A 259,503-nucleotide genomic window follows, 5' to 3' on the forward strand; every position below is an offset into this window, starting at 1 on the left:
TAGTTAGCTGCCTAACAAAAATCCAGATGCTCCCTTTCGTAGTGTAGAGTCGGTGCTAGAAAGTGGATGCCCAGACAGGGATTATATTTCCCAAGCTCTCTTGCAATTGGGTGGTCATGTGACTGAGATCTGGCCAATAGAATGTGAGCAGAATTGATTTGTACCACTCTCAGGTCTGGCCCATAAAAGTCTGCCATGCAGCAATCCTTTATGATTGTTTTCTTCTTTCAGCTCGTGGAGTGTCAGTGTTGGAGGTCACCTATTGGAGATATCAGAGCCAGTGAAGCTTGGGTCACAGAAATATAAGGTGGAGAAAGGTCACCCTGCTGAGCTGCTCAACCACCCACTTGTGACGTGAGCAAGAAGTAAATTTTGATTGTGTTAGAGCCATTACACACTTGGAGGTCTATTTGTTAGAGCAGGTACAATTAGCAAATAACAAATAAGGTAGCAGTTAGTTTACTCTAATGGGTTTTATTTTTCAGTGATATGGCTCTTGAGAGTTGAGCATCTATCTAAGAGGCACTTATAGATAATAATATTGTTCTAGTGTCTTCATTCTAGTCTCTTTCTTCTGTACGCTGCAGGACATTAAATACTCAGAGATGGGTACTCTAACCTTTTTGGAGGGGCATAGGAACTTGATAGTGTTAGGATTAGATAGCACAGCCTTTTGATAACACACCATATGAAAACAAAGTAGGTCCTGAAAGAGGGTGCTGGAGGTTAGAGTCTGCAGAAATGTAACCAATAAGGAACTTCTGGTGGCATCATGCCAGTGGGACTTTTAAAATCACAGGCATTGAATATTCATTTTTAAGTTATTTGCATTGCTGCAATGCAAACTTCCTTTCCCCCAAAACGTAAATAAGTTTGATATGTGTGTGCACACATGGGCGCCCATGGGCACACACACACACACACACAGCACATTTCTATACTATATATCCCTGAAAGTAACACAATTTTCTGTAAAGATATGGCTGAGAAGTTTTAAGAAAGCTAAAATGTAACCTTGATCATTTGGATACAGTCTCAAAGAGGCACTTACTGAAATATCAGTCTAACTAAAAAGACAAAAATAGTTAGTTAACTACATTATGCTCAGAAGGCAAGGTAATGGTAAGCATGAAACCTGACCAAAGCAGGGGCTAGGACTGGGAAGAGAAAGAAGAGAAGAGAAGAAGAGAGGAGAGGAGAGGAGAGGAGAGGAGAGAAAAGCCTCAGAATTTGTGAGCGTGTATCAGTGTTCAAGAAGAAAGCCACTAGGCCTGGTAGACAAGACCACTCCATGCACATGAGCGTCCTCCACTGGAGGCATTGGATATTTCATTAGAGTGCTCCATAGTAAAAAATATCCCTTAAATCATTTATTTTAACAGATTTTGTAATAGCAAAAGATTGTGAGCAGCAGATATGCCCATCAATCATAGTATGCCCATAGAATGAAAAAATCAGACATCTTCGAAGATGTCCAGGATACAGCATTAAGTGAAAAGCAAGACATATAACATTGTGCCTAGAGTACTACCAGATGTGAGTGGAAGAAATGTACATATATTTGTTTCTGCACACATATTATATCTCTAAGAAGGAGTGGATAGGTATTGAAGAACTGGGGCTGTAGGTGGGAGAATGATTCTGCTTTCACTGTCTCTTTTGTTAATTTGAATTTTTTAGCATATGCATGTTTATTAGTATTATCCAAAAATAATAGTAAGTAAAAAGAAGAACAGATAATCTGTAAAGCTTTTTTTTTTAAGCAAGTCGGGTTACACACACACACACACACACACACACACACACACACACACGCTCACATGAGAACAATGAAGGGGTAAATTAAATTGGATGTACATTTTTAAATTTATTCCTTTCCCTCTGTACCAGGGACTTCCTAAAATTATAATGGCCTCCTCATGTACATAAGTCTACGGGGAGAAATGAGCTGCTCAATAAATTGCCTTCTGGTTCACTGTGATTATATTCTTATTCTAATCGATCATCTCTTCTTGGGAGTTTGATTATAATAATTGTACTCCTCTGCTTAAGCAGAATATCTAGATCTGAAATCCCAACCAGAAAAACAGATTCCAGGAGGGAAATTTGCCCTGGAAATTGCCAGGTGGTCGATCCGGAGCCCTCCTTTGTCTTCTGCAGGTAAGGCCCAGAGCAGAGGAAGAGCAGGTTGCCCAAGAGGCCACCTGTGGACCCGTGCTGGCCATCGCCTCTCCACCCGTTCTTCCACTCGCCATTCATCTCACCCTTCATCTCACGGAACCCAGATCTTTTCTGGGAGGAAAGGGAAGAATACAAAATTTTCTTATTAGTCAATGGTTCTGTACCTCAGAGCTGAAATATTAGCAAAGGACCTGCTGTGAACCCAGACAAACAAAACAACCCCAACGAAAGCAAGCCTGGACTATTTAGAGACTGTCATTAAAAATGATTTCATCAGCGCCAGCTCTAGGGACGTGATTTACTAGAAGCAGTCAGCCTACCCAGGAGGTGGAAACTCGTTTTTCATAAATGATAATGAGTAGATTTATTCCGACCTGTGACAATGAGTCACCATATGTGAAGCTGTCTGACAAACAGCGTCAGCAACAGACAGATGACCTTGTCCATGGGACTTTTTCTTTCAGAGAAAATCAAGTGCATTTCCTTAGTGGTACTGAGGCTGGAAAATCTCAAATCAGATCAGTGAGCGAGGCGTAGGCCTGTCAGCTGAGAGGACCAGACCATATCGTCACCCAAATCTCTTTCTCCACAAAAGGCCTGTGCTTCCGTGTGCTTGGAAACCTGGTAGGAGGAAGGGCATTTATTCTGACTAAAATGGAGCTGTGGTGAAAGAGAAGGTGTAAATTACTTTTGGGAAAAAAAAAAAAAGTTAAATCTTGTGATTCCTGCTGTCACTAATAATACTGCAAATTAAGAATAGTCTGGAAGCTCAGCAACTGCTTCTTCCTCCCCTTCACCGTGACCAGTGCCCTCCCGAGAGTGAAATGAGAATTCTGTTCAAAGGGGCACATGTGTCTGTGATGCGTTGGGCTACGGGCCAGGAAAGTGAAGGAGGAAGTCTTTGTGAACACCAATGGCAGGAGGAGCGACAGGGACATTGCACTCCAGAGACTACAAGGTCACCCCCCGATCCTGGACTGCACGGAACAGAGCTTGGGCGTCGCATGGGGACAGCTTCCCAGAGGCAGAAGCTCTTCTCTCTGCTTCTTCTGCATTTCTGCTTCTTGCGTGAAAGTACTATTTTATCATCTAATGCTAAATTTTTTAAAAAGGAAAGAAGAAATGAGTATTTTGGTATCAGAAATAAATAGGAGTGACTCTTTCTCTCTGCGCTAGAAGGAGAAATAAGAAAATGGCAGAGATGAGAATCTGAATCAGAAGCCAGATGGCTCAGTCCCAAAGGAAAAGGTAAAGGATAGGTTAGACAGGTCAGCCCCAAGCAGAACAGCCCCAAACTCACTTTATTTCCAGTCTTTGTTTTTGTTTTTGTTTTGTCCAAAAATTGCTACTTGCTGCAATAACCGTGTGTGTGTGTGTGTGTGTGTGTGTGTGTGTGTGTGTGTGTGTGTGTGTGTGTGTGTGTTTGCTTATATAAACAAGAAAAATCTCTGGAAAAATACACGAGAAACTTAACTTTGTCTGCTTCCAGAAGGGAACTACTAATACCTTCTGAATGTTGAATGAGGTGGATATACCATAATTCAAGCTATACTTCAATAAACAGAATGCTTCTCGAGTGGGAATGGGGGAACTGTGGTCCCTGTCTGAGAAGTAATGAGTATAATGTTACAGGTAACTTAACCTATCAGCAAATGAAACACTTATAGATGAGAGTCACACATGCAACACTCTCTCTCTCTCTCTTTCTCAATACATGGCAAGGTAAAGTGGTTTTAGCTTTGAGACTCAAGGACACATAAATCTTTAATAATATTTCTATTTTAATAATCATAAAAGTAACACATACCAAATGTAGAAAATATTGAAAAGTATTACAAAAAATAAAATTATGTTTCCTCCTCTACAATTGTAATTAACCATTTTCAGTACTTATCCTACCTAGAGGAAGAAGAGTTGAGATCACAAGACCAGTTTTTGGTCATATGTGACTAAACCTCAAAATAGAATTGGCCCAGAAAAAGATGATCCCTTAAAAAATCCACTAATCCAAATCCATGGGTTGATGTTCTGAATATTTTCTGTGTAAAGTGTTTCAACAAATAAAGAAACATTTAATAAATTTAATTTTACCTTTTTTCTCTCTTGAGGTAGTCAAACACCTGATTCTGGAAGTACAGAAGATTCTTTAGGGTCCCTTCATAAAATATACCAGTTTTTCCTAATTTGGATAGACTAAGGTTTAGCTTTTACAGAAAAAAGAAAGTGGGCCACCATCAACCATAGGCTTCTCCGTGGCCCACTGATGATGGAGAATTTTCAACCTTGAATGAGGGCATCTACACTCCCTTTGCTGCCTCTTAAATCTTCACCCAACACTCCCTCCAAAGAAATAAAGATTTGGTTTGTTTCCTGCATTATATTCTCTAAGTTATACTCCCTTTGGAGGGCTAAAGTCAAGTGAAGTGAAATAAATCCAAAGATGTCACAAATAGAAACATGAGAAGGTGTATTATTTAGCACGGTTTAGAGGTACGGTCCCCCAATATGTCACACAAAGTATTTACATTATGTGCACATTAGACTCACTTTCCTTTTTGTCATGATGCAGTAGAGTACACCAATTAAAATCAGAGCTTTGGAGTCAACCAAAGTGGGATCTAATTCCTGATGCTGCCAATTATTTAATTGAGACTTTGATTTAAAATTTTAATCTCTTAAGTCTCTATTCCCTCATCCATGAAATCAGGATAATACCTTCCTTACCGAATTTTTGTGAGGCTCGAGTAAAAAGATATTAAAAAATTAACCCGATGCATGCTGCATGGTACCCACTGAGTCAACTTTAACTGTTATCATTGTCCACATATCATGGCGACAAGAATGCCAGTCTTGGATGAGTAAACCTTGCTCATAGTTTCTGGGTCCAAACTCTTAGAAGATTCTTTCTTTGGACTCTAGAGCCTTTGACTTTTTAGGAGTCTGACAAGGAACAGCTTATTTGTTGGGGTTCATCCAATTTCATTGCTCCACCTCCTAGGAGTGAGCAAACAATTCAAGGACTGGATCTTATTATTTAGGATTTGACCTAGCTCACAGGTGAGTTGTCCCTAAGAGAACTCTGAACAGTAAAAAGTTGGTTTAATTTTTTTTTCTAAAACCCTAGATGATCTGGGAAGTTTGACAAGGAGAAGGCAAGAATTTTTCAAAATCTCATTGATCCTATGCAAAACACTTGCGAGTCCACTAATATCAACGGCCAGCTTCCCCGGACAAGAAGAGAGCATCCCAGTTGCCAAAGGAGCGAGCAAATGAGTTCAGAGGACTGGAGAGTTCCCAACCGCTCTCTTCCAAATCACTGTGCTGAGGTCTCAAGGTCACAGAATTTGGAATTTTTTTACATGAAAAACAAAGCACATTTCCTACATCCCACAGCACTAAGAAATTCAGCATATAAGGCATTTGTATTCAAAATGAACACTTTCCCACCGATGTAAGGATCAAGCCATGCAGATTGGCTTAATTCCAACTTGCTTGATATGTTCCCTAAATTCTTCCACTGTGTTCCTAAAAGGAGTCTATGAGAATACATACTATACTCCCACGACATTTTCCCTTTCCCCACTCTGCCCCTACCATTCCCACCCCACCCCTACAAAATGATAATAACTTAAAAAATAATAATAAATAAGATGCCTTGTGTTTGTGTGAGGTCTTCCCCAAAGCAGGCTGTGTCCTGTTTATTTTATGAGTAGAGAAATTAGAATGAAGTAACTTAGGCCATGAATACAAGGCATTATTGTATTGAATAAAACAAGGACTATAGAACCAAAAGTAAGTTCTACCTTCAACATCTCAACATTCAAGAAAAGAAAGATTTGAGGAAATAATAATAATAATTTAAAAAAATGAACACAAAATCCCAAAACCAGGATATCTAAGCCTAGCAAAGAAAATGTCTTTTTAATCAAAATTCATATGAATCTATAAGTTAAGAATCAGCCACCTGTAGGAAACCTGTTGCGAAGACAAAGCAGTTTGATAAAGAAAGGAGGACTCCTGGGTGACTGAGGCAGTGACTATCAAGAGAGGTTCATGCCCCACTGTAATATCCATTGGTAGGGCGACCATACATCCCAGTTTGCCTGACATGATCATGGATTTTGCCTGCAGCTCCAGTTTAAGGAGTGATCGCACCTCTGTTCACTTTCAAAGCTTGTTTGGATAAGTTATATATTCACTCTACCAATGGGAGACATTATAAAGGTGTTAAATGTTTCATGAGAGATGATTTATTTTTTTAGAAGAGAAAAGCATAGATGAGTAGATATCCACAAAGGATGTTGTAGCGTTGGCATTGCACAGTAGAGACCTGATGAGCATTACTACCCCACAGGGACGTCACAGCATGTTACAACCCTTTGTCCTTGAACTCCTTGTATATGTTGTACTTGTACCATTTTCACTGTTTGTAACATTGTCTTATACTATAGCAATGTGTCTGCAATGCATATAGAATATTTATTCTACTAAGATGTAAATTCTTTAGGGCAAAGACCATGCCTTATTCTTCTCTTTGTATCCTCCACGGTGAAAAGAAGACACAGTGACAAGAAGTGGTTTGTATACAGAAAAGTATGTAATAAATTCTTTTCTCTCCAATTAGAATGTTGTAATTGAGGTTGCTAGTTGCCCACCAAAATCCATTTCGTCCTTATTTCTGGGCACATAAGCTCACCACACTTCCCAGACTCCTTTGCAGTTATGAGTGCCCTGTGACTAAGTTCTCCCCCAACAGAATGTGAATGGAAATAATGCCTGTCACTTCTAGGCTTGAGCCTCTTTATAAGAGTGGTTGTGCCTCCTCTGTATTCTTTTATCTCTTACTACCAGCGAACCTACCCACCACCCAAGCTTCAACCATGTACTTATGTTACGACTTAGTTGACGGTAAAGAAAACCAGTGGGAGGAAACCGGGTCCTTGATAGCTTATGTAGGCAGAGTTGTCTGCCAAATTGGAATGTTCCTTTGGACTATTGTGTGAGAGAGAAATAAACTTATATCCTCTTTAGCCACTAAACTGTAACTAAATATTATTATAGTTAGCCCTACATTTAAGAAAAAATATAAATTCTATTAGGTCAGGGATCTTGTTTGACTTGTTTGAGCCTAGCAGGAAATAAGCATTAACAACTGTTTGTAAATAAAACCACCCCTCAGTGAATGAAATTGCCCCCTTGAAAGGTGCATGGGATACAATTTACTGATAAGCCTGAGGTCCTTCCTGGATATCACTAGAAAACTGCTGTTCTAACACAGAAACTTTTCTATTTATATTATGAACTTAAAATTGTAATATATTGTGAGATTAAAGTAATATTATAATGTTGAATCTTGAAAGGGAACATTGCAATGTTTTAATTAGGCATTTCTTCTCCAACACTATTAATGAAAGGCAGTCCCTGACCAAGTTGGCTTGGTATATCTATATCTTTAGAGAAGAGAATGATGAATAAACCTGGCATGGATTAATGAAAATATTATATGATTATTCAATTCTTTTTGCTCTGCTTTTGATTTCACCAAGAGATCTTGTAATAGTGATAGATCTTGTGATTTTCTTAGCAAATTTCCCTATGAGATAGAAGAAAAAAGAAGAAGCAATTATTCACTAATGCTTATAAACCCAATTGTTATTTACATCTATGTATCAGTCAGGATAAGCTAGGTTATGCTGCAATAACAAAAACTCCTCAGTCTATGTGCTATATAAAAATAAAATTTCATTTCTTGCTATTGCTTACATGCCCATCATGGGTTCATAGGTAGATTCCGCTCATGTGTGAATCAAGGATCTAGAAAGATGGAGGACCTCCTACCTGAATGTAGCTAGTTTCTGTCAGAGGAAAAGGAGAGAACTATGGAGAATCTTGAACCAACAATTAAATGTTCCAGCTAAAGTGACAAGTGTCCTGGTTTGCCAAAAATTGTCCTGGTTTAACACTGTAAGTTCCATGTCCTAGGAAACCCATTAATCTCAGACAAACTGGAATAGCTGGTCAAAGCTCTAGCCCAGAAGTGACACGTATCGTTTCCACTCACAAATCAATGTCTAGAACCAGCCACATGGCTTCACCCAACCACAAATCAGGGCAGGGAAGTATAATCTGTAAATATGACCAGAAATATTCGCCAAGCAACATTAGCATAAGCCTTTATCATAAATTAGTATTCTGATTTATAAATCACTCTCCCATGAGTTTTTTCTCCTCGTTTTTGATTGTAGGTGAACATGGCTTTGTAAGTTAATTCTAAATTTGACTCGATGTATTGGATTCCTATTTCTATGCTGAGTTATGAAAGAGCTACAGAGATGAGTAAGCTAATAAGCCCTGCCCTCAAAAAATTTAAAATTAATTAATTAGGGAAATAAAGGCAAAGAGAAATCACACCCAATTGAGAAGACATCCAAAAAAATAATCCAAGAGAAAGAGTATTACCCCATGACAATATTCATCACAGGCAAAAGCATCTAAAAATAATCAAAATCATAACATCAAGCCCTCCAGGAAATCTAGCTTCATTAATCAAACCTTCCATTAAATCCTTCCACATTTAAGACTTTTAAGGCTGATTCTAAACACTGGGCTAGTTACTTAAATGTTATTTTTTTAGCCTTCATATTTTCCACACACTTGACAAACCAGAAAAAAAATTCATTATTTAATCAGTAAATATTTATAGAATGCTGTGTTGTTCTACTAGTGTTGTTTTCCCTATCACTTTTAGAAAATCTTTTCTGCCTTATAAAAATCTTCAATAACATCCCCTATAAGTGAAAGTTAGCATTGATGTGCAGAGATGTTTTGCATTGTAATAACTATTTTTAATAAAGATGACTAACCTTTACACAGCCCACCTTCAGTTAATAAGAGAGATATCATTCATTTATCATGGTTAATTAACTAGAGAGTCAGAAATAGATTCAAGAGAGATGTTTTAATGTTTCTCTCTGTAGGACCAAAAGTGAGATTGCAGTAATTCGGCAAGATATTTTTGCATTTCTACCAACCGATCATTTGCAGACCCTTTTCCCAGCCAGATTTTGGTAAAGCAATCCTGGAAAAAGATATCAGAAATGGATGAGGCTGACATTCCTTTCCATGGTTTACTCCAGGATCCCAGGAGAATTTGTCACCCAGACAACTAGTACTTGAAGATGTTACCAGTTCTTCTGCAGCTTTCAGGCTGCACGTGCCTGTGGAATGGACATCTGTTTCACAAACTGGTGTGAAAAGGCCACATGCACCGTGGTGAAGGGATGTGCCTGGTGTCCCTCAGTACCAGGGAGCACACTTGCTTGTGTCTAGTTGTCTGGGTGACAAATTCTCCTGGGATCCTGGAGTAAACCATGGAAAGGAATGTCAGCCTCATCCATTTCTGATATCTTTTTCCAGGATTGCTTTACCAAAATCTGGCTGGGAAAAGGGTCTGCAAATGATCGGTTGGTAGAAATGCAAAAATATCTTGCCGAATTACTGCAATCTCACTTTTGGTCCTACAGGGAGCACTTCTCATCTCGTGTCTTGCAGTATCTCTCTACTCCCTGATGGTCATTACATGAGTCTCCCCTCCAGAAACATGACAATGAAAATAAATAGGGGCTTCCAAAGGTCAAGGGCCTGCAAGAGAGTGTCTGCGTATGCAAGTCTGATTGTCCAAAAGTTTTGGAGGAAATCATTCATTCATAAATGCTTATCGGCCTCTACTAGGGCAGACACCACACTAAGCCTGAGGTGCCAAGGTAAGTCAGGCTTGGTGTCTGATGTCAAAGATCCTTCAGACTTACAGGATAGACAGACAAACAAAGTCAGCACAACACTACAACACAGTAGGAGTTACAGTGGCCGCTAGTGCTCTGTTCCAGAGAAAGAACAGCACTTGAGTTTTGAGGGTGGGTAGAATTATAACAGAGAAAGAGGGCCTTCCTGGCAGAGCAAACTGCATGGATAGAACTGCACGGCGTGTTTGAAAAACTGCAAGAAGTTTAGAATGGTAGTAACATGAGGGAGGAAGAAACACCAAAATTTGAATAAGGACCTTTTCAGAATTTTATACCTGGCCTTGAAGATCCAACAGAAAACAAGACAAAGTTCAGGCTGTCATGATTTTACCTTCCAATGGAGGGAGACAGGCAAGAAACAAGCAAATGAATGAAAAGTGTAAAACAATTTCAGATAGAGATAAAGGCTAGAGAGAACAAAACAGAATAATGTGATGGGGAGGGAGAGGAAATTTCTTTAGATAGGTGGTCAGAGCCAGCCTTAAAGTGGGGAGCAGACATTTTGGCTGGGAACCAAATGCCAAGGGGCCAGCCACGTCCAGTTCCAAGGAGAGAGATTCCAAGCAGAGTGTAAAGCAAATGCAAAGATGGTGAGGGGGATGCACTTAGCCGTACCCACTAAGACAAGTGCTTAGAAATCCAAGTGTCTATTCGTAATCTTATTCATAATTGACTTTGAAATTCTATTCAGTTGGTGACCTTTCAGCATACCTAAAACATATATCGATAATCCCTGATAGAGATAAACATCATCCCTTTACACCCATGTGGTTGTAAAATGTTTAAAAATTTTCTAAAGAAAGATGATTTACTCCACTGCCTATTCAACCACCTAAGAAAGGAGGTGAGGGTTAATAATATATAATGCAAAGAGGACAAAAAAGGAAAATAATAGTTTCATATCCAGAGTAGAAAGAATCCTAAAAGTGGTCTGGCCCAACCCTTCCCCTTTACCCCCATATCACAGATGGAAAAAACAAGGATCATAGTGTTTAAGTCACAAACTAGATAGTGACAGAGCCTGAATGGGAGTGGCCAGATCTCATAAATTCCAGTTTAATGTTCTTGTTAGGGTTTTTCATTTTGTTTTAAGAAAAACTCAAGAGTTTAACCAATATTTTAAGAAAAATTGAAGGGCTTACTCAGCTGAACTGAGAAATGACATTTACTGTCTCTATCCTTTTCAATTCAAACAGAATTACAAACAAACAATAGCAGGACAATTGCATAAGAGTCCATCCAGGAACAATCTCAGAGTCTATCGGATACACTTGGACTTGTCTTTCCCTTGCCCGACTCTACCTGCAGGCACAGAAACAGTACCTTCTCTCCAGGGCCCTGAAGAGTGAAGTTTTACTGTATACTCTATTTCAGACTTGGAAAAATCAAACTTAAAATAATTACTCTGCAATTGAACAGGGGATCTTAAAGTGGAAGTGTTTCTTACTCTTGGGGGAGGATTCTCTCTATTTCTCTTCATCAGAGGATAGGAGCTGTTAAAACCTATCTGCCTCAAAGGAGTTGAAAAGCCATTCCCAGCTTCTCTGTAAGGAAAATGAAGAAAATGTTTTGCCTTGAGAAACTTCTGGCATTTTCCTAATCCTTTTGGTTGTGATCCATGCAGCCTGAGAAAAGCCGGTGTCATACATACTATTTTGGTACATCTAATTCCCGAGCTGAAGAAAGTACAGTTTCACCAAGTCGAAGAGAGAGATTTAACTTCAAATTGTGTTCAAATTGAGTTCCATTTAGTTTTGTCGTGGAAAGACAGTCCTGCCTCTTACACAGGCTTTGTGGGTGACTTCATAAATGCCCTGTAAGTTTCCTCCACAAGATTAAAGTCATCGAAAAGTTTTATGATTGAAAACACCCCTCTGCCTAAGATTTATTTAGATAGTTCAATGACAAACTCTCACTAACTCCGATGGGAATTGAACAAGGACATTTACTCATAAGTCACAAAACCAAGCTAATATGACAAGCAGAGAAGAGCCATCTGGCAAATTGTAAAACACTTTACTTGTGTTCGTTAAATCCTGTTTCCTTGTAAGTCACTTACCAGAAGACCTAGAATACACAGTTTAACCAATTCTAAAAGTCTCCCGAAGCTTTCTCATTGGGTATCAAGGGCAGGGAAATAGCTAAAGCCTTTTAGGTATAAAATCCGGACTTAAGAAGGAAGATTTAGATCTTTCAGTGTTAATATATTTAATTATGGCATTATGAAAGAGCTCCAGGCACTATCAGACTCAAAAGCTTCTAGAACTTCCAATAACTGGTATAACATACCAGCTTTTGGTAGGCCGTTTCCCTTGAAGTTCACAAGAGGTTGAGAAGAAAAGGAAAGAGAATCTCTCTTTCTCTCAAACACACACACACACACACACACACACACACACATTTCCTCCAGACTTAAAGGTCAGAATCAGGCTCTAAGATGATCATAGGTCAGCATGTCCTCCCACAAGGGGAAGAGGTGTAAAAATTTTTTAAAGGTATGAAAATAAAAAGGCCTCAGGCTCTCCTTCCAGCTGATAGTGAGTAGGGAGGAGAAACCATTAGACAAAATCCAATCAAACCCAAAAGAGTCTTTGACTAATAAAGTACCAAACGTACTCCACTTCAAAGCACAGTTTACATCTCTCTAATTATTCTCTTTGGGCCCTGGGCCTATGAAATGCTAAAACACTTTAAGTGAGTCTTGGGTGAACATCTAAATGTTAGCAATCCCTATTTCTGATTTTGGTCTTTAATTCACGGCTTAATCGGTGAAAGCCACATTGACTCTTTGGGTTTGGAACAGCAAAGTTGAGCTTCACCCACATACCACACTCCAGCCGGCCATCCTTACGTCCCCACCCCCTTCCTCTCCTCTGCCTCATTCCATCCTGACACCAGAAACACAGGTGTGGCCCCTCCCCAGCCTCAGCTGCTCCAACTGCTCAGCAGCTGACAGTGTGAGCTGGGGTGTTAACATCTGTTGTTACCCTGAGTTCCTACAGAGAGATAGATGCCAGAGGTAGGGACCTGCAAAGCAGATAAAAGTTGTTTTAGAAAACTGAGGTGATGTCAGATGAAGAATTTACAGAACAGGAGTCTCCAGCCCGAGGCGAATGAAGGGTTTTAGCAGAGTCTCCAGCTTCCATGTGTCTCCCACATGCACCTCACTGCTTGCACGGCCTTTCGTGAATTCTCCTCACTTCAGGGTGAGCGGTGATCCTATGAATCCTTTCATTCTGGGAAAATGATAGGAAAAGGTTCTGGTTATACCCCAAGTATCTATTGTCCCAGGATCTCAAGGAGGAAAAGTCTGGCTTAACATCCTGTATCAGGGATTACAAATATTTTTACTTCACTTTCTCCATCTTTTAAGTAAGGACAATCAGAGCCAACTCGACATCTCCTGCCAATACTGTTTCCACAACCTTAGCTTTACCATACTTTGGAGAAGAATTTATTTTTAAAGAAAGATCTTTATTAATATGATAAATTACAAGAATCAGAAAGTTTAAAAATTGAACAGTATTGTTTCAGTAAAGTAACCAAGACCTGACATTTTTCGCTGGTCTCTCAAGACAGGTTGGTACCAACTGTGCATCTTGAGAAGTTAATTTTCCAGAAACTATTCACATTTGTATAGTCAGTTTTCTACCAATGTGAATAAGGGCTAGATATAGTCTGATGATCTTACCTTATTTTGAGGTTGAGTAATATATATATTTTCCAGTTATTTCTTCCAGTTATATGCTCTAACTTATTTTCAAAGCAAATAGATGTCACCCCATTTGATCTTCTCATCAATAATCTGAGGCGATAGAGACTAAACTGAAACTCAGGTGTCCTGTCTTACAGGAGTACTGAGGACTAAAGTTTTCTGTTTATTCAATGTTTATAGTTTCACTAGCCTCCCACGGAGAGTCTCAAGGCCACTTTCCCTCCAAGAAGGTCAAATTCCATCTCCATTCATTCACTGGAGCTGATGAGTGACTTGAAGGTCAAAAGCTTTTTCCTCCTGTGCTCTCTCTCTTGACCCCCTGATCAGGAGGAAAGAGTAAATAGATAAGAGAAAGAAAACAGGATCTCTCTAGTGGGTCTTCTGGTCCCAAATATACCTATCCATTCCTGCCCTTTCTTCATCTACCACATCCAGCCCTAAATTATTAGTTGTCCGGGAACAGGTTTTAAGAGGTAGGACAGAACAACGATGCCGGAATTGTGGGGAGCACGAGACCAGATAGTTCACCTCAGTGTTAGTCACAGTTCGAAATCAGAATAGTCGATCAACACATGGTGCTTCTTTCCTGGAATCTGAGGAAGAAAATTCAGATCACGAAGTGTTCCACATGCAAAGCACGTTACAGGTTCTGGAAAGCAATGCGTGTGTTGAGAGAAAAGGCGTAACACAAGAAGAGGAAGCACAAAGTCCTAGGGTCTGTTTGCTCAGTCTGCGGTCTACTTCCCACCTCTCCCACCTCACCTTCCTCTCCTGCCAGATACCTGGAACCTGGAGCCCTGGCTTAAAAAGGGGGCAAGTCAGGCAGTTTAATGCCAAAGGGCGCTCCTGGTCCTATGTCCCTCCCGTTTCCTGCAGGTCTAGCAGAAGATATATCCTGCACCGTCCAGCAAATCTTCCATGCAAGGTCCTTGGAAGAGCAGCTACAAAGCAGTTGAGGTGAATAGGTTGCTTGACTGTTTTGTACTTGCATGCTAATAAACGTTTGTATGCTTGGCAGAATGTAGTTGACAACTGGCTTTCGTTGTCTCTGGGAACACCATTGTTGTCCCTTTTGAAAGAAAAGATGAAGGTCGAAGTGAACAAACAGAACCATTTGAGACCAATGGTTCTGTCATTCAACAAGTAGGAAAAAAATCCTTTTTATTGACTGAACTATCTTTAATCTTCAGGATCTTCTATAAAGTGAATCCTTAGAAATCTTATTATGTCATAGTTTTTTTAAAGGTCAGGCTGAAGATATAATCCACTTTAAGTCCTTACAGGAAATAAATGAGGTTCAGTTCGAAGTATGTACTGAGGATATCTTATGTAAAATTCAGTACCTGGCTCATAAAATGAGGAGGAAGCAGGGAGATTGAAACCACCATGGACATAAGTATCCCAGTGTTCCTTTTCAAAAGGTCAGCTTTATTTTACCCCAGGGAGCCAGGGAGATGCACCCCTCTCTTCCATGTGTTAAGACTCCAGGCTGCTGCTGTTTTAAGCAAGCAGATTGTCCAGATCATCAACAAACACTTATTTTTAGACTTGAAAGGATGAGAATTTCCTATCCTTCCACCATCCTTTGAAGGCATGGGCCTTGTTTGTATTATCAACAAGGACATAAAGCAGAAAATCTTCCTTTTTTTTTTCCCATCCACATTGACAGTTGACTGAAAGCATTTCCGAATTGGACCCCGAAAAAGAAAACATCGTGAGCAGGAAAATCACCTTAATGGAAAAGAACAGTGAGTTGTAGCCTTTAAAATATTCATCTTAAAACACATGAACTCGCTGCAAGAGACTGCTATGAACATTTCCCCTGAACGCGTTTGTAGTGGTGAGGCCAACGAGATCATGGCTTAGAGGCATAGGTTTCAAAGCTGGAAGGGAGTTTTAGAGACTGTCTAACCCAGCATTCTCACTGTACAGGTGGGTAAACAGCCTTACCTGAGGTCCCATTAATTGCTAGATGAGAACCAGAAGAATGCAGGAGTTTGGAATTCTAAGTGTCCTTTTCCCCAAAACCTCTTACTAGAAAATAAAGTACCTGTGGTTTCCAGGCCAGTTGATGGATTCGGGGCATCAGCAGATAAAAATCTCTAGATCCTAATATAATAATTCTTTTAGAAGAGTCACACTAGGGTCAGAGTGCCCAGGAAACCTCCTTTTCTCCATCTCCGTATTTCTCTTGAATTGTTTTAGTTCTTGCCTAGAAAGACTTGAAGGATTTAAGACTTGTTGTTTAAGGAAATATATTTATCCTTGCGTTGTAACAAATACACTGAAATGAGGCCACATTTGTCATCCCTTGCAAAATCAACTTCTCATCCACAGACAAGTGTCTGGTTTCTTGAAGAGGTGAACAGTCAGAGCTCCTGACTGGGGTGAATGAAAAGCTATCCATCATCTGGCTTTGTTTGATGCTTTTATGAAGATCTGAAAACATCAGCCTGAAGCAGCAATGGAAAGAGAGAGATGCAATGTATTCTGGACTTGATGAGGTTCCCAGGGCTCTCCAGGTGAATTTTCTGATCCTAAATAGGAGGAATCCTGTGCTTGGGTCTGCTGTGTGTAAGAATTAAAGAGAGAAGGTATGGGGCTCGGAGACTAGAGAGAGAGAACCCAGTTTATTCTAAGTTTTTCCTGGAAACTATAATCTCCGTATTTCCAGAGCACTCCCCTAGATCTTTCCTCCTGTTTGACACTGTCCCTTTGTCCCTGTACACTGGAAGGTGTGTCTTTTCAGGAAGCGAGGATGATCTGGAAGCTAGGATGGTCCAAAAGCAAGAGGATCTAGTGATTTCAACACTTGACAGCCCGTTTACTCCTTTGTATTAATTCAAAATGTATATTCTGAACACCTCTTCTGTGCTAGGCTCTGTGCTTAGCACTGAGGCTCTGGTATGACGTAACACTGACATTATACCTAACATTCTGTCTTCCCCCAGGGTTGCTGAGCAGGCCCGGTACTTACCTCTCAGCTCTTGAACTAGGTAGGTTTGGAGAACTCTGCATCTTCCTCTACCTTTCATTCATTCAGCAAAGACTTACTGATTCATCTCCTATGTTCAAAACACCATGAGGGGATGTAGATGAATCAGATAAGCATCCTGTCCTCATTGTCGGGGAGGGAAGATGCTCACATAAAAATAGAATGCCCATTTGGGTTGTTTCCAGTTTGGGGCTATTATGAGAAAAGCTGCTATGGATATACTTTTACAGTTCTTTTTGTGGACATATGTTTTCATTAATTTTGGATAAATGTGTTATCCAAAGATCCAGTATTGGGTGAATAAATGTGGTCTATTCACCTAATAGAGTATTACTCAGAAATAAAAAGGAACGAACTACTGATACTTGTAGCATCATGGAAGAATCTCCAAAATATTATGATGAGTAAAAAAAGCCAGGCACCAAAAAGTTCATTCTGTATGATTCTATTTATACAAAGTTCTAGAACAGGCAAAACTAATCTATGGTGAGAGAAATCGAGACAGTGATTGCCCCTGGCAGGGAGGATAGACTAGAAAAAATACATGAGAGAAAATTCTATATCTTGTCTGGGGAGATGGTTAAAGATGTAGACAGTTGTCAAAACTTAACCACACCGTACATTCAAAATCTGTGCACTTTATTATATGTAAATTATACCTCAATAAATATTGAATTGAAACAAGTCTGCACAGGGTTCATTTGCATCCAGAACAAACATGGCATAAAGTTAAAATTTAACAGTTAAGTAATAGTTATATCTGTTTGTTATTTATAGTATTATTTGTCTATATTTCTGCACGCTTAAAAACTTGGCAATAAAAATATTTCAAAAGTTAAAAAGCGAGACATAGATATAGAATAATAAAACCACAGGTTAGAAGGGATCTGAGATTTCATTTAATCTAACTTCCCATCTTGAATTTGGATCCCCTTAAAGCATTCCTGTTGGATGGTCTTCCAAATGCGATTTGAACACATTGAAGGAGAGTGCTTACTACATCCTGGGGCAGCATATTCCAAAACTAAAATAATGAGAGATGAGGGCAGTAGCCAGGCAGGTACCATGGAAGTTTGGAGGGAAAAAGAGGACCCCTAGATAGCCCCCCGCTCCTTAGAGCAGGCTCATTTGAGAATGACCATTCATGGAACATGGACTAGGAGGCACCACAGGAGATGCAACAGTGAGCAAAGGCTAACCATGGCTCTGCCAGGGGCAGAGCTGCAGCCAACAGATGTGTCAGACCACAAGCTCTGGTTCTTTCCTCTCTGCTTTACACTCTCCTTGTCTCTGAGCACTGACCCGGCTAGCTCCAGGGCTCTTGAATGAGCTCCTCTGGGAGAGCAAGGAGGGAGACAGCCAACCTGCAGCCTGGCTTAGTAAGGAGTCAGAGCTGGGGGCCAGGCTGGATGTTGGGCAAATGCTGGGCGGACATTTATCCTCTCCATGCAGGACTCAAGCAAGGTAAAGAGAATGTTCTGGAAACTGTGGTTCAAAATATGAAGGAATTTTTTTCATGACAATATTGACCAGCCAGCAGAGGGGTAGGGGCAGGGGTAAGGGCCCCTTTTCTGAGACTTTACAGTGAGGCCGAGCGGGTCTGCCAACAGAACTCTCCTCTCTCTGGGGCTTCACCATCGCCAGGAAAAGCAGGGTTCTGACGACCCTGTGAGCCTGACTGGTTCTATGCAACCTGTCCCTGTGCAGGATCAGGTCTAGGGACTAGCCATAGATTAGCTTTTCTATCACTAGGGGTCTGAGGTTAACAGCAACAGAAAAGAACTCTGGATAATATAGGCAAGAAAATGAACATATTAGATAGATATGGGTAGTTCCCAGAATGAGAGAGAATTGAATAATCAAACTTGAAAAGTCTAAGAACCAGGGCTATCTGGGACCTGAGTGGCAGAATCACATTGACAGGCACATTGGGACAAATCCGTGCCAGCCAGCCTCATGTCTGCTCAAGAGGGTCTGACAGGCCAGCCTGGTGGTTGTGTCCATCGCAGGCAAGCAGCTTGATTGACAATCCCACCAAGACTGAGGGAAAGTGTATTTTCCCGAAGGAAAATCATGGTGCTGTGGCCAAAAGAAGGAACACTGGGCAAATGAAAGGCCTGGCATAGTCCCACTGCCCTCAGTGCTTGGTTTGGGTCCTCGTCTGCCATCAGGCATTTTCCAGGTAACGTGACATCACGGAGCAATAGGGCATGCTGTGCCTGAATGCACCAACTATCCCGCAGCTACCTTCAAGTCCTTCCCCCTGCAGTCTGCCAGCTTGGACCTCAAACAGTAAGCAGAGGAAGTAGATAATGTAGATTCCAGAATGTACTTTTCTCCAAATCTACCAGCCAAATTATGCTCACAGATGTGAGTTTCCCGGGACCCGCAGTCTGAACTAACCTAAACTCAAATCGAGTAGGAGTTTTCCCTGAGCAATCACTAACTGATCTTTCTGAGTCACCTCTGTCTTCGTCTGGCCAAGTAGGTCTCAAGTCTTCCCTTGCAAGCCCTGCTCCAAACTGGGCTCTAGTAACGTCTTCTGTGCCTGCTGGAGGCCGCGAAGGGAGCTTAGGCAGTAAAAGAGGCCCACAGACCTGAATCTAATCTTAGCCTTGTCCTGTAATCTGTGCTGACTCCCAAGGTGACCAGGACCAGGAGGCAGGACAAGTTGGGGGAGGAGGAAGGGGTGGGGACCACAAGACACAGGATGATGGAATGCCCAGTGGGGCAGCACCAGCGTAAGGCTGGAATTCTTAAGAATCTGATTAACTTCACTCATTCCTCCGGTAGAGTGTGACCTCCTGGGGAGCAGGGGTGCTGGTTAGCTTTTGTTTACGGTTATGCCTCCACCACCTAGAGCAGCACCTAACCCATTTATGAGTCTCAAAGTATTTGTAACAAGAATGGGTAACATTGCTTTGCCTTTTTTTCAAAACTAGGTTGGGATCATCTTTCCCAGCAGCTGGGCCTGCCTGTGGAGAGGGGCTAGATAGGTACTCCTGCCATTCAGTCCTGGCTGTTGGAGGCAGCCGAGTGGCCGGGTCAGGCAGCCAGCCAGCTGCTCCGCAGAGCTCAGGGCTGGGGTGAGCCAGGAGCTCCGCCTTCAGTGATGAGCTGAAGAGGCCATGACGCAGGCCTGGTGGCCCCTCTGGGCAGTTGCTTGCAGCAGAAACACAGACACACAGAGCCCTGAGCTACAGAGGGCCAGAAGACGAGCGGGCTGGTTATGTAAGAGACAGAAGAAGGGGAATCAAAGGCCTGTGCACAGTGTGCTCCCCCACACTGCACTATTCTTGGGCTTCTTTTCTTCCTTCAACTCTGGAGGATGTGATGAAAAGGAGAGAAATAAGCCTGCCACTGAAAGAAGCATCCTTCACTGAGCTTGGGAGGCAAACTCTCATCTTGGCTTAAGCTCCTTAGGAGCTGAGAGGAAGCCCCACTCCTCACTGCCGGGCTGATGGCCCCTGAGCAGCTCGTTCTCCTCTGCAGGAGTGGCTTTCATCCCAGCCTCCAGAAGCTGCCCTGTTTGCTGAGCGCATGGTTGGTTATCACTTCTTTTCTCACTCCCCACCTGGTGTTTGGGTCTGGTGATTGTGGTCCCAAGCTGAAGCCCCTCTGGGTTCTGCTTCTGCTTCTCCCCATGGTTTTCGTGGTCAAGAAGGACCTCGCCTTGACAATCAACAGTCCAGGGCTGCTGAGAGCTGCCTGTCAGAGCTGTTCCCCAATAACCTATCAAAGCTCACTTCCTGCTTTGCCCAGCATAGCTCCTTAAGGCCAGTTGAGGAGGCTCGCTGCACCCAAAATTGTGTCTGAGCCCCCTTATGTGCTATCTCCATCTCCCTCCACCTGTACATACCAGAAGCAGTAACGAGGAGGGTCAGGATTAGGACTCTGGAGTCAGATGCCTGAGTCACAGTCCTGGCTCTGCCTCTTGCAAGTTCCTGCCAGGGAGCCTTGAGAAGTTCCCTTAGCTCTGCATCCCTCACTGTCCTTCTCTGTAAATTGGGTATAATAGCAGGACCCACCTCATAGGCCTGTTGTGAGTATTAATTGGTTAACGTAGCACCTAAAACAGCTCCTGGCACGTAGCAAATGCTCAATAAATATTTTTAACTATTACCACACCTGTCTTAATCATGCCTACTCTTCGGGTCTCACTGGAAGTCTCATCAGGATCTTTCTCTTCTCCAAACTCCCGAAGTGCGTCTCATCTGAAGCACACATGATAATACTTTATATCACACATTTTCGATAGCTTTTATGACTCAGTATTGCTCTGGTTACTCCGCTTGGTCATCTTTGCCTCTCAGGGAGACCGTGAGTGCCCAGCTCAGTGTATGGCCTCTCTCGTGGTCTCCAGCTTCACTGAACATCAGCCAACTGTCTACAAGAACCAGGACATTGTGTGTGGGGTCACTGATTTCTTACAAACTGATTACAAAACTCTTAGGTTTTTCATATTTAAGTTCAAACAAACAAGGAATATTTTCATGAGTCTATTATGTATTAAATACCATGGAGACAAAAAGATTAATCAACCCATCTGCTCAGTCTGAGGCAGAAACCTTTGAGTCATTCATTCCTGCCTCTCCCCAGAGTCCCCACCTCAAGTCTCACTCAGTCCTGTGGCTTTTACCGCATCCTTCCTCTCCTGACTTCCTCACGGCATTGCCCTAACCTGGGCCCCTCGGTTTCTTGCTGAGGTGCTGCAGGAACTGCTGGCAGGTCTCGCTGTTCCAGTCTTACTCCTATAAGCCCCAGAAATCGGCTACACAAATACGAACCAGATCCTGTCACTCCAAGAGTTAAAAAACTGTCAGTGTTTCCTATTGTCTATGGAATTAAAGTTCAAATTCCACATAAGGCCATGATCTGTGTGGTCTACAACCTTAAGGAACTCCGCTTCCACCGTCCTCGCTGCACGCATTCCAGGCATCTCATGCTCGAACTCTGACGACACTCTTCCTTCTGCCGAGAACCACCTTCTTCCCCGCTCTGCTTGACGACCACCACCCCTCCTTCAAGACCAGATCAGATGCCACTGCTCTGAACGTCCCTAAAGTTTGTCTCTGCCTCTTTCTGCTCCCATAGGACTTTTTGCAATCCGTTATTTGAATACCTGTCACTGTTTGTAGGCGAATTGCTTCTGCTGGATGGCTCCTCCCAAGGGGAGGCGTGGCTCCAGGATTGGTCATTTGGCTTCCATCCCTAGCATGTATTAAATGATGAAGAAATATAGGGCTGACCTAATGCAAATAGCACTCCAAAGAGACTTGCCTCCTATTTTTCTCTTGTCCTTTTCACCATTGCTGATTGGAAGAGTGGTTTATACTCACTGCCTCCGATTCTGCTCACCTCATTCTCTCTTGAATCCACCCCAACCAACCTCTTGCCTGCACTGCTTCTCATCACAGGCACCAATGATCTCCATGTTGTTAAACCCAGTGGTCAGATCTCTGTTGTCCTCTTCATAGCTGACTGCTCGTCTTCTTGGATCGTTTCTTCTCCTGGTTTCCAGGACACACAGTCTCCTGGTGTTCCTCCCTTCTCATTGGTGGCTTCTTCTCAGACTTCTTTGCTAGTTCTTCCTCGTCTCCCTGGTCTCTTAATGCTGAAATTCTTATAGCTTGATCCTAGGACCTCTTCTCTTTTCTGTCTACTTTCTATCTCACTTTCTGGGTTACCTCATCCAGAGTCATGGCTTGAAATACCATCTCTATGTTGATTTCTCCCCAATGTAATACTCCTGCCTATCCTTCTCTCTTGAATGTAAGGCCGTATATCTGATTGTATATTCTATCTGTCAAACAGAAAGTTGTTAAACTGAAATCCCAACATACCCCCTGCCCAACACTGTCTTCTCCTGTGGTCTTCCCCATCTTGGTGAATTGCAACTCCAGCCTCCTGACAGCTCAGCCTAAACATCTTGAGTCAACTTTGAGCTCTTTCTTTCTTGCATATCCCACCTCCAGCCCATCACTAAATTCTGCTGCTCTACTTTCGATGTATATGCAGAATCCAACCACTTCTCACCACCCTGGCCTGTCTCACCTGGACTATTTCAATGGGTTCTTAACCGGTCTCCTCACTTCGGCCTCTGTCCCTGTCAGTCTATTCTCAACACGGTAACTTGATTGATCCCATGAAAACCTAAGACAGATTCCGTCGCTCCTCTGTACAAAACTCTCCAATGGCTCCGATCTTGTTTCCAATGACCTGCACGCTCCATGTGTTCTTGCCCGATTACCTTCCTGGCACCATCTTCTACTGCTCTCTTCCTCCCTCCTTGACTCGGCTGCAGCCACACTGGCATCCTTGCTGTTCCTCAAATAGGCCAGACACGCTCCTGCCTCAGAGTTACTACATTTACTATTCCTTCAGCCTAGAATGCTTCCCGTTGGATGCATGGCTCACTCCTCCACTACCTTCAAGTCTTTTGATGGGTCACTTTCCCAATGAGGTCTTTCCTCAACATCTGCTATAATATTTGTAATTTATTTTAAAATACTTCAATATAGTCAGTACGTGGCAACTCATTTAAGTTTTAATCCCAGAAATAGTCAGTTGGCATGCAATCAAGAATGCACAGTTCAAGCCTGCTTTGCTGGCATTCTACCAGGAAAGGCCACACTCTGAGACTGCTGCTCCAAGAGTCTCTGTTATCCACATGGTAAGCAACAAGCAGCACTTTGCACAATACATTTAAAAATAGATCTTTATTGATGAAACCAGAAACATGTTAAGTAGCACAATGGCTTTCTTAGGTAAAATTAAAATGAGTTTTGTGGATTGGCTCCAATAGTTGGCTGCAATAATTTAGGGACTTAAGGACAGTCCCTACTCTTATGTAAACAGGGTGTAAGAATCACCGAAAGTGAAAGGGACAGATAGAATGTGGAAAAGAAGTTTTGTACGGAAGGCTTGTAACCTGTGCTCATGAGGAGGGACTTGTTACCGACTCTTTTCCATATCCAGATGTCGATTTGAAGAATTTGTGGTGCATGATCCTAACTAGGAGGTGCAGGTCCTTAGAAATGTGGACAGGCCCATGGGAATTCAGAACAGGTTGAACAATGTGGGACCTACTTTGCTAACAATTGTTAGGTTGATAAACATCATAAGCAGAGTTTGGATTGAGATGTGATTATTCCCTGATAGTGACATTAGGAGGGAGTGGCTAACCCTCATCTACCTCAAACTTAGTGGCTTCCGTTATTTAACCAAAAGAACCTAAAAATCAAGTATATCCAACCAGACATAGGTCAAGTTTTCAAGACTTTCTTACTTGAAATTTTTACCACCCTCCCACACTCCATATCTTGTTCCGTGTGTTATTTTTCTCCATGATCTACCGACATCTAACATACTACATATGTTACTCTTTTGTGTTTATTGTTTGACTCTACCCGGAGAGGATATAAGCTCCATGAGATCAGGGATTTTTATCTTTACTTGCCTTTTTTGTTCATGACCATAACCCAGTGTAAATAACAGTGTCTGGTATAATAACAATACCTGAATATTTGTGAAATGAATGAATATAAGAAGATAAAGGAGTGCTTTAAGAGAACGGGCAAAATGCTAAAGGAGTTCAGGAAAAAAAAAGGATTACTTTTGGATGGAAAATCAAGAAAACATAGAATTTGGTCATGCCATGGAACAAAGACAACCAGTATAGTCTAAATGCATAGATGTGAATTTACTGCTTGCCATGCAAGGAGAGTCATGTCCTTTAAGAAAGGTCAGTGAGTCTCCGTGAACCGAAAGTGAAAGGGACAGAGAGATAATGTGGAAAAGAAATTTCGTCTAAATTTCCAGCTGATTCAAAAGTGAAGTTTGAAGTCTCCCTTGAGATGGGTTATTGTTCTGGTTTTGCATCACTTGGGCGTGGGGCAAGTCTCAAGCAGATCCAGGATGGGTTGCATAAGGCCCTGGTGGGGGTGGACTGGGGATCACACAGAGGACACGTTCGCATGTGCATGCTCGATGCTTGGCAAGATCTTTCTTAGACTGTCTCAAGAGATCCAGGAAAAAGGCATTTGGGGCAGAGAGAACAGTGTGAGCCAAAACACTCAGGAAAGAAAACACAGAGCACGTCCAGCAAAGACACAGGACAAAGGGTGATTGCAGATGAAGGGCTGGAGATGTCGGGAGAAGAAGTAAAGGTTCCACTGTAGACTCCTTGAACATGGCCGGCGATAGACCATCAGAAAACATTTGTCATCAAGAAATAGGCTCAGAGATGTGTTGCAGAAGGTCGGTCCAGCAGCAGTGTGTAGGATTCACTGCAGCAGGAAGAAGACTGGTGCATTAGCCCAGGTGAGAGGGAGTAAAAGCCGGAAGACTGAGACAGTGAAACAGGCGAGCAGGCTGCCGGGGGGTGGTCAAAGGAATGGATGGGAGAAGTCACGGACGACTCTGAGAGAGAGCACAGTTGGTCTAAAGCCCACTCCTATGTACGCCTTCCATGTTGACACTCTCCCAGATCCTAAGGTTTGGGGACTCGGCCAGGAGGGATGCTTGACTTCACAGTGGTAAGCTGGCAGCCTAGAGGGATTAACCCGGGTGGTTTAGCTGGCCACTGAGTGGTGGTGGAAGGAAGGGCAAGAAGTACAAATTTCAGGGGTCAGTGGACAGTGTGACTGTTCCAACATACCCCCAACTGGCACTGACATGCACAGGGGGTCACTCTGGGAGTGCAGGGCCTTTTGGTCCAACCTAGTGGAGCAGCCCACCTAGGAGTTGGGGTTCAATGAACAGCATCTAGCCCTACCTCCACCAGACGTAGCCAAGGGAAATAAGACTCAGACAGCAAGAGCCCAGGCCCAGGAGAGATTCAGAGCAGAAATCAGGAAATCATGGTGAAAGGCCAGGCCTGGGCCCTGGGCAGAACCGGGTGAGGCTGTCAAACGAACCACAGTAACTGTCAGCTGGTGGGAAAAGGGCTTTGAACACACAGGCAGTCTTGGCTGAGACATGGTGGGCTGAGAGACATCAGTGTCTTAACAGATACACTGGAGGAGGCTGGGAAGCCCCCTTCCTTCTCTACCTTTCCTTCCTCACTCCTCAGCAAAGCTTCAGGAAGAAGACACTCTGCTGTGGAATGGCCAGTGCTTATTTAACCTTTGTCGTTTTCTGTTGCATTGGAAAGAAAGGAGTGCTTTGAGGACACAATACGCAGATAACTAACACAGCTGCCCCTGCCAAGCACAACAGACTTGTTCTCGGTCACCTCTTGCCCTTTTTTCACCTTCTGGAGAAGAGGGGAACTAGCAATAAAAGGGCAGGAGAAGGCAACGGGGAGATAGAAGAGAACACGGCCATCAGAAGACAAATTTGCCCCCATGCAAAGCCCTTCACATGGCTGACCTCGTCTCTGTTCATTCCTTTTCCAGAGGGTACTGCCCACCAGAGCCCCAACGTCAGTGGATGGCGGGCGTGGGAGAGATGTGAGGGTGGCCCTTGGAAGGCGCTGATTCCTGCAACACCCCTCTGATTGGGAAACTCCTTCCCTGTCTTCAGGGACGTCCTCCGCACACTGCCATCTAGAGCAAGGAGAGCCAAGCTCTCCCAACGAATCAGACACCCTCCCCGTTCCTTTTGCCTCCTTTGCTTTCTGCAACTGCTCTTAGCAATTGCTCCTGACTCTACTGAGAAGGTATAGGTCACCTTCCCCAGTCTGGGAAACTGCTAATCACTGGAAGGTGACAACTAGTGCAAGTGGCTTTTGTCTTGGCTCCAACCCAAGACCTGAGCATTCAGATTTCAGTTTGAGGCCACTTGGCATCTCTACCAGGGACCTCTGCCCCTCCTCCTGCTCGTCTTGGGGCAAATGCTCTTGGAGTGAGGCTCCCTAGCCCTTCCCTACCCACAGCCCAGCAGGGGAAAAAGCTGCTGTAGGGAGGGTCCAGGACCACAAAGTAGGTTCAGCTGTGCGTGTGGGAACCAGGAAGCATCAAGGATCCCAGGAGACTGAGACCCTTCCCTAGAGATTCTGAGATGCCATGAGGTGGGCATAAACGATTGACCCAGCAAGCAATTGCTCATCTGATTAGAAAAAAAGGCATCTGTCTGATCTCTGGATAGACATATGCCTGGGGACCTCGGAGAATCAAATGAGTCAAGAGGCAAGATAGGGGAACTGGGTATTGAGCCAGGTACCATGCCAGGCTCATCACACTGAGTCCTCAGACTTACCTTGAGGTGTGTGTATTTTGTCCCTGTTTCACAACAGAAGAAATTGGAGCTCAGAGATATTAAGTGACTCACCTAAGGTCACATGGTGGAAAAAGGTAAGCTGGGGTCTAAATCTAGCTTTGGTTGATTCCACAATTTAAACTATCTCCACTACACAGAACGATCTCCTGGGGGAAAGGCTGTCAGAAAGAACAACGTTGAGGGATTCAGATCTCTTTCCAGGAAAATTAACAACAGTTCTGCCATGCCACCCAAATCTGTATGTTAAAGTCCTAACTTCCAGTACCTCGGAATGTAATGTCTTAGGAGAGAGGGTCTTTAAAGAGGTCATTAAGTTAAAATAAGGTCCTTGGGGAGGGGAGCTCTAATCTGATATAACTAGTGCCCTTATAAGAGAAGAAAATTAGGACACAGACACACTGAGGAAAAGCCACATGAAAACAAAGAGAAAAAGCAACCATCTATGAACCAAGCAGAGAGGCCTCAGAAGGAACCACCTCCTGCCAGCACCTTGGTCTCAGACTCCTGGCCTCTAGAACTGTGAGAAAATAAATTTCTGTTGTTTAAGCCACCCAGTCTGTGGTCCTTCACTGCAGCAGATCGAGCAGACTAGGCCCCATTCGTTGAGTGTTCATTGTTTTGTACAGGGTGTTTCATATTGAGTTACCTTCAGAATGAAGTCCTATCCAGGGGGATGGCAGGGAGACTGAAGGGTGCAGGAGGGAGTCAGATGGACAGACATCAACTCTCCCTGACCATAGGCACAGCTGACTTTCAGGCACTGATTGAGTGGGATGCCAGGCACTTCTTCCCATGGCCTAATCTGAGCAACTGCTTTTCTCCTCTGTAATAATCTCAGAGAAATGTAAGATGCTTCATTCCTGGTCGCTCTCTGGTCCTTCCTGTTCCTACCTGTCAATCATCATGCAGTGACTGCTGCAGACCTTTCAAAGTGAAGATGCATCGACAGGTGAGAAAACTCAGACTGGAGGTGGAAGAAAATCAGTCTCTCAATTTGTCGAGCATTTCACTGGAATATATCCTGTCATGAGTGAACATGAACTCATTCACACCAAGAGGTCAGAGAAGAAAAGCCCCTTTGAATTACAAGGGGTGGGGGAAGAACAAAGGGAGTTTACAAAAATGACCCCAGGTATAGAGGGGGACGTTGGAAATGGGTGCTTTAAGAAGAAAAAATAAATTTTATACACACATGTACGTGTGTATGTATGCATGCATGTATATGTGTACATGCACATATGTATGTGTGTATATGTATACGTGTGCATATGTACACACAGAGACACACACACACTTCACCTCTGCAGTGCAAGGCCTTGGGGAATTTCCTACGGGGAAAGGGCCTTTGCCAGAGCTGCAAACCTACAGGGAAGGTTTAAGCCCATCACCAATATTTTTCTTGATTCTTCAGTCATTTGGAGATAGAGCATAAAATAGAGCCTTCATAAGTAAGATCCCCCCAAAATCTATATTTTTAGCATTTTGCAGTTTGGTATTCTTTAAACTTGATAACTTCCAAGTGGAAATCCTGATAATTTTTAGAAACTAATTCTGTATTTTTCCCAACCTGAAGACTGTGAAGAAGATATGGCTAAAGGCACACAATCTAATCTGCCTTTCTCCTTAAACCAACAACAAATACCCTAGATGAAAGTCTGCTCTAAAATTGCATCTACTGACATATGTGTAAAATATTTAACAGCATGCTTTGTTTACTCTATTTTTATTCACATGTATAAAAGAGAAGGAAAAACCTCTGCGTGACCTAATATTGTAGAAGAGAATACGTTCTGACCACACTTCACTACAAGCATGAAAAATATCCCTTCTGAAAGGAAAAAAATATATATGTGGTGTTTATGCCTCAGGCCAGGAAGTATACCCTTTAGCTCGGGTTCTGCTCTAAGCAGCCATCTACACACATCAGCACATTTCAGTGTGACTGCCTTTGTGCACCTCAGTTGAGCGGAAGCAGTTAGTTTGTTCATAAGTTCCTGCAAAGAACAGGAGAGGATTAAACTTGCCTGTTCTGGGCAGGGTTGGAAAGTACCTGGATCTCCTGGACAGTGTTGGGGCTGAGGGAGCCTAAGGGCAGCTGGTGGACTAGGCAGAGGATGAGGGCCTGGGTGGATGTCTCCAGAGGACTGAGCTGCAAACATCAAAACCACATAAAAGGAGCAGGAAATGATGGCCAGAGAAGCCAGCAACAGTGATGGTATGGCGGAGCAGGTAAACTCTACAGAGCTTTTGTCAGAATGCGAGGAGTACGAATAAATCAGAGAGGCCGTTGGGGGTGTGGGGCCGGGAGGTGGAAGAGCTCATGGCATTTTTTTCTGAGCACAGTCATAATAATTGATAAGTTAACAGATCTCTGTTCCAAGTGTTCTATGCATGGCTCTGGCCTGAGGATTGTAGTTTTGTCAAAATCCTAGAACAGATCTTACAGGCTGCTAGGCAGATAATACAGACAAGAGTTACAATGCAAATTTGTTGCAGTCTCTAAGATTACTTAATATAGAAAATGAGGGAAACTAAGTACAGAAGCAAGAAGCTTGCTATAGACTGAATGTTTGTGTCCCCTCGAAATATGTATGTTGGAACTCTAACCCTCAGTGTGATGGTATTAGGAGGTGGGGCCTTTCCATGAGGGTGGAGCCCTTATGAATGGGATTAGTGCTCCTATAAAAAAAACACAGGAGAAGACTTGCTTTCTCTGTCTCTTCTCTGTACCATGTGATGACGTAATGAAAGACAGCCATCTGCAAACCAGGAAGCCAGCCTTCGCTAGATGCCAGACCTGCCAGCACCTTGATCTTACAAAGAATTTCCAGCCTCCAGAACTATAAGAAATAAATGTCTGTTGCTTAAGCCTTATAACCTATGGTATTTTTATTATAACAGCCTGAACGGACTAAGACAACATAGTTTGCCCAGTAGTAGAGTTTGAGGTTACCATTGCATCAAGAAAAATTTTCACATAATGCTGGTAAAAAGACAGGTACTGTATAGAAAACAGTAAGAAATAAATGAGTAAAAGGCAGTAAGGGTTGGAGAAAACTAGAAAAGAGAAAGACTGCCTTTCCTGTTGAAGGGGTCACAGAAGGTGTTACTGATACAGTGAGATTTATGCTTGGATAAGTGGAGGGTTGTGTGGAGATATATCAAGGGATTGGGAGGAGGGGGCAGGGAGCAGTCCAGGAGAGTGGGAAGCTGAGAGAGAATCCAGGCACGGTTCAGGTCATGTTGGCTGAGGCAAACAACTGGGCAGACTTCTGGGCTGACAGCTGCGCCAGCTGAGCAGCCAGATGATGATGACACCAGAGCCTACCTGTGCTTTCCAATGTGCCTGGAGTTTTGCCAATTGCTCCTCCATGGAGAGAATAATGTATAAATCAGAAATGCTGCCTTATAGACCTCTCTTGGCTTCTTCAAAAATTCTCTAAGAGAAAGGGAATAAGATTTGTTAAATATCATTTCTAATAATTAGTCTAGGTGTTAGTAACATTCCCATTGAGAAGACGTGGAGGGTGGTCAGAACATACCAAAAAGTCCCCAGCTGCTAAATGTCCGAGCTAGCACTGACAACCACATTTGTCTGGGTCCAAAGCCTGTGTCCTTCTTCTTTGCACCAAACAAAATCCAGGTCTGGAGAGGATGCGGCTCAGACTCAGGGCACTATCTGGAGGGGCCCTGAAAAGGGGGCCTTGGTCACCCAGGAGAGAAGACAGACCTTGTTCCTTTCTTGCTTAGTGGGGAGGTTCAAGATTGTGACATAAAGGATGCAGAAAGCTGGAGGTCTGGGGAAAAGAGAAATATATTAGATTAAAAATGGAGTTGGCTGGGTGCTAATTAGTTAACCCTTAATAAATGGGCTAAATAGCAGGATGTAATTAAACACTACTTAAAGAGGACCCTAAGTATTTCCCTCAGTGAGTGAACCCCTGTGGATTGTTATGTTAATTCCAATGGAAAAGGTAGGAAGAGACTACAATTCTTATCTGGAAAAAAATAGAACAAATTTAGCTGGATCCTTTTTGTATGTTCTTTCAGATAATGTTTTTAAAAGACAAAAACCGAAAGAAAAAAACTGAATCACATGGATTAGATTATATGAAGGACAATTTACACCATCAGAGGAGCAGCTTCATGGTGCAGGATGATGGAGGAGGCTGATGTCTGACTGGACGAGCCTGAGCAGGTGGACTGACTGTCATTCTGCAGAAATCATCTCAAAGTGGCGGCCCACGGAATAGCTTGAGGTGGAAGGTGGAGTCCTCTTGCTCTTTCTTGCCTCTGTTTCTCCTTTTGTTCTTTCCAGGGCTGGGAATCTGAGTATTCCATCTAGTTGGGAGAGGCTGTTCGTACCCTGACTTCAGAAAAACATTATTTTAACTGAAGTGAATTGATCAATTTCATGCGGTGTCAAAGGCCTTTTGCTTTTTGCTAAAATAGTTCAAGATGAGCATTTTTCATTTAGGAACTGTTGGTTCTTGGTCCCTTCCTTCCATCCACCTGAAAACTCAGAAGTAAGGACTTTAGGGTTTCTAAGGGATTGCAGGGTTTGTTTGGCTGAATGAGACCTGCTCCTCATTCAAGCAAAGCTCAAGCCGAAACTGACACCTCTTTTTGCACTGCGTATCATCTGGTCAAGCTGTCATATGGTTATGAAGGAGACAGGATATGCAACTCTAAAATATGCCACTTTGGCATAAGGATTATTTTGCACTAAAGGCAATTGAGGGAAATAAGAACAGCTCTCTGCCACCCTTCCCATCTACCTAAAAGCAGGGCATAAATTTCCCTAGTGCAGGTGTCTCCTTCTCTCATACCAGAAGAGAACAACCCTTATTACCAGAGACAGAGATGGCACCAAGAAGAGTCTGCACAAATAAACCCTCCTAAATAACCCTTATCTACCATTAGTTTCCCTCATTTGTATCCTAGCTGCCTTCCCCTGATATATCAGCTCTAGAACCCCAAAGCTCCTTTCCTTTGTCTAGTCATTTCTCAACAATTTATTGCCTTTTGTAAAAATGGCGGATAAGCTACCAAGTCTTACTACTTCTTTGGGTTTTTGTTTCTTTTCTGTGAAGTCCATGTATATAACGTGAGAAATACACACAACAGACACACACATATTAATATCAATTAAAATTGTTGCTTTTTCTCCTGTTAACCTGACTCTGTCAGTTTAATTTGCAGGCCCCAGATACAAACTTAAAAGGGTAGGACAGATTTTTTTCCTCCCTGTCTGTTATAAAGAATTAACCAACCATTACACAAAAAGACCTCAATGAGGCCAAGATGTGAAGGCAAAGAATAGCTAAAACATCTGAAAGGCAGGACACGCTCTCCATACACACATTGGGCAGGAGGAACAGTTTGCAGGACCCACTGTTCAATTCGCGTGGAAACATCAGTGGATAATGATGACGTGGGGCTGCAGTAGCAAACAAGCAGCACCACAGGGGTCTTCTATAATTTTCTTTTTTACTGTTTCACTAATGAAGAAATAATGCCCCAACGTCACAGATTTTCTCTGATAGTCTAAATATGGGGTTGCTGTCAATAAAAAATTTAGAATATACATAAATAAATGTAATTTAATGTTTGCTTCTTGGTGAGAATTTTTACCTAAATAATTTTACAAGTTCAAAACTCTTTTCTGACCTCGCACTCTGACATTCGATTTGGAAAATATGTTCACTGCTGGATCCTTGAAAAAGTGATTTAGACATTTTGTTGTCCTGAAAGAAAGTAAATAATAATTACATTATTTTTTCCTAGCTTTACGGATGGTAAAATTAAGGTCTAGAACAACTGACTTGCTTAAGACAATAACGAAAGCAACAGAGTCAGGCCCACACCCAGGGCATCCTGCATCTCAGTCAGCTCACTGTCCATGCACAGGTTTTCCACGGAGCCTTTGCATCATCTTGATTATCTTGTAGCTTCAGACCAATTGCTGATTTATTTTTAGCAGGCAAACCTACTGGGGAAGAGAGAAATTAACAAACAAAAGAAAAAGATACAAAGCAATAGGACAGAATGAATGTCAGAGGGAGGATAAAAGTTAAACAAGAATAAGAACTATAGGAAGTCAAGAATAACATGCAAGCAGATGACATGCATTTTATTCATGACATTTTATTTCCCTAATCCCACGACACTGTTCAATCCCTTTCTTGTCTGAATTTCCCTAGCATTTTGTTTGTTCTTCCCTAATGACATTTATCAGATCTTGCCCTGCTGTACTATACAGTGACAATCACACCCTGACCAGATCTTCTGACTAGATTATAAACTCTTTGATGGTAGTCAATGTTTCAAACAAATTTCTTTCTCCCACCAACTTTAACAAGTTTTTTGAATTAATAAGAAAATGTTCATAGTTAGAGTGGAAAAAAAAAAAAAAGGCTGAGCCCATTTTTATCTCCTATTTAGAGAAGTATTTGTCTCCAAAATTTGATTTTGAAAAGCTGAAAAAGTTGTTTGGGACATTAGCACTCAACTAAACACATGAATAAAAACTACCAACTTAGCTCTCCATAAGTAAAAGAGGGACAGAAAGAAGGAGCTTGAGATTCTTCTTTCTGCTGTGGCATTTTAGTGTGCCCAGCTTTGTGGAGGGAGGGAGATGGCTGCTGAAGCTTTGACTTGGGGTTCAAAGAGAGCTCTCCAGCTCAGAATCACACAGAGTTGGAAATGGACCAGCCCTGCCTAAACTCTTCATTTGCAGATAAAGAAACTGAGACCCAGGGAGACTGTCTTGTTCAAGATCACTAAGCTAGGTGGTGGCATAGCCTTAATTGAATAATTTTCAAATAAAGTAGTAAACCAAGCATGTATTAAAACCTTTCTGTAGAGACCCTAGATAAGAAACCTAACATTTTAAATTAACAAGTGCTATAGTAACATGCATAGAAAATAAATGGAGGCTACTGACAGATCTGTGACAAAGGCAGGACTAAAAAAATTTTCAGGCTACATGTTTGAGGTTGTTTGCTGATGTTCAGTCTAAGCGTTGAAAACTCCATTGCTTTGAGTCCTGACTTGATGGCCAAATGGGCAAGGAAGGACACACAGTCCTCAATTCTATTTACACATTTTGCCTAAGAACACAAAGTAGACACAGACTTCTCTGCCTTGAGGAGCAGGAGAAAACCTCCCGGTTGGTTCTTTGGAGCATTCCCACTACCAGAGGGGAAATTCCCCATCAGCTGATGGAAGAAGTCTAGCAAACAAGGCCACACAAAATGGACCATTCCTGCTCCAGTCAAGAGTGGAGCAAAGCACAGGAAAGAAGAATCTGCGAGATCTTCCTTTCTGTTGCCACCTTGATGAATTCATTAATGATTTTTTTTCAGGCAAGTTTTATTCAGGCACTTTGAGACAGGGCAGTGAGTCAGAGGTTGGCATCAAAACCAGAATAGAAGCCATAGCCCTCTCTAGGGATCCTACTCTGGGCTTTAAATTCCCAGATCACACAACTTCCTAATTGGAAAAAAATGTTCTTAAACAAGAACATAGGTTTTGTCAGGCATGACAGTGACTAATAAGGTCGGTCTAAGGACTGCTTGATGAAAGAGAAGTTGGATTTTACATGTCACAGTGAATTTTTAAAGTATTTTCACCCTGAGGTTTACTGCTGAATATAAATAAAATATCTCTCCTTGGGCAATTCCATTCCAACTCCTGCAGATCTGCCTTCGTTAATTAAATTAACTTTGAAATGACATTCAAACAAAGTCTTCCTTCCAAATGCCTTTGTTTTCTCCAAGATCTGCTTATTGACAAGCTGTTTCACAAGTTCCTGTGTAAAGTGATTAAGCGTCCCAACCCGACCCTGCATACTAATTGGAGACAAATTTTATCTTCTCTATAGTCGGTAGCCCGCACATTGTATTCATTTAACTGTGTACCAAAAGGCTCACAGACTTACAATGCCAAAAATTAAACATTTAAAAAACTATACAGGGTGCTTACATAGGATCCTGACAAAGACAAAATTTAAATCTCATTTGCTGAAATGCCCACGACTGAAAGCAAATTCCTGAATTGAGGAGAGGATTTTTTTTTAATTAGTCTCTTTCAAAAAATCAGGCATTCGCGATCGTAATTAAAGCGGCTCTTGGCTTAAATCCATTCAGTCCGAAGCTGCGGCTCCCCCCAGGATGCGACGCGCAGGCGCAGGCACGCACACGTGGACACACAATCACTCACACGCGTCCGCCCACATCCCCTTGCGTGTGCATTGCCTGTGGGATTTACAGGCTTCGCCACTACGGATTACTGTCAGGTGCAGAAAGCAAGTCTTTCTTCCGTGGGCATTTTCCTCCCTGCGGATGTGATTTATTTATGGGCTACGTCAGTGCTGGGTGTGGGGTCCGCTTGCGGAAAGACGACCCCAGCGTAGGGGAGACAAAATCTGCCAGAGCGGCCCAAGAACGTCTCTTCAGCTCCTGCGACATACGCGAGATTGGCCAGGACCTACTTCCGACTGAGAGACTCTTCCAAGAGATGTCCCGTCCATGCCCTTGTGAAGGCGTCGGCGTTTACGTGGGCTGGGAGAGGCCCGGGCCCAAGGGCCTGGCAGGGGCCAGATTCCCGGGCTGCCCGGGAAAGCGGATGAACCCGCGAAGGTCGGCGCATGGGGGACTCGTTGGAAAGGGCGTGCTCCGGGTGTGCCAGGGAGAGCGAGCGAGGATTTAGACAGAGCCTCACTGCCACCTCAGCCTGTGAGAAACCGGATAGAGAGGTCCCTTTTGTCCTTGAGAGGAAGTACAAAACCCCTCCTCACCGGAAAGGCCAAGCAATGAACTTTTGACTGCTGGCTTCCACCCAGAGTGCCCGGCGCCTGAGGTCCCGCTACCCAGAGGCCTCCGTGGATACACAGTTGTGGCCCCTTACAGGGCTGGAACTGGAGTGAGCAATGCGCCTCGGGCGCAAAATTTAAGGGGCACCAAAGAGTCAGTGGTCAAAATAATATCTTAATGCCATGCTTTTTAAAGCAAATAAAATTAATGCAAAAAGAATTAGGACGAACAAAATATTAAATTCCAAATAGAGACAGGATCAGTGCAGTGCCATACTGAGCCAATTTGTAGCCCAAGGTAAAAGCAAGATCCCCTGCGCCGGGGTGTCGGGGTGTCCCAGGCCTCGGAAGTGGAGGCCCCCTGCGGGCCCGGTAGGGTAGAGAAATGGTGACCCTGGGGGCGGGAGGTGAGAGCTCAGGAGAACAAAGGCGGAGCGGAAGGCAGAGCTGGGGGCGGGAGAGACCCCGCGGATTCTGGGTCCAGGTTTCCATGCGGATCTGGAGTGGGAGACTCGACCCCGCTGCCACCGAGGCCGCGAGCGAGTCCTGCAATACCCACGTGCGGTGGGTAATTCTAACAAGACTTGGCGAGATGTCGGGCGAATAATTTGTGGCTTCTGTCATGTCCCCACTGCAGCGCTCACAAACCCCTTGCCAAAAGCGGCCTCCGGGAAAGTAAATGCATAAGTAAAACTGGGGCGGGGAAAAGTGCTATACGGGACCTGAAAAGAGGGATGCAGAGAACGTGAGTCGGCCCCGGAGTTTATTAAATCATTTACACGTAAATTTCTTAGGGTTTAGCTTCACACCAAATGTGGACCCTCACTATCCTTTCCCGAGAAGACAATTCACACGTACGCGAGACGGGGCGGGGACTTTACAAAAAGCCGAAAACTTCGGGGTTTTGTTTTGCCCCCCCGCCCCCCGAGTTAAACAAACATCTTTAGGAAGCGTGGACGGGAGTGGCACCCCTGCCTCTCGCCAGAGGAAAAACGTTCCGGCAAAGAATGCCTCCCTCTGGGTCGTAAAGCAACAGAACCAACACCTCGCTTCGGGGCGGGAGGGCTTTCTCTTTCATTTTATCAATTGGGGCTTGCCCACGTCCTCGGGAAGCTATAAAGCTGATTTAATAGCTTACGATGAAAACTGATCACGCTAATATATAAGCGAATGTCAGAGGAATCGCATTTGAGAAAACGACTGGCCAGGATCTGCGGTCCCGGCAGCGGGCCAAGGTCCCCTTTCCGCTTCGGTGCCGGGGAGAGGCCTGCGAGGCTGTTCAGGGTGCAGCACGGAGGCAAAAAAGGATGAAACCTCAAAACCGAGCCTCGGCCTCCGTCAGGCCGGTTTATCGGTCGGCTAATTTCTTTCCGCCGAACGCCGCAGCGGGCTCGAGGGGCCGCACAGCGACTCAGGCCGGGTCGTAACTGCGCGGCGGAGGCCGGGGCCGGCAGGCTGACGGCGAGACGCGCCGCCGCGCTCCATTCACAAAGTCCGGACGCGCAGCTCGCCTGCGGGTCGGAGGCCGCCTCCCTCTTCCTCTAGGCACCGGTTTTATGAATGGGCCTGGCGGCGAGCGCCCTGCTCCCTTTTTACTCCGCTCTTTGTGACGTCCTGTCCCCGTGACCCGGCGCGAGCTGCCGGCACTCCATTCACGCGCCGGGAAGGGGGCGGGAGGAGGGGCCCGAGGGGCGGAGGGAGAGGGGATGGGGCGGGGAGCAGGCGCTGGGGGAGGGAGGCGCGAGGCCCCGAATGGAAAGAGGCGGGGCCTCACGAGGTAGTACTGAATCTGCCCCCTCCCGGGGGAGCGCAGAGGAGCATTAATAAATCTCTAAGCCGAGGAGGAAACTCCGGCTGGGGCATTGCGCCGAGCTCCGGCTGCTCGTGGGGAAACGGATGTCGAGTGGCAGCGCCGGCGCCGGCAGGAGCAGCACTACGGGCCAAATACCGAGAGGCCACAACAGAAGGGAGTCCTTGGCCCTCTCCCGTAAACACAGTCCCCTCCACCTCCGTCTCCCCCTCGCATCGCGCGCAATACTGCCTGGCGCCGGAGGCCACTCGGACTGCTATGTGACCGTGAGACTGCGGGAGGAAGGGAACTGGGTAGAAGAGGGTCTCCGGTGAGAGCCCCTGGGGGCCAAGTTTGCGGTCACTTCTGCACGTGCCCTTTCCTTAGCCCTCGCCCGCCCCTTGCTGCAGCCCAGCTGGCCCGGCTTTCCTTCTCCTCCTCTCGCGCGCAGCAGCCGCGGTTCCCGGCGACCATGGTGACAGTGGAGGAGCTGCGGGAGATGGACTGCAGCGTGCTCAAAAGACTGATGAATCGGGACGAGAACACCGGCGGCACGGGCAGCAGCGGCAGCCACGGCGCCTTGGGGCTGCTGAGCGGCGGCAAGTGTCTGCTGCTGGACTGCAGACCGTTCCTGGCGCACAGCGCGGGCTACATCCGAGGCTCCGTCAACGTGCGCTGCAACACAATCGTGCGGCGGCGGGCCAAGGGCTCCGTGAGCCTGGAGCAGATCCTGCCCGCCGAGGAGGAGGTGCGCACCCGCCTGCGCTCCGGCCTCTACTCGGCCGTCATCGTTTACGACGAGCGCAGCCCGCGCGCCGAGAGCCTCCGCGAGGACAGCACCGTGTCGCTGGTAGTGCAGGCGCTGCGCCGCAACGCGGAGCGCACGGATATTTGCTTGCTGAAAGGTAACTGCGGACTCCCGGGCGCGACCTGGAGGGGGAGGTGTAGCGAGGCTTGGCGGCCTTCTCCTTAGTGGGCCGGGGAAGAAGTGCCCGGAGGGACTGGACTCGTGGCGACGGGGATCCCCGCGCATTCCTTTGCGTGTTGTTGTGCACAGGTTTGCAAGGATTTGTGCGTTTGTATGCAAGTGCGAGCTCCTGAAGTCTTCAGGGCAGCGAGGGCGCGCGTTTCCTCCGTCATCTGCAATTACCCTCCTGGCTCTTTTGCATTTGTTTACACTCACTAACCGTCCGGCCTTGCGGGCTAAGCGCCCTTTTGGCGTTAACCACTTTCCATTCGAGGAAAGTGCTCCCAAGTGCGGGTGGGGACAGGTCAGGCTTGTTGGGTTGGCCCGCTGGGGCCCTGCGTTGAGTCCAACCCCGAGAACCCGAGAGGTGGGGAAACGGGTGAAGGGGCGAGTGAGCGCCGATTCGATTAGAAACCAGCCCCTCGGAAATGCACAAGGAAGATAGGGGTGCGGACTTTGTGTGGAGCGATCTGTATCTTGTCTTTTGCTGCCCAACTCCAAGCTCCGCCCGGAAGGTGGCCAGCTCCTCCTGCCCCGGGCTAGACTCAGGCTTAATTTGCCGGAGGCAGTAGGTGTATTTGGGGAACGCAGGGCAGGATGGTGTCTCCTAAAATCGGGCGCCAGAGAAGTACGACCTTTGTTCAGATACGATTCTCGACGAACAGAGGGCTGCGCGTGCTTGATTTAAGAGAACCCTGGCGAAACTCTTCGGGGAGGTGAGGTCTTGTCAAACCTATAAGTCAGAAACCGAGAAAGGACCGAGCGCTGTCGCAGTATCCGGAAGGACGGTGCTACAGCCGCACCTGCGGGCCGGGCCGCGCCGCGGTCCTCGGCAACCGGTGAGCTGGGGAAGCCGCAGGCGTGTGGGGTCCCGGCGCCCTTGGCCGCGCTGCGCCCCTGCCGCCCGCCACTGCATTCCGCGCATTCTTTCTTCCTGGTCCGGTCCTGGCCTCGGAAGCCGAGAGGCGTTTCAGACTCCGGCCTTCAAAGAGCAGCTGGGTTCCCTGCCGGCAACCCTCGCCCCCTCCCTCCTTTCTTTTCCTCTCCGGACCTGCTCACCCCGGAGGAAGGGTGGTGGTGAGGAGAGGAGGGGCGGAAACCTCTCCCCACCGCCTCTTCCCAAAAAGCTCGACAGAACGGCTAGTCTGAGCCGGCCTTGCCCTGCTGAATAGCGGACGGCTTTGTTCTCGGCAGTTGTTTCCTGGCCATTTGACCTGTCAGCTGCTGGGGAAATGCTGCTGTTGACCTATGGTTGAACTACTAAATCAATTTTGCTGAATTTTCTTTCTCCGTGAGACTGCTTTTTGCACCTCCGATGGAACTCAGTGCTCTTCCCTTCTCCTAAAAACGCATTAAGAGCAAGTGCCGAGGGGCTTGCACGGGAAGGACCGGCCTAGCCTTCCCGGGCGCGGAGCTGTGCTCGGGATCCCTGCGATCCCCGCGGCAGGCGCACGTCCCGCGTGCTCCCGCGTCCAGGTCTGGGTTAGACCGCCACCGCGGGGTCTAGGCCGTTGAGCACGCCTGCCCTCCCTTGCCTGGAGCTGGTGGGAACGGTCGGAGAAATTGCTTGAGGACGAAAGCCCTTTTCAGGGGCACGTTCTCCCTGCCGCGCTGCCCTGGGGTCCATCCTGATTTTAAAGCCTCAGCGCGCGACTTTCTCCGCGGGTCTCTGAACCCAGGACCCTTCTCGAGGGAGGGCAAATCCACATGGAGTCTGGGTTCGTTTTGTTTTTTCTTCCCGGAAGAAATCTTGAGGGGACCGCCCTAGAGCGGCAGCTCGGGGACTTTGGCCCTTGGGCTTCCAGGCGCGCACTTAGGCCCTGCTCCCGGGGAGGAACGGCTTGCGGCACCTCCCTGGTGCCCCAGAATCCCATCCGAAGAGGCTGGAGCCAGAGCATCCCAGCGGGCCAGCCGCTCAGCACGAGGCAAATGCTAATGTAGAGACTGGGTAGGACTGGAGCCTCTGGGTAAAATGTCAGTATCCTTACGGTTGGCGAGGTGCCTGGCCAACGGAAAAGCAGTGTTCCAAGGGCTTGTTGCCACCTGAGGCCTGCGCTGCCTCCTGTTGTCAGACCTGGTCTGGGTAGGAAGGATGGCTCTATATGCATCTCAAAATCAACGTCCTCTGAGATGGAGAGTGTCTGGGCTTGGGCCTCAGGTTGAATTTGTCATTTCAAGATCAGGCTCTGGAGTAGCCAGGAGAGGGTCAGCTGGGTCTTCATAAGGGAAGGGAGCCGGTCCTTGGAAGCAGCCGCCAGAAATTCACAGAGGTGATGGGGGCCTTCCAGCTTGTTCTGTAGTGCTGGTAGAGCATCTTTGAGGTTAACTGGGTCATAGTCTGTTTAACTAAGCTTATTTTCATATATGTGCTAAGCAGAAGTAGTCTTAACACAGTTCCTCTCTCTTCTCTTTGCCTTCTAATCGAAAAGGCGTCCCTTGTGAGGACAGAAAGAAATTGGGCAGTGTCCGCTCCCACACTGATGCGGGAAGGTGCAGGTGGCTGGAGGAAACCAATGCCTCCTACATCCTGGAGAAGCCAGTGGAATGGAGGCACTGGAAGGGGACAGGGAACTAACGGGAAGCACTGGAAAACACCGAAAGACAAGACCCTTACATTATCTTTAGTAAGGGCCTGAACTGATTAGGAGTTGGGTAATTTGTTTCTCACAGTAGCTGTTCGTTTTATTTTACAGCTAATGGGACTTACTGTGTGTCTTATTTCTTGTGGGGTGGTGGGCGTGGAGTACAAGTGGTCAGACATTAAGCCAGTGACCAAGTTGTGCTGGGGGCACAATAAAAATAGCAGGATATTTTCGGAAGTTACATTATCCTTACTGGCCAAAGGCTAATTCTACCAATTAATTGCATTAAAAAATTTGATTTTTCTATTTCTGTCATTTTGAAAGGCAGTTGGTTACTTACTGTAAGTAATTAATAACTAATACCACAGGCAAGAATTCATAGTTAAGAGTAAACTTAATATCAACAAAATGCTGCTTAGCTTTTACATTTCCTAATATTAGCCAAGTTTTGCTAAAAGAAATAACCCATATTAATACATTTTCTAGTCTTTTTACTAGTGAGAGTCCCATTGGGGTAAACTTTTTTTTTTAAGCTCATTTTATTTAAAATCCTGTAAGGCGATTTTGGAGGAAAGTTTACATTTTTTTCAGATTTTATTAAAGTACATATCTCCTTTGCTTGCAGTCCCTTTCTCCTTCATATCCCCGGATTAGGGTTTGAGAGAAAGACAAAAAGGACATTTTCTTACCATAATAGAAATCATTCTTTACCTCCCATGTACCCGGAATGACAAATCAGTCTGTTATGTAGAAAATTTCAGTTATAAAAACATTATCTTGCTTTCCTCCTATCTAAAATTCATCTCAGCACATGACCACTGCCCGTTGTTATTCAAGTTCTGATCGAAAAGTTGTCCTGAAAACCATTTCGAGAAGTTGAGAGGGCTGTCGTCCTCACACAGACCGACATCACACTTTCTGTAGAAAACAGCCTCTAAGACCCATAATGAACGGTATGGGTGGGGGTGATGGGGCTCAACTAGCAGCCCTGGCAACTCTGGTAACTGTCTTCTGTCTAGTCTCTCTCTACCCACATTTGTCCAGCCCATCCTAGTTCTCCAGGAGATGAGTGGCATCAAACGGCATAGCCCTGGAGGGATGCTGAGGTCTCACACCTCTTTGGGACTGGCTTTTCTCTTTTCAGATATGACACAATGCCCATGACAGCCAAGGATTGTTAGAATCACAAAAAAATGGTATGCCTTAAAGATGATTTCTAACCCCTATTGTAAGTTCTTACAGAGTTATAAGGAATGAGGCCAACTCACTCCTTTTTGCATCATTTTAATTGGATGCTTCCAACTCACGAAAGTCAGTGAAGACAGGGTGTCAGTGTAAATCAAGAGTGAAAACCTGATCCTTGATCAGCCCACAGCTCCCTTGGGCTTGTCCTCAGTGCTTATAGGAGAGGTGACTTGCACCCACCAAGATAAGCTACAAAGAGACCCAGGGAGGGAGAAAGGGTGGCGTTTTTAAGGAGCCAAGAAATTTCTCTTAGAAAATCAGAACATCTGAAACCAGATAGCCTATTTCCTTAATGGGAGGCAGTACCCGCCTAACAAAGAGGAAGTTTCACAGGAAGAAAAGTTCACTTTGGAACGGAAGCCAGCTTGCTGAACGTAGCAGATAGCACCAAAGGACTGGGAGGGGCTGCAAACAAGATCCAGCCTGAGCTGTGGCATTAGGTGTCAGCCAGTTGGCCCAGGATGGATAGGTTTGTGCTTGGAGTCTCAAGGTGAGAAGCCCACTTAAGTAAATTTTAAATAACTGCTCAGCATTTACATGAGTGCTCATCAGCTCTCAAAGCCAAATGACCTTCAAATGACCCCAGACTTTCTTGCCAGGCAACATTTGCCTTACATTGAGAAGATGTCCTGGGAGAGCAAGGCCATGAGCCCTTGGTGAATGGGTGATATTCTGAGTGTTATGGGAAAAAAGCAGTAGCCACATTAAGATTGATGACTCTATCACCACCAAAGGACAAGTTTCCCCATCACAGACCCCACTACTGGTCCTATTATGTTGATAGGCCCAGCACTGCGTCAGTCTGCCCTTTGCAAAACACTTCCATACACACGCTCTCCTAGGCCTGTGTGGGCGGGAGGCCAGCAGCAGGATGTATGGCCAGTGGGTCATCATTTTCAGTAAATTCTGAAAAGCACCTTGCTGTGTACATGTGTGTAAAAAACAGAAAAAAGCATGGAGTTGAACTGGAGATGTAGTTATTCCTCAAGAAAGTCAGGTGAAAAATTATATTCCTTTCCCACCCCCTAAGCTCTAAAGTTTTAAAATTAAGATGAGAAAGTGAGAGCTTTAAGACCCGAAAGCATGTTATTAAACAGGAACATGGGATAAACAGGTCAAAATTAGAATATCTGTTACTGGATGACTTTTAATAAGCTGTAGACAAAACAGGTGGAATTAATTGGCATCTGTCATGAAATTGTATTCAGGAGATAGATCTTGGGCACCTGCTCTGTTTGTAGTTTGCAAATAGATTGTAGACATTTAGGGTCATGGAATGTTGGAATTTAGAGATATATAATATGAAATTCTTCCATTTTGAGTGTGGGAAAACAGGTTAGGGACAATGTGCTTGCTCAAGCTCCCATTGGCACCCACGACCTGTGCTCTTGTTCTCCTTGCCTACCTACGGGAGGCACAAGATCGAGGCCAGCCTGCTGTTATCCCGTTGGAATAAGCTTTCCCTCTCCTGAGGTTTGACTAAAACTGGGTGAACTAAATCTAGCTCTTACTAGAAGGGCCGTGGCTCTGGTGTTTGCACAGATTCGACCCCCACCTACAGTAAGCATTCACTTTAATTTCCATCATGATCCAGACAGGGATACAGACACACCTGAAATCAGAGTTCCATGAAACGATACCCTCTTTAAACACAATGCATTCTAGTAGTTATTTTAGTTCATTAAATAAAAATGCTGGTCATAGCCCCTTAGTGACGACCTGTAGTTAGAAAAGCACTGGCAAGAGACAGAGTTTGGTGAAATGTTAGCAGCGCCCCTGTTCAGAGGATTTTGCATGAAAATTCTGTGCTGAAACCAGCAGGCCATGCCCTCTTAGAGAAGGACCACCAGGAAGGCAGATATGGGCAAGTGACAGCGCAGGTTCCTGACAGACGGTTAGAAGTCACCTTCGAGGCCAGTGTGCTGAATGCTTGTCGTGCCCTCACCTGGGGGGCTGCCCTGCATCTGTTTGCTCTCCTGTGACATTGTGGCTGTTCATGCCTTCCTCAAGGGCTGCTGTTTGGACACATATATGGAGAGAGCCTGGCATATAGTGAACATTTCCTCTTATGGGTATCTACCACTTTTATTAACATAGATCTGATACCCACAGCCAACCTCCTGTGGTGTGCCTCGTGGGGTGTGACTCGGGTGGTTCCTAACTTGCACCTTTCCATGTGTACCACCCACCTGCATCTCTGGGCCGCTCAGGTGTGTTCTGCTCCTTGGGGATCCGGGTCTCGGTGCAACCATTGGCCCCCCAGAAGGCACTTATTTTGTGATGTTCCTTGTAACAATCAGCCACAGTCCCCCAAGAGTGACAGCTCAGGAGGAAAAGCCCCTTTCACTGCTGCTACCATCACGGATACACCCCTTCCAGTGCTCCTGTCCCTAGGGCTGATCTGCTTTTTTGCTTAGTTCCTTTCTGATTATTCTTTAAAGATCCACCAGAGGGAACTGACTTTTCAGTAGTCATTTCTCTGTTCCGTTCTAATGGTGTCTTCCCAGCCACTACTGTCTCTGCTCTGTGATGAGCAGCCTGTGGGGAGCCACCGAATGGCCCCGCCTTGGGCTTGGTCTGGCCTCTGGGTCACCTCCGTCCTGCACACTAGGCCACCTGTCCCCGCCCCCCCAACCCCTGGGGTCTGCCGCTGGCGCGGTTCTGCTGGGTTCTGCTGTTGTTTCCTGGTTGACCGATGATGGAACCCGGGAGGTGGCGGATGTCCCTGACTAGGAAGCCTTCGCGTAGCTCAGGAAATATGGTACCTGCTCCTTCGCTGCCTTAACTATCAGGTCTCAAGACTCCAACTGGAATAAATCAGTGAAGCCCAGGAAGAGAAGGCAGTCTGGAAAGTTGCCAGTAATGCTGGAGTCCCCTTGTTAGGTGCCCAAAAGGAAACCTTCATTATATGTGTCTCCCGAGGCCAGGTGCCAAGCACTGGCTGTTCCAATCAGCCCTCAAAGGACTCCAGGAGTGGATGTTTCAGACATTTTATGGTTAAAGAAGAGGCTGGGAGAGGTTTAGTGACGGCCCCAGGTGCCACAGCCAGTGACTCAACCCAGACCTGTGAGTCTGACTGCAAAGGCTGTGTGTGTGTGTGCCCTTTACAGGACTTCAGTCCGGTTTGTACATTCTATACAGCTGTTTTGTATATTCTCAGCAATGGGAAAAACATTCCCACCACCATGCTGAGGCTCCTCCCCCTTCTGTTGCCCTCATGGATGCTCCTCCTCTGTGACCTTGGAGCCTGGCCTTGGCACTCCTGTGACTCCACCATTCACTTTCGGGTGGGTACTTGTCTAGGTGATGAGCTTTTGGAGGGCATCACCCATGCCTTACATTTCTTTGGGGAAAAAAAAAGAAATGTTTTAATAGGTCGAGTTATGTAATAAACACAAGGATCATTTATTTTGAAAATTTCAAATCCTATAGAAGTATACAGAGTAACATAATGGCTTTTCATATAGGTGTTCAACAGCGGTTTGTTGATTGATCCATTACCTCTTCTACCTGCTCCAAAGGGGGACCATTGACAAAGCTTCTCATCCCAGAGGACTTCAGCTAAAGATATTTGCTGGCTCTTCTTCCCTCCACTCTGTTTCCTGAATTTGGGGCAGCAAAGTCTGCAGCTTTAAAAGGAAAGGGGACAGATGGGGTTGATCATGGGAGAGAGGGAGGTGTGCTCCTGTGATGAGATGACACCAGCACGTCTGGAATAGGCAAGATGGGGACCTCAGCAGGTTTTCCAACCAGGGAGGCTGGTCATTATGACTCAGCAGGAGTGAGGGCCTGTGACCAGAGACATCCATTTATATCCTGATGGGGGCGGGCGGTGTGGAGAGGAACTGAGAAGCCTCCAGTCAGAGAGGAAGAAATGTATGTATGCCCTGTTTCTGTAAGCCTTATGATGTAGTAAAGAATCATTTCTCTTCCTCCAAAGCAATCTCTGGAGTTAGGATTCTGGCAAGAAAGTGACTGACCACCGTGCGTCTGCATGTTGGAAGATCCTTCTGACAGGGAAGCGACACCATATTGCTTACTCATAAAAATTTTGGTGTGGCTGTCGTGACCGTCTTGAACGGGTCCGTTAGAATGATTGTTCAGCAACACACAGGCCCCACTGAATGCATGAATGAATTAATAATTTTAAGTAAATTTCTGGTTTTTTTAAAAAAGGTATAATTGACATATAACATTATGTTAGTTTCAAGTATACAACATAATGATTTAATACTTGTATGTGTTGCATAATGATCACATACAATAAGTCTAGTCTAGTTAACATCTATCACTGTACATGGTAAAAAAAATTTTTCCTTGTGATGAGAACTTTTAAGATCTACTCTTTTAAGGAACTTTCAAATATGCAATACAGTATTATTAACTACAGTCACCATGCTGTGCATCATGTCCCCAGGACTTCTTTAGCTTTTAACTAGAAATTTTGACCCCTTTCACCTACCAAATTAATTTATAATCGATCGTTGTTCCTATAGAAACTCAAAGTAAAAGTACAGCAGGGCCAAACATTGTCAGTAGATGCTAAGTTACCCACAGAGCAAAGTCCCAGAGATCACAAGAAAATCAGAGATACAGGCTGAGCATTTCTCTTCCTGGTTCCCCTGCCCGCCTCTGCTCAGCCAGAGCCTTTCTGCTTGGCACTAACACTTTTCCAGAAAACTTGATCTCTTTTTTACTTAAAAGACCTCCCTTCCCCGGAAGACGATTCCACAAATAACCACTCCAAGGCTTAGCAACTCTCAGGTCAGGAAATCCTCCCTTGCCCCAAACCTGTGTGTGTAGCAAGAGGGATTTATTTAGATTTAAGCCCGTTTACTTTCGTTTTGGCCCCTTGTTGACGGAACAGCTGTTCACGAGGCTGTGCCATCAGCATCTGTTCTGTTGCTGAGGTCCAGAAGGGCTAGTGCCAGGGTAATTTTTCTTTCCTCCTACACTGGAGAACCTCTCCAAAGGAAGGTTTGAAGTGGGATGACGGACATCTTTGCAAGTCACACAGCCCAGCTGCAGGCTGCCTTAGTACTCATGGAGACCTACAGTGTCTATTACCTCTTACATGTTTTATGATCGCCTTAAGGTACTCCTCTGGAAATAGCCTCTTCTTCATAGCCCCCGTACATCTTCCTCTGTGTATCTGCGTCCGAAACCAAACGCTTGTCTACAATGCTTTCCTTCCAGGCTTAGGATGCAGTCTTGGCTCAATGTGGACCCTGCGTCGCTGGAAAAGGCTCCATAGTCATTATCTCTGGGCCCACAGCGCCACCCGGTGGCAAGTGTAGATTCAACTAGCCTCAGCTTCCTAACAGTTTCCTTCGTCCGGGGTAGGATTTGAGTTCTTTTTGGGGTTTCAGCTGGCTCAGTGAACCCATTAACCGGAACTTCTCTCCACTTTACAGGTGGCTATGAGAGGTTTTCCTCCGAGTACCCAGAATTCTGTTCCAAAACCAAGGCCCTGGCTGCTATCTCGCCCGCTGTGCCCCCGAGCACGGTGGAGTCCTTGGACCTGGGCTGCAGTTCCTGTGGAACCCCACTACACGACCAGGTGTGTGCGGAGGGTTTTTTTCAGAGTCTGCTTTTCAGAGGCTGTAGTTGCAGTGCTTCAATTTAAGGACAATGTAGTGAACCCTGACTGGCATGGGATATAAGGAAGGTTAGGAGTAAATTCTTTTTATTCCTTGGGACCCTTCCCTTTCCCTCTCTTCTTACCCCATTTAGGAAAAAAAATATATAAAAGCAAAACTCCCTGCTTAGCCTCTAGAGTTATGTGCAGACGAACGAGGCCTGCTGAGGCCGGAAGTGTGTGGCCTGCCCTTTAGGAAACTGAGAGAACACCCTTTGAAAGAGTGGCCTGTGGACCCCAGCCCCAGCCGAACAGCCAGGTTGTCCTCATTTAGAGCCAGTTATAAATGCCAAATAGACATAAATGATCAGCCAACGCTCCCCCAAGAAAACCAGCTTAAGCTGCTACATTTCTTACAAGCCCACCCCTTCCAGCCCTTTTGTTTAGACGAAGGGGGTGCATTTATGGGCTCCAGCCACTCTGCTTCCTAAATCCCAGATCATTCTAGTTGACTCAGAAAATCATCATTACTTTAAGCCAAGGTTACTTAATTTTGCCAAAATCCCTCCTCTTTGTGAGGCTGCCGTGGCATCTGTTTTTGATGTACCAAGTAAAGACATAATCCGACCAAGTAAGCCCCTAAACCACACAACAGGTAGCTTGGTGATTAGCAGGTGTAAATTTTTAATGTTACCAACGGGTGCCGCAAATCAGCATTGTGTCTGCCACTCCATTTATCACGGGACGTGGGCTGCTTGAACAAGACTTCACCTGTCCTGGCTTCTCTGTCCACAGCAGAGTGGGGGATAAAGGCTAGAGAACGCCCATCGAAGACACTGCTCCCTCCAGGAGCCCCAGCGGGATAAGGGGAAACCTGGAAGGGCTGTGTCCACAGGCATTCCCCCCAGGGCCTGTGAAAACCACCTCTCTGGGTCCTAAGCACCCCGGCTCTTTTGCTGGCTTCCTTACACTCATGACGTTGGGGGCCTTTGTTTTCCCTCGCTTGTGCAGGGCGGTCCTGTGGAGATCCTCCCTTTTCTCTACCTCGGCAGTGCCTATCATGCTGCCCGGAGAGACATGCTGGATGCCCTGGGGATCACAGCCCTGTTGAATGTCTCCTCTGACTGCCCAAACCACTTTGAAGGACACTATCAGTACAAGTGCATCCCGGTGGAAGACAACCACAAGGCCGACATCAGCTCCTGGTTCATGGAAGCCATTGAGTACATCGGTAGGTGGACCCTGGCTGGGGACTGGGTCTCAGGCCGAATGGGGAGGATGAGAGGGACCACTTGGAACTTGTGTGCTGAAGGAGCAAAGGATTTAGGAGGCCCGTACCCAGGCGTACTCTTTCCCTCTTCCTCGGTAGGAAGTCTTACGGGTTAGATGGTTTGTTGGGCAGGGATAAGAAGACTCCCTCCTACCCCAGGGCTGTTGGCTTATAGAGCCAATAACCTTTTCCTTGCACGTCTCGGATGTCCAGATAAGGCTTGGGGGATGGGGAGAAAGACAAAGAAAGGAACAATTGAGTCATTGTTTCTATTTCTGCAAATGGAAATTCTTAAATGTACGTTGGGATTTAACTGGCTTTAGCGCGTTTTTTCCCAAGTGCAGTGCGTGGGGTTTCGTTAAGTCTCAAAACACCCATTCTACGGTGGAATCCTACAGGCCCTCCTACGTGGGTTTCTTCCCACCCCTCCTCAGCGGGGTTATTCTTTCAGTGGGAATGACCCATCCTCCAACACCTCTCCAATTCTCCCTCCCTCCCCCACTCCTGCCCCGGCCAGCTCTGGCTTAGACCGCCTGCCCTGGTGTTTGGGGCAGGATTGGAGCTGCTGACGGAGGGGGCCACTGATGGTGTCGCGTTCTCTGCCCCAGATGCGGTGAAGGAGTGCCGCGGGCGCGTGCTGGTGCACTGCCAGGCCGGCATCTCGCGCTCCGCCACCATCTGCCTGGCCTACCTGATGATGAAGAAGCGGGTGAGGCTGGAGGAGGCCTTCGAGTTCGTCAAGCAGCGGCGGAGCATCATCTCGCCCAACTTCAGCTTCATGGGGCAGCTGCTGCAGTTCGAGTCGCAGGTGCTGGCCACGTCCTGCGCGGTGGAGGCCGCCAGCCCGTCCGGGCCCCTGCGGGAGCGGGGCAAGGCCACCCCGACGCCCACCTCGCAGTTCGTCTTCAGCTTCCCGGTCTCGGTGGGTGTGCACGCGGCGCCCAGCAGCCTGCCCTACCTGCACAGCCCCATCACCACCTCCCCCAGCTGCTAGGGCCGCTCCGGGAACCCCCCAAACCAGGGGCCTTCAGCAAAGGGTGTGGGGCCGCGGTGGGCAGCGAGGCGGGACTGACCAGCGAGGGGCAGGCGACCAAGCCCCTTCCCATCCATTTCTCTTCGGCCTACGACCGGGCTGCCAGAATGGCAATAAGGACTTTGAATACATATTAAAGCAAACAAACAAACCCCTCCAACTTAGAGCAATAATGGCTGCCTCCGCGGGCAGGGAAGACCTTGGTTTGATTTGTGTGTCGGTTTTACTTTTCAGATAGGAATTTCTTACCTCATTTTTTTTAAGAAGTAAGGCTTGAAGTTACGAAACCCACAGGTCCTGGCAAATGTGCCCACCCTGTTTTATTAAGTGGGGGGCGGGAGGGAGGGAGGGAGGGAAAGGGGCAAGAAGAAAACAAGTTTGCCAGAAGTGCCTGGTTCCCTGTGCTTGGCCCTTTTTATTGTAGTTACAAGAATTAAAAAGAAAAAAAAGTCTCTTAGGACATGGTTTTCCTTACTAAGTCACCAACGAGTGAATAATTATGCGTAATAATAGATAAACGTATTTATTAAGAATTTCCTCGGAGTTCGTAAATACAAGGAGTCTAGTGACTGACTTTAGAATATATGTTGATGTGGACTGGAGCACAGTAGCATGCTAATGTCAAAGCGGTCAGGGAATAAGTGGTACCTGGTAGGGCTGGAGGAGTTAGCGTGATGGTCACTTGTACTTGCCACCGAGAAGTAGGCAGAGTGGGGTGGGAGGAGGAAGAAAGAAAGGGGACTGCTTTTTAATTACTTTCCAAGCTGGTTCCTGGGCACATGGACCACTGAAGTGATTTTAAACCACAATACAGCCTTTTCTCTCTGATTCTCAATAATTCAGTTTGGCAGTGAGAGCATTTTTCTCATAGACTTGCCTGAGGACTTGTATATCAGCTGTGACAAATGCCATATCATATTAGGTGCTCCTGAAAAATTGGGTGCAATTCAGATTTTCCTACAGTGAATCATCTGGCAAGGTCATTAGGGAAACCAGCTAACTAGAGGACAGACCTGAAATTAATCCTTTTGTAAGTGGAAGCACCATCTTTTCTCTTTTGCATAAATTGGAGTTTTTAATTTCAGGGGATTACTTGGAATGAAGTATGCCAACGAATTCTTTGTGTTCTTAAAATTCCTGGTTCAGGCGAATAATTTTAAAGGCCTTCTTTTGAATAGAAAGAGAGAAGTGAACACATTTCGGGTCTCACTGAAGTCTGGAATGGCAAGAGACCGTGAGTGGGGAGTCAGGGAAGACTCTTTGCTTGGGAGCTGGCCTCTGGGCTTCTGTGACAGGCATCATGGGCACTTGGGTGCCATTTTAGAATCCTTTCTTGGGCTAATGCCATTTTAAGGGGCCTTTCCAAATGAAGGAATGGCTTCGGGAGAAAGAAGGATGTTTCTGTGGGTTGGGCTTGGGAGGGAGGGTGAAGGGAACAGCTACGTGTTATTTTGTTTGTAATATTGTGGAACAGTGTTGTTATGGAGTGCCCGATTAGAGGTAATTGCAAATTTATCTAGAAATGAGAGCATGTTTTCTTTGTGTGTGTTTTTTTCCTTTGTGTTTTTTAGGCCCTTTGAGAGTCTAGATCTAAATGAACATTCTCGCTCACCCATAAACAACTTTTCAGCCTCAGTGTCAGAATAGTGTTGATATGCTCTTTCTCATCCGGGCAATCCAGACGGGACCTGGTTCGTTACATTTCCTTCCATAAACATGAACCTGTGTTGTCATCGTTCATCCTGTCTTTGTCAAGTCCTGTTTTTAGGTGATGCCAGAGTTCTTGCTTCTCATTTTTAGGAAAGCCTGAGGCTCCCTCCTTCCCCAGAAGTTGCTTGGCTGAATAGTTAGGGGTGAGGCATGGAGGGTTTGGGGTTCCTGGACATTGGAACTATATACAGTACATTTGGACGTTCCTAACTTTTCCTTGATTCCTGGAAGTCGCTTCATGTTTTGTGATAAACGAGGTCAACCGGGTTCTACAGCTGAAAAAGCTTTAGGTGTTAACAGCAAGTAGGCCTGGGAGGAGGGGCTGCTTGAGGGGGTAGGGAAAGTAGCTTGGAACAGATTCACTTTTTCTTGAGTGTACATTTGCCGATACCTATGTATCCTGCTTTCCCAGACTGGATTCCAACCACACGGACAGTCAGAGCTCAGGACCGACCCCAGGCATGTCTTCCCCTGCTTTCTGGTTCAAGTCTCCTGGCACAGTGTCGGACTGCTATTTATAAAGCCATTTTCTTTGTACTTGATAACAACATGAATCCCAAAACTTTTGGAAATATAATAGGAAATTGGCTTGATTGGAAAAGGGGGGTTTTGTTTGTTATTCTCCCATCAGAAGGCATTTTGATGACTTGGAATAGCTCTAATGAAGGCACCACCATGGGGTCGGTCCAAATGGCCAATGGGTTTCAATAGAAATCCTTCCCCTAACATGTTTTTGGTGATGCGAAATTTCTGTACTGGCCAGAAATCGTTGCCACTTTCACTGATTGTCAGCTGAGCTGTTGGCACAAAAGACAGTAGACTCTGTATCTTCTATGGAGACTAAGGAGTGCTTTCAGTTCCCTTCGGGAGTCTTGTGTGAACCAAGGGTGTTCGTGTGGCATTAAGGGCAATGAACTTGACTTTCCCGCAGAGCAGTAGTAGGCTAAAGTCATCGTGAGCAGGTGGCCAGGAGCTCCCACTTCAGTCATTTCCTCCTGAGGCCATTGTCCTCAGGTGCTTATTCCAAGTGGATTCTAGGCAGTTTTTAACAAAATTGGAAGACAGGAGAAAAAAATTTAAATCCTTGGGAAGGTGGACAGAGGGAGGTAGGATGGTTGATGCAAAGAGAAGAGGAGGGGCTGTTAAAGTGGGAGTTGGCCACCAAGCCCATAGTGTTAAAGCACTGGTCACCTAGGCTGCTCATAACACCGATTGGAGAGCTTTGAAAATCCTGCCACCAGGGTGTCCCAGACCAACAAAACCAGGATTCTGGAGGAGGGACCCAGGCATCAACATGTTCCAAACTCCCCAAGTGTTTTCCATATATCACCAAGTTGGGAAGCTGCTTTCTGGATGGCAAGGTGCTGTTGGAAGCTGGGTCTCGATACTAGAGCTAGCTCGTCTCACAGAGACCGCAGCTGGTGGGCTTGTCACTGACCCAGCATGTCTCGCTGCCAATTCCAGCCGGCTGAGGGACAAGATGCTTTCTCTCAGGAGCTCAAGGAGCACATGACCTGAACCGGGCAAGCTTTATGCTCCTTGAAGGTCAGCAGATCTGTGGAGCACTGTTAAAGAACTGAATACAGTGTCTCCATGTCGATGTTTTTCCTTGAAAGTCTCCTTGTCTGTCAAGAAGGATGGAGAGTTTCACCTCTTTGAAGACACTTCTCCCCCAGGAGCACAGGAGCAACCTGTCCTTCCTTAGAGTTTATGAGTCACACCAGGAAGAGTCTTCGTCAAGACAGCAATGCAATACATGTAACTTCTGTAAATAGCCCCATCTTTCAGAGTGATGTCATTTCTACATTTGATATGCTTGTATTTCTGTAGGATGTATATAGTTAAAGGGATTTTTTTGTTTCTTTTTTTTTGGAAAGTCAACATGTCTGTTTTTATTTATTGCTTGAAAAAGATCATTTGACGAAAAATAAATACATTTTCAACCATCTCTGGCTTGGTTTATTCTTTCCATGAAAACTGTGCTGCTACGGTGACTTGGAAGGGGAGGAAAGACTATGGGTCATTAAATATAATCTTGTGCACTTATTAACATCTACAGCGGAGACCGGCTCCCTTAACACCACTCTAGGATGGTGACAGGAGAAGGCTGATAGGAATCTCTAAAAACCTGATTTCCCTAGGCAGAGAGAGACCAACAAAAAAAATTGAATGATAAACAGGGAGTGTTCTTCATCTGAGAATCTACTTTGTGCCCCCACACGGGGTGGAGCAATGAGGATGGCCCCTCAGTGGGGAGGTCAGCCTTAGACAGCCTGAGCGCCAGTGATGAGGGCTGTAACAGGCATGTGTAGGAATGCTGGACTCCTGTCCGGTTGATAATGTTGTTCCCAAGCCAATTTGCATCACCACTTTGGTGGCGATTATACAACTCTTAAATTTAGTAAATTCACTAACAATCATTGAATGGTACACTTAAAATGGGAAAGTTTTGTGGTATGTAAATTATACTCCAGTAAAGCTGTTCAGTGATTAATAATGTGAAAACATGCTCACTGCCAACAAATTCAAATAACACAAATACATCAAATAAAAACTGTAAGTTCCTCACCATATCCCTGCCCTATATCCCATTTTACTTTAGTAACCCAAACGAGCAGTTTGGTGTAATTACTTTGAGACTTTTTTTTTTTTTGCATTTATAAATTTATGTGTTTGTCAGGATAATATTTTAGACATTCGCCAGGATCTTTTCCATGTGGAGTCCATGTTACTTCTGCCCTGCCCTCAATTTGATCAGTTTACCACCCCAAGTTAGGGATGGCACTGGAAAACGCAGAAACATAACACATTCTTGTCTCTCGAGCTGCAAAGGCACACAGCACAAAGCAGTGGAATTGGGGACAGGTGTGTGCGCTCAGTCAGCCCCTCCTGTGCTAGGCGATGGGGGTGCACACACGGGAACCTGTGGCCTGGCCTGCTTTTCATTTCACAGCACATGCTGGAGGTGCTCCTTATCCTGACGATTCTGCCTCACCCTTTTTAACGGCTACATAATATTTTATAATATGGACAAATTTCTTATTTGTGAATGGGTGTAATTTCACTATTTCTTCTTTAGAATGATATAGGAGAGTGTTTCTTACTGTCTAAGTAGCTAAGTTTTTTGTCGTTTGTTTTAATTATTCTATGATTGTTAATGGTTTCATTGCACTGTGGTCAAAGAGGGAAAGTTTTATGTATTTGTTAATATAAAGTTAGTTAAGTATGACATTCGATACTCTGGTATTTTTATTTATTATTCATCAGTTTCTTAGAGGAATATAGTAAAAATGTGAGGAGGATTTGACAAAGTAGTGAGAGGTTTTAAGTTTTCACTTTATATGTTTTGACGCTGCATTGTGTATGCAAGGAGTTAGGATCGTTATGGCTTCTTGTGGCTCCTAGGTGATGTTTCTCTTTGTTCCATTCTGCTTTGGAATCGTTAATACCATTTCTACATTCCTTTAGTTACTACTTGCCTGATGTGTCTCTATATGCCTCCTTTTCATTTTAAGTGGCAGTTGGGGATTTATCTTTCAATCATAGAGAACACTTGACCATTTAATAGAAATATGACTATAGAACAGGTTGAATTCTGTAATTAGGACAAAAGTTGACTTTGGATATTTGTTCATAACAATGTAACTGCATCTGATATATAACCTATTGTTTTGAGTAGACACAGCAAGAGGCAGCAAAGAGAAACATTTCCCTCAGTCTTCTTCATTTCTACCTTCCAGCTGATATGATTCTCTTCCAACAGTCTGAGCAAATGGGCAAAATCAGAGAGGCACTAGCAGGATCACATGCTTACAGTTTTGTCATTATCATCACAACTGCTTTTTTTCATTTCTAAGATGACTGCTCCTGCTTTAAGTTCTCAAACTGATGAAAGCATTCACCTGGAAATCAGACTCTAAATTTAGAGAAGAGGCCTCGAATTTCTGAGCCACATGATTAAAAAAAATTATTATTTTTTCAATTTTTTTCTTTCCCATAGTAAAATAGCTTTACTAAAAAATTCAAGTGCATCAGAGCACTGGAAACCAAAAAAATCTACCGAAATTCTATATCTCTGAAACAACCACCCTCAATATTCCATGACCATCTTTTTATATATGTATATATGTGTATGAGTGTATATATACACATAGACATCAACACATACAACACAGGCTTTGATGTTCTATTTCACAAAGAATCATGACAGTTATATATTCTTGTGGCTTATAGGTGATGTGATGTTTCTTTGTTCCATATTTTAGACAGGTATAAATGTAAATATGCATATACACACATATAAAACATACATACAGTATTTCTTTCAAAAATGTCAGATACACTGTTAAAAAATACTTTCTTTTGACTCACCTCCTTCCCTCCCTCCATGAGATCCTGCAAACAACCATCGTTAACAACAATGTGCCCTTCTATAGCTCTCCATGCTCAGTCATATACAATATAACACATTAGTACATATATATCTATACGTATAACTACATATAGGGATCTTACTTGGTATTGTTTGCTCTGTAAAAACAAGACCGTACAATATGCAATTTGCTATATGTGGCTTTCTTCCATATATTACGGAAATCCCTCCAAGTCAAATGATGGATGATCTAATTTACTCCTAATTTTTAGTCCTTTACATAGATAATTTATTCATAAAGATCAAATTTTTAAAAATACAAAAGTGTATATAATAAAATGTCCTCTTCTTAACTGTTTCACCTCGGCACCCAGTTTGCCCATGTTTACAAGTGTGCCAGATTTTTACGTATTCACCCAAAAGATATTCCATGCATTACAAGTACATGAAAGTGTATATATGTTTATATAATTTCTCCTTCTACCCACTGCTTTTTTACCCACTAACGCTTTGTTATAAAACTTCTAGAGTTTTGTCATTCTGATAAATAACTTGCATTAACTTCTTTTAACTTGCATTTCTCTTATGAGATTGAGTTTTATATATTGAAAAATCATTTGCATTTTTTCTATAAACTGTGTTCATAACTTCTGATTTTCTTTTTTTATCTTACAGATTTTCAGGAACTCTTCCTGTATGAAAGCGATTAGCTCCTGTTTATAGTAAGACTTGCAAATACTTCCCCCAGTTTGTCATTTGTTTTTTGACTTTGCTTATGTTTTTTAAACAAGGATTTGTTAGAGTCCCTGGCTTTCAGTTCTTTTGGATATATACTATCCTGTCTTATTTTAAAGAATATTTAGACAGAGGACAAAGCTGCTCACCTTGCTGCTCAGCCCCCACTGCTGTGCAAGAAAACATCAGTTCTTCTTCAGTGTAATACACTGAGTGAGTGCATGGGAGAAGGGCTCCCCCAGCTAACTGCTCCCTTCGTAATTCTGGGTGGCTCCAAGTGCAAAGGGGAGGTGACATAAAGAATATTTGCTCTCCCTCCCTGTTTTCCTCAGTTTCAAACGAATTAAAAAGACTAGGATACCTTAATACACATTTGCACTTTTCACCTCCTTGAAGTCATAGGAGTTAAGGTCAAACTATTTTTATTTATTTAATATTTATTTCTTTGCGTGTAGCTCTGTGTTTCCTCTCTCAACTAAAAGAGGAAATATCTATGTATATACTTTGCTTGTACCTTTCTACCTTTATCTTTCTTTTTTAAAAAAACAGACAATTTTTTAGAGCACTTTTAGTTTCACAGCAAAATCGAGCAGAAAGTATAGAGATTTCTCATATACTTCTTGTCCCCACACACGCATAGCCTCCCTGTTATCAACCCCGGCACCGGAGCGGTACATTTGTTACAGCTGATGGACCTACATTAACACATCATAATCACACGTCGTGCACAGTTTACATTAGGGTTCATTCTTGGTGTTGTACATTCTATGGGTTTTGATAAGTGTATAGTGACATGTATTCACCATCACCGTATCACAGAGTATTTTCACTGCTCTAAAAATCCTCTGTGCTTCCCCTCTTCATCCCTCTCTTCCCATCTAACCCCTGGCAACTACTGATCTTTTAACTGTCTCCATAGTTTTGCTTTTTCCAGGATGTCATATAGTTGGAATCGTACAGTATGAAGCCTTTTCAGATTGGCTTCTTTCACTTAGTAATATGCATTCACGTTTTCTCCATGTCGTTTCATGGCTTGATAGCTCATTTCTCTTTAGCACTGAACAATACTACATTGCCTGGATGTAGGACAGTTTATCCATTCACCTACTGAAGGGCATGTTGGTTGCTTCCAAGTTTTGGCAATTACAAATAAAGCTGCTATAAACCTCTGCGTGCAGGTTTTTGTGTGGACATAAGTTTTCAACTTCTTTAGGTAAATACCAAGCAGCGTGCTTGCTGGATAGTACGGTAAGAATATATTTAGTTTTGTAAGAAACTGCCAGGCTGTATTCCAAAGTGGCTGGACCATTTTGCACTTCTATCAGCCATTAGTGACAGTTTCTGTTGCTCCACATCCTTACCAGCATTTGGTGTTGTCAGTGTTCCAGATTTTGGCCATTCTTGTAGGTGTATATTGAATGGTATCATTTTTTAAAATATGGGAAGTGAATTTCCATTTAAAAAGAAAACAATTAGGGGGTTAGGAAGTTGTGCTTCTTGCCCAGAATTTTATAATTCGGGAGTGCTAAAGGCATAATTTGAATGAATTTTATTTAAACGGAAATCACCTGTTGCAACCGTAACATATCTGCTCCATATTTATTGAGAAAACATGTTTTTTTAAAAAATAAAATACTGGTTGTTAATAAGATCTCAACTCTTCAGTCTCATTCTACCCACAAGCTCATTGTTTTAATTTGCAATTACCTGATGACATATGATGTTGAGCATCTTTTCATATGCTTATTCGCTGTTTATCTTCTTTGGTGAAATGTCTGTTCAGGTTCAGCCTTAATTTTTACTTGGGTTGTTAATTTTTTTAATATTGAGTTTTAAAGAGTTTTTTGGTCTATTTTGGACAGCAGTTCTTCATCTAACATTTCTTTTGCAGTATTTTCTTCCCGTCTGTGTCTTGTCTTCTCATTTTCTCCAGTGTCTTTCAGAGAACAGAAGTTTTTAACTTTAAGGAAGTTTAAGCTTATCAGTTTCTGTCGTGGGCCATGCCTTTGGTGTTGTATTTTAAAAAGTCATTGTGGTATGGAGTCTCTAGTTCTGCAGGTAAGGAGCTCAAAAGTTGCCATTTTGTCCTAAGAACATGTAAAAGGCTGAACGGAGTGAAAAATCAACTTTCTAGGCTACAAAATAGAGGCGAGGTCACAGGGAAAACCGCTGTCCCTAAGATGGGAGAGACGGACTGACAGGTAAATACTGAGAATAACAATTTCTTAGAGTTGAGACTCACGAGCGGAAACTGCTGTGGGAACCAGAGCTGGGTAGGAAAACCAGAATTGTAATTGATGAATTGCAGGAGGCTCAGTATGGAGAACTCAGAGTTAAAAACTCCAGGGGACCCAGTTAAAGGGAGCCACTACAATTCTACTCAATTTATTTCCAGGATCTTAAAGAGGTTTCCACAGTAAATACTGGAGAAAAATCTGCTTGTGCTTCTGGCAGGGGGTGGAGAAAGGAACCATGTTGAAACCCTCCAGAGCACTCTGTTCTTACTAAGCCCTGCCCTTGGAGAACTAGTAAACTGGAGCGTAAACCGGCAGCTGCTCATTCTGTGTCTTGAAGGTCCAGGTCCACTGCAGCACCCTGGGTTCCTATCTAGCAGAAAGCTCTATTTAGTTATCATAGCAACTATGTAGTAGTAGGAGTATACCCATTTTTAAAGATGAGGTAACGAGCACAGGGAGGATAAGGAACTTCCCATGGTCACATAGCTAGTAAGTGACAGAGACAGGCTATCAATTTGGGCCAGCTGATGGCAGAGCTGGTGGTCTTAATCCTGTAGTCTTTTGGCAAGCTCATTGCACTAACAGACTATCTAGTCACCTAAACTTCTGTTATACTTCCATTTTTTTCCCCTAGGACCCCCCAAAACATCTGATTTATATCATCATAACCATTTTCCAAATATTCCTATTAAATAACTATTTAGCAGTTTTCCTACTTGGTAGATAGAAAAGTAGAGACATACGGCCCTCACAGAAATTCTGTGGAATTGTGAAACTATTTAGTGGTACATGGCAGTCAAGGTTTGACAGCCCTACAGACCTCCAGTGAATCACATCCATGGTTATCTTATACTTTTATTACTTTTCTTACATACGCCTGATTTGCAAGCAGAATTACAAAAGTAAAGATGAATAGATTTACTTTACAAATCATCCCTTGGCCCAGAAAAGTATGCCAAGAATCATGCAAAATGAGCATGTTACCTACATACTGTCTTACTTTTGCAAAGTTGTTTTATTAGCACTGAATGGGAACTGGTCAAATGAAGACACACACACACCAGCCGCCTCCATTTCTGCTGTTTCTAAGTACAAGTCTTCAGAGTACATGCCAACCAGAAAGCCTGGCAGCTAGGCCCCAACTTAATGGGAACAGAGAACCTTCCATTATTTTCAGTATAATGCCAGGTGCTCCAGCTTGGAGGCCCATTGTACTGTTTTATGACTATAAAATCATGAGGAAAAGTGAACCGTGCCAAATGATAAAGGTTTACAAGTGCCGAGACACTGGGTCACTGCAACCAAGGCACTTGATATAGCCGATGTCATTCAAAACCAGTTCTTTAAAATTTGCTCTCAGAAGCACCGCCCCTTCCTATTAAGAGGATTTAGTTTTCTAGCAAGTATTTTCTGCAGAAAATAAATCCAACCCCTTTTCTACACGTCCCCCAGCCCCTGATCCATGGTGGCTTCGAGCCATAAAAGCAGGCCCTGGGAATACTTCTGTATCAGGAACCAAACCAAGGTGCTAAAACTATAAGTTGTTTATTTTATATTCCACTTGCTTTTTGTGCACAGTTCAGATCATTTCTATTTTCTAAAACAGCAATAACCAAATGAGAGCATCCGAGTCCAGTGACATTTAGAATATGATCTTCTCATGAGTCACTGATGATGGAAAACCAAAGTCACTCATCTTGCTGTTTTCATTCCTGCTTAAACACTCACACACAATACATAGACACCGTGTGGTGCACATTGATTGGTACCCTGGTCTGTGATGGAAAGAATTCTGGAACATAAATTATTTCACCACTTTTGAGTCTGTTTCTTCATCTGTAAAATGGGGATTAAAATATCTATTTTGCAGGGTTGTTAGAAAATGTATACAAAGTACCTGGTTCATCACATGGACACAGTAATAGCTCTATTTGCAGGGTTGAGAGTTCATCCAAGTACTTAATTTACGTCTCCTTGAATGCAACTCTGACAATCCTTTTGACAAAAAAATTACTAAGTTCTAGCTGCTAATTTGTTATCTAATAAATCACTAGGCATGGAGAGAAGAAAAAAGAAACAATTTTCTTAGTCCTACGTGCCAGGACTGCGCTAGGCATTTAACGTTCACCGTCGCATGAGGCAGGTATCCCTGCCCTCCCGAGGTGGAAAGAGTGAGTCTCTGAGCCACAGAGGTTGGGCAGGGCCTCCGAGCTGCCCTGGGAACGTGTGAGATCTGCCTCCAAAGCACGTGCCCTTTCCAGAGACATTTCTAAAAGGAAAGTGTGCTTCTCCTGTTACTGCTGTACTTCAGTAACTCCCACGTGGGCTTAGAGGTGAGGATAAGGGCCGTCCAGCACAGATCACATGGGAGACGAGAGGGGCAGTTGTTATTTGTATCCTGACAGTCTTAGGTGAGTTGTATTAAGGTTGGTCAGGCTGCAATGAACAAACAGGAAAACGAAAACGCTTCGGAGCTAACTGCTATCCACATACAGTATACTTTAAAAATGTTTTTTTTTATTGAATATTAAACAATTACAAGTACTGTAAGTTAGACATTTAGCCAAAGCACAATTACAGGTTAAATATAATCATAAAGATGTCTTAAATAGAAACCCACCATGCAGGCAGGTTAATTTCCTTGATGCCCCCTTTTAGAAAGTAGAGGGTGACAGAGAAAAAGGTCTTTAATTCCACATGAAAGATAGTGAAGACTAGAAGAATTTACATGCTGTAAGCGATTTTCTATAACTAAACAGATAGGGTTGCCAGATTTAGTAAAATGAAACCAAGCAAAAAATTGGGATGCTCAGTTAAATTTGAATTTCAGATAATGAAGACTTCTTTTTTTTTTAATAGTAAATATGTGGCAAAAATGCATGAAACATACTTAAATGAAAAAAATTAATTACCTGAAATTAAAATTTAACTGGGTGTCTTGTATTTTATCTGGCAGTCCTACAAATAGACAAATGCAAAAAAGAAAGGAGAGGGGATTGGAACCCCCTGCAACTGGTGGGTCACACAGAGACTAAAAATAAAAACAATAACAATAATGAACCAAAGTCACTACACTGGTTACTTAACACAGACCAACATCACAATGAGAAAATACAAGTACTACAAATGCTGTTACCAGGAAACATTCTAGATTTCCTTCAAGCTGGTTTTATAAATGTTTTGGAGAAACCTTGTTGAAAAAAGTACCTTTTTAGTTTATAGGCATCAAAGACAAATATTACTACCACAAAGACAGGATGAGCTTGAAATAATGGAAGCAGAAGCAGGTATTATATGCACATGAAGAGTTTAAATATTTTGTGTAATGAATACGAGGGTTATAGAGTTAAGGTCATCTTCCAGGTCTAGGCTATTAGCCTCAAAGATTTTAGTTCTTTTGTGTTTTCTAGCTTTTCATCCTGAACCTTGGGAGGGGCACAGGAGTGTGTGAGAAACACCCCACTACCAGAGTTTAACTGCATTTCTCTGCAGACACTGCATCAACAAAGGGCTTTTGTGGCTACCTGCAGAAATAGGTAGACAAATAAAAAAATAACAAAACAATCTGAATTCTGGAGCATAAGTCTGTTTGAGACGATGGGTGGCAGGGTGGGTATGGAGATGAGAAAATGTAAAGCAGAAAAGAAAACGTGAAAGAATGAAGAGTCAAAATGCAATCATCTGAGAGTGTGAATATTATTTCAAAGGAGGTAGAACCCTCTGGCAGATGTATAAAATTGTCACACCATGAGCATATTTGGTCTTAAGAGTATATAAAATCTTTAGCTTCCTACTGCTTTTCACTTATCACCATGGTTTATATTTTACAATGATTAAAAAACGGCTGTGCGACACTCAAATTCTACACGGTATCACTTTTTGAGTTGTCGCAGCGTCCCCACATACACAAAACTTAATAGGTTTGAAATCTTTCTAGCATTTCTCCAAACCAGATGATCTGGTAGCTGGGGAATTTCAGATACAGAGAAATTCAAATGGGTTGATTATATAAGCTCCTTTGCATGTAAGGGAGCATGATCTAAGAAATATACCCTCATCAAATAAGCATAACATGTATGAAATACAGGGAGACATACCCGACTCACTGACACCTTTCAAACACTAAGAAATGGAATTACAACTTTTTGTTTGTTAGGATATAAAAGGTTAAAAAGGTTCTAATATAGTTAAGGCTTTCTTAAGAAATATTTAACTGTCTTTTAATTTCAGAATGCACAAAGTGTCTGAAGAAGCCTCACCTTTAAGGGTAGTTTTTTTGAAAAAATGCATTTCCTTTTTATACTCTAGGTATGTCCAAAGCTCAGATATCACCTTCACGATTACTTTCTTTTCCTTTCTCTGTCACTGATTTGATATCAAACAAGTTTAACTTTAGTCCACATATATATTTGACACATGAAACCTTATCTTAATGTCAGTTTTTAGTGTTCCCTGAATGACTAAAATCTTTAGCACTATGCAAGATAATTTCCCCAAAGAAAACTGTCATATCGTGAACATTTTTGGTAAGTAAGAAGGCTGTTTATCATAGATTATCATACAAATGGGATCTGGACATGCTAGAGGAAAGGTGCTTAAAACCACACACCATTCTTGTTTGAAGGACAGTTTACAGAAATGCAGAGAGTGCACATTTAAAAAGAGGGTGAGCAACGTCCAATAACCATTGTGCAATTGGGAGATGTACTGAAATAGAGAAAAACCCGGACAACTTCTTGTATTCTAATGCTGTTCTTCCAGCATACGCCAATTTTTTTTTTTTTTTGTATAAAGGCTATATTAGAATATTAATCTATATTAATCTTATTTGTCATATTTAGGCATTTCTCAGTATATACCAATGTACTTTGCTATTTTGAGAGCAAAGGGAAATTAGTCTAGCCACTAACAACCTCAAGCTCAAATGAGCACAAGGATGGTATTTCATGAAAAAATCCCAATATTGTATATTCTACTTATGTTACTGAAAAGCTAGAAATTGCAAATTCCGAGAAGGAAAAGGTAAATAAGAATCTTGGCTGTACTGGTAGTATTTTGCATAGAATTAAAACTCTGAGTTCCATGCTGTCATTTGTTAACAAAGTGGCAGAATCTTTTGAGCAGAGCACATGAGGACTAATACCTGGTTCTTGTGATATGGAAACAGAGAGGTACAGTCTCCTTTTGCAAGACTCAAAAGGAAGAAAGGAGGAAACTGAGTAGGGTCGAAGGTAATTATTGGTGTTAATTATAATTCCAGACCAGCAATCTGGGGAAAAGGGAAGGAAGCCAAGTATAAGGAGGAAGTGTCCAATCCAGAGCTCTTAGCTTATGCCTGACTCAAGTATCCAGGCTGGCCAATGCCTGGTGAACTGGAACCATCACATCCAGAAGCCCTTTGATTTTAGAACTGCATAAAGCCGGTAGAGGTGTCCAGATTCGATCTTCCATCCCAGAAGCGCCTGTTCAGAGGTCATATTGGAAGTCCTCAACTTGCTAGTGTTTCTATATAGCGCATGTACAAGAAATTAAATGGATTTTAGCCTAATTTAATGCCATGCTTTCATATTCCAAAGGGTTTTTCACACTGCTATAGATGGAAATTCCAAATGTAATCAACGTTTGCCAGCTTGAGTGAACTCCTGATGACCTTTGGTTTTCAAGTTTTCAAAAATGTATTTGGCTCCTGTGAGATATCAACGCATTCTCTTTAGCAGATGAATAATATGTACACATTCTTTCAAGAACTACTATATACTTGAATCATTACAAGACAAGAAGCACTGCAAAAGTCTTCCTTACATAGTACCTTTACTCGGCACACAGAACAACGATACATAACATTGGCAGTTTAAATATTGAACCACAGTTTAACTTCTCAAGTGTAAGGCTGAAGTTTAAAACTGGCACAACCATTAATCTAGTTAGTATGATGGAAATGACATATAACCACAGTTGGGTAGTGGCTTATCTTTTTCATGAAGCTATAAAACTTTTGGTATCTATACCATATTAACCCCTTTACTTAACGAAAAATCACAGCTGTGTTTATCATTGAAAACTATATCTAAGTGGGGAGGCAAGATATATACACTTTCACAGCTACTGATAACTACACAGATGTCAATTCTTTTAACCCATTGTTACACACAGCAAAAAAGAAGGGAAGGAGGAAAAAAACCCTCTGGATGAATATCAAACTTCGAAGCTTCATATGGAATTCTAGTGCTATTAAACAAGTAGCCAAGACACAAACACCCAGCTCGGGCCACTAAAACTTCAATAGAAGCAACAACTGAGGCTAATGTTTTATTAATTTTGAGGACCCATGCAAGATTCAGCTATAAAACTCAAACTAGTTCCTGATGCCTAGTTCTAGCATTGGATTCAAGCCAGAAAAAAAGCAAAATATAAATTTTAAGAGCCTATTCTAGAATTTTTGCATGTAACCATTTTATTTTTTAGGTGATTAAATGAGGTCACAGCTTTATCAGCCTGAATTAAATTAGTTTTCAGGACTTTAAGTTGAAATGGCAAGTTTGTGTCACACTGTTTTTCCTTATTTTTTAAACCGCATTTATTTTAGTTTTGCTTCTAAGCTGCGTAGATGCATAGCATGTCCAAGTAAATAAATTAATGCACTCAATTCAATATTCAGTTAAGGTAAAAAGGGCAGGCGTGAGAACTGTAATGGTTAATTTTTTACAAGTGTCAACGTGTACTTGGCGAACGTTGATTAAAATAAGCAGAACAAAGTAGTAATTTCATGAAGTAACAGTATGGTATTTCTCCAATTTCATTTTAGAAAAAGAGCTTTGGTTTCAAATTTTTGTTCTCCTTGTCTATGAAGCAGTTTGAAAAAAATGGTTCAAAAATTTAGTGCAGAGATCTACATAAACTATTTAAAGCACCTCACTCAAAATAAATCTCAAATCTGGAGTAAACAAAAAGTTCTTGCATTTGTGCATATCTATCTGCTAAACAATATATAAACCCTAGCTTTCTAACCCAGAGAAACAATCAAGTAATATTTTTGTAACTCCAATGAAGTTCGATCATTGACCAAATTTGGAAATAAGGCAGCTTATTTTGGAGGTGACAATTCCAGTGGTACAGATTGAGAAGTGTTTTTTCTTTGAGGAATCCCTGCAGTCCTTCTCTGCTGCAATAGTACAGAACCACAAGCTCCTCACCTGTCCTAATGCTGCTTCTCCTTTACAGCCCTCCCTAGTTGTCCCACCTCTGACTGCTATGATAGTGTCACTTAAATCTTCCCTGGCTGTGCTCCTCTTGGCTTTTCAGCACTGTTCTGAATGCCTCTGAAGCAGGCCTGTACCGGAGGGAGGAAATGGCCCTCACCGGCTTTGACTTCTCTGAACTTGGGAGCTCCTAAGTCAGGTTGATGTTTATGCCTTTCTCTTGTAAGACTGGCCAATTAATACAAGGAAACAAAAACTTGATATTTTCCCTTTCCATCTCAATTTGCGTTTATAAGTACAGATATAAAATAAATTAAAGTAAAAAAAAAAAAGTGGAAACTGAGTCTTTGCTCAGCCAGAAGCTTGGGTTGCATTGCTAATGATTTTAGTCAGTGTGACTGTGCAAAATATCCTCAAGAAGGCTCTGGCTCATTATCAAAGTAAGAAAAAAAAGAACCAAAGAAAACAAGTCAATGATGCGTGTTGAGAAAAAATTAAAAGTGAGCCCGTCATCTGTGTATTTGTTACATACACATGCCATATATAACAAAGCAAATGTAGTGTGTGAATTGTGAACATTTGGGAAAGTATTGGTTACATTTTCTTTTTTTCCCATTTCTAAGTCTAGATCAAAGTAATCTTATTTTAGAAATGGATAATTGCAATGAAAGTGAGCCTGAGATATATTAAAAGGCCGCCCCTGTAAACATTTCCTCAAAGGGAACAGTAGCAGTTGAGTATGTATCAGTTACTCATACTATATTCATCACTATAGCAATGCTTCATAAAAGAGACAAACAGCTTATTCTAGGCTGTCAGGGATTTATAGAATATTGATTTTGTTGGAAACAATCCATTGTAATCCAGTCCCAGATTTAAATTCGATCTGGCCGTTACTGGTAGGCATTCACTAGGTCTTCTGCTCTGCAGCTGTCGCAGTCTGTGAAGGAGCGTCAGGCTTCATGATCTGGTATGTGATGAGATACTCTGGGTATGCCTGGAAAGGACAGGAAGAACACAGGTCACCCTTTTGGCAGCTGCCATATTAAAGCCTTACTTAACGTGGAAGCCTCAGAGGCTGTTGATCCTAAGTAATATTCTACATACACTCAGGAGCCTATGGAGGCCAGCCAAGAGGTACCTGAACAATTAGAAGATCCACTTACATTGTATGTATATAAACATGTATAATCCAGTAAATTGTTAAACTGTTATTTCTATTTTCAATACTATAAATGAGTTATACTGCTGCATTCATCCCTCATTAGAGAGCCATAAACAAGAAAACTAAGTCAAGAGAAAAATAGTTTTTACCTTATCTATCATAGTGCTCAATATAGCATGTGCTCAATAAAAGTTTGTAAATAAAAGAATAATTCTGCTGAACCGATTTCAAATTAATCACAGATGATGATGTAACCCATTGTGCTGGAAGGAAGAAGGGTGGGTGTGTTGAGTCACCAATAACAGAGAGACAACGGTTTGGAGACAATTTTTAAGTCACCCAACTATGAAAGAAATTATATTTACCACAGATAAATTACAAAATACTGAAAAGTATATGGTAAAGAAAACTGAAATTACTTATAATCTCAATACCCAGATATAACTACTCATGTTTTGTTTGACTGTTTAATATTATGGAAATGCATTTTTAAAATCATAGGCATGTAAATATATTAACATTTATTAAATCATTTTTTTGGTTGAATATTAAATCATTTTTTAGGTAGTTTAAGTTTTTCATTATCACAATCAAGACAGTGATGAACATCCTTACAGGTTTGTTTTATGACTATCACTGATTATATTAATACAAATTTCTAAAAGTGGAATTACCCAAAGTGAAAGCATTTTCTCTAGAAGTCTGGAGTTTCTAATTTAAATATAAAAATTTGATAAATTTATTCTTTGGTAGTTTTAAAATTTATTTGGAAACAACTGCAAGTTTACACATTAAGTTGCAAAATTTAAAATGGTACCCCAAACACCTGTATACCCTATACTCATATCCACCTACCATCAAGGTTTTATCTCATTTGCTTTATCATGTGCATTTCCCCTTACCTCTGTATATACTAGGCAGACAGACAGAAAGACGGACAGATATTTTTTTCCTGAACCATCTGTAAGTTATATACATCATCATGGTTCCTCATCCCTAAATATGCCAGTACTTATTTCCTAAGAATAAGGATATTCTCTTACATAAGCACAGGATCAACCTTGTAATTTTGTATTGATAGAATACTTTTATCTGCCTACCATTTGCATTCCAATTTTGTCAGCTGAATAATGTCCTTTCTCTTCCACCATCAGATCTAATTTAGGAGCAGGACCTTAAGTTAGCTGTCTCATCTCTTGAATTTCAAAGCCCTTCTCTGTCTTTTATAACACTGACATTATTGAAGAATCCAATCTTCCCACATTTTTTATTAGTACAACATGCCTCATTTTGATTAGACTGAGGTTATGCATTCTTGGCTGGAATATTGCACGAATGATGATGTACCTGTCTCAGAACATCACACCTGAAGGCACATGCTATGTCTATCCTTCATTGGTGATGTTAATTTTGATCACCTAGTCAAGGTAGAGACCCCTTTCTCCAATGTATAATTAGTGTGATTTTTTTTCCCTCCAGTGTCACGAATAAAAAGACCATAAAAATATTTTTTTCCTTATCAAAATTGTCCTCTATATTTAACATCTATTGATGAATCTTGACTGATCTAATCTTTACCACAATGGCTACAAGACGATAATTTTCCAAATCCAGTGCTCCCTCCACATCTGCCATCTGCCCTTGGCTGTCTGCTATAAGCAAAGCCTACCTTTCCCCTTCACTTATCTATTTATCAGCATAGAATCATGAATTCCTATTTTTTCCAAGGGTGTAAAATTTATTACTGTACTTATTTGGTGTTCAAATTGTCCCAGATGTGGCCAGTGGGAACCTCTTCAAGCTCGCTCTGTGTCCTTGTGGCATGGCCCCAACCTTTATTTATTGATTTTTTTTTTTTTGGAGCATTTAATTAATTTGTGGCATACCTGCTGTTCCAAGCTCATCTTATTCTTATTCTGCTTCAGCCCTGGAATTAGCTGTTTTTCCAAAGCCTGGGATTCTTTTAGTGGGGAATGGTTTTAGAGACCAAGATCTGAGCTCTAGGTGTGCTCATTTGCTATTGGCGTTTCTTTGCTCTCAGCCGGCAGTGCTAAGAAATACATGCACATATATACTCATACACACACAAATGCCTAGAGTACTCTTACACACGAACCTAAACATGCATATACTTACATGTGTACACACATACATACATGTATTGGAAATGAGTTCATATCAATACCTCCAATTTCAGTCCATCCCTACAGAGTCATTCTTACCTTCCCCCATTCCATATCTGTGTGTCTCTTCTTCAACAATGAGAATGCTAGCTCTCAAAATCAACACATTTACTCATTTGCTCAGTCATATAATTTACCTAAAAGAGTTTCACCACTTTGCGCACACAACCACAATGAATAGATCTACTAAGTGGAGTTCAGGATTTGTTTGTAATCCTTCCCTCTACAATAAGATTAATGGCATATAATAAAATATTGTTTTCATAGGTTATTTGTATTTAATTTCTTCTTTCTCCTTTTTTCCCTCTTCTCGATCAGTGAAGTTAAGGTATCCATTTGAAATTCAATTAAGTTCAGACAAATTGATTTTTGTTTTTAGACAAATTGGTAGGCATTTAGCAGAACTGTGAAAGTTAAGGACTGAGTTGACAATGATAGAAAGTTTTCCTGCTTGTTCACAATTTTATTTTGGAATCACAAGCAGATGGTAGAATTTAATGTACTGTAACTTTAAGGCTTAGAAAGCTATGATTCTATGTAACTACCATGATCAAAAGTATAGATGGTTCCTGACTTATGATGGTTAGACTGACTTATGCTGGGCAGTGGCAGTAAGGCTCAGCTCCCAGTTACGGTCACGAGCGTAAACAACCGATACTCCACAGTGAACTGTGCACCAGGGTTTTTGGGATATTGCGTTTTTGCACCCCATCACATCCACAAAACACTCATCTGGGTGCCAGTGTAATTTCAGCTGTGTATGTTAATGGTAAGTACCTATGCAACCATTTGGTTTCTCACTTTCAGTACAGTGTTCAATAAGTTACATGACACATTCAATACTTTATTATAAACCAGGATTTATGCTAGATGATTTTGCTAATGTTAAGTGTTCTGAGCATGTTTAAGACAGGCTAGGCTAAGCTGTGATGTTCGGTAGGTTAGATGTATTAAATGTATTTTCAACTTATGAAATTTCCAATTTATGATGGGTTTAATGGGACGTTACCACCCTCTAAGTTGAGGAGCACCTGTAAGAGATTCAACTCATGTGACCAACCAGTGACAAGTACATCCATGAAGATCCATTCAATAGGAGCTGCTCTTAGCTCTCCACTGCCATGCTGGGCAGGAAGGATACAAAACATTAATTTAGAATAGCAGGCCTGAAGGACAGCATGAGACTCCACGCTTTTATTTCTCAGTCACCCTCATGTTCATACTGCGTTACTTGGCTGACAGAAAACTGATGGATTCTGTGTGTGAAGTGGATGTCAAATAATTCTGATATCTTCATTTTGAACTAAAGCAACCAATGGTTTCAGACCATGTGGTATAGATACTTTACTAAATAGTTTTCTTTAACTTTTATGTGGTCTCCATATTCTGTATTAACATGTTTAGTAACTTTGTTATGCTCATCTGATGAGGAAGTAACATACCTGTTCTCCTCTGTAGATGACATATTCAGCATATGCCAGCCCATTCACACTTGGTCTCCCAATAACTGAGTGATGTCCCGGAGGGGCATGAGCCATTTTCATGGTGCTGAATTGCAGAAAGGATTTTCCTAGGGTCACTCTACAGAAAAGCATTTGTCTAAAAAAAAGAGGAAAGCAATGCTGTGAGGGACACTTTAAATCTTGGACTGATATAACTGTTAGGTTCTTTGATTTTAAAAATATTTAATACAAGGTGAGCTCATTTAAATGTCATTTTCATATTTATGAATAGAAATGGGATGAGATTTGATATATTGCTTTACTATAAACAGCAGGCTCAACAGTTATACTTAAAGTTTCAAGTAGTTTTGGTGTGGTTTAGGAATCAATCACAATAGCTATCCGGGCAAGTTTTGACGGATGAAGAAAGAACACTAAAAACTGAGTTCTTGTACAGGACAGAAATGAAGTGAAGAAAATGAGCAAATGGCAGCAGCTCCTATGATATTATGATTCGGATTTATTCATTAAGAAGGAGTAAAAATTGGGATAAGATAAATAATAAGTAGATCATATACAGCAATACTTGCTTAAATTTATGAGTGGAAATTATACTACCTGGGTAAAATATGAATAGGGCAGATGTTAAATATTATAGAGAAGAAAGGTTGATAGGAAAGAAAGTATATTATAAAGAAAGTTTGCCAACCCTTAATATAAATAATAAACATTCTAACTAAACAGTAAGATTAGTCACACTGTTGAATGTAAACAGTTATTATTCACACAGTTTCAGTATGGAATTTGATCCTTGCATTGTGACTAGTCAGAGATATTATTTTGAACCAATTAAAAATTATGCCACACCCAGTGTAAATAGGTCCTGCCTGAGCTGGCTTTTTTAGTGTGATCTATCCTTTGAGATGCTGGCTCAACTGCATTCTTCTGTTGGTCCCCGAGGTAAGGGTTTTGATCTACATAAGAGGGAGCTTTTTGAGCTCCATCCCCTCATTGTGGCAGCACTATAGTATCAATGACCTCTGCCCATTCAGCTGACTGAGACCACTGTCATGGCCGGTTCAGGTCCATATGCCACAAAAAGACCGACAGTACAGGCCTCATCTCCTGCCTTCTGCTTCTTGCCCCAGGGCTTCTCTGTTGTTGCTGGAGGCAGGAGAAGCAGCAGGATCTGCCCAGCAGCCCCTGAGGCTGCAGGCTGCGATGGGCAGGTGGAAAGTACTGGCTCCTGCCTCCTCACCGGCTTGTACTGTGCACTGTGCTGCATTCTGCAGCCCAAAATAAATTGGGGTGAGGGGTGTGGGGGGTGGGGCACCAATGCCCTGTGGGGTAAATGCTAACAAGTGCAAGACAGGAGCCAGGTAGTAAATTCATCTCTCTTGAGAATGTAGTAATTCATATAGCTTCCCTAAAGATGTCCCATGACTGAGCAACCAACTGCACTTGTTCCGAAACTGTGGCCAGATGTTCGAGGCCCCTCAGTCTCTTTCTGTGCCCTTATTCTTGCTTCTCTGGGACTGCACTTGCCAAGAAACTTTTGTATGTTACATATGCTTGGGAATTTCTCTGTATTACTAATCATGGCAGCCTTAACGGAAAGAAATTTCCTTCTGGACATATGGCATCCATCTTAGAACTGCTGATGGTTACAATTTGCTCCACAATGTAACTGAGAGAGATAAGTTTTAAGGTCAACAACTATAATGAATTTCAAGGTTATATGGGTCTTTTTAAGGTTTTAACCGAATTACAAGATCTCTTATTAACCTGACTTTGCAAAAATAACACATCTAGTTACTTTAAAGAGAGATGTAATAAACTTCGATCTTTGTAAAGTAGAATTCTTTTGTATTTTTTTCTATTGGCAGGGAAGGGAATAGAGAAGAGAATATTTTTTTCACTGACTTCACAGAGAGACTATACTATTATTCTCTTCAACTTCTGAGATTTAAAATCTTATTTTAAAAGCTAATATTCATTTGTTTATTGACTCCAAAGTTATTATTCTGAAAGTTGGACTTTTGAAGGTCAATTATACATCTTGCCTTAAAACATCACTAGCAACATCAGTAGCACATTAAAGATTCTACTTGTTTATAGAAGTTGTGTCTTAGTTCCAAGTGACTGCACCTTGAAGTGCTTGTTCTGAAGAAATAATTCTTATCCTTTTCTTGTTCTGTTTCTGAAGCAAGAAAAGTAAAGCCCAGGGAAAAAAGCCAAGATGGAGGGAGTTTCAATGTCACCTATGACTGGTTGACATGTATCAGGTTTTTATTGCTACTAATATCAGCTCTGCTGTCATTGCTCTTATTAGAGCAGAGGCCGATCAGCTATTCCCACCCAATCCCCAACGTGTCTGACTTATTAGGATTAAGAATGAGGATAACCGGTGACTTCTGAACAGCCTGAAAAGCAAATGTGGTTCATGAACTTGGGACAGCAACTGTTACACGAAAGGTAAGATGCTCACCGGTGACATATATAACATGACCGGTCTTTGTGTGTGGGGCAGCCCGTTCCTCCGCCAATTCCATAAACATACTGGTTGCTTTTAGAGGAGTTTTCAGCAAAATAAATCCCAGCACCAAACATTCCTCCGATGTATGCATGTCTCTCATCAAATCCCTTATGAATAATGGCATTAATGAAAGGAGAACCTAAAAATATAAAGATAGATTAGTTTGTGAACATTTTTCCAGAATCTTGATGAGCTTTATATTATTTGCACTTGGCAGATTAATATCAAGTAATTAATACATAACTGAAGTTAATTTTATAAGATGTCTATTACAAAATTATTATCATGTACTAGAATCTTATCAAGGACCCACAGTACTCACCAAACAAAGATGTTACATGGATTTTGCAGATGGCATGAGATTTTAGAGAGCAAAGTACAATGTGGCTTTGAAAATACAGATTATTTTATACCCAATCTTTAAACAAGCAGAGATAATCTGATAAACTACAATAAACTATTTCATTCTTTAGATGGCTCAACTTGCAATTGAAGTTCTGAAACAATTTCTGATAAGTTGTTTTCATTGTACATGCCTTAGAAACCCTGTACTAGAATGTAATGCATTAAAAGCTGGTATTAACATGTAATTATTTGGAAAAATGAACCATTTTTAACACAACACTAATATAGTAAAAAATACAGGCTTTTAATTTTGTTGGACTTTGTGAAAGCCCTGAGGTGTCTATAATCACTGTCATGACACTCACCATGAAATAACATGCGCTCATTGTGATGGTTATGATTCTCCTCAGACACTTCCTTTTGTCTGTGACAGAATCGTTCCCTCAACTTTTTGTTGACAACTTTTTGAATCTTTAAGGATGAGGAAGAAAGAAGCAATTTAGTGAAATGTATGTTAATTTGCAGTTTATGATTTAAAATGAAAGGTATGCTTTCCTTTAGGAAGGTCCAATTTTTGTTCTGTTTGTTTAAGGCATTATTTAAAAATGATAAAGTTGCCAGGTCAGGATAATTCAGTTCATACACTGGCTTTCAGTGACATAATTTTTCAGTTACGGTTTCTGCTTGTTATTCTGCACCAGACCTGGCTCTTTCAGAGTCGCCCAAGGAGTTAAAAAAAATAGGTTATTCCTAGATTCCTCCCCAGAGTTGCTGAATTTTAGGATATAGGGGCCTGTAAATCTGTATTTTTCAAAAAGTTCCCTGTGTAATTCTGATGTGCACTGGTGTCATTTCCACAGGTCTCTTTACCCAAAGAGTTAAACTAGTTCTTAACAGATTTTATTCATCTTCGTGGTATCCTTTTGAAAAACGCATATAGCAGTCATCTATCCCATATTATAAATTAAGATACTGAGATTAGGAGATATATGCATTCTGATATAACCACTGACTCAATCAGATTGGAAAAATCCAGGCCTTTAATGTTACTTTGAAATGGTGATAACAAAAATTACTTTCAGCTATGGTCCGAATTTGTGGATGAGCTGGGAGTTTTATCACTGTATTTGCATCACCAATACGAGCTGAGCTAGTCTTCTGTTTGCAGCTTTGGTGTTACCTGGGTGTCTCTGTTTCGAGTGAAGTATGGTCTTGAGGGGTTAGAGATTAATTATAGTGATGAGGGTGACACCTGATTGCAGGGCAACAGGTAACTGACTATCCTTGAGTTTTTCATTGTCGATATTTGATTTGCAGGCAAAATTTTTTTCATTGTCGATATCTGATTTTCGGGCAAGCTTTGTAATCTAATTTTTACCTTGAAATTTTAAAAACTTACTCGAATGACGTTGTATCTGTTAAAGATGCCACCAGCATTACCACCATCTCTGTGCTCTCGAATTGTACTTTGCATCTGCAAGAAACAAAATAATAAACTTTCTGAAAACATGCTGGTGTATAAATTTAAAGACACTCCTTTATTTGTTTTCAACATTTCAAATCTATTACATCATTTCACTCATAAGTCTAAGATTTAGCACTTATAAATAAACAGGCGTTCACTATAAATTGATCAACAAGTTTAGTAGATAAGATTTTCTGGTGAGAATATAGTCATAAACATAAACATTTAAATTCTGCATTTTATTTTTATTTCTTAATAAAAGCTTTGGATGACTTTTTCTTTAAAAACAATGAGGAAACATAAAATATCACGTGAAGTCATCTACATTACTATTTTATGTTACTGAGAATGGAAGCAGCGTTGTGATTACATCAAACTAAAACTTCTCATATTCGATTAATACCCTACTGGACAAATGCTAAAAATAAATGCAAAGAATTTCTCATAATCAATAAACTTCTGCTCCTTAGATGAAATATTCCATATTATCTCTTCAATTTGGGATCTCAAAGTGTATCTACACAGATCAGGGGAAGTTGAATATAACATATTACTACATGGAATAACTTCCTTCTGAATACTGCTCATCCTTCTTCTACTTTCCAAATTAAAACAAATTATTATGAAAAAGTAAAATGTTTTAAAGATCTAAATTTCTCATAAAATTGACTCAGAGTTAATTCTCTAATTCACCATTCCATACGTGAAGTTATTCATCACATTTTGACATTATTATCAGAATCTGCTAACTACTAGGAGACGATTAGGCAATAACACACCAGAAGACATGATGGTTTCCTGAAAAACTGGCTATGAGCTAAGATACTACCTTAAGGTAATTGTCCTGAGTTCCCAGAATGACAATGATATGAGCATTAATTAAAAAGCAGAAATAAACAAAAAACGTAGGCATTCCTTGCTATGCAAAATAATACCAGTAGGCACTCTGTTTATTATGTTTCAGAAGTGAGGCAGAAGCCATCAGTAGAGAAGGAATCTGTATGGCTTCTGTCTACCAGGAGGTTCATACAAATTGCCTTCCTATGGTGCTTTAAAATCATCGTGACTAGAGAGATGAAAGGTGACTCAGAGAGGAAAGGGAAGAATGACTCAAATTTCCCAAACGTACATGAAAATTAGGCATGAAATTCTATAATCGTGAGGCAAGAGTCTCATTCCATATTATTCTTAGATAGCATTTTAACAATATAAAAAGAAATATTGTTCTAATAGGGTCCTTACTTAAATGAGTTTCAAGAAAGTCTCCAGAACAAAAAGAGATCTAAATCATCCATTGAAAACCTTAGGCTTATGATATGAAAACCATGTGGCACAGTTCTAATTCATAGTCCTACTTTAAATTTGGCAATATTCCTCCACAATGGTTATGCGATAGGATAATAGATAGGCAAGTGACCATAAGTAAAAGTAAGACAAGCTTACCTCTCTTGGAAAAACAGGTTTAACCATAGATTTCAGGAAATGATAACTAAAAAAAAAATTTTTTTTTGATAACTAAAAATTTTGATGTACATTACCTCCTCTTCTACTGACTGATATTCCTTGTCCTCTGGAGCAAGATCTAGCAAAATAGTTCCCTGATTAACACAGTGAAAAGTCAAATAAGGGTTGGTGCCTGCAGGAAAGAAAAATTAACATAGTTAACATAAGTCTTACCATTCAAGCTCTATCTTAGGAAAAACTTTGTCATAAAGAATTGATTTTTGGAACAAGTCTAAACTATTTGAAGTTGGAACTTAATGTATAAGGTTATATTAAACAAGTACATCCAAAGACATGGGAAGTAATGGAGATGTGCTTGGGGATCAATTAGAGTTCCTTATACATACAGCAGGGCTCAACAATTAATTGTTGAACTAAATTAAATCATGAACAGATATGAAGCTACAGTTGATACAAAAAAGAAGCACACTGTAATTATAATGTAGTTGGATCTAAAATATAAGAAGTATCCTTTTCTGAAAACTGTGAGATGGTTTCAAATGGTCCCTTACAATAAGTTTAAAATACATTATTCTTGTTAATTTCACTATCTTTGTTCATTTAATACAGATAAGTAAGCAAGACTCCAGCTCAGAACTTCCTAACCTTTAGTTTCATGTCACTCTTGTAATTTTATTAGCTTCGTTTGACTAATTCAAGATGTTTCTTTTCTCTCTTCTTGCTTTCCCATAGTGGATGCACTTCTAACAAAGAGAGAAATGATAAACATGGAGGCATACAAAGGAGAAAGATAGGAGGCTTGTAATAGCAAAGTATGATGGAAAAAGACTAAGCTGATAGTTCTAAGGGAGGGAAAAAGGTTCAAGATGAAGTAAGAGAGAAAGGTCAGATTATGAAAAGCCATGTTATGAATGTCTGATTTTATCCTAAAAGCAACAGGATTCTATCGAAGGGTTTTAAGCAATGAAATGATGTGATCATTTGGTCATACTGAAAGGAGTCTCTGGTTACAGTGGAGGGAAGGTACTGGACGGGAAGCAAAGGTGAAGTTCAGAGATAAGCTGGAAAGTGGTTGTGAGATTCCAGGAGAAAAATGATGGTGACTTGGATTAGGTGACAGCAGCAGAAAAGGGCAGAAGTGTAAATTCCAGAGATATTTAGGGCATAAACTGTCGGGAGAGAGGCAAGAATGACTCAAATTTCTAGCTGGAGCAATCAGAGGGAGAGTGATGCCAATAACTGAGATGGGGAAGGCAGGAGGTGCTACATCCAGTGAGTGCACAAGCTCTGGGGTCGGACCACCTGAGTTCAGATGCCAGCCCTGACACTTATCTTGTACCACTAATTTCTGAAACTTATTGTTTCTGAATAGCTTACCTTGTTGTCCACCTAGGAGTCTTTCTACTCCTTTGATTAGTTTATGGCGGTGTCCATATGCATTGATGCCTATTTCTTTCAACTCTTCATGACCCATATCAGCCAATACATCTAGCGTAATCTGAAAAGTGAAACAAAATTCATAGCTAAATCTTTAACAGTTCCTCAGATAATGAAAATGCTTCTATTTGTCTTCAATGCTATATATCCACTCAAATTAAAATCATTCTTTCATTTCCATGATAAGCAGAAACTTACCATCTTAAAGTTGTCTTGATAATTTTATTAGCTTTTTGCTCACTTTAAATACTCCTCAATTTGCTTTTAGTCAGTGGAGAATTAAAATGGGAGAAACAATGCTATAGAAATGTAAAATGATCATTGCTAAATTTCCTTTTGATTATTTAATTCTACCACCTTTTGCTTGCCTCAAGATATAAAAGGGAACAACCAGTAGTTTGCGAATGGGGAAATACCATATCCTAGTATTCAGCAGGTAGCAAAGTTGAATGGTAGGGGAAAGAGAGAGGTGTTTAACACAATGAAACAGAATGTAGCAAAAGGAGTAAGCAATTTTAGGTAAGGAGGATTTTTATAATAATAAGGAGGAACTTCCCAGAGCAAAGATATAGTCAAGCATGGAAAAACTGCCTTAGAAAGTAATGAGATTTCTATTATAAGTATTTAGTTAGATTACAGACCATTTTATATAGCAGCCATACAAAGAATTCCAATTTGGAGAAGAGAGTAGATGGATTTTAATTTCTCTTATAAATTCTCAGATTTAACAGTTCTTCAAGCCTATCATATATTCTATTTTTGTACAAAACAGTGGGTTTTAATTTTTGATTATTCATCCCCTGTAGACAGAGATGATTAGTTAGCTATCATCCTGACTCAAAATTACCTCTTTTGTTGACTAAAAGTAACTGTGACTCCACTGCCACCCAGTGGCAGTATTCTGAATGCATAGAATGAAATCGTGGGTGACCCACCACATTTCTTGAGGGCTGAACGTATAATTTTCTAGCTCAGAAGCTGACCCTGTGACAATCCAAATACTACTTCATAAGATTAGCCTTTGATTTTCTTTTTCCTTGGGAAACTGAGGAATCCTTTTACAGATACCTCTTTTCCAATTCAAATGAGATATTTTTATCTATCCATAGCTTCTCTACCTTTACACTTGCACATTTTTAAAAACTGACAAATTAGGCCTGGAGCGCTGCTGATTTTTATTGTCAGAATGAAATATTATATATTGAGTCTGATCATCTCAGCACATCCATCACTCAGTCTTTGGAAATAATTTACTATATTGCTCCTAAATGGCCATTTAAGAAATAATTGCTCCATTGCACAAAATGGGCAATTCATTTCCAATGACCCAAAGGAAGTTTTCAGCAGAGCTTTTAAAAAGCAACAGTTCTGAAATATATATCTTTGAGACAGAATAGTTCACAACATAATAGGAGCCTTTACATTTTTAGCTAGATGTGACTTTAATTTGGAAACCACGCACAGGGTTTACCACATTATCATCGCATTATTTTCCTTCTGTATATTCTAAACCTCAGTTCAAATAAGGGTTGACATAAAAATAGAATCTCTTATCTTGTAGTACCTTTAATTCAAAGAATCCTTAAGCTTTCCTGAACTGATACATACAGTGCATATCTGGAAGCAGCAGAAACCAGGCCAGCAAAGCATGGTATTCTCTACACGGTTCTAAAGAAGAAACGGTGAACGTAATATATTTGTTCATTATATAGCTCCAAGCATAAAATGAATACCTCATTTAATCCTCACTATAACCCATGAAGTACTATTAATGTCCCTTTGCGGAAACTTAGGCTCAGAGAAGTCATAAAAATCACACACAGATGACTGAAATGTATTGACGTTTCTATCTTTCCCTTGCTTGTATTTCTTAAAAGGGATGACTAGAAAGCTAACATAACTAAGCATTAAATTAGTTTCTTTGGCTTACATGGTACCCACCTAGTTCCGTATCTATCAGGCAGTGGCCACTGGAAAACCTTAAATGGTAAGCTAAGGATTTCAGATTTACAATTGTTCATTCATTCATACATGTTTAATGACTACTTTCTAAATGCTAGATAGTTCCAAAAAAATAACTAATTAAACATTTCATTTCATTCTAAAACAACCCAGTATAGCTCAGAAGGTTAAATAACTGGCACAAAATAACAGTAAGGGTGTGGGGCCAGGAAACGAACAGAGTACTACCACCAAAGTTCATGTATTTCCTATAGCAAGGAAATAAAAAGTAAACACAAAAACGTGGTAAAGGCTGGTAAATGTTTCGGAAGAATCCCTGTGGGAACTCTTGGGAAGGTTACATACTTGGTAGAGGCTATAAGTAGGGCTGGGAAGGAACAGGAAAGGGGTCAGGGAAGGTTCTTAGAAGAAGGTAACAATTTAGCTAAGAAGTAGGAGCTAATCAGGCAGAGGACGGAGGGAAGGGTGCTTAAGACAAAGGGAATAGCATATGCAAAAGAAAAATCAAGTAAGAGAATACAGAACATTTTAGAGACTGTAAGTATTGATGTTTAAAAAGGTTACAGGATGATGTTTATAAAGAAATAAATAAAGGAAGGGATAGACAGAGCAGTAGGCTAAGAGTAGATCGTAATGGGCTTTATGTATTAAGATACTATCTAAAAGGTCCGAGGAAGCCTTTTCAGTAGAGTAACACAATCGAAGTTGTATTTTAGGAGACACAACATAATGCCAACAGTGGCATTATAAAAGGCAGTTTTGGAAGGGAAAGCGACTGTGAACAAGATGAAGATGGAGTGGAGTGGAAGGAATGAATCAGAGAAAGCAACTCAAAGGGAGAGATGACAGGGCCTTGTAAACAGAAATGGTCAAGGGGGAATAAAGGAATGGGTGTAAAAATTATTCTAAAACTCTGAAGCTGGGTGATTATGAAATTATTGTATCAATAAAAGAAATGAAATACTGGAAGTGGAGCAGGTTAGTTATATTTTAGACATGTTGCTCCAAGATTCCCGGCTTTTATACTGTTAGAAATATTTTTCTAAAAAGTATCTGTAATTCATTAAAAAAAATCTTAACTTAGTTATATCCAGGAAATGACAAATTTGTTGGGCAAGTTATTTATACTCAGCACACATTAAAATCAAATTATAATCTTTTAAGTAAAAATTATTCATGTTATCAGCTAAATCTTGCACATAAAGCAAATGACATTTCAAGAATTTTAATTCAAGAAGGGCTAACTCTTGTTTCTCAGATTTGTTCATTTTACCTATGGGTGGAGAGAGAAAAATGAGTTTTAATGAAAAAGGCCTTTTATTTGGGCTTAAAAGGTTGATAGCCAGAGTAATAGTTATTAGAACTAACTTTATAGCTATGTTCACAATGAATTTACTTGAGTCCATGATTTTGTCTTTAAAAATCTGAAACAAAAATTTGTATGGTCACTTTTCATGAAAATATGTAGGTTTACCATAAATATGTCCACAAGGAGTCTTTCATGTCATAGTATTTATGTTCCAGGAATTGCAATGTAAATCAAATTGGTCTTTCCCACAGAAAGTGTTCTAGTTAGGAAGCTACATTAAAAATGAAGGGCCAAAGTGACACTAGTACTATATTCAATTAAGTGTAAAGGACACAGGTATTTATTATTTAATAAGGAACTTGGCAAAGTATATACGTCAAACAAGTCAAGTTAGTTAGAGACTTCTGAGAGAATAACTGAAGAGGTGAGGCTATGATACTCTGAAGAGTTTTCCTGGGACCAGAAATAAATAACTGCATTCCTCATTCCACTGAGAGAGAAGTACCCATGAGTAGGAACAGAAGCAATAAAATATTATGTGTCAAAGCATCTCAGGAAGCAGTATAACTTTCTGGCTTCAGCTAAACAGATATATATTAAATGAGTACAATGCACGCATCCTCACGCCTTCTCTCAGTACACAATATGTTGACCATCATCACATATTACTAGTCTGATACAGAATATTAACAGGATAAAATTCCATGGTAAGTTAGGAAATGGGTTACAAAATTTATTACTCTATAACTGAAGGCTAGTCAAGTAATACTTGCAGTCAAAATAAAAATTAATTTGATTGCTTGGCGATTGGGCCAGAAGACTGTTAAACACAGTTCAACAGAAAGAAAGATAATGTCACTTGTCTGGAGGCAAGGAACTGTACTAGGTAATATATATTAAGTGGAATAGTCAACATATTGATTTTAAAAAAAGAGACAGAAATTATTCTGGCAAAGAAAAAAGTGAATGGAACCATTTACTCAGAACAAAATTGCAATGACAAAGATAACAATGAAAGCAATGAAATCAGTATAAGCTGTCAAAAGAACCAACTGTTAAGACCAAACTATTAAAATCAATAAAATGAGATAACCATGCTACCAGAAATCCATTATTGAAATACTAAATATATAAGGTAAAAAGAAAAAAATAAAACAAAATTATGATGTAAACTGACTGAAAGAGTAGGAATTGAAGTCCTTTGAAAAACTTTCAGTAGTCAACTGGAATTGTTTATTTGAATTAGGGTCTTAGTTTTATCAAGAAAAGATGTGTGAAATTTCAGTTTGTAGACATGATTTGGGAAGAAAGGATAATGGCTGGAGTATGGCTACAGCAAAGGATAATGTTTTTAAAACAGCTGTAATACCGTCAGTGACAAAAAGGGAAAAAGATTCTTAGAATTTAGGGTATTCTCATAAATAATTTCCAAACCAGAGGGAAAAATCAATGGTAGGTGAAGCTTAAAAGAAAAAGAAATTATTACAACAGTCTATAAAATTCCTCACTTCCAGACGGAAGACCCATCTGATGCTTCATCAAAGCGTATTTTAAAAACTGGTACAGAAGTACAGTATTACTGAGAATTTTAACTATCTGGACATTTGAAGGTATTATTACATTATATAGGTAAGGGAGGTGACAGGTTTAATGCTTTATTCAATGTTACACAGCTCATAAAAGGGAGAAAATCATCAGAATTAAGGTCTTCTTAATTAAGGTTCACTGCTATTTCCACTTAACTGTTTTTTTTTCAGTATTTAACTGTTAATGATCTTTTTTTATTAAAATTTAATTTGATTATTAGTTTCAAGTATACAGTACATTGGTTAGACATTACTACAGTTTATAAATGATGCCCCTAATTGCTCTTTCCTCTGGCTCTCCACCTAGCCATTACATTCCTTATGCTGTGCTCTCCATCCCCGTGACCATTTACCAACTACTAATTTGTACTTCTTTAACCCTTCACCCCTTTCTCCCAAATCCACAACTCCCCTCCCCTCTGTCACCAGATTGTTCCCTATATTTGTGATCTACTTAACTCTTTTGATCACTAAGAGCATTAAAGACAAACTATAATAAACAACAAAGAAATTTAGCTAAAAAAACAACAGACACAATATTAGAAAATCTTCACAGTATATGAGAAAGATCTGAGGTTTGTAATGAACTTCTGACTTTAAGTCTACGAAAAAATCAGAGTAGGGCAAAGAGGCTAGGGAAGAATTTAGAAACTATGTCCATAAAAAGAATAATTGAAAAAGAAGATACATTTATCTTAAAATAGAGCAAACTTTGTAGGGGTGAGTGGTTGAAAGGGTAAGTCCATGACATATTGACTAGATCTTAAATATATGAAGAGCTACAGCATGTTGTAGTGAGCTGAATGGTGGCCCTCAAAAAGATATGTCTATGTTCTAATCCCCCAAACCTGTAAAGAATCTTATTTACAAAACTTTTTTATATCTTTGCAGATATAAATAAGGATCTTGAGATAAGGAGATCATTTAGGATTAGATGGGTAGGCATTACATTCAATACAAGTGTCCTCAATAAGAGACACACAAAAGAGAAGGCCGATGCAGAGAAGGCACTGTGAAGATGGAAGCAGAGACTGAAGTTATGTGGTCACAAGCCAAAGAGGCCCTCAACCACTAAAAACTAGAAGCAGCATGGAACAGATTCTTCTCTAGAACCTCTGTATGGAGTATAGCCCTGCTGACACCTTGATTTTGAACTTCAGGCCTCCAGTACTGTAAGGGAATAAATTTCTATTGTTTAAGCCGCCAAGTTTGTGGTAATTTGTTAGCCCCGTGACTAACACATATGTAGACCAGAGATTAGATTTCTGTGCAAAACAAGGTAAATGTAAACATAAGATCAATGGATTACACGTGGGGGGCAGATTATGGCACATTTTAAATTACATGCATTTTATTACACATGCCCAAATTTAACAAGTTATCTTCCTATATGGATGTTAAAAAGGTAATTCTTATATCTGGGAGAATGACTTAATAATCTCTAAAGATCTTTCCTATTCTAAGATTCTATGTATGTCAATAATAGTCAATTTAAACTCAGAAACCTACTCACTTTTTAATCTTTATTTTTTATTGAGACATAATTGACATATAACATTAGTTTCACATGGACAACACAGTGATTCAACATTTGTATACACTGCAAAATTATTATTCAATATTTAACACTGACCATGGTAATAAGATCATAGGATATTAAGTTAAAAACTTATTATTCCTGTTTAAGAACAGAATGACAAACAAGGATCTTAATTCATAAACACCCTAATGATGACTTCATATTAAGACCTTCACAGATACTTAAGATGTATTAAAAAACAGGATAGGTCTATTTGACTACATGGTTAAGTTTTGGTTCAACATTATTTTAGACTCTAACTGGACAACAGAAACTTCATTAAGGGATGATTTTGAAAAGGTACATTGTCCACATATTACTTTGCTTTCCAATTTAATGACAACTGCTTCATGAAAATTTTGCGAAATAGTTATTATAAAAATTCCTCATTGGTTTTAAGTGGAGTCTAGTCATATCAATCAATAATGCAATGAGATAAGTGCTAACACTTTTTGGAAACAAAATAATGATTTCAAAAACGTTCTTTTGAGGTGGTTTTGACATGTAATAAAACATAGAGCCAGACTGCTTATAAAAATATAACAATATAACAACTTAAAGACTCCCATCATCTGTTAGACAATTTTGGGGAAAGGTATAAAATACTGGATTCCCTTGTCTTCTTTAGAAATTTGTTGTGGGTTTTAAAACAGCAGTTAAGAAGCAAAAAAGAAATGAGTGAAAAATAACTCTTAATATTTAATTAAAAAGACTAAACTATATAAAAGAGAGCTTACCTGTTCTGTTTCAAAGATGTCCCGAAGGTGTTCAAGACCAAGGCTTTTTAGGAATTGGCTGATATTCATGTCAAGACCCCCAACTAAAACAGATAAATTAATTAAAGTTTCTTAGAAAAAAGTTTACCAATCTAAAGGAAGTTCCAGTATATTTTTTTAAGCCATGGCTCTCTGATACTCTTGGCTATGCACATAATATTAACAGTGTAAAATACTCCTAAATTTCATTCAAACACTTCAAGTTATCTCTGAATTTGGTTGAAAAGTAAAAGCAGAGTTTATTTTTATTAAATCAGTAGTATTTATATTAATTTTAATATTATAAAGCGCAATCTAATGCTTTTAATGAAATATTTAACAGTGGGTATAAAATTCCAAATTTATCAGCTATCATTTTAGTTTTCATTCTTTAAATAATATCTTAGTGTTTTCCTGATCAACTTCAGGAATAAGACTCACTCAGTAGTTCAATAAGATACTGCGGTAGGAAATGGATGTACTGGGATATACCTAAGAACAATGTAGGTACCAAGAAACTTTTTCTATGAAGACATATTTCTTATAAGGTATTGTGTATATGAAAACTTACAGATAAGATGTCTGTAAGAGAGGTGTTCAATAATTACCAGTAGAAAAAAAGTCAATCTGTTAATTATAAAAACAAAAGACTTAAGAACCAGGGTATACTCACCTTCTCCTTCCTTCCTCTCTGTGCCCGCTGCACCATCCCCCGTGTTGGACGCTCCTCCCACTGCCAATTCCGCTAAAGGGCCAGTAAGGTTATCTATGCTGCTGGCAGCGGACAGGCAGGAGGGGGTGGATGCTGGTGAGATCAGAGAGGCACTCACTACAGTAGCCTGAGGCTTAAAACAGGTCGGTAGGGCCTCTGGGGGCATGGCATCTATCAGCAAAGCTCTGATATCGTCAGCCTATAAACAATCATAATACAAAAAAACACAAAAAATACTGCATTTTAAAGTGGTAAGTTTTTTACTAAGGACCAAGTGCTTTGTGAATTTATTCTTTAATAAATGCCTCATATCCCCTATTTAAATCATTTCTTCCTCTTTCATCTTCTGACGCACAGCTCCAAAGAGTCTCAGTAGTTTCAGTAAGTAAAACTGGAGAAACTATATAATTTAAAAAAATTCATTTTTAAAATATCTGATGTACAGCCTGGTGACTATAGTTAAGAATACCGTATTACATACTTGAATTTGCTGAGATCATATTCTCGCCATACACACATAAAAAGAATTAACTATGAAAAAAAACTCTAAGAATGTGGACTATGTTGATTCTTGAAAACACTTTCTTAACACTAAGTGAAAAAGTATGCACACAATTGTTCATACTGATTACATGTGCATTTAAAAGATGTGTAAGTTAATAAAGATTTGAACGGAGTAAAAAAAAATATTTTGTCTTTCATTAAAAAAAGCACATTTGTTGATTTTCGACCTTTTCTTTAGAAGTTTCCATATTTGTTTACCATATTTTATTTATGCTTAAATGACTAAAATAATTTTTGTTCAGTTATTTAGTGTACATTTAATTTAATGCACAATTAAAATCTGGTGAAATTTTAAAGGGACAGCACTTTAATTTGGCTAGTTTATTCATGAACTTTTTAGTTCGTTAGGCATAACTGCTGTTAAAGGATGTGGGAGCGAGCCTCCAAAGGTAGCTAACCATTAATTCCTTCCTCTGTGTACGTGCATGCCACTCCTGCCATCAAGAGGTGGTGTCTATTTCCTTTCCTTGGAATCTGGGTTGCCCGTGAGTTGCTGTGATCAATAGAATGCAGAGGAAGTAATGTTCTGAGGCTTTTAAGCACGGCTTTAAAGGACTTGCAGTTTCTACTTTTTCCTTCTAAGATACCACCCTCCATGCTGTAAAGACATTTGGGCAATTGAGTGTCAACATACTATGTAGAGAGATCCTGTAGGAGAAAAGGCTGTCTTAGTGTGCAGCCTCAGCTGTGGTCTCAGCTAAAGTTAAGTGCACAAACAGCAGAACTACCTAGTTGAATCCAGTCAGCCCACAAAACTGTGAGAAATAAGAAATATTTAATAATGTTTAAATAGTAAATAAATAAACATTAAAAATAAATAAATCATTGTAGTAAGCCACTCGATTTTGCTTAAGCTATTAGTTGTTTTGATATCGTTTGTTACTTAGCGACAAATATATCAAACAGAATGTAGCTTGGAAATGTATTTCTGCCTCAAAAAATTATAAATTATTGTGACCATACAGTAATTCCCTGCTTTTCAGAAAGTTCTGGGTAGATGACGCTGTGTTTAATTTTGTAGTTAAATAATTTTTAACCACAAAAACTTAATTTTTGGTTTTGAAAGTATTTCTACAGTACATCAATTTTCTTTACCATCTTCAGAAGAGTAAAATACTGCCCAGAAGTTAATTTTTCTTTGACTACCTCAAAGCCTCAGGTAAATTATCATAAACGTCAGTTGCCAAATATAGAAGGTGTAAAATTAAATGTAATTCTTTGAGGATTAGATATGTGATTTTCCTAAGATTCATCTTCTCCCTCCAAGTATGGCAAAATGAATTAACTTACTACTCAGTTTGCATAACAGAGCTTTAAATTATATTAAAAAAGTGAATTTAAAAAATTACAGAAGGAAATCTGTTCTTATTCTAAGTAAAATATGCATATTAAAGCTAAATCTGCTAAGCCCTGGAATTGAATGACATCTCTGAAAGTATAATAAGCAATTCTGAATATTTTGAAATGAGGACTTACTGTTGCCAGATCTAAAGGTGTCTGGCCTTCTTGGTTCTTCATAGTTGGATCTGCACCATGTGCTAGGAGGAGGGCACATAACTGGGTCCTTCCTTTTTGGGCTGCTTCATGAAGAGGAGTAAATGCCCATTTATCTGTTGCATTTACACACGTGTTGTATTTTATTAATAATGCTGCTATGTCCACATGCTGAGGAAAAATAAAAGGAAGTGAAGAGTTAAGAATAGGATTATCTGGTAAAGCTCTACCACATATACTTGCTTTTACTTAATATCCCTGTATTTTGGACTCCATCTTGCCTTGCCTCCCCTAAAATATTAGTTCCACAATTATTCTTTAACCTTGTAGTCTATAATTCTTCATAGGAGCATTAAAAAAATTTTATTCAGTCTTCTAACATTCAGTCCTATTTTAAAAACAAACACATAAAATGTTAACTACTACCTGACTTCAAGTCTCCTGTTAATGGTCTGTCTGTCAAACATTTCAAACAAGCATTCTATACCCACTGCTTTTCTTATCTTTCCATTTCTCTTCTAAATCATTTCCATCTGATCTGTTTATTAAAACAGTCACCTCAAAACTTCTCAATATTCTTTCTTCAGCCTCTGGGAAAATAATGTAACACAACACAACATTTTACAAAAATTAGTCTGTCATGTCCCCAATGATTTAGGGGGTGAAGAAAATGTTAGCAGCAAATACATTAACTAATATCCTAGGCATGCAATGATGAGATCTTGAACTGTGATAATCAGAGAAGAACGAAAAAGAAAGCTAAATCTGAGAAATTTTAAAAGGGAAAAAACGGATTTTAGAAAGACAAATTAAATGACCCATAGACGAAGAAAGAGAAGAAAAGTCAGGATGACTACCTTTTCAAAGAAATTTGCTCCAAAAGATTAGGGAATGAAACTAATAAAGACAAGGTTCACTCGGGGTACATAGTTTTTGAGATAAAGGATCAAATGATGTAAATGGTTTGACATAAAAGGCTGGAGCACAGATAAGAGGGCATCATTTATTTATTCACTTACTCTCTCTTATCCACTCACCCACCAAACAAATATTTCCTGAATACCTACTAAGTGCTTGGCACTGGGTGTAGGGACTCAAGGGGGATGACAAAATGGAATATTGAGTTGACAGTTGTAGCTACTCGATAAATGAGCTCAACAAGAAAAGGAATACAGAAAGATGATCACAAGGGGGATAAAACCTTGAGAATGATATTTTGGGAAAGGAGAGTGGCAGACAAAAGGGGCAATAAGAACGTAGAAGAACTAAAAAGAGGCAGGGCCATGAAAAACAATGTAGGAGAAAGTTTCAAGGAGAGTAGGTTCTCTCAATAAGTTCTGTATAGCAAAAGCTTTTAGCTTCTTCCCAAAAGTCCTTATAAAATAAGCTTAAGATAATTGATTAAGCAAAAACAAGACTCACAAATATAGAGGACAATTTGGTGATGGCCAGAAAGGAGGGGAGTTGGGGGCTGGGAGAATGGGGTAAAGGGTTAAAGAAATACAAATTAGCAGTTGATAGATGGTCATGGGGATGGGGAGCATGGCATAGGGAATACAGTTAGCATTACCTAATGGCTAGGTGAAGAGCCAGAGGAGAGAAAGAGTAATTAGGAAGATCATTTTATAAACTGTAGTAATGTCTAACCAATGTACTGTATACTTGAAACTAATAATAAAATAAAATTTAAAAAAATGCATAAAGAAAAAAAGACAATTGATTATAGAAAGGTAATAATGATTCCATGATTAGGCTTTTGAAAAGAATAAAAATAACTTATTCTTATAAATACATTTAGGGATGCTAGTTTGGTTACCATTTAAAGTATTTCTGAAATCCATTTCAACTTCAATATTCTCTAATTTTGTGCAATTGGCACATTTGGGTTCTTCATGGATATTTCCTGGCATATTTGATTACTTTTAATAATTAACTAAAGAGCACATTATCTGTTGAGAATAAATTTCTAACTCATGATGTTGCTCAGCTGTGATATACTGAGTTATTTGAAGCTGACTTTCATGAGAATGGGACAAGAGATGGGGAAGAGAAAGACAGAAATATCCCAAGATGGGAATTAGGGCATGTTTCTTTATATTTTCCTTAAGACAGTCTTTGCTCTCTTGAAGACATTTCAAAAAATAAAAATAAAAAAGAAAGGCACTTTTTCTGAGTAGTATTAAAAATTTTTAAATATAATATACTATCAAAGTCACTTAAAACCCAGTAATTTATCTCCTTTATTCAAAGATATATGTTGAAAAGAATAGCTATTTTTGTTCGGTTAACCCAAAAGCATGGAATAATTTCAAGCTACTCTACAATAAGGTTATAGACTATTTAAATTGTGTTTCTGATGATTAATTTTATTCTACTCCCATGTATATCGGCAGAATAATATAATTTAGTAGACTAATTTCAATAGGTTTCCAAAATTAGATAGTCTAAGGAAAATTATGTGTGTGTGTAAAATGAATTCTATCTATGATATGTATCCTTAAACTTTCTTTATATTGAATTTATAATTTATGCTTAGAGAAACGAGTTACATGCTTTTTCAATTTGCTGACAAACATCTGAAAGAGCAATAAAGGAGTCTATTACTACCCAAGTATGCTAAAAACACAATTCGTAAGTCTTTTAAATAGCTACACCACTAGGGCAAAAATAGTAACTGAAATTTAAGGCTGACAAATGCAATAAATAAGCTACAGCTCAGTTCTATATAATATATGAACAAAGTATTGAACTAGAAGGTCTAGAAAAGGACTAAGCTCTTGGAATATTTCCAGGAGAAAGTCAATTTAATATGGTTTCAGAACCCAGCTTCAACACAAAATGCTTTAAATGATAAATATGATGTAAAAACATTGTGTGGGCCTGAATTTAAGAAAGGTAAGAAGGAAGTCGAAAAAAGAGAAACATTCTTGGTCTTTGTAAGGGGGCATGAGAAGATGAAGATATTCTCATTATAAAGGGCAAGGAAGAAGAGAGTTAAGAGAATATGGAAATTACAGTGACTAGTTTTTATAGTTTGTCAGACTTTGGCAAATCTAGAAACTGTCCTCTCCAACTGTGAGAACCCCTAGTATGTAAAATCTGGCATCTGTGGATTTTTATAGTCAAGCAGGTACTAAGTAGATGAACATGAGCATGCATCTTATTCCTGTGTGATTCATCAGGTGTGAAGTGGGCCTTGGTGACTTCCAGGCAGTCATTTTCAACAAATGGCATCGAGGCAGTGCAATACATTCCTCTTCCTCTTAGTCTACTTTCAGCTGATGATTACAGTTTAAGTGCTTTGAGAGAATGACTCTGGACTTTGTGGGGTTTTAGCTAGTCATTCAAACTCTATGAAACCACATCTACTAACAGTTCAACCATTTATTTGAATATTTTTTAAATGTTGGCGATAAATATAAGCAACCACAATTTCCATGCCTAAAAAAGAACCTCCTGGCTTTTACAGTTTCTAAAATCTACTCGATGCAAAGTTAAGGTTTATTATCTGCATCAATAAATATTAACTCAGCAGCCATTACGCACCTATTATTGTGCTAGATAATGTTGAAAAGACCAAAAAGTTACAAAAAGCATGGTCCCTGGCCAAAAGATAGTTCAGCTTAACTGGGAAGGCTAGAAACACTCTGAGGAGATTATAATTGTGCTAGATTATGCTATTGGTTAGATACTACTCACTTCATGTATAGTATACATTTAATAAAGCAGTAAATGGCAGCAAAGTTTCTAGACTTGAACTTTAGCATGCTTACCCCATAGGATGCTGCATTATGAAGAGGAATTAAACCACCTTTGTCTTGGGCATTAACATCTGCTCCATGCTCTAAAAGATATTCAGCTACTTCCAGGTTATTGTAGCCTGCTATTAAGAGAAAAAAAAGACAAACATGTCAGCTGTTAAAAAAAAAAAAGTATAAAAATAATAAGGATCAGAAAAATGTTAAAGTCTGAATACTTTTTGCTTTATAAGCTAATACTGTTATCACATAATTAAGAGTCTTTATAATAAAGACATTATATAAAATTATATTAACTGAAAGCATTTCACTAAATAGTACTCTTTATGCTCAGCATTTCTTTCATCTCCTGTTAATCTTATTAGGTATCAAAGAAAGGACAATGAGACTTGAAAGTGCTGGTGATGCTTACCTGCCAGGTGCAGAGGGGTTGAGTTTCTGCCCTGGGTGTCTCTGCAGTTGATATTCTCCGGGGTACAGAGTTTCTGCACCCTTGCCAGGCAACCCTTCTTGGCAGCATCCAACAAGGCAGCATCTCCTCTCAGTAAGTCCTGAATATCTGTGTCTCCTTCTTTTACCAAATCTAAAGGTGTATTTCCATCTCTGTTCTTTTTAGTTGGATCTGCTCCATGCTGCAAAGAAAAGGCAAATGGGGTTTGTATTTTCTGTAGGATCTTTCTTAAGGTTTGCTTGTTTCTGTTTACTTTTAACTTCACTTTCCCTTATCCAAGGAAAGATGTCTATTCTACATGTACTTTGAACAGAGGCAATATCCTGTTTTATTTTGCAAATTCCCTACATAGCAATATACTGGATCAGCTTTCTAACTACTTCTCAATCAAAGTCCCAAGCCTCAGGACCAATGGTGATGGTGAATTGGGTAAAGTACTGAGTACCTTTTAGTTCTCATCTGATAGACTTTCACAGGCTCCAAGATGTATTTGGAAATGTCTTTTCCTTTTAAGAATGACCTCTTCCATTAAGAATGTTAATTTTGACAAGATTTCAATTACATAAAAATATTCAGTAGATATCATGAAAAATAAGTGAGAAGAGGAAGACACACAGGTAGAAAAAAATACTGAATTTTAAATGCAATCAATACAAAGAAAGTTTGGTAATTTTAATATCTTTTTTCATTGTAAGTCTTAACACCTATCATGAACTTAGGTATAAATGTATTAATAACATTAGCCTACTGGAGAAATTTGGAAGAATCAAGTTAGACAATGAATTCACAGTAACCCGAAAGCTATTTCTTACTAATTAGTGATAATAAAATGAGTATCACATACAGTCTTATTCTCAAGACTCATAAGAACATATTTGATAATGGAAAAGTGGTGGCAGAAGAATTTGATTTATACTTAACCAGCATAAATTTTAATCTAGTTAAAAAAAGAGAGAGAGAAAATTACATATACTTTGGTCATTTTTCATATCCTTTAAAAAGAACACAAAATTATTGAGTTAGTTTCATATAATTACTAGCTTCTATTATTTCATGTATATTCCCAAAATTCATGAACAACTCTGTTTAGAGATTATCTTATATTTTAATAAAAATCTGATATTAAAATAATTTTTTTGATATGTTTAATTTAATGAGAAATGAGTTTGTTAACAATAAAAGAGCCAGTAAGAAAAAAAACAAATGATCAAAAAACTTGTTACTTCCTTGTACAAATGTTTTCTGATATTAATACCATTAGTATTAGATAAGTAATGCAAACTGATTCAACTCTTTCCTTGATAAATGGTGATGAACTGAACTTAATCAAATCAGTTCAGTAAGGCACTCCAGACACTACTCAATGCTATGTAAGTATCATGCTATCACACTTAAACATCCCCTTAAAATGGAAAATGGAAGCTGTCTCCATAGCACTTATGATACTTAACAGAATAATTTCCTTTGATGTAATTTTACATATACATACTAACCATAAATTACTTTATATTTCACAACTTTTAAAATTACATACTTTTAAAAGGAGCTTGCAGATTTCATATTTTCCTTTAGCTGCTGCTTCATGTAGAGGGGTAAATTTCCATAAGTCCGCCACATTGACAGAAGCTCCATGCCTCACTAAAAGCTCAGCTACCTCATAGTGTCCATATGAACAAGCATTATGAAGGGGTACCAAGCCACTAAACAAAAAAAATTATTTTAAAGACATATAACACATCTTTGAGTTAAAATGCTTACAGTAAAAATGATATAATTCTCCTATGACACTGACTATACTAAACACTCACTTAATAAAATTCTCTGGTTTTAAAGATATAGTCATCCATTTCCAAATAAGAATTAATAATTTCAAAAAATGTCTCTTTCAATATAAGGACTTCCCTAGTTTCTTGGTGATAGATATAAATTTCACAGCAATCCTTATTCTTAAAATACATATATATCTCCAAAGAAAAAGGTCTCATTACAATACTTTTAATTGAGGTTTCATTCAGGTAATTTAAAACAATAGTACAAAGTGGTTTCTGGTTTATCATCGCTCAGATTTTCTTCCATTTGGGTTTTCCTCATGAAAACGGTATGCTTATTTATAAAATATACAATGTAATTTAGCTTATTTATTTAGGCAAATTCTACCTTTTGTTTTTGGTTTTTATTACTTTTGGTTTCCGTACATAGGTTTAAATAGTTAGGTGCCAAGCAATGAAAACTCAAAATATAAGTGATACAGAACTTCAGTAAGGAAAATAATGGTGTCAAACCATAAACCCTGTAGCTGACAGATGAGAAAATCTGGCTGCCTCATTATGAACAAACTATTCTGAGATGACTCCGAGTTCTGATTAGAAGGAAGCTGACATTCTAAAAGGGCAAAAAATGTTCCCATAAAAAAGGGTCCATTAAAAGAGTAAGTTTAAGTTGCACTTAAGACATGGCAAAAACCAGGTGCCAAGTGCCCTTTTATTTAGAGAGATCAGTGCCTTTTAAATTTTTAAAAAATGTTTTGAGGTCAGAATACTATATGCTAAAATAGGCAATAGAAACAAATGTTGGTTGCTCTCAATGCACTAGAACAAACACTCTGAAAGAGCTAGTGATAATATTGAATACTCATGTCTGATGTGATAAAAGAGACATCTATAATGGTTAATTGAAATCTAAGTTGTGTGGTTTAATTCTACAGCACTCTGGTATGTTACTGTACAGAAAGGTACTTGCTTATTTGTATTTTGAGATGATATGAAATTAACTCAGAATACGGAGGCTCATTTCAGTTAAAGCTTCCTTCTTGCATTTCTAAATAGCTTCCATGGATGCTTTAAAAACTCTGTCTAGATAAACAGAAATAATTTAGTAAACTAATATAAGAATATAGAATATCTGAAATAGTAAAAAGTGAAATTATGTTTTTATTAATACTGATGACTTTGGGATGAATGGCTTCTTTTTGGAAGAGATTATATATTTTCAATAACAAAACAAGGAATAAACAAATTATAGGCTATAGAAACACATTCATACAATGCAATGAAATATTTTGTACAGGCATTAAAAGGATGAGACGAACTATTAAGTACTGATATGAAAAGATGTTCCAGATACACTACTGGGTGAAAAAAGAAAACTGCAAAGCAGACTAGAATGGCATCATCATTTACATTAGAACCACCGCCGCTGCCACCATAGCATGCACACCCGGATGTGCATATAAAATTTCGGGAGGATTAGAACGAAATTTTAATGTTGTAATCTCTAGGTGGTAAGGTGATAGGGAATTTTCACTTTGTATACTGTACATTTTCATAATGTTTAAATTTATGCTTTAAACTTTAAAAAAATGCATTATTTTTTAAAAGCAGAAAAAAAATCAAAGCCTTAAAAAATATTAAAATAATTCTTTTAAGTCTCAAGAGAATGAATCCTGAACAGCTAAATGCTAACACATACCCTTTGTCTTTGGCGTGGACATCGGCGCCGTGGTGCAGAAGGTACTCCACAACAGACACACGATTATAGCCTGCCGCGAAGTGTAGGGGTGTAGAATGCCGGCCCTCCAAATCTCTGCAATTCACATTTTGAGAGCTGCAAAGTTGCTTTTTATGGCACATACACACAGACGAATACAAAAAGAACAATAATATTTACTTATTAGATTTTGCTCCAAAATATTGTAGGTATCTTAAATTATTATTTTCTAATGAATATTATTTTCAAAAGATTAGATAATACAAGTGATGTTTAAAAATCAGCACTGTGCTTGTCTTTACAGTCTCTATTAATATTCTTACTGCTTAGAGAACAATCAAATCTTTTTTAACATTTCCTGGTCAAAATCTTAATCAAAAAGAAAAACCCATAATAAAGCAAGCATTTGCAAGGCAACTGATGCCTTCCTTTTTTTTTTTTTTAAATCTTCATAAGGCTTTCCTTCCTGAGACTGCTTGTCATAGCATGTCTGCTTGTACTTAGCCATCCTTTGCTCAAATAAGACAAATCCAGGTTGACTGCAGAACTACCCAGAGTTCTTGTCTTCTCTGACGTGGCAAGCAAAAAGGCTCTGGAAAAATTATATTAATTCTGCCTGGGCTACCCACTTGGCCCTTTGATCCACTACAACAAAACCATTCAGTCCACAGTGCTTTATTTGATTGTTAGGGGATGTTTGTCTAACTCTACAAGTCAAACTATTTCTAATCATATTCTAGTTTTTGGCCTTTACTTCCTTCTCCTTCCAAACCTCTCCTGTCTTCTTTTCTCCTTTTGACTCTCGGGCTGCATTGTAAGTGGTGATAGATGAATTATAATATTTGAACAGTAATTTACAATTTATAAAAAAACACTCGTTCTTTCAGTGAGAGAATTACTACCTATCTGTGATGCTGATCATTATCTCTATTTTACAGATAAATAAACCAAGACCCAGTGAGGTTAAGTGATATCCTTTTCTATAGAGTTGGTAAGGGGTAGGGTAAGGACCCAAACCCTGTTTTCTTGATTATTAATCTCTTGATCTCTTTGCTACGTAGTTGGTTACTTTCTTTACCGGAATTTAGGGAAGGGATAAGAAGAAAGGCAATGAAAAGACGACAAGTCAAAAAAGCAGAGAAAACAGTGGCATTTTCTAGGCTACAAGTTATGATGGCAAGGGCTTTCTAGGTATTGACAATATTGCTGCCGCTTCTGCCACTGTAATGAGCTACTGTTACATAAAAACTAAGAACCTGGAAGATAACTGATAGTCTAAGTAAGGGTTTTCACATTAGTGGGTAAAAACAGGACTTTTCAGGTGGTATAATTTTTCCATGACAGAAAGAAGTCTGGACAGTATAAGAGAGAGGCTATAATTTCATCAACTCTATGTGGAAAAACACCAGACTCTAAATTCTGAAGAGCCACTGTCATCTGGCCAGGTCAAATATCCTATCTTTTCATGACAAGTGAGTTTGTGGCTATATTAATACTTAAATTAGAGATCCAAAAAATAAAGTTAAATAGAAATGAAGAACTTACTACATAAACTAAAAAGGCTGCAAAAATTGGTAGTGAACACCAATGATGTTTGAAGCTGCTTCATACTGCTGCTACTTTTTTCTTATGGTTTTTATCTTCTGAATTTATTTATTTTTCCAGAGAATACTGGCCAAATAGGGATGAGGGAGGGAAAGAAGGACTGATTTTGCCAGGTTACAAAAATAAAAGCCCATTCTGCTTATTAAATATTTGCTTTTTAATATTTGGAAGTTCTTTATTCTCTGTTGTTTTACATTCTTTTTGAATGATAAAGCAATTTTATATACTTCCTACCTGCTTTTCATAATTGCAAACATATTACTCAGCAAACAGCCTTTTCTTCTAATACCTAATATCTAATACTTTCTAAAGCCTCTAGTAAAAGAAATCAATCACAATTAATTTTCACTTAATTTGTGCTTTGGTTTCTTCTGCCACTTCAATTCCATTCATAAAAATAAAATTGGCCTTTATTGTAAATAGACTGTTTAGGAAACCTGAAAGCTACAGTATATATGCCAATTATACATAACACAAATTGAATTATATTACTTTGTTACATTAAAAATAAACTATTAATATGATGGGCACATAGTAGCAATGCTAGTGCTGAGATTATCACGCTGCGATATAGAAAAGGAGTCTGGCCATTTTCATATTAAAGATGTTCTTTTATTAGGATACACTTCAAATGATAAAAATATCTTTAAGAACAAATACATAATTTTAAATCTAATAAAACTTTAAAATTTCTCCCCAGTGGTTACTCCAACTGATATTTACTATTTTTCTTTAAATAACTCAGATGTTATTATAAAATGAGCTGCATATTGAAACAAAAATAAAATTTCTAGACAACAGAGCTTAGAAAATACTGTCATTTTCAACCAATGTATGTCATCAAGAGTGCTAAAATTAGTTTACTAAAAAAATCACAAAAATAGAGCTTAATAAGAAGTGGCAACATTTAGTATGTAAAAGGTAACCTGGCATAACTGTCAATACAATATTGCAATTAGCCTTTCTTTAAAAAAATAAATAAAAAGAAATATAAACAAAACCACAAGACCAACACCCAAATAAAACCCAAAACCATACCCCTTTCTACTATCTTCATCCCTATATGAATGACTGTAGATAGGAAGTGAGTTTTTAAAAAGCATATTTGATATTAGAATAAATTTTTATCTGATAAACATTAAATCTATAACCATCATTTCCATACCAAACAAAACTGATAAAATTTTCTTGGCAAGCAGAGTTATAGAGAAAACAAAATCTATCTTCTGCATATAAATAATTCCAAATGGTTCCAGAATCATAAAGGTTTCTAGAGGAAATATGAGAATCTCTTGGAAAAGCTCAAGAAACATTTTTTGAAACATGACTGTAATATTATCTAGGCTTGAGCTAGCTTAGAAATTTATGAATGCAGCCAAAAATAACACTTTAATATAAATGAAAATAAAAGAGCTTTCACATAACCAGAACAGTGACTAAAACAGTGGCTTAATGGATATAATGCATATACTAGTAAATCTTTTGTGGTTAAAGATATCTCCTGTTTATGGATCTACTCTGTTCATTCCTTTCATTGTTTGGATTTGAGTAGTTTCACTTATCAAGCTTAAAATGAATTGCGTTAGAAAAGGTTCAACAATGCTACTCAAGATATTAAAAGCAATGACTTACCTTCACAGTTTCCAAGTCTCCAGCTTTAGATGCCTCTAGAAGTCGATAGTCAACATCTGAAGTACGTATTGGTGTACTTTCTACATAAAAGGAAGGATTACTGTTGGTTTTTAAGAAATCATAAAGTAGTTAACGAGGGAAAATTATTATGCAAAGAGAGAGATTAAGGGGTCAGATTCTAAGGTCTAACATAGGGTTTTTCCCCAGTCTTTTTCAGATAAGAAATAAGTGGTTTCTTACTTCAATATATATCTATCTCATCCAAAGCCAAATTTAAATAAATTGTAAGACACACTTATCTTTCTCCATCCCTACTACTCTGTCCTTCACATTTTCTGGACAGAACTTGGCAAAGAGGCATAAAGAAACAGGACCATGAGATCGAGAACATCTTCATGATACATTGATCTTACAAAGTATTATAGCAAAAAGCTTTGCCATGGATTTTGTTATGTAAACCGAGGGAAGCCACTCAACTTTCAGTACTTAATGTTTAGCTTTTTCTTTGGGCCTCAATTTCCTCGACTGAAACAATAAGTACTACCCCTAATATCAGTGATCTTAAAAGGCCTACTAATATAAAATTTTAATTCACATTTATTGAATGATTTCAGGGAAATGCAACTGAATAAAATGTCTAAAATTGGAAGGTATGATACAAATGCTAAGTAGAATATAATTACATCAGGTTGTTAAGTATGAGGCTACAAGTATGAGGCTAACAAATGAGGTGTTTTGATTAATCCAATAAAAAAAAACCCAAAATTTCATTACAAATTGGCCTGAAAAAAAAAGGTTTTTAAAGAAAACAATCTGTACTTGATCATTCGAAGTACATTCATGGACATTAAGTGTGGCTTTTATAGTGCACATGTGTACACATACTCAGATAACACAAAAAAGGACTAAAGTCCAGGAGACCTGTACTTAGACTAGGCTCTATTAACTGTGATGATGGACAAATCACTTAATAGCTTAGTTTTTACACCTATAAAGTGAGTGCTGGTTTCCCTTAAATTCTCTTTCAGATTTAAGATATTATCATATGATCTGACATATTTCCCGAGTCCATTGTCCAAATAGGAACATCTAATGATGCTAAAAAAAAAAGGTTTTGGATTTCAAAATACTTTGTCTCTTTATAGTTTATAGTGCTTAATTCAGGAGAGGCTTTTACAGAATAAGTTATAAGAACTCTTCAACATAAGAGAAACAGCATTTATTTAGTCATAATAATAATAGCAGATAAAATGTTAAAATTAAAGAGGAAAGATGAGAATATTTCATATACTGAAGTACATTTTTTGAAATATTAACAACTATTTTTCTTTAAAAGGGAGTATATTACATTTGTTAGTTTATGGAAGTGTTGAGGAAAGGAATCGGGTCTTGCTTATCTTTATATTCCTTTTAACATGGGGAGTATTCAGAAAGCATTTGCTGAAGTGAATTCCATGTTATTTCATATTGGGGTCAATGTGTATGACAAATTATAGCTCTTTCTTTGCCTGCCCTTATTCTGTTCTTTCATGTCTCATATGCCTCCATTCTAACTGTGCATGACATTGATGGCATTTGTAGGTGTGTATATTATGCCTCTATGACAGTGACTCTGGCAGTTGGTAAAACTCACTGAAATAGCCTTTGGATATTTATAGGTAATATTTTTAGTTTATCATTTCAACAGAATAAAACAACAATTATGTATACAGAAGTAGAACTTTGAATATTTTCAGCTCCTAGCATTTGAGGGATACAATTAATATAGCTGAATTTTTTTAACTCTAAGAACTATTTGAAATTGGCACACAGGTCTTGATGTAGACTGATTTGCAAAATGGTATAATCGTACAATCAAAAAATTTCATGCAAATATAAGAATGCTTCTGAGAACTATGAGAATTTCTTAGTCCTAGTCAAAAAGTAGAAAGTAAAAAAGTTACTTAAAGATACTGATTAGGTATTATCCAAGTTATAGAGTTTTGCATCCATTATAAATCCTGAATAGGCTCAGAACAGATTCATTTCTAGAAACAACGTGAACAAGGTATTAGCTGAAAGGACATACACCCAGTCCAGCAATTTTATACAAAGAGTGCACAATTAAAAGAATATAAAAAGGAAATTAAAAAGGAAACAGGCAAAAGACTAGTTGATATGCAAAATACTGTATTAGTCAAATCCTTTATATGCACACTGGCTTTTGCAGAGTATGAAATTAAATATTTCACCTAGGGTCAAATGTTAGAGATGGGCTTCTAATTTTTTCTCTGATTCTATTCTGGGTCACCAGAATTAAAAAAACAAACAAACAATCTAAAGTTTCAAATGCTGAAAGGTAGTTTGTGATTTTAAAAAAATCTCCTGTAGATTGCCTGTTTAGCTAGTACTAGACTATAGTACTGGCAATAGGTATCAGTGGCTTATTTCAAGGTACAAATGTAAATGGGGATTTTAATATTTAATTTAGCTTTCATAAATCCTCAAATCCTCACTTCTATAAAGGATTAGGTAAAAGCAATGTAATAACTTGAGATATAAATCAGAAGAATTCATGTCAAGATTTGTTCTAAAGAACTGTCTGCGATGCTAGAAATATTCTTCATCTGTGTTGTCTAATAAATCTGTTCGTCATTTGTACTAGCCATATTTCAGGTACTGAATAGCCACTAGCCATGTGTGGCTATTCAGTACCTGAAATATGGGTAGTACAAATGACGAACAGATTTAAAAATTTTAACTAATTTAAATTTAGCCACATGTAGCTAGTGGCTACCAATTGAACAAAGCAGGTCTAAAGAAAGCAGGTCTTCAGAAAAAGTCAAACTTCTAAAACAATGTTTTAAAATGATTGTTTATAAAGAACTGCTTATCCTATTTTCTTTACTCTGACATTAATTTTGACATAAATATTGCCAGTTTACAATTAAAACTTTATTACTGTTGGCAACTACAGATTTGGGAGCTGAAAGTGAAAATTTCTAAAAGTGGCTCTCAAACCTGATATTAACAGGTATATTCAAATGAATCTTTAAAATGTTACCCAGAACAGAATCCCAACAACTTACTATATATCATATATATGATATGTGCATATTTTAAGAAGTTGTTATTGAGATAACTGGAAATTGGATTATTTAATGTACATATAACTGGAAAGTTCAGCTAGTTCATTTTCCAAAGACTATAGACATACGAGTTTCTCGTAGAAATATTAGTTTAAAAAATTATATCCTCTTCCAAACAAGAAGAAGTTCCCCTTTTAAAAAATCTTTCTAAGGACAAGATGCTACCATATAATTATATTGTTTGTATTATCTTTCCAGGTCAATAACGAATATGAAGAATTAAACTAAAAAGTTCTGGCACATACTAAATTAAGCATTTAATTAACTTTATGATGTTTTACCTAACAAATCAATTTTTAAGAATGATCAAAAAATTTAACATGTGATTCCAAAACGAGGTAAAGACATTACAAAAAAAGAAAACTATAGGTCGATATCTCTTATGAACACTGAGGCAAAAATGTTCAACAAAATATTAGCACACCAGTTTCAGCAATACATTAAAAATATCATACACCATGATCAAGTTTGATTTATTCCTGGAATGCAAGGTTAGTACAATATCCACAAATCAATTAATGTGATACAACACATTAACAAATCGAAAGATAAATACCACATGATCATATCAATAGATGTAGAAAAAGGGTTTGACAATATCCAGCATCCATTTATGATAAAGACTGTCAGCGAAGTGGGAATAGAGGGAACATACCTCAACATAATAAAGGCCATATATGACAAACCTACAGCTAACAGCATATTGAATGGGGAAAGGCTAAAAGCATTTTCCTTAATATCAGGAATAAGACAAGGATGCCTACTTTCACCACTCCTCTTCAACATTGTATTGGAGGTCTTAGCCACAGCAATAAGACAAGAAAGAAAAATAAAAGGCAACCAAATTGGAAAGGAAGAAGTAAAACTCTTGTTATTTGCTGATGACATGATACCATATATAAAGAACACCAAAGATTCCACTAAAAAACTGTTAGAACTGATCAATGAATTCAGTAAAGTAGCAGGTTACAAAATAAATATTCAGAAGTCAGTGGCATTTTTATACACCAATGATGAACTTTCAGAAAGAGAAATTAAGAAAACAATCCCATTTCCAATTGTGTCAAAAACTATAAAATACCTGGGAATCGAATTAACCAAGAAGAGAGAAGATCTGTTTTCAGAAAATTATAAGTCATTGAAAAAAGAAATTGAAAAAGATACAAATAAATGGAAGCATACCGTGTTCATGAGTAGGAAGTTCATATACCATGTTCATGAGTAGGAAGACTCAACATTGTTAAAATGGCCATACTACCGAAAGCAATCTATAGATTCAATGCAATCTCTATCAAAATAACCAATGGCATTTTTCAGAGAGCTAGAACAAATTATCCTAAAATTTATATGGAGCCATAAAAAACCCCAAATAGCCACGGCAATCTTGAGAAAGAAGAACAAAGTTGGAGGTATCACACTACCTGATGTCAAACTATACTACAAGCCTACAGTAATCAAAACAGCATGGTACTGGCATAAAAACAGATACGTTGATCAATGGAACAGAATAGAGAGCCCAGAAATAAATCCATGCCCAGATGCTCACTTAATATATGACAAAAGAGGTAAGAATATACAATGGGGTAAAGATAGTCTCTTCAATAAATGATGCTGGGAAAACTGGACAGATACATGCAAAAAAAAGAAGCTGGACTATCCTTCTTACACCGTATCCAAGAATAGACTGAAAATGGATTAAAGACTTATATGTAACATCAGAAACCATAAAACTTCTAGAAGAAAACATAGGCAGTAAACTCTGTGATATTACTAACAGGAATTTCTTTTCGAGGAGATTCATCTCCTAGGGCAAGGGAAACAGAAGAAAAAATAAACAAATGGGACTACATCAAACTAAAAAGTTTTTGTACAGCAAAGGAAACCATCAACAAAACAAAAGGACAACTGACTGTTTGGGAGAAGATATTCGCTAATGATACATCTGATAAGGGTTTAATATCCAAAATATATAAAGAACTTATACAACCCAACAACAACATAAAACAAACAATCCAATTAAAGAATGGGCAGAAGACCTGAACAGATGCTTCTCCAAAGAGGAAATACAGGATGGAGGTTTCTCAAAAAATTAAAAATGGATGTATCTTTTGACCCAGCAACTGCTCTTCTGGTTATTTATCCAAAGAAAACCAAAACGATAATTTGTAAAGATCTATGCACTCCAATATTCATGGCAGCACAATTTACAATAGCCAAGATATGGAAGCAACCTAAGTGCCCATCAACAGACGACTAGATAAAGAAATTATGGTTCATATATACAATGGAATATTACTTAGCCATTAAAAAAAAAAACAAAAAAAAATGGAATCCTACCATTAACAACAACATGGATGGACCTAGAGGTTATTATGCTGAGTGAAATAAGTCAGACAGAGCAAAATAAATACCATATGATTTTGCTTATATATGGAATCTAAGCAACAAAAAGAAAAAAACTAATCAAAAACAGACTAACATATAGTGGACAATTTGGTGACAAACAGAGGGGAGAGAGGGTTGTGGGGCTGGGAGAATGGGGTGAAGGGTTAAAGAAGTACAAATTAGTAGTTGATAGCTGGTCACGGGGATGGGGAGCACAGCAGAGGGAATAGTGTCAGCATTAATATGAGGGGCTAGGTGGAGGGCAATGGGAGGGAGGAAGCAATTGGGGGGATCGTTTTATGAACTATATAGATGTCTAACCAATGCATTCTATACTTGAAACTAATTTAAATAAATAAATTTAAAAAATTATTTCACATGTGAGACAGTATTTATCTTTTACCAGGAGTCATATATTCTAACCGCATTCATTTAGAAGACACTATAAAAGCATTAATGAATCTAATCTGCTCAATTTATTCAATTCTTTCCTCTGCCCATTTCATAAATTATCTCTAATAATTATGTATAGTCTTGTTAAAAATTTTGATGTAACAGCTATATGTTTGCTTGATTTATGGTTACAACTTATAGAAACTAACTTAAAATTCAGTACTAAATCGTTCTTAGTAAAAAGTTTAAGAGAAAAATTTAGAATGTTTTAACAAAAAATCACACCTTTTAGAAATTATAAGAATATACTGAGAAGGCAGAAATATTTCTCAGTCAAAGAAAGCTTATCTTCTTTAAGCAAATGTACTATTGCTTTGTAGAAACAGAAAGTTAATTGAAGTCCTGTTTTTGATAGTTCAGGCTTGAAATTCAATAATAGGAAATTTCATTCCTTTAGCTAGATCTTATTTGTTTTGATAGTGAAGATGCCCTAGACAGGTCTTACTTCAACTGTCTAAAGACCACCATATAAGACTGAAGTAGAATGATCAGGATAAGAGGGAACTAGCATGAGGAAAATAAATCCTAATAATAGCTTTCACAATGTGGCACAGTGTTACTCTTATGAGGCTGGTTAACTCTGATTCAGCTCTAAAAACATAAATCCTGATCTCCGTAAGTCTGGAAAGGTCCTCTACTTCAGTGTCTAATAGTGATTCTCAATTGGGTTGTACTTTTCGGAGGCCATTCAGAAATTTATAGGGTCAATTTTTGTCTTTTAGTGTAGTCATGTCCAAGCGATTACTATTATAATAATTATAAATTATTTTATTGTAACTTACTGTCATTTTTCCCTTTATATTATAGTTAGGACATTTACTATATATATATTTGGAAGGTATATGTATAATTAGATCAAATCAGTTATTAATTCATTTCTAGATAGTAAAGGGGATGTTATAAAATATTCATTATCAAAAGGGGCTCTGTGACTGATGGAGTAAAGAACCACTGGATTATAGGTAAGAAAAAGAACTAGGACTTCTGATTCCTCATCTGTTGCCTTCTCCATTTTACTCTTCCAGTTTTTTATGTCATTCTGGAGCAGATATAATCCACAGGTAATATTAAAGAAATGAGAAAGAAGAGCCAATTAAATTAAAATTCTTTTGTATCAAGTTAATTATTTTTCAGCAAGTGAACTGTGTTATTTCATCTAATTTTGGGGCTTTAGAAACTAGTGTCTATTTTTGTATCAGTTTTATGTTTGATCTTCCTCAATAAACTAAGTAAAGTGGCTAACACTGTACCACTTAGCCAAATTTCATAATTATATTTAAACCAGGAAAAGACAAGATAATTTCAGAAAAGTGCAATGAAGTCACGAATTAAAAAACACAGGTCAGAATATAACACATGGAAGAACAATTAATTAAAGATCATTACCATATGAATGATTGGTAATTTTCTCTATTTGATAGATTTTAGAGCTACCATAATTTTACACTGTTTATATGAGTTTTAATTAACCTTTGATCATAACACATGAGTCAGGTTTTGAATTTAAAACTAAAAAAATTAAAGAGGATATTTGCTTCCTTCTCATGATATCTACGGATGGACAGGGCCGCAGGCTAAACTACAAGCAAGGAAAGGCAGGAAAAATAGTCAAACAACAACAAAAAAATTCCAAAGAGCTACTTAAAACAAGAAGTACAAAGTTCATCTGGGTTTATCAGGGACACAGAAGAGAAAGAATAGACTGCAATGGTTACGTATTTCGACTTACCACTCAGAATCTGCTGCACTGCTTCATTTCCCATCTGCGCCGCTGTAAAGCCTTGTAAGGAGATGATGGAGGGATCAGAGCCATAAGTTAGCAGGAGGCGGCAGGTCTGCAGGTGACCTGCTAGGGCAGCTCTATGCAAAGCAGTCTGACCAAGAGTGTCCAGTGCATTCATCTGAAAAATCATTGGGTAGGCACATAAAATTGAGCATCTATTTTATCTCCTTTTATTCTCAAGCAAATAAATTCTAATGAGAAAAACTGTCAAAACTTTTTGAAAAATGCCACAGATTATTCATTATTGTTTTGCTCACTGGTTCTGAAGAAATATTACCTTCTTAAGTTACCCTTCTCTGACCACCCTATTGAAAATTACAACACACCTATGCCTTCCCTGAATGACTGTCTTCCTGTCCATCCTCCACCCTCTGCCACTCTCCTCGAAAACTGGAATGTAAGGTTTCTGAGAGCCAGGACTTTGTCTGACATCCACTGACTATCACATCAAAGATGTACATTAAACACTTTTGAATTAATGGGTTTTACCGAATTTGTTCTCAAGATATAAAGACAACAGAATATGTAAGCAAAGACAAAGTAGTTCATTATATTTTTCTAATTTTTGTAAATAATTATAATAAAATGCCCTAATTACAAACATATTTAACCAAAAAAAAAAAAAGATTTGAATATTGAAATGTTCCATTTTTCAAACTCTGAATAATAATTGAGCTAGTTTTAAGACTCTTAAGACAATAATACACTTTGGTAACATTTTCATAATTTGATCAAACCTAACTGGTTCTAACTTGTTTTCCAGGATGCCCCAGCAAATACCTTCTACTCCAGTCAGACCGAAGTCCATGTTCACTGTACATACTGCTTCTTTCAGAGAAGCCTTTCTTTCTGCCTTTTCGGATTATGAGATCCAGTGCAAGTCCCCCCTCTTCTAAGAAGCTTTTCTTGATTACCTGAAGACTTGATAATTCCTTTTTGAACACCTATGTCAATTCAGCACTATCTTATAAATTATTAACACTGGGTTAGTTTTTGTTTACCAAGTAAAACTAAGGTTATGGAGAATATAGACTATTATATAGGTCTTCTAGGTCCTCTAGAAAATTCCTGTGAATGGTACATAATAAATTCTCAAATATGCTGGTCGGTTATTCAAAATATTTGTGCACACTCACCAAGTGCAAGATAAAAAAAAAAAAAGGATTTAAGACAATTGATCTCCCTTTCTCCAGTCTTTTATTGCTGCCAGCAAGGCTGTTACACTTCTTTAGGCAAGAGTTCATCTTAATTGTTAATGGTGTTTCACAAAATTCACCATGAAATACCAATGTATTTAATTATATCATCTTTGCCATCAGAAAAATGACTGTTTATACACAGAGAGCATAAAAGCAAAGCAATTAGCATGTACTGACAGAAAACACAAACTGCTAAGCTAAACTTGAATTTTTCTATGAATAGTTCTTTGTTATTTCTTCACCACAGGAGAAAAACGTAAAACTGAGAATATTCTAATCATTAACAATCTTCTGGAAATTAGATAAGTAACCCACTAAATGATTCCAGTCATAGGGATAGAAATCCTCAATGCAGCTTGTTAAATAGTGGGAACATGGTTTGAAAATTACTACTTTAAAATACAGCTCAGACCAAGTTATTCCTCAGCTCAAATTTAGTGACTCTTCAATGCCTTCAAATAAACCTGAATAAATCCCTTACCATATCATTTAAGATTACATAAAAATTACTTTTACAGCACCTTCCTATTATGTTTTTTCATCACAATCTGATAGGGCTGCTGTGCTCCAGCTTTATTAGATTACACAGAGCCCCACTTCATGAAGGTATGAAGGTGTGAGTTTCCAAAATCATTGCCTTTGGTCAAGATTATCCTTGTAAACACCTTAAAATGCAATGGTAGAGACAGCCGTAAAGTTTCTCAGTAAATCCAACACTAGCCAGTTTTACCTCAGGTGTCTTAGCAGATGGACTAACAGCTGATAAAGTGCACTATGTACCTTTAAACATTAAAAATACACATGTGTAAGAAGAGGTTCTCCCTACAAATATATATTGTGGAACTGAGTACAATATAGAAAACAGAAGATTCTCTTCTATCTTTCACTCACTTTGGCTCAAGCACTCGTGGAGTGAAATATTCGGCAAAAATCACCACTCACTAAAATTATTTAAATTATTATTTCTTGTTCTCTCTCTCTGTTTTGGAAGGAGTGGTCCTGAATGCAACTCCACTGTGTGCTCTGCATTCTCATTTGTCTACTGTGCTATTCTCTCTACTTTTCTTTCCCTTGTATTTACCTGTCAAAATTGGAACGAAGTTATCACCAAAGAAATCTCAAAAGAAAGGGATGTAACTAACATTTATTAAGCACTTACTAATATTAGGGTCTGTGTTAGATGCTATTTGTAAATTGGAAGCTATTTAGAAGCAATGACTATGACAATCTTAAATTTAGCTTTCTCTGTACCCTCCTCAAGAAATAAACAATGTCTAGGACATAGCTGGGGCTCAGAAACTGTTTCCTGAATTAAAAAAAAAAAAAAAAGAATCTATAAATGGTTACTGGAATTAATTTGTAAAAGGAACTTTTTGGCTAAAAAATAAAATTGCAATCATTTGAAGAGGACTGACTGAATTTCCTAGGAAACTAAATCTTGATCATATACTGAAGCTTTATGTCCCCATCCTTATATTTACATATATATTTATATGTATATTTATATATTATATATTTACATATAAATATATATGGTATTTTTCTCATTTCTATAGATAGTATTATATTCTAATATTTCAGAAAGCCAAAATCTTAAAGTATAAGACATTGGTATAACACAAAATTCTTAGTAAATGTATATAATTTTTATTATGAAAGAACGCTGTAGTTCTCTCAAACTCTAAATGGTATCATAGCAACGAAAGATTATAGAGCGCTTTATCAGATAACAAAGCTGAAGCACTACAAGAAGTCACTGAAAGGTATCAGCGAGTAATATAATAGAAGCACTCATTCTGTGGAAAGAAGTAGAATAACAAAACTAGAATAATTTGGTGATACTCTGTACAATCCACTGAGAAAGAACAACAAATGGATGACAGGGTAAATATTAGACATTCTATAAGGGTTTTTGTGAGGAAGAATTATCGCTCATTAGAAGTGAATGTCATATATTTCTCAGATTCCTTAGGACTCAAGGCTTGTCCCTCTTTGTGGTCAAAAGATGAGTGTGGCTTCTCCATGCATCAATTCCATGCAATCTCATCCAACACCAAAAAGGAAGTATTTTTATACATCTATTTTAAAAGAGAAGATACCTTTCCCAGCAGACTTCTCCTTATGGCTGGGATCGGAAATGTTTCCTGAACCCATCCATACCTGTACCAGTCACGAGTAAGGAGAATGAGATTACCAGAATTGCTTCAGACCCAGCCTTCCCTGAAGCTCACATACCTGTACAAAACAGAGTTCTATAGGAGTTGGCAAGCTATGATCCATAAGTCAGTTCCAACCAGCTGACTTTTGTACTACCTGAAAGCTAAGAATGGTGTTCACATTTTTTAATGATTACATTTTAAATAGTTATATAAGTACCTACAAAGAATCTTTGACTTTGTTTCTTGATCCATAAAACCTAAAATATTTGCTATCTGGATTTTTGAGATAAGCACTCCTTTTCTGAAGCATGGATGAAAGGGAAAAATGATTACTGGATAGAAAATCGACTGTTTGCTTGAGTCATTACAGATCTTCTAATTGGTTCAAAATTTTAAAAAAAATTTAAGGTTCCTAACTGCCTCTTATACTTAACTTTATCAATACCCTTAATGTTCTACCTTTGTTTATTCTTTTATCAATCGGTCAGGAGATATAATCAGCCATGGGCTATAACCAGAGCTCTCTAAGAAGGAGTCAACCTAATTTTTTCCTCCATATATTTTGAGGTGGTTCAAGAAGTGCAAAATGTGCATGCCTTCCAAAGTAAGTAATAAATTTGATTTGAGAGAGAGCAGTAACTATTTTACATGATTACAGATCAATTCCTACCTCCTGATTTTTTAAATGAGTAATCTGGAAGGATTTGCATTACTGTTCTAATTCAGTTTCATGTGAAGAAAGGTGATATTTTGGAGCTAGTGTAATTTCATTTCATTGTGATCACAGAGAATTACAAGGAACTCTAATGCTTAAAGGAGATTCTCATAAGTTTGGATTTACTACCTTAATTTCTACCATCCTATAAATTCGGTAAATAGCAAATGACAGTAATCCACTGAATTGGAGAAGCAGAAAAGGAGATTAAGTGACCTGCAGATGTCATCCACAATGTCATTACTGGAAGCACTGAAAAAAAGGGCCAACTAAAGTACAGAATAGAGCCCATGACCCAGAAGATCTCTGAGGCAACACTGTGTTTCTGTATTCTTGACTTTGACAAGTATGACTCACACATTGAGAATTCTTCACTCACACAAAAAATTTAGGCTTAATAACATTTAAAAGTTTCTTTACAGATAAGAACCAAATTCTTAAAAAAACAAAGAAACAAAAAAATACATTCTAGTATTATACATATAATTAAGTGCCTCAATGGTCATCGAGCTGAGCTAGCAAATAAATGAGACTGCTACTCACAAGGATTCTTCTAGAAACTTTCAAATTAAATACATATGTAATTGCTGTCCATAGTTTTGTGTTTTCAACCTAAAATATATATTTGACAGATTTATTTTACATATATCATCAATTATTCTTCATATTTAAAAGAGATACAACTTTAATTCTTAATATAAATTATTTGGAACTACCAACATACATACCTACTGAAGACATTTGGGAATGTTAAATCAACTGTTTCAGACCCAGTCCACCACAAGGATATGACAGAGGATGTCCATAAAGATGCTTACCATTCAGCACTAAGGAGGCTATTTTAACTAAAGTATAGAAACTGCCTCAAATAAGACAAATGCTACATTTAATGTGTTATGTCTCAACTGCGGTAATTAAATGGTTAGGAATGGCTTGAGATATATATTCAGAAGGTGTCAGAAGAGTAACATGTCTGGCATTTTTAAAGACAAAACATGCTCCCCTTTTTTCCCTTGATTCAAGAGATAGCAACATGAGGTATGTATCTTTATTTCTATTGAGCAGTAACAACGATTTCCCTAAAGATGATAATTGGATAAATGATAAAATTCACAATGGCATTTGGCTTAAAATATAGAGGACATAAAATTATGACTCAAACATGCCAAAACAGTTCTGGAAACCAGCAAAGAGCCTCTAAGGAAATGGCTTAGGGGAATCTTTCAATATTCTAATCTCAAAAAGCTAACCTTGAGGCTGAGTTCATTTGCCTCCTAAATTTAAAACTATTATTGTCTATCTCACTCATTTGGTAATTAATCATGGACTGTTCTGTGACATTTCTGTAATTAAGCATTTATTGTTAACTCACATTATAATTTTACTTAAACTGTGAACATATTATATGTATGTCTCAATCTCAAAACCTGATTTTAAGTAACCTGAGAGTTGATACTAGTCTCTGTATTCCTTTAGCTGGAGTGACAATGTGTTTTTCTTTCCCCAAATCAGAACACCTTAAAAGTGAAAGTGAACAATGAAAAAAAAATTAACAGGCATTAATAAATATACAATAGAGGAACAAAAGATAGCGACCTGAACCAGGTCTATGTTCTGGTGGACAGAAACTATACCCTAGGGAACAGGCAGCAGGCATATTACAGCCTTTTTAGCTGTAGGGAAAGAAACATTATCTCGGTATCATTCCCTCTTTACAAAAACCTTAAAAAGCTATTTTTTTGAATACTGCTAAATGATTACACCAGCTATTATACATAAACCTTGAGTCCACATTTCTGTAGTTGGTTTCTTGAAAGAAAGTAGTTTCTTAGGAAGTAGTTATCTTCCTGAAGCAGGATGCCACCTACCTATTCAAAAATTTCCAATGGCTCTTCAAGTATTATGAGAACAAAATCAAAACTCTCTAATTGAGACTACCAAGATCTTGCTCCAACATAACTTTTCAGATTTTCATTATTCCCCTTTTCTGTACCTACTAGACTAATCATAACTTTTGACTAACAAATAAATTCCTTTGCTTTCCTGATTGAGGCAATTGTTTAAAATATATTCTTTGGAGTTTGTCTATTTCTATATACCTAATTCCTGGACATTCATAGCTGAAATTTTACTTTCTCCACGAAATTTCTCCATTCTCTCCCCGAGCCTGCCAGTACCAATGAAAGTAATTATTCTCTCCTGTGAACAGCGGTCTATCTGTACTTCTTTTATGTTACCACTTTCTAATCTGTGTAACAGATATTCAAATAGACTGTGTTAGACAAGACTATTATTAGATTTTAAGTTCCTTTAAGAGAAGAATCTTGATCAAACTGAAACTTCATATATACTCCATAGAAATAAATATAATGCCTTGTACTTGAAACGTTTGGTAAATGAACAGCTTGCAAGAACAAATTAGTAAATCCTGGTGATAAAGAATATTGTTTTCAACATACTATTCTGTATACTAAACAAACATGAGAGACTATGACAGAGTAATTAGTATTTTATTTAATAGGTTTTCAATCTTTTAATGTAGAGTATAGAATTTGTCTAACGAGTTAAATATTAATATTGAAAGACATAAAACTTAAGTGTAGCAGAAAGCCCACTTAGTTTAGTATTTTATGCTTGAAAAGCAACAATATATTATTTATATAATAATGCAGTTTGGTACCCTCAAAATAGGTAATAAATCTATAAAACTCTGTTCTCTTTCATTCTAGCTCATACTAATCTTTTAATTAAAAACACCAATTGTCTTCTTAAAGTAAGGCTATCCAAATTTTTGGATCAAGCACCTCATGAATAAAAAATGTTTTAAAAATATTCTCAATATACATATGTGCTCATTTGTAAATTATAACCAAGTAATGCTACATTACTGTATTATATGGTATTATATAACTTGTACAAAAGGAGATATTATAAAGGATGGGAAAGAGATGAAACAATCAAAAATTTAAAAGTATTTTAATTACTAATGGTACAAAATATCTTTTGGCTCAATTTAAAAAAAATGAAAAATCTTATAAAGAATTGTAATGTAGAGCCACTGGAAAAGACGCATTGTTAGTAATGCTTATTAAATCACACTGCTTATTTTTAATGTAACTTACTAATTATGCTAAGGTTTTAACTGAAATTCTGCTGGTAAAATTGCATCTTTCTTGATGTTCTTACAAACTCATTAGGAGGTGCTGCATTAAAACATTTTTAATAAATTAAAAAACCACCTAAACACAAATTAAGACTTTTAAAATAGGTTGAAATTCTGTTTTCAAGTTTTTAAATTATGTAGATATATTTACTGAGTGATATATTTACATCATTTTCTTTTGGCAATAAAATACAAAAAAACTGGACATTTTCTAAAATCTATTTTTAAAATGTCCTCTTCATTTTTAAGTTTTTTTTTTAAAACTCACTTTCTCATTCACTCTAAAATATGTAACTTTTACCTTTAAGGATCTGATTAAGTTTCTTTTTAAAAAGAAGTTCCTACACACAAGTAATAGTCATTTGTTACCAAAGAACTATCAGCAAATTTTCAACTCTCTTATTTTCATTAAAAAAGACAAAAACAAAAACAAAAAAAGCACATGGACGCACACAACAGCTAAGTATGACAATTCTTGAAAATACTAATTCATGAAATAGCCAGACAACCTCTTTATGCTGTAAGACTGTCATGGTCATTCCTTCTGATTATCAACAGTGGTATTTACAAAGGTTCTACCATTTAGGATAATGTCCAGACATCTACTCATTTGGACATATGTAAAATGCAGTATGTTTCAATATGCTGAACGTGAACAGATGAGTGAGTTTGTCACTGTCAGTCCTTCCATACTCAAACTCTCATTCTTCCTTAGGAAATATCTTGGGCTCAGACGTGACTCAGACAGGCTGACACATGAATCTAATGAGGCTGCCAGCATCAATCTGTATATGAACTATTAACAGATATTAATTTCTTTATTCTTAAATAAAGATTACTATTTTCACAAATTAAATTCTTTAGTGTTGAAGATGAGAAAATTATTATCATTACGTTTGAAGGAATACAGATATTCTTGAAAATAAGTAGTGATATTTTGATTATCACTTATACAAACTATTTTCTGATAAAAATGACTATTGAAATACATGTGATGTTGACTGTCAAAATATATTAATTCCAGTATTAACATAAAACAATACAAAGTTAAAATGTACTTCCAGTGATAAGACTGTAGCGATATTTTATTGCTTTAAAGAAGAATGCCAGTAAAGTACAATAAAACACAGGTAATTATTTTAATTAGCAACAAGATTTAAATCAGCTTTAAAGGAGAACCGATGAATTCAAATACATGCTAACAGTCTTTTATAAAATTACTTTTCTCTCTAATTTTCCTGAAGAAATTAATAGTCTTAAGATCAGCCAGCTACTTGACACCAAGTCTGGCACTGTATTTCAGGTGTGTGCCTTACCTTTGCTCCATGCTTATGCAGAACTTCCATGACATCGTTGTGAGCTCTTTCTGCTGCAACATGCAGAGGAGTCATGAAACTGGAAAGGAGAAAAGGAAAAGGTAATTTCCTAACTTTTATGACATTCCTTTTTTAAGAATTAAACAACTCCTTCTGCAATTATACTTACTCTTTATTTTTTTCATTTACATTTGCTCCTTTTCTAAGTAACAATTCTGTCACTTGTTTTCGTTTGGGATGCAGAGAGGCCACAGCACAGTGCTATAAAGTAAATAAAAGTTAATAAAATAAACTTCTACTTAAAAGTAGATTTCTGAATTAAATAGCATATTTTAACTATTTAGAATATTGTAATCTCAAAATATGCTTATATATTTTACATTACGAAGATAATCAAAATTTCTCCTAAATATATTAGAAGTACAAAAACATAAGCCTTTAAAACAAGATGACATATGCTCTTAGTTAATAGACATCTACTATATATTTATTTTAAGGTATTAGAATATTGCCTCTCCAAAGCTACGAAAATCTATAACTAAATTACTTGACCCTTCATTAGGTTGTCAGCCACATAAATCAATATTTCTTAAACTCTTCCACGAGGTACTCCTAGCACTACAAAAGAATAAGCCTATAAGCCCAGGGACAGGCAAGAAGGTACTAGATCTCAAGGAGCTTAGAGGGAGAAGGATTCAGAAATTTTATGTCTTATCCTATATTTATACAATTTTTATATTGAATTTCATTTTATATTAATGTATTAAAATTTAAAAAGTAAAAAGCTATTTTCTAATGAATAAAATGAATGCTCCAAAAATGCAAGTCGGGTTTATTCTGTGGCTTTGAGTCTCTCCTGGCATAATGCTGTGTAGCTTGAATGTATCTGAACCCCAGTTTGAGAGCCATATATTCAAGTGTATATACAGTTGGCCCGTTTCAGTTTGGTAACTCTTTCAATGTTGTTTTCGGCACATACTGACTACAGTTTGACTTTTTTTGTGCCAGATGTATATGTGAGAATGTTAACTAAAGTACATGGAGAGGTTTGTGATAGAGGCATCACAAATGTTTAAATTCTGAATTCAGGAGTAATCTAACCAGACCTATACCTGAAAATGTGGTCAATGAGAGAAAATAAACTAATTTTTCTGAAAGTACATTAGAAAGAAAAACATGAATAGTTTTTAAAAGACAATTTGTACAGTCTGAAACAAAAGAATTCATAATCTTACCACTTTTTATATAATGAATTGTAATAATTCTGAATATATTTGCTCAAAAAGATAATGCAAGTATCTTTGACAATATTTTAATCTTCTATAGAAAAACAAATATGGTGTTTATCTAGCAACCACAAGAAAAAAAAGATTCTACAGATAAAATCATATTTTATACTTTATGAAAGCATTGGCCACAAAGGTACATCTGTTACAATATGGTTGGGTAAAAAATGTAAAAATAATTCCCAAATCGAGGTTAAGCATTAGAATTTTCTCACTCATTAAAAGCAATCACCTCCTGAACCAAATGCAGAAATCAATACAACCAACATTAAAATCCAAATTCCTGGCACTTCAGATACTAAAGTTACTTTAAGGTTTCTAAACTGAAAATCACATTTTGTGCTCACACTACTACTATGGACCCATGGGCTGGATTAACAAAATCTTACCAGTGCAGTTTCATGAGACTGTGGCTGTTTGAAATTAATGATTTCCAAGGCAAGTGTTTTTTTAACTTTGGCTAGGTCTGCTTCTCTGGCTGCTTGTAGTAAAGAATGACCTTTAAATTCATCTGTTAATGACATAATAGTTGACATAAAAAAGATTTAAAATCTTTAAAAATCATTAGCATAATTATAAAGTAGAAAAATTATTAACTTTACATCTTCCTCTTTTAGCAACAGCAAGAACACTGCGATATGATAAAGGTGCAGGAGTTGAAGGTGTAGATTAATGAAAAATTTTGAAATCTATATGCTCTGAAGTAAGACTGCTTTATACTCTTAAGAGTTCAAAAAGATACACACACACAGATACTCCAGAAAAGTTTTAAAACAAGCAATCTAATTGTCCACCAAATGGAAACCAGTTAAATAATTTGGATATACTTATACACTGGAATATTTTACAGCTTTTCAGGAAAAAAGACAGATCTATATATACTGATGTGATATACATATTATTAAATGAAAATTCAAGTAGCACAAGAGAAAGGATATGTTGATCCAATTACTACTACTATTGCTACCACAACTAAATGTAAGTAATGATATAAGAAAATATTTAGAGAAACATCCACTAAAATATTAATAGTGATTATGTCTTGGCACAGATGTGGAAAGAATTGCATTGTGGGGGAATTGCCAGAATTTAAAATTTTTTCAAAGGACGATATTTTATGTATTATTTATATAAGCAAGTAAGAGATTTTTAAAAAGGCATTTCTAAATTGACTGCATAAATAAGAATCCGATACTGTTATTTATTACAAAAATATAGTCTTATTTCCTATTTTATAAGTTTGGTTTGTATTTTGAAATGACAACATATTCATAAAAAGTTGAAAATTGTTCAAAACAGAAGCAAATGATGTATGACCTAATATATTACGTAACAATTCCAGACTCTCTCACATTCAAGCCTTTGCATCTGCCTGGTACTGAATTTTTTCTCTTTTCTTTTTTCTCTTCTCCTTTGAGGGCCCCATCTTACTTCCTTCTTTTCCCTCAAAAAAAAAAAAAAAAGAGAGAAAGAGACAACCTACTCAAAGGAAGAAGATATCTGCAAATGATATATTCAATGAGGCGTTAATACCCCCAAAATATAAAAAACTCATACAACTGAACATCCAAAAAACAAAGAATCCGCTTAAAAAATGGGTAGAGGGTCTGAACAGACATTTCTCCAAAGAAGACATACAGATGGCCAAAAGACATATAAAAAGATGTTCAACATCACTAATCATCAGGGAAATGCAAATCAAACCACAATGTGATATCATGTCACACCTGTTAGGATGACTATTATAAAAAAAATCAAGAAATAACAAGTGTTGACAAGGATGTGGAGAAAAGGGAACCCTTGTACACTGTTGGTGACTGGAAATTGGTGCAGCCACTATAGAAAATAGTACGGAAGTTCCTCAAAAAAATTCAAAATAGAACTACCACACAGCCTAGCAATCTCACTCCTGGGTATTTAACCAAAGAAAACGAAACACTAATTCAAAAAAATATATGCACTCCTATGTTCATTGCTGCATTATTTACAGTAGTAGCCAAGATATAGAAGCAACCTAGGTGTACAATGACAGATCAATGGACAAAGAAGATATTATATGTATGAGAGAGACAGACAGACAGACACACACTCCTTATTAACTACTTACTCATCATTTAAGGTCTCAGTTTAAACGCCCTGCATAAACCTTCCAGACATTACTCATTATTGGGTTAGGATTCCATCTTATAAAGTCCATTGCACTTGCACTTGGCCTTATATCACAGGACATATTACACTGTCTTATTTGCTACGGTAGTCCTATCACCTAGTACAGTGCTTGAAACGCTCAACAGGTATTTGTTGCACATATGCTGCATATTTATAAAATAAGTCATGGTGTTTAGTAATACATTACCACTGCTAAATTCTTCAAAGTATTAGGACTTTGAAACTTCAGAAACCCAAAAGTGACGTCAAATAAAATGAAAGTGAACCAGTATTTTCAAAATAACAAAATTACAGATTTTCATTTAATGACAAAATTAGAGAAAAATAAAGTGAGAGAATTATAAACTATCATATGAAAGGACCAGGATCCTAACAATGGCAAAGGACAGTGATGTATTGAGAACTGATGTCAAGCAGAAAGTATGGTTTTGCTGAGTTCATCCATCAATCTTTTGAATTCAGAAATTTAAACTGAACTCAAATTATACTGGCTTTTTTTCTAATGACAAATGTTCTATGAACATCAAAATGATAAAAGCAATTCTACATTTTCAGTTACTCCTTAAAGTTCAAGAAAAGTAGTTCAGAAAAAAACTAAAAAGGCAAATTTATGAAAAGCATAAACAGTAAGACTGCAGTAGAAAGGAATTATGATGCAATAATACAATTAAACAGTACAATATTTTCTCAAGTAACAAGAAGTAAAATATCCCTTATCTTTGCTCTTTAGAAAGCAGCAGATTTCTGCCCAAATTGACTTTGATATTTAAAACATTTTACTGACAAATAATCAAGAATAAAAAAATAACCCAGAGAATGAAAAATTTATCAACTACGTAATTGTCCTTCTCAATGTGAAGGTTATATAAAAGCCTGTTTGTAAAACTTTAAGAAAGCTAAATAGTTAAAGGGAGGGTGGTAAAACTGCAAATTACTTGAACTTACCCTGAAAACTTAGTATTTATAAAATGCCTTAAAAGTTTCTCTTTCTAAAAGAATTCTAAAACAAGAATGAAAGCTACTGTCAGTATTTTCCGTTTCCATATGTATAGAACCCCAACTACCTTGTTCATCTGGCTTCATGAAAACATCAAATAAAAAAAATATACAAGGAGGAGCAGGAAAAAATGCATGTGATGAAAATGCTGTAACCATGGGTTAGATTAAAATATTGTTTTTGTTTCCTATACAATGTTCTTAAAGAGAATTCTGTAATTGTGAATGCTTAGTATAAAACAGTGAACATGATGAAAACTGCAGTTAGAGAAGTTCCAACTTTGTTAAATCCTTTTCTTTAAATAATTTACTGGTAGAATCTTAATAAAGGAGACACTGAGACGTCTGTAAAGTACTCGAATCAGGGAATTTCTTCCTTTACAAACTACAAATTTAGGTTAAATCTTAACATTTATATTGGAATCAGACTAGTGAAATACAATGTAAAATCATAATACTCATAATTTACAAAATGAAGGAAAGGAGAAAAATGTTAAATGAAGACATGGGGATAAAGCTGAGCCTGGGGGTATAAACTAAAAGAAGGAAATGAGAAAAAGATAAAAAAATAAGTTTTGAGTTAAGTTAAATTTAATTCAATAAACTTGCTGAGCACAAGCACAATGCACTGTGCTAGGCTGGGGGTAGGACATAGACCCAAACACAAATACCATCCACACATTTTATAATAAAGCATTGCATAGGTGCTAAGAACACAGAATAACAAAATCAAAGGTCTTTCTAAGAATTTAAATTTCACTGGGAAGATAGAGCATACATGTAAAAAAATGAACTATATAATGCAAGAAAACATATGGCGAGAGTCATCTGAGTGGGAGAGAGAATAAATGCACTTCTATAAGGATTCATTGCTAAGAGACATCTGCCCAGTTATAATCTGGTTTATGCTGGCCTGTAATCTAGTGGAAGTCATCCGATCCAATACCAAAAAAAGTTTAAATCTCCACTTAAACAAGATCAAAACTGCAAGGAACTCTTCCTGTTTTAACATGAACTAATTTAAAATCTGTTTAAACTTAAAAGATGTTAGCATCATTTTGACTATGCCTTCTTTTTTTAAGTTTTCATTTAAAGATTTTCTCAGGTGCTTAAATCCAGTTACCTGATTCTTAGAATCCCAGATGTAAGAGAGAATAATAACCATAGGACCAGTTGAAAATAAGGTAAATACTACCTGGTTTAATTTAAACCTGAAATGCCCACATATACAGTTAAATATATCTCAATATTTGATATGACAAGTAAATGTAATTGTGGTATCCAGAATGAGATCCTGGAAAAGAAAAAGGACTTTAAGTAAAAATAAAGGAAATCTGAATAGAGTATGGCCTATAGTTAATAATGTGTCAATATCGGTTTACTGTGGCAAATGTACCATACTAATACAAGATGTTAATAATAGGGGAAATTGACAATGGGGTATATGAGAATTCCTTGTACTATTTTTATAACTTTTCTATAAATCTAAAACTATTCTAAAACAAAAAGTTTATTTAAAAATAGATGCATATACATATACAGATAATATGTATCAGTATCTGAGATTACTTCCACCCAATCACAAAAATTATATTGTGTAAATTTAGGCAAGTGATTTCACTTGGGCTATAACACACAAAAGAAAGAAAACATGATTGTGTAACCTTACAGGGCTTGGGAAATAATGAACGCTAAATAATGTTAGATATCTATTATAACCACTAACATAGAAATATAAGCTCTTTGAGCTCAGAGTTTTTTTTCTGGTTTGTACAATGCTTTATTTCTAGTACATGGCACATAGTAGGCAGTTAATAAATGGTTATTGATTGACTCATTCTCATTAGCCTTGAATAAAAGGGTGGGGCATCTTAACTCGTGAATGAGAATTAGGCTTGAATAAACACAAAACAGTATATAAGATTCTTGTGGAATCATTAAGAAAAGTATATGATCAAATATGAGGATTATAAACCAGTATATGTGTAATAATGGAAGGATATTATCCAAGTTAGACAAAACACCAGCCTTAATAACTAAACAAAAATGAGATATTCCATTTTGCAACAAACAATATTGATTTCAGGATAAAAATACATACAAGTCAATCTCTCCCGGAGCTCAGGAGTTGGAGCCATATCCACAGCACTTTTGCCATGGCAATTGACTAATGTAGGATCAGCACCATGGCTAAGCAACAAAGAGCAGACTTCTACACGATTCTTGGAAGCAGCCTCATGGAGTGGAGTGAACTGCCAGAGATCCATAGCATTAACACAGGCTCCATGCTGAAATGAAAAAGAAGTTTTAGGTCAGTAATCATTTCGCTGGATTAGATAAAACGCAGAAGACATTTATTTCACTGTAAATTTCAGTTATAACTTTTTGAAATGTTGATAGTATTTTAATTATATTAATTTCAGTTTTTAAAAAGTTTAAAATAAGTTGAATGTTTAAAAAATTTTAAGGCAGCGATAATACTTTTAAAAACTTTTATTCTTTTAAAAATCTTATTTGCCAAAAAACACATGAAAACTCATGACAAGTTAAAAAAAAAAAGCAAATGATATTTAATATTTTTAACTTCTCTTACCTTAAGTAGCAGTTCTGTGACTTCATAATGTCCATATGAACATGCATTATGAAGAGGTACAAGTCCACTAAATAAAAACAGGCAAATTAAAATACTGAAATTTCGAACAATTTATAGTCATTTATCCAAGAAGTGCTAAGAAACAAAAATATAATAAATCCCAATACAATTATATTAAAAATTTTAAATAATACTTATTAAGAGACTACATAGCATAGCTAATGTTTAATCTTTTGTATTTACCTTCTATTTTGTGTGTATTATCCTTAAATATAATGATAAAAACACCAATTAGAAAAGCATTTAGGCAAAAGGACATGTGCTAATTGACAACTGCATGCTTTCTATATCAAGTATTTACAGAAAAATGTTAATTGATAAGAGAACTGAAATATTCCTACCATTTTGTTTCACTTTCAAGGTAATTTCTAGCATAAGAATTAAATATTCAAACTATTATAACTTGTATTTCAAAGTATCACGTTACATGAGTCAAAGATCTCCTTTTATTGTAGTGTACTTCTCTTGATGACTCACCTATTGTACACCCATCTGCTTTCAGACATGCACAAGGAAACAGATATGTACAAGAGCATCAGGCATTTATTTGTACCCCTATACTATTGGGACACTGTTCACATATGGCATAAAACCTGGCAGAGGCGAGAGAGAAACAGAGCACGGAAAAGAGCAGATTTGAAATGGATGGATTCTCCTTCTGATAACTGTCTCAAGTACTGAGCTCATTTTTCATTTTTATGTTTCCTGACATGGAAAGGGGCAAAGTGAAAGAAACCCTCCTCCACGGCTTTTCTTATGCTTCCATCTAGAAGAGTGTAATATGAATCTCCTTTACCTGGGCAGTGAGGTCAATTATCTTTTAGATCTTAATGTGAGATAATGAGAAATGTTAGCCCATCACAATAGGACAGCAGACCTGATTCATATGTGCCTGGAGACTAGATAGGAAAATGGCACAAAGTTTTCTAAAATACACCTATTCATAAAATAAATGACATAACTACTTTCTTGGTTTCCACCACCCCACCCCCATATCAACCTTCATAAAGATCTTTTAAGTTTTCCCAGTTCATATATCCAAGATTTCATGAGGAAAGAAACCAAATTAGAATATTATATACTTAATGATTTTGGTTTATTAATAAAGATGACCCCTTCATACCAGATGAATATGATAACTCTATTACTGGATTATCAGAATTTTCAATTTGTTTTGTCTATCCTTCTGAAATGCAACTTGAGCTGAAAACTATAATTGCGAGTGAGAGAAACAAATTTTAACTTCAAATAATAGAACTATAATACAATTATTATGAGAAGCATCCTTAATACATAGGAATATGAAAATAAAGTCAAATCAAACTTACAAACATTCTGAAAATGCTACACAAGCTGTAAAGAAATGGGATATATGACTTTCTTTGTCTAGTGCTCAACAACTTTAGTTTGTCAGATGTTGAAAACGACGCATAATAATCCATGAGCAAAACCATTAGAAGAATTAAACTGATATACCTACCCTTTGTCTTTTGCATGAACATCAGCACCATGCTGAAGAAGCAACTGAACTATCCGAACTCTGTTGTAGCCTGCTGCTAGATGTAAAGGAGTGGACTAGAAAACAGAAAGAAAAACACATCCTCTCTTCAGGTAAATAATTCTTGCTTTGCGATTTAATCTGTATTTATTTAGATTTAAACACAGTGAATGTTAACATACACAAAAAATACCAGGTTGGAGTGCCAAAAATTCACATTTCCTACTTGGTTGAGAGACAATTCACTCATCTCATGACTAAATTCAAACTTCAGTGCCATCTACTTATGTCTCCTACTCATTTTTCAAGGCCTTCAGTAATCAAGCCCCAAACTAACATCTCTACATTTTTTCTTGCTTCTTTCCAACATGAACCACTCTTATTTTTCTGAGAAGACATGATGGGCTCATAACCCTCATAACTGAAAACATTCTTCCTTGTGCTATTTAAATCTTGTCCACCTTTCAAGTTCTAAGTTTTCAATCCCAATTCTATCATAAAGATTTACCTAAAGAGCTAGTTCTCAAAATTTCTCTTTAATAGGAAAGGTTGAAAAGCTTTCCTAAAGAACTACTTAAGAAATTTCAGTGGAAACAAAAAAGGACAATGGAACATATTCATTCATGTGGCTGCTAGCAATGGGTCAAAATTCATTTGCTACATTGCATGCAATGAAATATGCCAAGATAGTAATTAATTCTTCTATTTTATCTACTACACATGCAGTATAAATACAAGAGGAAAATATAGTTTCTTCCCAACTAATTTCTGCCACATGTTAATTTGAACCAATTAAAAGTTTCTCTGCTCAAATTTAATACAGAAATTAAAATAATCAAACTTCTCACCTTTTAAAAAAAGATAAGAAATAACATTATTTTAGTTAAAACTTTCTCTACAACCACAGCAAGTGTCCCACGTTAGCTCATTTATTTAAAGTTTAAATACTGTAACAGCTTCTCATACAGGGTCTAATATACTTTCATGTACTCTCATTTTTCCTGTCTTCTTTTTGGGCCTTGAGATTTAGTAAGATTTCAATTTATTTTCTTTATATACTACTCCAAATGTCCAGATACAAAAAAAATTAATGAATACTGTATTACCTATTACTGTTTCCAAGGCACTCCATACATTTATACATTGACAGTCTCTGTGAAATATTTTTGAGCAACACACAGCTAATAAGGAGGAGACCATGTACCTTACAAGAGAGTCCTGAATAGGAAGTCAGGAAACCTGACTACATTCTTGGAGCTTAAGAAGCTGTGAAAGTCATATGTTCATATATCTCAGGTTCTTCATGTATAAAAGAGATAAAATCACCCATCCTAGCTAACTGAAAATGTGTGAAAATAAAACTTTCTCCCATATAAAAGTACTTTTAAAATGTAAAATGTTATACAAAAATAGATGATTAAAATTTTTGTATCATCAAACAACATGCCCATCCACGTTTCTGCTTTCAGACACATGTCAAATGTTATTGCAAATAATACCTCCAGGGTGTATCAAATTATTTTCAGGACTGTTTATCACCTCCCTTCCTTGAATATTTCAAAGACGTCATTTCACTATCTTCTGGCTTGTATCATTTCAGACTAGTAATCTGCCAACAACATCCTATTTCTGTTCCTTTGTATATGTGGTTTTTTCCTTACATACTTTAATACTTTATCACTGTTTTTAAGCAATTTGATTTTGATGTATCTTGGTACAGTTTTCTTAATTTTCCCTCCCTCTCTCTCTTTCTGTCACCCTGCTTCATGCTTGCTAGGCAGTAAGCTTGAGCAATCACACAACTCAGCTTATTTAATTCCTGTCTCCTCTCAGGGATCACAGCCATATACTTCCTAATGTCCAATTTCTGAAAACTATTGTTTCATATATTTTGCCTAGTTTTTTTTTTTTTTTTTTTAGTTGTTTCAGGAAGGAAAGTAAAACTAGTTCCTGTTACTCCATCTTGGCTTTTCAGGACTGAATCTGACTTTACATTGCAGCTGGGAAGCTTCCTCTGGAGATAATGATGGCTTTGGATGACTGGTCAGTTAAGCCAGGAAGCTCTTTTAAAGGACACAGCTGACATTTAATACACATGGAAAAGTGACATTGTCATTGCTGATGCACAAAAAGATTTTGCTTTTTCATATAAGTATCTTTTAAAATTTTTATTTGTATATAGTTGATTCAATAAATTTTTATTTCTTTTTCTTGAAAATGAACCAAGTCCCTAAATGAATGAATACATATACACACACATTATTTATTCAGAAGGGCAAAACATAAAAAATATATACTTTCTGGATTTTTAAACAATCAGTTTGAGACTGAAAAGTATTTATAATACTTTGAAAATGGTAATATATTTAGTTTGTAAGCTGTTGAAATTTAATAACAAATAAATTAGAAGGCTCTGTAACTGGCAAAGTAGAAAGTGATAGGAGGCCTGAAATAAAGCAACTGTGGAAAAAAGGCATTAAGGAGTGAGTGTCAAAAACTATTAGGAAGCAGAATTGATAGAATCTGATAAATGACTGATAAAGGTAGTAAGGGATATAGCAGTTCCAGTATGGAAATGTCAGTGACAGGTGAAAGAAATGAAGGGAACAAGGGAGGGAGGAAGAGGAGGGAAGGGTGGGCAGGGTAGGGGAGGAGCCCAGAGGGAAAGAATTCGAGGTTTGGGTTTATTGAATTTGAAATGCCTATGTGAAAACCTAGTGGTGATGGGACTAGAATTCAGGAGAGGCGAAGGCTGAACACAAATTTGGTCGTCACTGGCATTCATTTAAAATATTTTAGCATCTGCCATGTATCTGGCACCATGTTAAGTACTAGGGATAGCATGGTAAACAAGAAAGGCTTCATATTTTGCTCTTTGTTCTTATTCCTTAAAAACAAAGTCCTTAACTGAAATACATATAGAAAATTTATTTAGAAGGACAAAAGATGAGGAAACAAGTGTAGTTTCTGAGGAGTTAACTAGACAAAGCAGACATATACAATTAAATGTGACAAATACAGTAGTAAAAGAAGTTCAGGATGCCAGGGGAGGCTAGAGGACACATACCTTAATCACTATGGAAGTTAGATGGGAATAGGGCCAGGGAAAATTCTCAGAACTACTACTTTCTGAGGGGAGACTTGAAGATAAACAGAAATCATTGAGGCAAAAGGATGGGAAACTATAATCCAGGTAGTGTAGAGAGCATACATTAATACCCAGTGGACATAGTATAATTGAGGAACTAAAAAAAAAAAATCAGTGGCTAAGTGTAGTATATGAGATTGGGGGAGATTCTAACAACAATAGGGAATCCCTAAAGGACTTTAAAAAATTACTTAAGATTGGAGTTTGGAAAGATCACTTTAGTTACTCTACAGATAAATTGGAGGGGGAGGGCAAAACCAATTACGGGAAGATATGAATAGAAAACTAGGACTAATCTAGGAGATAGTTTTGTCAGTTAGCAAAATTGGTAGTAGCATCTAAGGAGAGGTAGCTGAGCTATAGGAGTGGATGAATTCACAGGGAGAGTGAGTACAAAACAAGATAGATGAGATTTTTTAAGTAGTCATTCAAATGTAGATGTTAATTATGTAAACTAAACAGTATCAACGGAAGGCACATAAAACTGTAAAATGCATGCAGTAAATTTGAGGAAGTGGTAAAAAACAACAACAACAAAAATACAAATTGAGAACAAAGGCAGATTTAAACAAGCTTATGCTACTAAGAGCCCAGAAGTTTTTCCACTAGGAAAAAATTTACAACTAAATATTATATACCAAAAGATATCTTCTGATGCAAAACAATTAAAATTATGTGGCCAAGACTAAATTTAGTGAATGGTTACCACACAGTCCCAACTTTACACCCCAACTGCCAAATGGCAAAGTAATGATAAAAGGAATTTTCTGAATGCTGGGATAATTAACAGAGTGTAACTTTAGTTTAGAAAAAATAAAGCAGACCCATTTGTACAATACTCACACATGTTATTTGATAATTTGGTGATGGCTGTAAACTAGTAAACATAAGAATCGCAAGAATCAAACACTTAAGATATCATTATATTCAGGGCAGCAATCAGCCCAGTTTTTACATCTCAGATTTAAGAAACAGATTTTTTGTTGGGAATATGTTAAAAGTCAAACATGTAGAGTGATAAAGTATGGAACAACTGAAAATACAAAACTATCTAAAAATCTAAATATTATTCTGCTGTAAAAGAAATGTTATTATTGATATTTTCATATTGTAAAATATTTACAGAAAAAGAATCTTTACTTAAAAAAACATCATAATTTAAGGTTTTCTTCTTGGAACCTGGCCATAAAAAAACCCCAATCTCTCATCTTTGCCTTTTATAATATAGATTTGCAGCATAGTATAAACCATTTAAGGTAGCTTTAACTTATCTTACACATATATGCATAGCTCAAATAGTTGACAGGTCGTCAACCTTGTTATAAAATTGCAGATGTACCTTTAACATAAGTCTAGGCAGCAAGATATAAGAAAATGAATAAAGGCTTTTAACTCTCACGTTTGCATTCTTGCTTTGCAAAATTTATAAGGTATATGGTTTTGGACTAATTTCTTCATATCTCTGAGCCCTGGCTGCCAATATCTGTAAAATGAGAATTACAATTTCTACCATAAAGGCTAATTTATGGATTAAAGATAACTATATAAAGTACCTAAGAGAATAGCACATAGAAAAAGCTCAACAAATGGTAGTAACTACTTATTATCATCTTATTAAGCATTTTACACTCTTAGACGTTCTTAAAGATCATTTATCCATCCTCATCTTACATTACCCATCAGCATTATTTGACATAACTGATCACTTCTTCCTTCTTGAAATGTTTTTCCCCTTGGTATCTAGGTACCCTAGATACCTACCTCACTGGTCATTCCTTGGTCTTCTTTTCTGGTTATTCCTCATTTTCTTGATATTGGAATACTCCAAGACTGTGTCTTTAGACCTCTTTTCTTCATTATCTATACTCATTCCTTTGGTGATCTCATGCAGTCCTGTGGCTTTAAATAACATTCATATACTGACAACTTCTCAATTGTATCTCCAGCTTAATCTTCTTTGCTGAACTTCAGACTCTTATAATCTAACTTCCTACTTGACATCACCATATAGATATATAGAAGACATCTCATGGTTATCATGTCCAAAACAGAGCTCCTAGTATTCCCCACAAAACCTAGTCTGTAGAATTTCCCATTGCTATTAATGGCAACTCTATCCTTTTAGCTGTTCAGGTCAAAAACTTTGAGAGTCTTTCTTAATTCCCATATTTCTCTCACACCCTATGCTCACTACATCAGACTATTTCTGTTGGCCAAATATCTGAAATATTCCCAAAATCCAATCATTTCTCACCATACCTACTCCCACCAACCTGGTCTAAGCCACCATCTTCTCTCAGGTGGCTGGTTGAAATAGTCTTTAATGTGGCCTTCTAGCTTCCAGCACAATCCTCTTGGAGTCTACCCAACATAGCAGTAGAGTGATTCTGTTAAAAAGTACATTAGATACACAAATTCTTTGAGCAAACTCTTCTAATGGCTCTTCATTTCATTCTAAGTAAAAGCTAAAGTCTTTATAAGGGTCTAGACTGCCATAAACAATCTCTCCCATCACTACCCTCCAATTTTGACTCCATCTTTTAGTCTGCTTCCCTTGGTTCATTCCATATAGCTCAACTGCCATAATTATTAATTAGCTGAAAGCACTGGGAATTAGGTTGTGCTAATAAGTGAAATATTTTCTGAAAAAATTAAAAGCCTACCAGTAACAAAATATTTTTCCACTTAAATTTAATTCATATGACTTCTTAACAAATCCAAACAATGGAAGAGAAAATATTCCTGAGGATTAAATATATATATAAAATAAATTTTGTGAATACTCAATGCACCTATCAGATTTAGAAGACCTAGGTGTTATAATGTGCCTAGAAGAGCAAATTCAATTTCTAAGATCTTTTCTTCCCACTGAGCAAAGAAATCATGATAACTATTTCTCAAAATTTAAATGTATTATTACATATTCAATCCCAAGGTAATTTTAGCATTTAAATTTTAACACAAAGCACATATTGCTATTTCACAAATGACTGCTGGGTACAGGGGAAAGGATTCCTTGATCTGATAGTGCCGTGAAAACTTTTGAAGTTAACGATTACCATACAGACAGAACATCCCAACCTCTAAAACACTTTTCATCTAAAAAGCATATATTTTTAAAATTATATCTTAATTTCTTAAGACTATTACTATTTTTTATAAAGTACAAAGTTTGGGGGATTCCTTAAAGAAGACTTTAAATGAGATTCCAAAATAACCAATATTCCAAAGTGATGATCTCCTTTCCTCTAGTGCTGTCTCTGGACAATATTTTTGCAATAAAAATACAAAAAAAATTGCCAAGGACAGGTCCTAAAACTATACACCACAAAATAATGTATTTATTTATGTGTCCGTCTCTTCTAATCCACTGTGAGCTCAGTGAGAATGGAGAACATAACCTGAATTTTATGTTTCAAAGGCTTAAAATAGTACCTCATGTATAGTAGGGTATTAAAACAATGAAAGTTATTGTCGGCTTTTGATTTACATTAGCAAAAGGGACCAGAGGACATGAATAATCCAGCTTGGTGAATCTGACTTTAAATTTATGTGAAAGATTTACACCTATATTTCAACATAGGCCTATATGATGTTTGATGCGTTCCCTGGGAAAGAAAAAAAAACAATGTGAAGCCAAGGTATAAGTCATCAGAGAGCTATCTAACCTTATAACGTATCGTGTATTTTGGTTTTCTTTAACATGAAGTTTCAGTTTGACCTAGATGAAATCCTCTGGAATATTCCAGACTAGGGTGACTAACTCAAACTGGTTTGTCCAGGACTTTCCTGGAAACCCATGCAAACTGGGATGGTTGGTCACCCTACTCAAGCCAAACTTAATGCTGAATGAGTTTCTTGGTTTCTGGAGCAGTCTCAAGTCATAAAATTGTGTGTGTGTGTGTGTGTGTGTGTCTCTGTGTCTGCACACATGTGCAAGGGTACATACAAATGCTTTCAGAATAAGGCAAGACATTACGACTTAACCAAATTGGGAGAAGAATCCTATTACGAATTGGCTCAAGAGAACAAAAGGTACTACTCTTTCCATCTAACAATTCATTTCTTCAAAAGACTCAAGTGTAGTCTTTCTCAGTTCCATACAAATTCAACAATATAACATACCATTCAAATCTTTCTCCACTCTCTCCAGTTACAATTACAAAATAGTTTCATAAGATAAAACTTTATGATATTTTCCGAACTTGAACACTCATGTATCCATCACCCAGATTCGACAATTATTAATTAGTAAGATAAGTTTCTGCTATTCCTTTTATTTCTCACTAAAGTGTTCTAAAGCAAATTCAAGACACTGTAACATTTATCCCTACATACTTATGTAGATGCCATAAAAATTATAGGCATTCTCTTTCAAAACCCCAATCTTATTATTACATCTAACAAAATAGTGGTAAATCTGTAGTTATTATCTAATGTCCGTGTCAATATTCAAATTTCCTGATTGTCTCAAAAACTTGTTAAAGTTGGCTTGCTGGTCAAGATCAATACTCTTGGATACTGTGCCTTTAAGTCTCCCTACATCTACAACAGTCTTCATCCTCTTCTTTCTTTTTTCACAATATCAACTCGTTGAAGAAACTGTTAGTTGTTCCCTTCCTTGTTATTGTTTAACTTGTGCCTGTATCTTCTGTATTTCATGTAAAATGGAAGTTTTCCTCCTTCAAATGAAACTTTTTTGGCAAGAATATTTCATAGACAGCACTTCATGCAGGTGACACACTGTATTTGGATATTCTACTTTTTGTGATAAGACTGCTTAATGTACCACCAGTTTTGCAGGTACTACCTCTCTAAACTCGTGAATCCTAGATATCTTTGTAATTTTCTTAACTTCCTGCCATCTTTTTATAAAATATATATAAACAAACATAAAATCATTACACTGAAAAATTCCAATACTTATTTCCACTTTTTTCAGATCTGATTTAAAAAATGAGGTACTACATACGTATTCTCTCAGTTTTAACTGGTCTCAATATCACTTTACATTTACTCACCATTCCCTTTTAAATTATAAAAATAATATATTCCCTATAATATGAAATAAAACGTTCTATTTCTCCCTCTAGCCCAACAAATCCCTTTCCCAAAAGTAATCACTGTTTATAATTGCACACATATCATTTGAGATATTTTTCTGTCTATAAACATGTGTTTTTCTCAGTTCTTATTGCTGCTATTTTTGTCATAGAAATGGATATTATATTTTCATGCAATTTGCTTTTTTAGCTCTTAACATATTAATACGTACAGGTCTATCTTATTCTTTGTATAGTATTTCCACTGTATAAGTGTACTGTAATTACCTATTGCCTATATAAGGACATTTACGTTGTTCTGTGTTCTTGGTATCTTAACAAAACACATCTCTTTCAAACTTATTTGGTTAAGACAGATCAGTGTTCCCCCTCTCAACATAAAATACTTTATCGGCCATTAATACAAAATTCCCAGGAAAATATAATAACCACATAATTAGAGCTTATTAATTTTCTCTCAGGCACAGAGACATGATTAATCTGCTTGTCAGGCATAGCTAAGAAGTTCTTTGAGACAGTGATACTTAAATCGAAATGAAAACAAATTAAAAGCTAAAGAATCAATATGGGCATGAGTCCATGGAAATAAATATATCTCATCACTGCTGCTTGTCTTTTGAAGGGATATTTTAAGTAGTACCATAAGGACGAATAGACAGTCTCCTTGAAGTTTCTCAACTCTTGAGCTATTATAAAGAGAATCTAAAAGAAAAACTATCTGAAGAATGAAAACTGATGAACTAAAGTAGAAAATTTTTTTTAATTAAGTTTATTGGGGTAACATTGGTTAATACAATTATATAATTTTCAGTGTTCATTATAATTTGACATCTGTATATTCTATTGTGTGTTTACTATCCAAAGTACAGTGTCCTTCAGCTACCATATATCTGATCCCAAAATAAATTTTTAAAAGATATTTTAGTCACATCTTTCTTACAAACTATGTCTCCTTTAACTTGTTTCTTCTATAGATTACACATCATAGATCCTCTTATAATAATGTTTTCTTTCCTATTATGAGTCTTTTGCTTTGGTCTTGGGCCTCTTGGTCAACTACTCTCTAAAGCATAGTGCCTAGAGAAATCACACCTAACCACAGAAATGGTTTCATCTCAGTGGAACTATATCAGAACTATTCATTAATAGACATAATACCTCTTCTATAACCAGGAGTGTTTAATGAATTAATATTTTTAAGTCACAATCTCTGTAATGGAGGTAGTTGGGTGACAACAGTATTTGGCTTTGTCACATAGTTATTTTCAGTCTAAAAAGAAGATATAAAAACATTTTGAAAATCAAAGTATTTTATTAAAAATGATAGCAAAATTTACTAGGTACTTTCTATGTACCAAGTACTGTTCAAAGTGCATTGTATGTATTAACTTGTTTATACAACTACTACCAGAGCTAGAAACTATGAGTATTTTCACATAACAAATGAGAAAACTGAGGAACAGGGGGATTAATACAGTAAGTTAATAGCAGAGTCAGAGACAAATCCAGATAATCCGACTTCAGAGCTCTCACTCTGCCTTCCTTCTTTTCCTTTGGCTAGGCACTCGGGTCGTGGGTAGGATGTTCAGAAATGAGATAATTATGGCTAAGTAGCAGGAAGAGTTATTCTTGGTGGGCAGGGATGGCCGTGGTAGTTCTGACTACCTCAGCACTCTGATCCATAGGGCACCACATATCAAACTCTATCAATAATGAGAGTGTGACCATACCATTGGATGAACACTCTAGAAATGCAGAACTTCTTAACAATAGAAGTTGTCTAAAACATTAATTATTGGAGGACAAGGAGGAATAATAGAATAATAAAATTGGAAAATATAATTTATCTGCCTCTTTCCTAGTGTAGGATTTTTTCACGTATCTCTAACAGATAATCATTTGGTCAACCCCTCCAGTTGCCTCAACTGTTTCTTACAGAGAACTTCCTGACTGCCTTCCTGGGCACACTGACCGGTCAATGCCCTCCTTAAAGCATGAAACTCTAAATTCAGCATTAAATCCAGATGTGATTTGGTACAAACCAGTGAGCTCTCATTTTTAAAAAATGTATTCAAGCAGAGCCAGATGACAAAGTCACGTGGTTGTCAGAGTTATCACACTGAAAGTTCCAATATTGCATTGGATGTTAGACTAGCTGCCATTCAAGTTCTCTTCCAAATAAGATTCTATGGATACTAGACAGACTACATGAAGAGAAATAAAATAATGATTGATATTTTACAGACTCAGAGAGGATGTTCTTCCAAAGTAACATATGTAGTCATCTTTAGGAAGGGACCTAAGGCATTTGAAAATTTGCAGAATTTATGAAATATATTATAAAACGAAGTTTCTATACTTCAACTCTCTTAATTAGTAAAAATTTATTTTTAAATTGATAATATAAAAGACTGTCTTTAAATGTATGCCTTGGTAAGCGAAAGAGAGAAAGGAAATGAATAGATGAGAAAGTAAAGGAAATCCATAGGATAATCTTTGTGAGAATAAAGCTTTGAATGCCAGCTTAATTCAATTTTCACTTAATATTATCATTGTGGAAACTCCAAGGGGATTTTTCAACATCTAGAAATCTGTGTTTCTCTTTTCCAGCCTCAGAATCAGCAGAAAAATTGAAATGTATACATGAAAATGAGTTTCTAGCATTCTCTCATAAGGTTTGTATGGGGAAAAAAAATGCTTAGCACTCTCAGAAGATGCAACACAATTCCGCATTGTTTAATTAGGGAAACAGCTGACACGCTTTATGGAAACCAGGTTTCTTGGTCTGATAGTACCTGATGTTTTATATTTTTAAGAAGAAAAGTTGCCACACTACTCAAACCTCAGATGAATTCCTTTTTATAATTAATATTTACAATCTTAGGTTTTCAAATCTAAACATCTGAGATTCTAACTAACTTTCAACAGACGACTTGTTCTTGAAACAGGAAACAAATTACACTGGTAGGCATTTAAAGATTATTTATGATAATCACCATCCCACCTTCGATCACTAGATAGCCATCCTAACTGTGTAAACTGGGAGAATGAAAAATCTCTTTGGCTGACTTTAATGTGATTAAGAAAAGCTCTATGACTTTCGAGATATGCTGTCACCTCAACATTCCTTCAGTGATAAAGTCCTTGTTGTTTCTGAGTTTGCATATGTGAAGTCAACAGCCAAAGGTAGACAGGAACAGAGAACTCTAGCTCTGTTCCCTGTCCACAGGCCCCTTCCCCAATTCTAACAGATATTGAACCCTCTCTGAAATTAAGAGATTAGTTTAATGGATATTTTTATGGTATTCAGAGTAGGGTATTATCATGTTACTATTAAAAAAACTAAAGTATATTTATAAAAAGAAAAATCAATATATGAAACATCTTATATTTAATTTATTTCCAAATGTACTAATTTGGCTACCCAAATATGCATTTCAAAAAATTTTGCAAGGTATATATAGTATTTTTAAAGTTTTACTACTGATGTTATTCTTAGTAGAGAAAGACGTTTTCTCATTAGTCACTGAAAACAGTCTTCTTTTAAAAATATTATGAAGATTCTTGATGCTTTTAGAAATTTCCTTTTATAACTCTAATTTAACTTAACAAGTGAGTGAATACATGAACATGGATGTCGACGGGGGAGAAATAGGCTTCCTGAGTGATTATACTTAAAAAAAAAAAAAAAAGGAAAAAGGCAGCGATGTGAAGATAATCGGATATTACAGACAATGTTTGTGTCGCCCTCTCCCCATTCATATATTGAGGCCCTAACCCTCGGTAATGATATTTGGGGACAAGACTTTTAGGAAGTACTTAGTGTTAGATGAGATCATGAGGGTGGGGCCCTCATGATGGGATTAGTGTCCTTAAAAAGAAGAGACACCTAAGAGCTTGCTTTTCCTCTCATGAAGTAGGGGATCCTCCACAAGCCAGTAAGAGAGCCCCCATCAGAAACTGACTATGCTGGCACCTTAATCTTGGACTTTCCAGCCTCCAGAACTGTGAGAAATAAATTTTTTATTCTTAAGCCACCCAGTCTATTGTATGGCAGCCTGAGCTAAGACAACAGGTAACTGGTAACATGAATTAAGAAATCAATAGTTTGTTGGTTTTGCATTATGGCAAAACAACTGTTTCTAATAATGCTAATTCAAAGCTACAGATAGCTTCAAAGTTTAAATCCATAATTAACTCTTCACTTTCTGCTGCTTCTTATTAGACCAGAAGGTTTCTGAAATTAGACTTCTCTTTGTACCTAAACAAGCCTTTTAACACAGTAAGGTTCACCCTTTACAAAAAGGATTTAAGAAATTTTTGCAGAATACTCTACCGTCAACTGACATTAATTGAAGTTTAAGCCAAAGAGATTATAATCAAATCATAATTATTATAGGGGCATTTTTAAATCTGTTTATCCAGTAATAATTGATACATAAAAATGTGTAAATAGCTCCACCCACCATCCCACTCAACGGAAGAACTAGAACATCAGCAATACCACCGAGGCTACTTTACGTGTTTCTTTCTGATTCTATTCCCTGGCCACTCCGCAAGCTACTGCTGTAGTTGTAGTCTACCCTATAAAGTTTTCTTTGCTTGTAGAGGCAGAAAAAGCAATTTTAAATGTAAGTTCTTATCATTTTAAAAGGAGATACAGAAGTGTCATTTTTGTAATTTGGCTTCTAAATCAATTTTTAATAAGGAATCATATCCAGCAAAATGATTTAGTACTCACTTCTTTTCTGTCCCTCAACTACAAATATGAAACTGAAGAAAACTTGTGCTTTTTGGATAGGAGAAACCAGAGTTAGGAGAAGGGTGGCTAAGCAGAGCTAAAATGAACTCCTAAGTTTTACCTCCTACTTTTTAACACTGTGGTCTCTTTCTACTAAAAATTCTTTTTTCAAAGAGAGCACAGTTGGCACAGGTACTAATTACTTTCACCAGCAGAAATGTCATGCTTGACAAAACAGAGACTGTTTTACTAGAAGTGATTCCCTAATGAAAAATAAGACATTTTCAAGACCCTATTGTAACAAAATGAATATATGTAAGCATAAAGATTTTATACAATATATCTTAACATAAGTAGGCAAGAAAACTTGCTCTAAGGGATTTCTGCATTATAGTGATATACATGCATCGCTCAGCAAGATATGTTTTAAAGATGTGATCTGATTAGATACATAATTAAACCCAAAGTACTTGAAGAGTTCCCTAATGCAGACTTACTACATTTTGACCTTCTTGTAATCCCAAGTAACATCTGAACTATGATCCATAAAAGTTGGAAATTAAAAAATGGTATGACCTTTTATCTACCAAGATTTGGCAAGAACAGAGGACGATGATAAAGGCCACAGGGAGCCAGGCAAGTGCCCACAGATAATGCTAACACTTTCTTAAAAGGGAAAAAGGTTCTATATAAACTTTATTCCGGATACCAGGACTGTTTCATCTATGGTGACTCTACAGACTCTTACATAATTCAATTCCTACTAACTCTGATAAATTACAAAATACATTACAATCTTCTTAGAGCGCATGTGGTCCAAACTCTTCATTTTTTAGGGTAAAAAATTGAGAACATGGAGATATAATAAAACTTCTATGATCACAGTTAGTCTTATACCTTCAAGTGCCTGCCTTTTCCCATAAACCCTGATCTCAAAGATGCAGATGAAACTATTTTTTGCATTATGAGGGGAAAAAATCTTAAATTGTAAGATTTAAGTTCAGAATAATTAAATATATCTAAAAATATATATCTGGGGTTTTATTTTTAAATCTTTACTTATTCTTCCAAGTAGCTATGAAAGAACCATTTTCAGTAATCCGTCTGAGGAAAGATACAGTCTTTCGTGCTCAACAGGTGATAAGTAATGACTTCTATTTTCTTAATGCAGGAGTATTTCACTTATTTATTATTGGATAACAAACCACCCGCTAAATGGTGGGTAACCTGGGCATTTCTTCTCTATACATGAGGGTGCTAGGATGACTGATGTCACCTAGAGACTGGACCCTATAGGAGCTCAGCAGAAGCTAGAATGTCTGGGAAGCTTAGATGGTAAGAGTCATTTAGAGGCTTAACTGAGCTAAGGTGGGTCTCTGGCTCTATGTCTCAGTTCTCCACATGGATCTCTCCACATGGCTGCTGGGGCTGCATCATGGCATGGCAGCTGGATTCCAAGATGGAGTATTCCAAAAGCAAGAAACTGGCAGCTGCCAAGCCAATTCAGGGGCTAGTCCTGGAAATGGCATAACAGCAATTCCGCCTTATTTTATTCATCAAAGCAGTCCTGACCTTAGTTTAGAGTCTGTATGGGGAAGAACCAGATAATGGCATAAATAATGAGAGACAGTTCATTGAGGGGTCTTCAAAAACAATCTACCATAGAAGAAATGTTAAAATGCTGGTCAAACATGATATTCAGAGAAGATTTACACTGAAGGAGGGAGCTGTTAACCAAGAATACTATATTAGAATATGATAATGGATATAACCCTAAAAATTAAATATAAATACAAAAAAATTGCACTGATCCTACATATCCTTTGTGCTTCGTGGATGTGCTTTATAAAATTCAAATGAATACGGTGGCGTTATTTTCTACCAGATATTAATTTTAAATGAGTATGTTCTTAAAAATGGCTTTATATAGCCTGAAATACTTGCATATTACCAAGTCATTGTCAATTTGTGGAATTATGATTTTTTTTATTTAAAGCCTTTAATAAAAAAATAAAAATTGTTCTGTAAACACACACACATACACACACACACACACATACATACATATAGGCTCAAGAAGAGATTTCTGAATTTATAAACTGCTAATTTAAACAAATTTATTTATTAAATGTGTGTGTGGGGGGGAAGGCCAAGCTCCAAAAGAATTCAGTTATATACTCTGTAGATTACTTGGTAATCTACATTTATCCAAATGCCACCTGGGACTGAGCCTGGACAATAAAGAATTTAAGTGGGAAATGCTGGAGTAGTCAAAAGCACATATGTGCCCATTCTAAATATTTTCAAAAGTTTCAAAAAGGTATCAAAGGGGCAGAGATCTAACTTACTGAGGTTCTACTATGTGTCACAAACTGTTTACATTAATCACATTATTTCACTTGATCCTCTCAAATGCCTTATGTAATGGGATGACTATTCCCATATATGAATAAATACATTAAAAACTGTACAGCCCTAGTCACATACTTAGAAAATGAAAGTGCAGAGAAAAGAACCCAATCAGAGCCTATATGCTCTTTCAATTATATCACGGTTTTTTTATGGTATCTTTAAGGGATGGTACTAAATTCTACTTTATTTCTCTACTTAAAAATAGTTTTTAAACACCTTATTTTTCTGTTTCCAGTCTTATTCATTATTAACCATAATATGGAAGCAAACATTTACAGAGAAGAAATATGACATTTAAAGAACCTCTTTAGTTAATCTTCCTGCATTTAAATCATGCTCCTCCAATTGCCTGTTAATCTAAATTTGTCGTTTCCTACAGAAGAGCATACATGTCTAAATACTAATGCTTTGAAAATAAAAGGGCCAGAAAAACAAATCTCACTTCACATCTACACTTTATAACTATATGGCAGCAAAAGGAATCATACATTTTTTTAGTGCATTAGCTTCAGTGTACTGGATAATGTCTTAATCATTCCATCAATTTTTGAGCTCCCTGTAAACCAATACCCCTAAAAGCATATTTACCTCCCATGACACTTAACATAGTGACTTATACATGGTAAGTATTGAATGTTGGTTGAATGAATAAAAGGAAGAGAAATCTGAAATACCAGAAATTACACTGAATATTTCAAAAAGTACCAAAAAATATTAGTTACTTTCAATATTTGGTGACATACAATCATAGCAATAGTAGGCACTGCAGATACGTAGTATTCCTGTTTAGTAATATGTATAGTAATGCCCAACTCTAACCTATTCCTTAGTAAAAAGAGGTGATAAATTTAGGACGTTTATTTTGAAAGAAGATAAAGGCAGCCAGGAAAGGGAAATACACAAGAGAGACCAAAATGAACTCTGAAGAGTGTTGAATGTTGAAATAATTTGAGATGTTTTCTAATATTTTCATTCACTGTAAAAAGGTATCCTCATGAAAATTAATATTGAAAAACAAGAGACTACCACCACTTTAAGTTTACATATCAAACAAGGCCAGAATATTTGTATAATTGCTAATAAAACATCTGATCTTGATAGAAAATATTATAAAAGGGAGATTAAAAGACAACAAATCTAAGTTTGAAAATATAGGAATTATGAATTTTAGAAAGGTATCTGTTTTAAGAATCTGGTTATACTTCAATGCAATTCAAAACAATCGCAGCATGTCTGCCTAATCATAATGGGCAGGAGATACAAGAAAAATAAGTTATATCTATGCTCCTATGTTTCTAAAGTGGCCATCATCAGAACACGTATATGATTCTATGAAAGTAGCATTTAAGAATAAAACATTACAAAAAAATTTCCTCCTTTAGTTTTTTAGGGAAAAAACAACTAAAAATTCCAAACTCTATTTTGATTTACATGTAAAATCAAAGAATAATATATATATATAAATTACTTAAAATCTTATTGGTACTTCACTATTTTCAGAATTCTACAGGTCAGAAAAACAAATGTCTATGGGAGATAAAAATATTAACCACTCACATATTACCTAATTAGATAATCATCAAGTCACAGTATAGAATTAAGAGACTATTTAAAATTTACACTGTCATTGTATAATCCCACGCATTACATTAAAAAGGAATGCTGAAGTCTAAAACCCCACACATATTTAGGTAAATTCTCCACCTACTAGTTAATGTATAAGGAACATTTCTTTTCTAAAAACATTATAAAATTGACATTTCCATGGGCTTCTAAAATTTACAAACCAGGAATTGCAGTAAAAACAGAGACAGGCAAAGACTCAGTTAAGCATTAATATAGTCATTTAGAAACCCTCTAAAAATGAATTTGATTCTGTGCTGTGTTCTAAAATACAAAATCAAGAAATAAAACTTTATATATCCAACTAACTTTCTATATATGTAAAGTGCCTCTTGTTAATAGACAATCTGACTTCCTAATTCTAGATAAATACATGCAAATGGCTTTCAAAAATACTAAATATATAAGACAGGGCTGTAATTTAGCAGCTAGATTTGCTTACACATTTTCTTAACGTCAATAATAAGAAAACAAAAAATAATGTCATAACTAAGGAATCTCATCTCAATCTCCATTAGCTCCTAGAATAATTTACTGCTTTGTTGCTTTACTGCAACTGGTACATTTAATAAGCATTGCTCTGTGCCATCAACAAGGGTAACATTTCAATACAGATGTTATTCAATTTTAATTATGAAATTGGATTTGTATTTTGCATACCGATGGACCATTTTAAATTTTATGTTATATGCATAAATAGCACAAAAACTTAATAAATACTTAAGTCTAATTTTTCTATTTAATTTGAGAAAATTGATAATCTAAAAAATAAGAGTACATTTTGAAAAATTATTATATTATTCATATGTTATGAATCCTTCAGTATAATAATAATATTGAGATGTGTTTTTAAAAGTGTTCTACACATCAAAATATATACATCTCTTTCATGGTATAATTACTCAAAAGCAAATTAATAAAATACTACTAATAACATATAACAGACAATATAACAGCCCCCTCGTTCACATACTTCTGAGTTAATTATCTAAATGGCAAAAAATACAGATGATTTTTTTTCACTCAGAGGATAAAATTGTTTATCAGGGAGCAAAATCATATCCTAAGCTTCTGCTACATGTGAAGTGCCCAGCTTGGTCTGGTATAAAATACAAAAGAAAGCTAATAGGTTAGTAGAAGAAAAAGTCATGTATGAATAACTACAATTCAAGAACTCTGTGGTAAATGCTATAGAGTAATACAGAAAAGGAGCCAGAGGAATTTGGATGAGAAATACACTGGCTCCAGCTAAAGAAATGAGGGAAGTGTATCCTCCTTTGGGAGGAAGGAAAAATAAAGGAGTTCTATAAATTTGTGTAGGGGTGAGGCAGGGAGAAGAAGTAATCTGTTAATTATAGTGTTCATGCTCCTTAATTATTATGATTTACTGAGCTAGAAATGGGCTGTTAAGGTATAAGGGTAAGGATGGGAGAATGAAGCTGGGATGAAAATCAACTCATGCTAATCTCACGTAGATTATGCAAAATGGCTATGAAAAACTGAAGTATGCTGGATTCTAAAAAGAACTCTGTCTAAAGATATAGCTGCACTTACCACAGATAAGAAGGTATTTCTGCACAGTGATAAAAGTCACTTTATCTAGTAAGAGGATCCAAGAGGATCTGGAGCTTAAAGTAACTCAAGAATGTTAAAATCTTTAAAGCAACTTCAATACTGAAGGAAAAGGAGCAGTTATCATTTAAAAATATCTTCAAAAAGCCAAAATCTTTGCTAGATATGTACATAATTTAACCTGCCATGAAAGTAGAAGTCTCTCTTCAAATTATCCAGAAAAAGTGAACACTCATTAGGTCATGTGAAATAATATCCATGCCACCTACAATAACAAATAATATATATTGAGAGATTCAATTCCTTGCCACTATTATATGGGTTTCATTAGAATGGGAAAAAAGTGTGGAAGCAGTCAAGGAAAACTGAATCATTTTTATCTATAAGATTATCATTCAGAAAAATAATTTTTAAATGGCAAAATAGTTTATTATTTCTAAGGGGTACCATCTATCCTGATATTTTCATAGCATATATGCAGTATAAGTAAATTCAAAGAAATTAATGCTTTAAATATTAGGCACAAGATGATTTTCTTCAATATTTGTAGTGTAACTTAAAAAATATTTTACATTTTTAAAATATAAAAGCCATCTTTTAACATTAAAAAATTAAGTGTCATTTAAAAAAGACACAACAGTACAAAGTGCTTTGTTTTTCAATATCTATTAGGCAAATCACTCTTAAACTTTGCAGTCAATCACCAAAGGCTGTAGAGAATTATATTTCAGTCTCTATTCAGCAAAAACATAAAGCAGATAATGAGTTGCCAGCTGTACATTTTATATATTATCTTACACTATGACAATTGTATATTAATGAAGACTATTTCTCTCTGCTTTAATCTATTTTCTTTAAATATACTATTATAAAAACTTAGCCAATAAAAAAAAAATAAAAAAGGAGGGCTGTTACACAGATCTAAAAAAAATTATTAGCAATATTTTTTCAGCTTTAAATGTAAAAAGTGTTACCTAACATTTTCCTCTGCCAAATAAGTGTAAAATACATATATCCTAACAAAGATGGGTAAATCCGACATAAACAAATATTTCCAATTTCCATTATTATATTCAGAAAATAATATGTTGTTATAAGTTTAATTGTCAACAAAGCTGCAGTTCTACATAACAAACAACTTTCAGTGTCTGACATTTAAAGAGAAAAGGCTTAAGAGTCACGCTTCGCCAGCTCTATGAATATGTCACAATTGCCAATAACAGATATACAGCATTTCATTTTATAGTGAAAAGATGCCAGTAAAAATACAGCCCTGTGTGTGTGTGTGTGTGTGTGTACACACACACATACATATATATACCAACTCAAAATATTTTAAATGTAAAGCAAAAAGGAATTACTAAAGGGGACAATTATATTTTAAATGACTTACCTTTCGCCCATCACTTGCATGGCAATTCACATTTAGAGGAGTCAGTAAAGCCATTAGTTTTTCTTCATTACCACTCCTATAAAAAGGTAGTAAGTCAATTCTTATAAAAATATACAGCTTCTTATGAATATTTCTGGGTATTTTTCACAAGAGAGTGGAAAATAATATGTGTATACTTTGATTTATTTTATATGGTTCTGAATGAATCTCTTTTGCTATAGTCAATTTAATTAATATATTTCTAATTAACTCCTATTAATCATCATATAATGGTACAACTTGGAAAATGTAGCTTTCTACATTTTTATTTGTTTTATTTATCTGCATAAAGTCATCTTCCTAATACAAACAAACTTTATACTGATAAGTAATCTAAAACACTGGAGTTAAAAATATCCACAAAATGCTGTGAAAAGCTAATCAATTAAATTATAAATGACTAAGAACAAAAGAAAATGGATGAGAATTTTTAACATTTACTTTATGTCCTTCATTCAAGCTTTTGAAAATTAGAAAAATTTTCAAAGAAAAATGAAGATATAGGTATTTAAATACTTCAAGAATATCACTGGAAAAGCTGGGCAACTAAGGTTTGCAGGTACCTTAAGAAATGTTCCAAATAAAATTAACCTTATAATCATCACCATATCGAAAGACTGTCTCATTTAATACACTAATCATGTAAAATAAAGTACACAAAGATTTTGTATAAAGTCTTATCTGCATTATTGCATAAAATCCAAGCAAGACAATAACATGTTATAATTTTTATAGTCCTCCACCTGCCCTCCCCCTTTCTCCCTTAAATGCATTACACTCACTTAAAATGAATGGAATCACTTACCTAGCAGCTTCTAGGAGTTCGTCTTTCTTGTATTCACCTAGATGATTGCAAAATATCATGCTGTTAGCATTTGGCAGAAGACAGATTAAGGAATGCAGTAGGCAGCAAATAGAGAATTAAATAGAGAAGAACAGAAAAAGAGAGTCCACACCCCGCTGGGTGATGGAGCCGTGACGTTAGCCAGCTTGTGAAGGCAGCATCACCAGTGCCTTGGAGACGGGCAGCAAATTGACGCAGCTTCTTGTCCAATCCTCAGATGAAATAGCTTTCTTCAGACAACCAATGAATGCTAAATTTCGTGTCCAGAAACACATTCCCTCTGATAACAGCATGCCAGCTGAAGACAATGTCCCCTCCCCCTTTTTCTATTCACCCTGTCACAGTATACTTGTGAAGCATAATACATTCTGAGACAAAAGCAAAATAATGTGGCTTTTTAAAGGTACAAATTACTTGTCTTCATAAAAAACTCAGTTTTCTTTGTAATGACATGGAAAGTTAAAAAAATTAATTAACATTGCTGAGCTTTATAGCAGTAGGAAAAAAAAATCAGAATCATGAAGCCTTTGCCTCGATAGGGTAGGTCTGTAGACTAGAAATATGTGAAGTACGTACCAAATGCTATGAACCTCTTGGAGGCAGCGCTCCAAAAAACAAAACAATGAATATATTTTTAAATGACGATAATATTCTAATGTGCTATAACCTTTACGATTTATACAAATTCAATACCAAATTTAAACAAACAATAAATTTTGAAAGTATTTTTAAAAAGGAGGCTGGGGTCTCTGAGAATGAGCAGAGATATCCAACTACTGAAATGTAAATAAGTTTTTCTCCATTCTATTTTTTAATATATCACAGACTGAAACGAGGTATGTAATTTAAAATCTTCAATACTAATTTCTTAGGGTATTCAAGATCTAATAAACAAGTTTTTTTTGTAAGCTCAACTGAAGAATAAGGAATTTTAATAATAACAGCATTTGTACATGCAATAGATAAAAAGAATAGCCAGGACTGTGATTCAGCTATAATACACAGATTCAGTTGGCTATAATATCATTAAAGAAATAATTACACAAAATATCTAAGCAAATGATTATGTGAAAGTAAATATTAAGTACACTAAAAGACTAAATGAAAATGTTTTAATTCTACTAAAAAAGCTTATATTATTTTTTAAAATCTTATTTGTAAATATGGATTTCTTTGTATTTTTTTCTATTTTACTACAGAATGCAAAATATTGATGCAAATACTAAAGACACCTCAAGACCATCAGCATATGTTTAAGTTCTATAACCCATCATTAGCAAATATCCTTTTTAGTTTAAACTTTGTCTTGCTTCTCAGATTAAGATTACATTAAAATCTAAAAACTGTAAAGTTATTTTTAAATAAAAAAAGTTGTTAAATATCTACTCTCTCCTAAGGAAATTTTACATACTAATAAAGTCACAGGCTCAACAATATACATGGATAAGCTAGAATGTATGATTCATGGTATAAGAGTTGGTCTTTCCAATTTCCCACATATTGTATCCCAGAATCTTTAACTGTTAACAGTTTAAGATTTATATTATATCCCCTAGCCAATAAAGTCCTCTACTTCCCAAAGCCAAAGACCTATTTTTAGTAAACATTTTAGTTGGCAATATGAAAGTTAGTGAGTCAACATATAAAGCTTCTGTGACGAAAATGACAAAACCCACACCCTCAAATATCTTAAATATCAAGAGCAAAGTCAAATTATGGAATTGTTTATAAAAGTCATTCATTCGGTCAGGTAATGAACATTTATTTGAAAGATCTATCTTTCAGATTCAAAACCAAAAAGACACTATCATCTTTGAACTTAAGGAATATTAGTCTATTAAATGAGACAGACAAACAAATGATTACAGTAGAGGATGAAAAGAATCTTATGAAATGTTATCAAGAGCTTAAAAGCCAGTTTAAATGGGATTAATAAGAGGCAGGGTTTTATAGTTCAAGAAAGGCTTCCCGGAATAGGGGAAACCTGTACAGAGTTTTGAAGGAAGAAGAGGTGATCCTCAGGTGGAGAAGGGTCGGGGAGAAGGAAGAAACCAAAGTAAAAGAAATGAGAAGGGAAACAATTGCTCTGTAAACCTGAAGCAAAGGACTCATGCAGGGGAATGGGTAAGAATCAAGAAGAGAAGAATTAGAAAGATCATGAATAGCTCTCTAAGAAATTTGAACATTATTTTGAAAACAATGAGGAAATATTAAAAAATTTTTACAAAATATATTTAAAGATCTATTAATTTTTGTGATTATGTAAAATATTTCCATGCTCTACGCTAGTGAACTTTTGCTGGGAAGGAAAGCAGTGCAGGGCAAAGGGAGAGGATAGATGGGACAATGAACTGACATAGTTTATATTTTGGAGTAAGTATAAATTCCCTAATATATAGTAAAAACATTAAAATTGGGAACTGAAAGTAGCTACCATTGAAATCTAAGTCATAGTGAAACACGACTCCAATAAGCTAGGTAATAAAACTGCAAAGTATTTGGGATCTTCGAAGTTCGAATCAGTCTACCTACATAAACTTCTCATCAAGAACAGTATATTGATGTTTTTTCCAAAAGGCACTTTTTTGTTGTTGTTGTTGTTATTCTCTCATGGATACAATGATAATAAACCAAAGCTTTCAAAAGGAAACACTTAAGTGCATCCGAGTGTCAGACACAGGTATTACAAATGGCTTTCTCCTCATACCGTTAGAGACCCTAGTATTTTAATCAGCTTTTCTGCAATACATTCCAACATCCACTATCTGGTGCCCAAGGACCACAATCCATAAACAGCCAAAGCTATTTTTCAAATGCTACATCGCAGGAACTAACATAATGAATTCAGAGTTCCTTACACACTCTGACAACAAATTTGAGCTACTTACTTAACAGCTAAACCACCGGTTCTGTTTCATTTTAGTTGAGAATCTGAAAATATTTTGGCTGAGACTACAGTGCTCTATGGAGCATTTATATTCTTTAATAACATCCAGATAAAGTCTAGCAATAGATCAGCTAGAAAGGAAACTAGGCAATTATAGTCAAGAAAATAGCAGCCAGGACTGGAGAAAATGGATGTCTTAAAATATTTTTCTTTGATTAGAATAAGATAAGTGGCATAAAAAAATAAGCAAGCCTAAAGTTTACTTTCCAAAGCCTGAATTGTTTTTATTAGTGAACTAAATATAAAATACGTATAAAAATAAATACACAAAAACACACACATTGTGCACACACTTTGGTGGGGGTACGAGTCAATGTGTTAAAGAGGTATGTTATCAGAAAGGTTAAAGATAAAAGTTAAAAAGAAGCTCGCCTTTCTATTTCTCTGAGGCAGTTAGCAGACAAAATTACTTTTTGAATAAAAATGAAGAACACCTACATCAATAAACAAAAGTCATGATTATTAACTTAATCTCTACTTTAAGATTTTGAGGAACTTTGCCTCTTCAGCAACTGACAGGATGAAAGTAAAATCAATTTTGTAAAATTGGGTTCATTTGGTTTGTTAAGATGGAATAGCATAGGAAGATTATGAACACGGAATCACAAATTCTTAAAGCAATAAGGAGCTAAAAAAGAATTACAACTTTCTGTCCTCTACTTTGAATCCCTGCATAATAATGCCTATCGGTAACATCTCTTGTTATATGCCATGAGGAGGGATGTAATTTAAAAGTCACCTTTCTCCTGTCATCTCACCCACAATTTTAGAATTACTATCCTAAGAAACCATCCACAACATATTCATTTTCAGTTAGTGCAATTGATGCTAAGGCAGTTAAATGAATTGTCTAAGGTTTCATGAGTATTACTCACTATCTGTCAGGCCCTGCACAAGGCTAATATTTGAACACAAATCTGCACTCTTGAAGAAAAAATGTAAATGAAAGAAAAAAGTAACGAAACAATAGCAATAAAGTAATTTTAAAAACAATGACAATAACTAGCTTTAAATAGGTTAAACATATTTATATAATACAAGCCAAATATTTACATCAAAACCATTTTAAAGCACTGGAGCTTTCATATGAGCTTGTAAACACCGGGCAAAAAAAAAGTATGCAAGGTTTACCTTTAGTTTGTTTTAATATTTTGGACCAAGGGAATAGGAATGAAGAACATCCATCCCAGTCTATTTAAACGGTCAATGCATTTTGCATTTCCCATAGCATGCTTTAATTCCTCGTGCTTTAGGTATCTCAAGGGAAGAGCTATGTAGAGACTTCAACCAAGAATCTCAGTTACCAGGCTTAGAATCCTTATGTTGCCAAGTGCTAAGTCCTATCACGAGTTGATAATGTTCGTACAGCTATTTTTTCATCAAGGTGCCAGCAAATACAAGAGACGAACTGATCCTTGTAACTAAACTGACAACCTATATGTGGAATAAAATATTATTTGGGTGATATATTCCATGTGTTTTTACTAATAGATATGAACATTTTAAACCAGCTATGTAATTGTGGAAGGAATTTCACTAAAACACCAGAAAACATCTAATCTCAAGAAGTTAAAACTAGGTCTCTTCTACCAAAAACGATTTTCAGACTAACTGAAAATATATATTCTACTATAAACAATGAATCCCGGAATTCTTAAATTATTTTTTTTTCTCTGTGAAATCTTTCAAGAATAGTTCCAGGAAAATTAGGAGAAAATTACAGTTTTCAGAGTTCTCAATGCTTTTTTTCCAACTTCTGAATCCTATCACTCTTCCCAGTCATTTTGGTACTTGCTTCAAAGTACATAACATTTGTTAAGTCTAGAATTATGGTCAGACTAAACATTCCATATCCATTCTAAACATGGAATAATTTGGGGCTTTCAAATTCTAGGCATGAACAGAGTATTTTCCTGGTGGAGATCCTTTCCCTCTTCTGCCTCCTACAACTTTGACCTTTTTAATTAGCCAACATTAGCTAATATTAAACATCACCTGTGATACAATGCCATCATAACCTCTAAGGTGTGCTGTCCAATACAGTATCCACAACTCCTCACATTACTTACTTTTAAGTGAATTATAAAGAATGTTTAAAAAATAAAAATTCTGTTCTTCAGTTGCACCAGCCATATTTCAGGTTTTCAATAGGCACATGTGGCTAGCACCTACCACACTGGACAGGCAGAAAATGTGAGAACAGCTGAAACTTTTCTTGGACCATGCTAGAGTGTTTTTATTAATGATTTAAGAAGTCGTCTTTTACTCCAATAAACTACTTTCCATATTATTCTTACTACTAACATTGTTACTGCCAAACTTTTCCTCTACTAAATACCAAATAACTTCTTGATCAGCATGAAATATAAGGAAAAACACTAGATTTTATGACAAAAGAGCTGGAGTGAGTTCTAGTTCTGCCATCGATTCACTTGCGTGACCTCAAGAAAGTCATTTTATCCTCCAGGGAGCCTCCAATTTATTGTCATTTGGAAAATGATAGTGAAGGGTTAAATCATCTCTGAAGTTTCGGCTCTAAAATTCTGATCCTATATTTGATTCTCTATATTGCTCAGATCTTTTTGTAAGATAATTTTAATGTTGCTCTAAACAGATTTTAAGAAAAAAACATAAACTTTTCTAAGGAAAAAAAAAAGTCTCCACTGACCTATTATAAAAAGTAGTATGAGAATTATAGGGTAGGTAGTAAAGCAATTTTACCGAACCTGCACTATTTACTTAGTTAACGATGCTAAATTTTTGGTAACACTCTAACTAGAAGCTAAATTAGCACAGCTCTTTCAGAAGAAAGTGTTTTTTCTGTATAATTCTGATCTTTATTAAAGATATTTCTATTTTGTTCATAAGATTTTTTTCTAAAGCAAAAAAGTTCACCTAAGTATGAAACTAGACATAAACCAAGAAGATTATTATTTAAGAAGAATTTCCAATTCTTCAGGGAAATGAAGATGTCTCACTCCCTACAGGGCAACTTTTTTTGAAGAAAAAAACTCTCAAATATAAATATATTATCCAATATCAAATATTTAAATGATAAAAATGACATTACATGTCAATTCCAAAATGTAAACCAATGTCCTAAAACATTTCAAAAACACAATATAACAATGAAATATATCAAAGATTCTGCAAAAATATAATTCAATCAATAAATGACTGTTAACCAGTTTCCTGGCATGCAATAATAAGACTTCCTTTAGCCCAGCAACATCTAAGATACACATCCCATTTATGGACACTTAGCGAGCTTTAAATAATTTATACCTGTTTCTGACATTCTTTCAACTATATGTGAAATGTGACTCGAGACTTTTTTGCTGAAATTTGTTTTTTTGTGTGTTAAAATGTAAGTATTAAAAGTTGGGACATAAATATAAATACACACTGGCCAAAAAAAAAAAAAAGGTTGTATTACAAGATATATACATTCTCTAAAGTTGGATATTAAAAGCCAAGAGAGACTCCTATAAGACGTTGTTAACCAATGAGACATTCTACAATGTGTGCCTGTACTTTAAAAGAAAACGACCTTTTAGATTATGCTGTAGATGAAAAGACCTGGTATATCAAAAAGAAGACAAGTAAGGAAGTAAGAAAGGAAGGAAGGAGGAAGGGAGTTCTCATTCTAAGCATGGTAGATTGTGACACCATATATTGAGTCTGGGTGCTTGAAATGCCCATCATTACTTAAGCCATCAACCACCTGTGCTAATGGCTGGCCAGGGCTGGAATAAGTGGGACAATGATGTTTTTACTATCACAATGTTTGTTTCAAAAAAGTGGTTTGGAAAAGAAAACCCATATTAATCCAAAAACAGGCCAACAGTTTTATATTCTTCATTCTATTAAGTCACTGTTTTGCTATAGTCATCGATCCACAATTTCTTATTTGCAAATCTAAAACCCAAAAAGCTCTAAAAACTTATTTGGCAGCAAAACTCAACCCACTTATTTAGCATACTAGCTATCACATAATTCATTGCAAAAATATTAACCTTTGATTATAGGGTACAGCTCCAGACTCCACTGGCATGTTTTATAAGATATAGTAGGTGTACTATGCCTTATTTTATTTACTGATTGGAGTCTAATTTACATATAGTAAAATTCAACATTTTCAGATGTATGGTTCTATTAATTTTAACCAACTTCTACAGTTATGTGGCCACTACCTCAAGACAGAACATTTCCGTCACCCAAAAAGGTTCCTCAGGCTGGACTCCTCTATAATCCATCTCCTACCCTAACCCATTCCCAACCGTTGATTTTATGTCCCTACAGTTTTGCATTTTATAGAATGCCATATAAATAGAATCACAGAATATGTAAACTTTTGAGTATGGCTTCTTTACTTCATATAAACGCTTTTGAGACTTACTCATGTTTCTGGATATATCAGTATTTGTTCCTTTTGATTATTAGGTAGTAATCCATTACATGAGTGCACCTGATTGTGCTTATCCATTCACTAGTTGATAGACATGTGGGTCATTACCAGCTTTTGGTGATTATGAATAAAGCGACTATAAAAATGCAGGATTTTATATGGATATACGTCATTTCCCTTAGGCAAATATCTGGAAGTGGGAGTGCTGAGTTATATAGTATGTGTATGTTTTACTTTTAAAGAAACTGCCAAATCATGTCTTTTTAAATATGAAAAATTATTAATTCTGGAGTATGGACATGTCACCTACAGAAATGAATAAGAACAAAAAAGTTGACAATTGAGAAATATGACAGTACTGCCATAACCTCACAACTAAAAATCCCAACTTTGCCTCTTGTAGGGGCAATTCAACTAAACTAGTCCTATTTGCACATCTTTTAGTTCTTCATTTCTCACTTATTCTGTCCTTTGTATTTTTTTTTTTTAAACAGGGAGAATATACATATTTGATCTCTTCATTCAAGGAACCGTTTGGCATGCAGTATCTGCAATCTCAGAGCTATGAGAACATATGAACAAAGCATATTTTGATTTATAGGAACTACATTGTTATCTGTGAAAAGAAAATTACTTTCTTGCAGTCCTTGCTCTTATCAGTATGCTTGGCTCCTCAATGCATCAGCCTACTGAGGGGCCTAGAATTTTGTGAGACACCTATTTAGAGACTGTCAGACCTCTGCTTCTTGTAACAAGCATAAGGAATTAAGGAAACAAAGGCTATCATAGACGTATAAGTGCTATTTTTTGAATGATGTAAGCAGTGTCTTGTCTTCATTGTGATTACTGGGTATGATTTTTTATTATTTGAATATTTTGTCCTTGTTTAACAAAGTCTCTGAAAGATGTAATATTACAATATTTGTCTTCTCGAAAAGTACCAATTATGATTTACTTCTTTGCTGGAAATGCTTAACTTATTTTTTTTCTTATATTTTACCAGAAGTATCACTAAATCTCTTATTCAGGGTTAGAGCTGGTTAACATTAGTGAAGTACAATTAATTGTATTGTCCTAGGCATAGTCTTTCTCATTCAAACTCTTGTTTTTTAAAAATGCCATTCATTTATTGGTTCTCCTTTGAATAACACTATTTATTCATTTAACAAATATATTTTCACTATATACAATATACCAAGCATAATATGGCTACCACTACTGTATCATGTACTCAATCTTGAACCAGTAGAAAAACTGATGTAACTAGAGCTAGCACACCAGGAATGGCACCAAACCCTTAGAATGCAGAATATCTTATTCATTTAGTCGGCTGTAGTGCACAACTGTTGTTCATGGAAGTATATCACCCATGTGAACATTATCTGTCAGGTGTGTTGAGGAAAAGTGGTTGAGGACCACTTTTAGAAGATAATAGAGCTAAACACTATATTCTTAAAGTTTTTAGATATTTAACATTGAAACTGAGAGACAGGGACACTGTATGTGTCTATGTAAATAAAAGATTTAGATCAGAGAAAGGATAGTTTCTAACCTTTTTTTGGATCGTTCACCACTTCAAGGAGCTAATGAGAGCAGCTTTAGACTCCTTCCCTAGGGAGAAAATACTCTGAGCATCTGAACATAAACTCAATTTTTTGCCTACAGTTTTAGAGTTTTTATAGACCTTTTAGATTCTATTAAGTTACCACAAGTTAGGAACCTGTTGTTTGTTTGTTTTTTAAGAACTTCTGATTTATACTCAATGATTCTAAATATAGTCTTAGAACAGGCTTGGTAAGATAAATTTAGTTTGATATCCTTATTTTATACATGATTTGGTCAAAACCTAGAAGAGGTAAAAATAATTCTCCTAAACATTTTTAAACTATGTATGGCAAAGCTAGGACAAGAATCTATGCCATTTGACAGTATTTTTAATTGGAACAAGATGGAGTGATTTCATTAAGTCAGTCACATACATATAAGCTTGGCCCTGCATTTTTTAGGCAGGATTTTAACATGTGCGATGGACTGGAGGTTGGATAATTATCGACATGAATAAAGAAGTTCAGAAAGATGCAAGGGATATTTGGGGGAAAGTGAATGATGTCAAATTTATAGTATATGTTGTGAAAGTGAAGTGGAATGGAAGACAATGAATAATACTTTTAAAAAATAAATTTGGTCTATATTTTAAAGGATCTTGAGTGTTAGGTTGTAGAACTGAACATTATTTTGCAAGGCACAGAGAGAGGGAGTCTCTTTCTTTTTTTTTTTAGCAGGAGAGCAAGCTAATTAAAGCTGAACTTAACCTGGTAACTCGCTGAAGGTTTGGAAACATTGGGGATTAGTTACAGAGCTGTTGTAGGAAGATGGTGAGAGGAAAAAGAACATAGGTGGTGGCAATGAGAATGGAAAAAACATCAACTTGAGAGGTGTTTAATGGCTCGCAATGTAGCAAAGCTTATAATTTGTGTATCAGCTTTATGTGTGACTAGGGATGTCATGTTACATATCTACAAACTAACGGTAAAATTTTAAACATTACATCTAGATCTTAGATTAATACTTTGACCAATAATAATCTTTCTGAACATAATCAATGTATCAACACTTTGTTGATTCAAGTTATACTTAATGGATATATTACCACAGGTTCAGACTGAATATACTGAGACATGTCCAATAAGTTAAAATAACCCATTTAAATAATATAGCTAGTTTATTTAATTATTAATTTAGTTGTTAAAATTGAACAATTTTTGATTCTTATACAGCCAATTTCAAGACAGACATTTAGGGTTTACAGTTCAGCTAAGAGGTGTTTCAGTTACAGTAAAGAAAATGTTCTCCAAGAGAAGTATTTTTGGAAAATACTGTATCTAAAAGGTCATAAAGAGAGCTACTGAGCGATAATGTCTGGAAAGCCAGTTTGCTCCTTTCCTGAGCATAATGTTAGCTTTAAAAAAATCCAATACAGTTGAACATTCACTTAACAAATTTACTTAACCATTTTTTTAATTATAAAGTTAATACAATGGGCTACTGTGCTATTGCGATTACTTTGAGTTTTAACTTCTTATACTTTTATTTACCTTCCTTATTTTGTTGAGAAGAGGATAAGGAGGATACTTATTATTTTAGAAAAATATGAAGGAAAGATTTTGAAGTTGAGGAAATGAACACATATTTGTATTTTCTGAAAAGTTATTTGTGGTATTTTGCTTTAGGAAACTATTTCATGTCTGTCTAAATGTAAGTTAGGAAAATATTTTTATTTGAAGTGGCAAACAGGAAAAATAGAAGTAGGAGATATTCAATTTCAGATAATTTAAAAATTATCTTATTGAGAAACAGTCCCCTATGTAGGGAGGGAATGAAGCCACATGTCAACTGAACATTTTAATTTTCTTATATGAAATATATTTAATCCTGTCCCCTTAGTATCAGTTGTATTGTCTAGTTATTTCTTATTTAAATACCTACCTAGCCAAATAGGGCAGTGACATTTCCATCAAAAACATGTGTAAGACAATCATATTAATAATAAAATGTGAGTCAACACTCTTGCTTTTTTTGTGTGTGTTAATATAAGTCTGTCTACCTAGTTATTATTTCTTAAAGGGCAGAAATTAGATTTATGTAATTTTCAGTGCTTGATATTATTTTTTGGTAGATAATAATTCATAACTTTCTTGTTCCTCTTATTTTTATTTTTTATTATTTTTGGGGGGTGGCAAAACCTGGGACCTCTTATTTTTCAGAAAGCTACTTGGATTAACCTGAGATATACATCGCTTCATGCATACAACCTTGCCATGATGTTCAGACAATGATGGTAACATTAGTTTGATTTTTTCCAGGGTTAGGTTATAGTTTTGTACTATCCATAACTTTACTTAGAATTTACCTATAAGACACATTTACTACCACTTTAAAATACAGATGAGCAAAGACAGATTGCAGGTTCTGCACACAAAAGTTTCTTGAATAGAAAGATAAACTTGTATACTAGTTTTAAAATATTCTTTTTGAAATAATGATTTTAATATAAATACTTCACATCAAATATTAAACATTTATGAAGGAAAAAATGTATTTTTGAATATTTCAGTATTTCTACTCTTTGATGGACTTATTTTCCTCCCATGAATATATCAACTACCCTCATATTATCACTTAGCCTTATTAAAAAGGTGCTACCATAAAAATTAACTCTCTTGGAACACTCAAGAACTAAATCACTCTAGATAGCCAAGTCTTCAACATAACTTCTAATTTAGCATTTAATTCCTCTGTTCTTGATTTAATTTCTTTCTAGAATATATTATACATTTCTATGCATTCAAATATAGATTATTCCACATAATTTCACCTTGACAAATCAGGGCCAATTTTATAAACCTCCAGCAGATTGTGAATAGAGCCATGATTTCTGGGCCTGTAAATATGTGCAGGGTCAGTTACACCTGTCCAAAATGGCTGCACACTGCTATGCATTTTATTTTTTTAATGTATAATTCATTTTCTCTTTTCCTTTGTGTTAATCTCTTTATGCATTTCCTTTTAATTTGCGGTATCTAAAAATGCTGTCCAGTAGAAATATATTGCAAGGCACATATTTAATTAAAAATCTTCTAGTAGCCATGTTTTAAAAGTAAGGAAACACAAGACAGTGATTTTAATAATAAATTTTATTTAACTCAATATATCTAAAATATTATCATTTCAAATGTGGCACTAGGCCCATTTCATGTCTTCAATAGCTAGTGGCTACTGTATTGGAAGACAGTACACATCTGAACTACCATGTACTGAAAGGTCACAAACTTAGTAAACAATGTCACTAAAACAGAAGCAAATGTCACTAAACAGTAACAATGTCACTAAAACAGAAGCAAAGTCTCTCTGAGTGAGATAAAAAAACAAAAGGCTCTTCTAGGTATAAGGAACTTCTGAGATTTGAAGCATGACTTCTGGACAGTTATTTGGTAAGGTAGAGTGATGAGTAGGAGAGAGAAGAAAAGGGAAGAGGAGAGGGAAGAGGAGATAAGTAGGAGAGAAGGAGAGTAGTAATGTAGAGGTAGGAATGAGGTTAGAAAGAGAAAAGAATCCAACAATAAAGTTTGTGAGGTAGACAGAAGATTAGAGGTGAGTAAAACATTAGAAGTACTAAGCAAAATAATGCAAAAATAAGGCTTTTCTCAGTAGGTAATCCAAGGCTTTTAAAGACGCATGCAGTAATGATGAGAATTCAAAGGTATTAAGGACTGAAGAACCCTTGCAACGTGCTACAGTATGCAGAGAAAGAGACCAGTGATGGTTAATGATGACTCACAGAGGTAGCGCAAACTTTCTACAAGGCTACCTCACTCAAATGCATATGACAAGAAGTGACTGAAAGTATGCTTAGATAATATGTCAAAAACACACAGTAATCACTTTTACTGAACCTTGGAAAGACAAACAACTTTACTAAAAGAAATATAGGCCATGTCTAGTGACTATGAAGTCCTGAGCAAAGGACCAAAAGACTTGGTAAATACATCATTTCTTCTTGCTGACTAACTTAAAAGAAATGGGAATTTTAAAAAAAAAGTGTGTGTGTGTGGGGAGAAACAGCTGGATATCTAGATGACATGAATGAACAAAATCTGATCTTGAGGAACCTGAGTTTAGGATACAAAATGATGGCAACCGATGATGAGTGTTAACAGAGGAACATGAAGAATGAGAATAAATAATATAATATCCTGCTATTAGAGTTTAAAAAGGTCAACTTTCAAATATACATCAAGAAAGACTAAAAATTGATTTGACTGGCTCAGATTAAACTACTCTGAAGTTGGTCTGACAGGAAGCTCAATGAATCAATGTGACTAATTTACAAAAAAAGGAGGGGTTTATTTATCCAACAGTATAAAAGGTAAAGATAAATTATAGGAAGGGTCCTAACTACTACTGTCAGCATTTTCAAGGAGGCTCTCAAGAAGAAAAATGCTTAGCTATATATAAGGAAGTCCCTCCTGCCCCAAAAAAGTTACTGTATTTGGCATAATAAATGGGAGAAATATTTCTAACCATTTTTATTCCACAACAGACTGATTATGGCAGAGAGCTCACAGGGATAAAGCACAGAAATGCCTCATAAAAATATAGTATAGAATCTTTATGTGATAATGCATTAGATTTGGTAACCTCTAAATCTAAGGTCTCTCAGATCTATGATTACATGTGTGACTTTTACGTTACAGCTGTACGCTTGTTAATTATAAAAAATTTGGACTTAAATTATATATGCATGCATACTTTACTATCTACTCTTTATTATATCCAACCATTAGTCTCTAAGTTCTGTTAATATATAAAATTATATATAAAATCTTATATTTGACACACACTTTCCTTGAATTAACTCATTTAATCCTCAAATAATGCTTTTGTTCTATTATTACTTCCATTTTACAGATGAGAAAACTGAGTAATAGGTAACACAGTTAATGTTTAGTTTCCTTGTGTTGTTATAACAAATTACTAGAAACTTAATGGTTTAAACGCGAATTTATCATCTTACAATTCTGGAGGTCAGAAGTCTAAAATGGATCAGCAGGGCCACGCTTCTTCTGGAGGCTCTAGGAGGGAATCCATTTCCTCACTTTTTCTAGCTTCTAAAGGGTACCAACATTCCTTGGCTTTTGGCCTCACATTACTATGACCTGTACTTCCACGTCACATCTCTTTCTCTGACTGCCTCTCTTTCATCCTTTCTATAAGGACCCTTGTGGTTATATTGAGCCTACCCAGATAATGTAAAAATAATCTCCCCATCTCAAGATCTTTAATTTAATCACATCTGCAAAGTTCCTTTTACCCCATAAGGTAACATTCACAGGTTCTAGAGATTAATATGTGGACATCTCTTGGGGCACATTATTGTGCTTATCATAGCAAGTATATGGCAGATGAGAGGATTTTTAATCCTAAGAAATGCTGCCTCTTAAATACCTCTCCTCTATAAATGAAAAATAGATTTGTTATATTTTCTAAGGTATTCTAGAAGCTGCTAGAAATAAAGAATTTTCTTCAATAAGGCATGTGAAATTTAATACCTAGGGTCATAGACTGTAAAACAACAAATAGAATTCTACCTGGCATGATCTTTTTTTGGAATAAACTGCTTTAAAAAAATATGGCGAACATCTAAAGAAAACTCTACTTTAGCAATACTATAAAAAACATTCTTTGTCAACAAAAACATGTTTGTGTAGTCTGAAAGAAAGATTGCAGTGAAATTCTGAGGAACCACATTCAGACCTCTTTTCAATTGCAAAGGAATTAAAATTTAAGTTTTTTGTAAAACCATGTTTTTACATAAGGAATATTGCATCTTTAGCTATTAGTATTAGCTTAGAACTAGGAAAAAACATAAATCCAAGTAGAAAAGTACACTAGACATGTTAATTTGTCTGCCCAAATACGTTACATCCTTCTGGAAACGCTGACTTGTGCTGGAAGAATTGCTCTCCTCTGCTATGACTCTGACTCTGTAGAGTTCCCAATCACAGAGCCTTGCTCCACCCTTCACCAATCATCATATTCCAGCCACAGACCAGTGGTTGATCCAGGTATAGATACATGACTCAAGCAGCTCAGAGTTCTTCCTTGAGTCTTTCTACTATACAATTGAGAAAAAGCCACTCTTTTTAACATTAGAAAAATAGTAAGAGCTATAGCATTGTGGCCCCAGAGTTACCAACAGCCATGTTCCTCAATATATGAAGAGTCCAAGAAAACACAAACACACAGATAGAAAATAAAGACAGAGAGGCTGAAGTCACTGGGCAGTGAGGGTGGGGGAGGAAGAAAGTACAGAGAAAACAAAGAAAAAGAACAGGAAGAAGGCAGGAGGGAGAAGCTATAAAAGTGAAGAGAAAAGAGCAGAGACTGGGCAGAGGAACGCTCAAAAAGCGGGGCAAAAAGAAGGTGGGTAGGTTAGAGAGAGAGAAACCGTCAGATACACGATATAGTTTGAGTCCTTGGATCCGGCCCCGATGTCAAATATATCTTGCCTCTATGTGGTTAGTAACTAACAAACTTTGTCAGTTAAATAACAGTAATTTGATTCATGAGTGTTTACAATGTGCTCTGTTATATTCCCTTTAACTTCCTCCCACTTCATCTTTAAAGAAACTATCAAATTCAAATCGATCTTCAGCAGCTGAAGCCTCCAACCCACTTTTTAAAAACATGGCCTTAAGTAGATTCCAAATAATTTAACACTGATATGATTTAATGCAAGTCTATTTGCTTCATATTGTTTTTTAAAAAATGATGTTCACATTTATTTTTATGTAATTCACAAGGTCCTTTAAAACACATTATGTAAGTACCTCACTCAGAAATAATTTATGTATATATATTTTCCTCCTCCTTTGACCCAAGAACAAAGTTTTCCTGGCAAAAACATTTGTGTCTGAGATTTTTATAGTAATCTTTGATGTTAGATAAGATGGGTTAATGATGATTCTCTGCCAGGGCTACATGTGCTTACTGAGGACAAAAAGACTGAACAGACTTATAATGAGAGAAGCAAAAAAGCTCTAATTGGAGTCAAGATTATATATTACTACTGTCTTTAATCTTTTTTCTTCCACTAACTTTATGACTTTTGTTAAAAAGAGACAACAGGCCCAAAATGGAGTCACTTGTGCTAAGCCCACATCTCCAAACCAAGACTTAATACAGTTTCAGCCCTTTGCAGAAACGTAACCTTTAACCAATCAATCTAGAATTACCTGGTTGGCACTAGGGAGATTCGCCCAATAGACCTCTTCCACTCCTTACAGAAAGGTGACTTTGCCTGAAACAATCCACTCTTTGCTGGAAATTTCCTCTTCCCGCCCCCTTTAGCTTAACAAAGGCCTTTCATTTGTGAAGCTCTTAGGAGCTCCTTTCCATCTGCTAGATGGGGTGCTGCTCAATTCATGAATTGTTGAATAAATCCAATTAGATCCTCGAATTTACTCAGTTTTGTTTTTTAATACTTTCACTATAAAAGGGGGGTGGGGTGGTATATGTACATGTTTAAGGAGAGAGATGGTCTGGGCCTGGCGTAGGATCACTGCTAAGTCATAACAAGGAGCTTCGCCTTTTATGTCAGACATTTTAAATGAATCCTGGGTCTGCTACTATCTACTCATGTGAGTTTGACCAAATTATTTAACATTCCTCTGAGTTTTATGTTCTACATTGTAAAATGAGAAAGATAATGCTTATCTTATAAGTTGTTCTGAGGTCAACAATGCTTGACTCACACCCAACAATGCTTGACTCACAGCAAACCAACAACATAAAATAATAATGGTGATGATAATGTTTATCAAATTTTAAAGCTCTTGATTTGCTAACAATTATTATTTCTCCCTATAGCTCACCATAGATAGGACTTCTTTTTCATTAACATCAGTAAGAGTTTTAATTAAAAAACAAAACAAAACACTAACATTTAAGAATCTGAGAAAACAGATTTTCCATGTCCCACTAACTTTCCTTTAATAAAACAGCTTTTATATTATGTGATCTTATTGTCCTAAAATTTTTGCTGGGTCCCAGGAATGTTGTAAGAATAGAAACCAATGTACCACATTAATAAAATAGTGAGAAAATAGGGAGTTTAAAATAATTTCCAAGAAAAAGAGAAAGCTATTCATAATTAGAAAAACTATGTGGATGAATTTTCCTTTCTCTATACCAAAAGAGATAGAACCTTATTGAGACTAATGGAACCTTACAAGGAGTAAATTTCTTTTTCCTCATTAGAAAGAAAACCTCATTCAAAAAGAAAAATGTATGTGATAGTAATAAGTTCCTATCATACAGACATCTGACATTTCTTTTATTTTTTTTTTTAACTTTTTTTTTTTAGGCAAGGCAACCCTTGGTTGACCTCACAGATTGCAAGGACCTTGTCAGTTTACAATCCCTTATTTTTTTTATGCCTACAGCACCTGGTCTTCCTAGGTGGTCTCCCATCCAAGTACTAACCAGGCTCGACCCTGCTTAGCTTCCGAGATCAGATAGGATCCGGCTTGTTCAGGGTAGCATGGCCGTAGACCCTGATATTTCTTAATATCCTAGTTGCTGACCTATTGACTTGTAGCAGACTTGTAACTATATCCATGTGTCAATTATGATAAGCCATAATGAAAAATATAAATTTACTATATTTTATAAATTTTATTTTTTGTTAATTTTTAACTTTAGATTTACTTTAAATTATATATAGATTTTATAAAATGAAATGGACTTGGGCATATTTTTATCCATCTACCATAGAAATGTACCAACCCTGTGATGCAGCAATTCTTATGAAACTTGACTGAAGGTTAACATGCACATAAGTAGTCAGTATTTAAAAGCATGAGGTTTGAGATAAAGTAAAAATAAAACTATTTCCAACGAGACATGGACAAGGCCACATAAAACAATGTTTCTTTACAAGGCAATACCAAAAGCTATAAAAGTAACCCACATATCTTTCTTCCAAGTTAACTGTTGCTTTCTTAATAATGACATCACCAGCTTGGCTTCAGGATCGGTTCTGCTTGTCACCGATTACCTACATCTGCGCGCGCGCGTGCGTGCGTGCGTGTGTGTGTGCGTGTGCACGTGCGTGCATGCGCGCACGCATTTGTAAGTGTATTTACCTCTAGTATACTATCTAGAGTAAATACTAAATAAAGTACAGAAATCTATGATTTGCAGATTGGGAGATATCTGTTCCCCTTTCCTTTCTTCTTTCTTCTTCATTAGTAACAAGATATTAATTAATACCTTAGGAAAATTAAAGAAAGGGTAATTTTGGAACTCAAGATAAGTAAGTTACTATCTATTTGCTTTTTCAGGAAAAGGTTCCATAGTTATAATCTTTAATTAAAAAAAAAAAACAAACTAGCAAACCAGTGTGCACACAAAGGCAAACACACTTTTATCCCCATTCTAAACAGTAATTTTCTGTGTTCAAGTTTTGCATGATTCTGATCACTTGTTGCTTCCTCATGGATAGAGAACAAAATACTATCTATTTGGTAGAATGATACTATTGTGGCTGAGAACAAGCCAGAGAAGAACTGTATTTTTTCCCCTTTGCCAAGTTTGTTTATTGCATTTATTTTGTGCCAAGCTTTTACATGACCTAGAATCAACTGGGGAGTGAAATTGAATAAGATCATATAAGGCAATATTCTTTGACACTGTTGAGCAAAACTACAGAAAAACAAAATATTCTAAATAGAAAAACACACAAAAATGTTAGAACATACTAAGCCTCAAAAGTAGATAGAGAACAATCAAGTGCAGTAAATGCTGAGTTCCTTCCTCTGTGCTCCGTAACACATTCTACAGTATATGAAAAATCATTTGTAGGTTTGTCTTCCTTGCCTAACTTGAACTCCTAGAAGTCAGGCAGCATATTTTATATTTTATTCATTCTTATATCTCTATTTCATTAAAAAAAAAAAAAAAAGGAATACCTATTTCACTTTCCCACCCTGGAGTTACATATTTCTTAAAAAGAATGTCTCATCTACACAAAGCTCTGTTACAACAGAGGCATCTATTTCATCTAAGCTGAGAACTAAGAATGAAAGCCTCACATGTTACACAGGAAATTCCTGGGAAAAAAAACAAACAAGAAGATAGGACTAGGATATAGAGTTAGAAAATTGCATTATAAGTAAATCCGGATAAATATAAAATTTGATGTGGCAACTTGAAATTGCTGAAAATGTTATGCTTTTAATTCAGTCAAAAATATAATCATATATATAAATGTACTTTCCAGTACAAACTTGGTTTGCTATCTAACTTGTTAGCTTTTTAGAATTTATCTAATTGAATTACTCTGGGAAGAAAAAATTTTTAATGGCAATCAATAAACTAATCAAACATACAGCCATTCATGTTATGCAAAGAACTTATTTTCCTCTCTCCAGGAAAATACTGGACTAATTATAAGTGGTGAGCCTTTATAAGACTGAATAAAATTCCATTTATGTACATACCACATTTGTTTATCCATTTATCTCTCAATGGGCACATGAGTTGCTTCCATCTTTGGCTATTACGAATAATGCTACTATGAACATGAGTGTACAAATATCTTTGAGTCTCTGCTTTCTTTTTTTTTTTGCCACATATATTAATTTTCTTTCTTTTTTTAAGTTTATTGAGGTTATACTGGTTAATACAATTATATAATTTTCAGGTGTATATTATCATTTGACATCTGTATATTCTATTGTGTGTTTACCACCCAAAGTCCAGTTTCCTTCAGCTACCATATATTTGATCCCCTTTACCCACTTCACTCTTCTCCTATACCCCTACATTTGACCCTCTTTACCCCATCTATGGAGTCTCTGCTTTCAATTCTTCTGAATATATACCCAGAAACTGAATTGCTGGATCATAGTAATTCTATTTTCTTTTTGAGAAAGCTCCATACTGTTTTCCATAGCAGCCACATCACTTTACATTCCCACCAGTAGTGCACAAGGGTTGCAACTTCTCCACATCCTCACCAGTATCTGGTTTTTTGTTTTTTGTTTTTAAATATATTAACAGCAGCCATCCTAATGGGTGTGATGTGGTATCTATCACCTCAAATTTCTACTTCTTTTCAAGACTATGTCTTAATGAATAAATTTTTAATAAAAACTGACTTCTCAAGATTCTATATATGACTTCGAAATATGAGTAAAATGCAAACCTATCTGAATAATTTCTCATATCATTTTAATAAAGCAAATTTTAGTTTTTACTCAATCTTTGTTTTCCTTTCACTGACTTAAAATTTATATAAAAATAGATAAAATATTAACCTTTTGTTACTATTATGGGAGTATAGTACTTATATACTTTCAGTCAGGCTGCTATTATGGTAAATCTTCCAAAGGTATATAAATATATATACATTTATTTACAATTTCTTTTGCAGATATAAGCCAAGGTTTATATGCTAGAAAGAGTTAACGAATTTTAACTAAAGGTACTATTATTCATTTTAAGTAGAGAATTAAACTATCCCCAGAAGACTTGAGAAATTAAAGCTAAAAAAAAAATGCCTTCAATATTTTAAACTAAATTAAACTGAGTCTTACTTCAAGGATAACATCAAAAAACTTATTTTATATATACAAGAATAGTCTGACAAATTACGCCTAGATAGTTCATGGCCGGTCATGTTAATAAAGGATAATGTTATTCTGGCCTATCTATCATCACCTCAGATTATTTTTTCACAAGCCCAAAGAGCATGGAGACACAAACAAAATTTAAATTATGCGTGTGGAAATCCTACTATGACAAAAATAGGCGATTGTTTCAAATAAATTCACAATTTGAATTTGTGATCATGTAATAATCACCATATATTTTAGAGAAAACTATATTTAAGGGTAGCTAGCATTGTTTAAATACTGAAAATGATTCTTCCTTTAACATAATCTCTCATTCTGTATTAGCAAAAAATATTATGCATTCATTTTGAGTAAATGTGGCTTAATTGATAGAACCCACCATTTTGTATAATGGCTTCTGCAAATAATTATCAAAGAATGGTGATAAAGACTACCTAAGAGTGAGTTACAATGAAATTTCAGCAAACTACTTTCAGATTCTTGATAGCTTAATGTTTTCTCATCTTGATAACTTCAAAAGATTTAAGTTAAACACTTTTACCTCAAGCTTGTAAAGAATTATCAGTAGCTGTTGGAAGAGTAAAAATTTTAAATCCCAAGGGTCCAGTGATTTGCCTTGGAATATAAGAAGATTTGGCAAAGTTATTTGTTGAGGAGTGAAACTAAGAAATGCTTTTTAAGATTCATTCTCTGCTTTGTGTAAGATGAAGATCTATCGTTTTCATGACATGGGTGGAATTGAGAAACTTTCACATCTTACAGAAAATGGCTTATGGAGATAGATATATCCTGGGGCATGTGTTGGAACTAACAGTAATTCCAGAAACTCCTTTAAGAAAGGCATAAGGCACATAATTTATCATCATATCATCATAACTGACCACTAGGTGGTTCTGTGTAAATTATTATGACTGAGTTACAAAATAAATGTCTCCTCTCCCACTCTCTTTTTCTCTCTCAGAAAGAGGTTACTTTATAATGTTATGAATACTCTGTGGCACAAGAGTTTATGTGAATAAATCCTAAAAATTTAGCCCTTGTCAAGGTATTAGGTAAAGGTAACCAGAATTCTGTACCCTATACAAAATTATCAAATTCTCAAACATTTCTTTTGCCTTCAGTTTAAATATGGTAAAAATGAGTACAATCTATAAAGGAAAGAGATTTATAAATAAATCAGACTCACTGATGTTATTAAATGAAAAAATATCAATTGCTCAGTTTGAAATTTCCCAGAGTACAGTGCCACATTTATCCTCATATACTTATCAACTATCAAAATATCTGAAATGTAAGTGCTAATAAACATGATGACTTTAAAATATATATACAAAAAGTTAACAAAGCATTCAACTCCTAAATGTTGAGGGCACAATTTATATCTTAAGAAATATCTTTAAGGAAAGTGTCAATGCCCTCCAGCCAAAACTACCAGAAACACACCTATAGTTGAAGAAGTTGAGTTTGTTACTTAATGTGAGGGAGAACACATGCCACGGAGAACAATGGGGCAGCTCAGTAAGGGGATGTTAGAAAGAATTTATTAAAGCATTTGACCTTTGTTGGGAGATTTTGGGGGAGCATCTAAGAAGGCAGAGGTTTGTTCTAGATTGGATGCTATTAGAAAATGGGCGCAATTCAATGACCCAGTAAAAAAGGAGCTGTCACTCAGCCAGATGAGGAAGATGTTTGGTATTTTGTGGGTTTACAAAGACCTTGTTTTTGTCTGTAACCTAGCTGAGTCACAACAGTTCATATATATAAGGTGCTATTTTCTTTCTCAAAAAGAAAATTTAATTGATAATGAAAAAATATTCTTGACTATAAATATACAAATTAAAAAAAAAAAGATGAACCTGTCTTGGTACATTCTTCATATGCCAAGTTAATTCTAAATTATTGCCATCCAATGACTAAAGACAGATTCTTGAATATAACAGATAGAGTCAGATAGTTATTCACTTTCCAATATTATATACAGTCTAACTAAAAATGCTCAGGGATAAACAATTCTCCAATAAATTACTCAAATAGTTTAGCCTTGCATTTAAAGATAAACCTAACCATGATGTGAGATCAAGATATAAAAATATCAAAATTACCAGAGAGACCTTTTATATATAGTCTCTGTATAAGTACTTTTCAGCTAAAGAGTTCAGATATAATGAGAAAGATTTATGGAGGTCCAAGATGCTTTCCTGTAATTATCCTTTGTTGAGTAAACAAAAGCTCATCTCTCATTGCTCTTAAACTTTCCTGATTATGTTGGGACATCAAGCTTTATACGATTTACCGGAAGACATGTAGAAAGTGTTGTAAAGGAAAATGAAGAAACCTAGTAAACATAGGGACTGCTAGTACTCAAAGAAGTCCTTTTGCTTCTGCACACTCTTCAACTCATCCCTCACTGTAATATACTCACAACCCAAACCAAAATCTCTTAACTATGACACGAAGAACTCACTGTAGTTTCCGAGGACTAGCTTCAGTGGTTAATCAAATCCATTTGATCAAATCAGAGATAAATACAAAAGTTACTGAACTGCATTGAATACATAAAACATAGTAAATATATGTTATATTCTCCTATATGATAAAAAGATACGAGGTCTTTCACTGAAAAATATTTTGAAAACTCCAGAAAGCCAAACAAACAAACAAACAAAAAAGACTAGATGAACAAGATTACGTAGTGGAAAAAAAAATAAACTATGTAATATATATTTAAAGTTATCATACATACTTCATCATTTCAATTAAAAAATGAGTTTCATTTTTTTTAACTCACAGAGAAATGATGGTTCAAAATCAAAAGAAAGTTGCTCTTATATCCTACCAATAAAAACTACTGATACGCTGTTTTCCTATGTATAAACAACTTACAATTTGTGAATACCGGTTACTTGAAAGCTTAATTGGTTTTCAGACCAATTAAAGACAGGTCTCCTTAAGAAATAAACTAAAATGCTACCTTAATTCCTGAATTTTAACCTTCAAGAACCTATAAGGAAGCATTCTGATTTGCTTTAAATAACAATACTGAGAACATTCAGACTTAATTATATCACATTACTGGCAAACCTATTGGTACAGTGCGATGATAAAAGTCTAGCACTATTTGAAGTTTTATAAGAAGAAAGTTAATTTAGTAATAGAAGTGGGTAAGTCAACGATTTGTTTCGAGGGGAAACTGTTGGAAAGCAGCCATTTTGTAAATTGAAGTATTTTTGCCATCTATGTAGCTTTGGAAGGACTTCACTCACTTTGTGCTCTCTGAGTAAAATTTTTAGGACATCCCCACCCCACTTTCAGTTCTTTTAATTAATTTTACAGAAAACTTTGCAAACCTTCATTCCTTTAAGTGTTCTTTAGCTCTGTGAACTGGGCACCGATTTTACAATGTATACTCATTTCTTTTGTGGGGCTTTCTGTGCATCATCTTTCCATTTTTTTTCCAAATAATATACCAATAATATTCCAAATAATATGCCAATCTCCTTTCTTTTCCTATAGCTTTTAGCATACTTAAAAGAATTTTCTTCTTCACATTTTCAAATGTTTCTTAGGAGAGACTATCTTTACCTTCATTCTTTGGTCAAATCATGTTTAAAAATATCATCTCAACTTTCGTCTAACACTTTTTCTCTGAAAAGTATCATGTAAGGACTTAAAGTGAAAAATCCTTGGAATACTCTTTTGCATTCTCTTTCAGAAACAAAATATAAAAATTATCTGATAACATTCAGAATCATTCCTTTGTTCTTTAAAAAAAAAGGTAATCATGTAAAATGTATGTGTGTGTGTAAAAATAAATGTAAATATATATACATGAACGTGGCTGTACGATCATGGCTCTTTTCTTCTCCAGGAGATTATAAAATCTTTAGGTCCAAAATTTTCCATAATTCAGTTATAACCCACAACATGGGTTATAAGCATGACTTTGAATAATGGGGAGAGTAAGTTAACATTCACATGAGAGCCATGATTAAGGTAAATATAGAGAAATAAAAAATGATCCAAGGACTTTCTTTTTTTTATTATTATTATTTATGCCTACAGCACCTGGTCTTCCTAGGTGGTCTTCCATCCAAGTACTAACCAGGCCCAACCCTGCTTAGCTTCCGAGATCAGACATTGGGCTTGTTCACGGTGGCATGGCCATAGCATGGACCGTGGCTCCACTGGGGCGCGAACCCAGGACCTTCTATGTGTAAAGCAGATGTGCTAAGTTACACTATAGAACCACATCCCAAGAACTTTCTATGAAGCACCAGTCCTGTAAGCTGTCAAATGCCCCCTAATTAAGAAATAAAAAATTGGGAAAATATGTATGAAAATAAATCCTTAAAAGAAAGGAGTGAATAAAATCATTAGTGGTACTAAACATAAGGCATTAAAAAAATGTTTCCATTCTTAATTGAGCTTCTTTCCCTTCTGTATTCTTAGTTAGCCTTCTCTTTATAAAAATCATCATTAATACCTCTACTTGGCATTTTTTTATAGAGTATAGGCAAGTGGTTATTTTATTTTCCCTTATTAAGTTTTAAAAATGAAAGAAGACTTATTTTGCAAACAAGTTCATAAAATTTCTTGCTCTTCTGGAGAAAAGGATATACTTCCATGCCTGTCTGTTATTGCCACTGGCATTCTAATAACTTCTTTAAAACAAGAGTCAGTTTTATGTCCTGTCATAAGCAATATATCATTCATTTTCAGTGCAATGGAGGGTAATAGAATAATAGAAAAAAACAACATATAGAAAGCTTAGAACATCAATAGTGAAAAAAAGATTTTTTTCACTCACCTGGGGCCTATTTCCAAACAGTGAAGCCAAATACATATAACCAGAATTATAAAGAGCAATGGATTTTTCCCCACAAAGAAAAAACAAGAGGGAAAGAACATAAATAAGAACTGATACACAGAATGTTACTCCTCTTCAGAAAGAAAAAAAAAGTATGATACAAACTAGAGAAAATGAAGTTCAGATAACCTACAAATCAATGGATGGCCTATGTGTAAAGCATTCTTCATCTAACACTGATTTCTTGTTTAATCTCCTAAAAACTATTTCTTTAAAAGAAATTCCACATATAAGAAAATATTCATAGCCATTTCAGATAATTTTATATGTTTTCCACTTTCATTCAAAAATATTTAAACATATGGTTCACTGTATAACTCTCCATACCCAATAAGGCTGTCATTCAGATGACTTCCAATGTCCATATCAAAAACAGTCTAGAAATTCTAAAGCTATATGCAGATGATGATCAAATGTACAATTTTAAGATAATGTAAATTAATGACACTCTAAGTAAGCATCATCCTTTCCCTGAGAAGATACTGCTCACTCGCCTATCACACAGTTAGATGCACAAAGCTATAAGAAGGCTAATTAAGTTAAAAAGCTTCCTGGAACTAGTCAGTACCCACCTAGTACCCACTAAGGTAATGTATCCTCAGAGAATGAAGTGAATATATGCTCATCCAAATAAGAACACTAGTCTATTGTGTTCTTGAGGAAAAGAAAAGAAAAAAATGATACAGATATCATTTGTTTCAAAATAACCTCAACTAATTTAATGCCCGAGTTTTCTTCAGAACAAGACAGAAAACAAGGAGAGTTAGCAATTATAGCAATGCCCATTAGATGGTGTTCTGATCTAAAATAAGACGCAGGAAACTTGACCTTTATGGATAGAAAAGAAACGTGAGTTTAATTTGAGTTAATAATAAATAGAAAAGAACACCAATGCAGTCTGAAGTAAAATGTAAAGAAAAAGTAGAAAAACTGTATAGAGTGACTATGTAAGGTACTGACCAAACTCTGTCACTTTTTTTTTTGCTTAGAGTAATAACTAAAAAATATTTTTATTTTAAATAATTTGAAGCATAGAGAAAAACTGCAAAATCAGTACAGAGGACTGAGTCCTGCATATTCTTTGCCTAGACTCGCCAATTTTTATTATTTCACCCATGTGCTTTATATCCTCTCTCTCTGTATATATATTTCTCTGCATGTATGCATATATATGTAATAAATTTTTATGAACCATTTCAGAAAGTTACAAGACATTGTGCCTCTTTTTTTTTTTTTATTACTTCAGTGTCTAGTTCCTGAAAATAAGAATATTTTCTGGTATAAGCACTGTACAGTAATTAGATTCAGGAAATTTAACATTGGTACTTTTATCTAATATAAATATTCCAATTTCACTGTTGCTCCAATAATATCCCTTAGAGTGTCCCCCTCCTGCAGTCTAGGATCATGTAATTTGCATTTAGTTGTCATTTCTCTTCAATCTCCTTTAATTTGAAATAAGTCCTCAGGCTCTGTCTTTCAAGACATGGACATTTTTTGAAAAACACAAGCCAATTATTTTGTTGACTGTGCCTAAATTTGTATTTGTCTAATGTTTCCTCATGAGATTTAGTTATGCATCCCTGGCTAGAATACAACATAAGAGATGTTGTATCCTTCTCAGGTATATTAAATCGGCTGGCACACAAAGTTCATTTGACTGTCACTGGTGATGTTAATTTTGCTGCCTCAATAAAGGTATTGTCAGATTTCTTCACTATATAGTTTTTCTCAAGTAATAATCAATATATAGACAGACATGCTGAGAACCAAGCAAATATACTTGTCCTCATCAATCAGGTCCTTAAGGTTGGGCATCAACTAATTCATGTCTTAACCAATCTTTAATATGATCATTGCAGATGATGATTTTCCAACTCCAACAGTCCCTCCACAATTCTGTGGGCATTCTACAGAAGAACAAACTTCTATTCATTCATTCATCCATCCATTCATTCATTCATTCATTATCACTTTATGAACAAATTTATTCCTATTTTATCTAATAGGCTTGATCCACTCTCACTTTTTTTGATGGTGAAACTGTCCCAGATTTGGTCAGTAGTATCCCCCTTCAAGCTGGCTCCTGTGTCCTTCTGAGATGCTTCCACTATTTTTTGAAGCTCTTCCTTACTTTCTAGCACAATAACATATTCCAAGCTCATCTTATACCACCCTTGCCCTACTCTGAAATTAGTTTTTTTTTTTCAAAGAACTCTTTCAATAGCATGTAGGGGAATAGCATATAGAAACCAAGATCTGGAAAGCAATTATGCTACGTTGCTACTGGGGGTGACATACTGCCTCTAGCTTTTCTGCAGCAGACCTAGGAAATTTTCCCTGCCATTATTCTGATACCTACCACTTCAATCCAACTCCACAAAGTTTTCCTTTGTCTTCTCCCGTTTTATATTTGTATGTTTCTTACTCTATAGTAAGAGGTTTGGCTCTCAACACATTTATTCAATCTTACTTATACATAAAATGGTTTCAGAATTACTATACCATATCACTGCAAAACAATCTGATAAAAAAAAATTTAAAGTTTGCTTGAAATTGCCCCCTTTTCCCCCTTCTAGACTGAAGGTATAAAGTACTGTGTTGAAAAGTTACTTGGATTAGATCTTATGTCCTTCAGTGTGGTTATTTATTTGAAATGCAAACGGTTCATTTGTCTGCATTCAAATTTTAGAGTTTTTCCTCGTCCTTGATTTAACTTTATTTTTTGAATATGTAAAACATTAACATGCTTCTAGAAACTAAAATTATACCAAAAAGGTATACTCTAGAAAATATCTTACCTCTCCCTTTCCCATTGGGGTCCCCACACCCTTATAGGTAACCAATTTCAAAATTTTATAATGCATTTCTTAAGTGCCTAATGTAAATGGTAATGCACCATGTTCCATAATTACTACTTGTATCCAAGTATCTCTGTAAAGAACAACACAGAAACAGTAGTAACACCATTAAAACAAAAGTAAAACATGTAAAAGAAAAAAGGCAAAAGTTTCTTTCAGTGGATACTCATAGCATCTGTACAAAAGGGGTGAAAATCAGGGAGAAGTAAAATAATACCCCAATCTCTAAGTGTCCATGAAAGAGTTGAAATGGCTCAAAAGCTGTTTAAAGAAATGGAATTACCTAGTATTGATGGAAAAAGGTCATAGGCAAAGAAATATTTTGATAAAATAGTAGGAAAATAAAATGAATATTAGAAAATAGTACTGTATTATGTATAATACTTAATTTCCTAAGGGTGATAAGTATATTATGGTTCTTAGGAGATACATGCTGAAGTATTTAGGTGTGAAGCTCCACAAAGTCTGCAAGTAACTCTCAAATGGTTCAGAGACGAAAAAGAAAAATATATACATATAGAGAAAAATATATAAAAATATATAAAATATATAAATCAAGAAAATCTTAACAATTGGTGAACTATTGGAAGAGTATGTAAGTACTTATTTTACCATTTTTTAACTTTTCTGTAAGTTTGAAACATTATTAAAAAATAATATTGAGGACATAGCAGTAGAAAAGGTTGACATTAGCAACAATATATGAATCATACAGTTCAGTAGTTCAATGCAATACCAATAGTTGAGAATGCAATTTTGAGAAAAAATGACATCTGAATTCACATTAAACAGTATAATCTGTAGAAATTTCATTGTATTTTAATATATGCAATATGTCACCTTTCTATTTGTCAAAGGTCTAATTACAAGTTTCAGTTATTAATATCATTAAGTTCTCTGGATATATAAACAATAATAACACGCAAAATTGGCACTGATGATCTAACCAAAGCTATTTTTCAAAGATTTTCATGTAGAATTTGCTTACTTTTGAACATAAAAGACAAAGCTGATCTTCCCTTTTCTTATGTAGCATGCATCATTGCCATTTCAGCTGCCATTTCATGGCAACTAAATTTACACTCTATAACTGGATTTCTGTTGAAAATTCTTAAAAACTGGTCAGCTTTTCCTTGGGGGGAAAAAAAGTCAACCAATTATGTTAGATATCATTTTAGCGTTATTTTGAAAAAGTTCTTTGTAACTGAAGGAGTAAGATGAAATACCAAAAAGAGAAAAAAGGGAAATATTAAACCAGAATAGGATTACAGATATAAAACTTAAAATTGGGTAGACTGGAATGAGAGATATTTCAAAGCAGATTTATTTTTTGATTATGATATCTAATTAAGTCTACCAGAGAGAGTGAGAGAAAGAGAGAGAAAAAAGGGAGAGAAAAGGTTATTTATTCAAAAGATAACTCCAAATTTAGTTTTTAGTAAATTTTCTTCCACTACACCATATAACAACCTAGTAATTATAAAATAATTACCAACGGCTTCTTTCTCGTTAGTACATTTTATGACCTCTAAGTAAATAAGTGAAAATATTCTTATAAAACTGATGTCACACTGGAGGACTGTTCTCAGTTTTGGATGGTTCCCAGTCTTTTGTCTACCCTAAATACCTAAAATGGCTCTTGACTGTGACAATATCATAGCTGGGGTGGGGAAACTGGGTCATGGAACATTATGAGGATATATATACTGTTTCATCAAGGAGAAAAACAATCCAGTAAAAGGAGGCTTTACAGTAAAAAGTTTCTAGTTAAAATTATGACATCTTTTTAAAATTCTGAGGGTTTATCTAGACTTTAGATTCCAGAGCATTCAACAATCTATAAACATCAACTGAAAAGTTTTAGAATCTCCATCTTAATAGGTTATTTCATTCATATGGGATTTATGATTTTATGTTATACAACTGATTATATGTATATATTCTTCAATAACAAAAACTATTATTGAGGTTCTAGTATGAGCCAGACATTGCATTCTGATAGGAAATTTTATATAGTATGAATTTATAAACAAAAGGTGCTTTTCTTTTCTTTTTTTTTCTTTCATTAATGTGATGAGGATTCTTTTTTTAAACTACCTAACTAACTAAAGAGTAAGTTTGCTAAGTTTATTTTAGAGTGGCTGGAAGTGGCACTTGCAAATTCTGGGATCAACAAACCAACACAGATTTAACAAACAACAGACAAACTATCAGATTGGATGGCTTCTCAAAGATCCCTTTCCAGATTTCTTCCTATTGTCAATTGCAGCTCACCTGCCTGACGCATCATTTTTCTACCTTTTTTACCTATGGAATGCTATTCTGATTTTATCATGTTATGCTGTTATAATAAAACAGTTCTAGTTTATGAAGCACCCATCATTCATTTAACAAATATTTATAGAATGCTGAGACTATAAATATCAAACAAGAAATAGAAAGTCCCATTTTTCAAGAAGCCAGTACAGGAATTCAGGAGTTGGGGGTTAGATAATAAATAAGCAAAAAAGTAAATGAATGAAATCATTTCAGTGATTGATGGGTGATGTAAAGGGTGAGTGGCAACTGGATTGGACACTAGTTTATATGAGGGAGCTCAAAGGACAGGTCAGCACTAGAGCCATAAATCTGGGGGGTAGGGAGTTTGAGGGAGGAGTCTTGAGCATACAGATGCTATTTAAAGTCAGTAGACTGGATGAGATTATCCAGAAAGTTAGACGGGGAGGAGGAAATATCCTGGGACTAAACCTGGGCCCTTTGTGCGGTATGAGAAAAAGAATCAGCAAGAGAAGGATCTGTCAGTGGAATGGAAAAAAAAGGCAGTAGTGTATAGTCTTCTGGAAGTCATTAGAAGGCTATTTCAAAAAAGGAAGCTGTAATAAATTATGTTGCATGCTGCTGAGAGTCTGCACAAGGAAGTGACCACTGGATATACAAGATGGAATTTACTGATAAACTCAAGGAGAAAGAAGAAAACATATCAGAACAGTGGTTAGGGACAAAAACAGAACCAGATAAATTTAGTTCAGAATAAGAAGTATGAAAGTGGGGAACAACCATGAACAACTCCCTCTGCTCTGCAAGTAAGCAGAAAAAAATACCTCAGCAGGGAATCGTTGGAGGGCTTATGATAAAACACAGATTGCAGGGTCCTACCCCCCAGGATTTCTGATTCCGTATGTCTGCGATAGAGCCTGAAAAACTGCATTTCTAGTAAGTTTCCAAGTTTTGTCAATCTTGATGATCTAGAGATAACATCTAGAGAACTACTAACCTAAATGTAAGGATAAGATAAGGAAAATTATAAACTGTTGACAAGTCCCTGAAAACCTGGATTGATAATAATGAAAAGTCAAATGAAGCAAAAAAACAAGCTCACTATTAGTAACATTAGTAGCAATTTATCTAGTGTTTCCTATATACCATCCATTAAGTTCTTTCAAATAAATTTATTCTGTATACAACTCTAGAAATGGCTATTATTACTTCCACTCTAAATGAGAAAATGTAGGAAACTAAGGCATAGAAAGGCAGGTAACTTCCCCAAGTTTACACAACCAGTTAGCAGCAGAACTGGGGTATAAATGCAGATACATTCTTGATTCCAAAATTCCTGTGACTGTGCTGTACAGCCTACGCTGCAGTCTTGCAGTAAAACCATGAACCTGCTGCTAGTGATGTCTTCTCCTCTATATAGCATTAGAAAATTTGAGAAGAGGATGGCTCCACAGTGTAGTGGTTAGCACATCTGCTTTACACACAGAAGGTCCTAGGTTCACGCCCCAGGTGGAGACATGGACCATACTCCGGATGCGCCAGGCCCTGGGTGCATTCTGTGAGCATGTGGAAGGAGATGCCCCGCCTTCAGAGATCCAGTTCTTAAGGAGAAATGGCAACAGCCATAGGTCAAGGGTTGAAGTGGGAGAGGGATTAAAGAGGGGGAAAAAACATTTGAGAAGAGCACTGTGATGCCTAGGGTCATCAACAACCTTCTTATTCCAAAGCTTCACTAAACTGTTCCCTAAGTAAATGGGTATACACATCTATTTAGCCTCTTCCTACCAGCTAGTACATGTTCCTCACTAATATCTGCTCAAACAGCTTGTTGGAAGGGGTGAAATGTAGGTACAAGAACTGTTCTTGGAAAATACTAGGCATAAAGGTAAGTATCTGTTCAAAGAAGGTTTTTGTTTTAAGTCAATTTATATCTTTTGTATCATATTCTGCTCTGGTTTCCTTAGCCTTTGAATGAGTAATATAAGCCAGGGACACTGGCAAAGCTGGGGTACAGCAGGAAAAGATGATATTTTGTAAAAATTCCACAGTAAATTCTACAATACTAATTTAGTTACTTTCATAATGGAGCCTCTTTGATGCTACATAATTTCCTATTATTCCAACACCTAAGGACACCTCATTTTTAAAATAATTAAAATCTCATGTCAAATGTTCAGTGACTTTTTAAATTTTCAGTAAAATAATTCCAAATTAGACAAACTAGAAAAACACTGGCTGCTGGGCCACTCCAACCCTAGGTTTGAGCCAAAGAGTAAATGGAATTAATGAACGGCATATAAAGATCATGAATGAGGGGACTATGGGCTTCTTTACCAGTTACCTACTGACAAAGCAGTAGGCTGTGGATAACTTTCACATTTTAGTCAGAATTATTTCAACTATAAATACTAAAATCATAATTTTACTTTTCAGACTATTAAAAACACTAAAGCATTGAACAACTGTGTTTTCTGCAGCAGAGTATGAATATTACTAAGGGTCCAATACGACCCCTCATAACCCACAGTTGCTTAAATCGAGGTTTTTCATCAGCAGGTAGATTTAGAAAAATAGGTAAGCCACAAAAATCCCTACTGTCCATGCAGTTTCACTGAATGCTTACATCCTCAGGGTATCTATATGAATAATGACTAATTCCACATATTAATGACTAATTAAAAATAATTTCAAGACTTCTGCTGCTAGGAAAATGGAGTAGATATGTATTTTCTATATTCTTCCCATTAAGTATACCTAAAACCCTGGATGTTATTTATAAAATAAACATACAAAGACACTAGCAGGTAAGCAGAAGAAGAAAGGCTGGTTAGGGATCCTGGTATCCAAAGGAACAATACGATATTGAGTTATCAAATTCTTTTTGCCCTGTATATAAAATCTTAAGAGCTGAAGAGCTGGCAATCCAGAAGTGCCAATGGGTGCAGACAAAAAAAGAAAAAAGGAGGGGGGGCAGCCTAGCAAGACAGAAAATCTTTAGATAAGAGTTAGTCCATTCCAGTCAAATATTACTAAAACTCTCCTAAAAACAAAAGTAAAAATACTATGGCCACACCCCTATCTATGAAGCAAAGGCCTAGTGATGAGCCTCAATTTGCAAGCTCAATGGAAGCCAGAACTTTCATTTCTGCCAGGTAATAATAATTAGCCCTTCCTCATCACAATGTCAGTGGAGACCGCAGACTGCCAGATTTTCACTACAGCCCAGTAGTAAGGAGGCCAGCCCTCCTCTGAACCATGATATCAGTGCGGATCATGTAAGGAAAATAAGCAAAATACAGAATAATTCAACAACATCATCAACCAACGAGATCTAATAGACACTTACAGAACACTCCACCTAACAACAGCCAAAAACACATTTTTTTTTCATGTGTCCATGGAACATGAAAAACAGACCACATTCTGGGCCACAAAACAAACATTTTTAAATAAAAATAACTGAAAACATAAAGTGTTGTCAAACCACAACAGAATCAAACTAGAAAGCAATATCAGAAAGTTAACGAAAAAAATCTCCAAACAGAATTTAAACAACATACTTCTACTAAATAACCTATGGGTTAAATAGGACATTTCAGAGAAAAGAAAAGAATATATTAAACTAAATGAAAATGAAAATAGAACATATCAAAATTTGGGAATACGGTTAAAGTAGTACATAGAGGAAAATTTATAGCACTAAAATGCATAAGTTTGAAAAGGAAAAATCTCAAATCAATTTTCTAAGCTACCATCTCAAGAAACTAGAGAGTAAAATAAGCCCAAGGCAAGCAGAAGGAAATAATAAACATAAGAAATCAATAAAATTAAAAACAAACAAACAAAAAATCAATGAAATAGAATTGGTTCTTTAAAAAAAAAATCATTAAAATCGACAAACTTCTAGGCAACACATTACAAAGAAAACACAAATTACCAATTATTAGGAACGAAATGGGATATCACTACAGATCCTGCAGACATCAAAAGTTGTCTAACAAAGGAAAACTACAAACAACTCTATACAAAGAAATTTGAAAGCTTAGACGAAATTCACCAATTCCTTTAAAGACATAAAACTACAAAATTTCAAGGAGAAATATATAACCTTAACTTATTAGCCCTACATTTATAAAGAAACTGAATCAATAAAAATTTTCCCAAAAAAGTGCCAGGCCCAGATGGTTTCACCAGTGAATTCGACAAAAGAAGAAATAATCTCTTTCAGAAAATAAAAGATGGAACACTCCCTAACTCTTTTATGAAGCCAGCAGTACCCTAATACCAAAATTGATAAAGACCAGTGGCGAAAACTACAAAACAATATATTTTTTAATGAAAATGTTTTGTACCTAGACTGTATCAATGTCAATATCCTGGTTGTGACTCCATATTACAGTTTTGCAAGATGTTACCTACCACTAAGGAAAAATAATACAGAAGGTACAGGGGACCTCTCTATATCATTTCTTACAACTGCATGTGAACATACAATTATGGCAAAATAAAAATTTATTACAAATTTCAAATACAGCTATTAACCCTTACAATACCAAAGAATTACTGAATTCTAATGTCACATGCTATTTTAAGAAAGCAAATGTTAACAATAATTATTATAAAAAAATTTTAAAAAACCACTTAAAATAACAATTCGGTTGTAGTTAAAGCTCTAATGTAAATTGCAATGAATGTGCTGTAAGGTTGCTATAGTTTATTGGGGAAAATGACAGCTGCTCTCAGGGTATAAACTAAAAAGTTATTATGCTTCACAAATATGTCATTTTTGATGAGTTGAAAAAATCATGCTGGTTTTAACGATGTAAGCTTGCTGGCTTTAATTACATAAAAATGTTGATGGGAAGAGCTTGAAATATTAGAGTGCTGGGTTTTCTAAACAGAAAGAGTTTCTATTCCCTCTCTCTATATATACATCTAACTGTAACTCATGTAAGGCTTACTTACATTATTTGAGCTGCCTCTTACCTATAAATAGTTCAAACATTCTGAATATTATATCTTTCCTTATAGGTTCTAAATATTGTTTTATTAATGTTTCAAATGAATGTTATTCAAGACTATTAACTAGAGAGCGAAGATAAGAATAGAGTTTGTAGAGTTGGATAAATAATTTACTACTCAATTAATTTTATTATAATAATAGAATAATAAATTTTGCAAGTAATAGTAATCAGGTAATTTTTTTTAATTATTTTTTAATTTTATTCTTAATTTTCCCCACACACACACTTCCACCCCTGACCTGTGGATGTTGCCATTTCCCCTTAAGAGCTGGATCTCTGAAGGTGGAGAGTCTCCTCCCACACGCTCCGCAGCTGCACCCTGGGCCTGGCGCACCCTGGGTATGGGCCATGGCTCTGCTGGGGCTCGAACCCAGGACCTCCTGCGTGTAAAGCAGACATGCTAACCACTACTCTAAGGAACCACCCCAGGTAATTTTTTTTTTTGAAAGGAACAATCTTCAAGCTATGAAACTAGTAAAATATTATATTAACAGATTGAATTTAAGCACTGAGTTTATGGGTCAATCCAACTTTTCAAACGTGTTTTATACTACATCCTTCTAAATGAATGAGTAGGTAAAAAATCTGATTCTGCCTCTATAAGAACACTGATTCTGGAGTTAACCTGCTTGACTTTAAAACCCAATAATTTCCCTTAATGGCTGTGTGAACTTGTAAAAGTAACAACCTATGCCTATGCATCTGCAAAAAGGGGTACAATGATCATATCTGTCGCTTAGTGCTGTGAACATTCAATGCTCTTGTGACAGTGCTTGGCTCACAGCTATGGCTGAAGCAAAGAGAACAAGGACAAATACAGTAAAAGACAAGATCAGACATATGCAAGGCAGGGACCAGATCATGGCAGGCTATGGTTAAAGAAGAGTCTGGATTTTATTCAGGGGTAATGAGAATACATTAAAGAGTTTCCTAATCATGGGCTTATGCTTTAGAAATACCACTCCAGTTACAGTGAGAACTGAGTCAAGTATAAGTGGAGGCCCAGAGACCTTTTATGAGGCTATTGCTGTCATGAAAGAAAAATGATGAAGGAATGTACTAGGCCTGAAGCAATGAAGCTGGTAAGAAATGGTTGGACTGGAGATCTGAAAGTATGGTAGACCAAAATTACTGAGAGGTTAGATGAAAAGTGTAAGAAAAAGAAAGGAACCCTACATTTTGGCTTGAACAAAACATAGTAACCAAACCTATACAGGCAAGGTCCAGATAATTTAAATCCTCATTGATCATGTTGAAGGCTTTGGTTTTATCTGAAAAAGCAGTAGGAAGCACTGGAGCAGAAAAAAAGAGCTGTAGGATTCCAGATATATTTTGTTGATTTAACACTCCAGGTTCAGCAAGAACGTATCAGACTCCTCAACTCTGCCTCTAACCTGAGCCACAGGCTGATTTCTTTCAGAAAAGACTAGGAGCTATCAGGCACAGAATAGGATTTCCTCAGAAGTGCAATGAGTCCAGATTAAAGCTTATCCCTGAGACACCTTGGTGCAAATATATCCTTCCTCCCTACCTCCCTCAGCCTACATCTACTAGGAAACTGCTGGGATCAATTATTTGGGCAATCTTGTGACCATCTAAACTCACCCACTTTACATCCCTGTCATCCTTGGTCCTACTTTGGTCACCTATCCTTTCACAAACTCTCAGACTCAATCTGTTATCATGCCTTCTCTTAACCCAACTTCCCACTGTACTCCCAGAGAACTCCCTTTACATGATTAACAAACACCCCTACCCATCCTTACCCTTAGGCGAAGATACCCTTTGTCAATGACCTTTAACTTGTGTGGCTCTCCCAAAACAATACCATAAGCATTTCAGCCCCTAAAAGAGAAGTTCCTCATTCTCCAAATTCTCACATACTTCAGTATGAAATGGAGAGATATAACATGTTTGTGGATGCTAAGGCTGAATATAGTAAAGACAATGTCAGTGGAATTGATAAAATGACTCAAATTCACAAGGAAGAAAACCACCTATCTAAATGGTAAACACTAGAAGATTAGCTAAAACAAACAAACTAACTAACTTAACCTGAACTAAAATCTATCCATAGAAGGATATTATAAAGTTAATATAAATTTATGTTGCAGAATACTTAATGTCTTCTGAGAATATTCACGTAACTATTTTTTTTTAAGATTATTAAGCAATATGTAACATATAAGGCTGATATGATTAAAGAGAAAGAAGAGTGTGGGATGTGTGTGCTAAGAAAATTATAAATAAACTCTAGCAAAATATTCTCTAGGTGGTAGAATTACAAATGATTTTTTTCTTTTTTTTACTTTTCCTATTTTCCTTAATTTCCACAATGAAAGTATTTTTTTATAACTAGAGAGAAAAGGCCAAAATAAATAAAATTTTAAGATCCATAACTGCTCTTCAATAAAATTTACATAGACGGTTTTAGAATTTTCATATCCTTGCTCCCTAAAACAAACAAACAAACCACCTCCAAGTCCTTCAGTTGAATGCCTAGAATTTCAGAGTTATTAACAAAAAACAAAAAAAACCTCAAGATTTCTTTTAAGCATATATCAGTCACAACACTATTCAGTGACGAGTTTAATGAGTCTCTCCAATTAATTATTCTCTTCAAAATACCTAAGTAGACTATTCAAAGCAAATGGCTATATGCTGGGGTCCCTTAATTGTAAAACTAAGGGTATGTTATTGTTTTATACAGCTTTGTAATGCATTCTTTATGTAGAAGAGGATATTACTCGTTTACATATTTTAAATATTCTGTAAAAATATTTTCACCTTGCCAATCTTCTTTAAGAAATATACCCATATACCTTTATACATTTTTGGCTAATGCACAAAAGTAGCAACATAAAAGATACTATAAAGTCATCTTTAGCAACTAAATTTCCAAAAAGAAAACAAATTAAGAACAGAAACGTCACCCTCAAGGCATGTAATGGTACTACAATTGCATGTGCCACAAAAATAAAGAATGCCACATCGCCCAAAATAATCTCTAATAACTCTAAACTAAGGCATTCCTTTCAAAAGATTCCTTTTCTATCAATGCTTAATCTTTTAAATTTAGCTTTGGAAATAACATTTCCACTATAATTCCAAAGAACTGCTTAGAAGAGAACCTGCCTGGGCAGAAACCATTTTAGGATACATTTTACTTAAAGGTTGTCCACCCTATTATATAAAATGAATATGTAAATATCACTAGCTTATATTTTCTACAAACTTAACTACTATTATTAGAATGTTTTTCCTTTAAATCGTAACTGAAAAGTTATATGTCATTTCTAAAAAAGTAAATATTCTTGAAAAGAACAATTAACGAACAGTATTATGACCAAAAAGAATGAATATCTTCCTTATCTAAACAAGGTACAGTGCTAGATGCTTTTCAAACTAAGTTTCATAGATATGGTATCTGTTTTTCAGGCATCTTCGGTTTCCATGAGTTATGCCACAGTTCTCACCCAAACTAGCAACAGCCAATAAAATCTCCCCTGAAATTCATTTCAAATTAGGAGATAGCTTCTTGTTATTAATTAACTACGTTTAAACTTTGTCTTTTAGAAAAAATGTAAGTGGATCTAAAAAGCAGTGTTGCATTAAATGAACCTAACAAATGGACAAGGCAAGCACTGAGGGAAAAGAGGGAAAGGTCAGAGGGAGGACACTTACATATAGAGACAGTCTTGGACAGCATTTATAATCTACTTCTATTACTATGAACCATATTTCTCCTTTGGTCAGAGACCACTCCAAGGCTGCTATTGTTGCCTAGGACTCTGTTAAAAGAAGACACTGAAAGGCTACAGAGCCCAAGCAGGCCTGAGGCTATATATTTTAATTTCATTATTTAAAATTTTATAATTACATTTAAAGTTCTTCTCTACACTGGTTTAAAATAGTTTTATTTCTCTAGAATACGTTATCTTGATTCAGCAGTCCAATCACCTAACCTTTTGAGAAAAATCATATTACTCTAATTTAGCAGAGATTAATTTTAACATGTTTAGAAGTTGTCTTTCTATGTAATTAAGCAGAATTCCACATATTTTCAAAGCTTTCTATATATAAACATTATCCATTCACCTCAATCTTTGTTAAAAATGCATAGAATGGACACTAAAAAATGAACGAAAGATTTATTTTCTTCAAACATGGGCAAATTTAAAGGAAGTTAAAAGTCATTCACTTTCACACAACTGTTTAAAACAATACTGTTAGCACTGCAGTGACAAAAAGGCTCCAAATTACAAAGGTCAGTTAAGTAAAAGGAGGCAAAAACAGCAGAACTCAGATGCTAAGAATAAAAACAAAAATAGATCCAATGCAGCATTTTGAGAATAAAGATCAATGAAAACAGTTGCTCAATACCATATCGCTTATAGCATTATTTTCTATATTGTTATGAGAGATCTTTTCTATTCTAGCATTTCCTCTTTGCTGGTTCTTGACATTTGTCTTAATAAAACTGACACTGAAGCCAAAATTTTTCATTACCTGAAGTAAAAAGGTAATACATTGCCTCAGTTAAAAAGTACTTAGCTATCATGCTGAAGTGCAAAGATACAATAAAAATATAAACAGGGTGGTAAGGAAGGAACAGCATCATATTTTATTTAACTATTGATCTAAGTAATAAGGCAGCAGGTTGTCTTTCCAATCAAAAGTACTTTTATAAAGTAATACAAATGCCCTTGCTTGCCCCATATTGAAGGCCTTCAAAAGAATCAACTGAGAGGATGAGGTACAAGAAAATTATGATCTAAACCATAAAAAATGACTAAAATATGAGCGAATAATATATGTTATCATTTAATGCTATGATTCTCAGAAATTCTCAGTAGAATAAACAATCTTATTGCTTATGCTTATGAGAGCATAGAAATTAATGAGACAGTTAATATATCAAATCAATAATGAAGTAAGATAATGGCATATATATTTGTTGAGTTTAATCAGTAGAAACAAATGAAATTCAGTGCATAAAGATTTTCTAAGATCAAGCCAGTAGTTCCACAGATAAAATAATTTGGTAGCTCTGCTTTTCTTACCTGTAAGAACAGCTTTTGCTGAAGGATCTGCCAGGTCCAGGGCTGATTTCCCATCAGTGTTCCGAATGTTTGGATCGGCTCCGTGCTGCAGCAGCACTGTGCAAGGAAAGCAGAAACAGTATCTTACCTCTGGGATACAAAGATTATTTACTGGTAAGTGTCGTCTCGGCATGGTGTAGGCATAAACATACATTGCATAATTTTTTCTCTTTCAAGAAAAAAAAAGAGTAAAGAAAAAGAAAAAAGGGGGAAAAAGCACTGCAGCAAAGGATCCTCTCTAGAGTAAAGCAAAGTTGGCAACTTATGGTACAGTATTATCACATGACTTAACAACATAAACATGAAACCAGAAAAATCTTGCAATAGACAGTTTGGGTTTGCCTCCTTCAGGCAGCAGGATGGGAAGCTGTATGCTCACTGCCTCACAGTGTGCAATACGCTGTGAACCTGCCCTATCTTTACTACCACTGAGGCTGCTTGTTGCTGCTGCTGCTGCTTTACTGCTGAATTTCCTAAAGCTTTCTCTCCTCAGAAGAGTTGTAATACTGTGCAAGCCTTTTAGTGGCTCACCGCTTACATATGAATCTCACCCTAACATACTGGCTTGTTTCCAAGAAGTTTCACAGACATAGTAATGCATGCATTTCTGGTCCCCTGCAGTGGAGCTGCAAAAAAAGAACTGCCTTCTACAATAATTCTTTCCATCAAAAATGTTTAGAAACAAAAACTCCATCACAATAATATATGCTAAGGAACAAATGTTGAACACGTTATATTGGGTAAAAAGTAGCTTATAGAGAATTCTTAGATATGGGGGCTCCCAAAAGACATAATCACTGTTTAAGCAAAATCCAGATATAATAATTTATTAATCTAAAACATTTCTCCACTACATCTGATATGTGTGTGTTTGGGGGGAGGGGGAACGATGGACGTTGCTATACCACTACCCAATCAATGGTTAAACTAATAAATATACACTAAAAACTCGCCCAAATAAGCACAGTACAATTACAAGTTATTCTAACATTTCAAATAGTTAAGATTTTGTGTATTCCTGGAGACAATAGGAGTTTTTACCACTTACCACTATACTACAGTATTAATTTAAAACAAAGCAAAAATATTAAATGCAAGTATTTAAAGATGTTATGTAATATCTAAAAACACCTGAGCCACTACTGCTAACGAATCCCAAATTTTCATTCATTAATAGTTCCATGACAAAGTATATAAATTCTCTGGTATGTATGGAAGGCAATCCTCATATATATTATTAAGTAATAAGTTACGCTATTTATACAGCACTTTCTCTTTCTTTAATGCATAAGCTATCTAGTCAAAGCCTTTGTTAGAACATACAAAGGAAGAACCTTATCTAGAATTAGGACATAACTGCTGGGACAGTGTTTATCAACATCTCTTGCATTAAATCTTACGTAGTTTCAGATTTGGGATAATAAAGACTAGCCATGTCTTGAAAATATACAGTGAGATTTTGTCAAAGCTTTCCATATTATTCTATTATTGAATGTAACCAATGAACATAATTATTTACCAGACATTTATAAACTGACTCAAGAGTAAGTAGAATAAAATAGGAAATACCACAACATCAAACTGTAGTTAACTCTTTCATCATAATGAATAGGCTTTCACAGCAACATATTTTTTTATTCCAGGAAGAAATCCCAGTGTGGAGATCTGGCTTTTAAAGGGTCCTTATCATGAAGCAGACTCATGTATCAAATGTAAAGCTGAAAGCTATCACTATATCTTTATTTAGTTGCTGAGTGATTCCATGCAAAGGGTAGGAAAACAAAGAAATAACAGCTACCATGAAAAGCGGAGTTTTTACTGCGTACATCAGAACTTCAGAACCTGTTTTAACAAGAAGTAAAGCAGTATGTTAATTTAACAAGACTTGACAATAATATGATGGGAACTTTTATTCTGCAGCTTAATGAATGGTAGAAGCAAAACAATGAAAGACTTATTGTTCCTCCAAAAGTCACCTAAAACCATAATCTTTTCTGTTGTAACCAGTATTTTATCTATTACCTTTACTATTTTGCAATAGAAATCTGCCACTGCAGTTTAGCTGCAGTTTTCCTTTATTTTAGGTGATTTTTAAAGGAGCAATCTTTTTAATAGAAATAATCTGTTTTCTAAACATTTCTGAGTCATACCTATCTCTTTCATCTGACCTGAACACACAGAAACATCTACTGCAGGGAAGAGGAAGCTGAATTTTCTGAACCAGATGTTGACAACAAAATCCACATTAGAAAAAGTTTTAACCATTAATTCACCAGACATGAGTTTTAAAAAATCCTCAACAGAGTTAAGAGTTTTAGGAACAAGAAAAGTAACTAAAACTAGATCAGAAGGATCTAAACTTATCTAACTTTTATAAAGAGATTGCTGAAAGGATTAAATGAGAACAAAAGTGGCATAATACATATCAGTTAATGGTAATATTTAAAGCACATTTTTAAAAATGTAGACCCAGTTTGCACTTTCGACACTACCACTATTTATTTTCCTACAGCCAGATCTTCAGATCTTTACTTTTACTGTAAAGGGACAGACAGTAAATATATTAGGCTTTGTAGACCATATGGTCTCATTCTCAATTATTCATCCTGCCTCAATCCCCCAATTACTGGGAGAAAAGAAGCCACAGATAATACTTAAAAAAAAATGTGTGTGGTTGTGTTCCAATACAACTTTATTTAAGGACACTGAAATATAAACTTCATATAACTTTTACATGTCACAAAATATTATTATTGTGAAATTTTAAAAATCATTTTAAAATATAAAAACAATTTTTAGCTTGCAGGACATAATAAAAAACAATTCAGCAATGAGCTGAATTCGACTCATGGATCACAACCCAACCATGGGCAGTGATATATAATGTGTTGTCTATGGACTATTCTAGTCCCAGAACTCTTTGTAATCCATCTACATTGAGATAAGCACAGAAATTAAGAGGACGCATTTAAAACTGTGTATGTCATTTGAAAATTACTTTTTCTAATACTTCATTTTAATTATAGTTTACAAAATTATTGGCCTGTCGTACATTGGGTAGGAAAAAATCTGGTCTTCCACAACAGGCAGTTGAGAAGCACTGAACCAGGGCTGTACGATTCTCTGAGTCTCAGTTCCCAGGTCTAAGAAGTGAAGGAAATAGACTAGATAGATGATTTCTAGATATCTAAGAGGAGGCAGCAAATCCCTGATACTACTTTGAGAGTTATGGCCAAAGACCTCAAGCATTAAGATCTAAACTCTTTAAAAAAAAAAAAAAAGGTGTCTTAATACCAGAAGAACAGCACGTACGTGAGTCAAAGGTAACAACAAGGGCTTTCAAGAATGTTAGTCTGTCTTTGAAGTGGTGGCATGGAGGACTTCCGATTCTAGATGCTTCAAAATTTGCTCTCAAAGTTCTTGGCTACCAAAGGGAATAATAAAATGTGACTACTAATACATAATACAATTAGAGATTCATCTTGGAAAATCAATAAACACTGACAGCACACCAATATAAAACAGATTCTTTGAAAGTAGCAGAGATGTCTGAAGCAAAGTTCCCAAAATATAGAGACAATAAACAAAGTAAGGTTTAAAATAAAAACAAGGAAATTAAAATCTGAGTAACATTCAGCACGTAAATTCAAGATTACTTTGGCCATTCAAAATCTCCTTGTACTATCTCCTTGTACCAATTAGGGCATTATCAAACCTCAAATCTCAAACAACTTGGCTATATCCAGTTGTCCTACTGAGATATCTCAAATTCATTTATCTTCTTTTGAGGTGAGAAAGATGAAGAAAATACAGCAGCTGGCATAACAACAGATTGTTAAAACTAAGGTAAGATCACAATATTCAAAATATCATTCGCAAAATAACTTATAGCTAGGACATGTGATTCTCTTACTACCTGGTACAAATGTTCATCTACAGTAAGCCAGACTCAGAAAGCATGGCTTTAGCCTGTGACAAATGTAGTAACAGACTAAAGTTATTTTATTTAATGCCTCAAAACTATTAAATTTAAGCACTCACATCATTTTAATTCTTCCAAATAAAAATAATTCCACACATATGCAAGGCCTCATCCTGTCAAAAATCCCAGAAAAATACAAAGTGCTATTACGATATGTTGCATTTAACTACAGGAATGTTATTAACTGATTTAAGAAGTTAGAATAGAAATGATGTGAGTCTTCCAAACTAAAAATGTAGTAAGGCTTTTGGGTAAATTATCAAATGTGTTTCAGTGTAGTTTCACTTTAAAATATTATAAATTCTTTGTTGTGTGAATTTTAGAGCTACATTAAGGGTCTAAAACTGCTCCTCGTAATAAAGTCAATTTTAAAATAAGTTCTATTTATGTTAAAATGTTTTCCAAGTATTACATTGTCATCTTACTCTTTAAAAGTATAGAGATATTCATTTGACTGAGTTTCAAAAGTCGAATCAGACAAAAGACCAAGTTCAATAAATATTTTAGCAAATAAAATAAATTCTGGAGCAAAATATCAAGGGTTCAAATTTTGACTAGTTATGATCTTCAATGTATAGGACTCTCATCAACACACGTGGTTTTAAGAGACAAATTATTCTTTTAAAGGACTCTCATCAACACACGTGGTTTTAAGAGACAAATTATATATATGTGTGTGTGTATATGTATATATATATATATACATATATATAAAATATGCCTTGCAGTTAATACATATTCAGGCCTCCTCTTCTATAGAAATATGTATAATATCATAGTGGTATAATACTATCTAACAGTATAATATTATACCACTATAATACTGTACATATTTATATACTGTACATTTTTTTGAAAAGCCATTATCTTTTCATTGTCATTTATCTTTTCATTCAAGATATACTTTATTTACTACAGCATAAAAGTAACCTAACATTTTATTCTAAAAAAATCATTAAAAGTTGATGTATCACTAACAGTAAAAATGAAAATTCAAGTAACCAATGCTATCCTAAAGCAATATGGCTTATGGAATTTAAATTAAGTTTTAAATGACACAATGTCCCATTTTCAGACTAGCTTATGTCTACTAACCCTTAGGCTATAAACAATGAAGAGAAACATGTTTAAAACAAAAACAAAAACTTAACTTCTTAAAATCATCTAAGAGCTTATGAGATAGTTAAAGAATTACCAGCCCCAAATTCAGGCAAAAAAGGGAATCCAGTGGGTAAACATGTATGCAAGCTGCTTTTTGAAAGCAATTACCGACTCGGAAAAATATAAACTGTCCTTTCAATGTCTAACGGAGCAAAGGAAACAGTAATCAATGCCCAGCACTTCCTCCTCCCACCTAAAAAAAAATAAGAATTCTAACAAAGGCTCTCCTTACACAATAAGGGCTGTACCCTCAGAATGAGGATAAAGTGGATGTGAACTAAACCTAGTACAGAATCATAGCTCTGGTTGGAAACTTTGGATGTCCAGCCTATTTGAAGTCCTAAATTGGATTTAAAGTAGTTCCAGATTAGCAGTAATGCTAGGGCATCTGGCAGACGTATACATCTATTCTCTCAGTGGAAGGTACCTTCTTCATCAAAGGCCAAAAAAAAATTCCTATTAAAAAATATATGGTAAAATGTCCAGAACATAGCCAAGATAATCAGGCACATAAGTAATCTAAAATGCAGAAACAACTAGCAACAACAGACAACATAAAGACAGATCTATAAAATCTTCAGATACTAGAATTATCAGAACTATGTTTATTATGTTTAATGAAATAAAAGACAAATTGAAAGATACTTCTATTGTAAAAGAACCAAAAAGGATCTCTAGAAATAAAAATACAATAACTAAAATTGAAAACTTGTTTCCAGCCATGAAGGAATAATCATGGTATTAGACAGCCTTTGCTCTCTGACATAAACAATTATAAAACTGGACAAAATATGGAAGCAACTGAAGGCAGTGGTCAATAACAGTGCTCGACTGTGACCCTTGAAAAAGAAACTCAAACGATGGAACCATAATCACTCAACTCTGCCTGAGACAATTTGCCAACCTTATGAATACAACTGGAATCAGAGCAGAATATGGTGGTTATGCTGAGCTGGGAAGACAGAAATCTGAATTCAGGGCAAATGAACAAGTTGGATCTGCTGGGTGGGAGAAGCTGGAGAGAAGAGACTTGTACACAGAGCAGGCCCCAAATGTCTGTGTAAGGGTTCCCTGTGGTAACATGGCTATGGGCTGGGCGGCATATGTGTAAGACCACCTGACGCTTAACAGATAATAGCTGTTATGAGTTGAGAGCATAAAAGAGTTAGCAGACAAGAAGTGTTAGGGGTGACAGTAATGCTGAAAAAAACTGAAATTCTGGCCTTAAGAGGGTAAAGGGGTCCTAAAAACACCCTTGACATGCTTGGTGAAACTTAAAACAGGAAGGACATTTTTGTTATGAATAAGTATCATACTCTAGAGCGGAGAGCTGGGGTCCACAACATTAAAAGTATTTTCATAATATTTTAACATAGTTTCCTTGTTTCACTGTACTAACATTTGCATTGATGGTGTAAAAGCAAAAGAGGATAATACTGCTGGTAACTTATCATAAATCAAGGCAGTGGCACCAAACTTTAATAGTGATCACTGCATTCTTCACTACCATGAATTTGCAGTAAAAGAAAAAAAAAAAAGGCAATTTCATTTTAGAATGCCCGTGATCACATAGCAAAAATTACTAATTTTATTAGATCTTAATCCTTGGATACACATATTTTAAATATTCTCTGTAAAGAACTGGGAAGAATGCATAAGAACGTCTGCTGCATATCTAAATAACAATGGTTGTCTAAAGGAAAAAAATTGTGTGATTACTGGAGTTGCAAGCTGAACTAGCCATTTGTCATGAAGCATTATTTTTAATTAAAAGAAAAACTGACAGAAATACTATGATTATTCAGACTTGAATATCTGGCAGACATGTTTTTAAAATGTCAAGGATAAAATTTAAGCTTTCAAGCAAATACTGAATTTGCCATTTGCTAAACAAATTAGCAACTTTTTAAAAAACTTTGTAGTTTTGATTTCCAATATATTATATATAACCCATATAAACAAAAGCTCTTCAGAATGTTCAATGACATTTAAGAATGCAAAGATGCCAAGTACTTTTAAATGTCTGTCCTAGAACAAGCCTCAGTCTAGGCACACCCTAATAAACTCTAAAACCAAACCTCAACAAGATCTGCGGGAGAGCTACAATCTGGAAACTCGGTTGCACTATGTCAGAGAAATTTTGGAAACACCTTGGGCTTTCCACAGAAATGCACTAACAAAGTATAAAACCAAACTTCCAGAAGCTCAAGGTGACTTGCCAGCAATTGAACTCTGCTAACATTTTCAAAAATAAACATATTTTAGAGGAAGATAAGTGAAAATAATATTGAAGAGTCTCTACAATGTCTACTATTAAGTAAAAAATTATTAGACATATGAAGAAAAAAGAAAACATGACCCACAGTCAAGAACAACAAAAAAGCAGTCAAAAGAAATCATATCCAAGATGGCCCAGATGTTGGACTTAACAGACAAAGGCTTTAAAGCAACTATTATACATAAGTTCAAAGAATTAAAGGAAAATATGGCATAAAGAAGCAACAGAGAGATATACTCTAATAATCGAGTGGGAATTCTAGACCTGAAAAGTTAAAGGAATCAAACTACGTAATGTCAAGATTTATTACAAAGCTACAGAAATTAAGACAATGTATTATTGTAATAAGGATATTTAGATCAATGGAACAAGAAACAGATCAACACATGTATGGCCAACTGACTTTTCTACCAAGGAGGCAACATAATTCAATGATGGAAAAAAAAAATACTCAAATCATGCTGAAATAACTGAAATAACATAGAAAAGAAAAAAATATAGAAAATCTGACTCTTACTCTATACCATATAACCAAATTAGCTCCAGATGAGCCATAAACTTAAATATAAAAGATAAAACAGTATTATCTGTGGACCACAACACAGAAGAAAATCTTCATGACCTTGAGATAGAAACGATTTCTTAGGATAAAGAGCCTAAACCACAAAAGAAATTATTGATAAATTGTACTTCATCAAAATTAAGACTTTCAGCTCTTCAAAAGACACCATTAAGAACAGAAAAAGGCAAGCCAGAGACTAGAACAAAACACTTGTAACAAATATGTCTGATAAAGAATGCAGATCCATGTTATATAATGAACACCTATAAATCAATAAAACAACAACACAGTTTGAAAAATGGGCAAAAGACTAAGATACTTCATAAAAGATATACAAATTACTAATACATGAAAAGATGCTCAAAATCATTCATCAACAGAGAAACACAAATTTGAAAGATAGGCAATATCAAATGTACTAAACTGGTACTCTCATGCATTGCTGGTGGGCATTTAAAATGGTGTAACCACTTTGGAAATCAGTTTGGCAGTTTCTTATAAAGGTAGGTATATATCACTACATGTTCTACCAATTCTACTTTTAGGTGTTTAGCCGAAAGGGAAAAAAATGTGTTCAAATGAAAGATTTGTACATGAATATTCATTTATTTATAATAGTAAAAACCGAGGAGCAACTTCAATATCCACCAATGGATAAAAGGATAAGTAAATTGTGATATATCCATCCATATAGCAGAATACTGCTCAGCAATAAAAAGAAATGAACTACTGACTCATATAAGAAGGATAAAATCTCTAAAATATTAAGGTAAGCAAAAGAGGTCAGACATTAAAGAACATCTTTATAGAACAGAAAGCTAATCTACAATTACAAACAGATCAATTGTTGCCTGGGGTGGTGGAGAAAAAAACTGACTGAAAATAGGCATTAAAAAAACTTTTTAGAGAGATGAAAACATTCTATTATTTTGACTGCGGTGGTGGTTACATGGGTATACACATTTGTCAAAGCTCATCAATATGTACACTTAAAATGGATGCATTTTATTTCATTATCTCATACTCATTTTATGTTACAATTCAATAAAGTTGATTTTTAAAAGTTCAATAGAGTGGTTTAACTACTGATTAGAAACAAATGAAGAGTAAATCATTGAATTAGAATTCATGTCAACAGATATTTCCAAGAATGCTGCATGGAGAGATAATCGTGGACAAAGGATGGAGTGAGAAGGTCGATCATGCTGTAATCAGTCTTAAAATAAAAAGAAAACACTTACATATTTAAAGAGATAATGCCTAAGATTTTCACAGAACTAAGAAAAGACACCGATCTATAGGATCAAGAAGCCCAAACAGTATAAACTCAATGATGCAGAAAAAAATTACACATATAAATTCAGAACAACTACTATAAAAAACAGCTGACAACTCAAGAGTACAAAAGTTAACAGAGTAACAGTATACAAAATACATGGGAGATAATTTGTGAGCCTACCCTAACTACAGTCACATGTTATAGTATATAGCATATATCAAGCAATGATTTAATTATAACTGTTACCATGTATATTTACAAAAAGCAATTATTTTGCTACTGTAAAACCAATATATCCCTATTCTTGGGATAAATTTATTGAGGTAACATCTATTAAATTATGTTATACCTCAAAAATTATTTTTAAAAAAATAGTAATAGTAAAGTACACACATTCAAAATTTTTCTAATACTACTCTGCAACCAAGATATACCAGGTCTGACTAGCTAAATCAAAGAAACTCTTTGATATAAATTTAATGTTTATTTTCATTTGTAAAATTTTGCATTTTAAAAATATTTTATTTCCTCTTTACATTTCTTTTTAAAATTCTCTTCAATTATTATGATCCATCTTTTTCACAGCAGTTTCCACCTCCAAATAAATTTAAATTCTTAAAATTCTGACATTCATAGGAGATAAACACTGACTCTGTATAAAATTAAATCTGAGACTCAGAAAAAAATGATCAATTCTGTTCTCTTTTAATATATTCATATTAATAAGTAAGTTTCTCTTAAGAACACAAGCTAGACATTTCTTTGATGCTCGGTGATATCTTTTCACTGAATGACATTCACTGAGTGAAGTCAGCTTTTTTCATCTCAATCAATACCCTTTGGAGAAACCTCTGAGGACGTCATAATATAATGTGACGAATGTGACTTAGTTTAAAAGCTCTTCTAAAATGGAGAATTAAGAACAGGTATTCTAGTAAAATGTAGAGAACTGAGCAAGCTGGGTTTCAGGAGAAAAGCTTTGAAGTAATGGCTGTGTGGTCTTAGCTTGGTCTCATTAGCCATAAATTAAGATTAGTGATTTCCCAGTATTCTTGAGCTATACTGTCCAATATGGTAGCCACTAGCCATATGTGGGAGTTGAATCCTTAAAATCTGGCTAGTGAGGCTGATGATCTAAATTATCAATTTAATTTTAATAAATTTAAATTTTAAAACTGATATATGATTCACTTATTGAAAAATGTTTGGAACATCTTAAATATATGAACCTACTTTTTCAACTATAAATTTTATTAAATCTAAACATAGATCATGTATTACTGATGAAAATTTTGTTTAAATTGAGATATGATTTAAGAATAAAATATACTCCAGATTTCAGAAACTTGGTTGAAAAAAATTTTTAAAACTTCATTAATAATGTTCTATACTCCTTATGTGTTGAAATAATATTCTAGACATGTTAAATAAAATACATTATTAAATTAATATCACCTATTTCTTTTTAATGTGGCTATTAGAAGTTTTTTAATTACTTTTGTGTCTGGCAATACTTTCCTATTGAACAGCACTACTCTAGAGCAGTTTTTCAACCTTGGAACCACTGACATTTGGACCAGATTAATTCTTTGTTGCAAGTGTGGGGTAATGGCTCTACCATGGTGCCCTGGAGACTCTGCAAGTATCCTCATATGCTAACTCAAGACTTGAATCATAGTTTATCTGAGTCTTGGTCAACACCTTGTCATCTTTTAAATGAATAAGGATGAGAGACTTGCCAGGAGCTATTCTGAGGCCATCTTCCACTCACCTTTCCACATCCCCTTAAGGCTGTCATCACTTTCCACTTGTGATGAGTATGGGACTTTCCTCCTCTTCCCTTCTATTGGCTCTTCAGCAAAAGGGTATCCTACAACTCGTGCTGCAGTCATCGGGCCCTTTATCTTTCATTGTCATCCTTTTTGGTGTGTGGTACAAGGACCACAAGGAGCTGGTATCTTTGACTTACTCTTCTTTTCACTGTCTATATTTATGAGTCGTAAACTATCTATCTAAATCTAAGACTGGCTTGTTGAATCTTTACCAGCCAAATTACTCAGGATTTGGCTTGGCTTGAAGTGCAGTGAGGAGCTGTCCCATGCATTATAGGATGTTTAACAGTACCCGAACTCTATGCACCAGAGTCAATAACCCTCCGCCCCATTGTGACAACCAAAGATGTCTCTAGACATTGCTCATAACCCCTCAAGAGGCAAAATATCTCCTAATTGAAACCATTGCTCTTTAGGTTCTTAAGGATCTACAGCTACCCCGGCTCACACACATACATACTTATGCAAGGTGGAATACATGAAGGCTTATGTTTCTCCCCACTCTCTGAACACTTTTATATATTGGGTTACTGCATTAGATTTCATTTGAAGAAAGATTTCTAACTTAAAAACATAATAGGATGGTACAGCCCCTGTGAAAAACAGTATGGAGGTTACTTAATAAGAATAAGAATAGAATTACCATATGATCCAGCAATCCCTCTAATTATGGACAAATGAAAACATTTAACCATAAGGATATATGTACCTCAATATTCATTGCAGCATTATTCACACTGGTCAAGAAATGGAAACAACTGAAGTGTCCTTCAATAGACAATTGGATAAAGATTTAGTACGTATATGCAATGTAATACTACGCAGTCATAAAAAAAGTTGAAATACTGCCGCTGGCGACAACATAGATAGATCTTCAAATAACCATGCTAAGTAAAGTAAGTCACACAGAAAAAGTTGAGAACCTTAAGATTTCATTCATATCTGGGTTATAAAACTTAAAGCAACAAATGAACAAAACAAAAAAACTCAGACACAAACAACAGTTTAGTGGTTACTCAAGGGAAAGAAGCGAGGGTTGGTAGATAAGGGTAAAGGCAGATCTGACTTTGGGTGGTGAGAACACAACACGATATACAGATGATGTATTATTGAATTATATACTTGAAACCTGTATTTTATTAACCAATGTCATCCCAATAAATTTAATAAAAATTAAAATAAAAAATAAAAACAATAGGAAGTAAATAGTAACTCAGTAAAGTAAAACAGTAACTAGTAATTTAAAAAAACAATAGTAAATAATGAATATTAGGTAATAAAAATGATCTCTAAGAATCCTCAATTTAAGACACTATAATCTATGACTATGTCTTTGAATACTGATTTTATCAGAGATTTTTTAATTACAAGAAACTAAACTAAATTAGCTAGCTTTAAAAAAAAACAGAAAAATTATTAAAGAAAAAGGGTATCTCATCAAAAGCAAAGGCAGAAATGTGTCCAAAAATTTATCTTGCTGCTGTCTATCCTGTCTCCTAGCACCACTATCCCTCCCTGAAACACAAACATGCACACCTGTGTTATCTGAATCTTAATTCCACACTCTCACTAAAGAGAATTTGGTCAGCTTATCTCAATATCTGGTTCTAGACTTCAAAAGTTTAGCCAGAGAAGTGGGAAGAGCCAATAAAAACAATAGTGATGGGGGAAGAGGCGTTATTTCTGAGAGAAGAGTTCTTGGGCAGATACCTCAATGGGTATCTACTGCATAACAAATCTTAAATTTAAAATATTACATATATGTATTTATACATGATAAACAAATAAGTTTACAAAAAGTATATCTCTGAGAGTGAAATAATTGGGACTTCTACTTCCTATTTTATGCATTTCTATATTGCTGTTTATTACAAACATGTATTATTTTTATAATGAGAGAGAAATGAGAGGGATATTTCTCCTCAGACAGAAATTATCTTTTGCATGCTGTTTAAGTATGTTTGTCAAAACAATACTTCTCTTAAAACTGCTATGTAAAGTAATTAATTTGTAACCAATGGAGAAATAATAATTAGATTGTTCTTCCTGTCAAGTGAATAACATTAAATATAGTGATAGCATTAGATAAATAAGGCCAACATAAAATAAATCCATTAATTTAGAATCTGTGACAATGAAGGCTGTAGAATTAAGTCAAGTAAAATAGTCAAGAAGTAATCTTCGACTATGTAGAAGTCCAGGTTTTCATCATACACGTTTTATTTAGTCTTTGTCTTTCACAGAAAATCATCAAAAATTCAGAATTCTGTCAACATCTGGGACTAGCTTATTTGTGAAACATTACTTAATTTTACTTCAATGAACTATCTGCATTTATGTGCCTCATTAGATAGATAGCCATTATAACTTTTTTCTTTGAACTTCACTGATAAAAATAAAACTGCATTTTTTTTTTTTTAGTTCAAAAAATCGAATTCTCCACTAAGTCTGCTTCACTTACTAATGGCAACATACCATAGTTAAGGTCAGCTGCGGTCAAGAGCCGGTCCTCTGGAACCAGACTGCATGGGTTCAAATTCCAGTTCTGCTACCTCCTAGTTCAGGGATCTTAGAAGCTATTTTATCTCTCTGTGCTTTCATTTCTTCATCTGTAAATGAGGAGATAATAATAGTATCTACCTCACAAGGTTATTACGTGGACAAAACAAATAATATTTGAAGAGCTCTTAGAACAGCGGCCAGCATATGGTAAGCATGGGCATATAAGACTTAATAGACATTAGAAAATATTTAATTATTCACTCAAAAAATTAATCCAAGTAAATAAAATTTTACTAAAATTACATGAGACTAGTTCTTTATGATCAAACTTTGACATGAAATTTTATAATAAAAGAATCCTCCAATTAAAATTTTGTTCCTATTGTCAAGTTCTCTTATAAATATACAAAATCAAGAATTTGTTAAAAGGCCCATTACATCTACAGTAACTTAGACGTAGCTTTTTCTGTATTATATATAGCAGATTTTTATATTCAAATCCTTTTTGCAATGAAGAGTTAAGCTAGTCTACAATACATTTATGAAATCAGCTTACACAAACCATGATTTAGTATAAGGTAAAGCAAGCACTGGCATAAATATAATAATGATTATAATAAAACATCTCTTTCTACCTGGAAACCCCAAGAGTCAAGTCCAAAAGAAAATACTGTCCAGAGTCAGACAAACCTGGGTTTTAGAATGCTGCTCTATACTCAGCAACTGTCTGTCCTTAGGCAAGTAACTTTACTTCTGTCAATTACAACTTCCTCTTTCATAAAATACGACCTACCTCTGAGGACTCCTGTTATAATTGAATTAGACAATACATATAAACCTAGATTGGTTCTTGGTACATAATAGGGACTCAATAAACCCCCATCCTTCAATCAGGATCTTTCCATCTGCCTTTTAAAAATAGAATCATGTACACAGAGAGTGCTAAAAGATATCTGTTGGACTGAAGTAAAGACAAACTGACAACAGCCTGGGAACAATGAATTCACTTGTGCCAAGTCAATTATTGTTTTATCTTTCCTTTTATTTAGGGGTAGATTACTTTTTCTAAAACTTGACTAGACTTAGCTAAATGAAACACTAATAAGGAATAAAACATAACTTTATAGTCTAACCACATAAGTTTATAACAGGATCATGAAATTTTTACTGTTCAAAGGGACAATGACCACATGCAAAAGGTGCTTCTCAATCTGTCTGTGGGAGAGAAGGACAAGACCTTTCACCAATCTTTGTGAATCCTTCCTTAAATTAACGCCTCTGCACTCTCAAGGCCTCAAGAATTTACAAGTATTCCAGGCAAATTCCCCATTAGCATAAACATTAAGACTAATTAAAATCAGGTTTAGTGCTATTTTAAACAAACTTTAAAGTTACACATTTAGAAACATTTTTCACAAGTAACATAGGATTGAACCTGTACCATAATATTCTGATTCTGCTTTGAACTTGAGTTTCTTAAGAAATTAAATCCCCATTATTATTTTCCTATCTCTGAGAATTGATTCAATAGATTGAAACTTCAATATACTGTTTGTTGTACTTTCAACCAGAAGGAGACAAAGACTATAACTCTTAAGTTTTCATTCTTTGGGAAATTTACTAAATAATTTTTTTAAAACTTGTTTTTCTAGTGGATTCAATAAATTATCTTATTAGCAATTATACTTAATGACAGTATCCAATCACATTTGTCCTATCTACCTCAGATCCTTTCCCCCATGCTGAGGAAGAAAAGACTGCCTTTTTCTTTTAACATAGTTCCTCCTCTGCCCTTTCTCTTCCCTTGTTTCTAGTGGGTTGCAATTTTCAGAAACAGCAACTATGATGCCCTCTAGCAGGCTGAAGAATGATTTGTTCATAATTAATTTGCTTTAAAAAGTATTAATCATTATTCACACCTCTTCACTTTTGTGAAGCTTTCAGACAATTTATATTCAGTCACAGCAAGTCACTAGAACTTCATACTCCTCCTACTGAAATATTTGTTGGGAAAATATTTAAGCTACATTAATAATTTTCCATTATACTATTTGCAACATCTCCACTGACTAGGTTAAAAGACCTAAATTGCAATGAAAAAGAAAAAGCAGCTGATTTCATGTAGTATCAAATCATAATTCAAGTTTACAAAATTACAAAGGATATGAAACAGGATGTAACACTAATTCACACTGACAGTAACAAAGAGCAGCATACAGTAACTGCCAACCAGTCAGTCATTCAGATTTTACTGAGTGTCAGAATACAAAAATGACCCATGAGAACACCTGATTACTGGCACCTAAGGGAAATAAGGATGGAAGGAAACAAGCATTTACTAGAGCTCTACCTGCTTTATTATTTCATTTAACTTCTCATAACAACCTGTTGCAGTAGGCATGATGCCCACTTTATAAATGAGAAATTGAGGACCAAAACAACTAAATTATTTGTGCAAGATCACAGTTTTAAATCATAAAGTGGTTATGATTATACCTAATTCTAAAACTTAGTATTTAATTTGTACCTTATCATTCTATACAAGTATAAGCCAAGGTCACCCTAGAAAGGTAAAATTCAAGCATTTCCCCTTATGTGAATTCTATAAGGCACACATTTGTTCTAAATACCTTATCTACTCCTCCTATGACCAATGTCCTCTTCCTAATCTCATCAAAACAAACAAACAAATAAACAAACAAACAAACCCCACAGAGTTTTTAAACAAAAATTCTGTGGAAAAGTATGAAAACATGACTCAGAAATGACATGGTAAATACGACCTACTAGAGTATTTCTTGCTCTTGTTCCCTCAATCCTCATGCTCAAATACATTCTTTCAAAACAGCAACACTCAAAAACTGTGCCCCAAACAGGCAAAATTAAATACATTCCCTCTATCTCTAACCATGATTATTTTTGTCACAGCAAATTTAGAAATTTTCAGGTTTGACACAAAATAAACAAATATTTGGACACACAGTGGGATTTTTTTTTTAATGTCTTAATTATATTGTCATATCTAAGAGCTGAATGAAAATGACTCACAGTGAGGTTTACATTCTTAATTCTGGATTCTGTTCAAAGATGAAAAGTCTACCACCATTCTATTTAAAAAAGATTAATAGATTCCAAGAACTCAAAGAACAAAGAAAGTACATAAAATATTTTTTTAAAACCTGATACTGAAATTAATATACTTAACAACTTTGTACTTTGGTCAGCTAAGAATGAGTAGTGAGAAGGATTCCATAAATCTTCATTGCCAATCTGGACCTGCCTCTGAAATCTCAGTTCCCACAGAACTGCATAAAATGAGGACACAGTTATAATATGCAAGGAGTTTCAGATAACATGATTACCATGTAAAGTGAAAACTGACTGGTTACATGAGCCATTTGCCTAAAATATCATTTTCATACAACCCCAAACTTAAGCCAGGCATCTCAATGAAATCCACAGATTGTTTTGAACTATCATGGTTAATCCAAAATTAAATGCAAATGTATAATTATTCCTTTAATAGACAGATTGAGCAATAAGCAAAGCCTTTTATCACTTTAAAAAAAGTATCAAGTTTTTCTTGTTGTTTTGTTCTTTAATATTACCCGCTTCCCCCCCACCCCCCCGCCCGCCACTCCATTTAAGCATTTTGACATATTTCTTAAGGCCTTAGGAGAATGAAAGCATTCACAATGGCACTTTTCTGGGAATTCTAATAAAATTCAATGTACAAATTTACTAACTCTCTCTCTCTCTCTCTGTATATTTGCCACCATTATCCAGAATGCCTACTTAAGTAGTCCCAAATTTATTAGATAAATGTATAAATACTCTAACCTTCTTAAAAGCAACCGAGCATAAGTGGACAAGTCACCAAGATAACAGTGTTCAGTGACGGTGGGGATTATTTCAGAAGGGAAAAATTACTATCATTCTTAGCTCTTCTTTTTAAGTATACATGTATGGAATCTTGCCAACTTTTACTTTTTTATGAAATGCTACACTGAGACTTGTTTAAAAGATCCCAATTCAGTTTTTCTATGGAAAACTGCAGTTAAAAATGCCAAAGGAGGTATTCTGGCAGAAAAAAGGAATGAGACAGTTATGAAACAAAAGTAAGTGAATTTTTGTAAAGAGTAAGAAAGGTGTGGGAAGTGACTTTCCTTAATCATTTATGGATGACATGTGGATAGATAATGTGACAGACTAAATCAAAAGCCGTAATATTGAATTCTCCAACGGCTACAATTTCTTTGGTTCTTATTAAGAAGCTGTGGCTTTCCAGAATTTATCCTAAAGTAATTAAAAGTTTGTACATGTATTTAGTGGAAAAGGTATTGCCTAATGTTTATAAAATAGTGAAAAATCAGAAATTGTCTAAATGGCCCAAAATACGTGACTGATTTAAAAACTAATGGTTATGTCTATATAACAGACATATATCTAATATGTAATTCCTGACAGCCTTTAAAAATGACATTAGATAGAAATATTAACTGATTAAATGAAATACATTTTCAATACAAAGTGAAAAAATGAGAGGAAAAAAACAGTATGCATGGAACGATCCCAGTTCTATTTACAAAAGACTATGTACATAGGTCTAACACCACTGCCTAACAGAACTTTCTGCAATGATGGAAATTTCTATATCCGAACTCTCTGATAACCGAGAGCCAGATATAGTTATTAAGCTTGAAATATGGCTAGTGCAACTGAGAAACCTGAAATGTGGCCAGCGCAACTGAGAAACTAAATTTTCAATTTTAAAAATTTTAACTAATTTTCATTTAATGCCCATCATGTGGGACAGCTTAGGTGTAACAGTTGTATTTTCTAATTTTTCTTTAATGAACATCTATTGTTTCTAATACTGTTAAGACAAAACCAGAAAGTTGTTAATTTTCAATATACTATATTTAAAATAACAGTAGATAAGAAGGTTCTAGAGGGAGTCCAACACTGGTCCTACCTTCTGCTCCTCCACCCAAATCCCAACCCACTCCAAGTTCCAGCACTTCTAACTTCATTAAAGGACATGGCCATATAACCATGGAAGAGATCAAGTAATTTAAACTAAAGCAGAGTTTGTACAAGGAACTACATATGTCTTTCTAGATAGCAGAAATACAAAATGGAGTTATAAGGAAATTATAAGAGGGATACTACTTTAGGAATGAATTATAATAATAAAAAAAAATTTACGTTTTACTAGATTATTTTAAGATTTTTTTTTGTAAAGCTAGGTAAAGAATTACCTACCACTTTAAATTAGCTAAATACTAGATGATCTAAACTAAGAATAAAGAAGAATTTGGCAGACTTAAAGAATGAACTTAATTTTTCATGCTTAAAATGTATTGTTAAATCCCACTAAGCAGAGAGAACTTTCAGTTAGTTCTCAATAAAGAAAACATTCCTATTGTAACAACTTTATTTCAGCTCCACAAACTGTGGCAAACTAATAACTATCTCCTTTCTTCACTGGTGAAAGGTAGAAAATCTGAATCATCTGCTTCATACACAGGTAAAAATATTAGTGAAATTATCTGGCTAAGTACTTTGAGCTGCCTAAAGGGAAACACTCCATTATGTATAATCATCTATCCACAGCAATTTTTGACAAATTTACCAGTATCATCCTTTTCTCTCTTCTTCCTCCTCACCTCAACACCTCAGTTCCTGACAGGAGTAACTCATAGGTTTAACCTACAAACAACAACAACAAATGTTTGCCCATTTCTTTACTAAAAAATCCACTGTAACCAGAAGTCAAAGCATGATTAGAATCAATATTCAACAACTCATTCTAATGAAGAATAATAATTTGACAAATGGAAGATAATTTAACAATGTATATCTGACTATAAAATGTGTTTTATATTTGTATACAAATATGGAAGTGTTGGACATACTGCAAATTCACACCACTTTAAAGTAAAAGAACCTCAAAAATATCACCTAATCAAGAAGCAGCAGAAAATTATTCAATTTCCTTATTTTTCACACTAATACAGACTAATGCACAAAAGCCAGAAAGAACTGAGTCATCTTCTTGTGAATTTCTTTATCTTTCCATACATATTTCTTAAGTATACAATTCTATACTGGTAATAGGCAATGAGAATACAACAATGAATAAGAATATTTTTAGTTCCCTACCACAAAGAACAATCTGTCAGACATAAAGAACCAAGTAAGATCTAAGCAGAATACCATAGAAGCATATAACAATGCACTAATCAATTTAGAGCATGCTCAAGTTCACACCTTACCTGATTCCATTTAAGAGACTGTCACCTGGTCCTACGGCTGAATTAGAAAGTAAATATATTTTGATTACAGCAATTATAATTTAATTCATCACTATGTATGTACCAGAAGCATATGCTAGTTAAACAGGAAGGTATTTTATACTGTGCTTAGGGCCTAGTTCTTGGGGATCAGCTCCAAGTTATATTTTTCTCCCTAATGGCAACCAGACAAGTGAGTATTCTTAAATAATCATTTCTTTATTGTTACTTATGAATTCAATTTCATAAAAAGTGTTATCAGTCAGGGTAGTCTAGGTTATGCTGCTGTAAGAAAGTGCTCTAGAATCTCAATAAAGTAAGTTCATTTCTTGCTAACACTATAAGTTGAGAAAGTAACAGCAGGGGAGTTCCTTTACTCACAGGCCCAGACTGAAGAGGGTTCTGTGCTAAAATGTGATACCCTAAATAACTAAGATAAGGAAAAACAAAATATGGTAAACTGTGTTCTGATTCTTAACATTTCTGCTCAGAAGTTACATATTTTGCTCCCACTCACATTTTGTTGGGGAAAAAAATAAAATGAAAGTAAATATATTCAGTAGAAAGAGGGACTACTCTACTTCTAGATGCCAACAAAAACTGGAGCTTTAGAATACACCAAAACTAAAAAGACTAGTCCTTGATACTTTAATCTGTTCATATTTGTCTCAATACTGTGGGAATATGGAAAGCTGTGAGAACTCTCCCAAAGTCAATGACATGAAGAAACGGCTTTAAGAATATTTATGTGTCTTTTGATCTCAGAAAAGCAGAGGGAAAGCACAAACCAAACAAATGTTTAACTATTAGGAATTAATGAGTCTTCCTTTATGAAATAATTTCAGGCAACAAGCTACAAAAAATAACCTATTTCCTAAATTCTAGAAATATACTTCCAAATAAGAGGGGCAAACAATGTTATCACGGAAATAACCATGCATATTTTGGGTAATTATTTTCTAATTAAAGACTTTAACTCTTAAATCTTGAAAATAAAGCACATAATATATTCAATTTCTCATTATAGAGTAGCTTATTCTTTCATTTTAATTAAAAAAAAAAAAGATCCTAAATGAGTTTTTATAAAGCACTTCAGAGATCCTTAAACCAAAAAACTGTTTTCCTGCATTTTTGCAATGTAATTAAAACTATAATCTTACCCCACTATAAACTGTTTTTAACCTAAAAATAATTGTCTAATAGAAATCTTATTATTCTAATGCTGGTGAGACACCAAATACTTTTCTATTTTAATTGACAAATTGTTTTTCACCAAAATTAAAAACCTTTGCTTGTCTAAAGATACCATTAAGAAAATGAAAAGCAAAGCACTGGAAGAAAGCTTTCACAATATACACTTCCAACAGAGACCCATATTCATAACACAAAAAAAATTAACACAACTCAATATGATAATAATAACACAACTCAATAAAAATAATACCAAAACCAAAAGGTCAAAAGAACTGAACTGAGATCTTCCAAAGAATATACACAAAAGACTAATAAGTACATGAAAATATGCTCAACACATTCAAGCATCAAGATAATGCAGCTTCTTATAAAGTTCAACATGTTTATCATTCCACTCAGCAATTCCACTCTTAGGCATCTACTCGAGAGAAATCAAACAATATGTTCACATCAAAACCTATAAACCAATGTGCACAGCAGCCCTCTTCATAAAAGCCTGCAATCTGCAACTCAAAAGTCCGCCAACTGTGCCACATCCATATGACAGAACACCATACAACAAATAGGAAAGAACTACCAATGTGCACAATAATATAAACAGACAAACTTTTAGCTAAACAGATCCAGAAAAAAAAACTCAAATGACTAGAATCACACATGAAAGGAGTACATTAATATGAATCTTACAGAAATAAAGAGTATTATAAAGAAATATTATGAACATCTGAATGGGAAAACTGGATAGGTACATGAAAAATAATGAAACTGGACCCCTTATATCACACACAACTATTAACCCCATATGGGTAAAAGACCTAAATGAAGAGGTAAAACAATAGAATTCTTAGAAAAAACACATAGGGTTAAATCTTCATAATCTGGGATCTAGCAATGTATTCTTAAATATGACACCAAAGCACAAGCAAAAAAAGAAAAAGCAGACTTTTTAAAATTAACTATTAACTCATTAAAACTAAAAACTTTTTTGCTTCAAAGGACATTATCAAGAAAGTGAAAAGACAACACAGAATAGGAGAAAATATGTGAAATCATTTATTAACTTCTATCTACAATATATAAAAAACCTTTACAACTCAGTAACAGACAATCCAATTAAAAATGGAAAAAGGATATGAATAGACATTTCTCTAAAAAATGTAAACAAATGGCCACAAAAAGCACATGAAAAGATGCTTGACAACATTACTAATCAAGGAAATGCAAATTAAAACCACAATGAGGTTCTGTCACAGAGTATTTTACTTTGAGTGGACACAGAGGTATATTATACTGGAAATTAATGCAAAATAAGGCAGACAAGTTTCCTGTGTTTATATTCAAGGCCAGAGTGGCAAAGAGTATAGAGAGATGAAAAACAAGCAAATAAATATATAATTAAATAAATGCATAATTCCACATAATAAGTGCTATGAAGTAAAATGAAACATGTTTAGTAAAGTGAGACATGGTTAGAGAAATCAGACAAGCAAGCAAGGCAGGGTAAGAAATTATGAAAGAACTGTCTACACAGATACTATACTAAGGTGCTTCACTTGCATTCTCTCTTTTAATCCTCTTAATACCTACATGAAGTATAGTTGTCACCCCCATTTTAATAACTGGAAGAGAATAAGTAACTTGCTCAAAAACCCAGGTCTCTTGACTCCGACCAGCATGACATAATACCATTGAGTGTGGAAAATGAAGCTATTTTTTTAAAAGTTCTAATTGTTACAGATTTTAAGCAGAAATTTGAATTTTGGGCTTCCAAGTAAGGACCCCCTTAGTCTTTGCATGTAAGACAAATGAAGCCAAGAATTATTTGAAAGTATAGAGAAAGAGAAAGAAAGCAAGTGGCAGGAGCTTTATTCTTTAAAATAATGTCACTTGCTCTATTCAGCCATTCTTACTTCCAAAAAGCTGAAGAACTTCTCTTTATCAAGAGAATTACAGTTTTAATTCTTCCAGGAGTCTTTAGAAGGTATTCCACTGTCCTCAAGCTTTTCACTGTTGTAAATGGAAAATTCTTTGCCTACTTTTTTTCTCCTTTGTAGACAACTTATTTTTTATGACTGGAAAAGTTCATATATCTTCTTCACTGTGCCTTTTCATCAATACAGCATGGAACTCCATAAGTCTTTTCAAGCTCAAGATCTGGTTTTTTCTCTGCTTATTATTTGTTTAAATATTATTGATCTCTTCCATCAGTTTTTTTTTCTTTTTCACCTTCTGGAACTCCTATCTACATTAAGTTTTAAACTAATGCTGACTTCCTGGATTTACTTATCTTTTGCTTCATGATTTCTGTATACTAATATTTTGCTCTATACTGGGAGATATTTCTCATATATGGGTCTAGATGTTGGGATATTCCAAACAGTGAGAATCCCACAGGTGTTATAAGACTGTATACCTCTATTATCTTTGGGACTATTTGCTGTGGAAGTCAGAATGCTGTCCCCTCCCTTCTGAGGAACCGAGAAGTCTCCAAAGAGAATCGCAGAGTATGAAGAGAGATGGGAGTGTGGGATACAGGTAGTGTGAAGGCAATGGGACTTAAATAAAGATTCAAGAGATTTCTTCATTATTCTAGAGGCCCCATACTAGAACTTCCACTTAGCTAGTGTTTCAAGATGTGTATTAGTTACAGTCATTTGGAAATAACAGAAACCAACTGTGTCTACCTTAAACAGAACTGAAAGGAAAGTGGAGGACCAATCTTAGAAAACAAATTAAAAGCTATAGTACAAGTAGAAGGGCGTACAATTGTCTTTTCGTAGGAACATTACAGCTGGGCTACTGCCAACACTGCAGCAAAAAACTGCTGCTATGAATGATTCCTTAATATCTCTAAGACTTTGTACTCAAAATTCTACTTTACAGAAAGGGCATCTGATTGACCAAACCAAGGCCATCCCTGACTGCCAAAGGGTAGAAAGAAGAAAGGTCTGACTCCATGAGCTTCTGTATTCCTCCCCATAATGACAACCCAGTTTTAAATCTCCAAAATCAGAAAAGGAGTTGGGTAGTAGTCAATCAAATTTAAAATGGAAAAAAAATTTAAAACATCCATTATGACTCCAAGATCTTATATCAGTTGATTTTGTGAAAGATCTATATACAATTTGCTTTTAAAATGGAATTTCAAAGCACTAACACTTGGGTAGTCTCAAAAAATCATATAATATATGTTCAGAAAAGAAGAAATCATTTAATTTTTTTGAGACTATATCTGAGAGTAGGGAGAAATGAATATGATCTAAAGGCAGAAACTGTTGATTTCTAAAGAAAATTAGACTTGTTAAATACGTATAAAAATTATATCATCAACATTACTATAATGAACTCTATGACCTTTGTTTTAAGTAGCTGGTTTAATTATATAGGCATTTAAAGTTTTTTAAAAATAATCTCAGACTGTATTTTATTCTTTTCAGTGGTAGCTAAATAGCATCTATGAAACACATGGGTTGTTAGACTTTTAAACTGGCATTAAAAAAAATGTTAATAAAGGGCAAATGGGAGAAATCAGGAAGTCTATATCACATACTCATAATTCAGGTTGAGATTTCAGCAATAATAATAGTAATTAAGAATAGCAACTAATATTTATTTAATGTTCACCATACAGGTACTCTAAGTACTTTACATATATTATCATCATGCTGATCCTCTCAAGAACCCTGTTAAGTATGAGAGGTATTCTCATTTAACATATAATGAAACACAGAGGTTAAGGAAGTACCCCCTGATCTCACATAATACAGGTAACCAGTGGGGCCAGGATATAAGCCTAGAGCATGAGCTTTAAAGCAATCCATTCTGCTGCCCCCCTTAAGACAGTGGTAACATGGCTTCGCTCTATTTTTAAAAATATCAAATGTATTCACTATTCTACATCACTTATAGATATGATTAACCTGAAAATAAGCCAGCATTTCATCATCTACGCAAAAATATTTTAAAAATTAAGTTTGTATACTAATCTCTCAAAACCAGTCAGATTCAAGCAAAAAGGGAAAAAAACAAGGCTTCCAATTCTTTCACCCAGTTGTCTCAAAGTAGAAATCTGCCTAATAGAAACATTTCAGAGCCTCTTAACTACACTCAAATTCAGAAAGTATGATATATAAGCTAAGCTATCAGAGGTCTCAGTGTACTTGAGGATACACCTCCTAACAGGTTCCTGAAAGCTAATTAAGTGTACAGAAGAGTCTACAACCAATCTTGTTTCCCACAATAACTGTGTTACATACTTTAATAGCAGCTGTATCTTCAATTATATTTTGATTACAGATTCAAAGGTGCCCTTCTCCTTCCTTCAACTTTTATAAGGCACAAGAACTTAAAAAGAAGAAAGCAATATATGCTGCGAAAGCCTACTGAGGATTGCAAGACTAGGGGACTGTGGGAATCCATACTTTAAAAATTCAAGTCCTATACCTAGTCCTTTATTTCAACAGAACTGGGATATAATGAACATTTTTTATTATGTACTTGTGGGAGGGTGATTAGGAGAAAAAAGGAGAGGAATATTAATTTCAATAAGATATTAAAAGCACTGATAAAATAAAAATTTCAGAGAGGTACAGATAGGAAAATAGAACCCTGAAGCCTAGAAAGAAGAATATTGCAAGAAAGTGAAAAGTGTATAAAAGTCTATGACTAATGACAGGAAACTCCAAGGGATATGACAAGGTGAAATAAGAAAAGACGAAGGTAAGGAAGCTGAAAATCTAGAGGATTAGGCAGAAATACAAATCAAGTTCCATAACAGCTTATCACAAGTTACTTAAGAGTTTTAGTGATTAGAGAATATGTTGTAAGTTCAAGCTTTTCAAGGTAGTTTTATGTAGTGACAATCCAAAACTACCTTTTCAAGGTAGTTTTATGTAGTGACAATCCAATCCAATGTAGGCAATGGGAGAATCAACTGAAAATGAAAGATGATGTCAAAAATCAGAACAGACAGGGTATCCAAAGGGTCACGTCAATGGATAACGAAGTGGCAAAGGATAATGACAGAGAATGTGATAAAGAAGTTATACTTTAAGCATTGTAATAATTTGAAGAAAACTGAAAAACATCTTAGAGGCTGTAATAGATGGCTATTAAGAAGGAAAAAATCTTAACGGCACCATCACTGTATCTTTAAAAATGACATATATATTTGAGTTTTATCATAAGGATACTGATTCGACTGAAATGGATATCACTCAGGAAGACAACAATTATGTAAACCAATCTGCCATGGGCTAACCAAACATCCACCATCCTATGTATGAAGAACCAGATGATACGCTCAAGAGAAACTATGCTTGTCCCCTAGAAGCTTGTTTTAGATTTCGAAATGAAAAATTTAATACAATAAAGCAAAATCTAAAATACATATATTAGTTATATTTATATATATATATGAGAAAAATGCCGATTAACTATAATTTCATATAATCTTAATACCGAAATGGTTAAAAAGTTCAATTTTGTTTGAAATTACTTTTCCTCTAGACAATGGAACATGTTGAAAAAATATTAAGCTTTGAACTACTGTGTTTGAATCACTCACATTAGTACTAGCTTTCTAATACTAATAAAATAGCTGGTGTTCAATTTTAGAAACATAAAGAAAAAGGCTTTTTGCCTTAGTACTAGGCGACTTTCCTTGAATCAACCTAAAGCATCCAAATATGTCATCCAATTTAGTAAAAATTTGTACTTTATAATGACTCTGACTGAAGCTAGGATAGAAATTTGCAGTCTTTTAATGAGACTGCAAATTAACTGAATTTGATAACAGTAATCCATCAAAATTTAGTTCCACACCAGTTAGTATTTGACTTGCATTTGGAAAGTCAATGTTGTGAATCTTGTTCTTAACCAACTTTCGATTATCATCTCTCTCCTTTCCTTTTGATGGAAAAGAATTGCTTCTAAGAATAAGAAGTAAGAAAGCCCTCCTTACTTATTCTAAGGGAACACTATTTCCACCACAATAAAAAAGAGGAGAGAATATTAAACCTTTATTTAAAATTTTATTCCTGTCAGGTTGATCTTACAATACTTACCAATACATACATCGATTTTCCCTTTAATAGCAGCTTCGTGGAGAGGCGTATAGTTCCAGTTATCCCTGGCATTTGGATCGGCTCCTTGGCACAGTAACAGACTCACAACCTCAGCATGGCCAAAAGAACAGGCATTATGAAGCGGGATGAGACCTCCATCATCACGAGCATGGACATTAGCACCCATCTGTAGCAAGTGTTCTACGACATCTTTCCTTCCAAAACCTAAAAATTAAGAGGGGAAATATCTTATACACTAAATCAATTTTGTAAAAAGAACCATTAGAATTTTTTTAACAATATCAACAAATATGAACCGAAGTACTATGTTCTACAGCCAAAAGGGTAAAAAAACAGAGCTGACATTCAAATGAATTCTCTCATATCACAGAATTTAGAACTAAGAAAGCTCTTTCTTTAGTCTTTGGGCAGTTCATTTCAAAAAATGTTTCTTCAACACATTTATGTGCCAGGAAACTGTGCTAGACATACAAAATGAATAAGACTCCTGTCCAAGGCATTCACTTTCCCCTATGCTTCACAAGACAAAAATCAAATGTATAAAATCCACCTCTATATTTTAAGAGATAAAGGTTATTTAAATACTGCTGACTACCAAATTGAAGACAAATCATAACATTCAACATTCCAGAAGGAAAACTGGAGAAAAATGTCTGGATATCAGAAATATGGGATTGCTTCGTTACAAGTTATTTGAAAAGGAAGAACTAAAGATAATACTGAACTGAAATATCTACTCTTGGGACTGGTGGCAAACTAAATGAAATGCATGATTAAGTGAAACAATTCATGTTTGGATTTACTGAGTTTGCAGAAACAATATGATAAACAAGTGGGAATACGTGCATTTGAAAATACAGAAACAGAACATTGGTAAGAAGTATCACAATTTTCAGACAGAAAGAAAGGGGAAAAACAAGCCAAAAAGGGTCTGGAGCAACATAAGGACTAAGCAAACACTGAGAAAGGTAAAAAATACCAAGAAAGTACAACATAATGGGAGTCAAAGGGTAATACCATTATGAAACATCCAGCATGATGAAGATTTTAGTGAGATCAACGAGAAGGGAAAAAATAGCCACTGACAATATTGAAGTACTTGTAGTGCAGTGATGAAATTACAAGCTACACTGCAATGTGTTGTTAAAAAAAAAAACAAAAAACTTCAAATATTAGTATTTTTACCTTTCCCAGCTAATAACTTTATTGATAATTCTTTTATTCCTACTTTAGATTTTGTTAGGTCTTACCGGCTAGATATCACTACCTCCACGTTATCACATATCGTGTAATGTTAGAAAATAACATCCCAAATAAAACTAAAAAGTAGTAAAAGAGTCATATTTTCCTCCACTTCACGCGCAAACTAAATAAATAAATGAGAACTGTGGGGGGAAAATTATTTCGATATATGTTTTTCACACTATCTATAGAAAAATGTCTCCAAAGTAAGATATAGTCCCACAGATTATATATCAAAGTAAGAATTGTGTTTCCATAGAAAATATCCTTCAAATTAAGCTGAAATTTTGGGGTAAAAATAGGTCGATTCTGTACTAGAACTGGAACATCTAAAGTATAGCGTATGTGGTAATATGGCTATCAATACCTCGCTGTTTGTTTTTTTCTTTTTAATGTCTGCAGAACTGTATAGATGTTACATTCTGTTTAATTCTCTAACACCAATGTCCTTCTTCCTCTACGATCACAATTCTGTTCTTCCACTGGGCCACAGGCACCTTCTTTATCCATAAAGATTTTATGATTTTCCCTCTTTATAGTCTGAGTAAAGCCCAAGCGCAAATTCACATTTCTCTAAACAATACATTAACATGTTTAAGAATTAATTTCCTTTCTTCCCTAATAAATACAGTTAAGCTAAGATACTTCATAAATTATTAATTAGCATTTTAAAAAACATCCTTTATAACTTTAAGCAAAAGAGCAAAGTGTGTTTACTTTTTACTAAAATTTTTGATCTAAAATATAAAATAAAACAAAAATGCTCAGTATTATCAAGAATGTGGTGAAATGAAATATAGAGAACAATCTGGTGATTGGAGGGGAGTTGGAGAGCTGGGAGAAAGGGGTGAAGGGTTAAAGAAGTACAAATTAGTAGTTGATAGACGGTCATAGGAATGGGGAGCACAGCACAGGGAATGCAGTTACAGTTTTTAAAAGGAATAATTTTGTTGCTTATACACATACTTATGGCTCAGTTTTATAAAATACAAAAGAGAAATCAATGAACAATCTTTCTCTGATCCAGCAAAGGTCACTAAAAATTAAGACAATATAGTGTTCTAATTTTTACCAACATAAAGTATGTGCTATAACACTATACTTCCAATCTGAGAGGTATACAAGAGTATAATTTAACTTTTACAGAAAAATTCTTTTTGCTCAATGTATACGCCCTACCCTTGACAACAATAAAAATAACAATAATAATGGTAATCCCAAATGACTGACGTGCATTAGCTCCTTGTTGTAACACCCTGTGAGAGATACCACTATCCTCATTTTACTGTTGAGGAATACTTTCGCTCAGTTCTGATAGTCATGAACTGTAATTCCAAATATATATCTCAACTCTGTCTACTCGCCAGTGCTACCACCTTGGTTTCAAGTACCATAATCTCTTGGTTGGACTTCAGCATATAACCTTCTAGCTGGTCTCTCTCTGCTATCACATCTGCTATCCTACAATTCATCCTTAAAGAGTAGGCAGAATGATCTTTTCACGGCATATATCAGATTAAGTTGCTTCCCTGCTTAAAATCTTGCAATGGGTTCCCATAATACATATAAAATTTTACTACAAACTCCTTATGACCTACAATGCTTTGAGTGAACTGGCCCCTCTTACCTCTCAAATCTCTCATGAAGTTTCACTCACCCTGCCTCTCTGTTCCCTGAATAGAACAAACTAAGGGACTTTGCACTTGCTATGTGCTCTGCCTAAAGGCCTAGGACCCAGATCTTCACACGGCTAGTTCCTTCTGTCATCCAATTCTCAGCCCAAAGATAAGCAACTGAGACTCTGTCCACTCAATTTAAAGTCACCGACGCTCACACACATACTCTTCCACCATTGTTTTCAATATCACTCAGTTTTACTATCTTCCTGTATTTAATCACTCCCTGAATGGACTTTGTTTATTTATTTGTTTACTTGCCTTTTATGTCTCTCCTACTCAAGATGTTCCATGAAAAGAGGTCCCTGTTTTATGAGATGTCTATATCTCCAGTACCTAGAATAGTGCCTCATTATACAGTAAGGCCTCACATAATAATTTATTGACTATATATATAATGTTTACTTACTTCATAGTAATTAGGCCAAAATAGTAAGCAAGCAGTTTTTATTTTATATTTTTAATTTATAAAAAGAAAACAGATTTAAAGGTTTTTCCAACTGTGGTAATATCAGAAATATTTAAAATATATAAACACCAAGTTTTCGTAAAGGAAAATCATCTGTAATGTCAACTCCACAGATAATTACCATGAACATTTTGATGATTATGATTACATATTTCTTTCTTTGCAAGTGTGTGTGTGTGTGTGTGTGTGTGTGTTTGTGTATTTAAACATGTCTTTTTCTTGCCGTTTCACTTTTCAAATATCACAGATTTTTCTTCAGGTAAAAATTAAAAATTTATATAACATTTTCGTATGGATACTTAACATTGCATTCCATGGATATGTCATAATTTATTTAGTTGGGTGGTTTCATCATTATACAAAGGAGATTTCTGCCATTATAAAAAAAGAAAGTTAAAATAAATTTCCTTGTACATCTATCTTTGTATATTTGTCCAGTTCTTTATTTAAGATAAATTCCTCAAAGTAGAAGTATTAGGTCAAAGGCCATACATTTAAAATTTCTATGTAGCTAAACTGACCTCTAATTCATTCTATCAATTTTCATTTTCAACCAAAATGCTTGAGAACACTCATTTCTCCATCCTTTATAAATTAATGATTTATAAACTTTATAAGCAGAGAGATAAAAAATAAGAATGTTATTTACATTTTGGTTCAGATATTTGCATTTTCTTTTGAAAATGAAATAATAAATACAATTGAAATCTCTCTTAATCTTAGTCATCTACCTTCTTCCCCAGAGAGACCATTACATCAAGCCAATGTTTGTTACACCCATGCACATTTTTATACTTTTCATGTTTTTAAACACAAGTTTACATATTTATATGTTGTTTAATTATACTTATATCCTTCCATGTACTTCACATTAATATATTTTGCATTCCATGTTATTAGAAAATATTATATATATATTCACATTATATCATTTGGTTTAGCCTATATTAGTAAGAGGCTAATAATTGTGGCCAACATCCCCTTTTCTTGCTGGCAAACAAACTCAATTTTACTCAGCAATTGGACAGAAAGTAATATGCTCAGGTTACCTTCTCTTAGGGAATCCTTTCCCCAGTACAGGGAGTAAATCCTGATTACTATAACCTAGAAAGGTGATTCATTCCTCTCTGCCAATGACTGCAATGAGACAAAAGGAAAAGTCTAGAGTCTAGAAGCTTCTGGATTTTTCTCACCACTAAAAGAAAGTATGCAAAGATGGGCTCTTTCTCCTCTCTTTACTCCTCTACTTTTAGAAAATTCTCATATAAAGTTACAACATTTGAGCCACTGATACCATGATGGGAAGGTCAAGAGAATTATGATAATACTGGCACAGAACCCTACTGTGCTCACAGAATACTGAACTCTTGAACTTCCGACTTCTAGACTTGTCAAGCAGGCAATAACTGTCCTTAGGCTTCAAGCTTCTGTTAGCTGAGTTTTAGAATACTTATAGCTGAACCCATGCAAATTGATGTAAACATCTACTCATATGTTTACTGACCATTCAAATTTCATCTGTTGGCTATCGGTTCACTGTCTTGACCCAATTTTCTGTTTGTCTTTTGCTTATTTTGTAGTTCTTCACATATTCTGAACATCAAAATCTTGTGTTGGTTATATGCGTTATAAACATATTCTCTGTTTATGGCTTGTCTTTGAACTCTGTTCATAGTGTGTTTGATTTCATACAAGTTTTAAACTTTAACAGAATAATATGTATCAATCTTTACCTATATGGTTTGTACTTCCTACATGATCTTTAAAATATCTGTCTTATTCCTACATTGTACCTATATTTCCTTCTAGGTTAACTTCATAATTTTGCTTTCATATTTATATCTTTAATCTACCTGTATGTATGGTGTGAGTTAGTAATCTAATTTTGTTTTTTCGTATCTTTTCTCTCTGGTCAGTTTGTCTGTTTAATAGTTTAACCAAAAAATAAGCCTAGCTATCCAGCAGGGCAGTGTCAATCCACTTTGTTTCTCTTAAAAAATTATTTTGGCCATTATTGTTTTTTGATGTTCAATATGAATATCTTCGATTTTCATGAAGTAAACTGTTAGAAATTGTTTTAAAAGCTCAGTGATTAGAATTCTGGAAAAGGTGACAAATTTATAATACTGAGTTTTCTAATCCATGTATATACGTCTCCTTCAATTCATATCTGTTAAGTTCTATTTTGTGTTTTTCTCCATTAACATCTCGTACATATTCATTAAGGACTATTAAGGTATGTTAAGGTTGTTGTTGCTTTGGGGATGGAGAGGGTAGTGGTACACTAGAGGAGGTCAGTAAACAGGTCATGTGGAGACTCTGAGCCCTAAGTAAGGAGTTTGGATTTAAGCAGGGGTTTGTCAGCTAGCTAACCTGGCTAGAGCACAGTCAGCAGTAGTAATGATAAGATGAGGTCAGAAAGATAGGCAAAGGCCAGATCATGTAGGGACTTTATATCAGTTAGGAACACATTCAACTGCAAATAACAGAATACATAACTAGTGAAGACTTAAAGAAAATGTAGAGATTCACATGTTTCACACACCTTGTCTTGTTAAGGCAATGCAGGCCGGTGAAGTAGTTTAACAACGGCATTCAGATCTCTTTTAAAAATCTTTCCACTATAGCCTCTGTGGAGCTTTCTTCCACTTGCTTGTCACCTCCTTGTCACAGAAGAGTGCTACACCTCCAAACCTGATATTCATTCAGGTTCCCAAACAGGAAGGGAGAGAGGGCAAAGGGTGAAAAAGCTTTCTCTTAGCCTTATTATTATTAAGGAAGCCTCTCCAGATACTTTCACCTATATCTCATAAGCCAAAAATGTGTCATCTGTCCAGCTACTCAAAAAGTTTAGAAAATTAAGTCTTTTATAGCTGACTACACTGATTTGCTGCCTGAACAAAATCTAAGATGTTAGGGAAAATTAAGGGAGAAAATGAATTTTGGGTGGATAACCAATGGTATCTGCCACAGCTTTGTAAAGTCATTAGTAAGAAGCATGGATTTTATTACATGCACTTAGAAAATCATTTGTAAGGGAAATTACTTGATTTCATTCAAGTCTTAAAAGGATTATCAGTGGCTTTGTAAAAAGTAGATTAGACAGGGTCAAAAGCAAAACCAGAGACAAGAAAAATTTTGCCATAGTCTAGGCAAGAACTGATGATGGTAGTTTGCGATAGGATAGTGGTAGCATAGATGCATCAAAAAAGAGAAAACTGAGATAGGTTTTAAAGCCAGAATGACTGGCTCCCAGATTCTTGGCTTAAGCAACTCAGTTTATGGAGGTGCCATTTGGGAAAGGGTCAGGGCAAACAAATAGCAATAAAAAGTTCACTCTGATGGATTGTTCTTCTACGATTACTAAAGTAAGTAATATAAACCTATTTTGTAAATTTCAGCCCATTCTTTCACCTAATAATTATATTATTTCACATATACAAAAAAATTTCAAAATATACTATGTGGAAAGCATTATGCTGGTACTGTGAGGAAAAACTAAATTCATAACAAATAACCTAACCCTAATATACTTAATAATTATCTTTATTCTACTGTTAGTTTCAATTAAGGCCATTTGAAAATGTTTCAGTATCAAATGTGAGGTCACTGGTATCTATTCACCAGGTCTGAGTTTAGAGACAGAAAATTCTTTCTCTTATGTTCAGCATTTTACTGCCTAAAATTAAAACTTCAAAGGAATCTTTGGTCAATACTAAATCTTGTAACTAACAACTATGACTCCTAAAATTTAATAAAAGAAGATAAACCTTAAGTGTTTGCAGTATTTTAAAGGGATGTTTTTATTTACAGTAGCGAAGTCACAGCTCAAAGATATTTTTCAGTCTAACTGGATTGTAAGCAAAGCCACCAGCATTGTATAACATTTGAACTCCTCAATCCATTGACCTACACTTATCTACCCAACGAGAAAATTTATATTACATCTCCCATATTTTTTTATTTTTAATTTTTCCCCTAAATATAACAAGATTATACCCAAAAGATACTCAAAGTGACACTAAAATAAGCTTAGGATTGTCTAGGAAAACAACTCATGAAGTCTTATAAATATATATATTTTCCTGACATAAAGGAAATCACAGAAGGTAAGTTGGGAAAGATAAAAAAAGGTACTTGATTATAGAAGTGATTTGTTCATTATTCTCTCTAAAAACTTTAGAGAAAACTAGAATTTAAAATATTAGATTCAGTCGGCTTTGGCTCAAGCAGTTACTTCGTCGCGGCAGACTACTAAAATATTAGGTTGACCTACTTACTTTCTTAAGCATTATCAATCCACTTCCACTCAAATAAAAAACAAATAAAAACTCTTAACAATATATGACAATAACCTACTTTCAATGAAACAAAATTCAGCTACGACACATTTATATAATAGCTATAAGATTTTTAAAGTAATTTTTCTTTCCTGGCCAAAAGACTCATCTTTCACCAATTCAACACTGGTAGTTCCAGATATCTGTGAGCATCTATAAAGGTCCACTAAACACTGTAATTTATAATTTTACTATATTAAAAATCTGAATCATATCTGTATCCTGGCTGATGCAGGAGGCAGTCTCAAAATTAGAAAGGGGTACTTAGTGGAGCGGACCCATCTCAACGTGATTTTCTAATTCTACTTTCTTGTACAGGCCTATCTTCTACAATTTTCTAAAGTTTTCAGTTTTACTGAATTTTACGGAGGAAATTACACACTATAGTTTCCCCAATCTGGGAGTTGGGAACATCTTGTGACATATTCTTTAAAAATGTCAAGGGTTTTCTATATTCTGGAAAGTATACAGAAATTCATGCAGTCCAATATACACAGAATCATAGATACCTAGTAACAGAGTCCTGCTTACTTTATAATAAACGTTCTATGACAAAGAAACATACATTTTTTATTTAATATTCAAAGTCATTATTCCTTCCTCTCCTAATTTCAATTCTAACTATATTACCCTGTAAATAAAGAACTATTTCACACTTCATTAGATCAGGAGTCACTGTTAAGCAACAGGGAGTATATTCCCTGCTGTTTCCAAAATAACGATTTAGAAAACAAACCACAAAATGACTTTTATAGTCAACAAAGTTCTATGTTTTCCATTTGCCAAAGGCAGATTCCGATTAACTTTTCCATTTTATAGAACCTGATTTAGATAGGAAAACATTTGCGCTTAGATAAAAGAGTTATTTAATTAGCAAGTATAGTCAAGAATGTGTGTGTTCCCCAAACTCATCAAGAAATCACCAGAAGCAAAAGGGTAAGGAATCCCAGATCCCAGCTAAAAATAAACAAAACAAACAACAACAACAACAGAAACTAAAACACTGTAAGAAATCATTCCTCCTTGGGGAAGAAGAAGAAGAAGAAAAGGCTGGGTGCCACTGTAAGAAGAAACATCAACTTAAGAGCTGAAGCTCAGATATTCCAGACAGAAGACAGGCCGCCAGAGGAAAGTTTTCTGAGTCCTTTTTACTCCTCAACATTGTCCCATTGTCTCCTATGCCAGAAGCGAGGTAATATCAAGGCAAATAAATCTTAGCTGGGGTAGGAAGCAAAATACAGGTAGACTCCCAATTAGGCAATTACAAGGAAGGTGACGACGCTTAGAAGAGAGTCAGAGAAATCCTGAGCAAACACGGTGCAGCTGAGCAAAAATCACCATCCAGAATCCCTCTACTTTGAGGCATGTCCCTATTGGGCCTCAAACCTCTTAGAGGACCAAAACCTAGAAAATAGGCTTTCACCATCTCTAAACCAGATCCCAATCAAAACCCTTCCTCTCGTACAAATGCAATACTGGCCCAAATAGCTGTTAGTTCCTAGGGAATATAAACTCACAGCGGAAAATAATGAGATGTCTAAGGAGTGCAAGCACCATGACAGAACAACAAAACGAAAGCAGAATTAATAGACCAAAAAATGACATTTAAAATTGGCAAATTAAATGTTGCTAGAGAAAAAAATGGAGAATATTAAAAACATGACATGAAAACAAAAATCTATCAAGTAAAACCAACTAGAAATATTGTCGTGAAAAATATAATAGGACAAATAAAAACACAATGAATTGATTATATAGTAATGGAAACAAAGAATAAATTCCTGAGAAATCAGGTTAAAGAACTCTCCCAAAAACTATCTGAAAGGAATAAACAGAAGGAAAGGATGAGAGAAGAGACAGGAGAGAAAAAATAGGAAGAGAGGAAACATGTAGAAGTAATGACAGGGCTTCTCATAAGTAAAGGAAAAGGTAAAATTTCAGATTACTAAGAGTTCATGAAGACAAAATGGACAGACACATTATAGTGAAGTCTATTAAAGGCTATAGAATTTCTAAATCCTTCATAAAGAAAACATGGGTCACCTAAAAATAACAGGAATCAGTTGACTTTAGATGACAGTCAACCTTCTCAGTTTTAAGGAAAAGCATTTAGATATTTAATTTCATATCTGGCCAACTTTTTATTTACATGTTAAGTATAAAATTAAAATAATCTCGGATATGTAAAATCTCAAAGCTAAACACAAAAAGATCCTAGTTGAAAGTACACTCATAAGAACAATTCAATTCAGCATGATGAAAAACTAATTCAGTAGTTTGTGTGTGTAGCTATATATCATGAATTAACTCAGTAAAAATCTACTGCTGTCTCAAGGAACACTGAACAATAAACATTCTAACAAATAATTACAATGTATAGGCTACAAAGAGTTGACAGCAATGTAAACTTAAATGAGGCTGGGATAGGAAAGCTTCCCTAAGGAAGAGATATTTTGAGCTAATGCAAACTTATAAATAAAAAGTTAACAAGATAAAAGGATAGGGATAACTATTTCTCTATCCTTTTCCCCAAGGAGGACCAGGTACAGTATAATCAAAGGAGATAAGAAACATGTTATATATGCAAATACCTAAAAAAGGTTCAGAATGGTTCAGAGAAACGAGAATAGAGATGTTGAAGAAGCAATAACAGAGACTCAATTAATGTTCTGCCACAAAAATCACGAAGAGGAATAGGATTATCCTTAAAACCAATATATCAGAACCAAAAATGCTTTTAAATTATGTATGTCAGTCAGAAGGCTATATGACCATTCCCTACCAAAGTGGCATAATCAAAATTTCTGCTACATGAACTTGGATATCAGTAAACTGCCAAATTAGATAAATATGTTATACAACAATTTTAAAAATTAGAGAAAACAAGCTAAAAAGACTTGAAATTCCACAGTTTTCAGTCCACCTCTCTTATTTCAACATTGGACTTATAAAGTTACTTATAAAGTTACTTTTACTTCGGAAGTAGAGAGGGTAATGTTAAACAGCATAATGAATTAACCAAAACAAGTAGAACTCAAAGGAAAAAGACTTTCAGCAATTACTCTTTTAGTTCATTTCACAGACTCAAAGCCCAGAGCTCCTATAAGGCTATAGCTTCATGAATACCAAACCAGTTTTTCCTGAGATAGTAACTACCTTACAAGCTTATATGTAGCGAGTAACAATTGTCAAAATACTTATTAAATTATAAAAAGTTGTCCAAATACCATATGTTCTTAATCTTACTAGACTCAGGAGTCTTAACCTGGGTTCCATGTGTCCTCGAGCAATGACTTGCAACCCCATCTGCACGTGAAAAATCACCAGAGAAGTTTTTTTAAAAAAATAAAAAGCCCTATCCCTATTCCTGCGATTTGATTGGCCTAGGGTTAAGCATCATTGCTCTCAAAGTGAGCATCACAACAGTGTGTTGATGGGGCTTGTTAAAAATGTGAATTCTCAGACTCTACTCCAGACCAACTGAAAAAAAATTTGAGGGAGTGTGGCCTAGCAACCTGTTTTAATAGCTCTAGTGCTTCTGGAAGTTTATAATCCTTTGAAACTTACAGGTAAAATTTAGTTTAAGTATATCTTTCTGGAGAAAATGTTCATACCTTTTAAAGATTCTCATAACTCTTAACAAAATTAAGAAACACCTGTATTGGCAGCTTTCAAAGTGTGATCTGTGGACCCCTCATGGTCCCTGAGGCCCACCCTATATGGGGGTCTAAGAGGTCAAAACTACTTAGGAAATAATACCAAGCCATATTGTGCCTTTTTCACTGTCAAGACAGTGATAGTGCTTGATTTTATAACACCATGGGTTGGTCATTTGGAAAACGTTTATGGTGTTCTTGATGACAAAAAAAGCAATAGTAGATAAAACTGCTGACACCTTGGCATGAACCAAGACAGTGGCACCAAAGTGTACCATTAGTCACTGTATTCTTCATCACCAGACTCTCATAGTTAAACAAGACAAAAGGAAAAGGCCCCCAGTTTCACTTAAGAATGTCCTTCATAAAAATGTAAATATTAATTTTACTAATATTAATATTCTTGTGACAAAATGAGAAATACACAGTAAGCACTTCCATTCCACACCAAATGTGGCTGTCTTGAGGAACAACGCTTATGCACCTGTTTGACCCGTGTATTTGGCAGACATTTTCTTGAGAATGACAATGTGAGTTTGTCACTTCAAGGAACAAACTTCCGATGTAGTGTCAAAAAAAAAAAATCTAAGATTACCTGAAAATGCTATTAAAAGATTCCTTCTCTTTCCAACTACGTATATGTTTAAAGCAGGATTGTCTCCATATACTTCAATACTAGTAATAAAGACCAACAATGGCATGCAGAAGCAATGAGAATTCACCTGTCTTCTACTGTCAGATATTAAGGCGATTTGCAAAGTGTAAAATAATCCCTCTCTTCTCATTAATCTTTGCTTTAGGAAATATTTACTGCTCATTAAAAGTGTGATTTACCTCTAACACATAATAGAGTTTAGTGTCATTTTTTTAATTCCTTAGTTTTAATTCCCAATTATAAATTTCCATAGATACACTCCACATAAAAGTTCTAGCAATTATTTTTAAGAGTTTAAAAGAGTCCTGAGATCAGCAAGTTTGAGAACCACTGCATTTTGACTATAAACTTCCTCAGGGGCAGGAAATAATATCATTCTCACCATCTTCCTCCTCATAGCACTTATATTTATTGACTTATTACTGGACTACTATAAAACCTTAGGGCTCGTGCCAGATTTCTGAGAAACAGACCAAAGGGGAAAAACACACTATGGAGTTCTTAGTGAATGTTAATTAAATTCTTTTAAATTTCTATAAACGCTCTGTTCATACTTAGTTTCATACTGCCAAAGAACGACCACATTTACTCTCCGAAATATAAATTACAGAAGAGATGAAAGGGTATCCTCAACGTATCAGTAAAATTCACTATATTGAATAAGCTATTTTCCATCTCATGTTGGTAATACTAAGAAATGAGTTCTATGACAATAGAGAGACCAAAATGCCCACTATGATAGATACCTGCTTTTAAAATTTTTAAAGTGTGGTAAAATACCTGTAACACAAAATTTACCATCTTAACCATTTTTAAGGAGCAGTTCAGGGGCATTAAGTACTTTCAAATTGTGACTCCCATATGTTTTATTTACTATTCAAAATGTTATTTTTCTTGACTGCTTCCATGAATTAAAACACGTAGCAGTTTTTCTTCAAGATGTTCTAACAATTCTAAGTAGTCTTTTAAAGTAGTCGCTAAAATATTCCCTTCCATTTAATTATGAGGTTCTTCAAAGATTACTTCTAATCACACTTTTTATGGTTATAAAGCAATTGATCAAAAGATCAGAGTCCAACATTCTAATAATTGCAAATATTCTAATATCTTACTTACTAAAAAACATGGTCTCAATTAAATCCTAGTCAATATTTTAAGAAAGCCTCAATATGCAGTTTTGCCTTATTTTAAATGCCTAGGAAAAGAGCTGGGTGGGGGTGGTGGAAATAAGTCAAAATGATGATATTAGCTGCCTTGGGGTAGTGAGATAACGGATTACTTTTTACTATACTTTCCAAATTTTGTACTAATACTTTTATTTTCAGAAAGTAAATCTGAAAAAGCAATAACAACTACTGAATTACAAAATGACTCAAAAATGTTTCTCATTGCCATCAACTTTCTATTTGAGTAGCATGGGCCAAATGATTTTAGGACAACCAAATAAGGGTTTAAACCTGGCTCCATCACATGTGACCTTGAATAAAACATTAATCCCAGATCTCAGTTTCTTCAACTATAAAATAGTTAAAACCTACCTCATATAGTTGCTATAAAGATTAAGTAAAATTACGCAGGGATAGCACAAAAATCACTCCAAGGCAGTTGTTGCTATTTTTGTTAGTTTTTATATTATTCTTTAGTAACAGCAGCAAAGCTAAATTCATTCATATATATGTCAACAGAGCAAGGAAAGCACCTTGATGACAAAGGACTAGACTAGTACATAAAAATTATTATTTACACATTTAAGAAAGTCAGAAAATTAGAAATCACAGTGTTAACTTACAGAGTCATACTTACTCAAACATTTATTGAGCATATACTATGAACAACTCACTGAATTAAATACTAAACTCTTATTACACACTTCAATTCTACTGGCTTTCATAAAATTCCAGTAGGGTAACAGTGACACTTTCCAACTGTTAAATTTTTGTGGATTTTTTTGGGGGTGGGGAGAAGGGGCAACCAAGTTTCTAATAGCCTACTATAAGTTTTTAAATTAGTCCAAAGTTTTGTTTTATTTTTTTCCAAATGAGAATATTTTCCTGCAACAATGAAAAGCACAGCTTGGCATCTGTTCTCAAGACATCAGAAAAAAAAACCTAAATGTGTTTATTAAGTATAATCCCATGTCATTTCTTCCTTTAAAAAAAAAACAAACAAACAAATCTCTGTAGTCAACATAAGAACAACTTGAGCTTTTGGAAATGGAGAACTGCAAAAAGATGGATGAGGATGTCAAAATGGTTTCCATAGTCAGTGAATATATCAGAATGAAGACATCTTTTCAGTGTCTAGTTAACACACATACATATCCTAGGTTTACAAAAGCATTATAACTGGACATCATGAGGTTTAGGTTATTTTATTTTATTCATTTTTTCTGGTTTAGGTCATTTTTAAATTATACTTGATGTTACAGGGACTTGAGTTTTAAAATTTTTGGTCAACCAGTAAATTCAAAACAATTTTTCAGTTTGTAGTTAACAAAAATAATCTATTAAAAGCCTCTTCACTTTTTTGTTAAGTCTACCACAGGAAAAAAAGTTGAAAGCCTAAACAAACAAACCAACAAACAACAACCACCAACCATTAGTTTGTATTACACCAAAAGGGCAAGAGGGAGAGGAAACTTTACATCACTTTATTTCCCTTTTCTACAATTAAAAAAAAAAATCATTAGTCTAAATTTAATAGGGAGCTGACACACAGAAAAGTTTTGGAGAAAACAGCCTCAAAAACAAAAAAAAAGTTTAAGCTCACAGTGCTTTAATTCTATACACAAGATACCTGTACAGACAAAACAAGTTTCCACTTGACAAAGAATCCAGCAACTCACAATTGGGAAAAATAATCTTGGAGATGTGATGAAGCCTTAAAAGGAAAACCCAGTAGGCACACAAAAACAAAACACTCATAACTTGCATCCATTACTTGAAATCAAATGAATTTTAGAAAATAACCCTTAATGTTAGCCTGAGCACCTAGGCTTTAGTAGAAATTCCCAAAACCCCATCCAACTCAATTCCTATTATGAATCCATATTGATGATACAAGGCATTAGGGCCCCCCAAATCAGAGTTACATGCCACCTGTCAGAAGAATAAGTATAAGCCGAAGTAACTTCAAGGACCCTGGCATAGGGGACAAATAAGAATTTAAGAGACACTTGTCTCTACAACTGTCTCTACTACATCTTTTACAATCAACTACCCAAAATGTTTCTTTGTCCATGAAGCAAAAGCAGGCTATTAAATATATTAATAAGCTAATCTAATGTTTTCACCTGCATTTCATCACAAGACTCTTGATGATGTTTATTCCTTTCCAAAATCTAACACTACAATAAAATACATTTTCTTAGCATCACTTAAATTCTTTGATTACCTTTCTTCTCGTGGGCTCTAAGCTTAAAATTCCATTTTTAAAACATACTTATGCTCACGATCTGGCTTTCTATGACATGTCTTCTATCTCCCAGATGTATTTCTTTGGCCTTTTAACTGCCAAAGAATCACTTCAGGTCTGGAAGGAAAGAACACCTATTCTGTGATCTATTCAGTTCCTTAGGAAGGAAGGGAATGACCCAGAGGAGAGAACAGAAGGCAGGTGACTAGACTAAACTTGTCAAAACAAAACTACATAAATGGACTGTGTGGAAGACACCTTATCTATAAAATGCTCTTGGCAGAATGTCTCTGGTTAAGGTGCCCTAGAAAATGTAGGCTATATAAACCGATATAAAGTTTCATAATTTAAACTGAGAAACTTCATCTATTCTAGGTCAGAGCTCCATGCCCAAAATAAGAAGCACAAAAAAGAACAAGTTACCCCCAAGATCTCAGACCTCTATTTTTATCCTTGAAATTATTTAGCAATTAATTTCTATAAAAATGAACAATGGAAAAAATTGAGGTCAAATCCCACGCAAAATTCTTATAGAGAATTTGAGCAGAATCACATCCCTACAGATAACATATACCAGAAAATGTCCATAAAAGACAAAATTATGATCTACTATTTCAAAACTAGCTAAGAGACAATATGAAAATGTTGTAAGTTATAAAGAACAGCGTATATCCTTATTAGAAACAAGATGGCAGAATTCAGGAAATAATTTAAAAGAAAAACTCATTTCAAAAGACTAAACAAGAAGGAAAACAAAAGTGAAAAAAAAAAAAAGTACCAAACATAATGCATTATAACAGGAGTCAGCAAACCATGACCCGTGTACCAAATCCCACCATCACCTGTTTTTTTATCAAGTTTTATTGGCACATAACCAATGGATACTTTCATGGTACAAAAGCAAAGCTAAGTAGTTGAAACAACTGAAACAGAGACAACATAGAGCACAAAGCCTGAGATGTTTACTGTCTGGCCATTTACAGAAAAGTTTCCCAATTCCTGCTTTAAGAGAAATGAAAAATTAAATGAGGAATTTTTCGAAAAGCAAAAAGAAATGAAGGTATATCTTTTTAAAAGGATTCAAGAGAAAGTGACAGTTTTCAGAGGCTGGGAAAAAGTGAGAATGGGCAGTTATTATTTAAATGGATCAGCGTTTCTATTCAGGATGATGAAAAGTTTTGTAAATGGACAGTGGTGATGGTTGCACTATGAATGTACTCAATGCCACTGAACTGCACACTTAAAAATGGTTAAAATGGTAAATTTTTAATGTATATTTTCCCACAAAAAAAAGCAAGAGACAAATTTAGAAGACAAAGTTCCAATATACATAAAAGCAAGAAAAAAAGAATACTAAAAACTATAATCCAAGAAAATATTTCTAAAATAAAAGATCTGAAACTGTATAAAGAAAAAGGCATATCATTTATCTGAGAAAACCAAACTAGAGGAACTAAAAACAAGACATGCTCTAGTAGAATATACAGACTAATAATGAAACAGGAAAAAGAATCTTTTGGACATTGAGGAAGAAAGACCAAGGGAAAGAAAATCAGATAACCATCAGACTTACAACATTAACAGATTTTACTAAAAGAAAATAAAATAACTTTTTAAATACTCAGGAAAGAAAATGAAAACCAAAGATTTTACATCCAGTCAAACAGACTTCTAAGAATAAGGTAACAACTGTTACTGTTACTTTTACAATTTTTCAGGGAATATTGTTTCCAAGACATCATTCTGAGTAAACTCTGAAGAACAGGTGACAGGCCACCAAAATAAGTAGAGAAATATCAGTATAAGAAACAGCGGTGAGCATCTGCAACAGAATGAGAGTTGTAGACATTAATAATGATTTCAGGTATCTATTGCTGTAGAACAAACTATTCCAAACTTTAGAGGCTTAAAATAACCACTTTTTATTTCTAGTGATTCTGTGTGTTAACTAAATTCAGTCATCTGAAGGCTTAATGAGACTGGAATATCCAAAATATTTCACTCACTCAGCTGGCAATGGGTACTGGCTGAGAGTTTCTATGTTGACCAGCCTTGTTTCTCACTCCACAAACTTTCTTAAAAGATTCTAAGAGGGACAGTTCCCAATGCGTGACAGTGAAAAATACAGATATCTGAAAGCTCAGGTGTTACAAAGCATAACTTCTGCCACATTCCATTCACAAGACCAACTCAAATACAAGGAGAGGGAAACAGGTTCCACCTTTTGATAAATGGTGTAGTATACATACACATGAAGGGAAGGAATATATGGTAATCATGTCTGGGAAACTGTCTAAAACACATATACTTATAGAACTTAAACTAAATGAAGTTTGTAAGAGAAAATATGTAATGGCTATATCCCCTGATAATGGAGCAAGGATAACAGAGCAAAAAATAGAATAGCATGTGCAATATATTTTCAACTGTTTTCAGCAATCATTTTAGTGTTTGCATTATTATTTTCAGACTATTTATGCATACTATAGGATAAAGCAAGTAATTATGTAATATTCTGATTCCAAAATCTCCTAGGTCCTTAAGAACAAAAAACCTAGGTATGGAAGAAATGATATACAGAAGCAATATTAAAAAGTTTAAGTAAAAACCCTGAATTTGAATTTGAATTTATGGTATCAATATAAATTAATGGGTTAGATTAAGAGAGAAATTATCTCTTTTAAAGCTAAAAAAGCATCTGAATATATACTGTCTATAATTAACATATTTTAAATATAAAGACAGGTTGAAAGTAAATGGATATAAGAAATAAGAAATATATATAAATGAAAATATAAAATATAAGAGATAAAAGACATAAAAAAAGATATGATCTGAACAACAGTATCAACTACTTGATTTAATTGGTATTATAATTAACAATTTCAGAACACACATTCTTTTCAAGATCATTCACCAAAACAGAGCAAATGCTGGGCCAGAAAACAAAGTCTTAGTAAATTTTAAAGGACTGACATGAAATAGAGTATGTCCTCTGACCACAATAAAATTAAATTAGTAATCAACAATAAGATATCTAGGATACTCCAAGAATTGAGAAATTAAACACCACAGTACTCAACAATCCAAAGGTCAAGAAAGAAATCACAAAGGAAATTAGAAAAGACCAAACTGAATAAGAACATAACACCTTAAAATTTGAAGAATGCAACTAATGCAGCGATTAGACGGAAATTTATATTTTAAATTCTTACATTAGAAAAATCTAAAACTAATGAACTCAAGTTTCACCTTAAGAAGCTAGAAAATGAAAAGGTAAATGTGGAAGGCAGCTTCTGAGATGACTTAATGATCCCAGTCTCCGGGTATATTGTGCCCTTGTGTAAACTCTTCCCTTTGAGCAGGGATTTGGTCTCCTAACTTCCTTCCAACAAACAGAACACAACAAAAGTTGATGAGATAACACTTCCCAAATTAGATTTTTAAGATTCTGACTTCGACTTGCTTGCCCTCTCTTGCTCTCTCACTTGCTGTCTCTCATAGTAATTAACCCATGTTATGAGTTAACCTATGTAACTGAGGGAGATGTCAGTCCAACAACCTGCGGGGAACCAAATCTTGCTAACAACTACACAAGCAAGTTTGGTAGATCCTCTCTCAGTCAAGCCTTTCATAAGACCATAGCCCCAGCCCACATCTTTACTGAAGCCAAATGAGAGATTCTAGGCCAGAGAACATTGCTTAGCCATGCCCAGATTCCTGATCCACATCTGGACTCTTGACCCACAGAAACTGTGAAATAAGAAATGGTTATTTTAAGCTGCTAAGTTTTAAAGTAGTGTAATACACAGCAATAAAAAAATTAATAAACTAGTAAACACTAAATTAGTAGAAGGAAAAATGATAATAGTAGAAATCAATGAAATGGAAAATAAAGAAAATTAAAGCTGAAAGCTGGTTCTTTGAAAGTATCAACAGAATTGATAAACCCCTAGCTAGATGAGAAAAAAACACAAATTACCAGTATGAAAAATAAGTTTATCTCATCAGTTTTTACAGACAATATAACAATAATGAAACAATATTATAAATGACTTTATGCAAACAAATTTGGCAACATAAATAAACAAATTCTTTGAATGTTATAACTGACTGAAAGTGATAAAGAGAAAATCTCTAAGCTCTATATCTATTTAAAATATTAAATTAATTGGCCAAAATCTTCCAACAAAGAAAACTACAGGTCTAGTTGGTTTCACTGGAGAATTCTACCAAATATTTAAGGTAAACTGATGCCAATGCTCCAAAACACTCATTCAGATATAGAGAAATGAAAACTTCCAAACACGCTTTATGGGGGCAATGCAAAAATCTGACAAAGACGTTAACAGAAAAAAGAAAATTACAGACCATTGTTTCTCATAAACTTAGATGCAAAAAACTTTTTACAGAATATTAGTAAGTAAAATCTAGCAATATACAAAAAGGACAGTACACATTATGACCAAATAAGGTTTATCCCAAGAATGCAAAGTTGGTTTAACATTTTGAAAATCAATGTAATGCAACACATAAAAGAATAAAGGAGAAATCCCATATGATGATCTCAATACATGCAAAAAAAGGCATTTGATAAAAGTCAACATCCTTTCATAATAAAAACACTCAAACTAAGATTAAAGAGAACTTCCTCAAATTGATAAAGGACAGCTATGAAAAATCTAAAGCTAACATCATACTTAATAGTGAAATAATGAACATTTTCTCCCTAGGAGCTAGAGCAAGAAAAAGATGTGTACTCTAACCACTTTTATTCAACATTGTCGAGAAAAAGAAATTACAAGGCATAATTGTCTCTATTTGCAGATATGATTTTTTTTATTTATAATAATTGTTTTATTTTTCAATTACAGTTGGCACACAATATTAGCTTCAGGTGTACAACATCATGATTAGACATTTATATAACTTAAGAAATGATCACTCTGATAAAGCTAGTACCCGTCTAACACCGTAGTTATTACAATATTATTGACTATACTCGTTACACTATACTTTACATCTCCATGACTATTCTGTAACTACTAATTTGTACTTCTTAATCCCTTCCCCTTTTCCACCCACTCACCCAATCCCCCTCATCAGGCAACCATCAAAATGTTCTCTGTATCTATGAGTTTGTTTCTGGATTTTTGTTGTTGTTTTGTTCTTTAGATTCCTCATGTAAGGGAAATCATACGGCATTTATCTTTCTCTGTCTGACTTAACTCTGCTCAGCACGATACCCTCTAGGTCCATTCACATTATTGCAGATAGCAAGATTTCATTCTCTTTTTATGGCTGAGTAATATTCCATTGTATGTGTATGTGTATACACACATATACACACATATACACACACATACACACACACACCACCTCTTCTTTATCAGCTCATCCACTGATGGACACCCAGGTTGCCTCCATGTCTCTGCTATTGTAAATAATGCTGCAATGAATATATAGATCCACACGTCCCTTCAAAGTAACGTTTTGGGTTTCTTTGGATAAATATACAGAAGTGAGATTACTGGGTCCTTGTCTCTTGTTATAGCCTTTGTTTTAAAGTTTATTTTGTGTGGTTTAAGTATTTTGCTATCCCAGCTTTTTTTGTTTTGTTTCCATTTTCATGAAATATCTTTCTCCATCCCTTCACTTTTAGTCTGTATGTGTCTTCCAACCTGAAGTGAGTCTCTTGTAGGCAGTATATATAAGAGTTTTATTGTTTTATCCATCCAGCCGCCCTATCTTTTGATTGAAGTATTTAATCCATTTACATTTAAAGTAACTATTGATAGATAGGTAGTTACTGCCATTTTATTACAGACATATATATTTACTATATATATATATTTTTTTCTTCTAATTCTTCTTAAAGAAATCCCTCTAAAATCCCTTGTAATACTGGTTTGGTGTTGATGAACTCCTCTAGCTGTTTTTGTCTGGGAAGTTCTTTACCTGTCCCTCGATTCTAAATGATAGCTTTCCTGGGTAGAGTAATCTTGGATGTAGGTCCTTGCTTTTCAACACTTTGAATATTTCAGGTCAATGCCTTCTGGTCTGAAAAGTTTCTACTGAGAAATCAGCTGACAGTCTCAGCGGGAGCTCCCTTATAGGCAACTAATTGCTTTCTTCTTGCTTCTTTTAAGATTGTCTTTAACCTTTAGCATTTTAATTAAGATGTGTCTTCTGGGCCTCTTTGGATTCATCTTGTTTGGTACTCTCTAAACTTCCTGGGCTTGTATGTCTATTTCCTCTGCCAGTTTAGGGAAGTTTTCTTGACATTATTTCTTCCAATAGGTTTTCAATTCTTTCCTCTCTTTCTTCTGGTACCTCTATGATGTGAATGTTGGTATGCTTGATGTTGTCCCTTAAAACGATCCTCATTTTTTTAGATTCTTTTTTCTTGTTGCTGTTCTGACCAGGTGTTTCCTTATCTTCTAAATCACTGATTCAATATTCTGCTTCATCTGATCTACTCTTGATTCCCTCTAATGTATTCTTCAGTATTGTATTCTTCATTTCTGATTGGTTCTTTTTCATGTTTTTCTACCTCCATTTTTATATTTTCTATCTCTTTCCTGAAGTTCTCACTGAATTCATCTACTTTTCCCCTAAGTTTATTGAGCATCCTTATAACCAGTATTTTTAACTCTGTATCTGATAATTGCTTGTCTCCATTATGTTCAGTTCTTTTCTCTTCTTTTTTTGGAGCTTTGTTCTGTTTTTCCATTTGGGACATGTTTCTTTGTCTCCCCATTTTGGCTGTCTCCCTGTGTTTGTTTCTATGTATTAGGCAGGGCTGCTATGTTTCCCGGTCTTAGTAGAGACGCCTTGTGTAGTAGGTGTCCTGTGGGGCCCAATGGCATAATCTCCCTGGCACCTGAGCTGGGTGCTCCAGGTGTGTCCCTTGTATGAGTTGTTTGTGCCCTCTTGTTGTAGTTGAGCCTTGGTTGCTGTTTACAAGTCAATGGGAGGAACTTACACTCAGGCTAATTGGTTGTTAGGACTGGCTAGTGACCACAGTGGAGGAGCGGCTGTGCAGGGGCTGACCCTGTGGAGCAGGATTCGCGTTAGCAGCGCTCTGGTGCCTGCCCAGCCCTTTGGGCGTGTTAGCCTCAGATGTGGCCCAGGGTTGTGCTCTGGCTCAGACTGAAGCCAGACACTAGAAATGCTAGCCCTGGGACCTCCAGGTAGGGGCCCCACAACAGGCCAACTTCAGCTACAGCCTATGCCCTGCCCAGGGCCACGAGGCATGAGCCACCAAACAATTTGTAGATGACTATCAACCTCACTGGGCTTCAAGGTGCCTCAAGAGGCCAAGCTGAGAACTTGGCCTGACTGCCGCTAGTGCCCGGCTTGGGGCTGCTTGACAAGAGGTTAAGGGGCATGCCAAGGCCAGATATTGCTTATGTGGGTTTCATGAACCTTTGAGAGATTTCAGGAAAGTCCACAGCATGAGCAAAGACAAGCTGTTTGTATGGAAAGCTACTAGAAGCGAATTGAACGGGTCCACAAGTTGTGTGGGGCAGAGTCTCAGTAAATCACCAAGGCAGAGTGAACAGAGTCAGCCAGGTTGATGGAGACTCAGATATGGTGCCACTTGCGTCTACAGGCCAGGAGCAAGGAGGGCTCAACAAACAAACAATGGATTCTGCTGGCACTTGTCTAAGAGAAACCTGTCTCTACGGTCCTCGCCCTGAAGCCAAACAATTCAGTTCCTCCCTGTATGTCCCTGGCATCTTTCAAGCTGCTGCCCCATAGCTGGAGCTCAGAATAAGTGAGTCCGTCAACAAGTAAGTTCATGTGTGGGTCCTTTATGAGAAATGCCTGGGACTCCAGAAGCCTGCCCTTTCAGCCACAATCCCTGCTGACTTTCACAGCCAGAAGGTATAGGACTTCTCTTCTTGGCCCTTGAACCCTGGGCTAGGGAGCCTGGTGTGGGGCTGGGACCCCTCACTCCTCAGGAGGGACCTCCACAACTGAGGTACCTCTCCTGATTTTTAATCACCACACACGGGTTTGGGACCAGCCTGTTCTGCATGTCCACCCCCCCTACCAATCTAGAGGTGGCTTGTCCTGTATGTCCTCAGCTGCAGAACTTCTGTTCAGCTACATTTCAGGTGATTCTAAATGCTGGTTGTTCTGTAGTTTAATTGTAATTTTGACATAGTCATGACAGTAGGCAAGCATTTACTTACTTTATCACCTTCACTGGAAATTTCGATACTATGATTCTTTAATGAAAATTCCAAAGAATCTACAAAAGAGCTACTAGAAATAATTTAGTTCTACAGTCTTAATACACAAAGTGATATTAACAGCAAACATGTGAAAATAAAAATTTTCAAAATCTATTACATCAGTACACATTAAAAACATTTAGGAATAACAAACATCAAAAAAGACCCCTACACTAAAAATTACCAAAAAAAAAAGAACAAGTACTAAATAATGTTCATGGATTGGAAGACTATTGTTAAGATGTCAGTTTTCTCCAAACTGACCTGTAAATGCAACATAATCCCAATCATAATCTCGGTGTGCTGTGTTGAGATTCTAAAAGTTCAATGAAAAGGCAACAGACCTAGTAGATCCAACACAATCTTGAAAAAGATGAGCCAAATTGGAGTATTCAAGACTAACTACAAAACTACAGTAATCAGGCCAAAGTAATATTGGCATAAAAAGAGACAAATCGATGAGACAGAGTGAAAAGTCTAGATATAGACTCACACTTATACAAACATCTGACTTTTGAAAATGGCGATAGAGCAATCCAATAAAGAAAGAAAGTCTTTTCAATATATGATGCTAAAAAAATTGGATATCCAAATGGAAAAAAATAAACCTCAACCCAACCTCACAGTTAACACCGAAGTGAACATAAGATTGATCACAAACCTAAATCTAAAAGCTAAAACCATAAGGTTTTCAGTAAGAAACATATATCTTTGTGATATGGGGATAGGTGATACAGCTTATCTAAGTTACAGATCACAGAAAGCAATAACCATAAAATAAATATATAAACAGAAAAAATTAAAGTTACAACTTCTGTTCAAAGGACCTTATTAAGAAAATAAATCAGCATATTAATCTGACAAAGGGCTAGCATGCAGAAGATATAAAGTACTCCTAAAACTTTTAAAACATAAACCCAATAAAAGAAAACTTTGCCCAATAAGAGGCAAAATGTCATAAAAATAAACAAATAAACACATGAAAAAAATCTTGAGTATTATTTAGATTTCTAGGAAATGCAAAATAAAACCACAATGAGATATCACACATTCCTATCAGAATGGTTAATATTAAAACATCTCAGAACATCAAATGTTGAAGATATGTAACAATTGGAACTCCCATACATTGCTGATGAAGATGTGAAATGGCATATCAACTTTCGGAAAAGATCTGGAAATTTCTTATAAAACTGAATATTTACTTACCCTAAGGCCCAGTGATTCCAATACTAGGTATTGGCCAAAGAGAAAGGAAATCTATGTTCACAAAAAAGAATTTTACAAGAATGTTCATAACAGCATTATTCATAATAGTCAAAAACAGAAATAGCCTAAGGGTCTAACAATAGAAGGGATAAACCAACTGCTGAATATTCATATAATGAAATGCTATTCAGCAGTCAAAAGGAACTACTGATGCATGCATGATACAATATCAAACAGGCTGAGCAAAAGAAGTCATAGAGAAAAAAGTTAACATTGTATGATTCCGTTTATACGAACTTCTAAAACAGGCAACTCTTAATCTATAATGAAAAAATGGCAAAACAGTGTCTCTGGAGGAGGGAAGAGCAGAGATTGAGTGAAAGGCCACAAGAGAACTTTCTGAGGTAGCAGACTTTCTTTAAGGGTTTGAATTATACAGATGTTCACATTTGTCAAAACTCAGTGAACGTACACATTAAAAGATTTTACATTAAAAGACAAATATTGAAACAAATTCTGAACTTTAGATAATGATATGTATATTGGTATAGTTAGGGGAAGCTGCACAGATGCCTGCAATTTATATTAACATGTATCAAAAGATAAATTGATGAAGAAAGGAAAATATTAGCAGATAGATATGCAATAGGAGTTATGCAGTATTTTAATTTATGTAAACATTTCTCTATGTTGAAGTTTGCTCATCAATTTTTCGCTTTGAGATACTTTTACATAATAACTTATACATAGGTAATTTGTACTTTAAATCATTTGCTTTCAAAGAGTGTTATCATTAAGGCAAAAGAGACACACTTTGCCCATCTTTCTAACTACAAGTTCTATGCGATCTTATAGTTAGAAAGGTACCTTAAGCAAAGCATAAGGTTTTAAGAAAACACTAAGTAAAATAATCTAAGTCATAGCTAACAATTTCAAGTCTGGGAAGATACTTATGAATCTGGTTCCTTTTCTTCCATTACCAAGTTGGACCCTTCTTAAATTCTGAGGCAGGACATTTGGTTAAAAGTATAATCAAGGACCTTGCCGGACAATGAAAATTCCCACTCCAAGACTGAGCATTCTGGCTCATTTTTTTTATCCACTGATGGGCAACAGTTTAGAGGACAGTGTTTTTCACAAGGAACTGCATTTGTACAGTGATGAGGAAAAACAAAGACAAGCATGGTCACGCTGAAAAATCAGAAGAGACAGGAATGAGTCAGGCAACCTCTATATAGTTAAATGTGTATTGTTGTAGGTATCATCCAAAGCCAAAGAAAGCATAAAACTGCCATACATACTTTGCTGGTCTTGATACTGAAATACCTTATACTACATATGCTAATCCAAGTCATATGTTAATTAACTACCAAGAAGCCTATTTCAAAATGTATTCCATTTAAAGTAAACACTATGAAATCTCAGAATTCAATGCTTTGTTAAAAGCCCTTTTTTTCTAAGACCTCAACTGAACTTTTCTTTGAAAAAGAGACATCATCAGAATATACTGATCCTTTAACAAAAATATGTACTAGTATACAAGGAAGTAAGGAGATATCATCACTCTAAATTGATACTATTTAAAAAGCTTTGACTGCTGCCTTTTGAACAATAGAAAACCAGAATCAAGGATCTTATCTGTAGAAGAGAAAGTCTTACATAAACTCTAGTCAACAATAAAAGACTGGGTCATTTTGATAATGGCCATCTTAAGAAGGCATTAGAAATAGTATTTGAGAATCTGTATCAACAATGGAAACAGAAGATGTTTCTAATTATGGATAGGGTGATTCCATTATTAATATTGTTTCTAAGCCATATTTTAAACAAATAATTATCACAGTCCAAAATAGGCTAAAAAGGATTCTTAATCATCCTGCTGGAAAGAATTTTGGCTACTCTTATGGTAATATTTTAAAAAGTCATAAGGGTTTAAACATGACTTCATATCATTTCTTGGATTTTTAGAAATGGTTTCTTTTCATTCTACAGAACTATAAACTTACTTTCTAAAATGGAAATAAAGGTATTCATTAACATTCTTCCTTCTAATCTTTATTTGGCTAGCCTGGACTCATCTTTTAAATTCCTGCTTTAAAAAACCTCATTATCAAGAAAGACTTCCTCATATTCTAAAACCAGGACAAGAATCCTTAGTCCCTGCTCCAACAGACTGTATACTTCTCCTATCATTTTAGGTTACATACTTTGTGGAGTTTCATTATTGTTCTTGTTTAGTCTCCCCCACTAGACTGTAAATTCCATAAAGGTAAGGATATCTGCCATTTCAAAATTGGGTCGGTATTAAATATTGTGGAAAACTGAACTAGAAGTTTTAAACTTTTCCATCCAAAGAACTGTACCAATTTCCTATCTTTAAAACAGCTATTTCAGGACAATTCAATGATTAGCATTCAAACCAGCTAACAGTCAACTGAGAATTACTTTTAATTATTTAGCCTATGCATGATGAACACTAGATTTAACAAAACTTTGGTGCTATGCACACAAATATGAAAAATGGTAAAATGACTATAGGGTGTCATGTTTTTTATACCATGGAGAGTTTTACTGTTTTTGTTGTCTGTTTTCCACAACTGAACTAAAATTTTTTTTTTATATAAAAGCCAATTCAAGATTAAGGTATCATAGCTACAATATAATTACAGGACTGTTTTACTGTTTGTCTTCTAGCTTATCTGGGTACATGTAAAACTCTAAAACAGAATTAAAAGTAACTATTTTGATAAACAGAGGAAGTGATCTGGGAGACAAACTCTATTTTATATGTGGCTAATTAAAAATAACTACATTGTTACACAAATATAACTATCATCTGTGATTACTTATAATGCAGTATTCTGAGAAATGACAAGATTTGTGAAACCGTATATTAAAATAGTCAAATTTGGAATAAAGTGTCCAAAAGTAAACAACCTCCATGATTTATAGTATCAGCCTTAGACCTTTCATTGGCCTAAAGAAATGCTATTTCATTTAAAATAAGCAATACCCTTGAGCAAATGTCTACTTAGATGGAATCCTGTTTATGATGCAACTCACTATACTAGTAGTACTGTCTATTTCTCAAGAATGGATCCAGTGATCTAAAAATGAATTCCTGTGTTTCACATATCGCTGATCATGGTCCATTAATGAGTCACAAACAGCATTTGTAAAAAAAGAAATGGAATAGGATATAAAATATCAGAACACAACATATATAGTAAAGGAAAGTATTGTTTCCAGAAACTTTTGATTCAGTTCCTGTGTGTGACAATGTAAAATATGTTTCTAAAATTAGGCTGCAATAAAAAAAAAATGTGTGAATGCTACTCTTGGGGTACATTACCCCAAGTAGAAACTCCATCACGTTTACTCACAAAAATGACAAGTGACATTAACCCAAGTATAGCTTATAATAGTTTAGGCTTGATTTCACAATCCCTAAAATCAAACTGTTTTGAGTTCAAATCCAGGTTCCACCACTTAATGTGTGAATTTGGACTTATTTTAAGAATATGTGCTTCACTTTTGTCATCTGTAAAATGAGGGTAATAATATCTTCCAAATTGTGGTAATGTGGGTCAAATGCAAGGTGACGGAAGAAAATTTAACTTTGGGTGGTTAACACACAATGTAATATACGTATGACATGGTTACTGAATTGTATACTTGAAACCTATGATTATATTAACCAATGTCACCTCAATTTCAATAAAAACTTTTAAAATAATACAAAGAGTTAAGTTCTTTACATATATTTTACCATTAAGAGACAAACTTAAGGCATATTAGAAACATACCAAAAGCTTAACAGAAGATAACTTGGCTTGTTATTGATGTTTGTGGTTGGGTGGTGCTTTTTCATTTTGTAATATTTTTGTCCTATATGAATTTTATGATGTGTACATAACATGTACATTTCTAACATATATAACATTAAAACCTTTATTTTTAAAAACATCAAGAGTAGCTATCTGGACAGTGAGATTACGTCCTTCATTTTGTTTTCTATTTCTGTGTTTTATAAAAATACATTAGGTGTTTTTAAAAGAAAATAGTCAACTACTTGCTTTAAAAAAAGACCAAGACAAAAGTGTGCGGTCTAGGGTTTAGGAATTAGCACGTTTTTTTGTAGACTTTATGTGCCAAATGCTTCTCAGTAAATCCTCACGCAACCTTAGTGTATCATTTTTGCCACAAGAAAACTGAGGCAACTGAGATAAAGTAAAATAAATGTTACACAACAAATAGCAGTGTCTAGAATTTCAAAGCCTATATTTTTTTCTACTAACATATAATGCATCCAAATATTCTTCTCCAGTTGTTTCATATAGGCATATTTCGATCTACCCAATTAAACTGTAAACTCCATGAGAAAGGGGAAAACTTTCACAAACTTCACTTATGTCTTTCACTGGCTTAAAAAGACTAAGAAAAATCCTTAAACACTTGACTTACATTCAACTTTTGGTCTAGACATCACTCATGGGACATATCTTTGTTGTAAAAACGAAATAAACTAGCAAAAGACAAAACTACTCTTAAAACTGCCCAAATATAACTTAATTCTTATGCACTCTGAACTGAAAAAGTTTAGGTATACCCATATCCAGAGACTACCATTTAGAGGATTTTGGAACGAGTACAAGTATCAATGTGCAAATACCAAAATGAATGGATTCCCAGGTTCCCCTACCACGCCCCCTCATCCAGGCACTATCTAAAGAAAGGAACCTCTATCTAGTCTTCCGGGGGGTGTTAAAGAACCATAACCACGCCCCTATTTTGTTCCATCACAATAACTTGTTTTCTTTCCCTACCCGGACCCCCGTCCCCAACACCAAAACCGTTAATAAACAATTCAAAAGTCTCTGACCTGCAGCGAAGTGCAGGGGAGAAGACTTCCGGCCGGCCATGTCCTTAGCATTCACGTTTGCCGCGTCCACCAGTCTCTTTACCCGGGACACGTCTCCATTGCGACACGCTTCCAACAGTTCCCGTAAAGCCCCGCTCACAGCTGGGACCCCTGGCCCAGGTCCCGCTGCCCCAGGCCCTAATGTTGTTGTGGTGCTAACTCCCGCCGCCTCGGGGCTCTCCGCCAAGCTCGATCCAGGGGAGGATGGAGAGGAAGAGGAGGAAGAAGTCGGGGAAGAGGACGATGGTGAATTGTTACTGCCACCGCCAGCTGGGTTGGGAGCGATTCCAACGGCAGATGAAGCAGAAACTGCCGGGACCACGGGAACGGCGGCGACGGTACAGATTGTGCTGCTGGTATTGCAACAGCTGGTACTGTCAACCGGGTCCGGGGATCGGGGCCTGTCGGGCGGATCCCGACTGCCATCCCCCTCCGGCAGCGCTAGGCCATGCCGGGGAGAGGCGAAGGGGGCCAGGCCGCCAGCCGTGGGGGAGGCTGGGGTGGTCCCTGGGGCCAGGCCTGGGCTTAATGGTGGGGGAGGTGGCGGCGGCGGCGCCGAAGCCCCTGGGGCGGGCTGGAGCTGTTGTTGATGATGGTGGTGATGATGCTGAGAGCGACGCGACGCCGCCATCTTCGAACTCCCCCAGCACTGTCACTGCGGCAACGGCCCCACTGCCCGCCCTCACTTCCGACTCCTAGACCAATTAACATCCAGCGCACAGGAAATGATGCTAGACGAGTGGGAGGGGTCAAAGAGAAAGAGGGAAGTATTGGGAGCTCAGAGAACAGCCAGGGAAGGGGGCGTGGTCTTGTGATTGAGGGGCGGGCTTTGTGATGCCTTGGCGGGCCCGCCGAGGAAATTTGAAAGCTGAAACCAGCCTCTGTCTAAATGGGACGCTTTTTCTGCATTTCTCCCTTTCAGCTCGCTTACCTTGCCCTGCTCCATTGTGTTGCCAAGTCTCCTTCAGTCTTCCTTATCTTGCCCCAGAGCCTGCTATTCAGGTGTAACTCAGTGCAAAAAAAGAATGTTTTGTTTTTCATCTAACAAGTGTCCTCGTCTGAAAAGTGGAATAGTATCTAGCTCACGGAACTTTTAGCGGGATTAAATGAGCTGACATATACAAGTGCTCTGTCCGTTAATAAAGCATAAGTATAATTATTCTATTGGTAATTTTTTTCTTGCAGCCTTCTCTCCTCACCCCTCCTCAGTTATTCTCTTGGTGTCTATGACCCTTCTCTATAAGTTTTCTCACTCTTTGTACTTTGTTAATACCCCATTTTAAAATGTGGTTCAGATTTCCGGACGAGTTCAGGCTCTGCCATTGACCAGCTGTGTAAATTTGGACAAACTATTGAACCACTCTGTCTCAGGTTCCCCCCTGCAAAATCAAATTAATGGTTCAAAAAATGTTAACTACTAAAATTATGTTTTTTATTATCTTTGTATTTTTATTTCTCACCTTAAACTCAACTCAAATAATGTGAATATGTTCCTTTCTTTTTAATTCTTTTTAGCTGAACCTCTCCTCTCTGTTCCTTTCACCCTTCTTCCCTCCCCCTCCCAAACTAAAGAACCTGGCTGCTCTTCATCATTCATCCTCAGATACCATTCTAAAGCAACTACTTTTTCTCTTTCCTCTGCCTATACCTACGTTTTTTGTCTGCCATCAAAAGAGATGTACAGTGAATGGCATAATCAATAAAAGTTTACTTTTGCAAAATATTAAACTAGGTGATAAATTGTTGTTTCACATGCTATTAAATATAATTAGTGTGATGTTGATATTCCCATCTAATTAAAAAGGTAAGATTACTTAGGACTACCATTGAAATACAACAAAGTCAGGAACATAGTTAATATTATGAATGACATTTATTGTTATCTAATCTCGGGTTACAGATGATAACTCTTAACATTATCCATCTATTTCGTAAATGTGTGCCATTGTTCACAAATGGACAGGTGTGACTGAATAGGAAAACTCCATCAATGCAACTAAAATCTGTCCGCAGCACACATTCTTCTGGTTTTGAATCTTAAATTAATGCACCGTGCAGAGAAGCATTGAGGAATGGGGGTGAATCAATGTAATATATTAGATGTCCATAACTCACCTTGTGCCCCCTTGACTATGGCCTTCTAGCTGAATGGGAGGCCTAAGGAATATCTCACCTGGTCCTCTCTTGGCCAATTACTCATAGATCACAAGAAGAAGTAGTAATGTTCGCCCTAATCTAAAATGCATCTAGTGTGTCTTTTTCAGTATAAAGTAAATAAGAAATTTTCTGCTGGATAAAAAAAAACTTGAATTGCCTGAAACAACCATACTGGTAAACTGTCTGAAAATGCATTTGATTAATTGGAAATTGCTTTTTCCTCCTCCACTGGGAAGTAGTAAAAGTACTTAACATTAAATATTTATAAGGTTTAGGTTTATAAGGACTAATGCTGAGCTCTAAATATGAAAGGGCAGATATCATTACCTAATCTTTTACAGCTAAACACAATTCCATGAGGAATGAACTATAACCGTTGAAGAAAGCAAAAGTATGGAGTCAAACTAACCTGGGCTGGAATCACATCTCTGATGATTACTAGTTGGCTAATATTGGTAGATATGGTTCAGCTCTGCCATTTTAAAATTCTGATCTTACTGTAACAGTGTCATGATTATTAAAAGACCTACATTTTTATAAACATTCATTGAGTGTTAGTTTCGTTCTCTTATGTGGCATACATAAAGTTTTAATAGGAACTCATAGCCACTACGGATAGCTATCTCCTCACAACTTCCTTTATGAAAAAGATAGTGACTGGGAATAAATATCCACCATTTTACATGTAACAGTAATCTTAAGCAAAGAAATATCAGGTTTAATTGTTTCTGCATCTGAAAATTCAAGATTCAATGCTCACTAATACTTCCAACTATTGTTGAGGATCATGGTTGTATAGTATCTTATCATTTTCAAAAATGTTTTCAGAAAAATCATGTCTGAGTGGTATAAAAATGTGAGCAAATAGCACTCTCTTACATCATATTGTTGATGCAAAAAAGAGTCACCAACTTAAAGGGCACTCACCTTCTAGACTGTGTTGTGATGTTTATTTTTTCCCCAGGGGCATCATATAGACACACTTTGTAAGTTACACAATCATAGACTCAGTCTCATATTTCATTTAGGCTTGATTTGCTTATTCCATCCATTTACTTCTCATTCTCATTGATCTGCTGCTACAGATCCAGGTTTACTGGTAGTATCTGAGACCTACTAAGTCCATCAAGCCATGATGAACATTGATTCCTATGACTGCCTGAGAGGTTGTGTACTACCATATACTGACCATAGGGATTGGAGCAAAGACCTCTGCAAACAGAGACCACCAGCCCTACTGGCTGGGAGTTGAGTGCCAGCCAAGCAGTGAGAGGCACTAGTCAATACCTCTACATATGATATGTGACTTCTATCCACTCTCTCCTCTTGCTTGCTTGCGGTCATTTGGCTTGTTGAAGGAAATAAGTAAGTGAAAGCTGTTTGGGTTAAGTGGTGTTTGTGCAATTTCTCTTGGTATTGCCTACTTGTTCATATCTTGTCTTTGTTTTGATGTTTTTGCTCAGAATAGAACATTGAGTAATCCAAGAGAAGTCATTTAACCTTTCTGCAAACCCATCTGCAAGATGGGGATATTAAGAGTTATGAGATATAAATGAGTTAATATATGTCAAGTATTTAGAACAGCTTCTGGCACATGATAAATGCTATGTAAATGTCAGCTGTTACTATTATTAAGAAGTGGGGGGATGAAGAAGTATGATTTAGTAGCTACAAAACAGCCACAGGGTTATAGAGAACAGCATAGGTAATATTTTTCAAAAAAAAAAGTGGAGAAGACCTCTGGTGTGGGATATTAAAAGGTTATCTGAAAGACATGACTAGTTTTCCCTGCCCAATAACAAGCAGGTTCATTTTCACCCAATAATGTTGCTATCCAGCCTCAATCCTACTTTTGCTTTATAGTGTCATAAAGGAAGGCCTATTAAGCTTGAAAATTAAAAGGGCCTCTTATCATTGGTGAAATGCAAATGGTCCCTTCTGTCTATATCAGGATGCGAGGGAGGTAGAGTTTCTGTAAAGGAGGACATCTCAGCCTGGAAGTATGCAGGTTTCTCCCTCAAAAGATTCTGCCCACGGTGTTGAGAAACTAAGTCTGCCATAGTCTCTGAGACCTAGGATGTTTACAGAAGAAATCTCTCATAGAAGATGAGCTTACCACCATGAGAGAAAAAAAGCAAACTCAACAAATGAAAGGCCTTACGTCAGAGAAAACCTAATAGTTTTCTCTTGTGGTATGACAAATAACTGCACCCCAAAGATATTTATGTCCTGGTCCCTGGACTCAGTGACTATGCTACCTTTCATGGCAAAATGGATGTAAGGTTGTGGGTAGAATTAAGATTGGTAATCAACTGATCTTGAAATAGGGAGGTTTAGCTGGGTTATGTGGGTGGAGCTAATGTAATCACAGGAGTTCCTAAAAGTACAAAAGGGAGACAAAAGATTGCACTGATACCATGTGAGAAGGACTCAACCAGCCATCACTGGCTTTGAAGATGAAGGAGAAGGGAGCTGCTAGAAGGCGAAGAGGGTAGGGAAATAGATTCTCCCACAGAGCCTAGGAAAAGAATGCAGACCTGCTAAGACCTTGATTTGAGGCCAGTGAGACCCATGCCAGATTTACAACTGCAGACCTGTAAAATAATAAATTTGTATTATTTTAAGCTACTAAATTTGTAATAATGTGTCATAGCAGCAATAGAAAACTAATAGACAGCTTCTTTGTAAAATGAGATAGCATAAAGTTCCCTGCCTATTTTTTCACATGGCATAGTTGCATAGTTGCTGCCACATGGTATTACCACCATTCCTATTGTTAATTTCTATCTATCCGGCTTTACTCACTTAAGGACCTGGCTCCTATAGGCAGGGGAATGTTTTCTACGTGCCAGGTACCATACCATGTAGAGATTACCAGAATGAATTAGACCTGCTCTAAATGTTGAGTGTTTGTGGTCTAGTAGACAAGATATATTCATAAATAGATAATGTCAACACAATGTTATGAGTGTTCCAAGGGCAGTGCAAACAGGGTGCTTTGGGAACACAAAGCAGTGTATAGCCCAGCCCTAGGTAAGCATTTGAGGAGGCAATCACTCCGTGTCTCAGACAGTGAGATCTAGCTTCAAATAGCAGCAGTATCACTATCACTATCACTTGTACAGTACATTTGATGAGAAAAATAAAAGTATATTTTTATGCTGATGAGGAGAATCTGATAGAGAGGGGAAAATTCATGATGCAGGAAATAGAAGGGAGAATGGCTAGGGCAATGTGTCCTTAAGAAGGTGAGAAGGATGAGATCTAAAAAACAATCACCGACAGTTCGTCCTTAGTATCAAAGAAAAAGGCTGAATATGGGCACAGATGCAATAAATGGCTATATATGGTGGCAGAAGATTGAGAAAGACTCTTGTTTCTACTTTATCAGTGAAATAGAAAGCAAAAAAAAGGAAGACTGTCTTTCTTTGTTTCTCTCTACATCTCCTTCGCCCAAATTGGGTCACATACTCTTTCATAAATTAATTCCTGTTGCCAGGAGTATTCCATGCGCTGAATGACTTGGGCTTGTATTCTGGAATCAACCAACTCTAAGGCTGTTGGACTTGAACTAATCATGACCCATTCCAGGGATTAATTCCTCAAATGTCATGGCTAATGCTTAATGGGAGGAGGTGGAATGGATTCTGGGGAGGAACCAATGTGTCCTCCTCACTTTTCACAATCAGTTCATAGCACAAGCTGACCTCAAAGCCCTAGGCAGGGTGTATTAGTTTACTATTGCTCCTATAAAAAATTACTGCAGATTTAGTGGCTTAACAACTAAACAGCACAAATTTATTCTCTTACAGTTCTGAGGTTAGAAGTTTGCGATCAGTTTCACTGGGCTAAAGTCAAGATATCGATAGTGCTGATTTCTTCTGGGGGTTCTCAGGGGAGTAACCATTTACTTGACTTTTTCAGCTTCTAGCAGCTGCCTGTAATCTTTGACTTATGACCTTTTCCTCCATCTTCAAAGCACATCACTCCAATCTCTGTTTCCATCATCACACTACTTTCTGTCTGGTTCTGACTCCTCTTGCTTCACTCCTAAAAGAACCATTGCGATTACATTAGACCCACCCAGATCATCCAGAATAATCTCCTCATCTAAAAATTCTTACCTTAATCACATCTAGAAAGTCCCTTTTGCCACATAAATAACATTTATGGGTTCTAGATCTAAGATGTAGGCTGAGTAATGGGAGGACCATTATTCAGCCTATGACAATGAGAATGTCCAGCACCCCTTACATAAAGAAAAGAAAGAGGCCTGCTGCAATGAGCCGCCTCGGGTTAGTTTACCACAGAGAAGGAGAGGACAAGACAAAGCATTATATTCAGTTAGAGAACTGTAATGGGGTCAACACTGTCCTACTTCAGGGGTATATCAGCTTCCTAGCCTCATGTAATAATTTAGTCCACAGAGATCTTGATTGCCCTTCTCTTCCCTTAGACATCACATTGGCCCGTCACACTGATGATAGTATGCGACTTGGACCTAGTGTGAAAGAAATAGCAGCTACTGTAGACTTATTAATAAGACATTTGCATGTCATGGGGTGGGAAATAATTCTGACAAAAATTCAGGGAACCTCTGCCTCAGTGAAATTTCTAGGAGTCCGGTGGTGTGCGGCATGTCAAAATATCTCTTCTAAGGTGAAGGATAAGTTGTTGCATCTGGCCACTTCTGTAATCAAAAAAGAGGCAGAATGCCTAGCAGGTTTTTTGGGGTTTTGGAGGAGACATATCCTGAGTGTGTGACTTCAGCCAGTTTATTGACCCAAAAAGCTATTGGTTTTGAATTGGGTTCAGAACAAAAGAGGTCTCTGCAACAGGTACAGGATGCTGTGCAAGCTTCTCTGCCATTTGGGTCATCTGATACAACAGATTCAATGATGCTTGAAGTGGCAGTGGCAGATAGGAATACTGTTTGGACCCTTTGGCAGACCCATATATGTGAATCACATCACAGACCTTTAGAATTTCAAAGCAAAGTCTTGCCATTCCTTGTGGGTAATTACCTTCCTCCTGAGAAACTTATTTGCTGTTGGGTCTTATTAAAGACCAAACGCTCGTGTGTGGCTCACCAAGTTACCATGTGATTTGAGATGCCCATCATGAACTGGGTGTCGTCTGACACACAAAGCCATAAAGTTGAGTGTGCACATCACACTCAATCATCAGATGGAAGTGGTATATATGAGATTGACTTTGAGTATATCCTAAAGGCTCAAGTAAGTTATTCCAGGAAATGGCCCAAGCGCCCATGACTCCCACTCCTAATACATTATTCTTTCCCAGCTCGCATTTATAGCCTCACAGGGAGTTTCCTAAAATCAGTTGGCTGAAGAAGAGAACATTCGTGCCTGACTTACAGATGGTTCTGCACAATATGCAGACACCACTTGAAAGTGCACAGCTGTAGCAGGACAGCCCCTTTCTGGGACATCCCTGAAGGACAGTGGTGAAGGGAAATTCTCCCATTAAGCAGAGCTTTAAGCTGTGCACCAAGTTGTTCATTTTCTTGAAAGGAAAAATAGCCAGATGTGCAATTATATACTAATTCATGGGCTGTGGCCAATATTTTGGCTGCAGAGTTTGGTACTTAGAAGAAATATTGGAAAATAAGTGGCAAAAAGTATTGAGAAGAGGTATATAGATAGACCTTTCTAAAACATGTTTAAAGAAAACATGAACATACTTGTGTCCCATGTGAATACTTACTAAATGGTGTCCTTAGGAGAAGAGAATTTTAATAAGCAAGTGGGTGAGATGACCCATTCTGTGGATAACAGCCTTTTCTACCAGCCACTCCCATCTTCATCCAATGGACTCATGAATAAAGTGGCCATGTTGGCATGGATTGAGGTATGGCTGGGCTCAACAACATAGACTTCTACTCACCAGTGCTGACCTGGATATAGTTCCTGCTGAATGCCCAGTCAACAAAGTGAAGTCTCCAATAAGGCACTATTCTCCAGTGTGATCAGCCAGCTATCTGGTGATAAGTTGATTATATTGGAGCACTTCCATCATGGAACGGACAGTGTTTTGTTCTTATTGGAATAGACACTCTAGATATGGATTTGCGTTTCCTGCATGTAATGCTTTTGCCAAAACTACCATCTGTAGACTTATAAAATGTTGTATCCACAATCATAGCATAAGCATTGTTATAAGCATTGCTTCTAGTCAAGAAATTTATTTCACAGCAAATGAAGTGTGGCACTGGGCCAGTGTTCATGAAATTTATTGGTCTTACCATGTTCTCAATCATCTTAAACCCCTTGGCTTGATAGAACTGTGAAAAGCCCTTTGAAAATACTCGGGTTTAGCAAAAGCTAGGGGCAACACTTTGCAGGGCTGGGGCATTGTTGTCTGGGAGGATTATGTGCTCTGATTCAGCATCCAATATATGGTTCTCTTTCTTCCATAGTCAGAATTTGTGAGTCCAGGAGTCAAGTGCTGTAAATTGAAATGGTACCACTCACTATTACCTGTAGTGACACACTAACAAAATTTTTGCCTCCTGTTCTTGTGATCTTACACTCCGCTAGTCTAGAAGTCATAGTTCCAAAGCAAGGATTGCTTCCATCAGGAGACACATTATTGATTTCATTGAACTGGATGATCAGACTGCCACCCAGCTGCTTGGGGCTCCTCACGCCTCTGAATTAACAGGCAAAAGAGAGAGTTACTGTACTCACTGTAGTGGTTGATCCTGATTACCAAAGGGAAATTGGGCTCCCACCTCAAAATGGAGATAAGGAAAAGAATGTCTGGAGTACACGAGATCTCTTAAGAATTTCTTAGTACTACAAAGCCCTATGGTTGAAGTCAATGGAAAAATATAACAGCCCAATTTCTACAAGACTACTAATTGCCTAGACCTTCCAGGAATGAAAGTTTGGGTCATCCTACTAGGCAAAGAACCATGACCAGCCGTGGTGCTTCCTGTGAGTGATAAAAGTATTGAGTAGGTGATGGAAGAAGGTAGTTATAAATACCAGTTCCAATTACCTGGTTGTAGAAATTAAGATTGTGAATGTTAAGAGTATTTCTTATTTTGTTATGAATCTATATATGTTTTCTTCTCTCTCTTATCCCCTTATCCTTATCATATAATATAAAATTTATTTATAATAGTTAACTTTATATCATAGTATTTTAGTTACAGTTTAAGGAGAAGAGTGAAGGAAAAGGGTGAACTGAATCATCCAAGGACTTTTCTGAGGAAAAGTTTAGCACATTTTCAGTTGTACACAGTAGAGGCTGAAGTATGACTTCCTCGTCTGTATTTGGATATTAAGTATAGTTTAAGAAGATGGCTATGGGTGCCAACTTGACAGGAGGTGGACTGTAATGCTTAATTGTGTGTGTCTTCTTGGCTAGGCAACAGTATTCAGTTATTTGATCAATAAGTAATCCTGTGTTGCTGTAAAGATATTTTGTAAATGTTTTTAACATCTGCAGTCAATTTTAAGTAAAGAAGATTTTCTTCTGAAATGTGGGTGCATCTCATGCAATTGGTTGAAAGGAAGCAGGCTTAAGCTGGGTAAGAGGTTAGTTTTAACTTTCAAACAAGTTCCATTTTTTATTACTTTACTATTCTGTTCATGTATACTCTGAAAAGGAGACTATTGTTTTAATTATACTCTAAGACATCATTGCTTATTTTCTTAATAATATCTTTTTAATAAACAAACAAACAAAAAGGGCCTTGAATACTATCCCTGTTACACATTTGTACACCTATAATCAGGGGGATAGGGCTATTTAATCTTATCTGCCTTCTCATTTTTGAAAAGGTAGGATCGAAATCGTGTCCAGAATGGATTTCTCTATTACCACTACACTGCTTACTGTAGGCTTTTCCAATCTGTCTCGATGAATCCTAGTATTGAATGGTGTTCCAACACATTCTTTCAAGAGACTTAGCTTCCTCCCATCTCATGCATCTCCCTGCATTCAGACTTCCGGGCATTCGGACTATGTGAATTATACATGCAAATCTGACTTTAAGTAGGAAAATGATGGGTCTCATAGAGGAGTGGGCAGCTACTGCTGCAAGAAGGCACAGGAAGGAGTTGGCTCGCTTTCCAGTTTCCTGCTGTGCCCTCCATCTCTTAGAGATGCTAGCCTGGCTCAGGAAGGTAATGCCTCCTGGTAGAATTTAGTCCCATGTGAGACCAGCATGGCTATTTCTTCTCATATCCTGGAACCTACCAAGATGGTCTAAACTTCTGCATTTGAAGAATGAGTTCTTTTTCTAAGGATAGAATTCAATCTCTTCCTTAAAATTGTTTTGCTAAAATATACACTAAGTTAAAATATATATGATCTGAATTATTGTTGCTACAATGAGGCTGCCAAGATTTTTTTACCCTTAGGTTCCAAGACCTCAAGCTGATTTGGTCTTCTTATTTGAGTTCCAAGGTTGAGAATTAGTTTATGGTAGTGTTCCTATAATGCACTCAGATTCTAAAGAATCCAACCAAAGCAGAGCTGATGTTCAACTGAAAAAGAATAGTAGGGCTGCATCAATTGTTGTTGACTGACATCTATCTGATTGGTTGGGCCATACAGGTTGTTAAATATTTTGAGCATCACTCCTGCATATGGGTTCTCACTGTAGAGGGTTGCAAAAATATACAACTCTGCTATGTTGAAAACTTCATGTAATAACACCTTCGATAATTGTAGTTCTATTATTTTGTACAACACTGAAAACATCATAGACATCTAATAAATACTAATCAGCCAGTTAGGTGCAGTGTGTATTTATGAAGTACTAGCATTAATTATCCAGATCTTATTATAAATGGTGAGTGGCATTAATGGCATTACAGACACAGGAGGAGCTGCTCCCTGCACAGGTCCCCTGTGCTTCTACAGACAGACAGAATGCAGCATAGCTGGTTGTACTCTATAAGCAGAGTACCCAGAATCATACCACAAGCTCTCTTGGGAGAGCTCCTTGCCAACCCAAGTTCACCCAAGGAAAAGTTCTTATCAACACCAGTGATCTGTATCTTTATAGAGTGTCATCTCATCACCAAACTTGGACAGAATATTTGAACAACAGCTGGCAGTTACAGCATTGTCATTTGAATTTATATATCAAATGTACTTACACTTCACAAAGTGTTCCATTATCACAGAATTTTTTTTATTGGATTCCTTTTCCGTTTTTTTAGAAAAAAAGCAGAGAAAGAAAATGAATAAAATGTGACTAATGTGGGTAATTATCTTTACAATTCTCACCAATATATTACTCTTGAACTCTTTTTATCGTTTTTTCTTTGGCCATCTGAGAAACAAATCTCTTTAGAAATGTGAACTTATTGAAAATCTGTAAACTTTAGCCAACCCTTTCTAAAGAGCAAGGGCATCATTATGGTTTTCCTCAAGCACAAAAAGAGGTGCTCAACTTTAATTACACCAAGCTTTTATTGATTTGGCTGACTTAATATTTTAAGCCTGATTAGCATTGGTGAACTTATAATCATCACTATCCAGACTTGGAGAGGTGGAGGAAACCCAAAGAGGTCATCTACCAACAGTGTCCATCTTTAGAGGAGGGGGGTACTCCAAAGTGACAGAGACATGTTTTAAGCTAGGAAACCCAGTAGCTCTTGGTAGCTATTGAGAACACTGAGGTTGCTTATTGATTATGTGAAACTAGCAGTTGTATATAGTCAGAAAGTAAAAGTTTGCTAAAAGAACTTCTTTCAGAGGTACACTACAATTATAAAATAAGAATGATATCGGTGGCATCCATTTATCAAGTGCATACTACCATGCTTTTCATGGTGTCCCTAACAAATGTATTCTATAAACCTTCCATGAAACTCACTTAGAGCCCACCCCCCTCAGTTTGTCTGATTTGAAAGTCTGTGTTCTTCCTATTTTATTTCCAATTTTACTTTCCTTAGAATGCCTGGTTTCTAATATACCAATATCACTGAATCAGCTGCAGAGATTCTTTTCCTACTATGATTTATTACAAAGGCTACAGGAAACAAGTGTGTGTAAGAGGATCGTTGAAAAAAAACTTGCTGAAAACCACACCTCATTATTATTTCCCCTTATAACACAAGAGTCTTGACCTTACCCAGCTGTGACCATGGAATATGGTCACACATTTACACCCAAATTTATACTCTTTCACTTGCCAAATGATTAAGAAGTCTAGACTTTTCCTAGGTTTCTCCTCTCCAACTCCCAGGGGCTGCTTATGCCTGGTAATGAAATCAGTTGTTCCTGCCTGCTGTTTGCTGCTGGAAGAGTGAGAACTCATAAATGTTAAGATCAGACTCCACTGTCCTTTGACATTGAGAAAGCCTGGTCTGTTTGTCTTGGATGTCTCATCTCTGTGGCCTTCCTGAAGTCATTGATTCTGCTGTAGCCAAGCCCTGGCAGTCCTACAAAGCTGGTCCTTGATTAGGAATCACCACCTGCTGATGGGCCTACCTACGTATAATTACTTAGTTTGGAAAATAAAATGGAAAGATGTATAAGGATGTTTACAGAAACTGTCAGACATCTTCTCTCTTGACATACTTCTATACTAATGTTCTCAAAAGTAGTCATTAACACAGAGAAGCAAATGCCATAAAGGTCTTTATTTTATAGCCTTTGTGGCTTTGTTCCAGTCATGGCACAGCTACTCTAAATAAAAAACAAACTGTACTATTCACTGAAAAGACATGGAACATTAGAACTAGAAGTAATTTTAGACATAATATTGCCCAAACTCGTGATTTTATAGCTGAGAAAGCAGAGTTACCTGTTATGTTTTGGCAGTGACCCACAATCTGAGTCCAGACATTAGGAATCTTGCAACGTCCCTAGCCAATGCTTTTTTTTTTTACCAATTTTTTTTTTAATTTAAGTATAATTGGTGTATGATCTTATATTGGTTATATTATTTTCAGGTGTACTATATAGTGATTTGACACATTTATACCTTACAATGTGATCACCCCACTAATTCTAGTAATCATCTGTCACCAAGTAAATCTATCACAATATATTGACAATAATCGACTTCCCTTTTTCACCCATCCCCCCACCCCCTCCCTTATGGTAACCATCCTTTTGGTCTCTGTTTTTATGAGTTTTTTTGTTTTGTTTTGTCTGTTTTGTTTTATGTTTAGAGTTCATATATAAGTGAAACCACACAATATTTGTCTTTCTCAACCTGACTTATTTCACATGCATAATACCCTTTAGATCCATCTATGTTGTTGAAAATGGAAAGATTTTATTCTTTTTTTATTGCTGCATAATATTTCAGTGTGTGTGTGTGTGTGTGTATGTGTGTACACACATACATGATGTATATATATGTGTGTGTATGTAAAGAGATATAGAGTATATATAGGAGTGGAGTATATATATATATATATATATATATATGTAATTGCTTCCATATCTTGGCTATTGTAAATAATGCTTCAGTGAACATAGGTGTGCACATGTCTTTTCAATTTAGTGTTCTCATTTTCTTTGGAAAATACTCAGAAGTAGAATTGCTGGGTCGTATGGTATATCTATTTTTAGTTTTTTTGAGGATTTTCCAAAGATAAACTTAAAATGGGTTAAAGAATTGAATGTAAAGCCAGAAACCTTTAAACTCCTAGAAGAAAACATACGAAGTAAACTATCTGATGTCAACCTGAGTAATATCTTTTGGACATATCCCCTCAATCAAAGGAAACAAGAAAAAAAAATAAACAAATGGGACTATACCAAACTGAAATCTTCTCCGCAGCGAAGGAAACCTTCAGCAGAACAAAAAGGCAGCCTACTGAATGGGAGAATTTATTTGCAAATGATAAATCTAATAAGGGGTTGATATCCAAAATAAATAAAAATTCATAACTCAATAACAAAAAATAAACGACTGAATTGTAAAATGGGCAGAAGACACTAAAAGACATTTCTCCAAAGAAGACATACAGATAGCCAACAGACATATGAAAAGATGCTCAACATTACTAATCATCAGAAAAATGCTAATCAAAACCACAGTGAGATATCACATCAAGCCAGTCAATGGCTTTTATCAAAAAGTCAACAAATAACATATGTTGGTGAGGATGTGGAGTCCCACTCTTGGTGAGACTGTAAACTGGTTCAGCCCCTCTGGAAAAGAGCCAATGCTTTTTTGGGAAGGCAGAATTGAAGAATGCTTCCTGCTGTAAGTTTTCCCACCATTAAACCCGCCTGGCTTTCCAAATTGGAAAGTAAAATGGAATGATATGATGAGAGGGATGGGAGGAAGGGAGGGAGGGGGAGGGAGGGAGGAGGGAGGAGAGAAGAGAAGCAGCATTCTGGTTCTTCTTTGGAAGGTTGATGATGGTGTTTAATTCCACTTTCTCATAGTGGATGACTCTTTTTTTCAAAATGCCGCCTCTGCTTTTAGCAATATTGCCCTGTATTAGTATGATGGTTCACAGTGGACAAATCTGTGCACATGCATTCTTCCACTTGATAATTACAACAACTCTGAGAGGTTGATCACATAGCTACCCCTAATTTGTACAAAAGAACCTGAGGCTGGAAAAGGTGAATTGACTTATTCAAGTTCCTTTAGATCATAGGTGATAGTGGTGACCCCAAAGTTTTGATTCTGAGTGTGGTATTCTTTCCGGCTGAAAGAGGTATATCTTTGTTCATGCTATATTTGCCCACCAGCTGCCAGTTTGATCTCAGATCATCTACTTCCTTTACTCAGCCCTGTACCACATGGAACATTTCCCAGGCTCCCTTGCTCCTTGGCCCCCGGGGTGGGCTCAGTTAATGGGAGACACTTATAGGAGGGGAGGAGGAAGGGAGAAGCCAGAGTAATTCTCTACCTCTTTCAGATTCCCATGGCATCTCTGGGCGGAGGTCTCCATGGTTCTGTCTCTAGCTAGACAGCCCCTTCTTAACTGGAACCAGATCCTCACCATGTGTCTAGGCTTTGGTGATATCACCTCCTCCTGTTGAACCTCTAGCCTCAGGAAAGAGTGTTTATAAAGGTGACTAACACCTTTATCGGACAAGCCTTGGCCATAGGAGGGAGTTCGTCATTTTATTGGCACATATTTTGATCCTTGGTTTTAAAGAAACCACTTTAACAGTGCCATTTTCCACATTGGTAGTTCATGGTTATTTGAAATTACACAAAGTTTAACAAGATGAAGTTTCCTTCACCAGTACTGCCACCAACCTCACCCCTTCTGTCCTTTATACATACACTGTTGGCTGGATCTTTGTATTTCATGAGCACAATAAGCAACTAGCAGTATGGGTACTGATGCAGTCTGTATTTCTTGGTAGAGATTTTATTTTGTCTCCATTACTCTAACTTTGACACTAACTTAAGATCGCTCTGAATCAGTGGTTCTCAGACTCTATAATGCATCAGGATCACCTGGAGGCCTTATTAAAGTGCAGATGGCTGAGCCCCAACTCCAGAGTTTCTGATTCAGTAAGTCTAGGGTGGGGCCCAAGAATCTGCATCTTTTTAAACTTTTTTTTTTTATTATGGTAAAATATGTACAACAAAAGTTATCATTTTACCCATTTTAAGCATACAATTAGGTGGCATTAAGTGTGTTCATAATGTTATGCAACCATCACCGCTACTGATTCCCAAATGTTTTCACTATCCCTAATAGAAACTCTTTACCTATAAACAGTAACTCCCTATTTCTGATCCCTAAGTTAACGGTAACTTCTATTATACTTTCTGTCTCTATGAATTTGCCTGTTCTAGGTAACTTTATGTAAGCGGAATTATACAGTATTTGTCCTTTCATGTCTGGCTTACTTCATTTGGCATAATGTGTTCAGAGTTCATCCACGTTGTGTCGTGCATCAGAATTTCATTCTTTTTTAAGGCTGAACAATATTCCATTATAGGTATATACCATATTATATTTACCCATTGATCTCTTGATGGACATTTGGGTCATTTCTACCTTTCGGCTACTGTGAATAATGCTGCCATGAACATTGGTGTATGAGTATGTGTTTGAGTTCTTGCTTTCAATTCTTTTGGATATATACACAAAAGTAGAATTGCTGGATCATATAGTAATTCTGTTCAACTTTTTGGAGACACCGACATCATTTTTCACAGCAGCTGCCCCATTTTACATTCCTAGTAGCGATGCACAAAGGTTCCAATTTTTCACCAAACAGCCTCACCAAATGCTTGCTGCTGTTTTCTTCTAAAAAAACAATTTCCAATCTAATGGGGTAAAGTAGCATTTCATTGTGGTTTTGGTTTGCATTTCTCTAATGACTCACCTAGTGTTCCACGGGTCCCAAGCCTATCGATGGTAGTGATCTAGATTAGGAATGCTCAGGGCACTCGCACCTGGCACAGACATTTCCCCCCTGAGGCCCCTACTTATGGCTGAGCTGGTTTTTATGGTCTTTATTATAACAAGACACACCTCAGCAAAAATCATGAGGGAAATTTGAGGAACATTTATTACAGGTTTTGGAGGGTACATAGCAAGGTCATGGGGAGAGAGAGGGAGGGAGAGA

General features: G+C 36.3%; 2 protein-coding genes and 2 pseudogenes across 2 annotated transcripts; 1 reads left to right on the forward strand and 3 right to left on the reverse strand.

The window, feature by feature from the left end:
* The first annotated feature begins 40,158 nt into the window (after positions 1–40,158).
* Positions 40,159–50,691, forward strand: DUSP4 (dual specificity phosphatase 4). Its single transcript, XM_039846463.1, is given in 5 exon segments — positions 40,159–42,776; positions 42,779–42,802; positions 47,727–47,872; positions 48,902–49,121; positions 49,769–50,691. Coding segments are annotated over 5 exon segments (948 nt in total). The 5' UTR covers positions 40,159–42,604; the 3' UTR covers positions 50,155–50,691.
* A 16,042-nt stretch (positions 50,692–66,733) lies between these two features.
* Positions 66,734–243,475, reverse strand: TNKS (tankyrase). Its single transcript, XM_039846461.1, has 27 exons — positions 242,758–243,475; positions 212,951–213,175; positions 185,761–185,856; positions 145,076–145,112; positions 144,232–144,307; positions 124,262–124,356; positions 122,722–122,788; positions 122,230–122,416; positions 117,353–117,474; positions 115,847–115,938; positions 115,678–115,756; positions 107,072–107,243; positions 99,377–99,456; positions 96,122–96,267; positions 94,188–94,353; positions 92,615–92,834; positions 92,218–92,327; positions 88,427–88,615; positions 86,348–86,585; positions 85,657–85,739; positions 78,424–78,544; positions 77,121–77,218; positions 75,517–75,591; positions 74,483–74,588; positions 73,725–73,911; positions 71,237–71,393; positions 66,734–67,443 (listed from the first exon to the last, which is right to left on the reverse strand). The coding sequence occupies exons 1-27, from the start codon at positions 243,425–243,427 to the stop codon at positions 67,357–67,359; spliced, it is 3,981 nt and encodes a 1,326-aa protein (XP_039702395.1). The 5' UTR covers positions 243,428–243,475; the 3' UTR covers positions 66,734–67,356.
* On the reverse strand, positions 162,465–162,583 carry LOC120589096 (uncharacterized; annotated as a pseudogene).
* Positions 169,722–169,837, reverse strand: LOC120589118 (uncharacterized; annotated as a pseudogene).
* Positions 243,476–259,503: the final 16,028 nt, after the last annotated feature.

This window comes from Pteropus medius, unplaced genomic scaffold (assembly GCF_902729225.1).
Source record: "Pteropus medius unplaced genomic scaffold, Ma_sr-lr_union100, whole genome shotgun sequence".
Taxonomy (NCBI): domain Eukaryota; kingdom Metazoa; phylum Chordata; class Mammalia; order Chiroptera; family Pteropodidae; genus Pteropus; species Pteropus medius.

Excerpts from the sequence above, each read along its gene's own strand:
- TNKS (XM_039846461.1), bottom strand. The coding sequence starts at position 243,427 with ATGGCGGCGTCGCGTCGCTCTCAGCATCATCACCACCATCATCAACAA. Across the intron at positions 213,176-242,757 it reads TCCCCTGCACTTCGCTGCAG|GTTTTGGAAGGAAAGATGTC; the intron begins GTCAGAGACTTT and ends CTTAATTTTTAG. Across the intron at positions 124,357-144,231 it reads ATGCAAGTGATGGGCGAAAG|TCCACTCCTTTACATCTAGC; the intron begins GTAAGTCATTTA and ends TCTGTTTTCTAG.